The sequence below is a fragment of the Myodes glareolus genome, chromosome X (genome assembly GCF_982192425.1).
Source record: "Myodes glareolus chromosome X, mMyoGla1.1, whole genome shotgun sequence".
Taxonomy (NCBI): domain Eukaryota; kingdom Metazoa; phylum Chordata; class Mammalia; order Rodentia; family Cricetidae; genus Myodes; species Myodes glareolus.
This window is the reverse complement of record NC_142053.1, coordinates 47,696,761-47,945,482: the sequence shown is the minus strand read 5'-3', so window position 1 is coordinate 47,945,482 and position 248,722 is coordinate 47,696,761. Positions and strand designations below refer to the sequence as shown.

General features: G+C 41.6%; 5 protein-coding genes and 1 long non-coding RNA gene across 20 annotated transcripts in view; 2 read left to right on the top strand and 4 right to left on the bottom strand.

Moving 5' to 3' along the window:
- Positions 1-6,782: 6,782 nt before the first annotated feature.
- On the top strand, positions 6,783-166,016 carry Vsig1 (V-set and immunoglobulin domain containing 1). 10 transcript variants are annotated; one of them, XM_048428504.3, is made up of 13 exons: positions 6,783-6,930; positions 11,244-11,310; positions 24,023-24,084; positions 24,690-24,715; positions 46,335-46,424; positions 92,779-92,897; positions 141,470-141,633; positions 144,815-144,922; positions 151,755-151,953; positions 157,430-157,585; positions 157,950-158,069; positions 163,351-163,492; positions 164,637-166,016. In XM_048428504.3, exons 7-13 carry the CDS (start codon positions 141,481-141,483, stop codon positions 164,965-164,967), a joined length of 1,209 nt encoding a protein of 402 aa, XP_048284461.1. In that variant the 5' UTR covers positions 6,783-6,930; positions 11,244-11,310; positions 24,023-24,084; positions 24,690-24,715; positions 46,335-46,424; positions 92,779-92,897; positions 141,470-141,480; the 3' UTR covers positions 164,968-166,016. The 10 variants fall into 10 exon arrangements, with proteins under 10 accessions (XP_048284461.1, XP_087759302.1, XP_048284463.1 ...); XM_087903176.1 differs by lacking the exon at positions 24,023-24,084; XM_048428506.3 differs by lacking the exon at positions 92,779-92,897.
- Positions 38,817-40,391, bottom strand: LOC146889208 (uncharacterized). 2 transcript variants are annotated; one of them, XR_015000328.2, is made up of 3 exons: positions 40,105-40,362; positions 39,562-39,729; positions 38,817-39,366 (listed from the first exon to the last, which is right to left on the bottom strand). It is a non-coding gene; the product is annotated as an uncharacterized LOC146889208 (long non-coding RNA). The 2 variants fall into 2 exon arrangements; XR_015000327.2 differs by having other exon boundaries at positions 38,817-39,729; positions 40,105-40,391.
- Tex13b (testis expressed 13B) lies at positions 50,571-51,738 on the bottom strand. 2 transcript variants are annotated; one of them, XM_085684623.2, is made up of 3 exons: positions 51,601-51,738; positions 50,923-51,413; positions 50,571-50,833 (listed from the first exon to the last, which is right to left on the bottom strand). In XM_085684623.2, the coding sequence occupies exons 2-3, from the start codon at positions 51,373-51,375 to the stop codon at positions 50,717-50,719; spliced, it is 570 nt and encodes a 189-aa protein (XP_085540749.2). In that variant the 5' UTR covers positions 51,376-51,413; positions 51,601-51,738; the 3' UTR covers positions 50,571-50,716. The 2 variants fall into 2 exon arrangements, with proteins under 2 accessions (XP_085540749.2, XP_085540748.2); XM_085684622.2 differs by having other exon boundaries at positions 51,496-51,713.
- Positions 166,017-177,702: 11,686 nt separating the features above from the next.
- On the bottom strand, positions 177,703-186,626 carry Psmd10 (proteasome 26S subunit, non-ATPase 10). 2 transcript variants are annotated; one of them, XM_087902499.1, is made up of 6 exons: positions 186,457-186,626; positions 184,145-184,225; positions 182,835-182,933; positions 181,466-181,612; positions 181,208-181,374; positions 177,703-178,101 (listed from the first exon to the last, which is right to left on the bottom strand). In XM_087902499.1, the coding sequence occupies exons 1-6, from the start codon at positions 186,568-186,570 to the stop codon at positions 177,948-177,950; spliced, it is 762 nt and encodes a 253-aa protein (XP_087758625.1). In that variant the 5' UTR covers positions 186,571-186,626; the 3' UTR covers positions 177,703-177,947. The 2 variants fall into 2 exon arrangements, with proteins under 2 accessions (XP_087758625.1, XP_048284488.1); XM_048428531.3 differs by lacking the exon at positions 184,145-184,225 and having other exon boundaries at positions 186,457-186,625.
- Atg4a (autophagy related 4A cysteine peptidase) lies at positions 182,890-237,270 on the top strand. 2 transcript variants are annotated; one of them, XM_048428530.3, is made up of 14 exons: positions 182,890-183,052; positions 186,699-186,875; positions 214,449-214,559; positions 217,852-217,923; positions 219,816-219,914; positions 223,273-223,374; positions 223,572-223,644; positions 226,760-226,839; positions 227,441-227,628; positions 227,750-227,828; positions 231,674-231,819; positions 233,687-233,743; positions 235,980-236,088; positions 236,750-237,270. In XM_048428530.3, the coding sequence occupies exons 1-14, from the start codon at positions 183,031-183,033 to the stop codon at positions 236,818-236,820; spliced, it is 1,386 nt and encodes a 461-aa protein (XP_048284487.3). In that variant the 5' UTR covers positions 182,890-183,030; the 3' UTR covers positions 236,821-237,270. The 2 variants fall into 2 exon arrangements, with proteins under 2 accessions (XP_048284487.3, XP_085541257.1); XM_085685131.2 differs by lacking the exons at positions 182,890-183,052; positions 186,699-186,875 and adding an exon at positions 212,065-212,187.
- A 1,820-nt stretch (positions 237,271-239,090) lies between these two features.
- Col4a6 (collagen type IV alpha 6 chain) overlaps positions 239,091-248,722 on the bottom strand; it is a 314,700-nt gene continuing 305,068 nt past the window's right edge. For both annotated transcript variants that reach the window (XM_048428528.3, XM_085685130.2), the window contains 8 exons: positions 248,427-248,543; positions 247,956-248,117; positions 247,708-247,806; positions 245,649-245,795; positions 244,482-244,598; positions 242,877-243,068; positions 241,898-242,184; positions 239,091-240,680 (listed from right to left, as the gene is read on the bottom strand). In XM_048428528.3, coding sequence (XP_048284485.2) covers positions 240,420-240,680; positions 241,898-242,184; positions 242,877-243,068; positions 244,482-244,598; positions 245,649-245,795; positions 247,708-247,806; positions 247,956-248,117; positions 248,427-248,543 — 1,382 coding nt within the window. In that variant the 3' untranslated portion in view covers positions 239,091-240,419. The remainder of the gene's footprint in view (positions 240,681-241,897; positions 242,185-242,876; positions 243,069-244,481; positions 244,599-245,648; positions 245,796-247,707; positions 247,807-247,955; positions 248,118-248,426; positions 248,544-248,722) is intronic.

The window sequence follows — 248,722 nt, the reverse complement described above, 5'->3', positions numbered from 1 at the left end:
AGTTCCTTCTACAAAAGAAGAGGTTTTATCGTTCCTAGGAATAGCTGGCTTCCTGCGCTCCTGGAGCTCCTCTTTTTCTCTCCTCACCCACCACTTATACGAGGCTGCTCTCAGCTCTCTGCACCTTCTCCATCCTGTTAATAAACCCTTTCAGAGACTCCAGCAAGGCCTTATCCAGGTCCCATCTCCTAGATCTAACTTCATCTCTTAGATTTAACTTGTCCTTTCTCCTTCTATGTAACAGAGAAGGGGGGATGTGCCCTTGGGGTCCTAGGACATCATCTGGGACCTTTCTTTGCACCTGTAGCATACCTGTCAAAGAAGTTGGACCTCTCCACTCAAGGCTGGGCACCCTGCATACCTGCTTTAGCAGCCACTGAGCTTCTTATTCATGAGTCAATGATTAACCTTTGGGTCACCTACCACTGTTTTCTCCCACCACAATCTGTCCCATCTCTTAACTTACAAAGACTTACAAACCTTACCCTCTTGCGGATTTCTTTCCCTCCAGGTGGCACTAGTAGAAGATGCCACACTCACTTTCCAATCCTGCCCACCCCTTAATATCTGAAACTCCTACCTCAATCTAACATTAATTATTCCTCATCTCATTCATGCATAGAAACCTTAGAGGATCTACTGCCCCACCCCTCACATATACGGGAGGGCAAACTGTCCCAGGCCACTTATGCCTGGCACACAGATGGCAGCTCTTTTTTATATGAGGGGATCTGTAGAGAAGGCTACACCATAGTGTCAGATACTGGGGTGGTGGAGGCACAGGCACTCCCTGCCCTTACCACTAACCAGCAGGCTGAATTAATAGCCCTTACCCATGCCTTCCAGTTAGCAAATGGACAATCTTTAAATGTTTACACAGACTCCAAATGTGCCCAGCCTTTCCTGGCATTTTCCTATCACATACCATCCTCAGTCTTCAGGGAAGGTAGAACAAATGAACTGTTCCTTAAAAAATGTTCTTGTTAAGATTTCACAGGAGCGGGGTGCTGGAGAAATGGCTCAGAGGTTAAGAGCACTGACTGCTCTTTCAGAGGTCCTGAGTTCAATTCCCAGCAATCACATGGTGGCTCACAACCATCTGTAATGAGATCTGGTGCCCTCTTCTGTCATGCAGGCATACATGAAGGCAGAACACTGTGTACACAATAAATAAATAAATCTTCTAAAAAAGATTTCACAGGAGCTTCACCTTGACTAGGTAAAACTTTTGCCTCTGACCCTTCTTAGACTTAGGGCTCTCCCCAAAAGCCCTTTTCATATCGCCCTTTGAAGTCCATGTATGGGTGGCTGGTTTTAACTCCTGGCCTCTCACCTAAAACCTCTCCCCTTCCTGATCATCTGTTTACTCCGCTGTTATCCCATTTTCACTCCCTACTATGGGATTTACTCATTATCTCAACCACGTGCCAATTAAAATAGGAGATCAAGTACTATTCTCTCCCTGAGACCAAAACCCCTCACCCCTTTCCCATAAATGGCAGGACCCCTTTAAAGTAATTCTTGTAACTCTCACAGCTGCCAAGCTTGAGGGACTCTCTCATTGGATCCGCCTGTCTCACCTTAAACCTTTAATTTTTCCAGCTCAAGATATTCCCTCGTATATGGTAACTCAAACAAGGCCCTGCTCCCTCAAGTTCCAGGGGACACCGAGATTGGCCACTTTTTTCCAGTTCCAGAAAAATACAAGTTTCATCACCGTACTCAACTCTCCTGTGCCAAAACTCCATATACTCTCCCTCTTCCTCTTTCTCCTATCTCTTTACCAACTTCTCTACATCTCCAATGTCATAATTAAATTTCCAGTTAACCACTCAGCTGTTATTAGGGACCTCATTAAACAGAGCTGGAGGTACAAAGATTGCCAAAAGCCCAGGTGGTAAGAAACAATAACGAGTTTGGGGACATTCACAGCCCCAGACTCCAAGAACTCACAAACCAGACTTTAACATAACAAGTTCATCACTGACTGCAGCAGTGTTTCCTGGATGTTAAGGTAACACCATGATGCTAAAGAGAACAAGTGCCTTAAGATTTGCTTCAGGTAAAACATTAAGAGGTCTAATAATTCCCCTTTCTTTTCCTCCCTCCTCCCCATCATTTTCTATTCCAACACTATACCATTGTAATTGTAAGCTTTTAATATGCCTACAATTTATTTCTTTTCAAACATTTTTTTCATAAGCTCCAGGGAGCCAATTGGACCTATCTAAATGGACCAGACTCACCCAGAATAAGTATCATTTAATTCTTTTCTTATCATTCCTGGTCTCGGGAACACCTAGGAAATTCTTTCCTCTAGCCCCCCAAAAGAACTCCCCTCTCTCTTTCATCTTGAGACTCTCCTCCCTTAATCACCAAGATCTAAATTTTTTTCCACACATAATTTTCTGCCTTTCCAGCATGTTGCAAGGTCCAAGCTGCGATCCAGCCAGTTCCACAGAGCCTGGAAAAAACACAAAAGTAATCAGCCACCCCTGGACGTGGTCAAGCATCTCAACTCTCCAATGCCCACACAATCAGCAAAAAGCAGTCTTGAGAGACCTTACGACGTCCCATTCCCACCCATTAAAGATCCCAAATGCCCCAAATTTTTATAATAAACAAAAGGGTAGAATGTTATGATTCAGCCACACACTATGGCTGACACTTTCAACTTCCAGGGCTACGCATGTGCGGACAAGCCCTCAGATGTGACTCATGTGCGGCATGGTTACATCATCTACATATGATGCACCTATGTGAGACCTTGCAGGCATGCATGAGCTTTGTTATCTGCATATGACATAACCATGTCATCCCCCTGTGCACATATGCTAGGCAGCCCTTAAAAGCTGGATATGCCATCTTCAGCTCTCTCTCTCTCTCTCTCTCTCTCTCTCTCTCTCTCTCTCTCTCTCTCCCCCTCTCTCTGCACACCAACCTCACCAGGCCCGTATACCACCCCCAACAAACTCCTAAGTGGGTTTGTTGTGTGTTCCATGTTTTCTTCTCACTCACGCCAGATAATTTCACATCCTACTGGCACTGGGAGCTGTTTTGTGCACTACCTTTTGTCCAATCAGTCCCACCTGCAAAATGTTCATTGCAATGAATCATTAGTCTTGTTTAAGGCCTCTGACACATCATCATCACTGGACCCTCTTCAAAACTCCTCTCAGATATCCCGCTGTCCCCCTGAGACATGGGATTCCTGGGGTTATTGTTGCACAGGACTAGTCCCCTCACATACTCACTCCAGCGGGTCACAGATGGGGTAGATAGTAGGGTGGGCCACCCAAGGCCCAGGATGTGAGTCTGGGTGATAACTGAGCTGGTTGGTCCTGGCCATTGGAATGGCCACCTCAGTTGAGGGCTAGAACTAGCTCTCCTAGGCCTCTGCCATCAGAGCCAGCTCTCCAATGCCCATGGTGAGGGGTGAGGCCATCTCTCCTGAGTGCTGGGACCATCTCTCCCATGGGGGGTGTGGCCAGCTCTCCTGCTGCATTGTCCATGAAGGGGCAGGGGCAGCTGAGGAGTGGGGCTGGTGTAATGGTCTGTCCCATCTCTTTAAGAGACAAAAGAGATGCCCACTCCCCTCCACCCCCACCCCATCCACTGAGGCAGGCAGACTTTCTTTCTGTTTGTAGCCTGAGTCAGCTTCTGTCTCTCTTCTCTCTTCTCTTTTCTTCTCTTCTCTTTTCTTCTCTTCTCTTCTCTTCTCTTCTCTCTCTCTCTCTCTCTCTCTCTCTCTCTCTCTCTCTCTCCTCTTCTCCCCTTTTTCCTTCCCCCTCCATAATCCACTAAATAAATATCCAACTTCCCTTTGCATGGTGTGCCTATTCATGCCTCTGTCTCTCGCCTGCCTCTGACACGTGGCTCCCTTCCTGGGACCAGTCGCCTTTGGAGGCCTGAGACGTGGTCTTGTGCACTGTCCCTGTCTGGGACTGACTGCTCTCAGGACCCATTGTCCCCTGCCTGCCACCACATGGCCTCCTGCCTGCCATGCTTGGGAACCTGCAGCATTTGTGCCTCTGCAGCTACTCTGGGATCCAGCATCTTTAATTAATCCATTTCAGCTGGCTCAGCACTGCCCTCAGATTTCAACATGCATGGTCCCTATGACACCCTGTGGTAACACGGGACATGGACATCATCACAGACCCTAGCTGCAGTAGGAACATGGATCCAGACATGATCATTAACATCAGCTTGGGTCCTGGATGTCACCATGGCCCTGGTGGCATCACAGACCGCCCAGATCAGTATGGTCCTGGCAGCAATAAGGCCCTGGGACACCAACATGATCTCAGGTGGTTGTCCAGACCCCTGGCATCTGCACAGCTCTCAGTGGTAACGAGTCACGGACATCAGTTCAGACACTGGCTGCTCCTGGGCTATGGATTCAGACATGGCCCTAGGCAGCAACAGCCCAGGCCAGGATGACACCATGGTTCCAGGTGACAGTGCAGGCCACTCAGATGGGAATGGCCCTGTCCACATCTGGCTTTACATAGATAACTGCAAGGTCTCTTCTTAGCTTATGGATTTCCATTAATTAAAATTTAGTAAATATAATTAGATAAGTCTAACCAGCATTACCACCAAGAATGTTGGCTATTGGGGGTACAGTTATCAAGAATAGTATTAATTCAACATAGAGGTAGATGGTATTACTGTTACTTTATGAACACCCTAAGATTCTTTTTTAGGGTAATAATCTTCCATGTCAGGGACCATCCTCGACAAAAATACCTCTTGCCAGGGTAGAGGGTGTGGGGATTTAGAAAATATAGTAAAGAATATGAAGACATGAATGAAAATAATAAAATGGAGAAACATATAGGATAGTATATAGAGGATGGTATTGGGAGGGAATTTCTGTGAGTACTGAAATTTCCAACTGTTTAAAAGACCCCTGACCCAAAAGATCAGAGTAAGACAAAAGACTGCATTAACATGATACAAGAAAATGAATAGGCGTACCAACTGAAGGTCACAGGCTATGGCATAGTTAAACCTTCTGTTAATAGAACAAAACAAGTCATGCTTACCCGCTAGACCAAAACATTCCGTAGGCAAACCACTCCCTGGGTGGAATGCAATGTTATCTCCTTAAGGGAACTGGAACTTAGCTGGGTCCTTAGACTTTTGTTTGGGGTAGGTACAGTTCTACTTCTCTATCCATAGAGGGCAAGGGCTGGCTATTAGGCACACCTGTTGGCAATAATCTTGAGCGCTCAGAATTCTCTGTGGGACCTTTTTCCATGGTCGCTGCACAATGACCCTGAAGGAACTGGAGGTAAGTTCCAACTCTCTGACTCAACGTGGAAATAGGCTCATATTTTTGGGCCTCCACACTTCCACACGTTTTATTTCACATAGAACAGCCCTGCCCATCTTCCCCACATATTTGCACGTTTTTTCTTTTTATTTTATGTGCATTGGTATTTTGCCTACACATATGTCTGTGAGTGTGTCAGGTCCTCTGGAACTGTAGTTACAGTTGTGAGCTACCATGTGGGTGCTGGGAAGTGAACTTGGGTCCTCTGGAAGAGCAGCCAGTGCTCTTAAAGGCTGAGCCATCTCTCCAGCCCCTGCACATTGCTTGCTTGTTTGTTTTGAGACAGTCTTGCTGCGTTGCCCAGGCTAGCTTAGAAGTCTGTGCCTGCTCGCCTCAGACTTTCAGAGTGCTCAGATTACAGCTATGCACCATCACGACTATTCGGACCATCGTTACTTTTGAGATTTCCTGTTCAGACCTCTCCTCCCATCCTTCTTTACTCACTAACTGTACAAGGTATAAATACTGGACTAGCATAATTCTATTTTAAATTTCAGGTCAGCTGTTTGACAGATATCCATATCTGTATAAGAAGTTGCCAAAAATTCCACTTTCTAGGTCATTTGATAGGGCAGCCTACTTGTCCCATGTACCACTTTCCCCTAGATGAACTTTGACATTTTTTTTTTTTGGTTTTTCGAGTCAGCATAGGGTTCTCTGTAGCTTTTGGAGCCTGTCCTGGAACTAGCTCTTGTAGACCAGGCTGGCCTCGAGCTCACAGAGATCCGCCTGCCTCTGCCTCCTGAGTGCTGGGATTTAAGGCGTGCGCCACCACTGCCCAGCAAACTTTGACATTTCTTACATGGGAGAGGTGAGAGTCTTCTTGGTCTAGCCACTAGTTTAAGTTATTGTTCACGTCATTCATTCATTCATTCATTCATCTATTCAACAAATCATGTATTGGTAGTTTCTATGTGTCAGGCGCTGAAGCTCAGCAAGAATATAAGAAACACAGCCCCAGCCCTCATGAAACTCATAATCTAGACATGTAAATTATCATGAACAAGCACTTTGGTAATCACAAGACTTCTTGCTGATGGTTTTTCTCAGAATGTGCCTGACCCATGCTAAGCACTTTGAGATGTGGTGGCTCATTTAATCCATCCAGTAATCATGTGCCATGAAGATCATCAAGGCTTCTGTAAAACAGGAAGGTCCTGTGCCCAGATCAGCATATTCCTGCCTTGCCAACTGCTCACTAGGGTCTTAGCCGTAGCTACCCCTAATATGGGGTAATCAAGTTTATAGGCCCAACACTGAGAACATGGTTATGGCTTAGTTCGGTTGCTTCTGGAATCCTGGTTGATTAGGAGGAGTTCCAGATTTTTTTTTTTTTTTTGTATCAAAATTTCCCCAGGCGCAGCTGTGCCTTCTCAACTTTCTATCCAGGCACCTCCCTCTGGACCGCCTCCTCTCCGAGTCCTTTCCCCTGTCCCCGCCCCTGAGCCCGTGACTCCCTCGCTGAATCCCTTTGCTCCTGGCAGGAAGTTAAAGAGAAGCAGATAGGCTTTGCAAACCCCTTGAGAGCTCTCTCCCGAGAGGTTGAAAATCGCCGCGTCCGGTTTTTCTGGATTCAAGGGAGTAGTAGAGTAAGTTCTCTTAAAGCCTAAGGGCTAGCGACCCTAAGTCCCGAGGGTGGCTGCACGGGGGAGGTGCTCCTCACTAACGCTGGGACTCAGCAGCTTTCCCGTGGGGGCCAGTTCCGTGCGCTTGGCGTGCGCCGGCAGGACCTCACTGACCCTGGAGCAGGAGGGCGAGTCGGTCTGGTCAGCCTCAAAAGTTTGCTGTTGGTAGGGAGGAAAAAAAAGGTTCTCCATAGGCATGGGTGACAAAGCGTGTGAGGGGTACAAAAAGCCCACCACCACTCAGTTAAAAAAAAAAAATCTTCATTCCAGTCAGCTGGGACTAAACTCAGGTATTCTGGATTTAAGTGTAGCTCCCAGCATTCAGAGCAAGAGGCCTTTAAAGGCAAAACGCATATCCTGTTACCAGCTGTAGAGGGAGGCTTGTACAAGTAAGCAGTTTAACAGAAGCTAAGAAATGGTAGTTGGAGTCTCTTGGCCTTGGGTTCTAGAATAAAGTTGGCGATTTCCCATGGGATTCTCCATCAAGGAAATCAAAGTCCCATGAAGCCAGAAAAGGCCTTACCAACAGAACAAGATGGAGGGACTCTTTGTTTGCCCTGCCACGGAGCTTGTGCGTGTAAAGTGGTGCCTGGAGGAGAATGTGAAGTATGTTTTACCCAACTGCAGAGTTGAGATTGTGCGATCAGCCGCAGAAGGCTGTGCGGGAGTCTGGGGGGTGGGGTGGAGGTGATATTATAGTGGAGTTTCCGTGGGCGTGATTTATATTTTTTTGCACGTGGAATGTGCTTGCTAGCCTGCTTGCACGTGCAGTGTGTTTGCAAGTCGGCATGTCTGAGTGCGCGCGATCCAGGTGTAGGGGCTCTATGTGCACGTGCGTGCTGGCCGGGGGGCGGGGGGAAGGGGGGCGGAGGAAAACCACCCAGCAGGCGGACCCAAAGCAGCAGGTGTCGGGGCCCACACTACCCAAGTCTGTGTAACTTATCTGTGCGGCTTTTTGCTACGTGCTGGAAGGCATGGCTCTTACCCACATTTTTGTTTGTCTTCCTTTCTTTCCTCAGTTGGGCAGAAGCGTGACAGGGACCTGTAATAAATCTGGGGGAACTTCACAATTCCCCTCCAAATGCCTGCAGTTTGCATATAAGCTTAGAGTTCATGCAGTGGCTATTCATAGTTCCCTGGCTGTACTGTAGAGACAGAGCCAAATGTGTTACGGTATTTGCTGTTGTAGTCTCTCTTGTGTGAGAGACGAAATGGACCAGCGTGGGGGCCCACACCTGCTATCCAGTCTTTGTTTGGGACTGTCCTTCACTTGATAAGGCTTTGAGGGTAGGTATGCTGTGAGGACAGGGTGCTCTCAGAATGAGAAGACTGAAAAGGAATGAGCCCCACGCCCAGAGTGATCTCACCGGAGGAAGCCTCTGTTAGTATTCAGGCACCGGTATTAGTCTGCCCTTGGAGTTCTGACAGGACGCGTTCTCAGCTGCAGGCCCTAAGAGCACCTCTTGTGCACATTCACCACATTCCCTTTAAAAGGGCCCTGCCCACCTCTCATCTTCCCCGCCCCGTCTCTTTCTCTCTTTGCACCTGTCACCAGAGACCGGTCTCCCCCTTCCCCCTTTTTATGTTCCCTTTCCCCTAATTAATTGAACCCCTTCACCTGAGTTCTGTCACATGGCATTTTTCTCTCACGCACCGTTGTTTAAAATTACAACCACCCCTGGACTTCAAGTACAGAATTTGTACACCATCCCGGCAAATACCGTCCTTCCCCTAATTCGTCTGGGATATCAGTATTGGAGCATGTCGGTCAGTTGTTTGCCTAGTAAGGTGTAGTACGCAGTGTGTAGGTCGTGTGGGGAGTGTGAAGTCAACGTTAACTTTTGGATAAATGGTTAGGAGACCAACGAACTTGGACTCTGACCCTGCCCTTACCACAGAGTAACTGAGTGTGAACCTAAGCAGTCTCCTTAATGTTCCCGTGCTTTATTTTGTACACTTATAAAATTGGGTGAGCATTCACGGAGTGATTAGAAGTGTAAATAAGACTATATAATAAACTCCTAGCACATAGGAAGTCTTTAATAGCAGCATATCTATGGATATACATGTATGTGTAGAATGCACTTTCATATCCTAGGAGAATTGATTCCAAGAATCTTCATTTGTACAAAAGAAAATACTTGGAAACTCAAGTCCTTTATATCGGGTCATATTAAATTTTTGTAGGACGGGAGGGGACGCAGCAGTTAAGAGCACTTGCTGTTCTTGCAGAGGACCCAGGTTTGATTCCTAGCGCCCACATGGTGGTTCACAACTGTCTGTGAACTCTGGTCCAGGATCCCACACTCTTCTGACCTCTGCAGGTGCTGGGCGTGCTTGTGGTGCACAGACATACATCTAAGTAAAACATTCATACACATAAAACAAGTAAATCTAAAAAATTAAAACCCAGAAATGCTTTTTCCCACTTTTGACACATTTTTTTTGCCCAATGAAATTTGGTGATACCCCAGGTATATAATTATATAGATAGGTATACAATGCAAAAAATTTCTGGATAATCATAAAGAAATTTATTTTTATGAGGATTCTTTGGTATACATATAATTTTCTATTTATTAAGGACAAAAGGAAATCAGCATACTAAGTAGATATGCTTTATTTTTACATACAGAACTAAATCATGATATTGCAAGATATAGAACATCTGTAGTTTTCATAGATGATGACTTTAATTTTATGATTGTCAGTGCTGAGATCTCTGCATTATGTAACTGTACTACAAAGCAACACATATATTTAGGGCTTTTCCAGAAAATTTATGGAAATTCTGTCCTAGTCCTAAGACCAAAATTGTTTTTTTTTTGAAATTCATGTCAGCAACTCAGCAATTTAAAAATGGAACAAACACCAGACAGTGGTGGTGCATGCCTTTAATCCCAGCACTCAGGAGGCAGAGGCAGGCAGATCTCTGAGTTCCAGACCAGCCTGGTCTACAGAGCAAGTTCCAGGACAGGCACCAAAGCAGACAAACCCTGTCTCAAAAATCAAAAAAAAAAAAAAAAATCCTAACACAGTACAAAGAAAAAGTATTCAATACATACTGAAGAATGTATTGAATATTAGTTATTGGATATTAAAAGTCTTTTCTTAATTATACCATCGTCTCTATAGGAGCAGAAAACTTTGCACAGTAAAGCACTCCAATCCCCAATACCTAGCAGACTACAATTTGCTACTGCTCGTGGCAACATGTTCAGTCCAAGTGCATATGCGTGTTCAGAGCCAACGCTATGTGGAATTGCATGATGGAGAACGTTGCCAGAAGCACCTTGGATTCATTAAGCATTTAACTTTGAATTAAATTTTGGTCATTATAAATCTAGAAACCTTGTATTTCACCAAAATTTTGTGGCCTCCACAATCTGCTGACACTGATTCAGCTTAAGATTCTGTGTCTTGGGTAATGTGGTTCAGAAACCTCCATGGATACAAAGCTCCTTGCATATTTGAGTCTCATATAGAGTGTAACTTATGGTTATAATCTATGCATATACCCACAATATATTTCTTTTTTTGGTTTCTATAGCTTTTTTATTATATACTTTTTTTTTGAAGCAAGGTCATTAAGTATAGCCTGGGCTATCCTGGAGCTCACTGTGTAGACCAGACTGGCCTCAAACTCAGAGATCTGTTTGCCTCTGCCTCCAAAGTACTGAGGTTTAAAGAAATGTGCCACTATACCCAGCCTTGAAATATACTTAAATCATCTCTAGATTAGTTGTATGTAGTATAATATAAAACAGTGATTATCAGCCTTCTTAATGCTGTGATCCTTTAATACAATTAATGTTTTAGTGACACCCAGTCATAAAATTTTCATTGCTACTTCATAATTGTAATTTTGCTACTGTTATGAACCATAATGTAATATCTTATATGCAGGATATCTCATAGGCAACCCCTGTGTAAGGGTCATTTGACCCCAAAGGGGTTGAAACCCACAGTTTGAGAACCGCTGATATAAAGGCTGTATAAATGATTGTTATACTGCGTTGTTTAGGTAATAATAACAAGGAAATGTTTATACTTCTTCAGCTAAATGTTTTTATCATTATTTTCAATTCTCAATAGCTGAATGTACAGACGTGGAGCCCACCAAAAGGGCTATTGCAAATATTCACATATACCTATGTGTATGTATTTATATAGTATACAGAAATATAAAATGTATAATTATAATGTATCCATCTAAGGGTATTAAACATTTTCTTAGGATAGAGAGAGTAAGCTGATTTCTTTTTGGTTTCTTTTAGGCATATCATGTTGTGCTGCCCTCATCCCACGCCCACTGAATCAATCGTGTGACGTCATATGCTGGAAGTAAGTGGGACTTCATTTTGAGTTACAGTGTTCAGGTCCACCATCAACTCATCAGGATTGCTCCATTGGCCTCCAAGGCTTTGCATTTGCAATTGCCTTCTTTCCTTTCCTTCCTTTCCCCCCTCATCACACTCTCTGTTCTCCACTCTCTCACTGGTGTGATCCTGTACAAGTTACTTCACAATCCTTTCTCTTACCAGTACTTCTAACACTATGGAGGCCGAGGCAGGAGGGTCATGACTATACAGTGAAATCTTCTCTCAAAATAATCCCATTCCTTATTTGATAAAGGGGGCAAGGGTGGCATATATTTCATATGGGTTTTGTGAGGAATAGCAGAGATACATATAGGTCGAGTCCCCTAGAGTAATTAGACCATAAGTGGTAGACTGAAAAGGATAAATATAATGCCAGGTATGGTGGAGTACGCCTTTAATTCCAGGACTTAGGAGGCAGAGGCAGGAGGACCTCTAAATTCCAGGCCAGCCTGTTCTGCATAGAAAGTCCCAGGACAGCCAGAGCTACATAAAGGAGCCTGTCTCAGAAAAGTAGAAAGCAGTGGTAAGCGTGCCTGAGGATGTGGCTCAGTGGGAGAGCCTATTTCAGCATTTGTGGTGCTCTAGGTTCAGCCTCATCACTGAACATAGAAAGGGAGAACAAACCAGTGCTATGTGACAATGCTCTGACAAGTGCCTTTAATCCCAGCACACAGGAGGCGGAGGCAGGAGAGTGAGTTCTTGACCAGTCAAGGCTAAATAGCAAAAACCAAACCAACTCCTCCCCCTCCTTAAAGGTGGTAAGGACAGTGTGTTTATTAATTAGTCAGGGTTCTTTAGAGGAACAGAACCAATGGGATGAATATGAATATATACATATATGAATTTCTTAAGTCAGCTTATGTTAAAATAACAACAGCTGCATCACCTAAGAGGCGGAGAACCTGGTAGTTGCTCTGACCTTGAGACTGTGCATCTGAGAAGTTGGAGTTGTCCTGTGGTAGCTTTCTCTCATTGAGGGTATTGACAACCTGATAGTCCTCAGGCCACCTGACACACACACACACACACACAAAAAAAACAAAAAACCCTAGAATGTTTCTAGAGATCGACTGGTCCTTCGTCTATGAGAGAAGCCTGGAGTCTCAGTTACGATTGCTAGTGCTGTGTAAAATACCACGACCAAAAGCAACATGGTAGGAAAGGGTTTATTTTGCTTAAACTTTCTTATCAGAGTTTATCACTGAAGGAAGTCAGGGCAGGGGATCAGACAAGGCAGGATCCCGGACACAGAAGCTGATGCCGAGGTCATTGAGGAATACTGCTTACTGGCTTGCTCCCCATGGCTTGCTCAGCTTGCTTTCCTATAGTAACCAGGGCCATTACCTAAGCAGTGGCACTGCCTGCCATGAGCTGAGCCCTCCCACATCAACCATCAGTCAAAAAAATTTCCCACAAACCTGCCTACAACCTGATCTCATGGAGGCATTTTTCTCAGGTAAGCTTCCTTTTTTCCAGGTGATTCTAGCTTCTGTCAAGTTGATATAAAACTAATTGGCACACCTGGAAATTCTGGATCACTTATCGGGGAAGGAATCAACAGCAATGGGGTAAATTAACTTGGCAAGAGGGGAAGACGGGTCATCTTCCACCTGCCATACCCTTTTTATCTAGGCTGCTACCAGGAATTGCTTCTCATAGTCAGCATGGGTCTTCCCACGTCAATTAAGGCCATCAGGACACTTCTTCAGGTGGCACTTCGTGCGAGGTGATTCTAATTTGTGACAAGTTGACATTGAAACCAACCAATACCTAGCTGCTGCCAAGGCAAGCCTCAAGGACTGACAGGTGAAGTGGCCTGTGGTTAGAGATGGTTGAAGTTTTAGGATAGTAAGGTTAGCAGGTTAGATCAGTTGCCCACAGACAGTGACGACAGGGGTTAGAATGGCAGGAAAAATGGAGTCAGTGTCAAAGGCAAGATCCATCCTGGCTAATGAAGGAGCAGGTTTTTTTTATTCCAACAAATGTTTGCTGAGCTCTTACTAGATGTCAGTAACAAGACTGAGAAGCTTTCTGATTTTATGGAGTTTGCAAGTTTGTAGGACCAGTTGTAAGCGTGAAGACTGTACTATAAATAGAAAATTGCAACCTACAATAAGAGCAATGAGATAAAGCATGTTTCTTTAAAAAAGACTTTCTATTCTTTTTTTATGAATTTTTTAAAATTTATTTATTTATTTATTAAAAATTTTCACCTCTTCCCGGCTTCCCTCCCCCTTCCCACCTCCCCCTCCCTCTCTAGTCTTAAGAGCAGTAGGGTTCCCTGCCCCGTGGGAAGTCCAAGGTCCTCCCCCCTCCATACAGGTTTATAAAGGTGAGCATCCAAGCAAACCAGGCTCCCACAAAGTCTGTCCATGCAGTAGAATAAAAACCCAGTGCCATTGTCCTTGGCTTCTCAGTCAGCCTTCATTGCCAGCCACATTCAGAGTGTCCATTTTGATCACATGCTCCATCACTCCCAGTCCAGCTGGCCTTGGTGAGCTCCCATTAGATCAGTCTCACTGTCTCAGTGGGTGGACGCACCCCTCGTGGTCCTGACTTCCTTGCTCATGTTCTCCCTCCTTCTGCTCCTCATTTGGACCTAGGGAGCTAAGTCCAGTGCTGCAATGTGGGTCTCTGTCTCTATCTCCATCCATCGCCAGATGAAGGTTCTATGGTGATATGCAAGATATTCATCAGTATGGCTATGGGACAAGGCCATTTCAGGCACCCTCTCCTCTGCTGCCCAAGGAACAATCTGGGGACCTCTCCTTGAACCTGGGAACCCCTCCAGAATCAAGTCTCTTGCAAACCCTAAAATGGCTCCCTTAATTAAGATATTTACTTCCCTGCTCCCATATCCATCCTTTCTTCATCCCACCCATCCCATTCCCCCAAGCTTTCCCGAGTCCTCCCCTTCTCCCTTCTCTCTACCCATCTCCCCTTACACACACCCTCCGTGCACCCAAGTTTGCCTGGCAATCTTGTTGACTTTCAATATCCAGGAGGATAACTATATGATTTTCTTCAGGTTCACCTTCTTATTTAGCTTCTCTAGGATCATGAATTATAGGCTCAAAGACCTTTAATTATGGCTAGAATCCACTTATGAGTGAGTACATACCATATTCCTCTTTTTGGGTCTGGGTTACCTAACTCAGTAAAGCGTTTTCTATTTCCATCCATTTGCATGCAAAATTCAAGATGTCATTTTTTTTTTACTGCTAAATAAAACTCTAATGTGTATATGTTCCACACCTTCTTTAACCATTCTTCTATTGAGGGGCACCTAGGTTGTTTCCAGGTTCTGGCTATTACAAATAGTGCTGCTATGAACATAGTTGAACAAATGCTTTTGTAGTATGATAGGGCATCTCTTGGGTATATTTCCAAGAGTGGAATTGCTGGGTCCTGAGGGAGGTTGACTCCCAGTTTCCTGAGAAACTGCCACACTGATTTCCAAAGTGGTTGCACAAGCTTGCATTCCCACCAAAAATGGATGAGTGTTCCTCTTACTTCACATCCTCTCCAACATAGGTTATATCATTGGTGTTTTTGATTTTAGCCATTCTGACAGGTGTAAGATGGTATCTCAGAGTTTTTTTTTATTTGCATTTCACTGATTGCTAAGGAGGTTGAGCATGACCTTAAGTGTCTTCTGGCCATTCGAAGTTCATCTGTTGAGAATTCTCTGTTCAGTTCAGTACCCCATTTTTTAATTGGGTTATTTAGAGTTTTAGTGTCTAGTTTCTTGAGTTCTTTGTATATTTTGGAGATCAGACCTTTGTCTGCTGAAGGGTTGGTGAAGATCTTCTCCCAGTCAGAAGGCGACCTTTTTGTCTTACTGACAGTGTCCTTTGCTTTACAGAAGCTTCTCAGTTTCAGGAGGTCCCATTTATTCATTGTTTCTCTTATTGTCTGTGCTACTGGGGTCCTACTTAGGAAGTGGCCTCCTGTACCTATATCTTGTAGACTACTTCCCACTTTCTCTTCTATCAGGTTCAAAGTGGACAGATTAATGTTGATGTCTTTAATCCATTTGGACTTGATTTTTGTGCATGGTGATAGATATGGATCTACTTTCATCCTTCTACAGGTTGACATCCAGTTATGCCAGCACCATTTGTTAAAGATGCATTCCTTCTTCCATTGTATACCTTTAGCTCCCTTGTCGAAAATTAGGTGTTCATAGGTTTGTGGGTTAATATCCGGGTCATCTATTCGATTTCATAGGTCGACTTCTCTGTTCTTATGCCAATACCAAGCTGTTTTCAATACTGTAGCTCTGTAATAGAGTTTGAAGTCAGATATGGTAATGCCTCCTGAAGTTCCTTTATTGTATAAGATGTTTTGGCTATCCTGGGGTTTTTGTTTTTCCATATAAACTTGATTATTGTTCTCTCAAGGTCTGTGAAGAAGTTTGATGGGATTTTGATGGGGATTGCATTGAATCTATAGATTGCTCTTGGTAGAACTGCCATTTTTACTATGTTGATCCTCCTAATCCAAGAGCAGGGGAGGTCTTTCCATTTTCTGGTATCCTCCTCATTTTCTTTCTTCAAAGACTTAAAGTTCTTGTCAAATAGGTCTTTCACTTCCTTGGTTAGAGTAACCCCAAGATATGTTATGCTATTTGTGGCTATCGTGAAAGGTGATGTTTCTCTGATTTCCCTCTCTGCTTCTTTATCCTTTGTGTATAGGAGGGCAACTGATTTTTTGGAGTTGATCTTGTATCCTGCCACGTTACTAAAGGTGTTTATCAGCTGTAGGAGTTCTTTGGTAGAGTTTTTGGGGTCGCTTATGTACACTATCATATCGTCTGCAAATAACGAAAGTTTAACTTCATCCTCTCCAATTCGAATCCCCTTGATCTCCTTATGTTGTCTTATTGCTATTGCTAGAACTTCAAGCACTATATTGAAGAGGTATGGAGAGAGTGGACAGTCTTGTCGTGTTCCTGATTTTAGTGGAAAGGCTTTGAGTTTCTCTCCATTCAATTTGATGTTAGCTGTCGGCTTGCTGTATATTGCTTTTATTATATTTAGGTATGATCCTTGTATTCCCAATCTCTCCAACACCTTTATCATAAATAGGTGTTGAATTTTGTCAAATGCTTTTTCAGCATCCAATGAAGTGATCATATGGTTTTTTTCTTTCAGTTTATTTATATGATGGATTACATTGATAGATTTGCGTATGTTGAACCAGCCCTGCATCTCTGGGATGAAGCCTACTTGATCATAATGGATAATTTTTCTAATGTGTTCTTGGATTCGGTTTGCCAGTATTTTATTGAGAATTTTCGCGTTGATGTTCATGAGTGAGATTGGCCTGTAATTCTCTTTCTTGGTTGGGTCTTTGTGTGGTTTTGGTATCAGGGTAACTGTAGCTTCATAAAAGGAGTTTGGCAATGACTCTTCTGTTTCTATATTGTGGAATACATTAAGGAGTATAGGTATTAGCTCTTCCTGGAAGTTCTGGTAGAATTCTGCATTGAAACCATCTGGTCCTGGGCTTTTTTTGGTAGGGAGATTTTTGATAACAGCTTCTAATTCTTCGTGACTAACAGGTCTATTTAGATTGTTCACCTGTTTTTGGTTCAACTTTGGTATATGGTACTTATCTAAAAAATGTCCATTTCTTTTACATTTTCCAACTTTGTGGCATATAAACTTTCATAGTAAGATCTAATGATTCTCTGAATTTCCTCTGTGTCTGTGGTTATGTCCCCCTTTTCATTTCTGATCCTATTAATTTGCATGTTCTCTCTCTGCCGTTTGATTAGTTTGGATAGGGGTTTGTCAATCTTGTTGATTTTCTCCAAGAACCAGCTTTTTGTTTCATTGATTCTTTGGATTGTTTTCTGTGTTTCTATTTTGTTGATTTCAGCCCTCCGTTTGATTATTTCTAGTCTTCTACTCCTCCTGGGTGAATCAGCTTCTTTTTTTTCTAGAGCTTTCAAGTGTGCTGTTAAGTCTCCAATGTGTGCTTTCTCCGTTTTCTTTAATTGGGCACTTAGTGCTATGAACTTTCCTCTTAGCACTGCTTTCATAGTGTCCCATAGGTTTGAGTATGTTGTATCTTTGTTTTCATTAAATTCAAGGAAGACTTTAATTTCTTTCTTTATTTCTTCCTTGACCCAGGGGTGATTTAGTAGTTGACTGTTCAACTTCCATGAGTTTGTTGGCTTCCTGGGGGTAGCATTGTTGTTGAATTCTAATTTTAATCCATGGTGATCTGACAAGACACTGGTGGTTACTAATTTTTTTTATATCTGTGGAAGTTTGCTTTGTTACCGAGTATGTGGTCAATTTTCGAGAAGGTTCCATGAGCTGCAGAGAAGAAGGTATATTCTTTCCTATTTGGGTGGAGTGTTCTATAGATGTTTGTTAAGTCCATTTGATTCAATACCTCCAATAATTCTCTTATTTCTCTGTTTGGTTTCTGTCTGATTGACCTGTCCATTGGTGAGAGAGGAGTGTTGAAGTCTCCTACTATTAGCGTGTGTGGTTTGATGACTGCCTTGAGTTCTAGAAGAGTTTCTTTTACATATGTGGGTGCCTTTATATTAGGGGCATAGATATTCAGGATTGAGACTTTTTCCTGATGAATTGTTCCTGTTATGAGTATGAAATGTCCATCTCCATCTCTTCTGATTGATTTTAGTTTGAAGTCGATTTTGTTAGATATTAGAATGGCCACACCCACTTGTTTCTTAGGTCCATTTGCTTGGAAAACCTTTTCCCAACCCTTTACTCTGAGTAGGTGTCTGTCTTTGTGGTTGAGGTGTGTTTCTTGTAAACAGCAGAATGTTGGATCCTGTTTTCGTATCCAATCTCTAAGTCTGTGCCTCTTTATAGGTGAATTGAGTCCATTGATATTAAGTGATATTAATGACCAGTGGTTGTTGACTCCGGTCATTTTTTTGGGTAGTAGAGTGTTTGTGTTTTCCTTCTTTAAGTTGTGCTTGTGAAGGGTCCCTAGATATCTGAGTTATTGTAGGCAGTGTTGGGAATGTTGGGTTCCTTGGGTTGTGATTTTCCTTCTAATATTCTCTGTAAGGCTGGATTAGTAGCTACGTATTGTTTAAATTTGTTTTTATCCTGGAATATTTTGTTTTCTCCATTGATATTGGACGATTGCTTGGCTTGGTCTAGAAATCTGAGCTTGCTTCCATGGTCTCTTAGTGTCTGCAGTACCTCTATCCAAGACCTTCTGGCTTTCATGGTTTCCATAGAGAAGTCCGGTGTAAGTCTGATAGGTTTACCTTTATAAGTTACTTGACATTTTACCTTTGCAGCTCTTGATATTCTTTCTTTAATCTGAATGTTTTGTGTTTTGATTATTATATGGCGAGGGGATTTTTTTTTATCCAGTCTATTTGGTGTTCTGTATGCTTCTTGAATCTTCATAGGAATATCGTTCTTTAGGTTGGGAAAGTTTTCTTCTATAATTTTGTTGAATATATTTTCTGGGCCTTTGATCTGCAATTCTTCTCCTTCTTCTACCCCTATTATTCTTAGATTTGGTCTTTTTATTGTGTCCCAGATTTCTTGAGTGTTTTGTGATGAGAATTTGTTAGATTTGCTGTTTTCTTTGATCAGTGCGTTTATTTTCTCTATGGTGTCTTCAGAATCTGAGATTCATTCTTCTATCTCTTGTATTCTATTGGTTATACTTGTTTCTGTAGTCTCTGTTCGTTCATTTACCTAGATTTTCCATATCCAGCCGGCCCTCGGTTTGTGTTTTCTTCATTGCCTCCATTTCAGTTTTCAATTCTTGAACTGTTCCCATTATCTGTATGATTGTTTTTTCTTGGTTTCCCAGGGTATCATTTACAGATTTTCTCATTTCTTCAAGCTTTTTGTTATACTTCTCCTCCATTTCTTGAAGGGAGTTATTCATATCCTGTTTAAGGGACTCTATTGCTTTCATAATGGCACTTTTTTCCACTTCTTCTGGGTTAGTTGTTCAAGTCCTTCTGTTGTAAGATCGCTGGGGTCTGGTGTTCTCATGTTGTTTTTCAGATTGTTGGAGGAATTCTTGCCTTGGCGCTTGCCCATCTTTTCCTTCAAATTCTCTCCAATGGAACTTCTGGTACAAGGTCAGGTTCCCTTGTTGGCCAGGGACCTTGCCCTCTGATGGATCTTCTGCTACAGGATCAGTGCCCCTTGCTGGCCAGGAATCTTGCTGACTAAAGGCCTGCCTTGATGTAGGCAGGCTATTAAAATAAAGGAACCTCCCTCCTACCCAATTGCACTCACCACCCAGTTCTAGTGCCCAAACAGGTTGAGCTGAGGGATTTTATGGCTCCAAAGAAGGGAGGGAGGAAGGGAAGGGGTCCCTGGGTGAAAGCTGGGATGGGATAGGAGGAGAGAGGGCTTAGCAGGGTGAAGCAGCCCCTGCAGAATGACCAGGGTGATAAGGGTGACGAGGAATGTCTGTATTCCCTTTCTGGGCTTCTGCCGCAGGTCAGGAGCACACTCACCCCTCCAATGGATCTTCTGCTACAGGATCAGTGCCCCTTGCTGGCCAGGAATCTCACTGGCGCCGACTAAAGCTCTATTGATTCTTTGTGGATTTTGAATCATGCATTCTGATCCCACTCATCTCCCCGTCCCCTCTGCCCTTGCAACCTCCCCCCAAAACAAAATTTCCAAGTGAAACCCAAACAAAAACATCAAAATAGAACAAACCAAAACAAAAATCTCGGCGTGAAAGCTGTAACATGGCCCAGTGAGTCACACAGTTTACCCTTTAGTCCATACATCTTTAGTTGCCAGTGTTTGTTGCAGTGAGTTGTTGGTCTGGTTTGAGGCCTCTGGCTTCTGCTACACTGTGGATACTGGGCCCTCTCTGGAACTCTTGGATATCCTGTGTCCTGTGTCATGGAGATCCTGCAGCTTTGGATCTGCAGGTCTGCCCCTTCACCTGCTCCAGCAGTTCATAGATGAGGTGGATGCTGGGCTGGGCCAACTCTTAACCCTGGTTCTGGGCCTGGGTGGTAGCTGGGTTGGTCAGCCCACTAGGATAAACTCTATCCAGCACTGCCCAGGCTAGCTCACCTAGTGTAGCAGACAGCAAGGAGCAGGGCCAGTTTTCCTGCTCTCATGCCCTTGGGTCCAACGCACCTGCACTCAAGCCACCAGGGCCAGCTCTGTTTTGCCCAGGTGAAGAACAGGACCTGCTCTCCCAATTGCTGCAGTTGGTGAGGGGTAGGGCCAATGCCTGTTCTCACACCTCCAAGAGGTCAGTTCTCATGCCTGTTGCAGGTGGCAAGGGATGGGGGGCATATTTCCCTTACCTTTGCCACCCTATGGCATACGAGGGAGGGGGCAGAGTCAGCTCTCCTGCTCTCATGCCCACAGGGCCGGCTAAACTGCGCTCCTGTCAACAGTCAGTTCTAGTGTGCTGCCCAGGTAAGGTACCATGCCTGCCCTCCTGTGCGCTGCAGCTGATGAGGGGCAGGACCAGCTCTTCTACTCTTGTGACCCTGGGTCCAGCTCTCTCACCTGCCACAGGTACCATGGGGTGAAGGTAGAGAGGGCATTTTTCCTCACCCATGCCACCACTTGGTAGGCAAAGGGAGTTGGTCCTCCTGCTCTCGTGCCCCCAGACCAGCTCACCTGTGCCCCCGCCAGCTGGGTCAGCTCTATTGTGCTGCCAGATGGGCTTCAGGGCCTGCTTTCCCGAGTGCTATTGCCGGTGGGGGGCAGTGCCAATTCTCCCATTCCCATGACCTCAGGGCCAACTCTCCCACCCCACCACAGACAGCACGGTGTGGGGGAGGTGGAGATCTCTCTCTTTCTCCCTTTCCCCCTCCCCCTCTATGCAGTCCTATTCTTACTGCTTTCAGTGGTAACAGGAGCCCTGGACATCGACACAGACAATACAGACCATGGCTGTGGCAGGTCCTCGGACCTAGACATGGCCCCTGGTAGCAGCCTAGATCTGGATGACACTGTGGCTCTGGGTTGGCAGTGCAGGCTACTCAGATCTGCATGACCTCAGCAGAGGTTCAACCCTTGGTCAACCTAGCTATAGGTGGCAGCCCAGGCCCTTGATGTCTGCGTGGCCCTTAGTGGCACCATGGGCCATGGACATCAATACAAGACCCCAGTTGTTGAACCATAGACCCAAACATGGTCCTTGACAGCATCTTGGGCCCAGATGGTCACCATGCCCCTGGTTGGTGGTGCAGGTTACTCAGTTTGCAGTATGGCCCTTGAAAACCCCCACATGACCCCAGGTGTGGGCCCAGATCCTGGGCATCTGAGGACCCCCAGTGGCAACAAGAGCCTCAGACATCAATGCAGACTGACTGTATCAGGGCCACAGAGTGAAAATGTTTCTATAGATGCTTATAACAAGGGGAACTGAGGGCTGGAGAAATGACTCAGTGGTTAAGACCACTGACTGCTCTTCCAGAGGACCCAGGTTCAATTCCCACCACCCACATGGCAGCTCACAACTATCTGAAAATCCAATTCCAGGGGATTTGACACCCTCACACCAATGCACACAAAATAAAAATAAATCATGAAAAATTTAAAAAACGGGGGGGGGGGGACTAGCTGTTTAGAGTGTCAGGTGTCCTGAAGAAGCGATAATTGACAAAAGTTCAATGATGCATGTGTGTAAAAATACAATGAAACCCATTGTATGCTAATAAAACAAAGTTCATTAAAAAGATTGACAGAGGAGAGGATTGAAGGCTGACTTATGATAGATGGAGGTGGCTCATGGGTGGGTAGAAATGTTCCAGGTCATAAAAATAAACGTGTACACAGACCTGAAGCTAGCTATATAGTGGATTTGAGGGATCAAAAGCTGTCTCATAGGAGTAGAGCATTTTAAGCAGTGTTGTAGAGGGCTAAAGAGGGTTAGGTGGTGAGGGATTTTTGGCTGTGTTGTAAGGACAGTTCTTAGTTAAGGGTTATGATTAGGTGAGTTACATGATCCATTTTCTCTGTATATTTGTTTTGTACATGGATTTAAAAGAAATGTGTGTGGTGTGCGCTCTATAGTTTGCCTGCAGAGGTCAGAGGACAACTCTTAAGTGTCAATCATCTCCTACCCTGGTTACTGAGGATTAAACACAAGTCGTCAGGCTTGCACAGCAATTATTCATTATACAGACTGAGGAGGTTATATTTAGGAATGTCTGTTCATCTACATACGTGTGTGTGTACTTGTACACACGTAACAGTTAATGTAAAAAGAGGCCATGAATTTGAAGGAGAGCAAAGGGGAGTACATGGGAGCGCTTGAAGGGAGGAGAGGGGAAAATGTAATTGTAATCTAAAATGACGACAGAAAACATGCCGCCATCTCAATGGCCCTGTGTTTTTGAGACATGGTCTTGTTAATCCAGGCTAGTCTTGATTTCTTGATCCTTTTATCTCTGCCCCCCAAGTGCTGGGATTATGGGCATACTTCACCAGCTGTTGCTTTGTCTGTTTCTTAAGTATGTAAAAGTATCTAGTCATTATAATTACAACCCAGAAATAAATCGTGTCCAGTTTGTACATTAGTGTTTATTTATGAATATATGTACACACTCAATAGGCATATATAAAATACATGTAAACATAAGCACAACTAATATATAAAGTGATACCACTTTATAACTAGAAATTGAATATATAATCATCGTATTTCCACTTCCATATATAGATATCATGTCATTTTTAATTTTATGTGCACTGGTCTTTTGCCTGCATATATGTATGTGTGAAGGTGTCAGATCTTGGCATTACAGACAGTTGTGAGCTGACATGTAGGTGCTGGGAATTGAACCCAGGTGTAGTGCACAGGGACGGTTCACGAGCTAGGAAAAGGGCTGAAGATTTAAACACATACACACAAACAGAGGGACACGGGTCATCCTTGAAACAAGAATGCCAACTTTATTGTGCTCCAGGGAAGCTTATATAGGGATCCTTAACTGATAGCCACCCCCCCAGCTCTTGGGATTTCCAGCTGTAAAACCCACCAGAATTCACTCCCCTGCCATCAGGAACTCATGAGGGCCTCGTGCTCAGAGCAGCTGCAGGCACAAGTTGTTTATTCCGTTCATTCCAGCAGGCAAAGGGTCTGAGGTAGGCAAAGAAAGTCAAGGGGCCAGGGTTCTGCAGCCCCTAACACCTAGGTTCTCTGGAAGAACATTCAGTGCTCTCCAGTCTGAGATCATGTTATTTTTTTAAAATACCTTTTTATTTATTGTTTGAGAATATCATACAATGTAGAGATCATGTCTTTTTTTTTTTGAGACAGGGTCTTCCTATGTAGCCCTGGCTGGCTGGAACCCACTACCTAGAGCAGGTTAGCTTTGAATTAAAGGCATGCACCACTACAACTTGATATAGGAAGTTCTTCTGTATATGTGTTGCTTTTATTGGTTAATGAATTGGTTTATTGCTTTGGGCCTATAGCAGGGCAGAACAGAGCTAGGTGGGGAAAACTAAACTGAATGCAGGAGAAAGGGTGGAGTCAGAGAAGCCAAGTTGCCCTACCAGAAAAAGACAGACAGAACCTTGCTGGTAAGCCACAGCCACGTGGCGATACACAGATTACGAGAAATGGTTTAAATTAATATAAGAGCTAGCCAATAAGAAGCTAGAGCTAATGGGCCAAGTAGTGATTTAATTAATACAGTTTCTGTGTGGTTATTTCAGGTCTGGGCAACCTGGATTGAACAAGTGGCTCCATATAACAACTGACTGACCATTTGTTAAAGGTTGTATAGTATTTCATTACCCTCTTTTAAAAAATACTTCTTAATGCATTCAACAGGATATCCATTGTAAGATTGTAGAAATATCATAATCCTTATTTACTTCCTTAACTGAGAATATTTGTAACACTTCATCATAAAGTATTTATTGTGTTTGATATGGTTTCTGCGAGTTACCCTTTATCAAGTAAAGACTTTAATTTTTACTTTGGGGGTTTTTGAAAAACAATAGTGAATGTGGACTTTTATTCAACTGCCTTTTCACTTTTCCACTTTTATTACACTAGTACTCAGTCAATACTGTTACATTTTTTGTATGTAATGTATGTATGTGTTCCTATGTGTCCATGCAGAGATGGGGTTTCCACCTGTTTTTGAGACAGAGTCTCCCTGAACCTAGATCTTTCTATTTCTACTAGACTGGCTGGCTAGTGAAGCCTAAGCATCTGCTCATCTAGTCCCCCACTGCTGGCATTACAAATAAACACCACAGTGCCTGCCTTTTATGCAAATGATGGATCTAGATTCAGGTTTTGGTGTTTTGTGAGGCAAGTATGTTTCTCACTGAGCCATCTCCACAGCTTCTAAACAAGCCTTTATCTTTGCAGGTGATTGGAATCAGAATCCAGCCAAGGTCAGTTTTTCAAATTAGGTTATGTCTTTTCTATTTTATTTTTTTAATAGAAAATACTAACATTGTATTTTAGACATTTCTAAATATACACCAAGGCAGAATAATATAGCCTGTGTATTCCTGCCCTGCTCTAGTAATTTATGATGGGCATTTAATCATTTAATGTGGTGTTAGTGATTATGGACAATTACTTTGACTTGTTTCGTTTTCACTTTTTAATTCTCATATAAAACTTCAGGTTTCCATCCAGCATTTTTATACATACACAAGTTTTAATTGACATCCCTGCCTCTGCCTCTATTTTTCTTTCCCATCTTACTCATTTTAAATCTTTTTTAAATTATATTTTTAATTTTATTTATGAATGTTTTGCCTGCATGTACCATGTGCCTGTCGGAGCATCACATCCCCTGGAGCTGGAGTTATGGGTGGTTGGTGAGCCACCGTGTGTGCTGATAATCAAACTTGGTCCTCTGCAAGAACAGCCAGTGTTCTTTAACCACTGATCCATTTGTCCACCTCCCTTGTTGTAAATCTTTTAAAAGCTAATAGCAAAGAGTGCCTTGTCCCTTTTAAACCTTTGCTATTGGCTTGTTGAAGAAGTCTGAAATTTGTACCATAGACACTTTCCAGTGTTCTTGGTTTGGCTAATGGCTTCCCTGTCAGTCATGTTTTACTTGAATTTCACTTATACTGGGAATAGCCTTTCGATTCGAGTTCTATATTATTATTTTAAGAATAGTTGAGACTAAGACCTTTCATTTCTATAATGTCCAGTTGTTTGACTTTTAGTACAATGACGAGTGGATTGAGGTGCTGGGGTGTGAGCACTTCCTCGCGTTTTCCATTATCATTTTGCCTAATGGCCTTACTACTCACCTAATAACTGTTCTCTAATTCAGTCCTTTTATGAAGGGTTTCCAAGTAATAATTTTCCAATTCTATAATCCTCTGAGCATTTGTAGGTTAGAATTGCTTTGTAAAAGTATCTGTCCCCAATTTGTTCAGCCTAATACACTTCCTGTAGGAAAGAGGATTGTGTTGAACTCTGTTTAGTTGCCAGTTTTCCAGATTAGGAGTCAGTGTCCTATTGTAGGTTGACAGATCCTTAGATGTTAAGCCTCCCTTGAGTTTCTTGGATTAATTGTTTCTGTACAGAATGCATTCTTTTTATTTTACATCCCAGCTGCAGTTTACCCTCCATTCTCTCCTCCCAGTCCCTTCCCCACAGCAATCCTACCCCCCCCAACCACTACTCCTCCATTTCTATTCAGGTATCTCGTGGATATCAACAAAACATGGCATATCAAGTTGCAGTAAGACAAAGCTCCTCCCGTTGTATTAAGGATGGACAAGGTGACCAACCAAGTAGGAGGAATAGGTTCCCAAAAGCAAGTAAAAGACAGCCCCTGTTCCCACTGTCCTACAAGAAGACCAAGCTACACAATGGTAACATATGTGCAGATGGCCTAGGTTAGTCCATGCAAGCTCCCTGGTTGTTGGTTCAGTCTCTGTGAGCCCAGATTAGTTGATCCTGTGGGTTTTCTTGTGGAGTCCTTGACTCCTCTGGCTCCTACACCCTTTTCTTCCTCACTTCTGCAGGATTCCCTGAACTCTGCCTAATGTTAGGCTGAGTCTGCATCTGTTTCCATCAGTTGTTGGATGAAGCCTCTCTGATGACAATTGGCCAAGCACCAATCTATGAGTATGGCAGAATAATGTTAGGCTTCATTACATTGACATTTTCCCCTCCAGTTATGTTAGAGACTGAAGGAACAGCCATCCAGTGATTGGTCCAGCCTAAAACCCATACCAGGAGAGTCAGCCCACCCCTGACACTGCCTGAAGCATCAGGACACATAGGCTGGATGGCCCAGAGGCCTAGGATGCATTCTTGTAAATGTACTGCAGTATTTGAGTGACTACTGTTTAATTTAGCATATTCTGTTTCTGTGTTTGTACCTGTGATGGCCTATAACTTTCTTAACCTAAAGAAAAGCTATTTCTCTTGTAGACCAGGCTGGCCTTGCACTCACAGAGATCCCCCTGCCTCTGCTTCCCGAGTGCTGGGATTAAAGGCGTGTGCCATCAACACCTGAAAAACTACTTCTCTAGAAGGCATTTGGAAATGTCTGGAGGTGCTTTTCATTTTCACAGTTAATTGACTGTGTATATCTCTATGAACCGTCTTAGCAGAACAGAATTAGGCATGCTAACCGAGAACTGGCTTATTCAAATTGCCAGATGTTGGCAGATGTGGTGGCACATGCTTTTAATCCTAGCATTCAGGACACATGAGGCAGGTGGATTTCTGTGAGTTGGAGGCCAGCCTTATCTATATTTTGAGTTGCGGGCTATCCAGTACTACATAGTAAGACCCTGTCTACACACACACACACACACACACACACACACCAAACAAAAACCCCATCAAAAACCATATTGCCAGCTATTAAAATATTTTCTTGTATTTTTCTTGTGATTATCCAGTTTTCACATCAGTATTCTATACTTTTGTATATCTAGGTTCATAGGAGAGGAAGGCCTGTCATTTTTTATATTTGTCAGTTTGGGTGTGGAGACTATAGTAGTGTGTTCCAGTTCTCATATTTTGTTCCTGTGGAAATTTGTATATGACATTTTACCATTTTATAATTTAACTGCTCAGAGGAGGCAGTATAGTATAATTTCTATTCTTGGACATTTTAATATTTTGCACAAAGATTTCATATATACTCTCCTTGAGATCTGATGAAATACATATTTCCTATCCTAGAATTTTGATCATTCCACTGCCTTTATTCTGGTGTAGATTAGTAACTAGCTATAGCTATAAATGCTTCCTACATAATTCCCAGGTGTCTCTTGACTTTAATTCAGTCTGTGGTATACATTTTGCATTAGAATTATTTCATTGTAAGTCACAGAAATTGATTTTGATAATGCAAGCAAAAGTAAGAATGTGTGGAAGGATGGTGGAGTTGTTCAAATTCAAATTGATAATGCTTGAAAAACAAGGCCTTCAGAAACCAGGGACACACTCAGGAGGTAGGCAGATCACTGCGCTAGCCTGGTCTACAGGTGACTTCCAGGACAGGCAGGACTACACAGAGAAACCCTGTCTCGGGTTGAGGGGGGTTGGCGGGAGTCAGAAGATGGTGAGATTCAGGCATTTGGGGAGCAAAACCTCTGTCTCTAGTATTTTCAATTAAGACTCAAAGTTTAAGGATGGAGCTGGGTGATAGTGAAACATGCCTTTTTAATCCCAGCACTCGGGAGAAAGAGGCAGACACATCTCCGAGTTCCAGGCTAGCCAAGGCTACACAGAAAAACCTTGTCTTGGAACACCCCCCCCCCCAAGAAACGGGTGATATGCTGAAGAGGAGGTGGCCAAGAAGCAGCTAAGGGAACAGCTCCCTGAGTTTGTTTCCCAGTCCCTTCAGGGCAACTTTTATAGCTGTCTGTGAATCCAGTTCCAGGATATCTGATGTCCTGGTCGGAACCCCCACAGGTACCAGGCATGCATGCACAGACATTACATGTAGGTAAGACACTTATACACATAAAATATTTTTTTTAAAAAAAATTTAAGAATGGAGTACTCATTCCAAGGACTGTTTGGGATTCCTTGTTATTATAAAAAGGTCAGTGAAAAAATGATAAGAAAGAAATGAATAGCAACTAAAGGAAGTATAAAAATCTCTAAATGGAGATGTTGAGTAAGCCTCTCAGTTTGTGTGCCAGGATCTCAGAAAGGGCTAAAGAATTAAGAGTCACAGGATAACTGAAATAAGGGACATAATTTGAGTTTATTTGAAAGAGAGGGATGATATATCTCTCCAGTGGGCATGTACTGTTTTTGCAGTAATTTGAGGATTGATCCTGTCTCAAGGAGAAAGTAGACCTGGAGGCTGGAAAAGGACTTGAAGATGTACAGCTAAAACACTGCTGCAAGCATCCCATTCCTAAGAATGAAATTGTTATGTGTAAATTTTAATGAAATGTAGTCTCTCTTTGTCAAAGTTATAATAAACACCATACCCTTTTCTTTAAAGTTTATCATTTATGTGACACCTGTCCACATGCTATGTGCTTTATGAGTGCTGTTTTATTTAATTTTCATAACTAATTATGTAGATATTATTTCTTTTAGAGACAAGATTTCTCTATGTAGCCCTGGCTGTCGTGACACTCACTCTGTAGACCAGGCTGACCTTTAACTCACAGAGATCCGCCTGCCCACATCTTTCAAGTCCTGGGATTAAAGACATGTGCCACTTTGCCTGGCTATTATTTTATGCATGTATTCCTGGAGTCTTAAGAGAGTTTAATTTACTCAAGGTGTTATTACTTGAAAGAGTTCAAAGACACATTTCATGTAAGTGCAATATACTCCAAACAATAAGCTATAGGTTAAGATTTTTGAACCCTTCCTGTGTACCACATACCATGCTTAGCCCATTAGGCATTATCTCATTTAGTCTTTATAATAATCATACAGCAAAGTACTGTTATCTGTACTTAAATGATGAATTTGAGGCCTAGATATACGAATTCATAACATGGTTGTCACATATGCATTTTAGTAAATGGAACAATTGGACTTAAATATATCTGCTGGATTGTAAAACCTACATGCTTTATTGATACACTTTCCCATAGCAAACCCCACAAAATCCAGACTAGTAGTTCTCTTCCTTGACAGTGTATAAAACTCACCTGGCGAGCTTTAAACAAAATAATGTTGAACCTCATCAAAGATTTTAATTTGGTTTAGAAGTGTGACCTAGATACTGCATTCTTTTGTAAAGAATAGCTTTTGTAAAGCTAGTCATTAAATTTAGTCAATAAATATTAAATGAGTGTCTGCTCTATTCTAAATGGTCTCTAGGCATTTATATTCAAGCAGGACTATCAGGTGGCTCTTGCCATGGTGCCACCTACCAAAGCCCACAGCCTTTCTGAATGCATAGCGAGCGCTTGTTCTCACAGATTTGGAGACCAGCTGAGACACAGCTGGTTAGGAGCATTTTGCTGCACAACTCTGATTCAGACTGAGGTGGTCTGCCTTTTTTTTTTTTTTGTGGCCGTACCATGATCAAGCTACAGTGGCTATGTGTCACATATTACTAATCATCCTTGGACCAGTGGACTAGCTGGCCTTGCTTCGAAAAAAGACACCGCCTTTTGGTGTATAGAATTGGAAGGCTTATGACAGGAGCTGAAATTTGGACCCAGTAGTTCAATTTAGCTGGAAAAGATGATAGAAAACAATAAGTACATTACCAAGCATAGTAGAAGGTACCAAGTTGTAGCTTCGAAAACTTAATTTTCTTTGTAATACTATGAAAGTAATGTGTAGCTAGGACTGTGTGATGGCTTATTTTTTCTTGTCAACTATACTACATTTGGAATAAACTAAAATCCAAGGAGCTGGTCATTTGGAGAGAAGACCCACCCTAAATCTTTAGAGAACCCTGACTAAACAGACCAAGCCATTGTTCTTAAAATGGTAAGAATGAAACTTGGTCTGACATTGCCTCAGCCATTATGAAAATAAGAATATAATCCTAAAAGGTGCAGAATCTTACCTCTAGCTAGAAATGAAACTGAGGCCTATGTCCTCCTCCCTCCCTCCCTCCCTCTCTCTCTCCCTCCATCTCTCTCCCTCCCTTGTTGCTTAGGATAGGGTCTCACTTTGTATATCAGGCTGGCCTCAAATACACAGATATCTGCCTGCCTCTGGGCACAGGGATTAAAGGCATATACTACCATGCCTGACTTTGTATCTTGGTGTCTAAACTTAGACTACAGTGTTTGGAATCTATAGTCTTAGAATTTTCCTTTTACCAGAGGCACCAAAAATGAGCTGTACAGAGTATGTCAGCATCTCTGTTTCATATTACATTGGTGGACTTGATTTTTCAGAATGAATACTCTGAAGAAAAGATATGGGACCTGCTGGGTACCTCGAGCTTATTGTCTAAAGAGAAAGTAATTGAAGTGGGGAGAAGTATAAAGTAAGCCTTCGTATTTTCCTTATGGCTGCTTTCTATGGGGAGTAGAGGACAGTTGTCTGCAAAAGACTACACATTTGCCTGTGATGTTCTGACGTCTGCCTTTCCAAACCCTGCTTTCTTCTCTCCACCTTTAGCCTTATTTTGTCCTGTCTTCTTGATGACTGTGTGCCATGTTTTCAAAGGTACGCAATAGTTTAAAAAGAAAAAAATTAAGGATGTGAATCTGTGTGTTCTTATGCATTTTTTATTTACCTCTGTGCAAGTATTTGGATTGAGTGTTTGTGTATTTGAATGTAGGCTACAGTGTGAACTTGTTGAAAGAACGTTCAGTAATGCCTTATTCTTTACAATTACCAAGCTAAGCTCTGTTGCAGTGTGAGTGTGAAATGTCCTCTATGAGCTTTTACATCAAAGCACTTGGCCTCTAGCTGGTGGCAGTGGTTTGTGTAGACAGAGTTTTTCTGTGTCCTGGCAGTCGCTCCCTAATAACCACACAGAGACTTATTAATTATAAATGCTTGGACTATAGCTTGGGCTTATCTCTAGCCAGCTCTTACAACTTCAATTAGCCCATTTATATTCATGTCCCACGCCCGGTCTCGCCAGCAAGAACCACACTGAACACTAGGATCCTTCTGCAGAAATAGCTTTAATACTTCTTGGGAGAGAGAGTATCAGCCAACATGGCTGGGGACCCCAGACAAGGTGAACCCAGCCCTATATAAAGGAAGCAGTCCTTGCTTTGGATGTGTCACTCTTGGATAGGTCAACTGTCCATAATCCCAGGTGAACGCCTCGGGAGTAGGCGGGGACTCAGTGGAAAGTTACCGAGCACATGTGCGTTCACCTGGCGGTGAAGCTGGATGTCAGCGCCATCTTGTGATGGAGAATGTGGCTGCGGCCCTCTACATATTCATGTAAACATTTACATGAATATAAATGCCCAAGGCTCATTTACCTCATCTATGAACTTCCCATGTTGCTGATTCGGCATCTAGCAGTTTTAACCTTTTTCTATTGCACTAACACACACATTTTCATTTCTCTTTGCCTCCCTCTTCCACATGGGTAAAAGCATTCAGCAGTAAATATTGGGATAATGTTCTTGTACACTGCAAAGATTTGTCACTCATAATTAGCTTAATAAAACGCTGATTGACCAGTAACCAAACAGGAATTATAGGTGGGGCAACCAGACTAGGAGAATTTTGGGAAGAGGAAAGGCAGAGAGTCAGTTGCCACCCAGATGCAGAAAGAAGCAAGATGAGAATGCCTTACTGAGAAAAGGTACCAAGCCACGTGGCTAAACATAGATGAGAATTATGGGTTAATTTAAGTTGTAAGAGCTAGTTCATAATAAACCTGAACTAATAAGTCAGTTTATAATTAATATAAGCCTCTGTGTTTCTTTGGGACTGAATGGCTTGGAACTGGGTGGGATAGAAACTTCTGTTTACATTTTGCTCGTTTTTCTATTATGTGATTATTAACTCCTGTGAGTCCACTACCACCTCATCTCCATCCTCCCATTTTATTTCATATTCACTTGGGTAGTAATTGTTGATTAGTGGTACTATCTATGAAGCTCAAATTTTTAATAAATATGACTTCTATATTATACATGTTCAACTATAGATATTCAGATATTGGAAGGATCACTGGTGCTAGAGCCACAAATAGAGATTTTTTTTTCTTTTTCCTTTTTGGTTTTTCAACAGGGTTTCTCTGTGTAGTTTTGGCTGCTGTTCTGTAACTTGCTCTGTAGATCAGGCTGGCCTCGAACTCACAGAGATCTGCCTGCCTCTGCCTCCGTGAGTACCAGGATTAAATGTGTGTGCCACTACTGTCAAGCTCGAGATTTTTTTAATGGCTATAAAAATCAGTTCTCTCTATCTAAAGTTGTTGACTTTTTATAGCCAGTATACCAAACAAATTCAACTAGTTGCCTAGTTTTATAAATAAAACGTTATTGGAAAACAACTATTCGATTACATAGCTGCTTTTATGGCAAAGTTGACTAATTATAAAATACAGGAAACCCCAAATTATTTATAAAGACTTTTGCAAGTGGAATTATATGGATTACTTGTTTCCCAGTAGTTGACTAGCTTTACTGTGAGGGGAGAAAAAAAGTTCTACAATCATTTAAGAGCAGAAAGTGTCGTGTCGGGATCCCAAAGATGGACTAGGGAGGGGGAGGGTTACTGTACCTCTTTGTTCCCCTTCCCAGTGTAACCATACTGATCAAATCTCTCGTTTGCTACTTTCTACTGCGAATATCTCTTTAATTGGTCTGTTGAGGTTGAGTGCCCAATGCTGGTTTGTGAGGGACTATGACTCTAACTGTTGTAGAATATTATTTTAAGGTGTATTACTTTAGTTTATGCTTTGGACCATTTGTTTAATAATGCAAAGATGTGTTTGATTAAATAAAATTCACCTTGCAGCCAGAAGGCTGCGACTGCTGCTGACAGGAAGTTGTAGGGAGGAGCCCTGGTGGAGGAGGGTTTTTAAAGGAGGGGCGAGGAGTGAGTAGCACAAGAATTTCTTGGGAGGCTGAGGAGTTGAACTAGGTGAGCTGCTTGTTAGGAGTCTCTCTGGGGAGTCGGAGTCTACCTCATCCTTTGAATCTTGAGGTGTTTTTTTTTTTTTTTTAAGAGGGACAGAGATTTAGATGAGTTCCCTTTGTAGCTTTGAAAGAATTTCCTCAGGCTGCAGCTCTTGCTGCTGATAGTGGCAGAGTTGCAGTTGCTGACTGGGATAGCCATGGCTTATATAGCAGCAACGATTAAAGAGGACAACACTAACAGGTCTGCTGACAATTTGGCAAGTCATGGGTAGGAGAAAAGGCTTATTTTGTCAGCATGCTGACCCAGGTGGAGAGGAAAGATTGAGGCGTCCCTTACAGTTGCTGGAGTCGCTTTATCCTTAGGACTTTTCCCACCTTACCACACTTGGCTTTGTGAAGGATATGAGAATTTGGATTATGTTCCAGACTCTTGAGGAAACTCGACTCTTGGTAAGCTTTCCCCAGTCAGCTCACTTCCGTGTTTGCCTTCCCGTTAGTCTGTGGCTTCTTCTCCTGATTAATTCAGTGCTTTGAATTTGCTTATCTAAGAGCCTGGCTTGTAGGATAGCCTGAATCCAGTAACACTTTGAGCTTCACATAGTCTTTTTGAGCCATTGTTAGCAATTGCCATTTGGTTACTAGCTTTGTCTTTCGGAGTCCTGCTCAGCCATTTCTGATTCTGTTAAGCCATTTGGTCTATTACACCATGGTATGATAGGCCTTGTCAATTTGGAAGGTTCTTCAGGCCTTTGAGCCCTTGGGGAACTTCTGAGCAATGAGGGTGTGGAGGAGGTGTCTGCTGTGATTTATGGCACCGGGAGGAAAACTGTGTGTGCTCTCTTGATGCCTTTGGTACCCCAGGAAGAAATTCTAGCCTTTTGTAAACCTAGAATAGCATCTGAAGCAGCACAAAATAACATTGATCTCTTCCTGGACCTCTTGAGAACCAACCTGTAGCCATCTTGACTTTGCATTTATTTTTTTAACACATTGCTCAGTAATTTTGACAACCCCATTAACATGCATGTATGGAAAAAAGGAGCAGAAAGTGTTGTTTTAAATGAAGTTAAACAACTTTGTCCATATTGTGAGAGTAAAGAAGCATTTCACATGTTTCCTGGCATTGAGAAACTTCAAGGAATAGATGGTTTATACCTGTTTGTTCTCAGTTTATGAGTTAAGATGTACTGCAGCGATTTATAAAGGGCTGGGAACCTTGTAAAAGAGAGCAGAGTGAGAAGGTTCTGCGTGGTATGTCTTAAACTAACCTTGTCTGGTAGTGATAGTTTCTCAGTGGGCAGTAGTATGGAGTCGGAAATGGAACATGGGGTATACATGAGAAAATGGGGAAAGTGGGGGAGGAGGAAGTGGAGTAAGAATTTTGTTTGGAGCCGGGCAGTGGTGGCGCATGCCTTTAATCCCAGCACTTGGGAGGCAGAGGCAGGTGGATCTCTGTGAGTTCGAGACCAGCCTGGTCTACAAGAGCTATTTACAGGACAGGCTCCAAAGCCACAGAGAAACCAAAAAAAAAAATTTGTTTGTGAGCAATTCAAGGTCACTTTGAATTGCTGCTTTAATTGAATAGCATATTACAAAAATGAAACAATGATCTAATACATTCAAGTGGTACAAAACATTGAGGAAAAGGAGTTTCTTACTCATTCAGAGTTTGCAGAAAGCCAGCTTTTAGATGGAGTAGTATTGTATAACATTATTCCTGAGAAGACACAAATAAATCTCTGTTCACTGCAGATAGGAAAGCAAAGGCGGACCAAAGTTAAGTATACCTCTGAGCTGCAACTTGGTCTTATTGGGGTCTCATATAGGAATATGGGTCAGGAGTTACTTATAAGAACAATAATGACTCAAAGACAGCTGAATCGCCAAAGCCCACCCTAGCATGGATGACAGTTTATAAAAGCTGCAAATCTGGAACACACTGCACAACTTGCCGGCAGCTCAGTGGGTAGGAGAGTGTCTTTTCTGGGATGCTCAGTTGGTCTGAGCCTCTTCAGACAGCTTGACTGCTCTGAGAATTTCTCTTAGCAGCTCTTACTGTTTATAGACACACCCAGAAGGAGGGAGCGAAGTACATCTAGTCAATTCCAGGGACTTCCTGTAGCTTTTGAGTTGTTTGCTTTCTGAATCTTAATGAGCCTCTCTTTAGAATATCCCAAGTCTTAAGCAGCTTCACTGCAGGATGGAATGTTTTATCTCAGAGGAAACTGCTACTTTACCTCCTTCCTCTTAAATTCTTTTTGACCCTCTTCTGCAATTATCTCTGAGCCTTGGCGGGGTGACCTAGAAGTCTGACTAGCCTCCTCTAATTCTAGTAGGGTATTGCACTCCTGTGTCCTCTTATTTCCCCCTCCATTTCCAGAGCTTGGCTGGTGGTAGTCTCAGTGGCATTTCATTTTGTTTTCTGCTGCAAAATACTAGTGAAGAGACGTTAGAAAAGGAAAACAGAACGCAGAAAGCTATCCCAAGTAGACACAGCAGTAATAACCAGTGGTTTGAGATGCAGATGTTGTGAAGCCCCTCAGCCGTTATATCATAATTATTTACCAAAGCAATAGCAATTGTTTCTCCACTGGGACCTATGACTTCTGGGGCCCCAGGCTTCTGTCTTACGTTTCCAGTCTCAGATGTGAATCTCCCTTGGTGGAGCATGTGTAAGTCCAACCAGAAAGCCAGTTCTAGCTATAACTTTTTGTGCCACTATTGCACTAGCTACCACATCTTGCTTGGCACTTCCATCATGAAGCATAGCTAATCACGGGTAGGACTTTGGGCCTTAATTCTCCCAGGCAACCTTAGGCACTATAAGAGCTAGCTGCAGTGAGGGGACACTTTGAGCCTAGTTCTAGTTTTGTCTCCAAGTCCTACAACCAAACTGTGTGCTGGTGGAAGGCTTTTCCATCCCCCCCACCGCCTGCTCTCAACCACATAGGCTTGCATTTCTTATCTATGTTCTACCACATGGCAGTGCCTTTTTTTCCGCATGGCATTTTTATCTTGTTTCTCTCTGCATCTGACATGCAATTCTGCTTTTTTCCCCTGAGCTCTCTTTTTATCTGCAAGTCCTGCCTAACCTTTTCCTGCCTAGATAATGGCCAGTCAACACTTTATTAACCAATGTGAGTTATACATATTCACAGTATAGAAAAGGATTATTCCACAGCAATACGCTGTCTTTACTAATAGTCTTACCATCTAGTTCTGGAGTGCAACCAATACTCTTTATTGTTTTAGTGGCCTCAAGGGTCATCAAGGCCAAGAACTCCTAGGGGATGACCTAGGCTTAACTCTGGGATTCTCAACAATTTTGTGGCACATGTATTCCCACTGTCACAAAATGTCCTTGTTTGTAGCAGTTACATTCTAGGCAGTTGCTGATTATTGTCACCTGGTGGATATCAAATGTACCTTACACATCCATAACGCTCCCCAATGTTTCACAGCTGTACCTGGCCCTTGTACCCCTTGTGAACTGAGTGTTCTTTCTCTTTTGGGAACATTCTTAGGTGTCTCAAATGGGTGTCCAATTCTGCAGAAATACTGACGAGTTTGTACCATTATGCTGTCTGGATCTAACACTTTTTTTTAGAGGATGAGCAGGGCAGCAACATAAAGCCCTGAACTAACATGCCACAATGAATAGTGAGGTTATGAAGATAACTTCCGTGAAGCTCTCGGAAAGCCCATTGTGATGGTCAGGTGACTGCAGTTCATGGCTGTCTTAGGGTTACTGTTGCTGTGATGCGATGCCATGATCGAGAGCAGTTTGGGGAGGAAAGGGACTACTTTACTAGTATTTCACTTTTCATCATTGAAGGGAGTCAGGATAAGAACTCAAACAGGGCAGGAACCTAGAAGAGGCAGGAGCTGATGCAGAGACCATGAAGGGGTGCTGCTTACTGGCCTGCTTCCCATAAAACTGAACCCACAGTTTTATAGAACCCAGGACCACAATGGGCTGAACCTTCCCCCATCAGTTACTAATTAAGAAAATGCCCTCAGGCTTGTTTAGAGCCTGGTCTTATGGAGGCATTTTCTCAACTGCGATGTCCTCCTCCTCTCAGATGACTTTAGCTTGTGTCAAGTTCACATAAAACTTGCCGTAATAGCAATTGAGAAGGCACTATAGTGTGTGTGTCTGTGTGTGTAAATATATATATTATATATACTAGAGAGAGAGAGAGACAGAGAGTGCAAGGTCTAATACAACATGAATTTTATTCATTTGTGTCAATTATCTGGCTTCCTCATCATGGGACACTTCTTATAAGGCCTCTGTGCATTTTCTTCAGCTCTGATAAACTTGGTAGGACAGATTTTAGCTTCTCAGTCTGAACTAGGGCCATTGGGATAACAGTTGCCCACCTCCTTGGCTGTGTCTACACTTGGTGAACAATTTCTGGGACCAGGAGAGAAATGTACACAATTTACTCGGGAGAGGCAATTTACCCATCCTTGATCAAACTTAATTCCTTTATCCACCCCTTTGTTTTGGTTTTTCAAGACAGGGTTTCTCTGTGTAACCGCCCTGGCTGTCCTAGAACTTGCTCTGTAGACCAGGCTGGCCTTGAGATCCTACTGCCTATGTCAAGCCTAAATATTTTTAACATCAATAGAAGAACAATAAATTCACAATTCAGCATGGACCCTATGATAGTTTGAACGTAATTGGTGCCCATAAGTGCCACAGAGCATGCCACTATTAAAAGGTGTGACTTTTTGGAGTAGGTATGACCTTGTTGGAATCAGTGTGTCCCTGTGGAGGTGGGCTTTTGAGATCTCATGCTCAAGTCATGCCCAGTGTTTCAGTTCACTTCCTATTGCCTGCAAGATATAGAACTCTCAGCTCCTTCTTCCGCACCATGTCTGCCTACATGCCGCCATGTCCTGCCGTGACAATATTGGACTAAACCTCTGAAACTGTAAGCCACCCAATTAGATGTTTTCCTTTATAAAAGTTGCTGTGATCGTGGTGTTTCTTCACAGCAATAGAAACCCTAAGACAGGACTCTTTAGTAAACCTGAATGAGCCTCACCTGCAGGTGCCCTAGCCACTCCAGTAGGGAAGTGGCTGGGGAGGTTACTGTCCCTGAAGACCTACTTTCTCCATAGTGTAGGTTCAGTAGAGATCACCTGTTTTTTTATACCCACCTGTGTGGTGAATTACTTGATCAGGCCATAAGGCATTTCAAAGGCTCACCTGCACTGAATTTGGTCTTATCATTTTTTTCCCTAGGAACTCCTGCTGGATAGGAATCTATGTACATTTGCCTCCAAGTGACACAGACTGAATGGACCATATTGTTGGTCCTTTTATCTTTCCCAGAAGCTGTGTTTGTTTTAGCACCTTACAGATCTAGGCCACCCCCTGGTCCAAGTCATTTGGGTCTGTTAAAGCTTCTCTTACTTTACAGTGATTATGTCCTACTGAAAGACCCTAGAATTTCCAAGGCCATGAGGGAAGTCCCCAGACTCAAATATCCAGGCCAGCAGATGCAACAGCAAGAGGTTTATTTCTTGGATTTAGTCTTGTCGAGAACGGGCTAGAGGTGGGTAGTTTTGGGGTCAGGGCGAAGGGAGGCATATTGGGAATTCTGGGGGGAGGTGGTGGGTGAGAAGGGAATTGAAGTCGCCCCGGGCCGGTGGTGTGATGTGGGAAGTGGCGCCAGTAGGGGCCGGGCTTGCGGCAGCAGACTGTGGAACGAAGCCAGGGGCTGGCGACAGCAGGCTGGGGAATGGAACCAGCGGGGTCTGGCTGGGAAAGCCCGACAGCATGGTGCCCTGGGACTCATGCACAGAGGCGGGGGCCTCGGCCGTTCCCTCCTTTGGCTCGGCCCCAGGTTCCCGTCACGCCCCGCCCAGTGGCGAAGTTTGCTCTGGGCTGGAGCCAGCTGCCCTGTGGGAGCCCACCAGCCCTTCTACCGCCCCCGCCCCCCCCCCCCACCGAGACGTGTGCTCTGGGAAACATGGGACAGCAGGGCCTGGCCGGGGTGGAATCACCGTGCCAAGAAGTAGCAGCCTGTGGGCGGTGTCCTTCCAGGAGGCTGGGGATGTGGGAGAGGCAGTGGGTGAGAGGGGAATAGAAGAAGGCAGCGGAGGAGAAGAGAGCTCTGAGGTGAGGGGTTTTGGGGTGGCAAAGGGAGCGACCCAGATTGGGGAGGTCATGAGCGAGGCTTTCCCAGGTGATGATATAGGGTATCTGGTCTGGATGACCAGATGGGCCGGGACTGAAAACTCACTCCTTTATCTGCAAAATAATGTCAAGATTAAAGGTTCCGTCCCTCGGCCAGCCGGAATTGAAGGTTGACCATTCCGAGGTGAAGAGAATTTGCCATTTCTTCTTCTTGACATCAACTCCATTATTGGAGGCTCGACTTTGGACCTCTTTCCAGTGACCTAGAGTCAAACTTAGGGGGGTGGTTAGAGGTTGACCCATTTCCTGAAGAAATAAGACCAATAATTAACATAAAACAGACAGACAGAAAGCAGGCCAGAAGCTGAGCGGCATGGAATCAGCATACAACCGAAAGCAAATATTCAGATGGAGGTGGCGAACGTAAATCCCGCCTCCCTTAAGAAACTTCCCTTAAGGGAACGTAAATCCCTTTTCTGGGGCCTGCTCGTCCCCAGAAAAACTACAGATACATGGGGCGGCCCCCAGGATGACGACCGGAGAGTTCACGGACCCGTCAGTCCCTCTCCCAGTTCATCCAAACTTCCGAAACAGAAAACGGCAAAGTTAAATAACAAAGATAAAGACAACCCTTGCAGGCCGGACTTACCTCCTGCCAGGAGCTGGGTAAATTGAGCCGGGGTTCTTCAAATCTCGGTGGGACCTTCAAATGAAAGACCCTAGAATTTCTAAGGCCATGAGGGAAGTCCCAGACTCAATAATCTAGGTCAGCAGATGCAATAGCAAGAGGTTTATTTCGATAGCGCCATTGGGTGACTCAAGACTCCGGGGAGACTGAGCACCCCAAGCAAAATTTCAGCAAGCTTATATAGGCAAAGTTAATTACGTAATGGCAGATTTCAGAGCATAAAGATCACTGGTTATTTTAAACGGATCAGGCAGTGACAATGGACAAAGTTGTTTGTTTATTCCATTTCCCAGATGTTCCATTCTGGTCCTGACCTTCCCCATCTGGTCTTCGTTAGATTACTCAAGGGAACAGACTGTTTCTTTTGTGAACTGCTGACATTCTAAGTTTGGCACATGTGCTTACCATAGATATCCTATTCTAAGCAAACGGGATGTTCTCATGAGAACAGGCCTGCTGCAGGTCCTGAGAGTCTTGAGGGTCGTTCAAGCAAACAGGATGTTCTCATGGGAACATGCCAGCTGCGGGTTCTGAGAGGGGGGTCCTGAGGGTCTTTCACTACCATGAGACTCACCAAAGTCACTAAAGCTCCATTCCAGTCTCAAGGCCCATCTTAAATCTCTCTCTTTCTCAACCTTTTAGTGTTCTCATGTGTTGTCTGTAGCATTTTTTTTTGAGACAGGGTTTCTCTGTAGCTTTTGGAACCTGTCCTGGAAGTAGCTCTTATAGACCAGGCTGGCCTCGAACTCACAGAGATCTGCCTGCCTCTGCCTCCCAAGTGCTGGGATTAAAGGCCTGTGCCACCACCACCCAACTTGTCTGTAGCTTTTTAATTGTCACTCTTGTCTCATTTCTTTCCTCTTTATTATCCAATACTTCCCATGGATTCCAAATTTTTGGATCTAAAGAAGGACTCTAGCACACACATTCGAAGGGGACCCCTGGCATAGCAGGGACTCCCTCCTGGATCATGGATTAGGCACAAACCACACCCAAACACCTGTTTTTACAGAGAGATTCTTTATTAAGTGGGAAAAAAGTTAAAGTGGCCACTTTCTGACTCAGGCAGAAAAACATCAGCAAATCACCTTGTGGGTGTAATTTTTGGTTTTGGTTTTTGTTTTTTTGTTTTTTCAAGACAGGTTTCTCTCTAGCTTTGGAGCCTGTCCTGGAACTAGCTCTTGTAGATCAGGCTGACCTCAAACTCACAGAGATCCTCCTGCCTTTACCTCCCAAGTGCTGGGATTAAAGGCCTGTGGCACTGGTGTGGTGTAGGAGGTGTTTTTCGTCTATGTGTTGCTTTCATTGGTTGAATAAAGAAACTGCCTTGGCCTTTTGATAGGGCAGCACTTATGTAGGCAGAGTAGACAGAACTGAATACTGGGAAGAAGGGCAGACAGAGAGCCACCATGGAGACACCAGGTCAGACATGTAAAATTTCCCGGTAAGCCACGACCTCGTGGTAAACACAGATTATTAAAAATGGGTTAAATCAAGATGTTAGAGTTAGCCAATAAGAAGTTAGAAATAATGGACCAGACAGTGTTTAAATAATACAGTTTCTGTGTGATTATTTCAGGGATTAAGTTAGCTGGGCAGCCAGGATGACAAACTCCTCCTGTTAAAGAGAGTCTGCGAGACATTCTACAGAATACAAAAAAAAAGTGACTAAACTGTTTTTAAAATTTCCTGCTTCATGAAAAAGTCTGCTGGATACTATTGGACTGTAGGCTTAAGATGAATGCCCCAACGGTACAAAAACTTTGGGTGACTGTACAGGCAGTGAGATGTCTCTGTCATTTCCAGAGTTTTAAAAGTTGCTTACAATGCACTTCCTGTTTACTTAGGTAATATTATATCCTTCTAAAGTCTTTGATAGGGTTAAAAAATAATAAAAAGTTGTAGTTATAGTTTTCCTTTGTTATGGTAAAAGATAAAATAGATATAAATATTACAACTTTAATTCTTGCTTGATAACTGTTTTATGTAATTTTACTATGTTAAAGTGAAAGCCTTTTTTGTTTAAACAAAAAAGGGGGAGTGGTGTAGGAGGTTCTTCTGTCTATGTGTTGATTTCATTGCTTCAATAAAGAAACTGCCTTGGCCATTTGATAGGGCAGCACTTAGGTAGACAGAGTAGACAGAACTGAAGGCTTGGAATAAGGGCAGAGTGGCAGACGCCATGGAGCTTCTGCCTGGGGTGGACGCTGGTTAGAATCTTGCTGGCAAGCCACAGTTATGTGACAATACACAGATTAATGGAAATGGGTTAAATTAAGATGTAAGAATTAGCCAATAAGATGTTAGACCTAATGGGCCAGCCAGTGTTTAAATGAATACAGTTCCTGTGTTGTTATTTTGATGTAAGCTAGCTGGGCAGGATAAAACAGGTCCTGCTCCCTACACAGGTGTAATTTTTAAGAGAAGAAGGTGAGGTCTGTGTTAGAATGGGCTAGGATGTGGTGGTAAAGGAGATAGGGGACTAGGAAGAAGAGGAAAGGAACAAGGAAAAGGGTGCTAGGGTATTTGTCCTGTAGCATGTGGGAGGACAAAGGACTGCCTCTGGATAGAGAGGAGAGAAAACATAAAAGGGGAAACCCCGTGTTAGAAGGAGGTGTTTAATTTTAATTTGGCATGTTAATTAGGTGAGCCAAGCTAATTAGCTGGACCTTGGTAGTGAACCTGGGGAAGAGAAATCGGCCAAATAAAGGGAATAGACCTTTGTGGCTAGCTTTAGGAATGGAGAAGGGCAAGCAAGACCTACCAGAGCCATGTGCTCCAGTGGGCTGTTGTCCGTTTACTCCTAGCGTGCACTCTTCCTTGTATTCTGACAACGGCAGGACAGCATCTCTATTGCATCCTCTCTTACTGACGCAAATTTTCACTGAGGAGCCATCTCAGCGTTTTCTACATTTGTTTACTATACATAACAGCAGCTACACAACCTCTTGTTAGCCTTTTGAACTCATTTCTTACATGTTCCTCTCAGACCATAAAATTTGCTCTAAACCCTTACCTTTATTTTGTGGTGTCTATAATCATGTTGTGGATCCCACTCATCAGACAGACAAGTGATTTCTTACCACATAAGGGAAGACAGCCTCATTTGGATTTCTCCCTCAGACTCCTCACACAGAATTTCATTATGCATAAAGGACTTGGCATTGCTCACATGTCTCAAAGTTCATTGTAGGAGCCATGCCAGCACCAACGTAGCATGAAGGCATGCTACTCCTAAACTGCCCCGAGAAAAGGTAGTCATATAGAAATTGCCCAGTCTCACTCCACCCAGACTTTCCCTTTAGAGAACTCTGCCTTGGTTGAATGTCTCAGAAGATGGGGGATGGCTTGTGGCAACAGGAACCAACCGGCAGGCAACTCACTAGGCTAGAGAGTATCTTTTCCAGGCAGCTAGCCAGATTCTGCTCTTTCAGACAGTTTAGCTGGTCTCTTCCTCTTCTAGGAAGCTGCTGGGAAGAAAGGGATCCTATTACATCTAGTCTGTTTCAAGGAATTCCTGAAGCTTTTGAGTTATTTGCTTCCTGAGACTTTTCTTTTTTTTTCCTGTTTTTTCACGACAGGGTTTCTCCGAGTAACAGTCCTGGCTGTCCTGGAACTTGCTCTGTAGACCAGACTGACCTCGAACTCACAGAGATCCTCCTGCCTCTGCCTCCTGAGTGCTGGGATTAAGGGATGCACCACCACTGATTTCCTCAGACCGAGTGAGCCTCCTTTTAGTCCTAAGCTTTCCTACTGTAGGACAGAATGCTTTATCTCAGAAGACAAGAGTACAAGTGCCTAATCTCAACCCTTACTGCCTTTGCCAGGGAGTTTCAATGCTTGTCATAAATTTCCCCCAATATCTGTTCTCAAGCATACTGACCAAGTGTCAGTGTACTTATTCAATTTAACTGTTCTTAAGCACTGCCACGGACAGACTGCTAGTATTGTCAGTCAAGATTATGTTATATAGCCAGGCATGGTGGCACATGCCTTTAAACCCTGTGCTCTCAGAAGGCAGAGGCAGGTAGATCTCTGAATTTGGGGCCAGAGGGGTCTACAGAGGGAATCCCATGATAGGGCTATATGGAGAAACCGTGTCTCAAAAAAAATGTTATAAGATTGGAGATATCCCCAATCAATGAAATGCGTGCTACACAATCATGAGGACATGAATTTAGATTTGTTAGCACACATGTAAAGATTCAGATGTGATAGCATGTGCTACCTACATTGAGTATCCTAGCATTGGGGAAACAAACAGTAGGCTCTCTGGCCAGCTATTCTTGCTGAGCTCCAGGGCATTGAAAGAACCTGCCTTAAAAGGAAGGTACATGGGACTCAGCAAATAACACTGACTGCTCTTCTGAAGCACCCAGGTCTAATTCCCAGCACCCACATGGAGGCTCACAACCCCTCTGTAAGTTAGTTCCAAGAGATCTGATGCCACCTGTTCTGGCCATTTCAGGCACTGCACAATGTGTTGCACAGACATACATATGCAGGCAAAATTCCCATACACATAAAATAAAAAATAGATGAAAAATATTAAAAAAAAATAAGGTGGAGAGCAATAGAGAAAGATACTGACGTCTGATCTCCAAATGCGTGAATGCTTATGTGCATGTGTACCTCCTAAACAGAAGCATGTGCACATGTATATGCACACACACGTACTACATACAAAAGTTTTTAAAAATGTTATCTAGTAAATGTTGTTTGGAAAAGTCACCTTGTATCCATTACCGTACTGCTCATTGAGTTAATACGTATTCACCTTGGTCCCTGACACATAGTATGACCATGGAGTCAGACTTGGTTAACCTACATACATGACCTTGATCATTTTTTAAAAAAACTTTTGTTGATTCCTTGTAGGTTTCACATCATTCATTTTGATCCTGCGTATTTTCCCGTCCTCTTGCATCTGTCCTCTGCCCTTGCCCCCACCCCAAATCAAAACCAAATTCAAAAGAAAAAACTATACAAAACAAAGAAACGAAACAAAAAGGAGACTCTTGTCGTGGAAGCTGTATTGTGGGTTCAGTGAGTCACACAGTTTACCCTTTAGACCATTCATCTTTACGTCTGAGTGTTCATTGCCATGAGTTATTGGTCTGACTCGGCCTCTGGCTCCTGCTACACCACTGATAATGGGCTTTCACTGGGGCTCCTCTTGGATATCCTGTTGTTCTGTGTCATGGCGATCCTGCTGTTTTGTTTCTGTAGGTTTGTCCCCTTAACATGCTCCAACAGTTCAGAGATGAGGTGGATGTTGGGGTGTGCTAACTCATAGTCCTGGTTGTGGGCCTGGGCGGTAGTTGAACTGGTCAGCATTACCCAGGCAAGCTCTCCAGCACTGCCTCAGCTAGCTCACTCTGCAACCCCCAGCAAGGGGTGGGGCCAGTTTTTTTGCTCTCAGGTCCTCAGATCTAGGTCCCCCACACTCACATCACCAGGGCCAGCTCTACTGTTAATCCCAGGCAAGGTGCAGGGCCCTTCTGATTACTGTAGGGGAATGTGGGAGGTGAGGGTGGGTCAGCTTTCCTGCTCTCCTTCTCACTTGCACCCAGGACAACAGGATCAGCTCTAGTGTGCTGCCCAGGTGAGGTGCATACCTGTGGTGAGGGGGAGGGCCATCTTGCCTGCTGCATTGTCCAACAAGGAACAGGACCAGTGAAGGGCAGGGCCGGCCCAGCACAGCATGGCTCCAATGGACCCCCATGCTAACACAGGTACACACCATGGTCCTCATCACAGACCCCAGCTACTAAAGGACCAGGGACCCAGACACAGCCCTTGCAGCAGCTCGGGCCTAGATGCCACCACAGACCTGGTAGCACAGACCACCCAGATCAGCATGATCCCCAGAAATCCACAGCGCCCTTGGTGGCAACAGGAGCCACATACATCATCCCAGACCCGGGCTGCCATGGGGCCACAGACCCAGACATGGCACTAGGCAATGGCCCATGCCTGGATATCTCCATGGCTCCAGGTGGCAGCACCAGCCACCCAGATCAGCATGGCCCTGCGTGTGGCACATTGACCAATTTATTTTAACCTTTTTGTCTTTAATTTCATTATGTGCAAGATGAAGTAAATTCTAAGCTAAATTAATACTTGCATAGTGTTACAAAAAAGCTTCAAACAAGCTTTTAGAATTATTTTTGCTTTTTCATCTCTTTTAGGTCCTTGCAGTTGCACAATTTGCCAGTGTGTCAGCTACACCTATTCTGTCAAGCACTGTGCAGTCCATACTGTAAAGTCAAAGACTCAAAGTAAGTTGAAGTTTGCTTTAATTCTTTAAGGTGTTAAAGACTGGGTTGCCAGACATTACAATTCCAGCAGATTGGACCTGAAAACAAAATATAGCTGGGACTCCGCTTATGCATCCACAGATGTGGTGTTTCTGCTACAGTGAGAGTGTGGCTGGGTTGGAGGAGTTGTAAATTTTGTGTTAGGTGCCCTTCTTGAGTCTCAGAAGAGCAATTCGTTTTCCTATAGACTCTTACTGTCTAAGTTTCCTTTCAGTTTGGTCCTATGCTGGTCCATGCAGCTTGATGATCCTTTTCTCTCCATCCATGTCCTATTCTATGCTTCATTATTCCTAAGATGTTCAGAGCTTGGCTTCTCACTGCCCTGAACTTCTGTCCCCTCTCACTTGCAGGTACATTACTCACATACATACATGCGTGTAGGCATGCAGTCTGGCCACCTCCTGGAACCCTACCCTGTGCTACAGAAACCAGTGTCTGCTGTCCTCTTCCTCCCATCCCCGAGAAAGAAACAGCCATTCCAAACTTGAGTGGGTAAATGAGTTTTCTTTATTTTTTATGAATATCATATTACTTTCAAAATATAGGTACATAAAGAAAAACCTTTTACTCAAACTTCCCTGTCCTCTATCTTATAGCCCATATCACACTGCCTTCTCTTCCCTGCCTGATACCTTGTTTGCTAAATATCTTTCCATACCTTTTCAATTCATACTGAAATATAAATTTTGTAAATATAAAATATAAAGTTTTTAACATTTCAATGTAACATGCATATATACCTAAGAACTTTGTAAATATAAAATATAAAGTTTTTAACATTTCAATGTAACATGCATATATACCTAAGAACTTTGTAAATATAAAGTTTTTAACATTTCAATGTAACATACATATATACCTAAGAACTTTAAAAAACTTTTATTCTAACATAAAACAAAAATGATCCCTTTCATAGTACTGTTTTTCTTTTAATACCATTGGCTATGCCTCCCATACAGCCATCCAGTACATAAGACCATTTTTTTCTCTTACATTTAATAGCTCAAGTTTCTAATAATGAGTCTTCTTTTAAAACACCTGAGTCTTAAGGAGCTTTCCTGCAGGATGGAATGTTTATCTCAGGAAAACTCTATGATACCCAAATATCTTTTTCCCAAGCATGTTGGCTAAGTGACAAATAGCCCTCTCTTAATCATGAATCTCACTTGACTTTTTCCCTTCACAACCTAGAGTCCTTGTAGAAAACAGGCTCTCAAACTGTGGGTCACGGCCCCTTTGGGGGGGTCAAATGGCCTCTTTACAGTGGTCACCTAAAACCACTGGAAAGCACAGATATTTACATTACAATTCATGAGAGTAGTAAAATTATGTGGTTATAGAGTAGCAACGGCAATAATTTTCTGGTTGGAGGTCACTACAACATGAAGGGTCTCAGCATTAGGAAGGCTGAGAACCACTGTTGTAGAAGTTCCTTCACTCCTCAGTCCTGGAAGTTTGGTGTCACACCACCCTGAGTTTTCTTGAAGATCCAACGTAAGCACCAGACCTAGTGGACATTTTTCAGTCAGCTTCATCCTCTGTGTCCTTGTCTCTGTCCTTGTCTTTACCTGCTTGCATGGCTATGTACTTCATTGTGTCAGGTTCCCAATGCAGGTTGTTTTTTTTTTGCCCTCTAGTGGACATGTGGCACTATGCAGAGGCAGTTTTGGTGGTCAAAACTGAAGGGTTGGGAATGGGTCACACAGACAGGCTAGGAATCTGCTGAGTGCCTCACAGTGCACAAGAACTCTTACCTCACAGCAAAGAACTGTCCAAATCCAGATGCCAAGTGCAATAAGGTTAGGAAACCCTGAAGTAGAGGGAGATAAACAAGCCCAAAAGACATTCGAAAAATTTCAGGGTGGAAATCTGGCCTCCAGTCCTGAAGATAACTGTACTGTCACCAACAACAGACAACCCAAAGTCACATTTCTGCTATTACAGGTGTCCCATGACACAACAGCTTCTCCAGGTTCACAGTCTCTAGAGATAGGCAGGAGTCTTCCAGTTGTATCTCAGTCTGGTCCAGGTACAGTCTTCCTTCTGCCTGAGGACTAAAACATAGTTCCTCTCAACACATTCTGTAGCCACAGAGTGGGAGAAACAGACTGATCTCCCTCCTACTCCTCACTCCCCCAGCTTCCACCTTCCTCCACCATTCCTCCTACTGGGATAAAGTTCTGTTGTACTTTGTATTTTTGAATACACCAAGAACTTTTTAAACCCTCATTCTCCTCCATTTAGCATGCTGCTGAACTGGAAGGGAGAATCCCATCAGATAGCACTGTGCTTTCCCCTGTAAACTGGCAAACCCTCTGTGCCTTATCAGTTGCTGACTCACCTTGGAGTAGTGGAGTTTCCTGTTCAGACCTGTCCACGGTTCTGCCCACTGTGGAAGCATTCTCTTAAGAGGCTGTACAGTCACAGAAGTCCTTGTTTGCATCTGGTGCTGGCATAATCTGTAGGCTTTCAGAATTCTCACAGGGGTGGCAAATCTCCACCAAGTTATTTTGAGTCAAGCATAAACCTGAGGTTAAGCCATCTCAGGCTTCACTGGATGGTTATATTTCTTGTATTACTCTCTCAGAACTTGAGCCTCCTATCCAGTTCATTCCTAGGAACGACTGCCAGAGGCCTGACCTTTTTTCTTGTAATAGAATTCCCTCAGAACATAGGCATTCTACCCAGTTCATTCCTGGAGACTTGGAATAAAGGAATTCTCACTGCTTGTTCTCCACTTCAACTCCCCTGCCAATTCCATTAAGTTTCTTTAATGGTGCATTGTTTTCAAACTACTTTTCTGAGCCAGGCGTGGTAATCTCAACGCTTAGCAGTGGAGGCAGGAGGATCTGGAGTCAGTCATCCTCAGTTACTACTAGTAAGTTTGAGGCAAGTCTAGGCTACATGAGACCTTGTTTTTTTTTAATCAAAGAAAAATCGAAATATGAAAGAAAAAGTGCCTGATATGAGAATGATCTACTTGCTGAGAACAGGCACCTACTTATCTTAAAGAGAAGGGATTGAGGTAAAGTGGCACCTTATATAACACAACTTGATAGAAATAAAAGGTAGCTGGGTTCTTTGTAGTCAGCTGATCAACTTCTCTGTACAACTGGCAGCTCCTGGAGGCTCTAGTACCTGGCTAAAACTGAAAAGCAGCCGGTTCTGTTCCCTACCTTAGCCTGGACCAGCGATGGGCTGTGGCCTCCAGAATCACTGCCTATAACCCTGTCCCCGACCACTGGTTCTTTACCCAAAACTATCCTGACAATTGAATCTTTCCCTTCATATCCTCCAGTCTGAAATCTTTGGCTTAGAATGGGCCAAATAACCTCTGGCTCCATCTTCTAAAGCCTAGGTAAGTAGAAAGAGTAGGGTCTTTATATATTTAACTGTCTAGGCCCACCAGCCACTAGGGAGGGGCTATGCATACACACACCCAAACATCCCTCCCCCCCCCCCCCCCCCCCCGCAACCCACCCCCAACACAGGCGAAGCAGTTCTGGGATGTCAAATGCTAATTCTGGAATACAAAAAAAGTCATCAAAACTTGTCCCTCCCACACCATCTCTGTACCCATCCCATGTTTCCCCATTCCCATGACCCCCCCATTCTCCTTTTCCCACCTCTGAAAATTGATTTCGCTATGGTAAGTTCTGTTATGATAATTCTGTATCATGTTTCTGAACTCACTGAGGGCTCTGCAGCCATATCCGCCTCCCACAGTGGAAGCAGTTTTCACTCCGTGAAAAATTCACAGTTTTACACCAAGGGCAGTTCCAATCCCCAGATCTCTGCTGTTGGGCTCCACTATTTTGGCTCTCTTTCGGGGGTTCTTGGAGGTATACTGTCGGGCCCTCAGTGTCAGACATATTCATATCAGTAGCCATGAAGTAGGGAGGCATCTGAGGTTCTGTGAGGATGCTTGGTGGCGGGGATGGAGTGGGCGTGACTGGGAAGGGGCTTTCGTATGAGTATGTGAATGAGGCAGGGAGTTGGATAGTAACAGATTGTGGGGAGGGTGTGGACCCGAGATCTAAGGGCCCAGAGACAGAACATGTAAGTGTTTCACTAGATTTGCCGTCTTCCTCTCCTTCCTCCCCCTTCTTCCCTCGTCCAAGCCCAAGCCAAAATCTTTCCAATCCATAACGCCAAAATGACCCAAGATGCTTTCTCCCAGCTCTCCTGTGCCTTCCAGCTCCCTGGGGGCAGCCATGGCTATCTCCTTTTCTGGCTCACCCACAGCTCTATCGCTAGCTTTCACCTCTTCTGTCTCTCCCTGCATTTTGTGTCTCTGCTTTTGCCCCTCCAGCAGTAGCAGGAGCTCTCTTCACGGCTGGCATCTCTCCAACTGGAAAGGCCCTCAGCTCCTAGAGAGAAGTGGGAAGAGTTGAGCCATATTCCAGAAATGGGGTATGGGCATAGGGGTGGCTAAAACTGGGTTAGGAGGCAATCTTACTGCGTGTAGGAGCTTCAGTCTCATCAGGTCCCGCTCTCTCTGCACCTCCGCCAGTTTGGTATGGGCCAGCTGAAGCTGGAAGGCCGCCTCTTTGCGCTCCATCTCTTGCTGGTCTGTGAGCTTCTTCAGGTCAGAGGCCAAGGCATGTGCCGCTGACCGGTGCAGGGAGGCGAAGTCGTGCAGCCACTGCACTCTGCGCCTTTGCAAGTGGCCTTGCCTCCAAGCGAAGCGAACACCCAGGGCCAGGCCGCCCCAGGCACAGGCTTCCTGAGCCTGGCTTGGCTTCTCGCTATCCTCCAGGAGGACTCGGAGCTTTTCTTCCACCTCCTCCCAGGAGAGGGACAGGTTCTCTTGGTAGAACGCTGGGCCTTCTGGTTGCTTGGACATTTGCTCATTGATGAACGTTAACACCTTGCCATGCCGGAACCCACTAGAGGGATCCTCGGGGTCCATGATGGCTGACGGCTGAGTGTCTTAGGTGCTTTGCGGGCCTTGTAAGGACAGAACAGTCTGTTGCAGGTCTTTGAAAGCACAACCTCGCCCCTTAAGCCTCCCATCAAGACCTTAGCTCACCTTGCCCCTGCAACGCGCCAGCCGAGTTTATTTAAAAGTGACTCCTTGGAAGGCTAGGACACCCTCCCCGGACTCACCGCTTCCACTAGTGGCTAGAGAACGTACCAATCCAACACGCCTGCCACAAGACCAGCCTGCTAACCAAAGCGGACAGCAACACAACACGCCAAAGTCCAGTCCTCCTCCTCAGGCAAACGGCTCCAGAGTAAAGGACTCGCGAGGAGCATATCTCCTTCGGACATCTCGCGAGGTTTGCTCTTGGACTGTTCCAATTTCCAGGACCGGCAGGGGGTGGGGTGAGGCAGTGCCCCCAACCCCTGTTCGTGGCAGAGAAAATTGGGAACCAGCTGTTGTTAGTATTGAGATCCTTTAAAGATAGAAAAGGAAGTTAAACAGACAAAAAAACCCTATAAATAAATACATAAATAATAATCTAAACAATTTCAAAAGTTGTACCCCCAAGTGTAATAGTTTGTCCCGTGCTTGAAAAAGCCCGCTCTTCTGTATGGAATGTTCCAGAATTTGAACCACCATTGGAAGCGTCAACCATACGGGGTATTCCTGACGCAACTAAAGGGGTGTAGTCTGGGAGTAGCTCCATCTTCCGTAGCCCCCTATGATGATTTGCGGTCGTTTCTTTTCTCCTAAACCAAGCACCTCCAAGCGCCACCTTATGTGGTAGTTCATAGTCAGGACTTTTTTATTTCTTCCATTCACTGCTGAAGCTCTCCGAGATTACGCAGAAATGTGTGATATATCTGTTAAAATGCTCAGGGAAGGGGCTGGAGGAAGTCCGTTATGGGCACGGACTGCTCTTGCAGGTCCCGACCTCAATTCCCAGCACCCACATGGTGGCTTACAACCTCAACTACGGGATATGGTGCCTTTTTTTTGGTGTGCAGACGTATACATAAGACCCATAAATGTAAATGAATCTTAAACATTAGAAAAAAAATGCTCAGTGACTCTCTGAAGTTTATATGTCAGAAACCAAATCACAGACCGAGTCCTGCTTTTCCTTTTTTTTTTTTTCTGTTTTTGGTTTTTCGGCACAGGGTTTCTCTGTGTATCTTTGGAGCCTGTCCTGAAACTCACTTTGTAGAGTAGGCTGGTCTTAAACTCATGGAGATTCACCTGCCTCTCCCTCCCAAGTGCTGGGATTAATGTCCTGTTTTGTTGTTTATTATATGACCTTCTTAACTAAATATTAGTTTCTCTCTGTGGGCCTGTGTTGAGGACCAAATGACAAAAACTGCATGTCCAGTTGGAGGGTGTTTTCTAGGATTCTTTTTTTTTTTTTTGAGACAGAAACTCACTGTGTATATGTAGACCATACTGGCTTTGAACTTACAGAGATACGTCTGTGTCTGACTCCTAAGTGCTGGGATTCTTTAATACCTTTGTGTATGCCCACCCGTTCCCACTCTGGTTCTTTTTTACTCAAATGCATAAAGTAAGAATATACATATATCCTTTTGCATATATAAAAGAGAACTGAGACGGGAGAGTATAAATGCCTTACTTTTAACATTTGTTATTTCAGGGAGGTAGGCTCAAAGGGGCAGTCAAGGGAAAGTGGATTTCCTTTTAACTTTTAAAAATTCTTTCTCTGGTTTCATTTGTTTTAAAGATAATAGGTTTGCATGCATTTAGAACCTCTAACATTAGCCAGGCAGTGTGGCCCAGGCCTTTAATCTCAGCGCTTGGAAGGCAGAGGCAGATGGATCTCTGAGTTCATGGCCAGCCTAGTCTACAGAGTTTCAGGACATCTGGGTCTATGTAGAGAGACTCTTGTCTTAAAAACAATTATAAAAAAATCAAAAATCTGAAATATTATATGACATTTTAGTAGTAATTTTCTTTGGCATATTTTCAGTAGTAATTTTCAATAGGAATATTGAGTTGTTTATGAGTTTTTGTTTCTGTGTCAAGGACTCACTATGTAGCCCTGGCTGGCCTGAAATTTTTTTTGCTGACCAGGCTGACCTCAGATTCACAGAGATCAACCTGCCTCTGCCTCTGCCTCTGCCTCTGCCTCTGCAGTGCTAGGAGTAAGTGTATGCGCTACCAAGCATGGCTAGAACATTTTCTAAAACAATTTTTTTATTGTTGTAAAAATGTTTAAAGGCTGGAAGCACAGGTCAGCTGGCAACAGCAACTGCCACATAGATGGAGGACCAGAGTTTTGAATCCTCAAAATCTACACAAAGCCAGGTATCTCTAATCCCAGTCCTCTGGAGGGTGGAAGAAAGGCAGCAACAGGTAGCTCAGAAACCAGCTAACCCGGGTTTGTTAGTAGCAAAACAAGAGATGCAGCCAGCATGTGGTGGCGCACATCTTTAATCCCAGCAATCCTGGAAGTAGAGGCTGCTGGATTTCTGTGAATTCAAGGCCAGCCTGGTCTACAAAGTAAGTTCCAAGGACAGCCAGGGCTGTTACACAGAGAAACCCTGTCTCAGAAAAAAAAAATGTAGTCTCGAGGAGGAATCCCTGAGGTTACACTCTAACCTACAGACAGACATACAGAGCCCTGGCAAGCACATGCCACACACACACACACAAATTTTTTAAAGTTTATGATAAGATGTGCTATAGTTCCCCAAATAAAGATAAAATTCCTGATACCATCAAATAATTGTAAATATTCTTTTAAAATTATTATCAACATGTGTTCATTATGTAACGTGGTGGTTTTATACATACACACAAACAGTGGGGGGGGATTGATTTCGCATAAGAAAAATTTTAACATTTGTCTTTCTGACTGTGGCTCATTTTCTTAACATCATGACCTCCAGTTTTATCCATTTTCTTAGAAATGACAAGATTTTTTTCTTTTTTAATTTTTTGTGTATGGCATATGCGAGTTTATATATGTATATGAATATACTTGCCTGTGAAGTTGCATTTAGAGTCCAGAGGCTAATATTATACCTTTTGCAGTCACATTTCTACCTTATTGTTACTACATTTACTTATTTATTATACTCATGTGTTATAGTACTTATGTGGAAGTCAGAGGACAACTTGTGGGAATGGATCTCTTCAGCAATGTGGGTCCTGGGTATCAAACCCCGGTCATCATGTTTAGCAGCAAATGCCTTTACCCAGAGGTTTGTTTTCCCATCCCTGCCTTATTTTTACATAGTCTTATTTTGCATAGCATATTTTAAAGGAAAACAAGAATTTATGTGCAGAGTTCAGTAAATGCAGTATACTCTTTCAGAGAAAATATTTTCTTTAAAATTTCTCTCTGTATATTTTAATAAATTTAATTTGCATCCTGACCACAGTTTCCCCTCCCTCCTCTCCTCCCAGTCCCTTCCCCACCCCCTTTGTTCCCATCCCCCCAATCCACTCCTCCACCATTTCTGTTTAGTAAAGGGCAGGTCTCCCATGAGTATCAATAAAACATGGCATATCATGTTGTAGTAAGACTAAGCACTTCCTCGTGTATTAAAGCTGGGCAAGGTGACAGTATGAGTAGCATGGGTCTCAAAAGCCAGCAAAAGAATCAGACACAATCCCTGTTCCCACTGTTAGGAGTTCCACCTACACAACTGTAACATATATGCAGAGAGCCTAGGAGAGTCTCATGCAGGCTCCCTGGTTGTCAATTCAGGTTTTTTTTTTGCTGTTGTTTATTTGTTTGTTTGTTTTTTGGGTTTTTTTTTTTTTGTTAAGACAGGATTTCGCTGTAGTTTTGGAGCCTGTCCTGAAACTAGCTCTTGTAGACCAGGCTGGCCTCAAACTCACAGAGATCCGCCTGTCTCTGCCTCCCGAGTGCTGGGATTAAAGGCGTGCGCCACCACCGCCTGGCTCAGTCCTTTTGAGGTTGTTTCTGTGAGTTTTCTTGTGCTATCCTTGACCTCTCTGACTCCTCCACTCCTTCTTCCCTCTCTTGTGCAGGATTCCCCAGACTCCACCTAATTTTTAACTGGGTTTCCATCTGTTTTCATCAGTTGCTGAATGACTCCTCTCTGATGACAATTGGGCTAGGCACCAATCTAGTCACAGGAGATGGCCAGTTCAGGCTAGGTATCTGCTATTTCTAGGAGTCTAAATTGGGGTCAGTCTTGTACATTTCTGGGAGATTCCTTTGTGCCGGGTTTTTACCTGACTCTGAAATGCCCCCTCCACTCCGCAGTAATCACTCTGTCCTTCCACCCCTCCAACCTGATCACTCTTGTTCCCATCCCTGCCTACCCTCAGTCCACTCACAAAATCTCTATTTCCCCTTCCCAGGGAGATCTGGGTGTCCCTCCATGAACCCTCCTGGTTATTTAGTCTCTCTGGGTCTGTGGATTGTAGCATAGTTATCCTTTAATACCTAGCTAATATCTACTTATGGATGAGTATATACCATGTTTCTCTTTCTCGGTCTGGATTACCTCACTCAGGACAATTTTTTCTAGCTCCATCTTTTTGCCTTCAGATTTCCTGCTGTCCTTGTTTTTAACAGCTGAGTAGTACTCCATTGTGTAAATTTTACACATTTTTGGAGATCAGCCATATGTCTGATTTCGGGTTGGTGAAGATGTTTTCCCATTCTGTGGGCTGCCATTTTGTTTTATTGACAGTGTACTTTGTCTTACAGAAACTTTTCAGTTTCATGAGGTCCCATTTATTGTTGATTGCAGTGTCTGTGATAATGTGTTTTCTCCTGTGCTAATGCATTCGAGATTATTACCCACTTTCTCTTCTATCAGGTTCAGTATATTAGGACTTTTCTTGAGGTCTTTGATCCACTTGGACTTGTATTTTGTTCAGGGTTATATAGATTCATTTGCTTTTTTTGTAAGCAGAGACTGTTGGTTTCTTTCCCAGCTACCTAGACCCAAATAGTAACACAAAAGCTATATTAATTACAACACAGTTTGGCCAATAGCATAGGCATATTTTTATCTAGCTCGTACATCTTAAATTAATTCATAATTCTTGTCTGTGTTAGACACAAGGCTTGGTAGCTTTTATTAGTGAGGCATTCTCATCTTGCTTCCTCTATGTCTGAGTGATAACAACAGGCTGAGCCTTTCCTCTTCTCAGAATTCTATTCTGGTCACCCTGCCTATACTTCCTGCCTGGCTACTGACCAATCAGTGTTTTATTAAACCAATACAAGTGACAAATCTTTACAGGGTACAAAACCATTGTCCCACAGTACTCCTTTTGTTGTTTTTTTATTTTGATTTTTAGAGACAAGGTTTTTCTGTGTAACAGCCCTGGCTATCCTGGAACTCACTCTGCAGTCCAGCTTGGCCTTCAACTCACAGAGATCACCTGCCTCTTCCTCCTGCATGCTGGGATTAAAGGATTTGCTTTCTTCTACATGCCAATATCTGGTTAGACCAGCATCATTTATTGAATATGCTTTCTTTTTTTCCATTGTATAATTTTGGCTTTTGGGTATCCATAGTTGGATGGATTTACTTTTGAATCTTCAGTTCAATTCCATTGATCCACCTGTCTGTTTTTATGCCAACATCATGTGGTTTGTATTACTATAGCTCTGTAGTAGAGCTGAAATCAGGGATGGTGATACCTCCAGAAGTTCTTTTTTTTTGGTACAGGATTGTTTATCTATTCTGATTTTTTTTCAATATGAAATTGAGTATTGTTCTTTTAAGGTCTGTAAAGAATTATGTTGAGATTTTAATGGGGATTGCATTGAATCTGTAGATTGCTTTTTGTAAAATGGCCATTTTTTACCATTTTAATCCAACCAAGCTGGCAGTGCTGGCATATGCCTTTAATCCCAGCACTTGAAAGACAGAGGCAGGTGGATCTGGTCTACAGAGAGAGTTTTAGGACAGGCTCCAAAGCTACAGAGAACCCTGTTTCAGAAAAAAAAAAAATCCTACCTATCCATGAGCATGGGTGATCTTTTCATCTTTTGATATCTTCAATTTCTTGTCATGGTCTTTTATTGAACCTGGAACTGGTGGTTTTGTGTACATTGGCTGGCCAGTGAGCCCCTGGGTTTTCCCTGTCTTAGGCTCTCAAACTGGGATTACAGAGGCCTGCTACCACCTTTCATGTTTTCTGTGGGTGCTGCAGATCAGAATTTAAGTTATAATGTTTGTGTAAGTAGTACTTTATCCACTGAGCCATCTCCTTAGACCACAATTTTGTTTTCTTTTTAATGGATGAATAAAACTTCATTGCTTGCATTTTTTCCTTACGCATTTTTTTGTTGGCAGACATATAGTCTAACTCCAAGATTTAGCTATTGTAATAGTAGTCATAATAAACATGGACATGCAGGTAATTCTGTTGTATACTAACTTCAACATCAGCTCTGTCATTTGGTATTGCTATTTTCACTGTTTTGAGGAACCTGTACGCTAATTTCCATAATTGGTTTGCACTAAGTTGGTGTTTGTTACTGCCCATACATTCTCTAGTATCTTAGTGTAGTTTTGATTTGCATTTTGCTGATGGCCAAAGATGATGGATATTTTTCTCATCTATTTGTAATTTTTACTTTGAGAACTGTCCAATTCATTTGCCCATTTGTTGATTGGATACCAATTTTGGTGTTTGACATTCTGAGGGTTTTTTTTTATATACATTAACCACAGTCAGACATAATGATGTTAAAGATTTTCTTGCTTTACTGTGGTTTCATTTGCTCTGCATACACTTTTCGATTTCTTGTAATACAATTTGTCTGTCCATGTTCTTATTCTGGGCTATTGGAATGTTCTTTAGAAAGTTCTTGCCTATGCCTATAACTTGAAGTGTTTCTCCTCTTCTAGAAGATTCAAGGTTTCAAAGTCTTAAGATCTTGATCCAGTTTTGTATCACTTTTCGTTCAGGATGAAAGATACCAGATTTATTTTCATTTTTCTACTTGCGTATATTCAGATTTCCCAATACCATTTACTGAAGAGACTGCCTTTTCTCCATTGTTTGTTTTGGATATATTTGTTCAAAACCAGGTGATTCTGTAGTATCATTTGAAATCAGGTACTATGATTCCTCTGGCTTTGCTCTTTCTGCTCAGAATAGTTTTGTATATTTGGGGTCTTTTGTGCTTCCATAATAAATTTTCCTGTTTTCTTTTTCTGTGATAAATGTGACTGAAATTTTAATGGGGCTTGAACTCACTCTCTAGATCACTTTTGGTAATTAACCATTTTAATTATATTAGTTCTTCCAATCAGTGTTTATAGGAAATATTTTTTCTAGTATATCCTTCAGTTTCTTCAGCTTTTTAACCTTTTTAAAAGCTCCTTGGCTACCTTTGTTCCTAGATAGAAACACTTCCCTTTTTTGGATGTCATTGTGAATGGCACTCTTTCCTTGGCTTCTTTCTCAGTATGTTCATTATTATTTAGAAACATTACTAATTTTTGTTTATTTTGTTTGATTATCACATCCAATAATTTTAATGGTGTCTTCAGTAATATAAAAGTTATTTTTCTTATTGTAATAACAAAAGCAACTTAAGAAAGTAAGGGTTTATTTTGGGTTATGGCTCAAAGGTCCAGACCATCACAGTAAGGACATTATAATGACAGACAGTGAGGGAGCCAGTAACAGTGCATCCACAGTAAGAAAACAAAGAGATACGAATGCTGATGCTTGCTTAGCTCAGTATGTTTTTATTCAGTTTAGGATCCCAGTTCATGGGATAATGCCACCCACATTAGGGTTATATCTTTCTACCTCTATTAACTGGATCTAGGGGATCCTTTAGAGATATACCCAGAAATTTGTCTCCTTTGTGATTCTGGGTTATGCTGAGTTGACAACAGCATCTACAAGAATGGTGTTATAAGTATAGGATTACTTAGAAATAAGAATAATTTGACTTTTTCTTTCCCATTTTTATCCCCACTATTTCTCTTTTCTTGTTTACATTCTCTGGATAAAATATCAAGTAATGTATTGAGTAAGAATGGAGAAAATAGGGCACCCCTTTTCTCATTCCTGATTTTTAGAGGAGATGCTTTCTCAGTTTTCTTTTTCTTAGACTAATATTATAGTATATGTTGGAATATTTCTTATATTCCTAATTTCTCAGGATTTTTATCATGAAGGATCATTCACATTTGTCAAAAGCCTTTTTATGATCTGCTAAAATGATCATGTGATTTCTGTCCCTATTATATGCAATACATTTATTCATTTGTGCATATTCAACTATTCTTGCATTCTTCAAAATAAATTAACCTGATCACGGTTAATTTTTTAATGTATTGCTCACTTTGGGTTAAAAGTATTTTACTGAGGAATTTTGCATTTATTTCCATGAGAGAAAATGGTCTTTTGCTATTGTTATCAGCTTTTAATATCAAGATATATTGACATTGTAGAATAAACTTGATAATGTTACTTTACTTTGTATTTTTTAAGATAGTTTGAAGATGTGACCAGAGAGATGGCTCAATAGTTAATGACTCTTGCTGTTCTTATAGAGGGCATTGTTTGGTTCCTAGCACCCATATCTAGTACCTCACAACTGTGTGCTAACTCTAACCCCAAGGGATCTGAGTCCATCTTCTGCCTTCTGGGGATTTGTGGACATATGACACTCATGCATGCAAGCAGGTATACACATGTACACATAAATAAAAATAAACTTAAAAAGTAGTTTGAAGAGCAAGGTCTAATAGAATTCAGCAGTGAAACTGTCAGTCCTGGGAATTTTTTGTTTTGCCGAATTGAATTTTTATGCCCATTATGAGTATGTTTGAGTTGTTCATTACCTCTTTGTTTTGGTTTTATTAAGTCAGTGTGTCTAGGAATTTATCTGTTTGTTCTAGTTTTCTAAATTATTGGAATATCCATTTTCGAAAATTTTCTTTCTTTCTTTCTTTTTTTTTTTTGAGACAGGGTTTCTCTGTAGCTTTGGAGCCTGTCCTGGAACTCATGTAGACCAGGCTGGCCTCGAACTCAGAGATCTGCTTGCCTCTGCCTCCTGAGTGCTTGGGAGCAAAGGCTTTCGCCACCACTGCCCAGCATGCAAAATATTTCTTAATGATTCTCTGTATTTTCTTGGTATCTTTTTAAAATGCCCCCTTTCATACTCAATTTTGTTGAGTCTTTTACCTTTTTTAGTTTTAAGTATGCCAATTTTGTCTATTTTTAAAGGAACCAATTATAGTCTCCATTAATTCTACATATTTTTCTTGTCGTCTTTATTTCATTATTTTCCAAACTGATGTGTACTACTTATTTTTCTTTATTTTGATTTGGTTTATTTTTGCTTTTCTAAGAACTTGAGGTACATCGTTATATTGTTTGTGTCTGATTTTTTCTAGTTTTCTTTTATTGAAAACAAATATTTTTCATACAATTTATTGATTAGTTTTTCCTCCCAGAACTCCTCAACTCCTCCCCACCTCTCCTCCCATCTGAATCCTCACCCTTCTTTCCTTAGAAAACAGAATGATAATAAAACAAAATGAAATAAGATAAATAAAACCTGAATATGACAAAACAAATGAAACAAAGAGAAAGCATAAGAAACCCATATAGGGATGGAGAGATGGCTCAGAGGTTAAGAGCACCGACTTTCCTTCCAGAGGTCCTGAGTTCAATTCTCAGCAACCACAGGGTGGCTCACAAACATCTGTAATGAGATCTGGTGCCCTCTTCTGGTGTGTAGGCACACATGCAGCCAGAACACTGTATACATAATAAATAAATAAATCTTTAAAAAAAAAACACATAGTTGTAGAGACACACAGGTTAACATCCGCAGGAATCTCATAAAAGCACTAAACCAGAAGCCATAATACACACTCACACACATGTACACGACCATAAGATTAAAATATTAAATCTCTGACACAACATTATTAGACAGAGAACCTCCAAAGACACCTTTGAGTTCATTTCATGTTGGTGATCAGTTGCTGGGTATGGGGGCTGGCTTTAAGAGTGGTTTGTATCCCCAGTGAGAACTAATTTTTCATTTTCGAGTGGTTATCAATTGGATAGCTTCTGGGTTAGGGATATGGGGGTTTATGTCTAATTTTTTCCCTGAGCTCTGGGACCAAATCTGGTGCAGATCTGTGCAGGCCCTATGCATGCTTTCATAGTCTTTGTGAGTTCATGTGTGCACCTCCGTCATACTATGTTTAGTTCTTGTCTCTTGGATGTTCTCCGTACTCTCTGACTCTTTAACAATCTTTCCATCTCCTCCTCTGCAGGTTCCCTGAGCCCTGAGGGGAGGGACTTAATGGACCTGGTTTAGAACTGAGTGAGTCTTTCAAGGTCTCACTCTCTGCATATCTGGTTCTGGATCTATGTATTTGTCCCTATCTGCTGCAGGAAGAAGCTCCTCTGATGATGGCTGAGCAAGGCGCTGATCTATGAATATAGCAGAATATATCATTAGGAGTCATTTTATGTTCCCATGGGGCCAACTTGATTAGATATAACCAAATCCTCATACTGGAAGCTTCATTTGGTGACAGGATATGTATGTTTCCCCCATCAGTTGGCTAGTTCATTTGGGTCACCCTTCATAATATGTATTTATTTTGGTAAGTTTTCACTGTATTAGGATTCCATACTAGTGAAATGCCCCTTAATTATAACTGTCTCTCCCTGCATTTCCTCCCACAACCCCCCCCCCCCGTAACGTGAGGGGCCTTGCTTGTTGGGGTTTCTGTCCCACCCGATACCCCACAGCTGGCAAGCCCCAAAGAAAAATCACACAGAGATCTCCATAAGTTATAAATGGATTGGCCCATTAGCTCAGGCTTCTTGTTAACTCTTGTAGCTTATATTAACCCATTGTTCTTATCTACATTAGCCACATGGCTCAGTACCTTTCTCAGCCAGGCAGATTACATCTTGTTTCTTCCGTGATCTGGGCAGGACACGCGGAGAGAGCTTCCTGCTTCCCAGAATACTCCTGTTCTCATCACCCTGCCTCTACTTCCTGTCTGGTTGACCCACCTATACTTCCTGCCTGGCCAATCAGCTTTTATTTAAAACATGATTGACAGAATAGAGACAATTCTCCCGAACCACTCCTCCTCCTTCTTCCCACTTGATCCTCTCACTTCTATCCCCTCCCCATCTATGCATATTTTCCATTTTCCTTTCCTTATGAGATCTATCTATTTCCTCTAGTTACTTACTCTCTGCTCACCCTTTCTGGTTCTATGGATTGTAGCTTGGTTATTATTTCCTTCATAGCTAATATCTACATAGAAGCAAATACATACCATATTTATCTTTATGAGTCTAGAATACCTCAGTGCGATTTTTTCATCTATTTCCTACACATTTCATGATGTCACTTTTCAATGTCTGAGTATAAAATTATATATAGTATTTATGTACCACATAGTACCACATTTTCCTTATCCATATTTTTGTTGTGGGGCATCTAGGTTGTTTCAAATTTCTGGCTATTCTGAATAACACAGCAATGAACATGGTTGAGCAAGTGTCTTTGTGGTAGGATAAAACATCCTTTGGGTATATGCTGGAGTGGTGTAGCTGGGTCTTGAGGTAGACTGATTCCCAGCTTCCTGAGGAACTGCTACACTGGTTTCTGTAATGGTTGTATGAGTTTGCACTCTCAAGTTGTGTTTCTTGGATGCAGCCAAAGGATGGGTCCTGTTTTTACATACTTTCTGCTACTTTATATCTTTTTATTGGGGAATTGAGAGCAACGATTGTTGATTTCCTGCCATTTTGCTGTTTCTGGGGGAGACCACCAAGACCATCAGAGGGCTGATCCATGTAAGGTAAGGAAGTCCAGTTAAACACTACTCCGTAGCCATATTGATTCAAACAGCTAGAGTCTCTCACCAGGTAGTTTATTTCAGGCATATTAAGCACAACACAATCTGGAAAAGTTTCGTGGTGATAACTAACCCAATCCCATGTGTACAACAAAGCTTAAGACAGGATTACATTGAAACCCTTTGTAAAGTATGCTTGACTTCTTCCATAAAGATTACTTCTATAGATTGGCTGCATGTGACATTTAGGGGATGGATCTGGTGTGATTTCTCCATCATAAAGACAGTGCAACACCAGGCTATAAATTACCTGAGTTCCTGTTTTTAAAGTATATGTAATGTCTCCCGAAAAGGTGGGTTTTATAGATTGACTGAGAAATACTGATCAAGAGAAGGATCTGAGGAGAAGGATGGAGGGGATACAGGTGTGACCTGGTGATACAGATAGCACAGAGGTCACCAGGCCACATATCGTCCATTCTCAGCTTTCTGGGTGGAAAACAGGCTATACATATATTCCTTTGAAGGACTTCTGCGAGCCTTTCCTACAGTTGTTGTGTGTATTTCCTTTCTTTGGACTTTGCTGGTCTAGAATTATTCCCCGAGTTTTCATGGATATGTTAACCTCCTTAGGTTGTAGTTTGCCTTCTAGCACCTTCTGTAGGGCTGGATTTGTAGATAGATACTGCTTAAATTTGGTTTTGTCATGGAATGTGTTATTTTTCTCCGTCTTTGGTGATTGAAAGTTTTGCTGAGTGTAGTAGTGTGGTTTCTTGTAGTCTGCAGAAATCTGCCCAGGCCATTCTGGCTTTTAGGTGTCCATTAAGAAGTCAGATCTTATTCTAATAGGTCTGCCTTTATATATTATTTGATCTTTTTCCCTTGTAGCTTTCAATATTCTTTCTTTGTTCTGTACATTTAGTGTTTTGATTATTATGTGTCAAGGTGATTTTCTTTTATGTATCAATCTATTTGGTTTTCATTATGCTGCTTGTACTTTAATAAGTATCTCCTTTAGGTTAAAGAAATTTTCTTCTATGAATTTGTTGAAAATATTTCCTGTGCCTTTGACCTGTGTTTCTTCTCCTTCCTCTATTACTATTATACCTAGGCTTGTTCTTTTCATAGTGCCTCATATTTTCTATCTGTTTTGTGCCAGGAGTTTTTATATTTAACATTTTCTTTGACAAATGTATTCATTTCTTTTACTATGTATTTGATGCCTGAGATTATGTCTTCCATCTTTTGTAGTCTGGGGATGAAGCTTACTGTCTGAATTCCTAAATTTTTCATTTCATTTCATTTCTGTCAGTTTGAGTTTTCTTTATTGATTCTATCTCAACTTTCAGGTCGCAAATAGTTTTGTTTCTATCAACTGCTTGTGTTTTTATAGGTTTCTTTTTGGGATTTATGTATTTCTTTTAAGGATATTTATCATATTCAAAGAGGCTGTTGTAAGGTCCTTTTTCTTGTGTTTCAGCTATGTTGGAATATTCAGGGCCTGTTGAGGTAGGGTTGCTGGGATGTTCGGAGACATTGTCCTGGCTGGTATTGTGTTTTTATGCTCGCATCTAGGCATCTGGGATTTGGAAGATTCATTCTAGGTGCTGATATCTGGTCTTAATCTTTGTTGAGTGGATATTTTGTTCTTTGTTTTCTGTTTCCTCTCTTGTTCTTAGGAGAGTGTGGTGACTGTGTGTTGTCTGGGAGGAAAATTTTCTGATTGGTCCTGATTGGTGTGAGGACTGGGAATTGGAGGTAAAATGTGTTTCTGGGTATTGAGACCTGACCCTTATCAATGAGGATGGACTGGGGATGGTAGAGGACCTTCACAGGAGGGAAGAGAGAAGAATGTTCCATCAGAATCTGCTTAGTTATTCCCGTGGCAATGGGAGCCGAGAGTAAGGAGAGGTCACAGCAGGTCTTCTACAGAGCCGCTATGAGACTGGGGGATTGGGTTTGGAGGAGTGGAGGTAGAGAAGATCTGCAGTTAGCCTATCTGCTTCCCTGTCAGAGCGGCCTGGCAGTTTCTAAGAGTTGAGACAAAGCAATCGGTCAGGGGAAAGGAAGTTTGGCAGGGAATATCAGTGTGATCCCCTGGCGATGGGAATAGGAGGAGAAAGGAGGCTGTGTTGAGCTACAGAGCTGGGGGTGAGAGTAGGGCTGGATTCGGAGGAGCAGGGGGAGAGGTGAAGATCTGCCATCAGCCCACCCGTTTTCCTGACTGGAGTGGCCTGTGGGTTCCCAGGGAGTGCCTGCTGGAGTTGGGGGCTGGGATGATACCAGAGTTTGGGAGAGAAGGAGGTTAGGAGGGGAGGATATGTGGGATCCAGTGGAGGTTGGTGTGGGGGAGGCTGCCACAGGTTTTTTACTGTACAGCTGGGGATGAGACTGTGGGGGATTGCATCTCATGAAGCAGAGGGAAAGGAGACCTGCAGTCAGCCTACAACAGTGCTGCTTTCAGCACGGATTGCTCAGTGACTCTGAGTTCTTTATTCGAGCACTCATAATTACAAACTCTCCTCTTAGAACTTCTTGTATTCTATTCTAAAAATTTGAATAAATTGTATTTCTACTTTTTGAATATAGGATTTTTAAATGTACTTCTGTGGTAGCCCACAAATGACTCAGTTTCCACCTGGAGTCAATTCTGACTTACAACTCAGTTGAGTTTAAGGGTGCGTGCCTTCTCTGCCTGCCTCCTCGAGAGCTGTGAGAATGTTCTGATTAAGCCCGTGGGAAAGACCATTTTTGCCCATGAGAAAGAACACATTAGCTACTAAGACACAAACTTGATGATTGACAGCCGAGGGCACATCCAGACGGAAAAATAAAACTGCTTGCTCAAGGACAGAGTGGTCTTGTGGTTAGGTATGGACTGACTGACTGTGCTTTGTTCTGCTTCTGTGTCTAAGCAGGCTCTGAGATAAACTCAAGGCTGATTGGTATTTACCAACAGACCTCCCAGATCTAGGATCTATCCTGTGTTTTCTGTTTCTTTCATCTGACATTTCCTTAGCCTTAGTGCCCCACCCCCAACTCCAGGTACCCTAGCGGACTTTGTTGCAGCAGGCTCATACATACTTCTTGATTTTTCCAATGATCATTCCAGAGTGTTGCTTAATCTACATGTTTGCATATTTTAGGTAGTTCTTGCTATTGAGTTGTAGTTTGATTTCATTATGACCTGATAAAATTAAAGAAATTATTTATCTATTTGTTTTGTGGCTTAGAATGTGTTTTTTTTTTTAAGAGAAGGATCCATTTGATGCTGAGAAGCATGTGTATCGCAGAGCTGTTGCTTACGTTGCCCTATAGATGTTAGCTAAGTCCCTTCTGTGGTGCAGTATGACTCTGGAGTTTCACTGAATCTGTCTAAGTGGCTTGACTATTAATAATGAGATAGACCGATATCTATTAATGATAGTAGATGTTGAAATCACAGGCTATTACTGAGTCTGGAACTGTTTTTCCTTCTGTCAAGTAGTGTTTTATGAAATTGAACGTACCCCTCATTATAATATGTAGTGACCATATTTGTCTCCTAACTTTTGCCTAAGACTGCTTTATTAGAACTGTAGTTACTCCTGCTGGTTTTCAGCATTCACTTGCTGAATTTATACATGCTTTTCCATCCTTTTGTTCTAATGTCTTTACCAGTGAGCTGGTACATTTGGATCTTGATTTTTATAATTTATTCAAGTAGTCTGTGTTTTCTAAGCAGAGATTAAGATATTTACATTTAGGAATATTAGTGAGAGATATGTGCTGGTTCCTTTTTATATTATTTGCCTTTTTTTAATTAATACTTTATATTTTTCGTGTGTGTGGGTGCTTTGCCTGCATGTTTGTCTTGGGGCACTATGTGTATGCCATTTTAGCAGAGGCCACAAAATGACTGGGATTACAGTTGGTTGTTTGATACCATGTAGGTGCTGGGAATCAAACCTGGATCCTCTGAAAGCAGTCAGTACTTGTAAGCTCTCTACCATTTCTCCATCTCCAATCCCTGATACTCTTTCTTGAGCTGCTTGGTCTGGTCTACTGGTCATATTGTTCATTGTTTTTCATTGTTGTTTGTTTTTATTGGACATTTTGAGTTTCATTTCCATTAGTTATTTTTCTTTTCCTAATTTCAATTTTCTTGATGAATTTCCTCACCAGGTCCTGAATTGATTTTACTTACTTCATTTATCAGTTTGCTTGAATCTTTTTTTAAATTCTTTGATCACTTTTTGCAGTGAGACTTCTGAGTTCTTTGCTGACATTCCAGCCATTTCAGAATGTTTAGGTTCTGTAGTTAAGTTGCAGTCTTTTGGAGGAATCATTTTACCTTGTTTGGGTGGGGGGAATTGGGGTTTCTGAGTTGTGATTTGCACACGCGTTTCTCCTCATTTGATTTAGGATCTTTATGAACGTGGTTTTCTTGAAGGTGTCCCTGCTCAGGAATGGTCACAGAGGAGAAAACAAATTGATGTTACAGCACAATACTAAACCAATCCAGATACAGAAATATTATTAAAATTAATTAAAGCCAACTACTGTACCACCAATAACTATGTACAAACAAATGGTAACAACAATGTAGTATAAGTGTCTTAGTTATGTTACTATTGCTGTGAAGAGACATAATGAGCAAGGCAACTCTTAAAAACACGCATTTAATTGGGGCCTTGCTTCAAGCACACAGGCATGGCCCTGGAACAGAAGCCCAGAATTTTACATCCTGATCCACAGGCAGCAGATAGAGAGAGATGTGGGTTTCAAAAGCTGACACCCAGTGACATACCTCTTCCAGCGAGGATATACCACCTTCAACAAGGACACACCTCCTCATCCTTCTCAAACAGTTCACCAACTGGCAACTAAGCATGTAAATATATGAGCCTATTGAAGCCATTTTCATTAAACCACCACAGTAAATTATAAAGTTAGAAATTAAATAAAGTAATAGTAACAATAAGTGAATTATATAAAAGTAGGGAGCTGGAAAGGAAAAATGAAGAAAACACATAAAGGAAAGGAAAAGAAAAGCTGAAGAATGAGGGAAACAAAGGGAGCAAATACATAGATAAAATTAGATGAAGGGAATAACAGTAACAAGAATAAAAATAAAAACCTGAAGGTAACTGTCTTAGGGTTACTATTGCTCTGATGAATCACCGTGGCCAAAAGCAACTTGGGGAGGAAAGGGTTTGTTTTGCTTATGATTCCATGTATCTATCTGTTCATCACTGAAGGAAATTGGGATAGGAACTCAAGCAGGGCAGGAACCTGGAGGCAGGAGCTGATGCAGAGGCCATGGAGGGGTACTGCTTACTGGCTTGCTCCCCATGGCTTGCTCAGCCTGTTTTCTTACAGGGCTCCCGGGGTGACCCCACCAACACTACCCTGGGCACTTCCCCATAAATCACTAATTATGAAAATGCCTTACAGCCAGATCTTATGGAGACATTTTCTCAATTGAGGCTCCTTTCTCTCTTGTAACTCCCTTTGTGTCGAGTTAACATAAAACCAGCCAGTATGGCAACTTAAAAAGAACACAGAGAGAGAGAGAGAGAGAGAGGAGAGAGAGAGAGAGAGAGAGAGAGAGAGAGGGAGGGAGGGAGGGAGGGAGGGAGAGAGAGAGAGAGAGAGGGAGGGAGGGAGGGAAGGAGGGAGGGAGGGAGGGGGGAGGGGGGGGAGGGGGAGGAGAACAACAACAGCAAACAAAAAATGTGCGTGAGTATTTTCTTCGTCCTCTAGTACTGGACTCTTCCAGAGAGGTGTATGGTAAGTTGGTTCTGGAACCTTTGTCTTTCCTCCAGCTCAGTTGGTACTGAGCCCTGGCCAGTTCAGAGTCAGTTGCCCCTCTGGCCTTCATTCCTTTTAAAAGCTTTGTTGTCTTTGAGTCCCGGAGCTGCTGCTCATTACACCCAACTTTGCAGCCTATGGGCCCGGCAGGTTCTCACTTGTTCCAAAGACCAGCCCTCTTTACAGGGCCTAGTTGGCTAGTGGCAAAGCTGAGAGCTGCCCCTTAAATGCATCAGAGAGTGAAGGAGCGCAAAGTGCTGAGATCTATACTGGAGTGGGTGAACCGAGGGATCCCAGAATTCAGCCTACTCGGCTCTGTTTTCAGATCCCATCTGCGGTAATCCACTCTGTTGCAGGGAGGAGGATGCTGTAGAAACCATGCCATCCCCTGGACCTGGGCCCAAAATTCTCGGTCCTGTCTGCAGCCAAGCACATACGGCAGGGAGGCATCTCTAGAAGAACTGTCTACTGACTCCCACTAACCAGAGGCTCAGGTTATCAGTCTCTATGGTTGCCCTTAAGCAAGTTGTTGGATTTGCTCCTCACCTCAGGGTGCGGCCATGTACCAGAATCTTAGCCCCCTGCTGTGAAGTTCTCAGTGTGTCCACATCTGATTCTTTTTTTTAAAATTTTTTTTTAAAATTTTTTTTTATTAAATTATAAAAGTTTCCATTTCAGCCCCTCCTCCCAACACCCTCCCACTCCCCCCACTCCCTCTCCTCCTCCCTCTCCATGCCCTAGAGCAGTCAGGGTTTCCTGCCCTGTGGGAAGTTCAAGTTCCTCCCCCCTCCCTCCAGGTCCAGGAAAGGTGAGAGTCCAAACAGACTGGAGCGCCAAAATCCAGTATATGCAGAGGAAGCAAGTCCCAGTGTCATTGTCAATGGCTTTTCAAAAAGGCTCCGGGCCAGCCACATTCAGAGAATCTGGTTGGATCACGTCCTCGTTCAGTCCCAGTCCAACAGGCCTTGGTGAACTCTCATTATATCAGTTCCCTTGTATCAGTGGGTGCTCGCATCCCTCGCAGTCCTGATTACTTTTTTTATTTTCTTCATCCTTCTGCTCCTCATTTGGACCGTGGAGTGCTCAGTTCGGTGTTCCAATATGGGTCTCCATCTGTATCGCCATCCAACGTCGGATGAAGGTTTCCTCTGCCCTTGCCTTCTTTGCTCACGTTCTCTTTCCTTCTGCCTCTTATTTGGACCTAGGGAGCTAGGTCCAGTGTTCCAACGTGGTTCTCTGCCTCCATCTCCATCCATCTCCAGATGAGGGTTCTATGGTGACATGCAAAATATTCATCAGTATGGTTGTGGGCCAAGGCCGGTGCAGGCACCCTCTCCTCTGTCCAGAGAACCATCTGGGGATCTCTCCTTGGACCGGGGATCCCCTTTATAATCAAGTCTCTTGTAAACCCTAAAATGATTCCCTTAGTTGAGGTATATACTTGCCTGATCCCATATCCATCCTTCCTCCCTCCCCCCCATCCCAGTCCCCCGATCTTTCCCCAATCCTCCCCTACTCCCTTCTCTCTAACCCTCTCCCTTTCCAACAACCCTCCCACCCCCCCCATGCACCCGAGGTTACCTGGGACTCTTGTCTATTTCCTACCTCCTGGCGGATAGCTAAATAATCTTCATCAGGTTCATCTTCTTATTTAGCTTCTCTAGGGTCACGAATAATAGGCTCAAAGACCTTTAATTATGGTTAGAATCCACTTATGAGTGAATACATACCATGTTCCTCTTTTTGGGTCTGGCTTACCTCACTCAGTAAAGCGTTTTCTATTTCCATCCATTTGCATGCAAAATTCAAGATGTCATTGTTTTTTACCGCTGAGTAAAACTCTAATGTGTATATGTTCCACACCTTTTTTAACCATTCTTCTATTGAGGGGCACCTAGGCTGTTTCCAGGTTCTGGCTATTACAAATAGTGCTGCTATGAACATAGTAGAACAAATGCTTTTGTAGTATGTTAGGGAATCTCTAGGGTATATTCCCAAGAGTGGAATTGCTGGGTCCTGAGGGAGGTTGACTCCCAGTTTCCTGAGAAACCGCCACACTGATTTCCACAGTGGCTGCACAAGTTTGCATTCCCAGCAACAATGGATGAGTGTTCCCCTCATTCCACATCCTCTCCAGCATAGGCTATCATTGGTGTTTTTGAGTTTGGCTATTCTGACAGGTGTAAGATGATATCTCAAAGTTGTTTTGATTTGCATTTCCCTGATCGCTAAGGAGGTTGAGCATGACCTTAAGTGCTTTTTAGCCCTTCGAAGTTCATCTGTAGTGAATTCTCTGTTCAGTTCAGTACCCCATTTTTTAATTGGGTTAATTAGAGTTTTAGTGTCTAGTTTCTTGAGTTCTTTGTATATTTTGGAAATCAGACCTTTATCTGTTGCAGGGTTTGTGAAGATCTTTTCCCAGTCAGAAGGTAGCCTTTTTGTCTTACTGACAGTGTCCTTTGCTTTACAGAAGCTTCTCAGTTTCAGTAGGTCCCATTTATTTATTGTTTCTCTTATTGTCTGCGCTCCTGGGGTTCTGTTTAGGAAGTGGTCTCCTGTGCCTATATCTTGTAGACTACTTCCCACTTTCTCTTCTGTCAGGTTCAAAGTGGTCGGATTAATGTTAATGTCTTTTATCCATTTGGACCTGAGTTTTGTGCATGGTGATAGATATGGATCTGTTTTCATTCTTCTACAGGTTGACATCCAGTTATGCCAGCACCATTTGTTAAAGATGCTATCTTTTTTCCACTGTATAGCTTTAGCTCCCTTGTCAAAAATCAGGTGTTCATAAGTTTGTGGGTTAATACCCGGGTCTTCTATTCGATTCCATAGGTCGACTTCTCTGTTGTTATGCCAATACCAAGCTGTTTTCAATACTGTTGCTCTGTAATACAGTTTGAAGTCAGGGATGGTAATGCCTCCAGAGGTTCCTTTATTGTATAAGATTGTTTTGGCTATCCTGGGTTTTTTTTTTGCCATATAAACTTGATTATTGTTCTCTCAAGGTCTGTAAAGAAGTTTGATGGGATTTTGATGGGAATTGCATTGAATCTATAGATTGCTTTTGGTAGAATTGCCATTTTTACTATGTTGATTCTCCCTATCCAAGAGCAGGGAAGGTCTTTCCATTTTCTGGTATCCTCCTCAATGTCTTTCTTCAAAGACTTAAAGTTCTTGTCAAATAGGTCTTTCACTTCCTTGGTTAGAGTTACCCCAAGATATTTTATGCTATTTGTGGCTATCATGAAAGGTGATGTTTCTCTGATTTCCCTCTCTGCTTCTTTATCCTTTGTGTATAGGAGGGCTACCGATTTTTTGGAGTTGATCTTGTATCCTGCCACATTACTAAAGGTGTAATTTATCAACTACAGGATAGTAGGAGTTCTTTGGTAGAGTTTTTGGGGTCGCTGATGTACACTATCATATCGTCTGCAAATAACGAAAGTTTAACTTCATCTTTTCCAATTCGAATCCCCTTGATCCCCTTATGTTGTCTTATTGCTATTGCTAGAACTTCAAGCACTATATTGAAGAGGAATGGTGAGAGTGGACAGCCTTGTCGTGTTCCTGATTGTAGTGGAAAGGCTTTGAGTTTCTCTCCATTCAATTTGATGTTAGCTGACGGTTTGCTGTATATTGCTTTTATTATATTTAGGTATGATCCTTGTATCCCCAGTCTCTCCAACACCTTTATCATAAAGGGGTGTTGAATTTTGTCAAATGCTTTTTCATCATCCAATGAAATGATCATATGGTTTTTTTCTTTCAGTTTATTTATATGATGGATTTCATTGATCGATTTGCGTATGTTGAACCAGCCCTGCATCTCTGGGATGAAGCCCACTTGATCATAATGGATAATTTTTCTAATGTATTCTTGGATTCGGTTTGCCAGTATTTTATTGAGTATTTTTGCGTCAATGTTCATGAGTGATATTGGTCTGTGATTCTCTTTCCTGGTTGTGTCTTTGTGTGGTTTTGGTATCAGGGTAACTGTAGCTTCATAAAAAGAGTTTGGCAGTGATTCTTCTGTTTCTATATTGTGAAATACATTAAGGAGTATAGGTATTAGCTCTTCCTGGAAGTTCTGGTAGAATTCTGCATTGAAACCATCTGGTACTGGGCTTTTTTTGGTAGGGAGATTTTTAATAACAGCTTCTAATTCTTCGCGACTGACAGGTCTATTTAGATTGTTCACCTGTTCTTGGTTCAACTTTGGTATATGGTACTTATCTAAAAAAATGTCCATTTCTTTTACATTTTCCAGCTTTGTGGCATATAAATTTTCGTAGTAAGATCTAATGATTCTCTGAATTTCCTCTGTGTCTGTGGTTATGTCCCCCTTTTCATTTCTGATCTTATTAATTTGCATGTTCTCTCTCTGCCGTTTGATTAATTTAGATAGGGGTTTGTCGATCTTGTTGATTTTCTCCAAGAACCAGCTTTTTGATTCATTGATTCTTTGGATTGTGTTTTCTCTGTTTCTATTTTGTTGATTTCAGCCCTCAGTTTGATTATTTCCAGTCTTCTTCTACTCCTGGGTGAATCAGCTTCTTTTTTTTTTCGAGAGCTTTCAAGTGTGCTGTTAAGTCTCCAATGTGTGCTTTCTCCGTTTTCTTTAATTGGGCACTTAGTGCTATGAACTTTCCTCTTAGCACTGCTTTCATAGTGTCCCATAGGTTTGAGTATGTTGTGTCTTTATTTTCATTAAATTCAAGGAAGACTTTAATTTCTTTCTTTATTTCTTCCTTGACCCAGGGGTGATTCAGTAGTTGACTGTTCAACTTCCATGAATTTGTTGGCTTCCCGGGGGTAGCACTGTTCTTGAATTCTAACTTTAATCCATGGTGGTCTGACAAGACACAGGTGGTTACTAATATTTTTTTGTATCTGTGGAAGTTTGCTTTGTTACCCAGTATGTGGTCAATTTTCGAGAAGGTTCCATGAGCTGCAGAGAAGAAGGTATATTCTTTCCTATTTGGGTGGAATGTTCTATAGATGTCTGTTAAGTCCATTTGATTCAATACCTCCAATAATTCTCTTAATTCTCTGTTAGGTTTCTGTCTGATTGACCTGTCCATTGGTGAGAGAGGAGTGTTGAAGTCTCCTACTATTAGTGTGTGTGATTTGATGACTGCCTTGAGTTCTAGAAGTGTTTCTTTTACATAAGTAGGAGGCTTTATATTAGGGGCGTAGATATTCAGGATTGAGACTTCCTCCTGATGAATTGTTCCTGTTATGAGTATAAAATGTCCATCTCCATCTCTTCTGATTGATTTTAGTTTGAAGTCAATTTTGTTGGAGATTAGAATGGCCACGCCTGCTTGTTTCTTAGGTCCGTTTGCTTGAAAAACCTTTTCCCAACCCTTTACTCTGAGTAAATGTCTGTCTTTGTGGTTGAGGTGTGTTTCTTGTAAACAGCAGAATGTTGGATCCTGTTTTCGTATCCAGTCTCTTAGTCTGTGCCTTTTTACAGGTGAATTGAGTCCATTAATATTAAGTGATATTAATGACCAGTGGTTGTTGACTCCGGTTATTATTATTTTTTGTTTGTTTGATTAATAGAGTTTGTATGTGTCCCTTCTTTGAGTTAAGCTCGTGAAGGGTCGCTAGATGTCTGAGTTATTGTAAGCAGTGCTGGCAATGTTGGACTCCTTTGGTTGCAATTTTCCTTCTATTACTTTCTGTAAGGCTGGGTTTGTGGCTGCAAATTGTTTAAATTTGTTCTTATCCTGGAATATTTTGTTTTCTCCATTGATAGTGAATGATAGCTTGGCTGGGTATATTAGTCTGGGCTTGCATCCATGGTCTCTTAGTTTCTGCAGTACCTCTATCCAGGACCTTCTGGCTTTCATGGTTTCCATAGAGAAGTCCGGTGTGAGTCTGATAGGTTTACCTTTATAAGTTACTTGCCCTTTTTCCTTTGCAGCTCTTAATATTCTTTCTTTAATCTGTATGTTTTGTGTTTTGATTATTATATGGCGAGGGGATGTTTTTTTTTGATCAAGCCTATTCGGTGTTCTGTATGCTTCTTGAACCTTCAAGGAATATCATTCTTTAGATTGGGAAAGTTTTCTTCTATAATTTTGTTGAATATATTTTCTGGTCCTTTGATCTGCAGTTCTTCTCCTTCTTCAATCCCTATTATTCTTAGATTTGGTTTTTTTATTGTGTCCCAGATTTCTTGAATGTTTTGTGATGAGAATTTATTGGATTTGCTGTTTTCTTTGATCAGAGCATTTATTTTCTCTATGGTATCTTCAGACTCTGAGATTCGTTCTTCCATCTCTTGTATCCTATTGGTTATGCTTGATTCTGTAGTCTCTGTTCGTTTACCTAGATTTTCCATATCCAGCCGGCCCTCGTTTTGTGTTTTCTTCATTGCCTCCATTTCAGTTTTCAATTCTTGAACTGTTTCCATTACCTGTTTGATTGTTTTTTCTTGATTTCCCAATATATCATTCATGGATTTACTCATTTCTTCGGTTTTTTTTTATATTTTTCATCCATTTCTTTACTCATTTCTTCAATCTTTTTGTTATACTTCTCATCCAGTTCTTTAAGGGAGTTATTCATATCCTGTTTAAGGGACTCTATTGCTTTCATAATGGCATTTTTTCCCGCTTCTTCTGAATTAAGAGGTTCAAGTCCTTCTATTGTAGGGTCATTGGGTTTTGGTGTTTTCATGTTGTTTTTTAGATTGTTGGAGGAGTTCTTGCCTTGGCGTCTGCCCATCTCTTCCTTCTAATGCTCTCTACTGGATCTTCTAGTACCAGGTCAGGTTCCCTTGTTGGGCAGGGAATTCACTGACAGAAGGCCTACCTTTCCTCAGGCAGTCTATTAACACACAGGCACTCCCTACTACCGGGTTGTACTCACAACCCAGGCCCAGCGAGCAAGGGAGTTGCTCTGGGGAGATTTTGTGGCCCCAGAGGGAAGGGGGGAAGAGAGGAAGGTGTACCTGGATAAAGGCTGGGACGGGATTCGGGAGAGCTCCGCAGGGAGGAGTCGCCTCTACCTGGTGACCAGATTGTCGAGGGGGGCGAACAAAGGCTGAATTCCTCCTAGAGGAAGCCCTCTGGCCAGGGGAAAACTCACCCCTCCTCCAATGGAAGTCTGCTAGAAGTTCACTCTCTCTTGCTGGCCAGGAATGTGATTGAGCTGAGACAGGGCTTGCCTGTCCTCAGACAGGCTCTCAAAGCACCAGAGCTGCCCCTGCCGGACTGAGCCCACAGTCCAGGCCCAGCGTGCAAGGGAGCAGCTCTGGGGAGATCTTGTGTCTCCAGAGGGCTCCACATCTGATTCTTATTCCATATTCCATAATTGTCTCTTGGGGACCATCTAGAGTAAAAGTGCATGTGATATGGATGGATGGAAGGACAGACAGAGAATATACTTTAATTTTCTACATTTAGTTATTATATGTTTGCATGTGTCCTTATGTATCAAGGTACATGTAGAGAGGTCAGAGGACAAGTTTGGGGGAGTTAGTCCTTTTTTCCACCATGCAGATTCCCGAGATCAAACTGAAGATGGTGGGCACCTTTACCTGCTGCGCTGTCTCAGCAGCTCTCTATGCCTGTCAAACGTAGACCCTCCCTCTTTTCTCTTGCCTCCTGGCTCTTTGCACAGGTCGCTCCCTGTGAGTACCTCCAGTCTTTGCTCTTTCTGCCTCCATTGTTTCATGCCCATAACTCTGATCAACTTCTTTTCCCCTTCATATAGGTGCTCAGATATTTCTTTCTCTTATTTCTTTATCTTTCCAATGCTTTTCCACATTAGGCTAAATTGTGTATTTTTCTGTGTTCCTATAACACATTCTATATCTTCTTATGGTGTTCTTTCACTAGATTGTCATATGTGGTGTTATAACCTTTTTCCTGTTAACTTTGCTTTTCTTGAGTACATAGCTTATGCCTTAGACATCTCTGTTTTGAGCATCTATCACAGTGATAAGCACCCAGTAACTTGTTAAATAATGAATTAATTCCGTCAGTTAAGGTATAAGGAAGCACCTCTTACCAAAACCACTTATATCCTGAAATGCCATTTCCTTTACAGACTAATTTTCTGCATTTGAACCACCTCCAACTTCTTGTGTCAGGGATTTCCTCTCAGTATTTGAAACCAACCAGTATCTGAGAGTTGAAATTTGTGACAAGTACCCTGGAAGGTTCCAGAATGAAGCTTCTGTGTGAATGATTAAAACAGCAAAGCTGTATATTGCAGACATTGAGGAAAATGACACAGTAGTATAATTTGTTGTTTTTATTCATATCATTCTTGCCCATTTCTATTTCAGTGAGGGGGGACATGAATAAGGCATGGGGTCATTCCTTTGTTCTCTGAATTGGGTACAGGTGCCTCAGCTCTTCTGGTTGGGGGGGGAGGGGCGGTGCTAGCTTCCATTCTTAGCATCAATCAGTGACTCCCTGAGCTTGAGTTTTGTGAAACCAAATTGGCAGCCATGGCTTTGCAATCTCTGTGCATCAATCAGTGACTCCCTGAGCTTGAGTTTTGTGAAACCAAATTGGCAGCCATGGCTTTGCAATCTCTGTGAAAGTTGAAAATATACAGATTGCAAATTATATATAGAAGGATCAATTAATTTGTTATTGTTAGTTACCATTTTGCAATGATTTTTTTAAAATATAAAGTCTAATATAGATGTTATCCCTGTGATCGAAATGCATGCAAGGAGTCCCAGAAAGGAATAGTAATGGTGGCAGTCTCCCAAAATGTCCCTATGTAACATGGCTAGCATGGGAATTTATATTCAGCTGGAAATATATTTCACATTTATTGAATAGTTACTTTGTATTAACTGTTGTGTGAAATGCTTTATATTCATGATTTCCTTTAATCTCTGTAATAGCTCTGAGAGGTCCATAATATTATTTCAACTTCAGCAGAGGAGGACATGGAAGACTCACATCATTAGTTAAATACATGGAAAAACAAGACATAGTTAAATCCAGATGTATCTAACTTTAAGGTTCATGGTATTCCTGCTGGCTAGTTTTCTGATAGCTTGAGCCAACCTAGAGCTATCTGAAAGGAGAGGAACCAATTGAGAAAAGGCTTTCGTAAGTTATGGCTATGGAGCATTTCCTTAATTAGTGATTGATGGGAGAGGAGGGCCCAGTGCATTGTGGGTGGTGCTTTCCCTGGGTTGGTGGCCCTGGGTTCTATAAGAGAGCAGGCTGAACAATCCTAGGGAAGAAAACTAGTAATCCACACACCTCCATGGTTTCTGCATCAGCTCTACCTCCAGGTTCTGACCCTGTTTGAGTTCCTGTCCTGACTTTCTACAATGATAAGCTACAATATGGAAGTGTAAGCCAAATAAGCCTTTTCCTCCCCAACTTGGTTTTCTTCATGGTGTTTCACCACAGCAATTGAAAACCTAACTAACAGTAATCACACATTAATACAAATTTTGTTATGTATGTATTAGAATTCTTAGAGAAACAGAACAGAGAGTCAGAAATACACACAGAGAAAAACAGATACACAGACAGAGACAGATCAGCTCATGTTAAGGTTCAAAATCTGCAGGGTAGAGACCCAGGTATGTTGCAATTCGTGTCCACTCTCCTCTTATGAATATGTTAATATTTTCCACTACTGCTTTCAACTTCATAGACAAGACCTACCTACAGCACTTTGTTCAGTCTCCTGATAGGAAATTGAAAGCTTACCTTCAGAGAAACATGTAGAAGAGATTTCTGGGTATTGTGATCTAGCCAAGCTGACACAGTGAAGTAAGTCTCATGGTGTCTATAATTTCTGTTTAGTGCAAAAATCTTTAATGGTAAAGCTTTTAAAGAGCTTATTTGAGAAATCATTTTATGCAAAGTGCCTCTATTTGAAATTTTGATATTGATACATAAATAAATGAACTTCTTTGAAATTGAGTTTGAAGCATAGTATTCAGAAGAATATTGATGATTCAAAAATTGTAGTGTATATATAGAAATTCTTTATGTTGAGATAATAAAAGTTAATGGAAAATAATCCAAGGAATTTAAACTTTATTCCAGAGAAAGAAAGATAGAATAGAGAACAGTGAGCAAAAACCACTATGCCACGAGGATATATTATATGGATGATGGTGATAGTGTCTAAGGATGATAATAGTGAACATATAAAATTTATTATGTAGGACTATCAGCTATGCTGTCTGGGAATTGGAAGAAAATCCAAGACAGTCCTACATTAATAGGAGGATTTAAAGTAAGATTAGATGATCCGTATTTCTTCCCAACACCTGTTCTGTCAGGACGCTAACCTCTTCTGAGTTCCCAGTATGAGGCTCATTGGTCTGCATTTCACAAGTCTGTGGGGGCAGAAGGCTGTGACATTGTGCAAGAGGTGGGGACTTCTGTTTGTGGATGTTCATTCAACTCATGTGGTAAATGTGGCTATGATTTGGGTAGTCTGCTACAGTGGCCAGTTTGTCCCAGTACATACTTTCTTTCTTCCAAGAAACTCAGAGCCTTTTTGTTGAAACTCAGAGCCTTTTTGTTGAGTATTTTGCCTGTTGGGGTTCAGGCATTATGCCGTCCTGCCCACTGTCACCTGGCAGGATGCGTTCAAGCAGTACCAGTCCAGGGTCCTATGGCTGCTATGTCACTATGTAGTCTGTACACAGGTGCAAAAGCCCCCTTTCAGAGACAAGCTCCATCCTTTCCTGCTCTCTTTCGCACAGTTCCTCTGTAGAGACAGGCAAGTCTCTGCGCCACCTGTCTCTCAGCCTGTCTCTTTGTCTCAGCCTCTCTTTTCTCTTCTGCCACTCCTGTCCCCAGAGACTGGCCTTCCCCCTCCACTCCTCGCTTTCCATTCTCTTTCTCTCCATAAAACCCCTTCACATGAGCACTGTTTGCATGGAGTGTCTGTCTCACTCGCCATGGACCCGCTAAGGTCCAATCTCAGGCCTTATCATAACATTGCCTCTCTCTTTATTTCAATGCACACTTCACATAGTCAAAATCTGCTGGGTAACAACAGAGTGAAATGTCTTTGTGAAGGTTTCAGAGATTCCAACTGTAAAGTGAAGGAACTAGAGTAAGTTTCTAAGAAATATGTGGCATGTAATAACGGTTGAATGCCTGATATGTTTTTCAGAAGTTCATTGTGTGCAATGTTTATACTCTGTAAGGTAGGTTTTGTCTCTATTGTATAGCTAAAGAAACCAGGGATCCAGAAACATTTGACTTTTCTCATTTCATACAGCTAAGTGATATACTAAGGATGGGATTCTAAAATCTACTACCAAATCTGATATGCATTCCAGCAGCATGTCACATTTTGTAGGAATTATACTCATATTTGTTGTGGAATATTATTTTAAGATGTATTAACATTCATTTATGCTATGGAATATTTGTTTACTGATGCAAAAAATGTATTGCATTTATTTATATTGCATTTGTTTAACTCTTTGAAACTGCCATTTTGCCTGTCTAAAGCACCTGATTGGTCTAATAAAGAGCTGACTGGCCAATAGCTAAGGCACGAGAGAGAAGTAGATGGGCATGGCAGGCAGCGAGAATAAATAGACTAGAGAGAGGAAAGGGGGCAGAAGAAAAGGAGAGAGGACACATGGGGCCAGCAACAGAGTAAGAAGTAAAGGAAGAAATATAGAATAAAGATAAAAGCTCAGAGGCAAAAGGTAGATGGTATAATTTAAGCTAAGAAAAGCTTGCTAGAAACAAGCCAAGCTAAGGCTAGGCATTCATAGGAAAGAGTAAGTCTCAGTGAATTTATTGGGAGCTGGGTGGCAGGCCCCCAAAGACTAAAGAGTAGAACCAACAAATTACACACATTTAACTGTATAAAGAATAGCTACATGTGACAAGAGATGTCTAGTTGGGATTCTTTGCCCTTCCCCATTAGTTAGAAATTTCATTTAAATCGCCTTCATATATGTATATATATTTTTAAAGTTTCTATGGTGTTAATGTTCCATACTACCTCTCAAATGTCCCTTAGTTTCAGTTGTCCCTCACCATATTCATCATTCTTCTCTCCCATTTTCTTCCCTATTGATCTTCCCATTCTAGAACCCCATGTATCCATAGCCATCTATTCTAGTCTCCCTTTTAACTATAATAATTTACTACTACTACTAATTCTCTTTTTATATAATAGCTGAGTAATACTCTATTGTGTAAATGTACCACATTTCCTTTGTCCATTCTTCTGTTGAGAAACATCTAGGCTGTTTCCAGGTTCTGGCTATTATGAATAGAGCAGCAATGAACATGGTTGAGCAAGTGTTCTTGTGGTAGGATGAAACATCCTTTGGGTATATGCCTAAAGAGTGGTATAGCTGCATCCTGAGGTAGAATGATTCTTAGCTTCCTGAGGAAACACCTCACTGATTTCTACAGTGGCTGTCAGAATTTGCACTTCAATTAGCAATATATGGATGTTCTTTTCACTCCAAATCCTCAACAGCCTGAATTGTCGCTTGTGTTTTTTATCTTAGCCATTTTGACAGATGTAAGATGGAATCTCAGAGTCATTTTGATTTGCAATTCCCTGATGGTTAGGGATGTTGAACATCTCCTTAAGTGTTTCTCAGTCATTTGAGATTCTTCCACTGAAAATTCTGTTTAGATCTATACCCCATTTTAAATTATGTTATTTGTTTTCTTGATGTATAGTTTCTAGAGTTCTTTATATATATTTAGATACTGGTCCTATATATCGGATATGGAGTTGGTTTTAAAAAAAAACCTTTTCCTATTCTGTAGTCTGCTGCTTTGTACAAGTGACAATCCTTTGCCTTACAAAAACTTTTCAGTTTCATGAAGAAGTTTCATTTATGTTGATCTTAGTACCTTTGCTAATGATCTGTTCAGAAAGTCTTCCTGTGCCAGTGAATTCAATACTATTCCCCAATTTCTTCTATCAGGTTCAGTGTATCTGGTTTTATGTTGAGGTCTTTGATCCATTTGGAACTAATTTTTGTGCAGGGTAATAATTGTGGCTCTATTTTGGTTCTTCTACATGCAGCCATCCAGTTTGACCTGTACCAGTAAAGGTTAGCAACTGACCTGCTGTCATTTACACCTGCTGGGAGAGGGAAAATCAGTTTTCTCCAATAGTGACACTGAATATAGCAATTACTCCAGGGCAGGTTTCATGTTAAGGAGTAGTTGGCCAACATATAAATGGACTCAACAGCTTTTTTTTTATGTGCTTTTATTTGGTTATAGTTTTTTTTGTTTTGTTTTGTTTTGAATGTTTTATTTTGTTTGTTTTGGGGGGGAATTTTGTTGTATTGGGCTTTTGTTTTTTGAGAAAGAACTTAAATTTGTGTAGTTAGGGATCTGGGAGGATTTAGGACAGGGGAATAATATGGTCAAAGTATATTCAAATTTAAAATTATTTTATATAATAAAAGAATAGCTACAGATGTTGGATATGGGGCTAGATGTGAATGATGTTATCACAAGTTCTTCAAATTACAAGGCTGCCCTTAGGGACATTTATATACTAAACATCAGCTGAACTGTGGAAGAGACCCCCCCCGTGTGCTGGAGACCTCACGAGGGGATTCTTTGGGAAGGTGAGGTAAGAACTAGAATTCAAGAGAAGAAGCAGGGAGATTGGTAGAATGTTCTCAAAAATCAAAATAACAGTAATTATGGATTTTTCGTTTTCTCTGGGTAGCTCGAGCACATACCATCTCACAGATGCTCTCTTCTTGCAAGTCAGACTTCAGAAGAGCTCTTTGTTTTGGGCAGTGTCCTAGGAGATACAGGGGTCCAACATCTTTGTGCAGGTCTGCTGCACAGAAAAGACACCACTGAGAGTCTTGTGTAAGTTCTTGTCCTGGGATTTAACCTTTGGGAGTCAGTTGGACTCTTCTGCTGCCTTCCTTATTAGCTGTCCTGTGTTTCCATTCCTCCAGGCTTTCTGAGTGTCCCCTTTCTGTTTTCTTTTGTATTTATTTTTTATGTGTGTTGGTATTTTGCCTGCATGTATATCTGTGTGAGTGTGTAGGATCCCCTAGAACTCGAGTTACAAATGGCTGTGAGCTGCCATGTGGGTACTAGGAATTGAACCCAAGCCCTTTGAAAAGAGCAGCCAGTGATCCTCACTGCCGAGCCATCTCTCCAACCCCTGACTGTCCCCTTTCTGCAGCTTGTTGTAAGCCTCTAGCACAGGTCCTCATCTCTACCCAGAACCTGATAGGATTGCTGCTGCTGCTGCTAATTCATAATACCATTGGAGCTTTGAGACTAAAGTGGATCTGCGTAGGATTCAAACAGCCTGGCAGTTACCGGATCTGACATGAGTATCAGGAACTATAGGCACAGATAGAGTTCATGATGTTACAGCAGCCCCTAAAATTAAGTTGTTTTTATTCTGTTTTTTTGTTTGTTTGTTTGTTGTCCTGGTGAGTGAATCTCTAGAGGAAGCAGAGTGGGAGTGGGAGAGAGGAAGAGAGGGAGGGGCGGGAGGGAAGGGGGAGAGAGGGAGAAGAACCAGCTTATGTGGAGGGAGTAAAGCATCCTTGACCCCGAATCTCTGCTGTTCCCTGCCCAGATGGTCTTTTTCACATGGCACTCAGATTTTTCTAGTATCTTTTTCTAAATGACTCCTAAAGTGTCCCGGAGCAGCTGAGATGATGGCATCCCCTTCTGTATTGTTTATTGGCATGTTGTAGACCTGTTACCCGACCAGACTGTGTTGTCAGGATGTGTGCATTGCATTCTATATTAACCAACATTGGAGAGACCTTGATCTCAGTGGTGATGCTTTAGGCGATGAAGGTATTCAGGTCCTGTATGAAGGGTTGAAACACTCTAGTTGACTATAGTTGAAAAACTATAGTCCTTGTGAGGACCAGGAGAGTCTGTGTTCTAGGCTGCATATGAAAGGGTTGGCCAATAGGAAACTTGGGATAAAATTAAGTTCTTTTTTTTTCTTCCAGGATTGGGAAGGTCGGTTGAGACAGTCTTGCCACAAACACCAGGCTGACTTTGGATTTGGTATCAATCCATCTGCCTCTGCTTCCTGAGTACTGGGATTAAGATATATATCTTCATGCCTAGTGAAGTTGATTTCCTTCTTTTTTTAATGTTTAACATTTTGATTGCAAAGGCACAGAAGGAAGATACTTGAAGTTAAAGACACGCTGTTATCTATGTGGAATTGGAAATAATTGCAGGGAAATAATATTCTTAACTAGGCATATTTGCATATTTGTAATATTTGATGTTTGAATAGTTATGTCACCAAAATTGATGCACAAATAATTCAGTTTACAACAAATGTTTGATGACTATAAAGTTCAAATTGGGATACAATGTTTCTAAATTTATAAGAACTCTAGAACTTTCTAAATATTGACTAAACCTTGAAAAGTAATTGAAGGATTTGAATCTGTGCAATAACTTGGTCAATGTATGGAAGACTGGTACGGTGAATTGCTGTGTGATATACTAGGAAATTTTATGAAGTGTGCCCATTGCATAAATTTTCTAATGATTTCTAAGAGTTGAACATAGGTGACACCTGTAAGGTTTCTCACCAGTATAGATTCTGTGGTGATCTTTATTTGTGTGATGGGAAAAGGACTTGCCACATTATTGACATGTGTGTGTCTTCTCTTTGGATTGAATTCTTTTATGCCTAGTGAGGCAGGAACATCTGTTGAAGCACTTTCCACATTCCTTATAGTTGTATTGCCTCTCTTTATTTTGATTGTGTATATAATGCTTTTCTCGCCTCTGGTCATGAAATATACCTGATACCAAAATCTGGATAGAATCTTGTATATTCTCCTGTGAAAATAGGTCTTGTGTTTGATGGGAACACAGAATGACTTCACCATGACCCCAAGTGGCAAGCAGGCCTCCACCATTTGCACACTCCTCACCCTCTCCATTTCTTCCTTTCTGTACCCTTCAACAGCACATGGCTCATTCCGCTTTTCTCTCTCCCACATCTCCACCACATACTGCTTTATCATAATAAGGCCCACATGCCCAGTGCCACAAGGTGCCAGATGGGCCCATAGCTGTTTTCCCATCACCCTAAGAACCCTGACTGGCTAGTCCCCATGTGAGTAAAACTGCATCAGGCAAAGACGGCTGTCTTCCTACCTTGTTTTTTTTTTCTTTCTTGAATCTCTGATCCTTCACAGGTTGGTAGATTGTCATTTTACAGATACTTGAGGTGGTGCTCTTGCCTGTCCTCAGCAGAAGTGAGAACCTAATACTCCTAGACTTGAGTGGAAATGACTTCAAGGATTTTAGAGTACAAAGGCCGTGTGATGCACTGGTTTGTCCAGTGTGGAAACTTGAGACGTTCTAGTAACTCACTGTTATGGGCAAAGTGGGAAGGAAGGCAACAGGATAGCCATGTTGGATTTTGTAAGGAAAGCTGCAGGTTAAAAATGGAGCTGATTGGTGGTGGCGCTTGCCTTTAATTCCAGCACTCAGGAGGCAGAGACAGATCTTTGTTAGTTCAAGGCCATCCTGGTCTACAGAGCTAGTTTCAGGATAGCTAGGGCTCTTACAAAGAGAAACCCGGTCTTGAAAAAAAAAGAAAGGAAAAAAAGGAAAAACTTAGGGCAGACTCAACCTAGGCAAAATGAGAAAGTAAATGAAATTACCAATAGACACCCTGCTTTCCTTAGATATAAACACAGGCGCAGAGCCAGATAATAGGCAACTTGTCTCTCATTGCTAAGAGAAATCCTATAGTAGAAAAGGAACATGGGACCTGGGTCTTGCTAGGTTTGGCTCAAATTCTAGATGTATTATCGACTAACCATGTAATCAATGTAACTTAATCTCTCTGAGCTTAAATATCCTTACCCGATAAGACTGCTTCCTGACTCCTTGAAGTCAATATGAGGCTTGAATTGAGAACTCAATTGTGAATGTCCCTAGTAGCTGTACCTGTAGCACATAGGAGGTACTACATGTTAAACCAATTGCATTTCTATTACTCATACCTGCTAGTGCGCTCATGCTACCGTTTTGAGTATCTTTGAAACTCAAGGGGGATGAAAATGTCCTGGTATGATTTTAGGTAGTGGAGATCTCAGCCTTCTGTGATCCATCTGCCAGCTCAGCAGGCCGACATGGTACACACAGTCATTTTTAATCCCAGTACAGCTATGTTCTGTTCGCAGCTCACCAGTGGCCAGGTGGCCATTCGTTTCTTTTACAGAACCAGTACACGGAATGGAAAGTAAAGGCTTAGTGTAAGAAGTCTGTAGTCGAAAGCTGCTTTGATAGATTGAAGCAGGACTGAATTCAGCATAAAGACCTGATTGCAAGGCTGCAACAGAAACTGCTGCTCTGCTACCAAAGTGGCGTCTTTGGTTTCAAAAGCTCGAGAGTGCTTATTACCAGCCAGAGAGAGGGAATTGTGCATAATGTGATTAAGTCTTGAAGGTTAGGGACTTCTGTAGTAGTATTTTAATAAGGATGTGAATGGAATATTTATTGTCGATATTGATATAACCCTTACTGCTTCTTTAAATGTAGAGTAGCCTAACAGTGACGTCACCCTACAGCTTGTGTGCTACAATAAAGATTCTAAATAACAGCAAGGAGAAATTGTTTTGTTGGGATGGAATGCCATTATGTGTTTTTGTGTAAATTGTGGTGCTGTTTCTCATTTCACTTGTGCTTTGTCTTTTAACAAGCATGCTTCTACTGCATTTTCAGGCCGCCTTCTAAACCTCTATAATCTGACACACAGCAAGGTCAGAGCAGTGTGCAATAATGTTGAATGCAAAAGGGAGGATCACACAGAGGAGCTATAATTTTCTGACCTCAAATTTTGAGCATTAGAATATATATAGCAGAGCTGAAATCAGTAGAATACATAATTATCCAAATAGGTGAGAAAAAGATATGGATTATTTAAAATGATTGACTGGAGTCAATCCAGGAGTACCAATCCTAGAAGATAATTCTGTGGGGATTGTAAAGACTAGAGAAAAGGGATTGATTTTTCTATGAGCAGTTGATCTTAGTCTTCAAACTGTATTTTTCTCTGGAAATATACTAGTACAAATCATTAGGAAGTACTTAGAAGAGGCCCATTAGTAATGAGGGTATCTAGGGGAAGGACAAGAACACAGATGGTGTACAGTAAATATTAACTAAGTCAAAGTGGCTCACCGCTGTAATCACAGCACTCAGAAGCACAGGCAGGAAGATTGCAAGTTCAAGCCTAGCCTAGGCTCCATAGTGAGACCCTAACTAACAACAGAAAAGTTAGGTATCTAGTTGACGTTCCAGCGTGGCTAGGTGAAGGGCTCCAAGACCCTATGCATAGTTAAAGAGCTATGGGAGTCAGACTGCTAAGGGAGGGGGAGGGTCAGTTTCTTTCAGAGACAAGCCCTCGTATAGGTTGTCCGTGCCTAAGTAGTCAACCCTACACACACAGAGAGAGAATGAGAATGTGGATTTAAGAAGGACTGGGGGTACAGGAGGAACTAGAGTGGGGAAGGAGGGGAGATACGATAAAAATACATTATACTCACGTATGAAATTATAAAAAAACTAAAAATGGGAAAAATGTAAAAGACTAGATATTTACAACGTTAAGGAAAGATAAGACATTGTATCCTCATAATGACAAAGCTCATATTACATCACTTCCCAAGCAAACATTTCACTAGGACTGGAAGAGAGGATGTGTTGCATGGGTTGGGCCTAGAGGTTGGAAATGGCTTAGTGGAATAAAGTCAGTGGGCAGAGGGGTCTGGACTGATGTACAGGATGTGTGTCCTGGTCCAAGCCTGGAGTGTTAGGAGGAGATCTGGTGGGGCGGAAAGGCTGGATGTGGCATGAGACGGGCCTGACAAAGCCTAGAGGTTAGTCAGACTAGGCCAGGGTACTAAATGTGGGGCCAGACTAGAGCTGATGGGTTGGGAGGGAACATGGAGGGGGGAAGATTGGCTATTGTGCTAGGTCCTGAAGAAGCATGTGCAGGACATAGTTGGGTAGAGAAGCTGCACGTGGCATGGATCATTTTTATTTGAAACAGGGTCTCGCACTATACTCCTGTAGTCTTGGTTGTCCTGGAAGTCATTTCGGTCCTCTGCGTCAGCCTCTCAAGTGAGCCACCACACCAAGTTAGAAGGCCCATTGCCCAAAAGTTTATAGGGGAAAAAAAGACAAGTGAAGTCATAGCAGGTGGGACATATAGAATTGGAGAAAGCAGGTAATTTTTATCTATCATTTTGCCTTGTTTTAAACTAGATACATTTGTAGAGCAAGAAGTAGAAATGGGGCAGCTTCCTGAATCAAATGGGCTAGTGGCACAGGTTATTAGACAAGGCAAGGAGGGACACCCGTTTTGTCATGTTTAAAAATTAATTCTTATTTGCCAGTTTTATGCATGTGTGTCATGAATTTTAGTCCTTCTCGCCCCATTAAACTGTCTCATCTCCCATTCTCCCTCTAAAGCACTGATTTCCTACAAATGGACTTCCTACTTTGACGATTTGTGTGTGACCCCCTGAGGTTAAATAGGATCGCCTGCATGAGTAAAAGTGGAAGGTGGTTAAGCAATTTATGAATAGTTGCATCACTGAAGAAAGTGACACCCTTTCCCACTGCCACCATTCCCTGTCAGGAGTCCCTCAGAAAAGAGCTGTGGCCTGGTGAGCCCTTCCCCTTTGCATGATGCGGTAAGCTCATGGGTGTGCTGATCATCTGTCCTTTATTTTCCTACCCTCTCTGTGATATTCTCTGAGCCTTGCAGTATGGAGCGGGGGTGTGTGTCCCATTTAGAGCCTAATACACCACTGTCACAGGAACTTATTGTTTTGCACTTTGGTCAGATCCAATGTGAGTCTTTTTATTACTGCGAAGAGAAGCTTTTCAGTTAAGGACCAAGAGCTACACTTATGTATAGGTATGAAGGCGTATATTTAGATGACAATGTGATACTATGTCAGTTTAACAAACCAATATTAGTAGATTCTTCCCTAGGGCCCAGGCCCTCCCCAGTCATAAGTTCTTGGCCAGGTTTACAGTCCCAGCATCCTCACCTGTGGATTGTGCGTTCATTAATCAGAAAATGTATGGTTACTCCTATAATAGCCATGCCACTATTGAACCAATGGACGTACCTATCCAGATGGGTCATTATTGGAGTTTGCATTGTTTGTTGCTGGGCAGAACTGTTATGGCACCTTCCAGCACTGCAAAAGCTAGCCAGCAAAGAGGATGCCTCCGAATCAGTACCAGTGTGAGGTGTCTTCAGCAATAAGGTCTTACCATTGAATTCTGTGGGGCAACACAGGACAACAAACAGCAATAGCTTGCATTATTTGGGAAGGGGTCTAAGGAACCCTCCTCAAACCATTTTATTTTTTTTTTTTTGGTACCTGTCCTGGAACTAGCTCTTGTAGACCAGGCTAGCCTTGAACTCACTGCTTCTACCTCCCAAGTGCTGGCATTAAAGGTGTACACCACCACTGCCCAGCTCCATTTTATCTTTTGAGACTCAAGGAAATGGGGAAACGTTATATGATTGGATAGATGGATGGATTTGCTGAGTTATCATGGAGCAAATCAGAACGGGAACCTTATACATGTCTTTAATACCAGTGAGTTCGAAGCCAGCCTGATCTACAAAGCAAGTTCCAGGACAGCCAGGGAAGGGCTATCACAAAAGAGAAACCTTGTCTTTAAAATCAAAAACAAAACAAAAATTAGAAAAGCTACTACAGGCATCTGTTGCCTTAACAGAAGATTTTTTTCTTTTTCACGGCAATGACACAGATCATTTACAGGCAGATACATTTAGAAAGACAGAAGCTTTAAAAATGAGTAAGCCTGAACTCAACTGGTAGTTTTCAAGCAGAACCCCAGAGCTGACTGCATGAAGACTTTCTCCAGCTTGAATCATCCCTAAAACTTTTGCAGAGTATTATTTTCCAAATGTGTTAAACTTTGTGGAGGATACAAATATGAAATAAGCCCCAGCAATTGCTGTTTCTTATATAAATCCATCCATCCACTAGATAGGATGCAGCAGGCAGAGGCACCTTAATGTAAATAGCCCCAGAAATATTCCATACACATAGTACAATATGTCTTTTATTTTGCTGTCATAAGAGCCTTCTAATCTAGAAAGATGGTATTCAGAGGAATTATGATTAGCAACACTGTAAGACAGATGTTTAAACACCCAAATCATGCAGAGAAACAACAGAATCTCTCTCTCTCTCTCTCTCTCTCTCTCTCTAAGAAATTAAAGAGAATATACATGTTATATCTTATGGTGATGATTTTATGTAAATTTATAATTCATAAATAAGCAAAAGCTTTATGAAGGAGGGTGTAGTATTTGCTGGGCCCATATAGAAAGAATAGGCTTGAGATTGGTGAAGATATAATGGCCAGGGAATGGCTCTCTGTTAGAGTACTTGACTAGTGTGTTCAAGGCCCTAGTTTTTTCCCTTTGCAGCACACATACATGAATGCACAAACATTATATACACGTGCGCAGGCACGGTAACTTTAATAATACAGGATTACATGGATGTATTTGATTTGTTCTCCAAAACAGTAAACAGGGAAATAATTTGCATTATAATTTCATCAACTGTCATAGTCCACTCCAGACCCTTAAGAGAGCTCTTCAGTTCCCCACATCAGCAACCTTCTTGAACTTTTAATTACTCTCAAATATGATTGTATTTGTACATGGATTCCCAAGACTGTTTCATTGTTGACAGCATCTTACTCAGCCCAATATCAATCTTTATAACCCAGTTTCTATCCTTTAATTTCCACACAGCATTAGATAAGACAATGGAGAAATGCCTGGTAGGTAAAGAAAATAGCACAAAGTTAGATAAATCAGAATGAATACGGTGTGCACCAGCAGAAAGTAAGATGAACTAATGAAACTTAGACTTCTACCTGGAAGCTATTTAATTCATTCTGTGATCATGATAAAGTCACTTTGGAGGCATTTTTCCCACTTGCTGCCCTCTTTATAGTTCTTGAGGCTCTGAACTCCTAGATTTCCTGGCTATTCTAGAGGTGGTCCTACTGTGCCTCTAAACTCTATGTGCATGCCAAAGGCAATGAGCTTCTGGGAGAGATTATGCTTGCCCTTAGCCACCATTGTGCATCATCCCAGCTGTCTTGGAAGATGGTAATTCTCAGGAGACCACAATTGTCCTGAGAAAAATTATTTTTGTAGTTTTCCCCACCTTCCTCCATGTCTTCATTCTTTTTTGTTATTTAACATATATTTATTGAATGTTTATTATGTGTCAAATTTTGCGTTATCTTTCAAAGATGAATTTGCAGTTTTCTGAGTATTTCTACCATTGCATTCTCTACTACTGATGTGGGATTCCCCTCTGTATGCTGTGAACGTATTTTATTACCATTGGTTAATAAAGAAGCTGCTTTGGCCTATGGCAGGGCAGAATAGAGCTAGGCGGGAAAACGAATGAAGAGATAAAGAAGGCAGAGTTGGGTAGATGCCATGTAGCTGCTGAAGGAGAAAGACACCAGAATCTTACTGATAAGCCACAGCCTCGTGGCAATATTAGATTAACAGAAATATTAATATTAGATTAACAGAAATGGGTTAATTTAAGATGTAAGCACTAGGTAGGAATATGCCTGAGCCACTGGCCAAACAGTGTTGTAACTAATACAGTTTCTATGTGATTATTCAGGTGTGGATGGCTGGGAAACAAAAGCGCAGTCTCCATCTTACAACTACCTTTGTCATTTGGTAAAAGTCTGACAAAGTCAGTCACATTAACAACTCAAACAACATAGAACAGTGGCACATGACTGTAACTCCCACACTTGAAAGGTGAAGATAAGAAGGCCAGCCTGGGTTACATAGTGTGTTCAAGGACAGCCTAGACTACATGAAACCATGTCTTTGAATAAAAGTCCTCAGAGGTATAAACTTAAGTGAATAATTTCAAAACTGTATATGTAGATATGCATATATTCAATTTGTCTATAAAACTCTGTATATTTCACCCCCAAATTAATGGAATATATAACTGCTAAGAGTGGTTACTCCTAGCTAGGGGAATTTGACTACTATGGGAATAGAGAGAACGTTTCTTTGTAATACTCTGTTCTACTTAATGGTTTGTGCGTTGTGAAGGAATTACTTTTATAATTAATAGACTTGATGTTAAAGACAAATCTTAAGACTGGGGACTTAGCTCAGTGGCAGAGGTCTTTTGTAGCTTGTGCAGGCCTTGGGGTGAATCCCCAGCACTGAAATAAAACATATACAAATCTAGCCATGCAGCAGAGTTCTTTCTTCTTACCCTTTCTTACCTCTTCCTCTTTCCATCTTTTTCTGCTCCTTATTCTTCTTCCTCTTACCTTTGTCTTTTATTTTTTTTCTTTAATTTCTTTTTCCATGTATTCATTTGTATGTTGGGGGAGACATGCATGGTGTGGAGGTCAGTGGACAAGTTGTGGGGATAGCTTCTCTCCTAGCATGGGGTTTGAACTCAGTTTATCAGACTCCCTAGCAAGTACATTTACACAATGATCCACATTTTTAAATATGTTCTATTTTTACTTCTTATTACATATGTGCATGTTTCATGGCTGTTATGTGCATGCAATTGCTTGCAAAGGCCAGAAGAGGGCATTTGACCCCTGGAACTGGACAAGTTAATAGACAGTGGGTGGTAGGAACCAAGCTTGGGTCCTCTGAAAGAGCAAGAATTCTTAACCCATGAGCCATCTCTCCAGCTCCTCACCGAACCATTTTTCAGGTCTGAAAGGTCAGAGGAGAAAAATCACAGTGAAAAGAAGTCTGCCAAGTCGGACACAGCTTCATCCACATGGCTGACTCCTCATGGAGTGGGGAAGCAGAGCCTCATCTAAAAGAAAGGTAATCGTGATGAAACCACGCTGTCAGTTCTATCCACCAGACAAGCCCACAACCCTCACAAGCCACAAATCAAGTTGCAAATACTGCACAGAGAGTGGCTTTGGTGGCCTGAGTCAGCCATGGAGAAGCAGACCTTGATGCAAATGGTTGTGGCTTGAAAGGAAATCTAGCGTTTACAACTGAGCTACCCTCGGGCTGGGAGTGGGGGGACTCAGAACAGGGAACAATCAAAAGTCAAGTCTGATCTGCTCACCACAGTTCTGTGATAAACGAAATCCCTGGGAGGCAATTGTGGGGCACAGAAAGGCTGGACACTGGTATGCTAAGTATAGGCTGGCAGGAGGGTTGGCTGGGCAGTAAAGTGTACATAGACAGCTAGCTGTGCTCTTGGTTATGTGCAAGCCAACCTCATGAATTGAGAGTGAATATGGAACTTAATAGCCCCGACCCTCAGGTTAGTGAGCGGGACAGCTTCTGAAGCCACCTACCTGCCGAATGCACTTTGGTAGTGAACTCCAAAAACTAAGTATCAACTGGACCACTTAACACACACCGCCTCATCCCTCCAGCAGGTTACTAATATTTGGTGGATTTTGAAAATAAAATGATAGGCCTGCCTGTCTAGACATCAGTCCTGTGGAAGGTTCTCTCACTTCCAAGGCACTTACACACTTACAGTGTTAACCACAGAAGGTATGAGCTGTGGAGTCTCAAGAAGGTGGGAGAACCTTCCCGGCCCGCAGACTGCAAAGCTGAGGGTAGCTAGCAGAGGCTCCTGGTGTAAAAGAAGGGGGGCAGGATTATTAAAATGGCGATAGCGCTGGCAAACATCAGACATGTTTGTCATACGGGCCCAGCACCAACATAACCCAAAGGAAAGCCATGAGTCCATGTCCCATGAACATCCCCACCCCTTACTACATATACTTGGGGGGGGTCTGCAATTTTTAAGGTCCCAGAAAGAAGCTTCTCCACCATTTTTTCAATTTTTTAAAATTTTGTTCTAATGTGTGTGCATGTATATGTATGTATATCTGTGTTTATGTAAATGTAGGAATATGTGTGTTGCGGTACCCTTATAGACCAGAAGAGTGTGTCTCATCCCTTGGAGCTGGAGTTGCAAGTGTTTGTGAAACACCAGACATGATGCTGGGATTTAAATTCTTGCCCTGCCCTCATGATTAACAGCAAGGTGCACTCTTAACTGCTGAATCATTGCTGTAGACCCCTTTTATTCTGTTTTATGTCTTGTATTCCCCCTTTGTTTACTGCTCTTCACTTTGTCATTTTTAAGACAATTTTTTAACGTGCATTGATGTCTCTCCTGCCTGTGTGTCACTGAGAAGGTTTCGGATCCCCTGAAACTGGAGTTGCAGACAGTTGTGAGCTGCCTTGTAGGTGCTGGGTTTTGAACCCGGCTCCCCTGGAATAGCAGCCAGTGCTCTTAACCACTGAACCATCTCTCTAGCCCCACTTTGTCCTCTTTTTGAAAATAAATACTTGTTTTGATTTTTTATTCCGCATTATGCATTTATCTAATTTTATTTACACCCTTTTTGATTATTAGACAAATTGTTTTTCCCTTCTGTTCCCTGTGTTTCCCCCTCCACTTTTCCTTTCTACTGTATTATGTCATATCTTGACTTTATCTTGTTGTTTTAAAGCTTTTATCTTCTTACCTTTTATTCATTTACCCAATTTTGATCAAAAACTTTTTAATATTGGGGAATTTTTCTATTTGCCTTTTTAATTTCCCTTTTGTAATCTCCTCTTTCCCTTTATTATAATAATCTACTCTTTTTAGCTTTCATTTATTTAACCCTGTACCTCTGTTTCTTCTTCCTGTGCCTTCCCTTTATCTCATCCATTCACTGTTTCTACATTTAACCTAAATAATTTTAACTTCATAGTACACTACATTAGTTATGTTGTTTTCATTTTATGGTCATTGTTGATGTAATGAGTTTAATAAATTAAGAACATTTTTATATCTTTCATGGCTTGGTATCATTGCCATCACAGTTTTTTATCCTCTCTGAGTGGTACTGGGGATTAAGCACTCAAGTCAAGGGTACCCACTAGGAAGATTCCCCCAAATAAAGCTGAAAGATGGATCCAAACCAAAATATACCCAAATTGTAGCATACAATACCAGGAACTTGAAAAATTAAAGCAATATAACTCAATTGAAAATACCATAAATCCTCAACTGTTGAATTCAAAGGAATTGAAACGAGTAAAATATGAAATGAAGTTTTAAGAAGTTTACTGGTCAAAATGATCATTGATATCTAAAAGAAAGTTGTTAGATATGAAAATAAAAGGCTGCTAGACAGATGTAATGGTTAAGAGCATTTTTTGCTTTTGCAGAGGACTTAGATTTGTTTCCTAAGCACCCACATGATGGCTCAGAGCCATCTGTAACTCCAGTTCCAGAGGACCCAAAGCCCTCTTCGGACCTCTGTGTGTACTAGGCAAGCACTGATGCACAAACATACATATACAGGCAAAACACACATAGCATAGAATTCAAATCTAAGACAAAATTAGATTAAGTAAGAAAACCAATCCAGGGCCTGCAGATGTAAGGCATCAACATAAAAAAGTTAGCAAAATGGGTGAGAAAATACACAGTGCTAATGGAAAAAGTCAGTAGCATAAGGAGAGAAATTCATCAAAGAATCTGAGGTTTTTTTAAAAAAGAAATGTTAGAAATGAGAAACTCAATCCAATAAAAACCCAATAGAAAACATTACTTATAGACTTGTACAAGGAGATCAAATAATACAGTGGAGAACAAGCTCAAGGAAATATGATATTAAAATATAAATTTAAGAAACGAGTATAATCACAATTCCAAGAACTCTAGAATACAATCAAGAGGGCAAAACTAAGAATCCACAGGATAAAAGAAGGAGCTTGAGGCTAAAAGGTATAGTGAGACTAACTCATAAATGAAGTAGTAGCAGAAAAGTCCCCAAATCTAGAGAAAGACATATACATCCAAACACAAGACATAATTAGAATCTCAAGTAGATAGGCCCAGAGAAATACTTCTTCATAACATATTGTAGTCAAAATATCATATATTCAAAATGAAGAAACAATATTAAAATCTACAAGAAATTATGATTTACCTAAAAAGTCATATATATATATATATATATATCAGAATAACATCAGGTCTCTCCTCAATAACCCTAAAAAGTCAGGAAAACAAGGAGCAATCTGTTTCAAACTTGAAAGTAAATAACTGCCAACCAAGATGTGTAGGTCCAGATAAACTACCTTTTTAATTTCAAGAGAGGAATACACGAGACAGAACTGGGAATGAATCCATCATCCCCAACACAGTAAATCAATAATTTTCTAATGCTAAAGGGAAAAGAAAACAACAGTAATAGCAAGAAAAAATTGAGTGCAAATAGCCTCATTTCTTCATTAAAAAGATGCGATTTGCAGACCAGATTAAGAAGAAGATGATGTTTTGACTCCAAGCAGTCCACCTCATTGGCAAAGACACTCACAGAATAAGGGTCAAAAGATGGTGTTAATTTATCAAGTAGCAGCTGGAAGCAAGCTGGCAGACCTAGCTATTCAGATATCTGACACAGTAAGCTTCAAAATAGAAAATATAAAGGAGGCAGCTATAATCAATAAATGGGATAATTCATCAAAAACTTATAACAGATGGGGCTAGAAATGTAACTTAGTTGGTAAATGGCTTGCGTAGCATGCAGGAGGGCCTGAGTTCAATGTTCAGCACCACATAAACTAGGTGTGATGGTTCACGACTAATCGTAGCACTTGGGAGGTAGAGACAGAAGGATCAGGAATTCGTGGTCATCCTCATCTGTTTACTGAGTCTCAGGTCAACCTGGGCTACATGAGACTCTGACTCAGAAAAAAAAAGTATTGATGGGCAAGCCTTGTTAACCAATATCTTTAAGAAGTGGGACCAAGTTAGGGTGTGACTTTCTGGGACCCAGAGAAAAACAGGCCACGGCCCAGGTGCTGTCTCTCTGTGTAGTTCCCTCGCCGCACAACTGAGCTTGGACTTCTCATTCCAGTTTCGTGAGTTTTCCCCTTATAATAATAAAAATATAATTGTTTATCTTTAAGCTAGCCTGGTTATTTCCCAAATTAAGTTAGCTTCTACAGTTGGCACCCAATTCATGGGGCTTGGGTCTCCACTGGTTCTAGCCAGCTGCCATCAGGCTTCATGCCATTCATTTGGGTATAGAATTTCCATGCAGCAGCCCCAAGTAGCTGCTAGATACAGTCCTTCATATTTTCTTATTAAATGTCTCAGCTGGCTTCTGGATCTAGTTTTCTGATGCTCAGGTGGGTCACAGGCTTCCCTGTTTGTCTCTGTTTGGTATTTGTGCTTGTGTAGCTGCTGACCAATCAGGGACCTCTGTGGAGCACATAGTCAGTGATTTACACTAAATAACTGTTTTCAATCTGAGCATATCTTTTAGCATTTAACGCTAAAATTCAGATTCAAACCAGCCATGTGGCTACAAGTATGCTGTGACACCTACTGGCAGGGAACGGTTATTGCACCTACTCCAGCTCAACCTTAATCACAGTTTGTTAAAATAGAAATGATAAATTTATGATTTAAAAGGGCAAGATTACAGACAATTTAACCATCCAGGAGTTCAGTAGCCTTTTTACTTATACCATGTATGATGTTATGCAAGGTTTATATGATTTCCCTCCTACATCCCTCTATTTGATTCTGGGAATTAGCTTTGTCCTTCACATTTTCTCCTTAAAAACATAGTTTAATAATAGGGCCAAGAATGAGGCACTTTTAGAAATGAAATAGTCTTTACAGACTGATAAGGATCAACTAAAAGGGAAATTCAGCACTCTGGAGAAGGATAAAGCCAATTTGACAAGCAAAACCCAGTCAATGACAGAGGGTGCTGAGACATTGAGAGAATTCATACTGTTGAATGTATTAATCGGATTCTGTCTTCTACTTTGTAGAAACTAACTCAATTCAGGAAATAACCAGGATAGCTTAAAGATAAACAATTATATTTTTATTTATTATAAGGGGAAAACACACAAAACCAGAATGAGAAGTCAAAGCTCATCTGTGCAGCGGGAACCACAGAGAGAGAGAGAGAGAGAGAGAGAGAGAGCGCACTGGGCTATGCACCTGTTTTTCTCCGGGTCCCAGAAAGCCACACCCTAACTTGGTCCCACCTCTTAAAGATAATTGGTTAACAAGGCTTGCCCATCAATACTTTTTTTTCTGAGTCAGTATTTTAGAAAAGAATCATACAACAAAGAAAGTTCACAACTGGATGGATCTGCTGCCGAATTTTACCAAACCGTTAAAGAAGAGCTAATACTAAAACCCCTTAAACTAGTTAATAAAATAAAAAGGAAGTAATGCTACAAAATTCATTCTGTGAAGCTAACCTCACCATGGTTTGAAAAATCAACAAGGACAGAACTAAGAAGGCAAATGCAGAATAGTTTACACGGTGAACATTGATGTAAAAATTTTCAATTAAATACTTGCAAACTGAATTCAAGGGCATGTGGTTTTACCCCCACATACATACAGGAGGCACCATGTGAACTCTGGATTTAAAAATTTAGAGTGCATGAAGTTGGGAGAGAAAAGATAGTAGAGGGGTTTGAGGGGAGGGAAGGGGTGAGTTTGATAAAAAAAATACATTATATGCATATATGAACTTCACAGTTGAAAAAGCAAACAAAAGACTCATCTACTATATCAAGTCAAAAGTATCTCATTATGTAGAAACTAATAAATACAAAACAACACATAAATACACTTAAGGACAGAAATCACAGGATCATCTAATAGATGCTCAAAAGACCTTTAATAAGTTTCCACATCTGCGGCGCACCATGCCCGTCTGTGCTCTGTGCGCCACCATACAGTTCATGAAACAGGCAAGGGGCTGGAGATTGAAACACACAAAGACTCACAGACAGAGACATGGATCATCCTTGAAACAGGAATGTCCCCTTTATTTTGTCCAGGGGCAGCTTATATAGGGATCCTTAACTGATAGCCACGCCCCAGCCAAACCCACCAGAAACCACTCCCCTGCCATCAGGAACTCCTGAGGGTCTCATGCTCAGAGCAGCTGCAAACATTACAAGACTCTCCACAGGGCAGGGTGCATGACACTCCCTTAGGTTGGAGGGATGGGGGTGGGTCTGTGGAGGGAGGGGGCACTAGGAGGAGGGGAGGGAGTGGGAATTTGGATTGGTATTTTTTTAAAGTAATGAAAGAAAGAAAGGAAGAAAAAAAGAAGGAAGGAAGGAAGAAAGAAAGAAAAAAAACCAAGTTGTTTACCAGAAATTCAGGACCTGGGGGGGTTCACAGCTCCAAACACACATCCTTTAAAGATAAAAGTCCTGAAGAAAGGGGGAGAGATGGCTCAGAGTTAAGAGCACTGGCTATTCAGCCAGAGGTCCTGAGTTCAATTCCCAGTACCCACATGGTGGCTGACAACCATCTACTGTGCCCTCTTCTGGTGCATGCCATACGTGCAGGTGGAACACTTCATAATAAATAAAGTTCTGAAGAAAATTGGAATAGACGGAACACAAACAGCAGACAACAGACTACATATAATCATACTATAGCCAATATACCACGTGAGAAAATCTGAAGGTGGCTCCTCTAAAAAAGACAGTGGTATCCATGCTTGCTGCTTTATATGATTGAAATCTCAGCTAAAGCAAAAAGACAATAAAAAGGGGATATGGATAAGAAAGGAAGAAGTCAAATCTGTTTTGAAGATGTCATGATCCTATACTTTAAAGACTCTAAACATTCCACCAGAAAACCTTAATCTGATAATCAATTTCATTTCTAATAATTTTATTTCTGATAAACAATTCCATTAAATTATGTTTCCAGAACTAGCTATGTAGCCAAGGCTAGTGTTGAATTCACTCTGTAGTCCAAGCTTGCCTGGAACTAATAAGCCTGTTTCTTTGTCCTGAGTGCTGGGATTACAGGCAATACCACCATGCCTGATTAAAATTATAGTATCCGTTTTCCCACATTCATCTCTAGATTCATTGTAATGTCAAGAAATAGGGTCTTTTAGGAAAGAAATCAATGGACTTAATCGCAAATTCATGTATATGGAAATACAGCTAACCTAGAACTGTTCAAAGAACTTTGAAGACTAAGAACTTAGGGAATTTAGCTTACCTGACTGCAAGCCTTAAAAGCTATAGTAATCAGCGTGAGCAATACTAGTATAAAGAGGACCCAGAGCTCTGCAACAGAATAGTCTAGAAATCTGTTATACATGTGGACCATTGATTTTGTAAAATAAAAATGCCAAGGCAAATTTCACGGAGAAGGGATATTTGTCAGCCAGCACTACTGGAACAGTTGGATGACTGTGTGCCAAAGAGTGCCTCCTGACATTTATACACTCCGCACCATGTAGAAATGTTAATGTAGAGTGGATTTAAGGCCAAAATGGAGGAACTGTAGTCATCAAGCTTCTGGAAGGAAAACGGGAGAAAGGTCATTTTGGTTTGGAAAATATTTAGTAAGACATAAATCTTGAGCTGGAAAAGGAGAGAAACCAATACATTGGACTTCATCAGAATGTGAACTGTTTCCTGTTCAAATTGCCCATTTCGAATAAAAATGCAACCAAAAAACTGGAAGGAAATATTTGAAAAATATGTTTCTGACAAAGGATTGGTAGGTGGAATGAAAAGAGATTTTTGAAAACTTTTTTAATGAAGAGGTAAACAACTCGGTTTTTGAAATGACAAGGATTTGAGCAGACAGTTTACCAAAGAAGACAAACACTTAAATATATGAAAAGACATTATATCATCATTCATTAGGAAAATGTAAATTAAAGCCACATAAGATACTGCTTTACACCCTCTGGAATGGCTTAAATTAGCCACATTGACCATAGTTAGCATTAACTAGGACAGAACCCTCAAATATTTATTAGGAATATAAAATTGCATGCCTATTTTGGCAGGAAATGTAGCAGTTGCTCACAGTATACACACAGAGTGTGTGCATGGTGGGCTTTCACGTGCCCTCCTTACACCTTTACTTGGGTTTCAAGAATCAAACCCATGTTGTTAGACTTGTGTGACAAGCACTTTACCTACTGAACCACCTTGCAGTCATTGTTGAGACAGGGTCTTGCTATGCAGCCCAGAATTGAGACTCACAATGCTCCTGTCTCACTCTCCTAAGTTCTGGGATCATAGAAACGTGCCTGGTTCACAATCTTAAATATTTTCTTAACACGCAGCCAAACCATTTATTTCCTACCATTTCTTTCCTAGGTATTTTAAAAAGAGAAATGACATCATATTTACACATGAATATTTAGAACATCATTTGGAACAATTCAGTTGTCATCAGTAGGAATGGATAAACAACTTTGTGTTGTAACCATTTGATAGAATATGCCAGATTTTAAAAAAGAGAACACTATTGACTCACATAACAATATGGTTGAATATCATAAGAAATATGCTGAATGAAAGAAGGTATGAAAAGAGTATAGAAGATATAATTCTACTTTTTATAAAATCATAGAAAATGTAGGAAATTTTCTGTAGTGCTCAAAATAGTATCAGAAGTTTCATGGCAAGAGGGATGCATTTAGGAGGGATGAAAGAAAATGTCTGCAGTGATAGATATGTTCATTATTTTGCTTTTTGTGATTATTTCAATAAAAAATATTCAGTTGTACTTTTTAAATGTGCCCAGTCGTATGCCAATTATACTTCAATATATGGCTCTATACACATATATTCATATACACCCTCACAAACATGTCTAAAAGAGTAATTTAGGTTTTTTTTTAACTAAGTTTTATGTGTATGGGCCTATGGGAGTTTCGGGCAGGACATGCACATGTAATAGCTTCAGTAGCCCAGGAGAGGGTGTTGGACCTCCTGCAACTGGAGTTCAGACTCTAGTGTTTGCTGAGACCTGAACTCGGGTCCTCTGATAGAGCAGTAAGTGCTCTTAACTGCTAAGCCATCTCTCCTGCCCCCAAAAGTCATTTAAAGTAACAGTTGTTTACTTCCTTTTTCTGAACTTGGGCTACCAATAAGTCATCTCAGCTAATTTCTGATAAGGCTGGGATTAAGTGTTTTTCCTGGGTATGGTAATATACTCCTGTAATGCTAGTACTTGGAAGGCAGAGGTGGGAAGATCACCACAAATTTTAAGTTGACATGGTCTACACAGTAACTTTTAGATGAGCCAGGGTGAGACCCTAGGGGGGGAACCAAAGAGTTTAAGTTTTCTTATTATGCATATTGCTCTTTTTAGTGTACCAAGTGAAGAGCTCAGATCAAAGGAAATGAATGATTTTCATTTGGTGGATTTTACAGGCTTCTATATTTTGCTTGTGGGAAGACATAATGAAAAAGGCTGATTTTTCCCCGAATACGTTCAGTCATGTGCTGCAGCTGATCTGTAGTGGTTAGTGGAAGCTGACAGGTATTTTGGGGGAGAATTTGCAAATTAGTTATTCTGTAGTGATTAATAAAGTTTATAATTAAATAAATTATGTTAAATACAGATAATATTCAAACTCATCACTTCCTAATTTTTTAGTATCTTTTACCTTCAACTGCTCTTAAGGTTTCTGTTTTTTCATGGGTATATATGTGATGTGCATTCATGTGTGTGGGAGGGTGCATATGTAAATGTATGTGAACTTTTGTGGAAGTCCCAGGCAGGCATTGGGTGTCTTCTTCCGTTACTTTCAACCTTATATATTGAGGCGTGATCCCTCACTTGAATCAAGAGTTCACTGTCCAATCTCCATCTCCAGACTGCTGGGATTACAGGTGGGCTTCTACATGGGTGCTGGAATATGAGTTTTTGTACTCTTGATTGCATAGCCAGTGTTTTACCCACCACACCATCTTTCTAGTCCCTCTTTAAGGTTCCAATGAGGTTACATTGGTAGCTTGATATTGGTCATAATGAAAGTAGGCATAATAATGTATTAGCAATCACAATACGTCAGGGATACTCCTTCCCCTGAGTACTGATTGTTAAACCTCTACTAGCGCATTTTCACCTGGGGCACAGCTTCTTAAACAATGGTTTTTCACCCCACATAGATTCATGTAACCGAATGTGGGGGGGGGGGGGTAGGGAGCAGACACAGATAATTTGTCAGCAATAAAATGGTTGTGGACCAATAAAAACCAAAACTAATTTCAAATCAAACGTATAATGCATCCAAGGAGTTTCTCACCTTGCCCCCGCCCCACATTACCTCATGTGACTTCATTGCAGTCTTGGTTCTAAACAAGGTATGTTCACTTTGCACTGTGCACATATCCCAACACACAATGAGACGACGCACACCTGCAGCACCCTGGCTCTGTGCCTTTAGCCTTGCAGAGAGGTGAGATAGTTTAGGTAGACAGGCCCTCTTTAAGTGATTAACATCTCTTGGCAGGCAGGTTTGCCTGAAGTAAAGGAGATGAATTCACAGTAAAGGCAGAGATAACTCCCTAATCAGTTATCCAATACAAAGTGGTCAGCGCTGCAATCATATGTGCACAAGCGACAAAAAATGGACTCAGCAGGTTGTATTTATTTATATATTTATGCACATGTATGAAGCAATAAAAGTCATTGAAAAGAGACCGTCACTTTAGCAGGGAGAGAGGGGTGACAGTGTCAGGAGGTGGGGACTTAGGAGGTGTTGGAGGGAAAAAAAGGCCAGGGGGAAAATAATGCATTTATATTTTAATTAAAATGTAAATTTGAAGGAGGAGCTGGAGGGATGGCTCAGCTATTGAAAGTACTTGTCACTCTTGCAGAGGACCCAAGTTTAATTCCCAGCACCCATGTGACAGCTCACAAACATCTATAACTCTAGTTCTAGGTGATCTGATACCCTCTTCTGTTTTCTAAGGGCATCGTATGTACATGTTGTTCACAGATAATACATGTAAGCAAAACACTCACGCACATATATAAATACATTAATAATGATAATAAAATTTAAAGGCAGAGCTAACTGACTTTCATCATGATTTCACTTAGCTTGTGAGCCCATGTGAGGAGCCAATGCACAAAGTAACTTCTATGTACCTGGTACTGTAGGGGCTTAAGAAAATGTCCCCTGTTCTGCTGAGTGCTGCAGCTGGTCAGGGGTTGGGTCAGGTCCTCCACCTGCTGCAGGTGATGAGGGGCGCCTGAGCGGCACAGTAGAGGTTACCCTGTAGACAGGGGTGCTGGTGAACCAGCCCTGAGGTCGTAAGAGGGGCATAGCTGGCACCACCTCCTTAGTGTGGCGGTGGAAACAAGGCAAAGATTCCCTGCCCTCTTGCCTCTACCACCTCCAGCTGGCCGGGGAGCTGACCCGCCCCTTTACCAGCTGCAACACTCCGGAAAGCAGGTCCTACACCTTGTCTGGACAGCACAGTGGAGCTGCTCCTGTTTACAGGTGTGGGCGAGGTCCCCCCGCCCCCCAGAACTTGAGCATGAGAGATCTGGCCCTGCACCTCATCTGCCATATGGCAGCATGGGCAGGGAAGAGATGCCCTCCATCCCCCACTCCTCTGTGCCTGTGGCAGGTGGGAGAGCTGGCCCTGAGGTCACAAGAGCAGGAGAGCAGGCTCTGCCCCTCGCCTGGGCAGCACAGTAGAGCCGACCCTGTTGGCGGACTTGTGAATGAGCAAGTCCGGAAGTTGTGAGCATGAGAAAGCTGTCCCCACTACCCCTCTGTCTTGTAGCGGAATGGGTGGGGGAGAAATGTTCCCCCTTACCCCTTGCCACCTGTGGTGGGCGAGGGAGCTGATTCCCCCCACACACACACTTACCAGCTACAGCACTCCTTAAAGCACTCAGGAAAGCCATCCCTGCACCTCCCCTGGGCAGCACAGCCGAGCTGACCCTATTGACAAGGGTACCAGTGAACAGACCCCGAGAACATGAGCGATGCGGATCTGGCCCTGCCCCTCAACTGCTATATAGTGGTGTGGGCAGGGGTGTAGGGTGGATCTCTTCTCCCACCCCCCCCCCGCCCCTCACAGCCTGTGGTGGGTGGGAGAGATGACCGTGAGGTCGTAAGAGTGGGCAAGCTGTCCCTGCCCCTCCGCAGCTGCAGCACTAGGGAGAGTGGGCCCTGCCCTTCGCCTGGGCAGCGCAGCAGGACTGGTCCTTTTGATCCAGGGGTGGGAGAGCCGCCCCTGAGGGCATGAACGCAGAACTGCTCCCTGATTGCTGTACCGTTCATTTCTGCAAGGGGTGAACTAACCAGGGCAATGGTGGTTGTGGGAACCCTGATGGTGAGGACAGGGGAGAGCTGGCATGGTGACCAGGCCACCTTCCACCTAGGCCCAGAACCAGGGTTATGAGTTGGCCCACTCCAACATCCACCCCATCTATGATCTGCACGACACGGGGCGACAGCAGGATATTCCAGAAGAGTCCCAAATGAGGGCCCAGCATCGATAGTGTAGCAGAAAGCAGAGGCCTTGAACCAGAACTTGAATGACTCTGCAATGAACACTTGACAGGAACGATATGTAGATGAAAGGATTTGCTGGGTGACTCACTGTCACACTACAGCTTCCACAACGAGATTGTCCCTTTCTTTCCCCCCTTTTTTTCTTAAATTTTATTCTATTTTTTTTGTGTGTGGGGGGGTGTAAGGGCAGATATGAAGGGAGAGGGAAATGAATGGGTTCGAGACACATGATGTGAAAGACACAAAGAATAAATGAGAAAGTTTAAAAAAAAGAAAATGTCCACTGGTTGGGCCAGCAAAATGATTCAGCAGATGGAAGCACTTTCTACACAAGCGTGAGTGCCCGAGTGTGGACACTGGAGCCTGTGTGGGGACTGCACTGTGACACATGTCTGAACACACATACACACACACACACACACACACACATCAAAATTTAAAAATGTTGGGACTGCACTGTGGGACATGTCTGAAAACACACACACACACCAAAATCTAAAAATGAAAGTCATAAAAGAGCCGCCTACTGGTGGCAGGTGGCTTATGTGGGAATGGACACGTGAGAGGAGAGGGAGAACTATAGAGAGGCTCTTTAAGATCAGTGTATGAAAGAGGCCAGGCGGCCAAAGACTGGGAGTCCTTTTGTGTCTGGGTAGGTCTCATGCAGCAGGGTACATGAAAGGAAAACCCACAGCATGGAAATGCTAGAGGAGGGTATTCTTATATAAATAACCGGATAATGGGTTCCAGGGACACCTGCTCCCGTGGAGTAATGGTTAGCGCTCTGGACTCTGAATCCAGCGATCCGAGTCCATATTTCAGTGGAGCCTGTTCCTTGAGGAAGAGACTTGGCCAGTCATCCTCATCAACTCAGACCATGAAACCCAATATAAACGGACATGCCCATGCATGCTTCGGCATTGCCAGGAGCATGTTTCTTTTTCTTCATACAGGGTCCAAGGACCCCTGGCCCAGTGCTTTTGAGCACACGCCTTTCCCCCAGCTCACTAGTTCATTCCATTCTCAGGGGTGTCTTTCTCTTTCCTAAATCCCATTTCTATCACCTTCTCCTCTTATCCCTGGGACAGTATTTTGGTCTAGGATGTAAGAAACTGGAAATCCCACAATGCTACTCCCGTATTCCGGATTCAGATCCATACCTATAACAGACAGTCCTTTCCCCAGGTAATTGTAGCCTCAGCACCTCCTCCAATTTAGTCATTTGTTGTTGTTGTTGTTGTTGTTGTTGTTGTTTTGAGACAGGGTTTCTCTTTGTAGCCCTGGCTGTCCTGGAACTCACTCTGTAGACCAGGCTGGCCTCGAACTCACATAGATCCTCCTGCCCCTGCCTCCCAAGTGCTGAGATTAAAGGCATGTGCCACTACCACTCGGCTCTTCCCATCAACAAAACTCACTTGCCATGTGTGATTTAGAGCCCTAGGAACTAGCCAGGGCCTAGTTTTGTAACCTAACCAGAAGTTAGGTGCTAGTGGTCAGTTGCCAGCTTCTTATTTTCTCACCACATGGTAGGTTGGAGCACATTTTTGGTTTTATAGTGCTGAGGAATGGCCAGGACCTTACCCATTGTTTGGAAGACACTACCACTGAGCTACATCCCCAGCCTCTTTCTTTTTCTTTCTTTTCCCCTTTCTTCTCTTCACTCAATTCCTCTATTCTTCTGTCCCTTCCTCAAACAGGGTCTCACTATAGTGTCCAGGCAGGCCTCAAACTCTGACCCCACCCCCGCCTCAGGGTTCTGGGTAGCTGGGATTATAGGTGTGTGCCACCGCACCAGGTGCTGTTTGAGACCAGCACAGCGAAACTGGTGGGGGAAATTGAAAGCCTGGAAGTAGACTGAGGGCAAGACAGAGGAAACATCCATGCTGTGTAGGCAGCTTCTTACTGGGCCCTTGGTAGAGGAAGCTTTAAACAAAAGAAAAGGAGAAGGAAATGAAGTGGTCAGGCCTCTCTCAGGAAACTCTTGGTATTTTCAGTGTGGGTCCAGCTGCAGTGTGCAGCTTAAAATTAGAGCCCTTGCATTTGCTATTTACATAGCGTTCCCAATGGTGAGATCTTCTTTTTGATACATTTTAACATCTCCAACCCTTCCCTGCCTTGTATCCGGAGTCACTGTCTCCTGAAGTTGTCACTAGTTGGTAGTCTAGATCCTGAAGCTTCTGTGAGCTTCTGTCAGTCATGGATCTGAGTCCAGGTGGTAACTACTGAGATTTCCAGGTCCTTAGGTGCCAGGGCAAAGAACTGCAATAGAGACAAACGGCAAAGTAATAGAAATAGAGACAATTTATTAAGAAAGAGGAAAGTATTCCTCAGAGTGGCAAGTATTGGGGGCAGTCATTCTGAATAAGAGGCCGATATGGGCTGGGTTTTCTTTTTATTTTAGCCTTTACTTTCATTGTCTGTGTATGAGTATTTTGCCTGAATGTGTGTCTGTGCATCATATATATGTAGTAATTATAGAAGCCATAAGAGAGTGTCATATCCCCTGGGGAAAGGAGTTACAGACAGTCATGAGCCACTGTGTGGGTTCTGGGAGTCGAACCAGGGTTCTCAGGAAGAATAGCCAATGTTCTTAACTACTGAGCTGTCTCTCCAGCCCCAAGCCTTGGTTGTTTTGACTTTTCTTGCTCACTTTTCTCTTTCTTGCTTTCCTAACTCTAGTTTCTGTCCATTACCTGTGAGTTCCAAACATACGATTGTTTCAATTTCTTTGCTCACTTTGCTTTCTTGCTTCCCCAACTGCCATAAACCCTCCGTGAAAATGCTGGAAGTGCAGCGACATGTTTCATTCTTTGGTGTGACTATATCATGCTCCGTGTCACGAAGCCACTCTTTAATTAAGAATAGAATAGACTAGGCATATGCCTCCCTTCACAAAAGAAATAATTATTAATAAAAGCAACATGAACTTTTACTATTTAAAAACATCTTTGGAAGGCCTCATACTTTACTGTATTTTCTCAATTAATTCTGGGAAGTAGACTTTATTTTATAATACTGTGCACGAAGTCCAGCAATATCAAATAATTACCTAAGGTCATATGGGTTAGCAACTTGACAGATTGGAAATTCAGACATATGACACCAAAACCTGTGCTCTTTATTTAGATTCCAGCTAGAAACAGGGAGGGGGAGTGGACACTTAAAGAATCATTCTATTTAACAAATGTATATGTACTCCCTATTATGTACAAAGGAATGTGGAGTATAAAAAAGTGCATACTATCTATCTAGCTATGTGTGTGTGTGTGTGTGTGTGTGTGTGTGTGTGTGTGTGTGTGTGAGAGAGAGAGAGAGAGAGAGAGAGAGAGAGAGAGAGAGAGAGAGAAAATATATATATTCTCTATCCTTATAAAATTAGTTGGACAGAGGAGATAGGACCACTATTTAAATGACTCAAATAAAAGCAGAGTTAGATCAGTACCATGACATAATTATAATAACTAGCATTTATTGAGAACATACATACTCACATTGCATTCTCACGATGACTCTGAGAGTTGCTCTATTTTGTGCATGCGTGAGTAACTGCAGTGGAAGAACTTCTCTAGTTGGGAAGAGAGTGTTGCTAGACCCTAAGAGGAAGATTAGACTCAGTCAGTGTATGCCTCTTTCTGAGTGAGCTGGAAGTATATGCACCCACCACCGTGGCTGTAAACCTGAACCACCAGTGGGGGTAATGTCACATGTACCTCCGTCAGCACTAGCTGTCAAACAGTGGAATACCTAGGTCACATTCCATTTGCAATCTTGAGAACAGTGAAGGGACCCTAACTACCATCATCACCACAAATGCCTACCACCACCCGTTTTGGGCAGTGGAGGCACAAGCCTTTAATCCCAGCACTCGCAAGGCAGGGGCAGGTGGATCTCTGTGAGTTCGAGGCCAGCTTGGTCTACAGAGCGAGTTCCAGGACAGGCTCCAAAATTACACAGAGAAACCCTGTCTCAAAAAACCAAAAAAAAAAAAAAATTAAGGAGTGGACAGAATGCCACAGAATGCCAGAATACTATACATTAAAAGGATTTAAATAGTAAATTTTGTTGTGTGTACTTTACCAGATGAAATGAAACACTCATGTTATTATAAATCTTATATTAAAAAATACTTGCAAATTAAACATTAGACACAAAATTTTCTAGGTGCAAGGTCTATACAACTTAATGAGTGTATACACAGAATTTTTATAATGTCTTCTGCATGCATGCAGGTTTTATTTGCCTTTAATATTATACTAATTTTTATTAAAGGCAAATGTAACCTGCATGGTTGCAGAAAGTTTCTGCAATTGGGTTCAAAAGCCTGGAGGACAATGTTAGGGCACACACCAGTTGAAATAAATTAACTTTTCATTAATAAAATATTTAAATGAGTTCCTCAGTTCTAACTACATTTCTTTTTTCTAAAACTTTGTTGAATTTTTTCACACAATATATTTTAATATTTTCCCTTTTCCACTTCCTTCCAGATTCTCTCCATCTCCCTCCCCACCCAACTTCATGTTCTTTCTTTCTCTGTTTCTCTCTCTTTTAAAACAAATAAAAGCATAGGCAAATGAATCAAGAAACACAAAATTCCACAAAACAAAATCCAAACAAACAAGCAAAAGACAGATAAGACAAAAATGCCCCAAACAAAGCAAAATGAGATTTAAAAGTCTACAAAAATGCCATTGAGTTCATTTTGTGTTGGTCAACAACTCTTGGGCATGGAGCCTGCCCCGAGGTGTGGTTAAGATACCCAGTGAGACTCCATTGTAGAAAACTTATTTTTCCTTTGCCATCAACTATCAGTTGCAGATAGCTTCTTGGTTAGGGTGGCAGCCCATGTCCACATCCCCTGTCAGTGTTGAAACCCCATCTGGCTTTGACTTGTGCAGACTCTGTCCATTCTGCCAGTCTCTGTGACTGTGTATGTGCATCAGACCTGTTGTGTCTGGAAGACAAAGCTGCCTTGGCATCACCCATCCTCTCTGGCGTCACCCATCCTCTCTGGTGTCACCCACCCTCTTTGGCTCTTACAGTCTTTCCAGCTTCTCTTCCACATAGCTCCCTCAGCCCTCCTGGGAGAAGATTGATAAAGACATCTTACTTAGGAACGAGTGCTCCAAAGTCTCTCAGTCTCTGTATATTGTCTTCCTGAATAACTCAAGCTAGCCCAGGAAGGTTACTCTTGCCTCAGCTCCCTCCCCAAAATAGTTTATATTTCATAATAGCAGTAGCACAGAGATCTGGGCTTAGCAGGGTGAGGATTTTACAACAGAAGCCAGAGTCAAGGGAATTTAGGCTTGGAAACAATAATCCAGGAAATCCCAGCTAAGTAATAAGGATGATTTTTCACAAGAGAAGCCTGAATGAATGGAAGTAGACACTATCCATAGACTTGAGGGCCTAAGAAATGGAAAGGTCATAGTATTAGTGTAAGGATATCTGGGAAGAGATGATTGTCACTAGAAGATGGGATGCTTCCGTTTATATTACTAATTAGTTCCTAATTCTGCAGACATGGGGGAACATTTCAGGGGTGGCTACTGTGTGCGTGGCTAAGGTGAAAGATACTGTCCTTTTAGAGCATGTCAAGGAATTGAGTAGTGAGTCGTCAGATGGATTATCTTTAGGCATGTTGAATCCACTCTGGATAATGGTAGACTTTGAGATGTGAAAAAGACTGAGCAAGGACCAAAGTCGTTGATTAATGAAAGGGAGGAATCCCAAGGTAAATTCATAAATGGTTAGGAGAGAAAGGGGTTTTAATTGAATGGCCTCACAAGATCAGACTTAGGTTATATAGTCTTTTCTTTTGTTTGAAGAACACAGGAAAATAATGACCTGAAAGCAGAAATTGGGGCAAGCAGATCACCAACTTAAGCCACCAGGTTTCAATTAAGTTCAAGGGGGTGAAGGGGACTCTTGATGAGCCTGAGAGTATAGGAAAGTTTGCTGGACATGGCAAGACAATTCCAAAGATACGAAACCAATTTTGTGCTTCTAGGAGAGGTCTGTCAGGTAGGAGCAGGGTCAAGGAAGTGCATGCCATTATGGGGCTGATGGTGGAGTATACAGCAGGAGGAGAGATGGCCTATGTATGGATTTAGTCCCAGGAGATTCTTAGTGGGCTATAGTAACTAGGCCTAATGTCTGGAATTTCCTGTACTTCATAGTGCAAAACTTGTTAATGATATAGCCTGGAATGACGCCAGCCCCAGCAGAGAAAGTTTCCGTCTCTGTCCTTGTGGTCTGGAGTGGTAGCAACCTTAGTGATTAGAGCTGCACTTCTCTGACCACATCTTCTCTCTCTGCTTTCTGTTATGGCTATTTTTCCAAGTCATTTAACTCCTTTGTCTTGGGATCATTCATCGTTTCTCAAGCACTCTGTCAATTCTCTGTATTTCCATCTCTAGCCAGGCACGGTGTCACAAACTTATTACCTCAGCACTTGAGAAGATGATGCAAGAGGATCACCATCAGTTTAAGGTGAACCTAGTCTAAATAGTGAGTTTTGGTCCAGTCAGGGCTGCATACAGAAACTATCTCAAACAAAGCAAACAAATTATTTTCAGTCCTAACAATTGCCTCCCCAATATTTCCAATAGCCTTGCCTGTAACACGAGGGCCGGCTTGTTGGGGTTTCTATCCCGCCTGGTACCCCACAACTGGCAAGTTCCAAAGAAAATCAATCACAAAGAGATCTCTATAAGTTATAAAGCTGATTGGTCCATTAGGTCAGGCTTCTTGTTAACTTTTATAACTTATGTTACCCCATTATCTTTATCTACATTAGCCACATTGGCTCCGTACCTTTCTCAGCTGGGCAAGTTACATGCTGCCTCTTCGGTGGTCTGCGCAGGAGTGCTGAGGGACCTTCCTTATCTGTAACCTTATTCTATTTTCATTGCCCCGCCTCTACTTCCTGTCTGGTTGACCCACCTATACTGCCTGCCTGGCCAATCAGCGTTTTATTAAAATGATTGACAGAATACAGACAATTCTCCCGTATCACTTGCCTCTGGTATATCCGTTTTACTTCCAAGATAGCAAAAACACAAATCTAGCTCATACCAAAAATTCTGCCATCTATAGATAGCAATTGGCCTTTGTCTTAGCAGGGCTTTCAACACTACCTTGGAACCATGTGTCCATTGCGAGCATTGTCTCCTGTTCACCCCAAAAGCCATTTAAGTGATTCCCCTATCTTTCTAAATCCTCCACTCCACATCTCTCAAAAAGCATATCACCTGGACTCCCACTGAACTCTAGATATGGAGGCTATAAATAACCTCAGCTTCTTTCCAGCCAACCTAATCCATCTTCACAAAATTAGCAACATAAATTTAGTCACGGCATCTGTGCTCCGTATCTCCCTTCTTTCTTAAGAAGCTTGTGGTACTGTTTAACAACCCTCCCTGCTCTCCAGATGTATCTTCAACTTCCCCCTTGCTACCCCTTTACTCTTGAATCTAATGCGCATACACACACACACACACGCACATGCACACACACACACACACACACACACACACACACACACACATATAAATATGTTCCAGTGCCATTCAGCCTAAAACGACAAAATGTCCTTTCAAATAACTATATATCTCTGACATTTATTAAGCCCATTTTCACTGAATTAATTCTGCTCCCACTGCAAAACAGCTTGTATGGGGGTGGGGGTGGGGAGAAGAAGAGTAGAGCAGCAGAAGGGAGAGGAGGAGAGAAAGGGAGGAGAAAAACAGCGTAGGTGCTGACAATGTAAGAAATGATGCTTTACTACAGCCATGGAAATATTAAACTGCTATGAGGATGATGTGTAGAGCACATGTATTAACACTGCAAAACATTTATAATCCCTTGTCATTGAAAACAAGTTAGACAACAGTGCATATGATTTGATTTCATTATTGGAAAAATGTGTGTATTGTATGTGTAGTACAATGATAGGCCATAAAGATAAATACCACCATGTTACGGTGATTGTTCTGGTCTGGGTGAGAACTCTGGTTCCCAAGCATCTTATGACTCTCTTGCACCAAACACACAGATTTTGAAGAAAACAAAATAGCCTTATGCTCATAGACCAGTGCCTTCCTCAGTCATCATTATAGAAACTCCCTCTTGCAGCAGATAGGAACAAATGCAGAGACCCATAGCCAGACATTATGCAGAGAGGGAGAGACTTGAAAGACTCAGCCCTGAATGGGATGGCTCCATCAAATCCATCCCCTAAGGGCTCAGAGGACCCTGCAGAAGAGGAGGCAAAGAGTGTAAGAGCCAGAGGGGATGGAGGATATCAAGGAAGCATAGCCCTCTTGAGCCAACATGATTTGATGCACGTATCACCTCACAGAGTCTGAGGAAGCACGCACAGGGCCTGCACAGGTCTGCACTAGATGGGACCCTGGAGCTGAAGTAAAAGTGGACACATGGCCCATCCCTCCTAACCCAGAAGCAGCCAGCAGTTGATAACCACATGCAAATGAGAACTTTACTTCCAAGGGAGTCTCACTGGGGAAACCAACTACTCCAGGTGTAGGCTGTGTGCCCAGCAGTAGTGGACAACAGAAAATAAACTCAACGCCATGTTTAGAGGTTGTCTTGTCTCATAATGTTGTGTCAGAGTTCTTTTTAAGTTTATCTTATTTCTTTATTTTATCTATATATCTTTTCTCCTCTCATTTTACCCCACAGATCCTTTGCATATATATTATGGCTTCCAGTTGACTGTTTTTAGGGAATTCCTGAGTGTGTGAATGAGTGGGTCTCTTTCTTTTACCTTCTCTTGGGTTCTTTTTCTTAGGTTTGTTTTGACCCATTTCAGTGTGTTGGCTTTTCTTTTAGCTTATATTTTATTTTATTCCATATAAGTCCGTTTGTTTTCTAATGAGAGACAGAAAAGGGGTAACTCCAGATGGGAGGGGTAGTAGGGAGAAACTTGGAGGAGTAGAGGGAGGGAAGCCGTAATCAAGATATATTTATTATGTGAGAAAAACAACCTATTTTCAGTAAAAGGGGGAAAAGAAAGCCATAGCAGGTCATGAGATAGCTTGCTTTAAAGGAAGGAGGGAAGAGAGAGAGAGAGAGAGAGAGCAAGCACAGCCTCCCTAGATACTAGGTCATTCTTCCCTCTCCTCCAGCCATATCTCAATCCCTCCTCAAGTCCCCATTCACGGTTTACATTTTGTTCTTTCTCTCTGTTCTCAATTGTTATCAGCCTCCCCCTAAATTGTCCTTACTAAGGTCTTCCAACACAACCTTGTTGCTAATTTGTACTTCTCTGCCCCCGACCAAACTGTTGGGCTGAATTTTGTGTCATACTGTTTTTCTATTCTTCATTGTATTCCATCATTCCTTGGATCCCAGGACAATGAGGTTCTTTACAACAAATATTTGAACTGCAAAAGCAAACGAATTGAAATTTGAATCCTGTCACTGCTACTAATTACTAGCATAGACTTGATCAGGTTACCCTCATGTCTTTGAGCCTCAATTTCCCCCTCAGTAAAATGGGAATGATAATACCTACATTATAAAATTTTAGTTGTTATTAAATGAGGATTTTTTTAAAAGCATTTAGTACCACCATCGGCACATGGCAAATGGAACTGACATTTGAGTTGCTATTATTCCTAGTTCTCTGAGTTCTCGTTCAACTTCCTTTTAAAAAAAAACTAATTCTCTCAGCCGGGTGGTGGTAGCCCACGCCTTTAATCTGAACACTTGGGAGGCAGAGGCAGGCAGATCTCTGTGAGTTTAAGGCCAGCCTGGTCTACATAGTAAGTGGTAAGCCAGCCAGGGCTACATGGGGAGATCCCTGTCTCTCTCTCACACAAAAAAAGACAAGAAGGAAAGTCGAGGCAGTGACTTCAATCACACAATCCATTAACCCTTTCGAGAAGTAAACCCTGTGATTTTCATGCTACAGGAAAATCCTTTGAGCACACAAATGGAAACAGGGCTTACTGTTTGACTTAGCAGGGGCCTCCGTAAAGGAAGAAAGAACACTCCTTAGCTTGGTCTGTGCTTACCTGAAACCTCAGTTGGTTGGAGGGCTTATCTAGACTCAGCCTGAGTCACAGGACCCAAGCCTTCAAAATAGTTGTGACACTAACAGACATTGCAGAGTGTATTCAGTTCCTGTGGACCAAGGGAACAAACACCTTGACCTTCGCTAGCGCTCTGAGCCAAAGGACTACTGAGGTCGTCCCAGGCAGTTGTTCTGACCAAGAATCATTTGGGGCCAAGCGGTGGTATTTTAATTTTTCAGTTTTCCTCACATACATGTGTGTTGAGTTCCTTGTGGCATGGAAGTTGCAAATTTTGATTCATTGAAAGGGTTAATTCGTTGATTGAAATCACTGCCTCCGTTTACTTTTTGAGATTCACCAGTTTCACGTTCTCTCTCAATGAGCCATTTGTGCGCCCTCGCCTTGAATATACACATTCCAAAGTCCAAACCCGAGATACTCCGCTTCACCCACAGCCCAACTCCAGTCATTACGATGCTTCTCTCCTCCCAAGCCTTTGCATCCCAGTTGCCCTCATTTCCTTCACCTGTAGCCACAGAACAAGGCTGAGCTGCGAAGGGAGTTGGGGGTGCGGGGAATAAAGGGTACTTTCTGGAGGAGGTGGTGTAAGAGCTGGAAGACCTTCTAGAATGAGACAGTGCTACAAGAGTGTTCATTTTACAGTTGCATGCAGCATATTCTTTATGCCAGACATTTATCTTGTCCTGAATAATGCGAGCCTAAAGCACAGAGGTTCAGTTACCTAGTGTCAGCCCGTTCTGCCCATGGCAGAGTTGGGATAAAGCCATAACAGGATCAGTGCAGCAGGGTGAGGGAAGCCTCTGGCAAACTGGAAAGTACAAATGCTGTTTAGCAAAAGCAGCTCCTCAGATGCTGACAGTGCCAGCCGTGTGGGCCAGGCCATGTGACACCTCGGATGCTGACAGTGCCAGCCGTGGGGGCCTGGCCATGGGACACCTCGGATGCTGACAGTGACAGCCGCCGTGGGGGCCTGGCCATGGGACACTGTGCCATTGCAAGAAAAGTTCATGTCAGACATTTGGGAGGTTGAGGCAGGAGGATCCTAGACTACCCAGTGAGACCATGTTGTATGCGTGTGTGTACGTGTGTGTGTGTGTGTGTGTGTGTGTGTGAGAGAGAGAGAGAGAGAGAGAGAGAGAGAGAGAGAGAGAGAGAGAGAGAGAGATGGGGGGGCAGAATTTATGTGCTCGGATACGGGCGTAAGCATGTCATGGTGTCTTTGTCAGTCGTTAGTAATTGAGCCTTTTACTTTGAAGTACAAAGTTACTGATACTTAGGACATGGTGAGTGTCTGGCACGAACATGGCACCTTACCAAACGGAAAACTTCTAGAAGGTCTTTCCCTCCAGATCTATCTTGACGAATCCTGTCCAGCTCTTACACCGCCTCCTCAATGAAGTCTTCCCTTCTTTCCTGCTCCCCCATTTTCTATCTGTGACTTATTCTAGGGCTGCAGCTGGAGGAGACGAGGGCAAGAGAACCAGCATGCAGAGGAGCCTTGGGTGGGGAGAACCCAGGAAATGACCTGTGCACATCCCATGAGCATTCCACCCCCCACCTGACTGTGAGAATGCCAGGATTACAGATGCCTGCTTCAGCCCCTTCTTTATGTGGGCTCTGGAGAGCCAAACTCAGGTCTTCATACTTGACTGGCAAGTGCCACCTAGCTGTCTCCACAGCCAAGACCTCCATCTCACCAAAACAACAGCAAAAAAGAAGTCCCATGGGATAGCCTCAATTATTTCAGTTATTACAATGCCAGCCATTACATTCAAAGGAAAAAATTTATAGGTCTAGCTGTATACATGTTTAGACCAGATCCCTGCAAGTTTGATGTTTGCCTTTCAGTCTTAAAAGCTTAACTCTGTACAGTAGTCTTCCCTCATCCAGGGTTTAATTTTCTGCCTTTCTAATATTTGCAATCAACCACGTTCCAAAAATGACTGCTTACAAAATTCTAGAAGTTGACAAGCCATGTGTTTTATTGCATTATATTGGTATAATTATTTTATTAGTTATTATTGTTAATCTCTTAGTGTATGTATGAATTATAAAGTACTGTATGTTATTTCCAAATGAAACTTTTTAAGAAAAGATTAATTTTATTTGTGTATATGTACCTGTGGGAGTGTCTGTCACATGTACCTGTGGTTGTTCCCTGAGCCCAGATAGGACATCTGGTCCCCTGGAGCTGGAGTTAGAGGCAGTTGTGAGTCACCTTATATGGGTGCTGGAAACCAGACTTAGGTCCTCAGCCAATCTCTACCCCCACACATTAAACGTCAGCACAGATGTATGTATAGGGAAAGAACATAGTATATATACGTGTATTATTATACTTGGCGTCCCTGTGACAAAACACCTGAGAAAAGCAACGTAAAAGGGCATTGATTTATTTTGAGGAACACGTTCAAAGATGTCAGTCAGCTACTTTTATTGCTTTGGGCCTAAGTCAAAGCAGCAAGAGAATCTAGCGGAGGCTGTTCACCTTTTGATAGCCAGGAAGCAGGAATAAAATAACTTTAAAGGCTCTGTGAATAAGAGCACACACACACACACACTCACGCATGCACACACACATGCATGTACACATGCACCAAAATGGAGTTAGGGTCAAGGTCTATCTTTGCAGAGTACATCCTCAGTGGCACACTTCCTCAGATGAGATTGGTTTTCATCACTTCCTAATAACGCCCCCAGATTTTAAAATGACTGAGAGATGGACCCCTTGCTTAGGGCAGAGGCCTTATGAGGTGTCCATTTTCAGTGATTAGACCAATTAGCTTAAGACAAAGGCTTTAACATACGAGTCTTTGGGGGCATACTACATATCCAAGCAATAGCAATAGAACTTGACACTGTCAGTGGTTTCAGGGGTCCACTGGAGGCCTCTAGATAAAGCCTGTATGGGTAGGAGGGGGCTACTATACTTAGAATAGCAGGCAACTGTCTCAAAGTATGGCTTTTTTTGGTCATCAACCTTCATTCCACCTACATCTTCCTTCCTGTTACTTTGTGGCCTTATACAATTGGAGCTCTTGGCCATATCACCCTCTATATTCTTCTATATCTTGCACCTTCTGTTACAAGCATTCTACACATTTTCACTTCAATGTTCTTCTGCCTAGTGAGTTGTGTTTCTTCATGGGCAGTCTTCTCCTTTGAAGAACTTCCACCAGCTCTTCCTGTATTTCTGAAAACCCATGTAGTGTTTACTGTACTGTTTTGTCATTTCCTGTCTATGTATATTTTCCCACTACATTGAGTCATACGAGCATGTAAGAAGTATTTGTTTGGAAAATGAATAAATGAAAAAATATGTTATCTACTATATGCAAACACGCACCAAGAAAAATACAGAAATCCTCCCTTCCCTAGCAACTCATTGCATTTATTCAGTAACAGTTTTGAAGAACTCGTTGGGTGCTATGGACTATTCTTGGCGGGGAGGGGGGATGGGAACACAGGACTGATCATACTAGAAAACACTTGGGCTCTTGCACAGCAGTAAGATTCCAAGCACAGTGTGTATCGTAGTGTAAAATGGCAATGACCCCGAAAGTGAAAAGGTTTCGAATAGGAAGGTGGCGTTTTTCAGGTGAACCTTCAGAGACGGTAGTTGGGAAAAGGATCTTTGACACAGGTAACACTCAAATAAAGGCTTGAGGGAAGGAAGGAGCCCAAGAAACTGATAGCTGACGAAGGCCATATCAGGTGGCAGGAACAGGCAAGTCCAAAGGCCCTGAGGTGAGAGCATGTTTATCTCGTTTAAGCAATAGCAAGGAGGCCAGAATGGCTACAGAAAAGAGAAAAGGGTAGTGTGGTTGAGAGGAGAGCTGGGAGAGGAAGCGAAGAGTCAGATTATGTTACCATCAACCTACCCAACTTCCACTGAACACAAAGCCTAGCTGAGTACTGGGGTAAGGAATGTTTGCCTTGCTGGAATGCGTGGTGACGGCTCCAGAGAGATATGCACATGCCCAAACAGCCTTTCCTACAGATTCCCTTAGATGTCACCTTACCCAGAATCCCCCAACAGGCTCTCAGATGTAAGAACCACAGCCGAGGGAACTGTTTGCCTTGGGAGGACCATGAGCTGCTGGAGAGTGGCCAAAGTTCTTTCCTGCTGCCCGGGCCTGGGAACAGGCTATATTCCCTCCACCCAGTTGGAAAGGGCTCCAGACTGTTATTCATCTGATATGCTGCTGTACAGAAGTCTCAAGTTTCTCCCTTCTCCACCTACCTCTTTCTCAACAAGTCACACCAACAGGGAGGAGACCCGGGTTCTACTTCCCAGCTCTGCCTCAGCAGCAAGCCGTGAGCCTTGGAACAAAATTGACATTCTGTACCATGAAAGACCTGAGTTCTGTGTTCAGTGCTGTCATGTCATGCTCTGCTCATGGCAGGCCACTTGATTTCTGAGCATCTCCTCAGGCTGCCCCGCCTGTGGCTAAGCGAAGCTGAACTGTTTCTTCAGAAGTAGACCAGATCTGGGCTTCGACGAACTGAACTAGTCTTTTCTCCTAAACTCCCCCCTCCCTGGCTTCTTTCCTGCATGTCCTGACATTCCCATTAGTTATGTCTGAATAACAAGGATGGGAGGCTGTGGAGGGGTACTAGGAGCCAGCAGACCTGCAGATCTGTCATCACGCCTCAGGCATTCACCTAGGAAGCAGGAAGAAGTGCATCTCTCTGGAAGGTGTTGGACCCAGGTTCTGAGACTGCGGAGAGCCTCAAGTGGACGCCCCCTCCGGATCAGTCAGGAGAGGAAGCATACTGCCTGGGAATATGTTTTACCAGATGGCTGTTCTAAAGAGAAACGTGCTCGATCTAGCAGTTTGCTCTGGAAGAAGCTACTGTGCAACAGATTCCCGAGCTGTGGGTATTTCAGGCCTCGAGGCACAGGTTCATCCGCTAAATGAGCATATGGAGAAGGACACGATTTGTCAGGGCCTGACAACTCAGAAGAAAGCTGCAAGGTCTTCCTTGACTGCTCTCAGCTCTGGACTCCCTCTTGTGCTGTTGCTGCAAAGCGCTGTGGGGTTCATAAGCCCGTCTCATCTGAAGTACTAACAGAGCAGAAAGGCGCAAGACTGGCATGGAGTAGACTTTAGCAACTGGGGTGCTTGAGTAACCCCGTGGTTCAGACCCTGGAGTCAAAGACATACCTCAGTCAAGACAGGAGGACAGAAATTTCTTTCACACTCTTAAGAGTTAAAACAGCCTGTGAATTTGGCCAGGTCCAGGTTACAGGCTCCGATAGCCTCCTTTGTGAACACTCTTTGTAAATATTGAAGTGTAGTAGGAACCAGGATGTTCATTTTCCTTTGAGCCATGAGTCATATTAAGTGGCATAGGCAGAAACACCAAGAGCTAATGGGATTTGTGGGAGCCATACGTGTCGCATCTAAAGGTGGCGGCTACTATTCAGCTAGAGTCATCGCTGCTACGTTGCAAGCCACATGGATGACACATTTATGCTTTGTTGGTTTATTGATTTTAAGACAAAGATCTCTTTCCTCTGTGCATTTGTGTATGCGCATGTGTGTGTGTTGAGTAATATGGTTTCATGGGGGCATAGGCTCGCCCTGAACTTGCTGTGTAGCCCGGGTTGACCTTGAACTTAGGATCCTCCTGCCTATACCTCCAGAGTAAAGGGGTTTGCGCAAGCATTCCAAGTTTATGAAAGATTTTTAAATTATTATAGAGCTTTTGAAAAGGCCATATAGAAAAGAAGGATTTAAATGTAGTCACCTGATAGCAGGGAAATAGACACCACAGGCTAAGAAGTAAAAAACCAAGAGCCAGGAATGGTTTACCCTTTGGGGAATTGTTGCTCGGTGAGACCCCACAGACCTCCAACTACAGAAGATACCACTATGGCTTGGGCCATATAACGTTGAGCAGTCACGCTTGTACTCATCTGGAAGCTTCATCTCTACTGGCCAGCTTTCCATAGAGCTGGAAGGTGCTACAAATGTGCTGGAAGAGAAAACGGTCAGACTTACCCAACAGTGAACCCTGTGAGCTGCAGTACCAATTAGCTTGGCAAGGTCTCCTCACTGAAGCAGTATGGACACAAGCGTCATGAGAGCAACCAACTGCTTTCTCATTTGACTTAAGGCCTGCTCCACAAGATGAAACCCACAACACACACCATTATCAGAGCCAAAAACCTTTGATTAGGCAGAGCGTACACTCCAGGGAGAACCCATTACTACTATTTTTTTCTGCTAAGTAGGCATATGTTAAACAGACTCCTACTGACTTACTGTTATACCCATAAATTAGTTCCTTTCTCAGCCCTCATCAGAGACACTTATTTTTTGTCATAGATAGCAATTAACCCAGAGACCTGCCACTGAGCACAGTGCATAAAATAATAATGAATTCTCAGCTCTAAATGGCCATTTATCACACACCTCCTCCAAGGCTCAGGGATCACCATGGAACAGGAAGTGGCAAAACTGTAAAAGGCAGAGGCAGTGAGAATTGCAAGGAAACAGTTTTCTGCACACGACATGACAGTTCTATGAATTCACAGTGGTGGCGCCAGCACACAAAATACCTGAGCGAACTCAAAGCAGACAAAATCCCTAGTGAGGAGGTGAGTCCAATGCCTCACCACTAGTTGAGGCAGTTGATGGCTATTGGAAGAGGAAGAGCTTGCTTTGTTTAAAGGCGTGGCCCCTAGTTTGTTTCCCTCACTCCAGTGGATGACCACATACCCAGTAGTAGTCCATAGGCAGGACAAATTGGGCTCAGTGTACTTATAAAAATAAGGACACAAAGTTGGGAAAGTAAAAGTGGGTGAATCTGGGAGGAATTAGAGAAGGGGCGAATATGATCAGAATATAATACATGAAATTCTCAAGGAATTAGCACAACAAAAATTCACGCTTGAAAAAATTAATTTTTATTTTCTTCCTTTAAATAGTTCGTGAATTATTCAATTTCACACATGCATATGATACATTCTGGTTGCACTTGCCCCTCCAGCCTCTCTTGGCTTCCTCTCACCAGCCCTTCTTCCTCTGACCGAGTTGCCATTCCACCACTTGCATATTTGTAGTTTTGTTTTTACTTTGTGGACCATTTGGGTTTAACGGGGGCTTATTTTAAGTGAGAAAACCCGGATCCAGAAAATCAAACCAATTTTTTAGATTAATTTTAAAATTTAGCCTGCAAAGTAATGGATTTTATCATGGCACCTTCCTGACTATGTGTCATTATGCCTTCTCATTTATTTCCCTTTTCCTGCCCCCGCGATTCCTTCCCCACCTCAACTGGTTCCCTTCCTTCCTCACGGTCTCTCCTTCTGCTCTGTTATCCTTTTTATTCTGTTATCCACAGAGGAAATATATTTATAAGAAATATTAGAATTTCTCATACTTCTGTGTTGGTAATTAAATGTATTTATTATGATGCAGCAAACATTGATAGCACCTAATACCTGTAGGCACTATTCTAAGCATTTCACTAATAATAACTTTTTAAGTAATTCTTATGAAGTGGGCCTTGTTACATCTTATCTTAAGGATTAAGAAAATGAAGGTCAAAAGTGTTATATAAGTTTATGGCCCTTCAATTGGCTTAGTTTAGGGGCACCACTTCTGTGATGAAACGCCGTGACCAATAGCCATTTAGGGAAGAAAGGATTTATTTCACTTACACTCCCATGTAACAGTTCATCATCAAAGGCAGTGAAGGCAGGAACTTAAGCAAGGCAGGAACCTGGAGGCAGGAGCTGATGCAGAGGCCATGGAGGGGTGCTGCTTACTGACTTGCTCTTCATGGCTTGCTCAGCCTGCTTTCTACATCATCATCATCATCATCATCATCATCATCCCTTTTATTAAAAATAGAATCTTTTTTCATACAATATATACTGATTACAGTTTCCCCTCCCTCCACTCCTCCCAGTTCCTCCCCACCTCCCCTCCCATCCAGATCCACTCCCTTTCTGTCCCTCATTTGAAAAGAACAGGTTTCTAAGAGATAACAACCAAACACAACCAAATAAAATATAGTAGGATAAAAGAAACCTGCCACATCAGAGTTAGCACAAATCAGCAGAAGAAAAAGAGTCCTAAGAAAAGGCATGAGAATCAGAAACCCACTCATTCCCGCACTCATACATCCCATAAAATATTAGACTGAAAGCTATAATATATATTTAGAGGACCTGCTGCAGACACATGTAGACCCTGTGCTTGCTGCTTTGGTCTCTGTAAGCTTCGTTCGCTTGATTTAGAGGGCCTTCTTCTCCTGGTGTCTTCCATCCCCTCTGGTTCACGTACTTATTCTGTCTCCTCTTCTACAGGATTCCCTGAGCTCTGAGGGGAGGACACCCCAGCCTGCTTTTTTATAGACCCCAGGACCACCAGCCAGAGATGACAGCACCCACAATGGGCTGGGCCAACTCACATCAATCACTAATTAAGAAAAATTTAATTTATCTTTACAATAATGTTTTTAATATTAAAATAATCTCCAAAAGTTAAGAAAAGAAAGAAAGTGCCATACAGGCTTGACTACAGCCTCATCTTATGGAGATATTTTGTTAATTGAGATTCCTGTCTCTCCAATGACTTTAGCTTGTGTCGTTGATATAAACCTATCCAGCGCCACCATGTAAAAAATAAAGGGCACAGTAGTATGTGTTTGTAATCCTAGTGTCAGGAAGACAGAGACAGGCCCATCTCTGAGGCTCACTGACCACCCAGGTTAGCCTGCTAGGCATGTTCCAAACACTGTCTCAAATAAATAAAAAGGCGGTTAGTACCCATAGAATGACAACTGAAGTTGACTGATGACTTCAACATGTAAGAGTACATGTGCGCAGGCGCACACACACACACACACACACACACACACACACACACACACAAATCATAAACTCCCTCAATGCAGAACTAACAAACCAACAACAAAACCTAGGCCTTTTGATTATCCTTTAAAGTAACTTCAATGGAATCCACCAAATTTGTTATTTTCTGCTACTTTTGCTGTGTACTTTGTGAGTTTCTTCATGTCTGAATCCCATCCCCACATTTTTCATATTTTTGTTCTATTCAATCCTGGTTTCTTTCTAGGACTTTCACACAAGTGGTTTTATCTCTTTGCCTGTTATTCACTGCCCTCAGAAATGCTGCAGCTCTGTCTCTTCATCGTCCATTACAAATCTTGATCTTCAAAAACACTGCTCTGATCTGACTGTTGTATATTGCACATGTATCGAAATAACACATGGTACCTCATAAATATGTACAATTATTGTGTGTGTCAGTCAATTAAATAATATCCTATTTGTATCCTCTCAGAATTCCTATCTCCTGCCAGGTAGACTCAATGGAACTCAAGTAACAATGATATCACCAGCATCTCTACATACATGCCACATTGTCCTTTTTGTACTTATTGTTATCTGTGACACCTAACGAAGCCTGTAACAATCCTATATTACTTAGTATTAACCTCTGTGCTCTGTGTATTTGTCTTGTTTTCTTGGCAAGAACGTCAGCTTGGGAAGCAGGACTGTGTGCTGACTAAATAGTTTCCTGTTTCTTTCTGAGCACCAAGAGATCTTAGAATATAATGGGGAATAGCATGAGCTTTGGATCAGTCACACCAGGACCTAAGTCCTTGTTCCACCAATGGCAAGCTATGTGACCGCTGCAAATCAAAGACCTAACAAGGTCGTTAACTGTCATCTAGTAAGGTGTCATCACTGGGTAGCCTGTAATATACCTCAGATACCCTTAACCAACTTGTACATTTGTAAAATGTTTCAATATTTTCATTTCAGTCTCAGCACTTCCAGTTTTTAAAATTCTTTTGGATGAGGCATGGCATTTTCAGAGCGTATTAGATGTAACTGATTAAAACATCATAGCCCTATGCTCATACATTAGAATGTGATTCTTCATAGTTTGACTTCTCCTAAATGGAAACAATGGGGGGGGTCTAGGATGCCGTTGTGTTAAATATAGTTGTGTGTGCATGCGCATGTGTGTTATCCACATGGGTTCTGTGCAGGTACTCATACGTGTGATTTTTTTTTCCAAAGCAGACTTTATGGCAGGTGTTTGTACAATGCGTCAATACAAATTACTTAGGAGTAGGCTTCCCCAAACACTTTAATGTACACAGCCAGTTGAGTCACGCTATCGGTTAACATGGAGTTCCTGGTACTAACCCTTTCCAGCCTCTCTACTATCGCTAGGTAAGCAATCTCAGACTACTCAATGGAAGCTGACTCATTGTTACTGTTAAAATATGATTTGCCAAAGAACTTCCTGCATAGTTCTTCCCTTTAGGACAGGAAACAAGTAGTTCCCAAATTCAACTAGACAGGAACCTTCATGGCCCTCTTTAAATATACACCCAAAGTGGTCCTGCTTCATAGCACAAATAAGCAATTTTCTAGAGGATTCTGAAAGATTCTTAGTCAGATATCCAGAGCGTACACTTGAGAACTTCAAGTTCGAATTAGGTTCATTGCTGACAGGAATTCCAGGCCTTGTACGTGTGCACAGAAGGGCAAGGGTGACTCTCCGTGTGTGACAGCATCGCAGCATTCACTGGGGCATTTGATTTGTTGGAGTTTTTGTCCTGAAACTTCCCATTTTGTTGTTGATACAATCGTAAAAAAAAAATACAACTTGTTTTTATTGTTTGTAAGGTAAACGAGTGTTAACCTGTTGTTATTGTTGGGGCTGATTATGTTAAAAAAATAAATATAATACAACAAATGCATCTAGATGAGTGTTATCCTTCAAAATACTGAGCTTGAGATACCATGAGTATGAAAAATAGAATTCACCGTACTGCTTTTAGGCATTTGGTAGGTGCCAATATCCAACCAGGTCCTTAAAGCCATAGCGATTTAAGCACAACTTAAGATCAGCTGTTCCAGAGCCAGCTGACTTTGGAAGTCCTGGCTCTGGCATTTATATGATCCTTGAAACACCTTCTTTGGAGCCATTCAGCAGAAACATAATGTGTAGGCTCTAAGCACTGACAATATTATGCCTATTCATATGTAATTAAAACTAAAACTACAAGCCATAAACATACATTTGAAAAGTCCCATAAACTCCATTTTCTTCATGATAACTGTTTTGGTGAACAAACCCTACGATGTGAAAAGCTTTAGCCAAGGATGTCTCATTCTCATTCTCTTATTTCTGTGGCTCTTTGTCTCCAATTCACATGTAGCTTCCATAAGAATGGCATAGATCACTTTTGGAAACCTCAGATTGCCTCTGAGTCAGCTCTCAACCCAATCAAAGTAACAAATTCTACTGCAATCACACCTAATTTCTTAACTACAGACCAGCACCACTTAAACGATCACTTGCCTTATAAATGAGACTTGGTGTCAAGTGACTTAGTGTCTCCAAAGAGCAAACCTCACTCACGGGCTAATGTTTGGACACTATCTGGAGCATTAGAATATTTAAAATTCCTCTACTGTATCTATCTTACAATCCAGAAAAATAAATTTCAAGTGGATTGCATGTTTTTCCACTAAGTAGTTCTTATACATTAGCTACATGTCAGGCACTGTTCTAAGCCTTCAGAATAAATAGTGAACAAAACCCATGAATTCTTATCGTTTTGAATCATACACTCTTGCTGAGTAAACTAATGCAGTATCCCCTTCTTGTTAATAGAAGATATGTTCTGAGACCCCTGGTGAGGTGTGTGTGTATGTGTATGTGTATGTGTATATGTATAGTGTGTGTAGGAAAAGCAGAATATATACACATATATGTTTATGTGCATACATACATACAGAATATATGCACGTGTATGTATATGTAAGAACATATACATATATGTATATATATTCTGTTTTCTCCTATACATGCATGACTAAGGTATAGTTTAATTTATAAAATAAGCTCAGTAAGGGATTGATTTAAAGCAACAATTAAAATAGAATAATTGGAATATAATGAAAGGTATTTAAAGCGAGTTTTTTTTTCTAGAATTTAATATTTAGTGGTTTTGAGATATGGTTGATCCTGAGTAACTGAAATCATGAGGAGAAACCTAGATGAGGGGAGAGTATTGTATGTTAGAACAAGTGAAAAGGTTGAGGGTGATTGGAAGTCTGGGGAGAAGTCAAAATTGAAAATTGTGTAAACAGCTTGTAATCCAACACTTAGAAGACCCTTAGATGCAGAAAGATCATTGAAAGTTTGAGACCAGTCTGGTCTACACAGTGAGTTTCATGTCAGCTAGGGCTACATAGCAAAACCCTGTCTTTTAAAACAGTGAGGAAAAATGGACACCTTGAGAAAAAACGGTTTAGCAGAGACTATAGCAAAGGAATTTTCTCTGTTCATATCTGAGAGGAAATATTCAAATGTAGTGTGAGCCACCAGAAGAAATATTCAAAAAAGTGGGAACTTGTCTTATGGGGTGGTAACTCACTAACAAAGCAGTGTGACTGGCACAGAGGAGTGAGAGGTAGGTATGGCAGGCGAGGTCACAGAAGTGATGGCATCAGGGAAACATGGATTTCAGAGTCTTCAAAAATGCTCCAGTTCTTTTTTCAAACATTTTAAGAGATTTTAACATTGTTTTATTTAATCCAATGTCTTTCATTTGTTATTTCAACATGGAATCTGATGTGTGTGCCGCTTTGAAGAATGAATGAGAGCAATTCTCAGCATTAACCTTGAGCCTACACATGCACACAGACACATATGTCACATATATGCCTACACACATGAAAAATGGAAAAAGTTAAAAAAAATCCTAGCCACCTTCCAGGAGTTTACAATCCATAGCTCTGAGAGAAACAGAGAGAGAAATAGGATTGATTTTAGCTTGGGCCTATTTTGTTCTATCAGCAGCCTACAACATGTTGACCGAGGCGCAGAGGTACCCAGAAAAGCATAAGACAGTATCCCATTTTAACTGTGATAACAGTGCAAGTGAACGAAATGCAAGTTTGTAGTCTACCAGTGTCCTTCCATTCAGCAATCCTTCACCACAGAAACGATTATGAAACCTATAGGAACCCAACTGATAAAAATAGCCATATGAATGGGGAAAATCTAAGTAAAGAATATTCCTTGCACCATTGTATGTAATAGTAAAACATGGAAATGATTTATTCTAGTATTAATTTTCTATTTGTATAGAAGAAAGAATCATGCATATACTATGAAATATTATGTAGTCTCTAAAACAAATAGGGCAGATCTGTAGATATAATTGGGCATAAAGACAAACATCCTAAAGTGCTTTTATGCAGGAAAATTAAGTTATAAAATAATATGAATAACATGATCAATTTTCCGTTAAAAATCATTGTGTGTCTCTTGAGAGGATTTTGTTTCTAGGTTTTGCTTGTTCATTTGTTTGTTTGTGACAGGGTCTCAGACTCTTGCCCAGGTTGTCCTTGAACTCACAGAAATCTCCCTACCCTCAGATTCCCATGTAGTGAATTACAGGCATGAGCTGCCACAGCCAGGTTCATTGTGTGGTTCTGTGTGTAATTGTATAGAAAAAGCTCTGAGGTACATGCCAACAGCCTGTTGCTTGTGGACATGAGGGTGAAATTGAACTAGAGGATGAACTGAGGATGGAACACTAGAGGTGGGATTTTCTTTTGTACACTTCTGTTTTTGTTTAAATCCCTTTGCATTCTAAATGAATTACTTTTTTTAATTGCGGAGTAGTCCAACGCTGCGCATTTCTGAAAGTTCCCAGGAAAGAACTCTGAAGGCAGTAACCTACTTGTCGCAACATAATCAGCGTGCCACTGTGCAGTGTGATGGGAACAGCATCTAACGTGCACTGTGTGGCCTTGGGGAAAAATACAATGTTTTTGGGCTTCGGTTTTCTGAAAATGGAGATAATACCTGCCCTACTTATTTTACCTCTAGTCATGGGAAGAAAATGGAAAAGCAGTTTAAAAATTATAAAGCCCTCTAAAAATGTGAAGACTAATATGCCATGTGCCAGTTAACAGCCCACTTCTTTTGAGCAGTGGTCAAGCAATGTAAAACTTCAGTTTTAAATAGAGAATTTGCACGATTTCCTAGAGTTTAATGGAACCCCTAGGTTTTATATGACCACAGTATAGACATTTTCCTTAAATGTTCCAGAGTGTTTTATGGGAAATATCCCGAAAATGTCCCAAATAGGTGTTGGCAAAACCCTCAAATTGTTTACTTTACTCCACTAATCATAGAGCCAACTAGTTCAGCCATGCTGCGTTAGTCAACGTGCTTTTCCATGTTCTGGGTCTCGCACTCGTGGGTGGGTGGCTAGACATCCAGGCTTGTCTGAATCAGTTTACACTGTCCATCTCATGTAATTGCCAACAATGCTCTTTTCTTTTTTCTTTTTTTTTTCTTTTGGTTTTTTGAGACAGGGTCTCTCTGTAGCTTTGGAGCCTGCCCTGGAACTAGCTCTCGTAGACCAGGCTGGCCTCGAACTCATAGAGATCCAACTGCCTCTGCCTCCTGAGTGCTGGGATTAAAAGCGTGCGCCACCACCACCAGCCTCAATAATACTCTTTTTAATTCCCCCAAAGTTTTCTAGTTATAACGATCAGTGTCTTAGGGTTTTTATTGCGGTGATAACACAAGACAACCGAAAACAACTTGAGGAAAAGTGATCTTTGATTTACATATTCCAGGGCACAGTCTATTGAAGGAAGCCGAAGCAATAATTCAAGGTAGGACCTGAAGCAAAATCCCTGGAGAGATGTTGCTTAGTGTCCTACTTCCCTGTCTTGCTCAGTTTTCTTTCTTATACAACCCAGCACTACAGTGGTCTGGACACACCCCACACCAATTGTTTAATCAAGACAGCGTCATGTCGACTTGCCTACAGGTTGGTTATTAAGGCATTTTCTCAGCTGAGATTCCTTTTGCCAGATATGTCTAGGTTTTTGTCAAGTTTATAAAAATAAAATGGGCAGTTGGTTATATTGAAACTGTGCTACGGTCACATATGGAATGTGGGAAGAAACATAGAAATCCCCTGGTTGAAAAGCACCGTACCCAAAAAGGAGACTCGGTCATGAATTTGCGAGGGAGTGGAGAGAGAAAGGGAGGAATTCGCGTGGGGAGTAAAGGGAGTGGAACTGATGTAAATTCTCAACAAAGATAGAGAAAACAGAAAATGGCTCAGTCTAAACAAGCTCTCTTTCTTTACCCACCTCCACAGAAATGCGAATGTTTTCCAAATGCGAACGTTGGCTCTTTTGGAGATTTGGTGGCCTTAGAAGCCAAAGCTTAACCAGGGCTCAGAAGAACCGGTGAGGGCCTCCAAAGGGCGAGCGAGCCTACGAGCTGCCCTCTTGTGCAGAACTTTCCCTACACTTTTTCTCTATGTCGCACTGATTAATTCTCCTGATCAGAAATGTATCTAGAGGACAGAAGCAATTGATCATCAAACAATTAAAAAGGATTGCAAATTGTTCATTGGTTCCCTTCTGCCCTGAAGCTGGGATCTTTTTTTTTTAACAGAAGGGGCTGCTTCCTGGAGGAATACAGATAGAAAGGAGGAAGAACTATTAACTATTAGAAAGAGTACTAACTATCTGCGGAGTGAATTCTCCCGTAGTGACAACCTAGGAACTCAGGGGACTGTGAAGGTGGGCTCAGAAAGGAAAGCAGATAGCAAGGACACGTGATACTGATTTGCAGAAAAATGTCTTGTGCACAATTCCTGCCTTGAAGGGGAAAACCTGGTTTTTCTGCCATCTGCTATTTCTTCTCTTTCTCCCCATTCTCTATTGCTCAGTACCCAAATTTAAGCTGGTTCTCAAGGAAGGTCTGCACAGGTCTGGAAATATGACTCATCATATTGCTGCTGCAAGAATGTGAATTACTGGGGAAATTTTGGGACACACTCTTAAGCTATGACCTTCCCGCATAAGGCCTAATCTTTCTCCCCAAAGGAGCTCACTGTCCCTCAAAGGGCTCACTGTCCCTGGATTTAGGTGAGACTCAGTTAATAAAAAGGAAGCTCCAGGGAACATTTGAGTACCAACTTCCAATACTGATTGCCTCCAAACAAAATGTGAATTCATAAGCAAGGGCACCCAGACACGGTTGACATGTACATTTACAAAGTCTAAGCATATGCTTAGACAGCAAAATGAGGGAATGGAAAAGTCCAAGGAATGGAAGTCCTTAAGGTTTGGCTTCAGACATAGGTGTGGATAGGGAAAAGTTTAGAAGGAGGAGTCAGTTCTGATGAACATGAAATACTGTCCTGAAGAGGGAGAAATTCACTTGGCTGAAGAAAGATAGAGGTAAAATCATTTGTTGTTGTTTTTTTTCTAAATTAAAGTTCATAAAACGTCATTTGAAGCGGGCGTTTTTCATCTGACTAAACACTTTGAGCAATACATCTCTACGGCATTTACTGTGGCTAAAGTTGAAACGTCATGAGGATCTGATCATAAGAAGCTGGGAATCCAGATGAAGGACTCTCGGCATGCTGGCAGTCAATGGAGAGTGTTACTGAAAATACCTTACTAGAGTTGGGGCATTCACCCAAGACTGGGATACGGATGAAGGAGGAGTCCAGAAGAGCCTTCAGGAGGCAGCTGCTGCAGGCTAGATCCCAGTGGAAGCAGCAGGTCAGAAAATGGACAGACCTGAGGGTCGCTGTAGACAGGGAAGCAGCAGGACTAGGGGATGCCCTTAGATTTCTCAGCGTAACTTAAGCATGAGAGGAACTCTATCTTAAAACATGCTCACCTTCTCCCATGCCCACCTAGTGAGCCCCTAATTTCCAAACAAACCCCGTAGCATCTGAAAAGTAACTTAATTCTACAAAAACACAGACTCACCTAACGGCAGACTTGGGGCATCTATTTACTCCCCTGATCTTGCACATTAAGTTAGTGAGTATTGCATCGTTTCTAACTTGGGAGACAGAAGAATGGAATCTTACTTCCAATTTTGATAGATGGTGATTCTTAAAAAAAGCGATGTGCCTAGAATTTGTTCCCATAGGAATGAACACGTTTTTCCTTCGCAGTCTCTGGGCCCTTTCTCTGAACCTCAAATCCCCAGGGAAGCCTATATCACCGATTTACTAACCTAGTTTATGAAAGGTGCTTAGTGGGTTAATGCTCTAAGACTTTCGTGGAACTATGTGAAATTAATTAGCCTTGTCAAATTTTATTTGTGTAAGTTCTCTCCAACTATATCTTCATGGACCTATTTGAAATTAATTAACCTTGTCAAATTTTATTTGCATACGTTCTCTTACAGCTGTATCTTCTCTCCTCCAAGTACAAGTTTTTAATAAGCTTGATTTTAAACAATGCGAGCTAAGAGAATCTGTACAAAGAGCTGGAAGAATTAAAATCCATGAGTTTATTATTAACACAGTAGCAAATATATCAAGGGAACACACCCGGGGAAAAGTGTTTCAAATAAACACAGATCTGCTGGGAGAGAGGTCTGTACCCAATAAGCAAGCTGGAAGAGGCCTATTTGCTTGGTGATGCCCAGCAGATAAGCCGGGCAAACCTCGGTGTGATCGAAGAAGCCAGTTTCAAACTCAGCCTAGTTCAGGCAAACTCCTGACAGGCACCTGCTGCTCCAAGCGATTCTCAGGATGATGGTGTTCACATTTTGGAAGGTCTTTCTGATATTAAATTGCCTTGCAGGTAAGGAATAGATCTTCCAATTATCGATAGTAACCGGAAGTCAAATTTCTCTTTAGACTAAAATTGCAAATTTTTCCAGAAATCTTCCTCTCCCAGACTTCCAAGAGATTGTGATTAGTGTGCTGTTTTTTTTTTCTTTTTTCAGAACTTTTGTTTAGCAAATATGTTCCGTGTTGATGATTGGGAGGTCAGTCTGCAGTAAAATTGGCTTACACAGTTTCTGAAATACATTTTCCAGTTTCTTTATTTTCCCAATTTCTTTATTTAGTTTGAAAGGCGAACAAGGGAATTTACTCAGAAAGCAAAGTTTGTACTTAAAGATAAGATTTCTGTTTTAGCTCAGTGTTTCCCCAGAGTTCACCATGATTCACTCACTTTGCCACAGCAAGCAAAGCCGGGGCTCAAGACTGTGTGAGCATATTTGTCTCGGAGACGAGAAAGATTCATAGAGCGCTTGGTTAGCAAAGTTTTCCTCCAAAGTGTGGGTTTTCAAGTTGTAGGAATGCGTTGCAGAAATTACAATATGGTTGATTTTAGGAATTTGAGCCGAACAAAATCATTTTTAAAGACTCAAAGTGTTTTGTTTGTTAAGCCCAGGAGAGGTAATTAATTTGGAAAGTCCCTTGGCTGAGGTTTTAAAGCAAACGCTATGTGTATTTTCAATCTGTTCTGATGGTAAGTTAAGTTTATGGTAGCTACAATAATGTTTATCAAACATTATTTTTAAGTCATGAGTAATGTTAGTCTGTCATTAGCCTACAATTTTATAAGCGTATTTAATGATATGAAAGCCTGCTCAGGATAAAATATGTGAAAAGTCAAGACACGCAAACATTAATTATAATAAATTAAAAGAAGGAAATATAATAATCATGGTTATTTCTGGGTTATATGATTAAAGATTTTGATTTTATTTTCCTGATTTTTTATGATTAGGAAAAAATACTAATTCTAATATTGCCTTCTGGTTAGTAGTAAATCTTTAAATATCCATTCTTAAATGTTTAAACAAAGATGTTATATGGAGTCAAAAGTCACCAGAAAGCAATTTTGAATTTATTCCATGATCTTTCCTGGCCATAGAGCCTGAAACGTGTTACTTAGTTACTTTACCTTAGAATTTTGTTTCTATTTAATAGATACGATAAATCTCTGTCATTTGCTTCAATTGTTAGCTAGTTTGGTCAAACCATAAGTTTTCTGTATCAACCCTAAATGAGCACACCTTTTAATTCTTTATGTAAAGCCTTACCCTGTTCTATATTAGACATAGGATCACAATAGGTACATGAATGACTTGTATTATAAATATATGCATATAAATATATAATTTTACTAATGATAAATAAAATGGATATTCACTATACTTGAGAATGTGGAAATTTATAAGTGAAAATATAATCTTACCACTCAGATTTGAGTAAATTATTTATTTTTCTTTATAAGAATGGATATGGCATTCGAATGGAGCCTATGCCTCGCACCTCATTTTTTATTATTTAAACAATAATTTAGCAGGATGCTTGGATCTTGTTTGTAATTTCAGTAGATGGCCCAATCAGAGTGAGCCATGAACACTTGACTATTTTTTCTTAATTAGTGGTGTGATTTTGTTGTCATTGTTTGGCATGCGCAGTGTTGTAGCTGACCCAAAGCAAAACCGGCCAACACAGCAGGTGACATGGAAATGGAGCATAATATAATATCATCCACCGTAGTCGCCTTCATGTGAACGTCAGACAAAAGAAGATTTAGGTCATCTATATGTGTTATTCACAGAGATCCAAGTCACTTCACTATCCCGAGCCATCAGTTGATGGTATGGCTCTAGGAAAACTGATAATGTCTCTCTAAAAGTACAGTTTCATGCTCAACCTGCATTTGTTTCATAGAAAGGCTATTTTTTTTTATCAAGCATGTTGCATAGTAAACGTGTTATAAGAAGAATTCGCTACCCCCAAACCCAAACATCTGGAAATGATTTTCATAGTCACATTTAAAGTCAAATTTCTGCACAGGCAATCAGGAAGGCGTTATTCTAATCAAAATACTTTCAGCGATGTCTGAGGTCTTACTTTAATTTCCATTTCAGCAAATCTAATTTTAGTTAAAACTTTCTCCTGCAAAACTTGATGCACATCGTTTTAGCTCCATGTGATATTTAATTGTCACCTGGTGGAACAATATGTCACTCTTGTTTTCATCTAATGGAGGGATGCATTCAAAAGAAGTAATGTATTTGAATGCTGGTTTTGAAATCAAACACAAAACTTGTATGATCATTTGATTATATTAATCTGTAAGTAAAAAAATGAAGCAACTTTACATGGAAGAGGCCAGAAATGAAATCACTTGAAATGCACCTCGTAAGTACAGCCAATTGGGCACTGTTTTGCTGTGGCATGGTAGTAGTCTACTAATCTTCCAAATAAGCAAGGGACTTGCCCACATTTTAGGCATTAAATGGGTGCATAATCATCACCAAAATAGAGCACGTTTAAACTCTTTAGAATGTTGATTAATTTAAGCATACACATCTTGAATTATTTTCCTTAGATGATAAACACTTATTTTTAGAAGCAGTCATGTACATTTCAACCACACTCGCAGTTTTGCTTTGTTTATTAATTCAATCAAGTCATTGAGGAAGATTGTAAGTCGGGGTTTTGTTTTGTTTAAATCGGGTATTAGTCTTTAGCCCGTTATTTACTTGCATTCGGTTAATGTGGGTATTTTTATTTTCTCAATTTTAAATATTGTTTTTCAATATAAAGTAAATTTATCCCAAAGAAAGAATTCTTTTTCTTCTGGTATTCACAGAGCTACGTCCTGGTTAGTACTATGTTTTCCCTGTTCATTATCCACATGTGACTATCTAAATTTAAATTAATTCAGGTTAAGTAAAATTACAACATGACCTCATCGGTTTTCCTAGCCACATTCCACGTGAGTAGTGACTACTGAACTGAATGGGGTGGAGAGAGATTATTTCCACGTCCACCACCACCCTCAGCATCACAGAAAGTTCTGCTGGACAGTGGTGAACTAGAGCATGATCGTGGAGGATTAAATATTATGCAATAACAGAATGCTTGCATTTTTTTTACTATCCAGATCTTTATTTTCAATCACACTGTCCAATCCAAAGATATAAGGCTTTTTACAGAAGTGGGTTTGTTCTATGTACAAGACAGAAAATACAGAAGATTGATCCAAGCTATTAAAGCACATGTGTGGAGCTCTTCAAAGGGACATAAGAGCCAACTGAAAGAATGGCCAAATGCCAAAAATTAAGAAATTAAAGTGCGTGAGTTAATCAGTAATTCTTAGATTATAACTAAAATTAGAAACTAAATGCCTGTGAACCCACAATGATATTTTTCCTGAGTAGAGCAAAATTAATGATACTGGAAATCATTTTTATATTCTGGGATAAGAAACACTCTATCATTTTGATATATATTTATGTCTCTTATCCTAGAATATCAAAATGATTGGGCAGTTGTATTTCAGGGACTCCGCTACTATGATTGCAGCTGTTTGAATGCTCTGCTCTACTAGTTATTGCCACTCTACCCAACAAATCCTATCTGCAGGCTATTGAACATTCTTGTTGTACTTAACTATATGCTTTTCAATATACTATTGATGTTAAAGAATATGTGACATGTGCATATTTCCTCTAAACGATGTGCCATATTCTATAGATTAGTATGATGTGTTTCAAAATAGAAAAATATTGATGTTTAGAGTTTCACAAAGCACTGAAATATTGAATTTCCTTAAACAGATGAATTGAACAGTTGTTCCATGAAGGAATTATTTTTTAAAGTTTTTACGAGTATTTTATGTGAATGAATGTTTTACCTACATGTGTACCGTGTTTGTTCCTGGTGCCTACAGAGGTTCGAAGAGGGCATCAGATCTGGAATGATAGGGATGGCTGTGAATCAGCATGTAGATGCTTGCAAGGATACCAGTGTCTTCTTCAAGAGTAAGAAATGCTTTAAACCACTGTTCCATCATTTCTGATGGATCATATTGTCTTATATTAAAATATAAGAAAAAGCCATTTCTGAAGGCTCATCAGAAGTGTCGGTACATGTACTTGGTTTTTAGACTCTTGTTTCTCAGTGTTTTATTTTTCTGTCATCAGATTTCTTTGGAATATTCCTGAATCATCTTCTCCATTTATATTACTGTCGTTGAAAGGCAATGTTTGTGCTGAGATCATTGAGGGATCCTGGGACCTTACACCTCTTAACTTCTGTACATGTTTCTTCTCGCCCTTTAAGAGTCTGGTTGTGCAAACAAGACTATTCATTAGTTATTGATTTACACTTGCAATTTGAGACCCTTGCTTCTGTGGTGATATATACACTTTTTTAGTGCTCATTGGTCTGAGCAGAGATTCTTCCCATGACTTCTTTCCCAATCATACTGCCTTAAATTTCCCACCAGAGCATAATCTTCTAATGTGAAGGAATAAAAGGCATGTTTTCTGCCTCATGCTGCGGTTAGTACCTTGATAGCCAAAATGCTCCATGTTTTTATCCTTTTTTCATTTTTTTATTAAATTGCTTTTCCATTTTACATACCAATCCCAGTTCCCCTCCCTCTCTTCTCCCACCCCCACTTCCCCTTTCCCATCCCGCATTCACTCCTCAGAAAGGGTAAGGTCTTCTTCCTTGGGGAATCAACAAGGTCTGGTATACTAACTTGAGGCAGGACCAAGTTTTAAAAAAGAAATATAATTTATTTTTTCACTTTTTTGCTTGTTTGTTTGGTTTTGTTTTTGTTGTTTTTCAGGACAAGGTTTCTCTGTGTAGTCCTGCCTGTCCTGGAACTCCCTGTGTAGACCAGGCTGGCTTCAAATTCTGAGATCTGACTGCCACTACCTGCGGAGATTAAAGGTGTACACCACCACCACCTGGCTTCACTTCTAGGGAAAAAAAGAAGATAAAAGTGTTTCTGTCTCAGGCCTGTGGGTTAAGTGTCCGTTGTGTGAATGAGTTTCATAGTGTCTGGGAAAACCAAGTTATCTTCATTATTATGTTTTCTTTTCTCATTTACTTTTTTACAAATCCAGCGTTTTGGCGATTTGTCAAATCCTCTTCTACTAAATCATTTTCTGTATTGCATTCAGATATCCTGATTGATTCATTGATTTCTGTAGAGCAGAGAAACCATACACCTGCCTGTGGTGCACTTTATTACAGGGACTTCTGGAGTATGATGTCCTTAAGCAACCAAACATACGATACATTCAGACTGTTAAATCTCACAACCAGGGTGTAAATGATGTTCTATGATAAAGTTTGGATTGATGCATGTCAAAGAGATGCAAGCCAAACTGAATGAGCTCTAGGTAGCCAGTGCTGAGACATTTAGTCTATTATCATCACAACAGGAAGCAGTCAATCATGGCACTGGAGCAGTAGCTGACAGCTTTACGTCTTGATTCGCAAGCAGCAGGCAGAAAGAAAGACACGAGGCCTGGCATGGGCTGAGATTTTTCTAAAGAAGTTTATCTGAAAAATTAAAAATTAAAAACAGAGCTCTAAGCTCTATTGTTTGTTGTCACTTTATTAAGATTGGCCAATGCCTGAAAACTATCTGTTTCTCAGAATTTAAGAATTGTTTATGGTGCTGAATATGGGCAATATGAGCAATAAAATGGTCTGGTGATTTTGCTTAGCCAATTGTTACCGTGAGACAATGTATGGTGTTCTTAAAAATGTCTCATGTAAAGTTTGAAAATACTATCTGAATTCCAATATGTAATTTCTGAGCTTTTACAATCTCAAATTATTACAGACATATGTGTCTCTTATAAAAAAAATAGGAAATGTTTGAATCAGATTTGTGTTGCTTATATCATTGAATTTCATTCACTACCACACTGATCTGGGCTAGAAATGGCTTTCTGTTGCTTTGACATGGCAGGCAGAGACTGGGACTCTCATTCAACATTGTCCCCCCAGTATTTAGCACAAAATTGATGTTCAACAGGTTCCAGTTAGGTGGGAGGTGTCTGTAATATATCAGAACATCAATGATACTGTAACACATGCATCCCATGTGTACAAGTATTTTTCAGTTAATTTTAAATCGAGAAACAAGAAGTCAAATAAGAGTCAGGCATTGTAGTCATCTATTTCTCTGAAGACTTTTTTCTGCTTTGCTGGTGATCAAAATCAGGGCTTTGCACATGCTAGCAAAGTACCCCGAGCCATATTTTCAGTCCTGAAAACTTTTTTAATGTATAACTTCATCCTCGATTTCCTTTCCTCTACTTTGAATTATTTTTTAAGTAAAATTAGATTATTTGTCTTCTCAAGAAACTCAAATGGAAATTATAGAACTAAAAGATATAATAATAAAAATAAGAAACATGCTGATAGACTCAGAAGTACAGCAGAGATGACAGGAAATAGAATCTGTATCTGGTGAAACTATCTTTCAAGAATTAAGGGAAAAATAATAATGAGATTCTCAATCAAAGAGGGAAAATATCTTCACCTAGCAGGCATAACCTTGAAGAATGACTCAAGGAATTACTTCTGAAATACAGAAGATGATAAAAAGAAAGATCTTAAAGCATTATAGAGACAAAAGGAACAAAAGAAAGGGCAGAAATATGAATATGTCTTTGTGTCTGCTTTAACTCCTAAATGCTGTGTGTCATATGTGATAATTGAAACAAAAACTACAGCACTCTCTTATACCATTATCTTGGACTTGAGACAATGACATTTAAATGTTGAGAAGGTAAGTGGCCCTAATGTAAGTAAAATTTACATATATCACTCCAACTAGTAAAATATTGACACCAATAGATTGCTATGTGGTGTAGGAGGTTCTTCTGTCTATGTTTTGCTTTTATTGGTTAATGAATAAAGAAACTGGCTTGGCCTATAGCAAGAGAGAATTTATATAGGCGGGGAAAACTAAGCTGAATGCTGGGAGAAAAGAGATGGAGTCATAAAGAAGCCATGGAGCCGTCGCCAGAAACAGACATGCCACAACTTTGCTGGTAAACCACTGCCACGTGACGATACATGGATTAATGGAAATGGATTAAATTAAGATGTAAGAGTCAGCCAATAAGGAGCTAGAACTAATGGGCCAAGCAGTGATTTAATTAATACAGTTTCTGTGTGGTTATTTCAGGAGTTTGGGCAGACGGGAAACAAACAAGTGGCCTTACTACAACAAATTGGTGCCCATACACATATTCATAGTGGTTTATTTAGTCTCTTATTTTGCAGTGCTGGGAATTGAACTCAGAGCCTTGTGCATGTTATGTGTACTACAGAACTTTAAATTAAATTATATCTTCCTGTATAGAGCATGCAACCCAACAATAGCATAATGGAAATTTTCCCCCAAGCACCTACAAAGCAGGGACTAAGGGAGACCCTGAAAACCTGAATTTAAAATAATGGAAATTGTGCAAAGCATGGCATTTCAATATAATGCAACCAAACACAAACCAGTAATGAAGAGAATGAGGTTGTAGCCACTTAGTGTGCCTACTTAGCATGCCCAAGTCTCTGTTTTTCATTTTCAACTCCATAAAAAATTACTGAGGTTCCTCAAAATGATTTCTTTATATGCAATATTTCTATCTACATTTTCTCTGTTAAAAATTAAAACAAAAAATAGGAAAATATATAAATATTCCTTTAATCACCAGATCAGTGACATTCTTACCTGTTATGTAGATTCTGGTTCACCCCACTATATACTCATAAAAGGATGAAAGTGTAAAAGTAAACTGACCTCTTAGTACAACCTTGGATATAACAGATCTCCCAGTAAGCCCCTCACCCCCGCCACATACAGTGGTCTTGGGTATAGAACTCATCTGGAATTTTCGTAGTTTGGGACTTGAAAGCCCTAGCAAAGCCTTAGCTTCTGACTTACCTAATTTTTCAAATAATTGCTCTGTATTCAAGGACCACTATATCATGGGAAATCTGTATTCAAGGACCACTGTATGATGGGGAATCTGAGTTGGTTGTTCTCCATCCTCAAGCCCTTTAGTGTCCCTGGGCAAGACCGTAAGGAGATGTGTAAAACCTGACCCGTATATGAATTGCTAGTCCAGTGTCACTACCTCACTGTCACCTAGGTTTTGATCATCCTCATGTCATAACTTGTTAGAAACTTGGAAGTTAGAAAGTCTCTCCTGTGTTTATTGTCTGCCTCAGGTCTCCTGTATGTTTCGTTCTGCTCTCTTCCCTGTCTTAGGGTCACTAGACAAGATGTTTTGTATTGTGTGATGAACATGCCATCAGAACATATGTATTACTAATTATCTGATGATTATCTTTTCAGGTCAGGTTAGTATGGTGCAAGTGACCATCCCAGACAGTTTCGTGAATGTGACTGTTGGATCTAATGTCACTCTGCTCTGCCTCTATACCACCACTGTGACGTCCCTGGACAAGCTCACAATCCAATGGTCTTTCTTCCACAATAAGGACATGGAGCCAATTTCTGTAAGGATTCTCTAAATTATTCCCACTAAGTAGTTCTTTTTGAAAACTGTTGGGATGAGCATATGAAGGAACTAGTGAGAACAATGACAAAACTTGAGACACCACGTTTTTAGATAGCTGTTTAGGGAAGACAGTCTATCTGAATGACTTGGTCTTTGTGTTCCCTTGTTTATGTTTGTCTGTTATCTCAGTTTTGAATAGTCAGCACCATGTGTACCATGTATTCCAGAATAGCCACAGGCTTCCTCATATATGAAGTAAGCAGTAGCTTTTAAAAGATATCTTCCAAAAGTCTCCCTGTTATTTCCAGAAGAATCCATTTCACATGCCAACCCCAATGGCTCTGCTTAATTTAATGACTGGGTTCTGCCTGTCAAGGGAATTCACTCATTGTTCCAGATTGAGTCCTGACAATTAGAGATTCCACAGATCAATGGAGAAGGATCATGGTAGCATTGAACCCTATGTAATCGAGGGCAGCGTGAGGTTAGAATTAGAAGATAAAGAATGGGAGGTGTGAGTAAGGGGTTTGGGAGAAGTTGCCAGAATAGGGTGTATGAGCAGCTATGGGGAAGGATGATGATTCCACAGGCAAAATACCTGTCGCTAGATTTTCTTCATTTGACTTTGAATAGTAATTATTTTTGAAAATTATCCCAAGAGCTAAAATTGTATCACAGAGAGGTGTGTGCATCTGGGCACATGTGTATGCAAACACACATGCCATTCATACCTTTATACATCTCTTGAAGAAAAAGATCTCCAGTTACCAGGTTTTCAAAATGATTCATGACCCCAAATAGAGAAGAGATAAGCACCGGTGGGGTGGGATCGTCAGTGGCTCTCGGGTTGGGCTTTGGGGGGAAAAGGGAGCTTTGTTCATTAGAAAGATAAGGGAACGTGGCCTAGAAGCAGAAGTGGAGGGAGAGGAAAGCATTAGCTTGGAGGGGCCACATCTTGGCCAGCTTTCGCTTAGCTCACTGACTCTTTGTTGGTACTCAATTTCTTTACCTGAGACTGTGAACTTTTCCTTATCAAAGAGCACACCCACAGGGAGAGTCCTTCAGTGGTACCCTGTATTCAGCATTAAACAGTTTTGTTTAATATTGGTTACGGTTAGACAATATTGGTATCACTCCATGCCTCCCTCTCTTTCAAATACAGTAGAATGACAGTACTCATGGCGATAAGGCATATGAAAACACTTGAAAAATATAAAGCCCTCTCACTCTTATCCCATGCAAGTATCACCGTCAGCGGGACCATCAGCAGCAGATACTAATACTAATGCTGCTAGTTTTCGTCACCCAAAGTGACCCAGCATGCTGTGTCAACTAAAAAAGAATTGCTTTTGCCCACAGGTTGTTTTTAATAATCACATGATCTGTTCTTTTAAAAATTTGATTTCTTAGTGGTCCTTTCAACATATTGGCCTTCTCTTTCCTCTAGTGGTAGCTGAATTTAGAGAGACCCCAGCATCTTTTGAAATGTCTTGTACTTGATACTCAATGCAAGATGTACTCGACTTCCTGGAGGCCAGGCAAAGCGAATCTGAGCTCCAGAGTGCAGATTCTGCATTTTGCATCCCCTGATCCTGGAATTTGCAGAGCCACTTCTTGATTGAGCTCTAGCCGCTGAAAAGCTGGGGAAGAATTGTGACTAGCACTGAACTTTTCTTAGGGAGCGACCGCAGGGCATGAAGCCTTAGCCAATTATCGTGCGTTTGGCTTGAGCTCGGCACTTCTCGTAGAAGAACTTTTGAAAAATCTTTTGACAAGTATTGGATGAATGGCTTTCTTTACTTGCCAGATCAAGTGAGGTCCTTTCCCCTGAGCTGCTAGATGAAAGGAAAAATGCTTGAGAGCTGTGCAGTGTCTGTGTGAGGATGACAAGGAAGATCAGGGCTGCTTGAGGACAAGGAGGGTGGAAACCCCTGCCGAAGCACAAGCCTTCTTTTCTTCCTGCTGTCCCACCTTACTTCAGCTTCCTTCCCCTGCCCCATTCCCATCACACCCTCTTTGAGCCCCTACTCCAAGATAATGGGATTTCCTCGCTTCCCTCCTTCTTCCCTCTCGTCTCCTCTCCTACCCTGTACACATGGGCTTTTCTTTGGGATCAGTTTGGAGTTCCAGTAGAAACTTCTGGATGGATATGAGTTCTGCTCCTCACTCTGCCACCTGTTTGCTGGCTGGATGACCCTGGACCAATCACTTGAATTTTAGAGATTCAGATTTTCCCATCTGAAAAATGGGGCTACTTACCTATCTTAAACAGCTTTAATGAAAAAAATTGAATGACATTGTTCTTGTGAAACACTAGAAAGCCTTCTATACTGCAAACATTTAGTGAATATGAGCTATTATCATTAATATCACCATTCATTAAAATTTGATTTTGCAAAATTATCTCATCCATGCCCCCGCTATATCAGAGGGACCAGGAAAACCAACCCAATAAGATACACTTAGTATAACTATGTAACTCAGCCATGACAGCTCTTCAGGGATTTCCTGGCTTTGAACCCCCAATTGCTTTCCCTACCAGATCCCTAATGGCTAGAGGGAGAGCCCAAACCCTTTTCTTCTGCTACTTCTCATTCCTGAGCAGAACTTGTTCAGCTAAGAGTTCATAGACATCCTGGGTTGAGATACTATTTTTCAAAATAGAATTTGACTTTGACTCCTGGTGCCTTCCCTGCTTATTTTCATGAATTCAGACGTGTGTAGAACATGTTGTAAGTTTTTCTAGTGAATGCTGGTGGGGTATTTGCGGATGCCAAAAAGAGACCAGTAGGCTGTAGTGGTAACTCAGTTGGTAGTATGATTTCCTAGTGTGCATGAAGCCCTGTGTTCAATCCCTTAGCACCACATAAACCAGACATGGTCACACCTGCCTGTAATGCTAGGACTCAGGAGGTGGAAGAAGGAGGATCGGAAAGTTAAGGTCGCTAATGGCTTCCTAACAAGTTCAAGGCCAGTCAGTGATACATTAAGTACTCCCTCAAGTCACCGACCCCCAACACGTATCTATCATAGAGATTGCTGTTTATATAACGTTCTGTAACCTATGAGAGTAAGGTGTTGCTAGACTGACCACTGATTTAATGCAACTCCTGGGTTGATATAGCAATATAGCATGTAGCATTCGGCTCTCAGATCCACCCGTTTCTGCTCAAACACAGCATGGCTCGCACCCCAATACTGAGGGTATGGAGGAAAAGGCAGTCAGTCAGTGTCTAAAAATGGCGCATACAAGAGACGCTCGGGGAAGATGTAGCTGGACCTCTCAGGTAAGAAAACCTATTGATGTACTACTAGGCCCCTCCACTAATTGCAGTCTAGGACACTAGCTCCTGCCTTAGGAGTGGGATGGGAGGGTTTACGTTTGATAACAATACAGATTAGTGCAAGTCCTATATAAATCTGGGGAAGTTTATTTTGTTGTGGTTTGGTTTTTGTTACAGGACCTTGCTATAAAATACAGGCTGGCCTTGAACTTGGAATTCTCCTGCCTCAGCCTCCTAAGTACTGGGGTTATGGGTGTGTATCATTTATGCTAATAAAAGCGAGAAAAGTATGGGCTGCAGTTAAGAGAGCTTGTTGATATTACAGAAGACCTGAATGTGATTCCCAGCAGCCATGTTAGATGGCTCACAATTGCCAGGAACTCTAACTCCAGGAGATCCAACAACTTCCTTCAGCCTCCTTGGGCACCTTCCCACCCATGCAGATAACCCCACATAGATACACACACGTACACAAAAATAACTTTTAAAAAATAGAATGAAACCTAGAGAAATTTTGAGTTTACCTTCTCATGTCCATGCCTGGAACTCTATTATTTTTTAATTAATTAACTAATTTATTTATTTTAAAACAATCTTTTCTCATTTTACATACCAATCCCAGTTCTCATTCCTTCTCCTCCTCTCATTCCTTCCACCTCCCCCCATCCTCATCCACTCCTCAGAGGGGGTAAGGCTTCCCATGGGGAGTTAACAAAGTCTAGCACATGGCTTTGAGGCAGAACCAAGGCCCTCCCCACTATATCTGGACTGAGCTAGGTATCCCTCTAAAGAGAACTCTTTTAATTCTCTTCCACAAGATTCAGGGTGGTGGTGGTGCATGACTTTAATCCCAGTACTTGGGAGGCAGAGGCAGGCAGATCTCTGTGAGTTCGAGGCCAGCCTGGTCTGCAGAGCAAGTGCCAGGACAGGCTCCAAAGTTACACAGAGAAACCCTGTCTCAAAAATCAAAAACAACAACAAAAACAAAAAAGGTTCAGGCCCTAGAGCTGCTCTGATCAGGCTGGTGGCCAGCTTTTGCCACACGTCTATCTCCTTCTCCTCAAAGTCATTGCATTAAATAGCAATTGACTCCAGGGCCTAGAGTTTCTCAGTACCCAGGGCCAGATTCTGTGTCTCATTGAAAGTCCTCTCTAGGAAGGTCCCTTTGGTGCATGGAAACTGCTCTTACCACAAGTCCTCTGATCCTGAGGACAGAGACTATCCATTTTGTCCTCCTTTCAGAAATGCCCTGTGTTCAGAAATACGGACAGCTTCATAGCATCCCTCAGGGGGTACTCTCTTCTGGAAACTCACCTGGCACAAGCAGGCTAGCAAGGAAGTTTGGGGAGATCTGGTGCCCCTCTGGCCATAGATTCTTCTTTTTCCCGGCTAGCTTGTTATGCTAGAGACGACACTTAGACATGAATAAAATGCACACTGGCCCTGCTTAGCGTGAGTCCATTAGACAATGCTCTCCTAGAGTCCTCACAATAGAGGAAGTTCTTCACCACCCTCATATCCACAATATGTCTACAACTTGGACAAACTCCTTCCCCTAAATCTATTGTCTTCATATTTTCTAACTTCTTACATTTTAAAACCATTTTTTCTGTAGGTTACATCATTTCAAATGGTTCTGTAATCTTGGTGTGTGTGTGTGTGTGTGTGTGTGTGTTCCATCACTTCAGCGAAATTTAATAATGGAGAGGGCATTGATTTTTATTGTTTTAGAACCTCCAGCCCCTAGTGACATTTGGTGGGTGCTGGTTTAGAGCTACTAAATATATGCAGCAAAGCCATGCAGCAAATCGTCCCAAAGGCTACTGTGGCTGTCAAGGAAGACCACCACAAGGCTTCCATGTCTTCTCACTGGCGTATATCTGCTCTGGAGTTTCGTTCATTTCTGTTGAAGAAGTGCCCCTAGTCAGGGATCGCCCATTATTTCAACCAAAAATTATGCAACGCCGTCCCTCAAACGGTGGCTGGCCCAGGCAAACAACAAGCTGGTAAAATTGGACACGAGAGCCTATCTGCAGTATCCTGTTTCTATTCCGTACAATCCTAGCCTTAGTAGTACAGGCCAGACGAAATTCTGGGCCTGAACCCTCTGCCGCTTTCCCACCCACGTCTAGCTGCTTTAGGAACAATGCCGGAAAGCAGGGAGCTGGAAGGGAGGAAAAGGAAAGAATGTGTGGTTTAGCTATGGAAGCCCAGGCTTCCATAGCTCCCAAAGGAACTTGGAAAGCAGCTCTGGAAGCTAATGGCAGTTAGTAAACCCCACTCTGACTCAAATGGAAAGCAGATGGGGTCCTTTCAAGCCTTCCTGCTCATACCCCAAGCTTCCTGTTTGAGAGTGGGGGTGCGAACTGACTGCCAGCTGTGCAGCCTTGTGTGACTAGGAACTTGGCATGATGGGCCGAGGGAGGCGGCCGTGTAAAGATACCGAGCAGCCTGCGGCACAGCTGGAGAATGCGGAGTGTGTTGTGTGGCCAAACTGTTCAGTATTAGAAGCAGCAGACCAGGAAACGGCACCAACAGGCATGAGCAGGGAAAGGGAGATGGCCACAGGCAGTGGAACAGCCCCAAAGGGAAGGTAAATCATCAGCCTTATCTCGGGCAGAACTGAGTGTTCTACTTAATGCTCACAGTAGGAACCCTGAGACTGGGGTTCCAGGTTTGACTATGAATTAGCCCTGTGACCTTGGGAAGAATCATTTCCTCTATCAGGGCCTCAGTGTCCTCCACAATAGATGAGAATGAATTCAAATTTGCAAACTGGAGGCTGGGGGCCTGGTTTGGCCAGCAGATACATTGTGATTGGCTAGGCCAGCATTTTGTTTCTACAGGGTATGCCAGCTCCTCTATATACCATGGTCCCATCTGGCCTTTATAAGCCTACTCCTACTTCTAGACCCTTTGTCTCCTATGTCTAATATGCAGCAGGCTCCTGAAGGCTCCTGAACCTTAGTGACATGAACTAAGTGATCTCAAAGAGGATCTAGACACTAACAGGCTTCTGTGACTTTACCTACCAGCCACCAGCGTGGCAAAGAGGACAGGAAGAAGAGACATTGAGGTAAAGCGGGACTTTGTCATGAACATGGACACAGGCAGCGATGGGTAGAATTTTTAACAAGTACTACTTTAGGAAACATTGGAATGGATTTTCTTAAAGCCAGGCTCCTCTCTTCCTTGCATGGATGTGGCCTGTTGATCACAGGAGGCTTTTCCTTGTCCTGATCTCCAAACGGATAGAATACTTTTTCTTCACAAAGGATGTAAGCCACCTAGTGGTATGGGCCGTTCCTTGGCCATTGTTCAGCTTTAACTTTTTTTTTTTTTTTTAACTTAGCTTTGATCTTTTAAGTATTACTCTTTGTGGAAAATGAAACCAACTTGTAGCCCTTCCAGAGTGATTAGATAAGCAGTTTGGAGAAAACATTCCTTTCTTGTTTTCTTCCCAAGGACAGAGTTAACAGAGCGGACTTGCCCAAGCAGAATGCCCCTTCTGTATGTCTGGCTATCTAATGCTTGGAACTTCCCTTCCCAGACAGCAGCCTAAACTCAAGGCCTTTACTTTTTAGATCTCCTGTCGCATCCCTGTAGTATCTATCATCTGTGAGGGAAATACTGATTAGACTACAGTGTAAGGAGCAGGATAGATGGGGGGGACCTTTCATGGGTAAGGTGCACATCTGAGACCTAGGCCTATGCCACCCTGCCTGGTCTTTGTTGCACCCTTCCGTGTCCTAGTCCTTGCCTTAAAAGTATTCTGGAACCTTCATTTCTACATAATCAAGGTCCCTTCACTTAGCTCCTCTAGGACTTCCTGTGGCAGGATTGATGCTGTATCTCACTGTGACATCATCGAATGTCACAAAGCAGGGCTGGCCTGCCTCCTCTTGGGAGCAGAGGAACTGGTCAGAGGCTTAGGTTAGAAAGGACTGTCTTGATGGCAGCAGGCTGTATTCCAGGTAAGCGACCACAGGACCTCACGCTGTTCATTAAGAAGTAAATAGATTTAGTGTTGCCTGGCGGGGTAGCAAAGTCCTTTTATAAGTTAAATCTATCCCTGACTCATTTGAATACCTTGAGTTAACTGTAGCTTTCTGGGTTCTCAGTCAAACGCACGTCGTTAGGGTTTCAGTTCCGGAGGCATGAATAAACGAAGAATAGGATGCTGTATTTAGGGCAGGAAAGAATGTTAGAGGAGACACAGGAGAGAATAAGTTCCTTTCACTTTAATTATGCCCATTTTTTAAAATTTTCCTCCAAATTCTGCTTGTTGGTCTTGCTTTAATGTATTGCCTTTCTGCGTAAAGGGGAAGAGGTTTGAAGTACACGAGATAACATCTTCTTTTGGTTTTTCTCACTCTTTTCTCTTTTTTAATAGATTGGGTAAAGAGCCCTGGGCAAGGAATTAGGGGAACTGGTTCTACTTCTGCTTAAACTTGTTTTGCTTTTGTGTTTCACCCTTTTTTCCCACCGAGGATGGAACGTAAGACACCATCCGTGCTAGACAAGCGCTCTCCCATTCAGTGTCACACCCATCCCTCAACTTGATTTTGTAACATTTTTTAAATCCTCCCCTGGCTTCAGTTTCTTGTTTAAAGTGAGGCTAATGAAGTAAATGAACTGCAAGAGCCATCTAGAAGATTTTATGAAAATAACTTGTCTCATTAGATGACAGCAATCCCAATTTACGGGACGTAAGCACCAGTTGTGGAATGACACACATTTGTATTAATTTCGCAAACTGTGTACACAGAATATGTGTATTGTGATGAAAACTCAGTTCTTATTACCTCATCTAGTGATTCCCAAGTTGCAGCCACTCATGCCCCAGCCTCATAATTTCTGTCATACGTGTGTATCCCCAGAACTATTTTTCAGTTAATCCTTTCTATGTTGACTGAGAATTTTAAACTCCAAAGACTTTAGTGTCACCTAAGCAACAATGTCTATGAAGTTACATATTTGCTGTGCTCCATGTGCTTCTCTTGTGTATATTAAAATTAGTAGGTTTTCATGTGGACATCACTGAAAATCACTGTCCTACTTGGTTCTAGCTCCTTGTGCACATATGGAAACTAACAGGTTAGAGAGATTAGCTATCTTTGCCTCTTATCACTCAGCAAGTTGCTATGGAGACATAACTAGGGAATACCTCATGTGACTACATCACATCAGAGGCAGAGCCATGGGGAAAGCCTAGATCTTGTGACCCTTAGTTCAGACTTTTCTCAACCACGTCACTCTTATCCCATGGTTGCCATTAATACCTAAGAGCCATGCAATTTAATGTAAATGTAAGTAGAATTCAGATCTTTCTTTAATCAATTATTTTATTGTAAAACTTATTTTTAAAATAATGTTGCTAAATAATAGTATCTTTATTATTTTTAAATTTTGTATATGTGTACTGTATTAAATCATTTCTTTCCTCCATTTCCTGTCTTCTTCTCTCTTATCTTCCCTTCCCTCTTGGTCCCTCTCAAATCCATGTGTTTTTCTTTAATTATTATTATTACATATATAAGAGTAAATATATAAATACAACCCACTGAGTCCATATAGTATTGTCCATATGTATATATTTTTAGAGCTGGCTACTTAGTACTGAATAGCCAATTAGGGGGCTCATCCCTGGGAAATACTGATTCTCCCTCTTCCTGCTCATTAACTCCTTGCAGCTTTTCTTTATACAATGTGTTTTGATCATATTCACCCCCTGTACGCTTTTCCCAGATCTACCCCCTTCCCTACCCACCCGATTTTGTGTCCTCTCTTTTGCTACCCATCAAATCCAATCAGCACTGCCTATATATTCTTGCATGGGCGGCCTTCCATTGGAGGGCAGTTGACTTATGAGGGACAACACTCTTGAAACTGGCTCTTTCTCTCTTAGCAGCTATTAGTTGCCAATTGCTCCTCCGCTAGAAGTGGACTTCACGCCCACCTTTTCCCTCCATGGAGGATTTGGTCTTGCTTGAGCATTCATGAGAGTGTTTTTAAAGACAGTCTTGCTATATAGCTTAGGGGGTCCTCAAAATCATGGTGGCCATGCTTCAGCCTCCCAAGAGACTGAGAGTGCAGGTTTATGTCCCTCCTTTGCTCAAGTCCAGTGCATTGTAAAGATAACAACAGCAGCAACAAGTGAGTCCTGGGCCTTCAGATGTGTCACCTGCAGTTCTTAGCTCTGCTGTTTGACATGGAGAGAAAGACGGCAGCTAACGTGGACCAAGCACACTGTAGGCCTTTTGCTGGTTTACCTGGTTTTATCCTCCCATGACTACTATGAGAGAATAAGACCAATTGATTTCTCATGGAAGAGTCTGCCTTGAAGTATTTTACTTCTAACAAACAGAATGTATCCAAGTGCACAATCTGAGAGATATGTATGCATGAAAGAAACATGAGCATTTGAGCTTTTAGGGAGAACAGTCTCAGTGGGCAAGGTAAACTCAAATCAGAAGTTCATAAAGTGGAAATACCTCTTGAGATCTATCTCATATACCGTGAGTTTCTACGAAGTAGACTAAGCAGGTGAATGCTTGTTTTTCTAGCCGAAGGTTAGAAGTTAAATCCTCTGAACTCCAATGGTCTCTTTTTCTGTAAAATGGGCTTCCTATTTATCAGACTAGATGTCTGATCTAGTGACATCACAGAGCTGTTGGAGGCAAATGAGGTAATGACATCAACAGTCAGAAAGTTAAATGCCCCACCGAACTGAGAAATCTTGGCTACAGGGACCACAGATAGAAGGGACTTTCTGGAAACTTCTCCTCATCCTGGATACTCTCAGGTTCTCAGTTTTACTATTTTTCTACACTAGATTTACTACTATGAAGGTGGACAAGATTCAGCTATTGGGCAATTCAAGGATCGAATTATAGGGTCGACTAATCCAGGGAATGCATCGATCACCATATTGCATATGCAACCAGCAGACAGTGGAATTTACATCTGTGATGTCAACAATCCTCCAGATTTTGTCGGCAAAAACCAAGGCATTCTTGCCGTCACTGTGTTAGGTATGGGTATTCTTTTCATATCTTTTCTTGAAGCAACTAAAGACAATGAATGAATCAAAGCACTGGGTTATGGTGTCAGTTATGTCCCTGGAGCTAAATAAATATTCTCCCTGCTCCTTTCACTGCCAGAGACCATTTTATTATTTAAGATTTATCTTATTAGTAAGAGTTTTCTAACTCAATCTGTATAGTGATATCTAAAATTTACCATAAAATGTACAGAAACAGTAGCATCCCTAGCTTGAAAGGATACAGTGAGACAAACATTGTCCCACCAAATGATCGCCAATAAGCTCCTCCAGGAGGAACTTGTAATTAAAGCCACACTTAATTACAAGAAACAGTTGTCAACCTACTTATTCCCTTTTCCAAGCCAACCACTGTTCTTACCAAGAACTCATTCTTTCAAAGGCAGAAGAATCCACTTTGTTTATTTTTTATTATATTTTGTTTTGTTTTGAGGCAGAGTCTCATGAAACCATAGTTAACTCTAGCTAGCCTTGAGCTTGCTATGTAACTATTTAATTTGATTTTTGATCCGGGGGGGGGCTCACTCTTTAAAAATGCTATTGATATTTGGAAAATGTTACTTTGTTAAGGCATTATTAAGAATTAAATTATGATAAACACATATTTATTATATGATATTGGACAAGTCACATTTACTCTCAAACTAGATTTGGAAGAGTTTATTTATTCAGGATTTATGGAGTCCCTACTTTGTGAAAGGAAATAAAAGCTTGGTGGTGATGGAGACATGGCTTCTGCCCTTGAGGAATACTCAGTTTGTTTGATTTCTAGGGATCCTACAAACTCCAGAGGACAGAGCAGGGGCTAAGCACCTATTTACAGATGCTGAAGTAGGACGTATTAAAGGGAGGGGAAAGGGCTTGAAGCCTTTACCAGTAGCCCGAATGGAGCTGGCCTAGTCATTGCTCCTGTCTGCTTGAGTATATGAATCATTGGAAAGGAAGCAGTAGGTCAAGTCAGCGACTAGATAGTTGGTTTAAAGAAGCAACAAATGGCAGCAAGGTACACATCTATAAGAACTATCCACAGTTGTCTTGCTACCTATGCGATTCTAAAAGGAACCAATTGATGCTTACGGTGAAGTCTGCCATCGTATTTACCCTCCTAAGTAAGAGAGAAATGTTACATCGGAGCTAATGTTTAAGAAAGGGTTTTCTCAAATCAGTTGTATTTTATTGTGCTGAGCCTTGTGCTTGGCATTGGAGTGTAGGAATAGATGAACCCATTCCTAGGACAATTTGTGTGACAGTTCATAAGATCGGTCATATGGGGGAAAACTGTGGTAAGAATGTCAAAAAACCACGAGACTGAAAATCACTAAACTTAGGTTCTAGACCTTTTTATGTTCTTGGTGACCTCATACAATGCAGTTCACTAGTCTCTGGTCACTGTAAGATAGATTTTAAGTCTGTCTTCTTTACTGATTTATTATGAGAATCCAATTAGGTGCTGGGGATTAAAGAGCCTTTTAATGTTCAAGTAATTTGAGGGATTAATCGTCTAATGATTTTCTGTTGCCTCTGTGTCTCTGGGGTGATCTGAGCAGAAGCAATTTTCAAGAAAAGGCTTGGAAATAGCCCTGAAAGAAGCTAGACAAGAAGGTTAATATTCTTAAATTTGAAGTTCAGAGGATTCCCAGTGAATTTCCACAAGCCAAAGATATCTTAAGCTAGTTTTTTGTCCCCTTTGAGTCTTTGGGTCAGATAAGCCCTGCTGTGAGTTTGTCATGATTTTTCTTGAAGTGGTCGGAATACATAAAATGAAGATACTAAACAATCTATGGATTTCCTTCCATAGACATACTCAAAAATTCCATTTTTATTAATTCAGAAAAGAACAAAGTTTTCCTATGAATTTCAACTTTCCAGAAATTAGTGATAGTAAATTATCTCTAAATTTTCAAAATCTGTTCACAATTCTCAAGTCCCATTGCACATGAACACCATGACTGGGCCTGGGACAAGTAGAGATGGGTGGGTCGGGGGGCAGTTATAGGGAGGGTTAACTGATACACCACCGAGGATGGTTCTTCATAGCACTACATTCAAAGAATCTGTTTATTGTGATGAATTCACAAATAGAAATGCCCCACAGCTAGATTATGGTAACCACTCAAACACTTACCCAGGCCCAAGCTCAATGCAACCCAATGATCTTATGAAAACTTAAAATGGCCATGCTGAAGTCATGGAGCTTTGCTTAGGCCTTTCCCCTTTCAATGTCAGTTACATTTTTATGAACTTATGCATTATAAAAACAAAAAATCTATGAGTCAACTGAAACTAGAAAACCAATTAGCTTTATATTCTCTTTTATGATTCATGTGTCCTTTTGCCTGCATTCCATCTCTTCTCATCACCTAATAGTACCCTTTCTTGGTCTCCTTTCTAAATGCTATGCTACACCAATGTGTATGTTATGCAAAATGTTATACTCTACCCATGATGTATATATGTTTATAGGTAAGCAGCTATGAACATGGGTATAGTGTAGCAATGTATTCTTGAGACATTTCTCACCGAGCATGGCTATCAATCAATCCCGTGTATTTGCTTTGCATTCATGAGTTCCTTAATCAAAGCCCGAGAACATGCTTCAGTTACTGTTCTAGGCAATGGAAACAGTAAGATGTAAAAGATAGGGTCCCAGCCCTCCAAAAACCCAATCTGGTGAAAGAGACAGATTGCACGAACACTTTCAGTGGGAGGAGAGCTGTGAAGGCACAGAGAAAGCTACAGAAGGGGAACTAGAGAAGGCTTATCAGGGAAACAGACTTGTGCTGGCTGAGGAAGGATGCCCAAGAGCGTGTCAGGTAGAGCACAGGCTGAAGTGGCAGGGGACAGTTCAGGTGAAGAAAGCAGCTGGGAGCTGAGAAGCAGGTGGTTTGGATGGCCATTCATTTAAGAGATCCCCATTAGTTATGACAACCCTCTAAAATCAACCTCTGAAAAACACCCAGATCAACTCTGAATAATTATTGTGTGTACATTTGGAATGAGCACCATCTCCATTCTGCAGTTTGGCACATAAAAATTATTAATTTAGAGGAGCTTTGTGAACACACTGAAGCATTTTCATCTGTCTTCTGAGATGAGCCTTTTCCTTCTACCCAAATCCTGATGAAAGCAATAAAGCCAAAGGGTAGATCAATGGCTTTGCCAGTAAAACATAGTAGCTCTTTGGGGGTACTTTAGCTGGATGAAATGTCAGCTCAATTCGGATTCAGTAGTTTTAGAAGAAATATTGATTTGCAGCTTGTCTCAAAATGAGTCACCTAGCGTTTTGTTAATAATAAAAAGGAGAGATAGAAGGAGAAAAAGAACAACAAGAAGAAGCCTAACCTAGATTTGAATCTAGCCTCAGTGAATGAGGGCTACTTATTCTAGTTTGCTACATATAATTTAGTCCTGGTGCCTGACTTTTAATGTGGAAATGCCCACATTTTTCTGTTCACATTGTTCTGTGCTTATCCAGGGGCTGTAGCAGTCAGACTATTTTGTAAAGACACTAAGCCTAATCTTAGTTGAATGGTATAGTTAAATGGCCTAGTTGAAGGTAGGTGAATCAAGTTTTTCCCATCTCAGAAAGCCATTGATAGGGAGAGTGTTGAAATCTAAGTAGAAAAATCCTCTAACTCAAAAGACACCCGTTTCCAAAGGAGAGTGGAGCATTTGGAAGACTTGTCTTCTTCATGCATGCAAGGGTTTGAGTCTGAGATGACTTATCAGAGCAGAAGCTGCTAGAAGATTGATTTCAGTATCAAAAATTAGTCCAGTCCATAGCCAGTCGCAATTCCATGTGCAGCGCCCCGTTTATGGTATTTACTTTTGGCTGGCCAGAGGCTAGATCATTTCTTATTCATAATTTATAGATGAGACAACTTGAGGCTTAGTTCAGTTATATAACTTGTCCAAATACCTATAGGTTAAAGTTGCATCGCTCGGGTTCTGTGTGGCTCCAGATCTGTGACCACGTGTCCCAGGAGAACCAAAGGGTAGTCTGAAGCATTTAAGTTATAAATTTCATAAATTAGTCGCTAGAGGGATGGATTTTATAATCCAATTTAAGATAAAGAAGAAGAGCTGGGTACAGTATTATATGCCTGTAATTCTAGTACTTGGAAGGTAGAGGTCAGATTCAGGTTCAAACCCAGCAACCAACCAACCAACTAACTAACCAGCGGAACAGAAAACCAAAGGATGGCTGCTCATTGGAAAGTACATCCAGAACTTACGGTCATCACCCGTGTGTGTTATGAGGGACAGACTAAGCGGCATAAAGTGAGATTGTGATTCACAGTTACCCAGAGAGCTTCTCCTTCATCCAGGTCTCTGTCCAGCTGTTTTCATAAACAGCTGGACAGACAGCATGTCCCAAACTGCCCCCAGTATCCCTCCTCCCTCTTCATCCCATCCTCTAAAACGTGTTCTTTCTCTTGGGTGGTGGCAGGATCATGGATACAGAATCCGAAGCCTGGGAATCACCATAGATTCTTACTTTCTTTGTCATTCTCGGTCGCTATCTGGTCACTAGCTCCTGGGGCTCTATTTTCTAATACCTCTTGAATCACCTTTCCCTTGGTTCAGGGACTCTCAGTATCAGAGAGAGCTGCATGGGAAGGTACTAGAAAGAGAATCATTACTACCTTTCTTAAACTCCTTCCATGGTCTCCCTGTTCCCCATGCAAAACGTGTAATACAGAGCCCTCCCTACCGTGAGCCCCAGTGTTCTGTCATTTCATCTCTCGCCACCGTTAGCTCCACTTCAAAATGACAGGGTTGCTGTTGAACTGGCAGTGCCTAGTCCAGTCCTGGATAGACAGATGGCACCTAGCCAAATGCTTGCCAAGTGGCAGAAAAATCAAGACTGTGACATCATATAGCACCGATGCAAAGCGGGTTTCCTCTGCTGAGGAGGGACTAGGGCAAATTCAAGCCTTCCAGCGAGTTAAGTTCATCTATAGATGAATAAATAAAAAACTGCCTGAGCCTCACAAAGGAATAGAAAAAAAGGAAGTATTAATAAAATATTTTAAAAGGAATTTCTAGAAAGGTTTTATCTCCAAGTATTTAAGGGCTCTGTTTTCATTTAAGATGGCTTTTAAAGCAAAAGCTTTGTTTCTACTCAGAGTTTGGTTACATTTGGCTGTTTTAATAAAGGCATATTTTAGGATCCAATGAGGAAATGCATGGTTATAAATCAGGGGACAAGGCAGACAGAAGAGACACTATTTGAATCTTAATGGCCTCCTGACTAGATGATCCTGCAGCTGAAGTGCTCTGCTCCCATCTGGTGGTAGAACCAGAAAACTGCCCAGAGCAAGGTTTCTAAGAATAAAATAAACAAATACCCGTATAATCTGTACAATGAAAGCGAGAAAGTGGCTGCCAATGTCACAAAGTGCCATTTTCTTACAGGAAGCTCACTTTTTGTCCTTGCCTTACAGTCAAACCTTCCAAGCCCTTTTGTACCATCCAAGGAAGACCAGAAGCAGGCCACCCAATCTCCTTGTCCTGCCTTTCTACCGTTGGAACACCATCCCCTGTGTATTACTGGCATAAGATTGAGGGAAACACCATTGTGCCAGTAAAAGAAAGCTTCGGTGAGTATTTCCTTTCACAACTTCTGCTGGATGTGCTCCTCGATGCTTGCCTGAGGTCCTCAAATGTTTCTTCCCTTGATGTTGGTGTGTGCATGTGTGTATATGGAGCAGAGGTATGCTTAACATGATACCTGCCTGCTAACATGAGGATTGTGGTGTGTCTGTTTCTCAGAGTCTAGAATTCGGCTGAGAGGTGGTGAATGTGGTGGAGGGCCTTTGCTGGGTTGCTTGTAGAGCATCGCGAGAGACCTAGTTGGAGCCTATTTGTCTCAAGAGAGGCCGCTGTGAGAAAGTGGACGGGCATTAAACCGAGTACACTATCGTGACAAGAGATCTTAAAAATTCCGTGTTCTTGTTTTGACAGACTCGGCCACTGGAGTTTTGGTTATCGGAAATCTGACAAATTTTAAGCAAGGTTATTATCAGTGTACCGCCATCAACAGTCTCGGCAATAGTTCCTGTGAAATCGACTTAACCTCTTCCCGTGAGTTGGCTATATGGCTTTCATACTTTATCCTTCAGTTAAGAACTCTGGGCCTACCCATCGAACAGATTAATTAGGATCTCTCCTTAATCCTTCTTGCCTCTCTGGAGATTTCTGTGCTTTATTGGTAAGTTGATAATGAATGGCCATCCAGATCTCTCATTTCTACATAGTAATATGTTCCCTAAATTCTTCACTGGGTAGTTTATTTAAGCATCCTACAATCATTAGAAAGTAGGTATTACTCTTGTACAAATAAAAAACAGCAGTGTTATTAGCAGTCTGGGATGCTCTTTCTTTTGCAGTTGATAATTCCAGCTAGTCCCTTAGCTATCTTTTTCAAATATATGACTTACAGACTTCCTGCTTCTTGACTACCTTATTAAAATCGGCCTCTAGAAAATACAGGGAAACCCTTCACGATAAGACATAGGCAGGACTTTCTGAGCAGGTTTTTGGTAGACCAGAAAATAATAGCAAGAACTGATAAGTGAACGTGTTCTTGCGTGAAATTTAAAAGCTTTTGTACAGCAAAGAAAACAACAGACTGAATGAAGAGGCAGCCTAGAGAATGGAAGGAAATCCTTTATTGCTGTTTAGCCAACAGAGGGTTGACACTCAGAATAGATGAGGAGCAAAAGAACTAAACACAAATAATCTGGTCAACAAATAAGCAGATGTTTTGTCCAGACAGGTCTCAGAAGAATTACAGATAGACAATAAATAGATGGAAAAATTCTCAGTGTTTTTCACCGTCATGGAAATGTTATCAGAGTTATGGTGAGCTTCCATTTTCCCCCAGTCTTATGACTATCATCAAGAACTCACACAACAAATGTGGACAAGGATACACAGGAAAAGGAACCCTTACATGCTGATGGTGGGAGTGTGAACTAGAGCAACCACAATGGAAGTCAGTCTGAAGCTTCCTCAAAAATCTAAAAATAGAATTACCAGCTGTATCACTTCTGGGTCTATAACTAAAAGAATTCAAGTCAGCATGTCACGGAGAGAGCTGGATAAGCTTGTTCGTTTCCATGTTACAACACCCAAGTTACAGACTCATAGATCGCCATCACCTGATGCACTCCCCAGTTCACTAGCATTATATTGTTTGCAGGAAAATGGAAATGAGAATTACCGTATTGAGTGAAGCAAGCCAGATACAGAAAGAGAAATATCCATGTTTTCTTTCATAGACAGGATCTAGATTTTTAAGAAGACATGAAAGTAGAAGGGGGCTGTTAGGGAAGAGAAAGGGGGACCAGTAGGGGGAGAGTGGAAGTGGAATGAGAGATAGTAACAGGGATATGGACATGATCTAAGTTACATGTATACATCCAGGAAAACATATTTATACCCACAATGCAGTATCTACATTCTAATAAGAAATAAAACCCAAAAGTTTAAAGGCAAAATCTGCCTATAATAATAACCAGACAGCGCTATCTACAATGACAATACCTCATGAGTACTATCGTTACTATTAGTATTAAATGGTTTCCCATACACTTGACCAGGTACTGTACAAGCACCATCTCACTTGACCATCCCTACGACCTATTTATTTATGGAGTCAGAATGAATACATTGGTAGCTTTATTTTCCCCAAGGGGACACGGAAGCTCAGAGAAGTAAATGATTTGCCCAAGTTCATCCAGTTATTAACTTGCGTAACTGGGATGCCTCTAAATCTCAGTCTTCCTGTTGAAAGACACTTATTTGCTCTCTGAGATTCATACTTAAAGAGCCTTGAAACTGACAGCCTAGGTCAATCCTGGGACAAGCCCTCACGAGGGCTGTCTCGCCGAACCTCTTAGGGATCACTTGAACACGTACAGCCTTGCCATCTGCCCTCCACTCTCATTACTTTCAGCTCTTTCCTCTGGCCTTTCTCCTGAGACCGTCTGTACAGGGATGGTTCTCTGTGGTCTTTCTTTACTTCTCACTCAATTGTCATCTGCCCTTCTAGAGATAGACACACACTGCAGATGTTCAGTCGTGTAAGACTAGTACCCAAGTCTTCTTTCCAATGATCTCCAGCACTGTCGTGGCTTTCCTTCTTCCCTCTCCTCTCCCTTCTTGCTTCCTTTCCTTTCTTTGCCCTCCTGTCCTTATCTTCTTCCTAAGTCACCTATTGGTTATCTACTATGGAGCATCAGAAGTGATGCAGAGACCGACGTTAAGAGAAAGGGCTTTCACTCAGGGAGCTCACCGTTCAGCTAGAGGTCTAAGCAAAGACTGTATGTGCTAAACGCTAGAGTATAGGTCTATACAAGGCTAGACACCAAAAGAGGACCGCTTACGGTTACAGCTTGGGAGCAGCTGTGCTGACCAAGTACTATTTGAGCTGGTATTTGAAGGTACCAGTAAAGGCTATTGTTTCTGTAAAATTGGTAGGCTGGGTGGAGAACAAAAGCAGAGCGGCAGCTGTAGAAAGATAATTGGTTAATAGCGAAGGAACACGAGGAAGAGCCACAGCAAATATCACCGGGAGATGGAAGCATAATAAAGAGATAGCCATTGTGTTTGAGTCTATTGAAAGGAAGTGATTATTTCCTCCCAATTTCAAAACTAGGGAGAGTGTTTTAAAAAACTAGGCAAACCCCCCAAATGAGGCAGTTAATAACCTTAGGAAAAGCATTTTAAAATGCTGAACAACATAGAATCATAGTGTGGATGTTTCTGAGTTGTGAACAATATTTAATTTTTATAAACTTAATATTTTATTAAAATAGTATCAGAATTGTATTAGGAGAGTGTGGTGGGAGATGAGGAGTGCTTTGAAATTCAGAAGGGAATAATGAACATTGGGAAAGGGAGGCCATCTAAGAGCAATCGTAATAGAAATCTGGAGACAAGAGCAGGTTTGGATCGTCCCACCAGTGGCTGGGGTGGGTCAAAAGAATGCTGCTTTGTTAAAAGTTTAGAACTGTTTAACTGTTAAAAGTTATTTACTTTAACAATTAAGATATTATTTTTGTTTAGTTTAATTTTTTAAAATTTTAATTTGCTTTTTAAATTTCATTTTACATTCCATCCACAGTTCTTCCCCCTACCCCTCTTCCCGCCCCCACCTCCCCCTCCGCAGCTGACCCTCCATCCATTCCTCCCCACAGTTAAGGGCTCCCATGGTTAGTCAACAAAGTCTGGCACATTAAGTTGGGGCAGGACCAAACCTCTCCCTCCTGCATTAGGGTTGAGCATGGCATCCCACCATGGGGAATGGGCTCCAATAAGCTGGCTCATGCACCAGGGACAGTTCCTGGTGCTACTGCCAGGGGCCTCACAGATAGTCAGTCCACGCATCACCACTGTCTCCCACATATGGAGGGCCTACTTTGGTCCCATGGAGGCTCCACAGCTGTCGGCCTAGAGTTCATGAGTTTTCACGAGCTTGGTTCAGCGGCCTCTGTAGATTTTCCCCTCAGGATCTTGACCTCCCTTGCATATATTCCCTCTTCTCTCTCTTCTAGTGGATTCCCGGAGCTTGTCCTGGGGCTTCGTTGTGGCTCTCTGCATCCGGGTCTGTCAGTTGCTGGATGATAGCTCCGTGATGATAGTTGGGTCCCTCACCAATCTGATTGCTTCCTACATTTATATAACGACTTTTAGTCATTTTCAGTCCCCCATCCCCACTCACTTGCCTCTCTCACACTAGCTCCCATTTTCTCAACTGAGGCGCGCATCCTGGCCAGCAGGAATGAACGCCACCAAAAACGAGAATTCCTTCTCTGGTCACATCTTTATTTGGAGCATTCCCTTGAGGAAAATTGGGGGAAGGGAAGATAGAGCAGGGACGAGAGAAAGCTTAGAGAGAGAGGGTTGGGCCCAGAGGCAGCTGCTTTTAAGCGGTGGAGAGGCTTGAACGCTGTCCTGATTGGTTAATGCCATTCTGCTGTTCTGAGCATGTGCAGGCAAGGGTGCAGGCAAGGGTGCTCAGCCCCACGTGGCTACCTCCAAACTGCAGGACCACCTGTGCCTCCAGGTGGCTCCCAACACTCAACAAGTCCCCCCTCCTTTCATGTCTTCTTTGTCATAGCCTACTGAGTTTAATTAGAGGTTTTTGGTTTTTGGTGGTGGTGGTTTTTTTTTTTTTTTTTTTTTTTTTTGCCTAAAGCATTGGTGGGAGAATATGTACTGGAGCGAGGCCAGTTTATCAGTGGATATACCACTGAAGAAAATGGCATTCCCTCCTCCAACATCTGTTGATTGCCGTTAGTCCGCCACAGAGGGGTGGAGCCTCATGGGTCCTTCACTTACTCATGATGAAATGGTAAAGGGCTCCATCCTGTGCAGACAGCCGCAGCTGTTGTGATTTCGTGAGTGCAACAGCTGCATCACACCCAGATGTCTTTTTGCTGTCCACCCTCCAGCTCACACTCTTTCCATCCCCTCTTCAGCAGTGCTCCCCCAGTCTAGCTGATAGAGCTGAGCTGTCCCATTGAAGGTTTTGTGAGACAAGGTCTTGCCATGTATATGGCCCAGGCTGTCTGGAAACTCATGATCTTTTCTGCCTTGGCCTTTTGAGTGCTAGGTTCACAAGCAAGCACCGCTGTGCCCAGCTACATGGATTTCTTCCATCATAAGAAGATGAGGGACTTATTATGCAAACTTAGTTTCTCATTTCAAAATATAAACAGTTGATCCTTGTTTAAAGGGAAATAGATGGGTATGGGCTGGCTTATGACCCAGACATGTTCTGTCAGGGACGATATTTCTGGGCTTGGAGGTCTGGTGCTCAGCTGGAATGTCTCACACTCATTCAATTTTTCCATAGGCTGATGTAATAAACCAGATGCCTATTTATCCAAATGGCCATGTCCTTTCCCAGCGGCTCATACACTTCATGAGCAGGGAGGGTATGGAGAAGCTTTTTATTTTATTTCACTTAGGCCTTAGGAAAGCTGATGAAATGTCCTTGCCTGCAACAGAGCATGGTTCTGGTTAACAGATTGCCATGACATGCCTCTGACCACATAAAGGCACCCCGAAAACTCTATTCCCTAAATATGGCTTTAAAAACAAGCTTGCCTGCCAAGTGGCCATAGTTTTCCTCACTGGTGTGCACGCCAACGTTAAGCTGCCCAGTCAAGGACCTCACGCCTTTCATCCATCAAGAACTGAACTAGCAGAATTCTGGGGATTTCTCTCCCTTCCACCTGCACCTGTCACTTTCTTGCATTGTGAGCCTTCCAGCTCATTTTTCATCAGTCTCAAATGCACATATAGAAGACAGAAACGTGTTTGGTTTTACCAACTGCTTGTCTGTGTCCTTCAGATCCAGAAGTCGGGATCATCATTGGTGCCTTGATTGGCGTCCTGATAGGTGCTGCTGTCATCATCTGCGTGGTGTACTTTGCACGGAACAAAGTTAAAGCAAAGCAAAAGAAGAGGAACTTAAACCCCAGCACAGAACTTGAGTAAGCACTTGTATCAACTAATTTAATCTTCACAAAAGTCCTTTTAGGTCAGAGAAAAAAACATTTTAAGATATAATATTAGCATATTTATCTTTACACCAACACAATCATAAGCACAATTGTGGCTATTTTAATGTAACAGGAGACCTCCAAAGGCAAAAGTGCATAGGGTACAGGAAAATCAGAATTTGGTTGGCCCATGGCCTGTGCTTTTAGCTACACTGCAATTTTTTTTCTGCCGTGTAGGGCGATGCTTATCCACTTGCTCACCTTTCCCTCTTCTATTTAAATTTATTTTTATTTTTTGAGACTATAATTACAGCATTTTCTCCTTCCCTTCCTTCCCTCCAAATCCTCCCATATACTCCTCCCTGTTCTCTTTCAAATTCATCAAATTCATGGCCTTTATATATATGCCTAAATACAACCTGCTCAGATTGGATAAAGTTACCCGTGTGCATGTTTTCATGACTGGCCATTTGGTATTGGATAACCAATTGATGTGTCCTTCCCTGGATTTAATTTCATTGATTTAACTTAATTGATTTAATTAATTTAATCTAACTGATTCCACAAATATGTTTTGTATACCAATTAACAACCCCAAGTCTTAAACTAACAAGTTGGAGACACAGATGCAACTGAACCATGGATTTGACCCTCAAATGCCTAATTACCTTCTCAGACTCTCTCAGTTGTCCACCTTTTAAATGCTGGTGTGTCTTTCTTGGACTTTCATATTGTTGAAATCTAACCTTTCTGAACTCCAAAATGGACACATGTGGTCTGACAGCAAGTCAAAACATCAGAACAAACAGATGACCTAAACTAGTGGGTAACAATCCCTTTGAGAGTTGCATGTCAGATATTTACATTATGATTCATGACAGTAGCAAAATTATAGTTATGAAGTAGCAATGAAAATAATTTTATGGGGGTGGGGTGGGGTGTAACCACAACACGAGGAACTGTATTACAAGGTCACAGTATTAGGAAGGTTGAAAAACACTGGTCTAGGACCTATTTGTCACTAAGGACCTATTTGTCACTATAGGACCTATTTGTCACTATAGTGTTTGACTTCATGTGAAATTTTCAAGTTCAAAGTTCCCTAAGGTTTTTCTGGGGATTTTTTTTCTTACAGGCCAATGACAAAGGCAAGCCATTCCCAAGACAATGAAACCATTCCACCTGAAGAGATCCAGCTAGAAGCAACTGTGCCGTCTTCTGTCCATGGCGCCCAGGACACCGAACCTCCTACTGCCATCTCAGGGCCAGAATATGAGCCTGACCCCCAGCTTGAAGCCGCCACACAGCCTGACCCTGAACCAGAGCCTATTCCAGTGCCCGAGATGGAGATTCAGATGGAGCCGGAGCTGGAGCCAGAGCCAGAGCCCGAGCCTGAACCTGAGCCTGAGCCTGGAATTATAGTTGAGCCCCTGTGCGAGGAGGGAAAGGATTCAGTTAAGGCATAGGCATAGAGAGACACGGCATTAAGTATGGCAGTTCTCACTTACAAACCCATTCCTGGCCTTTAAGGTTCGGTGGACTTAACCAGCCCCCAGTCTGCCCTTCCATCGAGGACAACCCTCATCTAACAACATGCTCATACTCACCATTAATTCAAAATAAATAAACCAAGGCAACTACTAAAGAAATGCAAAGGTTTCTTTGTTTTTAGTATAGATTACTTAACACTGTACTAATACGTAAACATAACAAATGACAGGGCCAAGATGAGTGGCTCATGTCTAATTTAGTTGGCAGAGTATTCGCAAAAGTATTTTCTGTATTTTGTAGTCACTCTGTTTCATGGGTCACATGTACACATGATAATAAGGTAGAGTTAATATGATTCAATATTCATTTTAGGATAAGTTTTCTTCCCTAATCATTTTTTTATATTCACCACTAAGAAAACAATTTGATACCATTGGCTCATAAATTAGAAAAAAAAGGCATTTCCCAAAATAAGAGGGTTTGTGTCAATTTATACATACAATTTAAAACAAAGTCTTACAATTTGTCATATTAAATCTTTAATAAGTCATTTCAGTGTCCAACACTTGAGCATAGCAATTTTTATAACTTATTTTTTTCACTGCAAAAAGGTGTACAGTCAAACAACTTAAACTTTTTCTTGGTGAACATAAAGTGTTGGTATTGTAGGCAGTTTAGAACATACCTTTTAATAAGCTATTATGTTATCACTCACTGTCTGCTGCTACCTGTTTGGGCAGTAGGCTAGTATGGTGTTCGCAGTAAACAGCGTCTATTTTAGATCATCTAAACTGACAATTGAAATCATCTGTTTTACTGTGTCTATAATCCATGTTAACAGAAACATCACTCTTATGTAAATGATGAACCCCTTCACTTAAAAACGCTTTTTCAGGATCATATTTTACTGATGCCCCACTCTGAAGAAATTTTCAAGTAGATTTCCCTTTTTTTTTACTTGTGTAATCAATCCTATCTGAAATATTATTTTAAGGCTCAATAAATAATGCTCAATAAAATCTCATTTAGTGACTACTAAGATAAATTCTTTTTAATAACTATTGTCATATAATTTATGTACTATAAACTGTATACATTTTGACTGTACAATTTGATGAGTTTTGACAGTTGTGCACACCCATGAAATCACCATATCTATGTAGAAGTAGAACATTCCCACCAGCCCACGATGTTTTCTTATGTCCCCTTTTATAATCCCATTGGGCCCTGGACCTAGATGACAACTGATCTGTTTTCCATCTCTAAAAGATAGCTTTTCTTTTCCCTGATCTTTATATGAATGGTATATAGTTTGGACTTTTATATCTGACATACTTCTCAACTAAATACTTTTTAGCAGATCTCTGTCACATCTAGGATTTGTGTAAAGGATTCCCTTAACTGAAAACTCTTCTCTATGTAGATCATGCCCACTTATCAATTGAGGTAGACTCTACAGACGTTTTACAGTCAAGAGAACTAATATTTATTAGTTGTGCCAGGTCATAAAAAGAGATAGCAAGCTTTTACTTGTGTATTTTCTTTGATGTGTCAACTAGTAGTTACTCTTAGGGATTTTTGAAGCACCAGTGTTTCCATTAATAGATTAAATATAATACAATGCTATGATAGATAGTGCCTGATAGGTATAGGAAGAAAACTCTTGAAGGTCCTGAGAATGACCTAAATTTTAGATATTGTAAACCAAATACCAAAATTACCAAAATGACTAAGTAGTTGAAATTTATTTTTCTTGCCCATTTCTATTATGGGGTAAATTACAGGAGAAGAGATTGGCCTGTAATAGTCAATCACTACTGGTCCAAATTTCTGGTGGGTCACTGTTGACTAGGTTGATTGTCACTATTGGTGGTTTTAAATAGTCTCGTACTTACTACAACTGTTTCATCTGAATACTGATGAATAGTTGATTAATGATTTTTATTCCCCATTTTTGAGATCACAGATCACCTTGTGAGTCTAGGAAGACTATGGATCGCTAGCCTTTGAAAATGCTTATACACACGTCACATACAGTTAATTTATGTTTTTAATATAGTATTTTTATTACTTGGGGATTTCATAAAATATGAAATATATTTTGATAATGTTAACTCCCTATTCTTCCCCCAAATGCTTGCCAGATCCACCCTCAGCTCCCCTCTCCTCCTAACTTATTGTCTCTTTAAAGAATAAGCCATGTCAGGTGGTGGTGGCGCATGTCTTTAATACCAGAACTTGGGAGGCAGAGGTAGGCAGATCTCTGTGAGTTTGAGGTCAGCCTGATCTACAAGAGCTAGTTCCAGGACAGCCAGGACTGTTATAAAAATAAACCCTGTCTCAAATTAAAAAAAAACCAAACCAAAAAATGAAAGAAAGAAAGAAAGAAAGAAAGAAAGAAAGAAAGAAAGAAAGAAAGAAAGAAAGAGAAAGGAAGGAAGGAAGGAAGGAAGGAAGGAAGGAAGGAAGGAAGGAAGGAAGGAAGGAAGGAAGGAAGGGTGGGTGGATGGATGGGTGTGTGTGTGTGTGTGTGTGTGAGAGAGAGAGAGAGAGAGAGAGAGAGAGAGAGAGAGAGAGAGAGAGAGAGAGAAATTACTCACTAAGTCCAATTTGTGTTGCCTATATATTCCTGGGTGTGTGGTCATCTAATGGAGTACGATAAACCTATCAGAAGCCACACCCTTAATACTGACTCTCCATTGACTGTCAATAGCTATTCAGTTAAGGGTGGGATCATAAGTCCATTTCCCCTTTATGTTAGAATGTTGACTGATTCAGAATTGCTCTTGCACTGGTTTTGTATAAGTAACCATAGCTGTTGCATGTTCATGAATTCAGTGGCCTTATCATATCCAGAGGAATACTATTTCACTCGAGTCTTCCCCAACCTCTGGCTCTTACAGTCTTTCTGTTCCCAAGTTCTAATATGTTCCCTGAGCCTTGGTGTGGTTGATACAGATATCCCATTTGTAATGAGCACTCCTGCCCTCTTATTAGTTGTGGGCGTCTGCATTAACCTCATGCACTGCACAAAGAAACTTCTCTGATGAGGTCTAAGGGCTGCGTTAATTTGTGGGCAGACAGATACAAATTTAGAAGGAAATTTGATCTATATCCACTTGGCAAAATATTAGTAGTAAATTCACCCCCAGTACGGGTCCTTGACAGCATCAATTTTATTTCTCCACGTCCTCTGCCTAAAGTGTTATGGTATCTTCAACAATAGGGTATTACCAGTGTGTTCTAATTGGCAACCAAGATCAGGAGTCACACCGAGTTTTAATAGACTTACAGGGTCCATGAACCCAAATATTGACAGTTAACTTAAATATCAACACAGAAGGCACAGTGAATAAATTTGTGGATGACTTCTTCCAGGGGGATTTGATTGGCTGTTGTGCTATATGACAAAACAGTTTCAAATTGATTTTGGTGACTTGGAAACTCATTGAATTCAACAAAATGAATTATACACTTGTGGAAGGAAAAGCCAGAATTTAAAATACAAGAGCCAGCTATAAGGCTTTACAGAAACAATAGGCAAGCTTGAAAATTAAGTAACCATATGCATATTTACAAACATTTGATAGCTATCAGTCTTTAAGAGGCATCTACACTTAGAGCCTGCAACTATTAGCACCATGACACAGAAATATACAACTACTTGTTAATAAAAATTTAGACTCTCATCTAGTAGAATAAGTTTGTAGCACTGACAATCAAAAATTTTAATCTCTTAGCAAATTGAAGAAACAGCTGCTTATTAAGCACAGATTTGTTGCCTTCATAAGTCTGTAAGACACTAAGAGGTCAGAATTATACCATACATATAAATAAAGCATTTAGGGTGAGTCTTTGAAGGCCCATGATTATCCATTTTAAGCTGGAACCAGTTGCTTTCAGGAACCAGTAGCTAAGGGGGGTGTGTTCTCCCCCCATCTTGCAGTTGCTCATTCTTGGGTTTTCTTTGTTTGAAGCTACCCAGGCTGGCCTCAAACTCTTGGGCTTAAGTGATCCTCCTGAGGAGCTGCAACTGCAGTGTGTTTCATCACATTGAGTTAGAAATTTTACCTTGTTTGTTCATGAAAGGGGCCCACTATGTTGTTCCGGCTGTCCTTGAAGTTATGACAGTTCTCCTGACTCAGCCTCTTGAGTATTGGTATTATGGATGTGAACCACAAGTATTTCCAGCTTATCATTCTCTCTCTCTCTCTCTCTCTCTCTCTCTCTCTCTCTCTCTCTCTCTCTCTCTCTCTCTCTCTCTCTCGATGTGTGCTCAGCATGCTACACGGAGATCAGGACATAGTGAGAAGCTGCTTCTTTCTTACCTTCTTCTGAGGCCCAGAGTTCGAACTTTGAGATCTCGAATTTTGAGATTTCAGGTACTGAAGGCATAAGTCACAAACAATCCCACACCAGTTTGGAATTATGATTAATAGAATGGTTATTTATTCAAAGGGGAAAAAACTTACAGATTACCTTCCCAGACAACAGCCACTCTGCACGAACAGGAAAGGAGTCTAGGAGCCAGAAGTGGAGCCGGAAGCCAGAGAGAGAGTGGAGGACAGCCGCTGCTTTTTTAAAGAGAGAGAGACCACGCCCCAGTGGGCTGATATCTCAGCGGCTATTGGCTGAAGGAGCGGAAGGAGCTCCCGCAGCAAGGTATTGGGACAATCCAGAGAAGAGGACTATCTGAAAAAGGGAGAACTCCTCTAGTTGTTTCAAATGAAATCAAAATGGTTGTCTTCCACTCAGGTTACTTATATAAGGCCACTCTGGACAGAGTAATTTCATCTCAGTCTCAATTGTGCATCCATCATATGCCCTATATGTGCATTTGTTTTAAATCCTGAACCTCTGAAAGATAGTGACATAACAAATTTGTCCATTAAATCTCACTGGGGCAGGAAATGGGGCTTATATGTTACAACAGCCCTAAAATTATGACCCAGTATGGATTTTTCTACTTTATGATCATTTAATCAGAAAATATTCTAATTAATCTTAGACAACATTATTTTGGCGAAATACCCATTAAGTGAGAGTGCTAAATCATTTACTTTGCTGCCCAACAGTTAAAAGGAGTGAGTCATCACAGTCAAATGTCAAACCAGCTCTGGGCTGATTTGTCATGCCTTTTTGTTACACAAAGGATTTCTAGAAAATTCTTTCTATTGTTCACTTATCAACAAGAGTATGCTGAAGTTGGTGGAACAGCTTCTTTGGGTAGCAGATTCTTACTCTCTCCAGGCAGACCTGGAAGGACTAGCTTTGACCTTGTCATGGCCAATCTTCCTCTGCCTCCTTGTGTACTAGGATTACAGGTGCAGCCACCAGGCCCAGCTATTGGAGGGAGTGGGCTGCTTGTTCATCCCGTCTGCCCAGAACAAATAATCATACAGAAACTATATTAATTAAAACACTGCTTGGCCCATTAGCTCTAGCTTCTTAATGGCTAACTCTTACATCTTAGTTTAACCCATTTCTATTAATCTGTGTATCGCCACATTGCAGTGACTTACCAGCTAAGTTCCATGGTGTCTCTCTGACTCTGCCCTTTTTTCTCCCAGCATTCAGTTTTGTCTTCCCTTCCTACCTAAGTTCTGCCCTATCAACAGGCCAAGGCAGTTTCTTTATTCATTTATGGTAATCATGGCACACAGAGGGACTTCCCATATCACCCAGCTTGATGTTGGACATTCTAATAGGAATATAATGATAGTTGATGTGGGATGTCCTTCTGTATATGTGCTCTTATTGGTTAATGAATAAAGCTGCTTTGGCTTATGGCAGGGCAGAATATAACCAGGCTGGAAGAGATAGAGTAGGCAGAGTCAAGGAGATGCTATGTAGCTGCCCAAAAAGCAAGAGGTAACAAACCACAAGCCTTGTGGTAAAATATAAAATAATAGAAATGGGTTAAGACATAAGAGCTAGCTAGCAATATGCCTAAGTGATTGGCCAAGCAGTGTTATAATTAATACAGTTTCTCTGTGATTATTCTGGGAGGCCAGAATGAAGGAGCAGTCTCTGCTTACAGATAGCCTGTTGAATTAGTATTATAATTTTTTTCATTTCGTATTAGTTCTTTTTAGAATTTCATACAATTTATTTTCATCATATCCACCCCCTCCCTGATGCACCCACCCTTGTGTGCCCATCTACTATCAGGTATATGGCCTTCCGCTGGAGCATGGTTAACCTACCAGGATCACACACTTAAGGAAAACTGACTGTCCCAGCAGCTAGCAGTGAGGAGATCCTGAGCTGGAGGTAGGCTATGTTCCTCCCTCTCAATGCTAGAATTTTGTCTGGCTTGAGCTTGCACAGGTCTTGTGCATGCTCTCACAACCCTGTGAGTTTCCACGTGGAACTGTTCAGTCGTGTCTGAAAACACCATTTCTTTGTACTCTGGCTCTTTCTTGCTTCTTTTCTCTTCTACGATTCCTGAGCTTTAAGGATGAGTGTTCCACAGCCTCTCTTACTAACTGCGGCTTGGCCAGTTCTGAGTCTCCATGTTAACTGCCATCTACTGCAAAGAGAAGTTTCTCTGGTAAGGGGTGATGTTGTCCTAATCTATAGGTATGATGATAAATCATTAGAATTGTTTTAATACTGCACTAAAGCTAAAATTCCTTCCCATAGGGAGATGTAAGCACCTAGTCCTTCTAAGGTCCCAGTGACAAAGTGGGTGCAATTCCCCCAAACTTTCCCCTGAGGAACTGATGGATATATTAAGCTTAAGGAGAGCTTAGGCGAGGTTACTAACAGGTGCAGGTAATCCTCCTCAGTTGGACACAGGGCCTCCTTATGGCTGCATAGATAGAGCCCCCAATCTAGTCTTCCTTGGCCTCTCCCAGGGCACAGATATAGTTGTCAAATAACGGAGCAGTTGGCTACTCAGGCTAGGGGAGGAGTGGCATATAACTCATCAAGCCCAGCAAAAATAGTCTTTTGCAAAGGGGTACAGGTGAACTCCCAAGATGGCAGTTGCTTGGCACAAATAACAGTCATTTTTGACATAAGCCCATTAAGCAGAGTAATAAGTAGTAGGTTCTTCTTTAAAGCATATGACCTGTCAAGCAACAAGTCCTTAGCTGTGATAGTGCCAGTCATGTATTTTAACTTTTGGAGTAGGACCCAAACACAATCAGAAAGCAGCTGGCTACTCCCATGACATTCATACAGCAGGGGCTGTGACTGGCCATGTATGTTGATATTGTAGCTCTCAGGACTCAGAGCTAGGTAAAATTGATGTTAATTTTTCTTCTCTAGTAGTGTGCACAGTACGTGCCCAGCATTATATAAAGCTAGGTATAGGTATGAAGTTTCCAGGTGAGGATCAGCTTGATCGCTCCATGTTCCAACTCAAATATGTAGTGTCTTCAGCAATAGGATTTGAATGTCAAGTTTTGGAGTGTAACCCAGAGCAACGTCAATAGCTTGTAGTGTTTAGGCTTCTGTGGGAACTCACTGGTCAACAATTGATAAACAAGTAGCTCATGCCTGCACAAGGCTTCTTTCTGATTTGGCAGCCCTCTTCTCCATTGCCAAGGAGGGAAAACACTAAGTACCTTTCAAAAAAAGTCATATGGAAAAATACTGCAGGACAGTCTTCCTAAAATACATACACACAAATGTAAATAAAATACAAATAATATAAAATAAAATACAAGCCAAGTGGTGGTGGCACAGGCCTTTAATCCCAGCACTTGGGAGGCAGAAGCAGGTGGATCTCTGTGAGTTCGAGGCCAGTCTACAAGAGCTAGTTCCAGGAGGACAGGCTCCAAAGTTACAGAGAAACCCTGTCTTGAAAAAACAAGTATGATAAGCATAAATAGAATAGCACAACTCCTTTCTACACACATTATCAGAGCAACAATGTTCCTACTAACAAGTATTGAAATTTCAAACATTAATTGGACAAATCGATGCATTTCACTGTGGCACTTCCATCCTTTCTTCTGTACAGATTTGACCACATCCTCCCTTCTCAACTCCCTCCTCATACGCTTATGGACCCGAATTTGTCTCTTTAACTCACCACACCCTGGGCATGTACTGAAGAGCTCTAATGACCTAGGGACTGCTGTGGATTCTGGCAGCACAAGGGTGAACTCAATCAACGATAGCCCTTGCCCTCATAGAGAATGCAGTTTTGCTAACTATGGAAAGTTCTTGTGTTTTATCAACAGTAACATGTTGACTATAGAAGAGGAAAACTGGAATTTGCACTTCTCTGGGGAGAGTCTCCAAATTACAGTGATCTATGATGTAAAGTAGGGTTCTTGGCCAGTGGATGAGAGACCACTCATATCTGACATTGCTTATGACCTTAGGGGAGAAGGGGACACTTCTGTGCTGTATGCCAAGAAGTTTACAGTGGCCTGTGTGCAATTCAAGTCTGATGCGCTTTTGGCAAGAACCTGAGGTTAGTAGAGAATTTTAACAGGGCTCAGGTCTTTCCCTACTCCAGGACCGCACAGTGACTCCTGACGGAGAGGGCTGGAGCGGCTCGATAACATTCGACGATGTTTTTCTGTGAGTCAATAGTTGGGCCACTACTTTGCAAAAACAGGTGTCCTTGTATACGCTCACCTAGTTTCGAGAGGGGTAAAAGAGGTAAAATGGGGACTTGGGAGATGACTCAGCAGTTAAGAGCACTGACTGTTCTCCCAGAGGATATGAGTTCAGTTCCCAGCAACCACATGGTGGATGACTCACCACCACCTATAGTGGGATCTGATGCCCTCTTCTGGCCTAAAGTCAACAGAGCACTTATATACATAAAATTAATTAATTAATTAATAATTTTACAAATTCTAGGGAGAGGTAAAATAACATAATAATATGTTAGGTGAGATAACATAAAGACTGCACCTTAACGCTGGTTCCAAGTATAATAATGCTCTTGCAACTGCACCAACCTAATCACAATGAAACAAACACACGCTTTAGTAACAAAAGGTAGTTTTCAGGCCATGTATGGTGGGGTGCATGTATTTGATTCCAGCACACAGGAGGCAGAGGTAGTTCAAGATCAGATCAGGCTACAAAATCAGTTCCAGGCCAGCAAAGGCTACATAGTGAGACCCTGTCTGAGAAAACAAACAAACAAACAAACAAACAAAAACCAAAAACAAGTTTATTTTGTAATATTGGAAAGTAAGTTACAAGGTACCATAAAAGAATCAAAAGAAAAAAAACCTGCCAATAACCCCATTTTTATTCATGTCTTTAATACCGGCACTTGAGAGGCAAAGGCAGATGAATCTCTGAGTTGGAGGTCAGCCTGATCTACAAAGCAAGTTCCAGGACAGCCAGGGCCACAGAGAAACACTGTCAGAGAGAGAGAGGGGGGGGGGGAGGGGAGGGGAGGGGAGGGGAGGGGAGGGGAGGGGAGGGGAGGGGAGGGGAGGGGAGGGGAGGGGAGGGGAGGGGAGGGGAGGGGAGGGGAGGAGAGGAGAGGAGAGGAGAGGAGAGGAGAGGAGAGGAGAGGAGAGGAGAGGAGAAGCAGGGTTTAGAATCAAAGGATACAGAACACAATGAGAGCTCCAGAGCAGAACTTTTAAGTTATGTCAATGAAAGGAACACCATTATAGCTGCTTAAAAAACTTCTGATGCCAAAAATTTCACACCAAACAACACTGCAAATTGCTGTGGGCATCAACTGTGTCCTCTAGAATTGAATTCAATTCTGTCGTTTACCCGAGTTGGTACAGATCCCACACATCAAGGGCTGAGACCCACAAAATTGTTCTCTATTTGTCTACACCAGATACCATTCATAATCACTGTTTAGGTCATCCACACTTCCATGTGACACAAATTGGGAATTTTCATAATTTCCTACTTGAGGTTTCAACAAGCTATTTTGATGGCTCACAGAATTCACAGAAATATTTAATATTTACCAGTTTATTGGAAATGATGTTGCAAAAGATACTCATGCACAACTATCTGAAGAGTATCTAGCGTGAGTACGAAAAGGTCTTGTGCAAAGGAACTTCTGTTCCCATGGAGTCAGGGTGCATTACTCTCTTGGCATGTAGATGTATTCAGCAACTTGGAAGGCTACCAAGCCCTACAGCTTAGGAGATTTTCTGTAGAGACTTCACACATAAATTTAATGAACCTCCAGCCCGGTAACAGAGGATGTGGGAAGTATTAGAAGTGGCAAACCTGAAGTATTAAGATTTTGATCACAGTCCATTCTAGTGAACAGTCCCTACTTACCCTGAGGCCCCAGAAGCCCATCGAGATCTGATCACTGAAACAAGTTGCTCTGGACTCTCAGGAAATTCAAAGGGCTGTAGGAGTATTCTTTTACTTTTAACACACAGAAAACCAGAGGGGAGCTGTAGGTTAGAACACAGGAGTGAAACCGAATAGATGCAAGCCACTGCTAATTTAAAGCAAGGTACAAGATAGGTGTTACAACTAATCCCAGCGATTATGAAAAGGCCAGAGTTCCAGCTACTTGGTTCATTGTTGGAGTATACACACACAAAAAAATAGCTTGGGTTCCAAGGAAACTGGGTTTTGTGACTGGCTGTTTCTGCAGCTCTCAGTGTTTTATCTTTGAAATGATTTCTCTCTTAGAGATTGCAGTGAGAAAGGATGTAAGAAAAACTCACATACGGAGACTAACTACTATTGTTGAACTGTATCTTCTGACAGTTGATTTGTTCTTTATTAGGATCATTCAGAGGAACATTTGAGGGAAATCATGGCTTCCTTTGAGAGTTTGATAAAAAACTACACGAAGCTCTGCTTTCAATTTTAAGACAGTTGATAGAACTGTAAAGCTGAAGCCATGATCCCCTAAGGGAGTAACTTTTCATAGTTTAGCAAACATACCAATAGACTGATTTGGGAGCTTAATAAAAATGATAAGAGAATATGAAAACAGACAAGAACCAGACACAACCATGTAAGAAATTCATTGTAGTTGGTGTAATTGAGGAATCAAAATACTGGAGGTCATAAAGACACAAATTTACCTCAAATATAAAAGGTAGCTGAAATGTCAAATTTATGCTATGTTCAAGTTACTATGTTAAATGTTGTATTTTCTATATAGAAACTTAAGGATGTAGTATTTTTCAGTTTCAGTGCTGGAGTGATGGGTCCATGGCTAAGAGCAGGTACTGTTCTTGCACAGGACCCGAGTTCAGCACATAGTGCCCATGTCAGGCAGCTCACACTGCCTTGGGGATCCAGCCCTAGGGAATCCAATGACCTCTTCTGGCCTTGGCAGGCACTTCATTCACATACATAAACCCAGACTCAAAACAAATGCATCTCCATATAAAAATGAGATCTTATACTTGTTTCAAGTAACCTACTTCTATATTATATTCTTGGTTAGCATCACAATTGAATTGCCATATTCTCTGAGTTCATTTTGTTATTACAAGAGCTACTGACCTGAATGAGGTTTGTTGCTATTTAGTTTCCTATAGCAACAAGTAGCAATTTGATCAATGTCAGAGATAATTAATATCCTGGCTTATATAATTAAATGATTTAAGTAATATTAAGAGCTTACTAATTTCCTGAAGCTTTGTTTGATCTTTACTGTTAAATCAAGAAATCTCAAAATTTGTAAAATTTTTATACCCCACGCCCCCCATCAGACCCTATGAGACAAGGCTTACCTTCTGATCCTATTAGAAAAAGACAAACCAGAAATGAATAATTTCATCAATTCTACCACCAACATTTGACAAATGTTCATTTCATAAGAAAATACATTCCTAATTCACTCTAATAAAGATTAGCACTCAATATCCATGGCAAAAAGTTTTGGTAACAGTAATGCAGCTCATATATACAAGACTCATTTTAGTTACTGGTCATTTAAGTCTTTGACCCAAAATTAATGAAAGTTTGCAGATTTACTTAGATCCCATCTTTGAAGCAATAATTGCAGGATAAAATTAAAATTAAGAGTCACTTGGACTACATTTGCTGACTACTAATCAATTAAGATGCTTCGCTAAATAGAGTTCAAGTTTTTAATTATTAATTTCCTTTCACTCTACATTAACTTGGCAATTCAAAAGATTACGATTTTTTATGAATTTTAGCTGTAGTTCAAGCTCCATTAATTTTATTGACTTCAGAACTATCCCAAACTGCAAAATACATCTTAGTTCAAGATTCTAAGGTTTAAGTGAATGTGTAACTGACTTGAAAGAGAAACTGGGAGATTCTTTCAACAGTTTATTGGTTGTAGTACTTGAAATATAAGTTTGTAGTACATGAAATACAAATCAAAATATATCTTGCTATATATCACTTTAATAAGCTTGACAATTCTTTTCAATACAAGATGAGTCAATATAGACACTTATTTCTTTGAAAAAACCGTTGTCTCATTTTGGAGGAAAATGGCTAGTCAAAAAAGTACATGGCACATAGTGTATTTCCTTCAAGGAACATACACTTCAACTTAAAATTTGGTCCACTAAAATACACGACTTCCCCTGTAACAAAAATAAATTAAACTCATAGTTGAAAAAAAGAGAAATCTGGCAAAGGTCTCTGCATGAACTTGAGAAACAAGTCAGGATTTGTTTCACCTGTGTAGAACCCACCTAGACAAAACAACTGGCTGCCTGTTTCTGAACTTGTTTGGTTCCACAGCAGGACAGCAGATAGATGGGAGGGTGCTCGAGACTCATAAAAGCCACAGGACCACACACTCCATATTAATCAAGATTTAATGGAGAACAATAAATGACACCAATAGAACAATCCCAGCAGTTTTCCGATGCCTTAAAAGTGGGTGGGAAGCTTAGAACAGGTACTTCAGCAGGAGCGATACAACATGTTCTAAGATTATGGAGGTGAGAACACATGTTCATTAGTTCAAGATGCCTTGTGCACAACACAATAGTTTCCAGGACAGAGAGGACAACAAAACATATAAAGAATAAATCCAAACTGCTTAACTTTCTACAATTCTCTTGAGTAGTAAACCCAGGCCACCCTTGGCCACTTGAAGGGGTGTCTTTTCTTCTTTATTCTCAATGTAAATACTTGCTCCTTGGGTCACCAGTAATTTTGCTTCTTCCACTCTCTCCTCATCACAGGCTAAGTGTCTGAAATTGGGGATCACAAAGATTAGTCACTACCAGTTCTATATAATGGTTAGGATTTCCAGTCTAAACTGCTTATCGCTGGACAGTGGTGATATTGGAAAGTTATTTCATTAGCAAAGGGAAATCAATTAGCATGGCAAAGAGTATAAATTAAACTTAACTAGAATAGCTATATAACACAGGATTAACCTATCTTACTCCTGGTCCTACTAAAACAGCTAGTTGGCTCTAAATGCTAGCCTAAGGCACAACTTCCTCATTCGATGGAGATTTTTGGTAATTTCTTCCTAACACTTCAATGTAATCATAATGCAGGATTAGAACTGAGAGAAGCTTCAGTTCATGTTGTGCTTCTGTAACAATTAGTGACTTTCAGAAAAAGAGCTGATCTCACTTGACTGGTCTATCTACACTGACAAACCAAGGTACAATTAGCACTGTTGTACAATACAAGTTGTCACAGAGGTTAAAGGTCTTGTTATAATGACAGAGCTCACCAGTTAACTTGTTAAATAAAGAAACCAACCTCTGCCAGTCACTTCTATAGACTCTGACAGGCAAAGAATTCAGCACTTTACATGGCATTTTATTTAAACCTCACATTAACCCAGTGAGGAAGAAATTACTGCTACAATATTACAGAAGGGAAGGTAGGTTAAGTTCTTTAACATGCATGCGTAATGTAGTTACAAAGTGGCAGCATTTGTAATGAAGAAGAGTATCCATCCAATTCTAAACCCTACTTTCTCCCAAAGACCCCATACTATCTAATTCCTAGACTATTTCCAGGCCAACGTGATTAATAAGTCATGGAGAAATAAGCTAGAATATTCATTAAAAGAAACACACAGTTGCTTAGGCCTACAAGAAAGATTTTCAAGTAAGAATTAAGAAAACAATACTTTTCTTGGTCTCCATTGGGTCCCTACCCTCGGAGATCAGGGAACCCTGTGGAAGAGTGGGAGGAAAGACTATAGTAGTCAGAGGGGATGGAGGACTCTAGGAGAACATGGCCCACCAAATAAACTAAGTAGGGCTCATTTGGGATCACAGAGACTGAAGCAGCAAGCCGGGCCTGCCCCAGGTCCTCTGCATGTATGTTATGACTATTAGCTTGTTATTGGCGGATTGTTTTGCCTGGTCTTGGGAATCTCTTCTGCATGCTGGGTTGCCTGATCCAGCCTTGTTATGAGGGCTTTTTGCCTTGTCTTACTGTACCTTGTTGTGCTGTGTTTGGCTGATATCTTTTAGAAGCCTGATCTTTAATAACAAGGAATTGAGGTGTAGTGGATGTGGGGGAGAGGGGAGGTAGGAGAAGTACAGAGGATTGGAGGGAGAGAAAAATGTGGTTGGGATGTATTGAATAAAAGAAGAATCTATTTTCAATAAAAAAGAAAACAATACCTTTTAATGATGGAATCTCTCTATGAAACCCTGGATAAAATAGAAACTTGCTGGGTAGACAAGGCTGGCCTTGAACTAAAGAGGTCTGTCTGTTCCTGTTTCTCTCAAGTGCTGGAATTAAAAGTAGGCACCACCATGGCTAGCCAGTTTTGTTTGTTTGTTTGCTTTTGTTTTTGTAAACAGGGTCTCATTAAGGAGCCCTGGCTGGACTGAAACTAGCTATGTTGATCAGGCTGGTTCTAACTCACAGAGATCTGCCTTTCTCTGCCTCCCCAGGACTGGGATTAAAGGCCTGTGCCGCCAAGTTCAGTCCTTGAAAACAATACTTTCAAAAGTTGTCTTAAAGTCAAAGGGGAAAAGGTTCAGCCTTATTCTACACTACAAAATGACCCCAAATTTCTGATTCAAGAAGTCACTATTCAACAAAGGAAAAAAATGGGCATGAAAAGCCATACACACACACCAATCAAGGGAAAGGTTGGCTTCAAGTTATCCATATCAATTAATTCCAGGTGGATTTAAGAGTCAGAAGTGAATACTTCATTCATCTCAGGCTTTCTAGTTGTGGTGGAAATTAATAGGTTTGGCCACATAGTAACTCCTGACAATAGTTGAAAAATCATGAGCAAATAAATAGACAGACTGGGAAAATACTTTCAACTGATATGGCATAATGTTCCTATTTTTACTGTGTCAAGAGCACTGAAAAATTAGTCAAAATGACAAAAGGGCAAACTATATGACATGCTAAGGCCCCCAATGCCACCAGGACGAACGGAGAAGTGGTAGAGAGGTGGGGAAAAGGAAAAGCAAAGAGGATTTCTATGTTTTGTTTTGTTCTTGTTCGCTTGCTTGTTTACTTACTTTGTTTTCTTTTTTGTGGTCAGGGGCACTGCAGGGATGAGGGGAAGATAAAGGGGAATCAAAAGGTAAACAGAATTGGGGTACATGACGTGAAACTCCTAAAGAATCAATAAAGTTAAAAAAAACTGTCAAAAGGAAGAAATTCCCCTAAAAGGGAACAGAAAGCCAGCAAAATTACAATCTTAAGCATTAATAAATTTCAAAATCAGTAACAAATATACATACTAAGCATGAAATGTCATATATCATACAACATGAAGGTAATCTGAGTGCTGATGGGGAGGTATTAGGTTCTGTTAAAATGCTGTTGGGAGGGTACAATGAGACAACTCCTCTGGAAGCAATTCGTCTTCAAGTATGTGTATTTGTTGAAACAAACAATCAACTTCTAGGAATCTATCTAAGGCCATAATCAGCAATATGGGTGGAGTTTTGTTTTTGTTTTTTAAAGCAAATTGGTCAACGCAACATTACTTAAAATAGCCAATGGTTCAGAACTGTTAAATAGTATCAGGAATGATTAAATCATGGCACATCCATAAAATGGAATTGTAGACAGCCATCATAAATGTTTTAAACATATTTAATGACATTGAAAAATGTTCACAATGTGCTATGAGATTAAAACATAAGTTACATGATCTCAATTTTGTATATATCTGCATATAAACAACTGGAAAAAATACTCAAAATTTTCTATCCATATTTTTTGGGGATAGCAAAATGATAGGCAATTTTAGTTTTTGTCATTATACTTTGGTATCCTTTCAATTTCTTTTGTTCTTAGCATGTATTGCATTTATAAGCAGAATAAAAATGACTGCTATTTTTCACTTACAGAGGAGTGTTACCCTCAGTGTCTTGGATGTTTGTGGATGCTTTGTAGAACAGAAGAATATGAACCATCTTCAAGTTACCCTTGGCTGCTGCCCGGTGCATTGCTGTAGCCTCATAATGGTCCTTAGCATCTGGATCAGCCCCACCTTCTAGTAACATGGCAGCAATCTGGAAAGAAGGACAAGAAAACAATGAGGAAATCTATGTTTCTATTTATGTTTAGAACTCAAAGGAAAATCATGCAGGGACAGAAGCATACCTCATGCCTATTTTTTGAAGCTGCATAATGGAGGGGAGTGCAGCCATTTTGGTTGACAGCATTCACTTGTGCGCCTTTCACCAGAAGGGCTTTTACAATCTCATCCCGGCCAGCAGAAGCAGCAATATGAAGAGGAGACCAGCCTGCCTGTATAAAAGGTGAGTTTAACAAAAGTCAAGGAGAAAAGGGACAGAAGTATGAACATTAACATTTACTCAAGGTTTACAGTTGTGTATTCTCCTTCCACTCCATTAAGCATTGTGGAAAATTTGGAAATAAAAATTTATACAAAGGAAAAATGAGGAGCTAGAGAGATGGTTCAATGGTTAAGAGCACTTACTGCTCTTTCAAAGGACCTTCCTTTAATTTAGACTGCTCACAATGGACTGTAATTCCAGCCCCTGGGGATCTGATGCCCTATTCTGGCCTTCAAAGATAACTGCACATAGTCGGCATCCACTCACAGATACATACAAATAAAAACGAAATAAACCTTTTAAAAATAGCTACAATCCTATAACACAGACATGGAGTATTATACTAATTCTAATAGGTTTTCTCCCATACAATAACTTGAAAAAATAAAAACTAGAATCAGAGTATATGAAGTTCTGTGAGGTGTGTTTTTCACAAATTCTACTTCTAAGAATGTTTCTGCCATTCTTTGGAATGACTGATGGCATATTAAAGTACAAAGTATGTATCCCACGCTCTATTCAATCATTCTCCCATAAAATTGTTTTCATTTTCTCTTAGAAACATTACTTGAGTAAACATCTCTGAAAATTAACCTGTGCCTACAAAAAAAAAACAAGCTCCATTCTCAGTTTTTGCGAGTCTTATCTTTTTACTTATGTGGATATGTATGTAGGCCAAAATGGGGTGTCAGGTCCTCTGAAGCAGGAATTACAGGAAGCTGTGAGGCACCCAACATGGGCACTGGAATGAAACTTTGGTCCTCTCCAAGAGCAGCAAGCACTCTTAACTACTAAAACATCTCCCCAGCTCTCCAGAAGTCTTATCTTAATATAATCAATATCATTATAATAAATGCTTCTACGTAACGCACATATACCCAGGCCCTTATTATTCAGGCAATATTCACCAACAATTTTAACATGAAAATGTTTACAGTCTTTTTAAGTTCATAATAAGCCCCGATCTGTATTTCCACCCTGAATTACAGAGATTCATTACCATTATAAAATAATGCAATCATTAGCCTCCGGCCTATTCACTAAGGCCGTACTGTAACTTCCTACTTATAAAGGTCCAAATTTTGTTTATGAGTTTTATATTCAGGCTTCACTAAATACAAGGCTGGAGTCTAAAGATAACCCATAGCTTATCAAATTTGCCTAGTACTCACGTCGTCTTTATCATTCACTGGCACGCCAAGTCCCAGCAAGAATTCAACAATTTCTGTATGACCAGCGGAGCATGCCCAGTGCAATGCTGTTCTGCTGTCCTATGTGGGAAACAGGGGAGCACAACTGTCAACATTCCTGAAGACAAATAGGCAGAAAACTACTGATGCCAGTACACCTACAGTTTGAACATAAGAAATGGAGAGTACCAGGTCCTCAGGTAGGTAACCTTAGACCATATTACTTACTAGCATTTGAGAGGCCAAGGTATTAGTAACACAGGGTGAGTGACATCAATGAATGTAAGGAATTCTGGGCAGAAAGGAATGATGAAAGCATTAGTCCAAATACAGTGGTAGAGATGAAGATTTGCTGTGTATAATTCCAACACTTACGCATGCCTATGTGAAACACTGCGACTTTTATGTACATCATTCCTTTGGATCCTCATCATTCTCTGTGGTCCCTATTATTCCTCATTTTACACGTAAAGTCACTAAAACTACTTCACATAAGCAACTTATCCAGAGCCACACAATTTATCCAAGCTCTGTGACTGTGGAATCTCTATTACCACACAGACTTCAAGTGAGGTTCTACAAAGATGTGAATTTGGGGGGGGGGGGGTCAGGATCTTGCTACGTAAGTCAACATTAGCTTCAAATTCTCAATCCTTTTCCTCCAACTCCTAAGTGCTACGATTGCAGGCGCATGCCACCATATCTGGTGAACACACGAATGTTATGGAGAAAGAAATGAGAGCTGCATTGCATAGAATCAGCACAATAAAATTGATTTTTTAAAATAATAAGGTAGGAATCATGATTCTCAAGGAGAGCCCCTATTTGTGTTGATTGCTATGCTTCTCAGCCTCGAGTACTGTAAAGTGCTGATTGTATGTATATATGTATAGTGTGTGTGTGTGTATGGTCAAACCTAGGGCCTCCTAAAAGTGCTCTACCACTGAGCTTTTAAAGTAACTTAACTGTAACACTCAGGGAGTTGCCTGGTTTGGGGGAGAGGCTCTAGAAGAAGGAAAAGAATAGAACTGGCATCACTTGATGCTTCTGCTGGTGTCCAGGGAGGGAGCCAGCTGGAAGTCTCACTGCTGTAGACACCGTGGCTTTCCCTGTCAGTGTTCCCAGACAGCAATTAAACCTTATGGAAATTTCAAATACAAATAAAATAAAGAGAATATGACAGAGACAGAGACCCACATGCACATGCACCCATTATCTAGATTTAACAAAAAATATCTTACTATATTTACTTCTAGATTGTTACTATTTAAGTTTTTTAAGAGTTATTTTACTTTTAATTGTGTGCCTCTGTGTGGGTTTGCACACATGACTTCATGTGCACGGGGAGGCCAGATGAACTCAACTCTGGTACTCTGGAAAAGGAGCATATACTCTTTTTTTTAAAAAAAAAAATTTTCTTTACTTTAAAAATATTTTTACTATTTATTTTTTAAAAACGATTTTTTTCTCATTTTACTTACCAATCCAAGTTCCCACTCCCTCCCCTCCCTCCATCTTTACCCCCATTCCACTCCCCATCCACCCCTCAGAGAGAGTAAGGCTTCCCATGGGGAGTCAACAAAGTCTACCACATCACTTTGAGGCAGGACCAACACCCTCCCCACTATATTTAGGCTGAGAAAGGTAATCCTCTAACAAAAAAAAAAAATGGGCTTCAAAAAAGTCAGTTCAAACAGTAGGGATAAATCCTGATCTCACTGCCAGTGGCCCCACAGTCTGCCCCAGCCATACAACTGTCAACCACATTCAGAGAAACTAGTTAGGTCCTATGTTGGTTACCTCACTGCCAGGCCAGAGTTGGTGAGCTCCCATTAGCTCAGGTAAGCTGTTTCAGTGGGTGTCCCCATCATGGTCTTGACCTACTTGCTCGTATTCTCACTCTTCAAATGGAGAGCAAGGAAAGATATATCTTGATTGAGGGAGCTATTTGGGAGAAATCCAGAAACCTGGCACTAGAGAAATTCCCAGGAATCCACAAGGATGACCCCAGCTAAGACCCTAAGCAATAGTGGAGAGGGTGCCTGAACTGGCCTTGCCCTGTAGTCTGATTGATGACTATCTTAAATGTCACCACAGAACCTTCATCCAGCAACTGATGGAAACAGAAGCAGAGATCCACAGTGGAGCACTGAGTCGAACTCCCACAGCCCAGTTGAAGAGTACATAGTCTTAACCACTTATCCACCTCTTTGGCCCTGCTGAGGTTTCTTTAAAACAGAACCCGAAATGTCATGATTGTTACCTCTAATTATTTAGCACCCACAAAATAAAAGTGCTTTTGTCGCACACCTTTAATCCCAGCACTAGAGAGGCAGAGAGAGGCAGGCAGATCTCTGTGAGTTCGAGGCCAGTCTGGGCTACTAGAGCTAATTCCAGGACAGGCTCCAAAGCTACAGAGAAACCCTGTCTCCAAAAACCAAAACAAAAGTGCTTTTGTAAGAAGCCACAAGATCATTATTAGATTTTTAAAATTAACATTAACTCTTTGTCACGGGTGGAATGCAAACCTTCTAGGACTTAGTGTATAGGAGGGGCTTGAGCAGGACAGCTTGGGTTACATAGAAAGATCATATCTTAAATCATATCCACAAATTAATTGCATTTGGTTGTTTGTTAAGCTTCATAATCCTTACTCTCTCTTTTATGCCACTGACTTGATTGAAGCATGGTTACATTTTCATAAGTCTTAATAGAATTCATTTTATTAAATTTAAACCATATTATCAGACAATAACAAAAGCAAACTGCGTGAACATAGGGGAATTCTCCTGTTGAGTAACAAAGGAAAATTTCAAAGAAATTTTCTCTTCATTTTGAGTTATCTTCTAAAAAGGTCAGAACATGAAGATTTTGAAGTATTATACACTGTTTACTAGTGTTTAACGCCATGTCTATCAAATAGCAATCTATGATTTAGAAAGTTATGAAGAAAACATGAGATGGTGTTGATCAGAACAGACTCATTTCCAGTGTCCTCAGTTTACTCAGTTCCACTCGAGGTGGAAATCCATTTTTTGTTCACGGTGGAAATAACCTCCGCTTCTATACAAAGCCCTTTCTGACTATTCCTAGAGTCTTCCCTTTCCATGTTCAGAAATGAACACATAAAGTTCTTTGGGGGGGAGAGTTTACAAAATGTAATAAGATGAATTTTGTCGTTATTTCAGTTTTGCCTACTTTTTCTACTTAACAGAAATTCCCGGCTCCTCTCAAACTCCCTGGCACAAAATTCAGTTACACGTGGTCGATTTAACGGGATTACAACAAAAGAAAAAGAAATCCACATAAAAAGCTTTCTTCACAAAATTCTTGTGTCTTGAAGCTTGGGCATTTCTGAGAAAAGCCGTGGATGATCTAGGAATATAGGAAATTCAGCGAGCTAAGTGTTTGGCCCCTCCCCCTCCCCCAAAAAAGTCAGTTGTGGGCAAGAGTTGGGCAGCAAGTCTTGAGCTAACCCAAGGCTAAAGAGGGAGGAGGGGGCGGGAGGAGCTCAGAAGTGGCCTTGGACCAACTCAGGGCCGGGAAGCCTTGTAGGGCTTCGCTGACGCCCGCGGCTAAGCGCCAGGCCCTCGGACTGCTTTACCTGATCGGTCCTAGTAGCTAGAGATTTATCGGCCAAAATGCTCTCCTTCAACTCATCCAGCTTTCCGGTGTAGGCCAGGTTGCAGACCATTACGTTAGACACACTCCCCTCCATTTCGCCTTCCCAGAATCTCCGTGAAGCTCAAGCCCCGCCCACTCACGGCTCCTGCTCCGGTAGCCAATCAAAGAGCTCGAGGCTCTCCAATCACTGTTCTCTCTGTTTCCGTGTTTCCCGTCCCATAGCCCGGAGCTTCTGGGAGTTGAAGTTTGATGGCATTTCCGGGCCTGAAAGCGTCTCAACCCGCTACTCGGTTCCGTCTCAGAGCAGTGTGGAACTACAAGTCCCAGAATCCTCTGAGAAAGCCGTAGTCAAGTTGCCGGTGGAATTGGCCCAGGATGACAGCTGGAGAATGGAGTCAGGTAATGGGAGCGGCTTCTGGAGGCACTGTGTGAAAGAGCTAGGGTGGGTGGTCGTTGGTAGGCCAGTAAATCGGTCACATGAAAGGGATACTATACCAGGCCAAGAGACTTCTGGAACCCTAAAGATCTTGTCCCTCTGGGCCCTCACTTGCAGTGGCAGGCGGAAGGGACAGTAGTTGGAGCTGAGTACTACCACTTGAGCTTGAACCACTGACTGTTGCTACCCTCCCCCTCCCTGCCACTGTCCAAGGAGCGGAAAGAAGCACAGGGTAGTTACCCTGGCATCTCGGCAAGTGGCATCAGAGTAGGATTCTGCCACAGCAGCGGTTAACACATGACACCATACAGAGGTGATGTGCCAGAGTGATGCTAAAGACAGGGTGTGATGCCATAGAAGCCACTTGATATCTAAGAGATCTCAGTGAGTCTGTAGCCTGGTGACGCTACTTAACTGCGGTCACCTTAGGGATACTGGGGCATGATGTTGTCACTTTAATAAAATGGTAATGGCAATTACATGGAGGCTTACTAAAATGTTAAGATAACAATGTGGGTTTTTAAGAGGGAAATTCCAAATAGTGCTGTAGCAGAAGAGATGCAAGGTTTGTCTTTTATAGAGCATATCCGAAAGTGTATTAGAAAAGTGCTGAAAATATATTTTAAAAGTGACTGATTATGTTTATGCCTCTCCTGTTGTGGGGTAGAACAGGGATTAGCAAAGTTTATGTAAAATGCCAGATCATAGATATTTTAGGCTTTTTCAGGGCAAATGGTAAAACCAAGTACAGAAGACAAGTTATGACAAAAGTTAATTGGTGAAATTCTAGATATAATAATAGTAGAATATATTTTTCACACAGAAATACTGAGATCAGAATTCTTTGAGGGACATACTATTTTGCTTAATTGAGGTTAAAGTTATTATTTTCTATCATCAAAATCAATTCCAGATGTTCTTTGATGAGATTTTATCCATTTTAATCGATGGAAAGTCTTTGAAATATCTTTTTACACAGAAAGCTACTGCCAAATATTGATAATCCACAACCATATTCTTTTTTAAAGACTATTTTATTGATTGTGTGTGTCTCTGTCTCTCTGTCTCTGTTTGTCTGTTCTTCCCTCTCTGTGTATGTGTGTGTACATGCCTTGGCATTGCATGTGGAAGTCGGAGAACAACTTTTGGGAGCTGATTCTTTCCTTCCATCATATGGCCCTGAGGATTTAGCATAGCTCATCAGACTTCCTTGTGGAACCATTTCTAAGGTCACAAGTTCTAATTTTGATTTAAATAAATTTAAACATTTTTTTTCCAGAATGGTTTTAGATTTATAGGAACGTTGCAAAGTCGGGTGGTGTGACTCACACCTTTAATCCCAGCACTTGGGAAGCAGAGGCAGGCAGATCTCTCTGCCTGAGACCAGCCAGGTCCCTGGACCAAGTTCAAGGACAGCCAGGACTACTGACAGCAAGACCCTGTTTCAAAACAATTGTTGCAAAGATTGTGCAGAATTCCTACATATTCTCCACCCAGTTTTACCTTTCCCTCCCTATTTAACAATCTGATTGTGATAACTTAACACACCATAAAATTCAACTGGGGCTAGGCTTGCCTAACAGTAGAACATTTAGCAGACCTGTGTAAGGCTCTAGTAGGTTCAATACTCAGCACTACAAAGCTAAATAAAACACACCTATTTAATTATTAATTGATTATTAGTAAATTTCAGAGTTGTGTGGCTATCACAATGAATCGGTTGTATAACATTTTGATCGTCCCAGTAAGATTTCATGCCCCTTTTCAGTTCATCTTTATCCCCACTTCCTGCCCAGGCAGCCACTAGTGTACTCTTTGTCTTTATAAAATTGTCCATTCTTAATTAACATTTCACATAAATGAAATCATGTAATATGAGATCTTTTGAGTCTGGCTTCTTTCACTCAGTGTAATGGTTTTGAGAACTTAACCATATTGTTACATGCGTAAGTACTTCCTTACTTCTGTTGCCTAATAATATTACAGTGGACGGGTAATACATTTTTGGGTATCTACTCACCAATTGATAGAAATTTAGTGGTTTTTTTTTTTCTCGCTGTAAGCTCTTATGACTAATGCTGCTTAGGACACTTGTTTTCGCATCTTTGTGTGGATGTTTGTTTTCATCTCTTGTTACTAGATACCTGAAGGTGGAATTCCTGGGTAACAGGACAATTTATGTTTAACTTTTAAAGCAATTACAAAACTGTTTTCCAAAGCAGCAGCTGCAGTCTGTGCATGAGGCTTCTTGTTGCATCACATTGCCACGCATATTTGTTATTTACTGGGCTCTTCTTGTTGTTTTGTTTGAGAATGAGGCCCAGATGACTTCAAACTCACAATCCCCTTGCCTCAGTCTCCCAAATGCTGGGATTCAGGTATGTGCCTTACCCTTTAAAACACTGTAACGATTTAAGTTGGCAGGAAATGATATATTAGTTACAATGTTTATTTTCATATGGAGTGGCTAGTAGTGGTAGATATCTTTTTAAGCGCTTTTAAGCCATTGGTGTATCTCCTACACATAAGGATCTGCTTCTGTGTTTATTTCCATTTTAAAAGTAGGTTGTTGTTTACTTGTTGACTTGTAACAATTATTTCCACAGTCTAAATCCAAATCCCTGTCAGGTATATGATATGCAAATACTGACCCCTACTTTGTCTTGCCGTCTGTTTTTTTTTTTTCTCCTTTTGCTTTGTTTTGGTTTTGTTTGTGCTATTTTGAGACATGGTCTCACTGTGTATCCCAAGCTAGTCTCAAACTTGCAATCCTTCTGCCTTTGACTCCCAAGTTGCTTTTACAGGTGTGTGCCACTGTTGTTCAGCTTTCTTCACCACAATGGTATGTGTTTTGAAGGAAAAGGTTTTGAACTTTTTGTTTGTTTGTTTTCAAGACCTCTGTGTAGCAGTTCTGGTTGTCCTGGAACTCACTTTGTAAACCAATTTGGCCTTGAACTCACTGAGAGCCGCCTGTCTTTGCCTCCAAAGTGCTGGGATTAAAGGCGTGGGCCACCACCACCTGGTGATTTTTTTTTTTTTGAGACGAGGTCTCATTCTGTAGTCCAGGCTGTCCTGCAACTCACTGTGTAACCCAGGCTTGCCCCAGACTCAGTGATTCTCCTACCTCAAGATCTTCTCTGTCTTTCTCTAGTGTTGTATCTAGTTAAGACTTCAGAATGTTATGATTTTGATGAGTTGATTCCACATGTTTTCTTCTGGAATTTTGGTTTTCTCTTTTGCATTTAAGTCTATGATCCATTTTGAGTTAACCTTTCTATACGGTGTAACATCAGGTTAGCTAAGGTTGTTATCCACATTGTTCTAGCAGTATTTGTTGAATCTTTTATTATTAACACTTTAATTCACTTTTCTATCATTATCACAACAGATAAGCACACATTGTATATTGTAATCAACTTTTCTCCATACTTTTCTAGTTTCATTAGTTTTTCTCTGGGCAGTGTCCCATCCAGGGTCCTATGAATCAAATGGTGTTTCTGTATCTTTAGAAGCTTGTGACAGTTTCTCAGGTTTTGTTTGTTTTGCTGACCTTGGTAGTTTTGAAGTGTACTTGTTAGGTATTTTTTAAAGTCTATTTTCTTATGATTGGATAGGGGTACAGAAGCATAGGATTTTAACTGACCATATTTGCTGCTTGAGAAATAAGTCTATTGTCATGTTTGCTTTGGGGAATGTCGTTACGTTGCAGATTAATCACTTCCAACTGATGGTTAGATGAAAGCTTCTCACCTGCACAGGGAAGTGGATCTTGGGCTCCGGTAATAACTTTTCCACTTGGCCTTAAGGTCTCAAAACTGCTGCTAGAGCTGCAGTGTGAACTCAAGTGAAATATATGTTTGAAATTTGTGCGCGACTGGAGATGCGACTGGAGATGCTGCTCCTGTTTACCGTTTGCTAAGAGGCAGCTATATTGTGGTATCATTTGTATAGAATAAATCTCATTGTGTCCAAGTATTAAAAGTTCAGTGTACTTGGTTATAAATATATACTTTTGTGTAACCAACACTAAAGTTGAGATATAAAATATTTCCATGCTTCTCCCAAATTGTCACATGCGTCTTTGTGGTCACTCCTCTCTTCCACTCACTGTTCTTGACAACTCCCAAACTGATTTTTGGTTTGTAATTTTTTAAGCACACAATTTAATGATTATAAGTATTTACAGAGTTATGTTACCACTCCCAAAAGCTTGCTTTTATTCATCTGCTTTACCTAAGAAGGAAGCTTTGTACCTATTGTCATTCTTCCTTTTGCTGTCCTTATACAAACATTAGTCTATTGGCTTCCATTTTATGAGCATTAACTACAAATAAGATAATAATATGTGGCCTTTTATGGCTTGTTTTTGTCACTTAATATAATCATTTTAAAATTTATACAAATATATCATCACTCCATTTCTTTTTATGATTGAATATATACCATTTTATGTCAGTTATATATTTTGTTTAGCCATTTATCAGTTTATGACCACTTGGGTTATTATTACCTTTTGTTTCTTCTAAATATGGTTGCTATACTTTATATGTAAGTTTCTGTTCAGACATGTACTCTTATTTCTTTTGTGTTCATATTTAGGGGTGGAATTTTTGGATCATAGTCATATGAACAACTCCATTTAACTTTTTGAGGGAGTGTCAGACTCTCCAAAGTGGCTATTTTATCTTCCCACAGTAATGAATTTGGATGAAAAACTTTGTACAATGAACTATATGTATCAATATCTTTCTTTTTGTTATAGCTAGTAGTGGGTATGAAGTACCATTCCATTGTTTTAACTTGTCCCAGCACCAGAAGTATATAAAGGATCTTGCCATCCCTGATAGTTCAGAAATATCAGGCAGTAAAATGGTTTTACTCCATCTTCACTTGGATTTTTTGTTTTGTAACTTTAGGGTTGAATTAAGACAAATTATTAAGTTGGCAGCAAAAGCTGATTTCCAAAACCATCCAGTATTCAGCAATTGTGGTTGAAGGTGGTTCCCATGCTGTTTCAAAATGTAAACATCATTTTTACTTTGCTTTCCACAGAAAATATGTAAGATGGGATAAATTTAGTCTTGTAGCTATAGTTTGCTAATGACCAGTGTAGAATAAATGCGCCCCATGTGTAGTTGGTGATCTATAAATATTTATCCAGTTTGTTGTGGAGGCCTGCTGTATTTACAAAAGGAATTGGTATACTGACATTTAACCATAATAATGCATCAAGGAATGCGACGTGATTGCTAGAAACAGCTTAGAAAAAAACAGGACCCAACATACCTCATACCGAGTGATTTGCTTGCATATTTATAGACAGTATAATGTGCTTTTATTTAATTTGGTAGATGTGGTAGTTAACTTTGGATTTGAAGTTCCTTGATACTAAGGGTAAACCTCTTCTTTATATTTTGAAAGATAGATGGTAAATAGGTCTTACGGGAAAAGGTCTTGTCTTTTGTGGTGCTGGCCCCGAGTTATGGAGGAACAATGCAGTTGCTGCTTGTGTTCGTCTGGGTACAAAGGAGCCCTGTCAGTGTCTGACTTCTTTGCTACTCATATGATTGACTGTTCCCTATTGCCTTTTCTGTTGGCCACATAGGTTCTAGACCCTAGAACAAGCAAGTTAGCCTTCCAGACTTAAGTAAAGCATACGCTAATAATTAGCATCTATAGAGCACACGTGTCAGATAATGTGTCTTGTGTCACTAACCCTTTGAGATAGGCACTAGTACCCTCCAGGTCTTGCATTTTTAAATTTTAAGCAAATGAACAACAACAAAAACTAGAACTGTAGATGTAAAGTAGCATGCCTAGTAAAACTTGGAGTTTTCATGCAGTTTTATTCCCAAACTCTAGCACATAACTGCTATAACATGTTGCTAAATATTGATGAAGATACAGTTATGTGTAAATGCAAACCCCGGATACTGAAATGGCCATCTCTGTCAGAGAGCTCCAGACTGTACCTGCATGACTATGGGGGAAATGACAAGACTTTTGTGTTGTACAGCAGAACTCTCTGTATCTATACGGTTCTACTTTGGTGCCCCTAGCCATACAGAACTAGTGAGCACTTAAAATATGTTTAAGAATTTTTTAAAATGTTTGTTTAATTTAAAATTAAATAGCTCCTTATGGCTAGTGTTCACCATTTTGGATTGTGTAGAGAAAGGTGATTAGTCCTCATTTGTTTCTTTCTAATTATCACCAAATAGTTTACTCATTGTAAATATTTTTTCCATGGCAGAAATGAGAAAACAATGACAGACAATATGGGAATGCCAGACAGGGAACTAACTACACGGCAGCCACAGGAATAGGTTCTGAGTTACCGGGCATGGATTTCCTCTTTTCCTACTACTTACTAGCTAAGGTCTGACTAGCAAACCCCAAGCTTTTAGAAACTGATTTTTCACTATTTGAAAATGTAATTTATGTGTCATATTGTCAGCACTTTACAATTGCCACTTACCAGGTTTAAGATGAGACATTTTAATATTTGTTTTTGATGCCACTGTTAAAATGTCCCTCTTATTTTATGTCACTGGTCTACTCAAAATATTCCCATTTAAATCTATTTCATCATAAAACTGACATACTGTTATAGCAATTTGCTAAGGTGTTTTATTTACAACTATTTAGCATTCCTGCTCTTGTTTCCAGGTAATTTATAAATGGTTTTGTTATTTTTTTGTTATGAACAATAAAAGAATCACAATGAATTACAGGAACACAGAAGGGCTCTCTATATTCTTCATTATGTTTACCTCATCCACTACACTGTACAGAATTATCATACAGTATCAGATGAGATTGGGCACATTCAAGGTGGCATGGTCATAGATTTAAATGCAATATCAAAACCAGGAAATTGATACTGGAATGTTGTAGTTTGGAATGAAAATGTCCTGCTACCGAAAGGGTCATGGATTGATGGCTTGATTCTGTAGTTGAGAAGTAATTGAATCATAAGGATTAATTCATTAGATGAATTCATACTGAATGGGCTATTAGGAAGTGGGGCCTGGTTGGAGGAAATGGGTCATGGAGATGTATGCTTCTGTTGGTTATGCCTTATCTCTGCCTCTTCCTGTTTATCCTTTTGCTTTCTGGTTGCTATGAGGTGAGAAGCTTTCCTCCGTCATGCCCTTCCATGTGATATTTTTTTAGTCTCACCTTAGACTCAGAGGGATAGAACCAGTCAACCATAGACTGAAACCTCTGAACCCAAAATCAACTGTCTTCTGTTAAGTTGTTTCTCTCAGGTATTTTCATAATGATGATGCATTAACATGTGGAATGATGTGTGTTAACAGCTTCAAGGTGTGTGTGTGTGTGTGTGTGTGTGTGTTGTGTGCATTTGTAAGTATGGCATTTCAGTATTTACACATTCATATTCATATATATGTAGGTGCACATGCATGGTGTGTATGTGTGTGTTGGAGCCAGAAGCCAATGTCAGTAGCTTTCTCAGTTGCCTTCTGCCTGAATTTTTAAGAAAAGGTGTCTCACTGGTCTGGAGCACCCCAATTGGACTAGGCTGGCTGACCACTAGTTGCAGGAGGCTGTTTGACTCTCCAGTGCTGGATGACTGATGAGCATCAACAAGCCCAGCTTTTCGTGTGGGTCTTGGGGGATCTGAACTCAGGTCCTCATGCTTGCCTTTTCCTCAGTCATCTCTCTAGCTCTGCCATGTTATTTTGACATATATAGATTTATTTAACAAATACCGCAACCAGGAATTATTCTGGCAGAATAAAAATCTCTCCTTACTACCCCTTTATAGTCAGTACCTATCACCTATTCTCAACATGCATATCCTTCAATAGCTGCTAACTGTTTCTTGTCTGTCATTGTATCTGCATGTTATTTATTTCAAGATGTATTTTTAACTCCCCTTGAGACTTGCCTTTTGACTAATGGATTATTTAGAGGTAAGATTCATATAATTTCTAGTTGTTTGGAAGTATTTTCTTTGGTCCCATTGTCATCAGAGATACATTCTACATCATTTCAAATATTTTTAATTTGCTTGTGTATGTTTTAAGACTCAGGATATGGACTCTGTGTGAGTGTCTCTTGGGAGGTTGAAAATGTATATTCTGCTCTTATTACGTAGAATTTTCTGTGTATCCCAATTATATCTTGTTGGTTTATTGTTGCTCAGAATTTTTGCCAAATATTGGAGATTTTATGATAATTAGCTTTATTTAGCCATCACACAATGTTTATATATGTCAAAGCATATTTTGTACCACAAATGTAAAGCATATGTGCCTGTCAGTTTAAAATAAACTACCCTTTTCTGAAATGTGGGGATTTTTTTACCAATTATATTTTCTGTATTTCTTAAACACCATACTGTTTTTCTTCTCTTCCTAGAACTCTAATGACATGGATATTTAATGTACTGTTTAGTCCACTATATCCCTGAATCTGTTTACTTTTTTCCAACTTGATTTCCTTGTTGCTCATACCGGGTCTTCTCTATCATTCCATCTTTAATTTCCCTGATTTCCCCCATCATCTTCTTTTGTTCTATTGATATCAGCCAATGAATTTTTCATCTTAATTATTGTATTTTTCCATTCTAAAAATCTGCTGCTTCTTTTTATGCTTTTTATTTCTTTAATGAGATTTTCCATTTTTAAAAATTGGTTCTGCAGAGTTAAGAGTTGCTTGTTTGGAACATTTTAAGATGAGTGGCTTAAAATTGTTGAATTATTACAGTATTTGTGTCATTTCCGTGTTGGTGTCTGTTAAACGCCTTTTCCCTCTCAAGTTGATATGTTCCTAGTTCTTTGTATCATGAATGATCTTGTACCATGTCTTTGAATCTTTATGTTGCGACTCTCTGGATCTTATTTCATTCTCCCATTTTGACAAGCCTACTTTGACACCACTGTAGTTGGGGGAAGAGAGAATTACTTCTATATTGTTGGGTGGAGATGGGAGTCAAGTTCTGCTTTCATGATCCATTTACCCTCAGTGTAGAGATAGGGATGCCATTATTACTAGGCAGGGGTGAAATTTAAGGCCCTCGGTAGGCCTCCACTAACACTACCCTGGCTTTAAGAGAAAAGTCTCTACTACCATTGTGTACTGGGGGAGTCATTGATGACTGGCATGGTTGAAAGTGCTGGATCTCCATTCTGTCTTTCTAAAACTGCTTCAGAGAGTTGGGGAAGTTGGTGTGTGACTAAATCCAGATGAAGGTAGAAATCTAATCATCCCATTTTGTGATAAGAATTAGGATTAAATTTCTATTGTATTTGATTGAATAAATATTGCCTAATAAAAGTTTTCTTTATAGTTTGTTACTTTTATGTTCTTTTGGCTAGAAATAGCTTACTTTTGAGGGACATTAATTGTGTATCTGTGCCTACACTGCTGCATTATATGCCTACTCTGTCACAAGGTTCAGCATATGTTACTAAAAACCCAGAGGGCTCACTTCCATGTTATCTCTTAGGCCCTAAGGCCCCTAGCAACCAGAATTCCTTGTCTGTTTTACCTTTCAGAGATTTAGGAGAGATGAATTTATTTATGATACCTTGTGGTTTTAGCTGTATTTATTAAGAGGAACAGGAAAAGGTGAATCTACTCCATGTTTTATTGGAACCAGAATATGTAAGTGGTTGCTTAAAGAAAACATGGATGTTAGTTATAGCCTCTCTCCCAGTGAAAAGTTAAGAATAGATAAAATCACTCTGACCTTCATTTCTGGTCCCTGCCAAACACATTCTATTTTGATTCAACTAATCTGACTGCTTAGACCTTTAGATATCTAAGGGAAGAAAAATGGTCTTTGTATTTTTGTGACATAAATTATATGTGTGTGCGCGCGCACACACACACACACACACACTCATGCACGTACCTCCAATCTGAGAATTATGAGGCTCTAACCTTTTAACCACCCCAATAGAATGCTATTTATTAAAAAACAATCCACTCTCTCAACTTGATTTCTTTGCTTTGGATTTTTATGAGATAAGGTTCTCACTCTATAGCCCAGGCTGACCTAGAACTCATGGCAGCCCCATCTCAGCCTTTCAAGTGCTGGGGTTATAGGCATGGGTCGTGATCAGTAGTTCTCAACCTTCATACTGATGTGACCCTTTAATACAGTTTTTCATGTTGTAGTGACCCCCTATAATCTTAAAATTACAGTATATGGACTATAATTTTGTCATTTTTTGAGTAAGTTTATTATTATGACTCTAAATTTTTATATTATCCCATAGAACCATGATATTCTAAGACAAATTTTTCCCATGTTTGCTTTTTATACTAAATTGTTTCAGTGTTCTTGCTAGGTCTCTCTCTCTCTGTGCTTGCACGTGTGTATGTGTGTTTGTGTATGTGTTTGTGTGTGTGTGTGTGTGTGGTGTTGGGTGTATGTATGTGTGTGTGTAGGCCTGAAGTCAATATTGGATATCTCTCTTCAATGACTCTCTACCTTTATTTTTTCAGATGGGGCTCCTAACTGAACTTGAAGCTCACAGGTTTGAGTAGCCTGGCTGGCAAATGAGATTCAGAAATCCTATCTACTCCTCCCGAAAGCTGAGGTTATAGACATAGGTAGCTATGCTTGGTATTAGCATGGGTTCTGAGGATTGAAATTCAGGTCTTCATGGTGTAAGTTAGGCACTTTACCAACTGAGTCATTTCCCTACACCCATATTTAGTTTTGATAATTTTGACTCTTGTCCCTTTTGCCGCTTTCAACCTACATTTGCAAAATTGGCCCCACCTCCTACCTACTGAGGGTCAACAGTAAGTGTCTTCATTGGACTTAATGTCTGAAGGGGATTCTTTTCAAGGATTATGGGATGGTCTGGATTCACTGTCTCTAGGTATTTTGTTTGGATATCTGCAAGCTTGCTCTTATTTGGAGAACTTCATTATGGGACTGAGAACTGCATCACCCGGAACACGAGCCCTTGAAGCTCCTGAAACCAGATCATCCCCCCCTTTTTATTTCAACCTCCTAATTCTGCAGGACTATCCAATTGGGGGTTGTCATCTAGGGTTGCTGAAAAGAGCAAATGGTGACAGGAAGCATTCTGAGGTAATTCTAGCCTGCCTCACTTCCTCTCATCAAAGAAAGAAATGCTAAAATGTGATATAACACAAGGCACCTTCCATTTGGGGCACCGAAGAAAAGCACTTGAGGTGTTGGCAAGGCATCCAGAGTGAGGCATATTTTTAAATTTCATGGTAGATGGCAAATGGCAGAAATGAGAGTGGTCTTCAGGGGCAGTTAGTGTGAAATTCAGACTCCAAGGGACCTGCAGTACTGTGGATAGTGCATGGGTAATGCAGAAGCAGTTCAGAGTTCATGTGTGAAATTAATATAGTGGTTGTTGCGTGACTGAAGAGACATCTAAAATTCATAACTGGAAAAAGCAAGGAGGTTATTAATTGGATTTCCCTTTATACATCCATTTTTTAATACTTATGATATAATTGTTTCACCATCTCAGATATGTTAAATTTTAGTATTGCTGATCCGGACTCAACTGAAAAGCAAGGCATATGTAACAAGCTTTGAAATTGAAGTTCAGTTTTCATTGGCCACACCCAGGTACAAGTATTTAGTTTGAGGCATATTATCATTCCTTTAACAGTATATGATAAAAACACTCTTCTATTAGCTTTCTCATTAGATATTCGCTGCAGAACCAGGAGGGAGAGTATTATCAGCATTTTATGCACGGGGGAAGGTAATCTCAGAACTTGTAAGAGTGACCTGAGATGACATGACTCTAACAGGTGGACCAGAAATAGAATCTAACTCTTTGGATCCTGGGTAACAGTCCAGTCAGTCTACTATTATTTCCTTAGTAAGATTTAGGGAGCAAATTTGTTTAAAATATACAGTTGAGCGCTTTAAAATTCTAAAGCCTTCGTTTCAGTGTATATTGATTTATAAATTGAGTAGCTCCAAGCCACTGGAGGGTTAAGCTTCACAGAGGGGCATGAAAGGATGTAAGACAAAGGAAATGTGTGATTTATTGAAAAGGAACACCCCCAGAGATTAGTTGATAGTTTGTAATTAGTAAATTCCCTTACTGATTGGTTAAAAGTAAATTTCATTTTCCTATTTACACCATTGGAGTCTGGTTTGCTGAAGCAGGAATCAAAGACACTGGAGCCCCCTTAGTCTAATGGCCTGCCACACATACTTTTTATGCATGTGTGTATATGTGTGTATAAGTGTACATATTTGTGTGTAATACTGAAGGACAACCTTAACGGTCATCTTCAAAAACACTATCTTCCTCCTTTGAAGCAGGGTCTGTCATGATTAGGTACCCACCAACTAGGCAAGAGGGGATGATCAATTCCTAGGGATCTTACTTTCTCTACCTTCACAACATTGGGATTACAAATATAGCTACCATGATACTTTATTGCTTGGGTTTGAGGAATCAAGCTTGGGTCCTCTTTCTTCCAAGGCCAAGTGCTTGACTGATTGAACCATATCCTAGCCACTCCCACTAACTTTTTATTAAAGAATGAATTGAATATATTTCCCTGATAATAACCAACTGATGCTATAGTATTTAATAAAGCCATGATTCACAGTCAAAATAAATCTATGAATGTAGGTAGAATTTAGAATGATATAAATGGAAAAATCTCATAATTAGATTGATAAATATCTGAAGTCCCTAATTTGATGTATATGTATACAGGAGGATATAATAAATTCATTATATGTTAATTTTTAATATTGGCAAAGGATATTGTTAATATAATTTTGATGTCTATCACTAGTAAGTTCCGGAAGTAAATCTAATGTAGAAATTTAGCATTTTCTTTTTTCTTATAAAGTTATAGCTGAAAAGAGTAAAGTACAATTTTATGTGAATGTATAGTTTATTTTTCCCTTTTATTGAAAATAGAGCTGTATGGTGGTAATTCCAGTAATTGGGAGGCAGAGGCAGGAGGATCTCTGTGAGTTCAAGGCCAGCCTGGTCTACAGAACGAGTTCTAGGACAGGCTCCAAAGCTACAGAGAAACCCTGTCTTGAAAAAAAAAGAAATAAAGAAAGAAAGAAAGAAGAAAAGAAAAGGAAAAAGATACTTTTCTCATATAACATATCCTGATTACAGTTCCCCATCCTTCTACTCCTCCCAGTTCCTCCCCACCTTCTCTCCCCTCCCATCTGAATCCACTCCCTTTCTGTCTCTCATTAGAAAAGAACAGGCTTCCAAGAGATAACAACCACACATGACAAAATAAAAAATAATACGATGAAGCAAAAAATATCATATTGAAGTTAGACATGGCAGCCCAGCAGGAAGAATCCCAAGGGAAGGTACAATAAACAGAGATCCACTCATTAACACACCCAGGAGTCCCATGAAAACATTAAATTGAAAGCTAAACTATATATTCAGAAAACCAGGTGCAGACTCATGCAGGCCCTGTGCTTGGTGCTTCAGACTCTGTGAGTTCATAAGAGCTATGCTGAGTTGATTCAGAGGGAATTGTTTTCTTGGTGTCCTCCATCCCCACCTCCTCTTCCATGGGGTTTCCTGTAGTGATACTTCATTTGTATTTTAATAAATAAAGCTTGCCTGAAGATCAGAGAATAAAACAGCCCCACTGGTCTGCCTTACAGCCCAGCCAGTGGTGACACACACCTTTAATCCCAGTAGCCACACTAGTTTGCCATAGAAACTGAGCTGTGCATGTCTTTAATCCCGGTGGTGCACACCTTTAATCCCAGTCCTAAAGAGGAATATAAAATGGGAGGAGAGAGCTCACAGACACAGTCTCATTCTGAGATTCCTGGATCGCCATTTTGGACTGAGGTTGAGGTAAGAGCCAGTGGCTGTCTGCTTTGCTTTTATGGTCTTTAGGTTGAACCCAATATGTCTCTGAGCTTTTATTAATCATACTTCAATTTCCTGAGCTAGTCTAAGGGGAGAAATTTTATGGAGACATCCCACTTAGAGCTGAGTGTTCCAAGGTCTGTCTGTCTGTCTGTCTCTTTGCCCCCCCTCCATAATGTCTGATTGTGGGTCCCTGTATTTGTTCCTCTGTGATGCAAGAGATGTGATGCAAGAGAAAGTTTTTCTAATGATGGCTGAGCAAGGCACTGATCTACGAGTGTGGCAGAGTGCCATTGGGAGTCATTTTATTGTTACTTATTAAAACCCAAGTAGTATTTGTTTTTACCCTAGGTTTCTGGGTTATCTGATCTCTGATTCTTGGTGACTTAAGCAGTGTTGGGTATGGGTTTCATCTCATGGAGTGTGCCTAAAGTAAAATCAAACATTGCTTGATTACTCCCACGAGTTTTGTGTCGCCATTGTCCTAACATAGTTTGTATGCAGGAAAGATTGTAGATCAAAGTTTTGTGGCAGGGTTGGGGTTTACATTTCTCTTTTGATGGCCTGAATAAAACCTTCCCATTCCAAAGATACTAGAAGATGGGGTGAAATGTAGTCACTATGTAGTCACCGTCTTGACCTATCCATGTCAATGGGTTGTATTAATGCTGTCTTCAGAAATAGCAGCTTGCTGTCAGTTTGTGGAGAGCAAACTATTGTTTTGACAAGAGCCTAGGTGTTTGGGGGGTTCCCATGGGACCCCTTGGCCAACAACCCAATTGAATGTAACCCAGTCCCAGTACTAGAAGCTTCATTTTTTGACGAGATGATCAGTTGGGACTTCATCTCCCCAATTATTTGAAGACTTCTTTAGGATCACCTTCATATAGTTTAGGAAGTTTCCACTACACTAGGTTTCTAACCACACTTCAAATTCTGCAGTACAGTTTTGTTTTTTTTTAAGTGATCTCACTATCTAACCAAGGCTGGCCTGGAACTTGCTTGTAAACCAGGATATCCTTCAAATTATGATGTAACCCAGCTTATGCTTGAATTTGTGATAATCATATGTAGCACACTAAGCACACAAATTTTAAATGTATAGTTCAAAAAATTTTTATGTTTGTAAATGTCACCAAAATCAAGTATAGTCATTTGCTGCCCCTTAGAGAGTTTTGTTTTCTCTTCGTAGTGAATACTTTCTCCTGAGGTAATAACTATTTTGTTTTCTATAATCATATATTCATTTTGCTTGATTTCAGCTTTGTTTAAATAGAATACCACTGTGATTATTCTTTTGTATATGGTTTCTTTTGCTTAATACATTATCTGTCATATCCAGGTTTTTTTCTGTGCAATATTCTTGTGTATAGTAGGCCATATTTTAAACTTCATTTTTTGTTGTTTGATTTTGATTTATTTCTAAGTTTATGATATTATAAATTATAGTTGATTTAGGCATTTCAAACCATATTATTGGTTCACAACACACTGGTTTCTTAGAACTAACATCTAAATGTGTAAATGTTCTGGTATATTTAATTAATAATTCTTTGAGAAATGTCTTAATGAAGGAACTTTTGTCTGGACATCTTATAAGGAGACACTTTCTGAAGAAGCATAGTTAAAGATGTAAATTTGCCATGTTTTCTTTAGGAATTTGAGGTTCTCTGCCTGGCAGACATTAGACAACATTTTACTTTGGCCAGTAAGCTGACTCTTCATGCTTGTGGGGAGGGATTTATTTTTCTGTGTCTGGTACATACTGTGCACATTAGGGGTGAGGAGCCATTTACTTACAAGGTCTGTCTTTTTTGGATAGTGTCAAATTGTCTTTTCTTGAGTAATATGCTTCAAATGATAATAAAATAACAGGAAACCAGTTTACTTTATAGAATTTTTCCTTGGGGTCAACTTTGAATTCATCTTTAGTTTTGAAAGTGAAGGTACACTTGCGATTTTATGCAATCGCCAAACTTGACTTTGGCAACTCAATTTTACATTATTTCAAAGGTAAAGAATTTTTAAACATCATATGTCTGCTGGCAACATTTCCTAATGAAGTGTAATATTGAAAGGGTATGGGGAAAATTCTTGAGGTCTGGTGAGGTCTGGGAGGATGTGGAGGTGGTTGTAAATGAGGGTAAAACTGGGAAAGTGCTCAAAATGAGGAATACAGTTCCTGGAACAGACTCCAGTTCTCCCAAGGTGGTCTGACACTTAGCATGCTACCAGAGGGACCAGAAAGAGACCACCCTTAACCACTTTCACAAAGCCATCTTTTTTTTTTAAGTTTGTCCTCCCCCCTCCCCACTGTCTTTGTTTTCTTAAAAGCATTTAATCAGTGGTGAATGGTTAAAAATGACATGGGGGTATTTTAATGGACAGTGACTTGATATACTACTCCTATAAATTTAAATTTTTCTGTATGTAGTTACAGAGGTATTAGAAATCCTTCAGAGGCTCCATGAATCCTGAGTCAATTCCAGAATCCTTATTAAGACTGCCAAGGTCAGCATCTTCTGGTGCTGAATGTTTCCCTAGCCCCAACCCTTGGCAGTCCACACATGATATCAGTAATATGGTTTTTCCGTCTCTCTTTTCTCTCTCCCTCTCCTTCTTCTCCCCTCTTTTTCTCTGTCCTCAGTGTTTGGTTCGTGTGTGTGTGTGTGTGTGTGTGTGTGTGTGTGTGTGTGTGTGTGATATGTATCCATGTTTGTGTGATAGTGTTCAGGTGAGTGAATGCATGTGGTAGGTGTACACATGTATATGCATGCATATGGAGTCCAGAGGTTGGCTTTGGGTGTCTTCCTCAATAAATCTCTATCTTATTTTTTGAGGTTGGGTTTACCACTGAACTTGAACCTCACTGGTTGGCTAAGATGACTTGCCAGTGAATTCCAGAGATCTAGCTGTCTCCACTTCCCAGCACTGGCATTACACAAACACATCACTGCACCCAGCTTTTATGTGGATGCTGCTCATTTGAACTCAGGTTCTCATGCCTGTGCAGCAAAGCACTTTACCAACTGAGCAATCTTCCTCTGGCCCTGGTTCATACTTCTTTATCCTGCAGCATCTTTTCCTTACCCAATTTGTTGAACTTTCTTTTCTGTTAGTCACCTTTCCAAAGCCTCCTTTGGACCCCAAACTGGCTTAGGCAAACTACATCCGTGCTTCTTTTGTCCCTAGTATAGTTGCTTATGATACTGCACAAAAATTAACTTTTTATTTCTCATACCAGAAAGTATGCTCTATTTCCATGGCCTAGTCAGAGACTGGTCACTTGGTCGGTACTAATTAAAGATTGGCATTCATGTTTAGATGAATATATCAGCCAGCTTAATTATTTTAGAGATATGGTCCAAGATAATCTCAAATTTGATATGTAGCAAAGACTGACCTTGATTCCTGTTCCTTCTCCAGTCTCCTAAATGCTAGAATTACAGACATGTGCAGACATGTAGTTCTATATCTGGTCTTTTAGGCCTTTAGTGTGTTCATATATTTGGTAAACATTTTATTAACCTTAGGGATGGTTCTGGCAAAGCTTTATGACCAGAGCTACAGGGAACAGATAATCACTACATGCCCTGAGACTTTACAGGGTTCATTTTGATACAGAAACATGAGATGTCCACAAATAGCAGTAATCTAAAGTACAAAGGGCTTGGTGCTATAATAGAGATATAAATAAAGCACTGTGGATTTAGAAGAGAGAACTTCCCCTGATGTTTTGTTGAGAAAATTAATGGGAAAAGCTAGAAAGTGGCATTTGAGATAAAGAATTAAGGGCAGGTAAGACAGAAATAAGCAAAGATAAAAATCTTTCTTGTATCTTGAAGCTTATTTGTGGCTGAAGAGAGTAGGTACTGTGAGGTTGAAATGGGCAGTAGGACACGATGGGAGCTGTGTGAAGCAGCCCTCCTGGGGAAGCCCTTCAATACCAAGCTGATGGGTTTGCGTTTGCCCCCCCCCCCCCTCAGGTGCAATAGCCTTAGAAATCTGATACAATTTTTTTTAAGTCTAAAAAATTTAACAGAAATTCCCTTATGACTAATCTATGAATGGCATACCTTAGGATCTTTTAAGGAAACCAGTATGGTGGATAATTTCTATGGCTAATAGTATAGAAAACCCCTTGGCCTATAGCTCCTTTCACATCATACTTTTTTCAGTGAAAACTTACATGAAGTTACAGATCATATGACCAATATATTCTAAGAAGCAAACATTGAAGTTGACAAGGGAAAAAACACTACCAAGGCAGAAATGCCTTATAAAAATGCAGAAAGAAACACATCAAATGTTGTTTGCTTAGGAACCATTTCCAAAACATTGCTGTCTGGAAAATTCTAGATACAGTATATGAATTGTACTGCTGGTAGTTATTACTTTTAGGGTAACTTTAGGTTATTCCAGTTAAATATAACTCTATTATTCTAACCTCATTCTATCTACTTCCTCTATAAGCAGTGAGTACTACATTCCAGTTTGTTTTATGGCATCTGGTTTCTAGCCATGTAAAACCAGGCCTTGAATGCTGTAGGCCTCAATTATTACATTTTCATTGGTCTCTAGATACAGTTTGTACCATAGTAGTATAGATCTGTAAGAATGCCTGATGAACAATAAGATTAACTTGTTTTGAGTCCTGGTTATACTGTTCACTAGACATATGGCTTTTGACAATTACACCACCTCTCCTAAGACTTTTTTCTTTCATCTCTAAGATGGAAATAGTGGTTCTTGTTCTGTCTTTCTGAAGGGTCTGAGTCCAGGGTTACATGCAAGTACTCTAAAAACCATGAATGGCTTTACCAAAAGTTGGGCTGCACTGTCTAGCTTTACACTCTATAATGCAATCCCATCTTACCTCTCTTACCTCACATTTTAATATTTCCCAGGACCTACCCCTTCTCCAATGCGCGCGCGCACACACACACACACACACACACACACACACACACACACACACACAGTATTCTACTCATCTGGAGTATTTTCTTCTTTCATTGCTGCTAAATTCAAGCAAAAATTTAGACACCAGTTCAATTTGCATCCTCCAATACCTATTGATTTCCATTTCGTTGGATTTTGACAATACCTAGTGATTGTCAATACTTGCCTTGTGAATTGCCTTTTATCTTTATCTCTTTCTTTTACATAAGGCTCATATTAAATCATTTTAAGATCCTTAACTGGTTCACTTAACACTTAGTGAATATTTATGAGACTGTTTTCTGTTTTTTTTTCCTGTATTCCTCACAGTACCAAGTTCAGAACACAACTATTAGTTCATTTACTTCAAAATTCACATTCAGACTTTCTTAAGAGAGGCACATGAACTCATCTTTTCGCAGAGCTTGGAGTATTTCTACTGTCAGCTCACTCTACCCCCACTTCTGTGGTTCTGTAGGAACCCTTAAATATAAATGGTTATGATAACTTACTGAGATGATGGAAACATTTCATGCCCATGCTGCCCTGCACAGTAGTTATTCATTGTGCTTTTTGAGTGACTGAAATGTAGCTTAGTGCTATGAAGAACTGATTTTTTATTGAATTTTATTGAGCTCTACATTTTTCTCTGCTCCCCTCTCTGTCCCTCCCCTCCCCTTCAATCCTCTCGCAAGGTCCCCATGCTCCCAGTTTACTCAGGAGATCTTGTCTTTTTCTACTTCCCATGTAGAGTAGATCTATGTAAGTCTCTCTTAGTGTCCTCATTGTTGTCTAAGTTCTCTGGGATTGTGATATGTGGGCTGTTTTTCTTTGCTTTATGTTTAAAAACCACTTATGAGTGAGTATATGTGATACTTATTTTTCTGTTTTCTAGCTCCATCCATTTTCCTGCAAAATTCAAGATGTCGTTATTCCCTTGTATAAATGTACCACATTTTCCTTATCCGTTTTTTGGTTGAGGGGTATTTAGGTTGTTTCCAGGTTCTATGACAAACAACGTTGCTATGAACATAGTTGATTGAGCCCATGTCCTTGTGACACGATTGAGCATCCTTTGGATATATACCCAAAAGTGGTATTGCTGGGTCTTGAGGAAAACTGTTTCCTAATTTTCTCAGAAATCGCCACGCTGACATCCGAAGGGGTTGTACCAGCTTGCACCCCCACCAGCAATGCAGAAGTGAAGAACTGATTTTTAAGTTGGTGCTGAAGCTTAAACTTGAGGCCCCACACCTGCTAAGTGTGCACTTTACCTTTCATTGAGCTACACTCAAAACATCTTGATTGAATTTTAAAAGGCATGTGTAGCTACTGTATTGGACAAGTGGCTTTCCAGCCTTTTCTAACCTTTCTAACCTTGATCATCACACTATGAAAAATATATTTTATATTGTAATCTAGTTTATATAAATGTAAGCAGAATCAGCTAATTCCCTCTGTGATATTTAATTTCACCTCTTGTTTGTGTGTGGAGGCTTGTGTGTTATACGCTTGTCTGTACATGTGCATATAGAGATAAGGAGGATGTCTTGCTCTATTGCTGCCTGCCTTATTTTCTTGGGACAGGGTCCTTAATTTAACTTGAACTTTAATCTTTTGCCTAGGTTGGCCAGCCAGTGAGCTCCTGGGATCTGCCTATCTTTCCACAACTGCCTCCCCCAACTACCATAGCCCAAAACTGAAATTACAGCAAGCAAGACCATGCCTTGCTTTATTTTTGTTGTTAGAGAGTCAAACTTTTTTGCTTTTACCCACTGAGCCATCTCTCCAGCTCTCAATATTATTTATTCATTTATTTTAAGTGGAAAGCAGGAAAAGGAGATTGATTCAATGTGGCCACACTGGGAAGAGGGAAAAAGACATTCACTAAACACACAAGTCTGTCTTTGAGGGCCTGAAGTAAGATCAAAGTTCTAATTGAGGTCATGGATATGCACGTCTAAGCAATCCTTGTCAAGGTGTGGCCATGTCCACCGAAAGCACTGACTACAACACATTATATAGATTTCATAACCCTTGATGAAGTATGACCTGAGGGTGTGAAAAAGACATCGTACATTTTAAAGTAGAATCTGAGGTCCAAAGAAGTGCAGTCGATCCTCCAAGGTCACAGGTTAAGTGAAATGGCAGCACGAGGGTAGAACTTACATTTTGGAGTTTCTAGCCTAGAACCATTTCCAACAGAACTTCCTTCTCTTTACCGTGGTAGGTATGGAAAATCTCAGAGAATCATAGATGAGGACCACCAGAAAGCCAGTTTAGCATGCTATTTGACTGGACAGTGTCAGTTTCATTTTCCTGCATGAATCATGAGCTCAGTATTGGAGGATTACAACTGTGTTAGCTTGGTTTGACTTTTCCAGTGTTACTGGTATAATGGATCATGGAGGTGGGATACTTTTAACCCACTCCATGTGCCAGTGACTGAGTGGATGGAGAAAGTGTGAAGAATCAAGGCCCTTCTCACCTCCATTGTGGAAGAGGGGCCTCAGGTCTTACATTATATGGCCACTACATCTTGTTCTGCATCCATGTATCCAGTGTGCTGCCCTCTTCTAGGCAAATATTCATGGTGCTATGGCCAGAGCTACACTCATCACTGTTCAGTTTAAAATTTTCTGACTTCTTGATTGTCAGACCCGGAAGAGTCAGACACAGGGAAGGAAATAAATGAAGAGGGGACAGGACCTGTGCAGAGATCAGCAGAGACTGGGGAGACCAGAGCAATAAATAAACCCAGGCAGAAGGAAATGAAGGCACCTTTTGCCATGTGCCAGAATTTTGGTGTTCTGGATTTTTCTTCTGACTTCTAGGCCTTTTTAATTAACCTGCCATCTACTGTGCTTCTTTTCAAAATTCCTTTGTAGGTGGGCTTCTCCTTCTCTTTTGAAATTTGGCACCCATACCTACGAGTCTAAAGTGTTCTGGTTTCTCCAGTCTTATCACCCGCCCACCCACTCCTGTACTTTTCTGTCAACATCGCATCACTCACACTTGAAAGCTACAAGTTATTTTTTAGTCTCTCAATTTCACCTGCCCCACCCTACACTGAGTTGCTTGCCAAGTCCACTCTGTTTCCTCAACCAGGAAGTTCCTCCCTTCCCCATTACAACTTCTATCTTATTGCCATTGTTGTGAGTGAGCTATATGAGAAACAGATGGACATGTTTATGTCTTTCAACAAAATCAGAATTTATTAAACAACAACAAGTTCATAAGTTATACTGGTAGCTTGCTGGCTACAGTTTGCCAAGTAGCCCTGGTTTTATTATAATCTTAATTACTAATATTAAATCTCAGAGCATACATCGCACAACAAGCGGTAATTCTATTTTTATGTATGAAGGTTATAGGATAGCTTCAGAAGTATTGGAAAGGCTGGAGCAGAGTTCAAAGGGTTCAAAAAGGCCTCACTGGAGACAGGTAGAGATCCAGTGCAGATGCAAAGAATATCCAGTTGGCAAGCTGCTAAAGTTGACTTGTAGGGCTACAGGGTTGAGCTTCAGGGGTTGCAGGCTGGACTAAGTTGAACCATAGAGACGAGGTCTAATAGATGGATTAACAGAGTTATGGACAGCAATTTGAGTAGCTGTAGGGACCAAGCTGAGCTGAAGCCCGGGGGACAGTCACAAGCACCTGCTAGTACCTTGACAAACATACCAGGTGATCATCAGATGGTCTGCATCACTAGAGGCTGTTGTCATAGCAGTACTAGGTTTCCTTCAGGGTCTAGGTGCAGGTGTTGCACCCGTTGCCTGTCTGGTGAGGTTGATAAGTTCTTGGGCCTGTTTTTTTTTCTGGCATATTTTTAATATGCCTGTGTGTTCATATAGCCTCAGCTTTCCAGTTTGTAAGTACTAAATATGTGCTCTTAAACTTGAGATGGTCCATCCACACCCTAGTTGGCCTTGTGTCCTTTCTTTTTCTTACCTTCTACCATACTTCATATGCTCTACATCCTATTAGCTGATTCCAGAACCATCTTCCCTTGTAGATTCAAAACCTTCAAAGGACTATTGCTCTATCTCACTGATTAGCTTTTCTTCATGCCCAGCACATAGAAGGTACTCTGTAGAGTTTGTAGAATGAACTGTGTGTTTGTGTTTTCTCCTGTGAATGTTTTGATTTTGAAGATGTGACCTAGCAGTATGTTAAATATGCATGCATTGCTGAGAAGGCTGATTGGAACCAGTAGTCTTTGCTTGCAGTTAGAAAGGGGAACCTGCAAGGAGTTAACCTCTAGCACAAATCCTTCCTGGCCCTGAGACTCTGTGGCCTTTTTAGAGAGCTTGTGGCATTTCTTTCTTTACCACAAGGTTCACAGTATCTTGGAGCCTTGTTTTGTAAGTGTCTTTGTTAAACTGTACCAAAAAACAGCTTGGTTTTCAAGGCAATCTTCTTTTTTCGTTTACTTGTGATTTTTCCAAAACAACCCTGAGAAAATATAGCCATTCCCTGGGAAAAGTATGACATCAGCAAAAATGGCAGAACAAGGGCTTTTGAAAATTCTCTCCTTAATGGCAACGGAACAACAACAATAACAACAAAAACCCACGAAAACAAGGCAGCACATGTCAGAGTCAATGTGTTCAGAATTCTGGAAACGAAAGGCTTGCACCAATTCAGGGTCCATGGAACCAAGAAAACCAACAACATGCTTGGAAGAGGAACTTTGTGGTAGTTCTTCTTGTCTGGCCCCGTCTTTGGCCTTGTACTTTGTAGCTAGAATATCCTTGAAAATCAACAGCTTAGTCACAGAAACGCCAGCTGCCTAGCTAAAGAACTATCCCCATGGCCTCTGTCTGGTCTTTCCCTGGAAGGTCCCACTTAGAAGTCTTATTTACTTGACCTCATCTCTGGGTTGCAGAAAGCCTCTTACCCAGAGTGTTGTTTTTTAAACCATTAGACACATTTAATTTTTCAGTTGCTGGAAGCAGTAGATAACCTTTCCAGCTAACTAACCAGAAAGCTTCCAAGGAAAAACAGAGGCTGAGATACCTTGGGGATTTCTAAAAGCTTGAGATAGTCCTGAGAATCTAGAAAACACATGTATACTTAGGGCTGTTGCATTCCCAAGGCTGTGTGCATATTCTGGACACATTTTTCTCATTCTTGAGCTTTACACAGGCAGAAAATAGAAGACAGAGGGATCTCCTGACTGGGTTGGAAGTGAAGACATACCCTAACATATGTATAGCTCCCCTTGGTCGAGGACGGGAGGCACTTTGCGTACTGGAGTTAAAGGAAATCCTGGTTTGTTTAATCATTAAGCTAATCCAGTAGAGACGTCAGTACAATAATTATTCCAACAAGGTGGAGTTTATTTTCCCTCAGACCTACTAGCAGTTAATTTTGGTCATCCAAATGGCATGTTTGTATCCTCACCTCGAAACAGCCAGAAAGAGCAGGGCTTTATAAGCTTGGTATCGTGTTAAACACGAAGGGCTAGCCAGGTGGAGTTGGTGGAGTGAGGTGAGTTAAAGGGTTTACTGGTAGTCTGAGGCAATTGTGTCAGAAATGAGATTATTTTGTCACTACCTCAAGCACTTCTCAGGTGGCTTTGTCCTCTGTCTGAGTACTCCTGGTGTTGGTCCTATTCTTCCTTCCCCATGTGCACTTAGAGATAGAAACTCTGGCCCCTCCTGCCATTTCTGCTAAACTCATCTTCTGTTTGTTCTATATGTGCAGCCTTGGCTCAGGACTTACTGCGGCAGACACGCTGCATTCTGGGAGTCTGCATTTCTTCTAAGAGGAGAAAGGATACAAATAGAAGCTATAATGACCTTCTTGCAGGCCTAGCACAGCTTCAGAATGGGTGAAGAGCCAGAGTCAAATTCTTTGGCTACCATTTTATTCAGAGCCATCCTAAATGAAGCAGGGCAGTTGTCACAGACTCTAAAGGGCTGCACTAAAGTGACCAGATAGCTGCCCGGTGACTCACTGTGGCAGAGTTGGCAATAGAGAAATCCTTTCCTTTGAGCCATACTAAAAACAGATCCAAGGTTTCCATGCATCCACCCTGTACATTGATACAGTGTCCCCTGTCGTCACTCTTGCCAGGGTGTCCGAGAGGCTCTCATTTCCCCATGCTCCTCTCACGGTTCTTCTGTGGAAGAGCACTGGCTGTTCATTTCCACCTGGTTGTTCCTGCCTGTGATGGGGTAAGGGTGAGGCAGAGAGGTACACCATGTGATTTACCCTGCCTCCGTCACCCACCAGCCCCTGGGAAGGGCTTGACCTGAATGATCATTTTTAGCCTGGTATTTCCTGTGGGGGGGCCAGGGCCTGAGGCCAGAGGCAGAGAGGTTAAGAGGGCACAGGTTCTCTGGCAGAATGCTCTCTGGGGAATGAGATAGCCGTCTCGTGACTAAGTTCTTTAGGTTTGAAACACTACAGAGACTGTAATCTTAGTAACGAAAACAAACCAACGGAGAAAGGCTACTTACATTCCTGAAAGGTGAGAATTCTATAATGTTTCAAGAAAATGTTTCTACTTAACTGTGTTTCTAAAAGTGCTTGTATGGATTGTGACTCTGACAAAATGTTCTGAGCAGAGCCACCTGCTTTCAGGCTTGGCAAGGTCTCCTTTCTACTTGGGAGCATTTATTTCTACGAAGACAGCACGATTCTGATTTAGAAAACAAAAAGCAAACAACCTGACCTTTCAAGTGACTTCAACATATCCCACAGGGCCAGGGCCACTCGCACAGGAAAATCCACCCATGGAGCGCTTAGGGACTACTTTGGGAGGGTCCTTGTAGCTACTTGTAGCTGAACAAAAGGGTCCCTATTCTCTCCTAGTTTCCTTTTGGGGAGGGGTTAGGGAGATTTCAAAAGCCGAGAGATGGGATGTCTTTACTTTGAGCTCACAGTGCATTTTCTCATGCAAATAGAACCATAAATTGTGAACTATAGCTATTTTTTTCTGGTTACAGATTAAAACAGATTTTTGACATGCTGGCTTAGGAACCTGTTCACTACCTATACTATTACTATTGCCTCAGAAGAAAGTTACTTAGGAACAGTTTGGAGGCAGGACCTCTCCAAGTCTGATTCAAGTCAGTCTTGAATCTTTTAGCCGACATGTTCCTCCCTCCTACAGAAGTGATTGTGAACTTGAACCTCTCAGATCACAGAGTTGTAAATTCCCACAGTAGAGCCTGAGAACAGATGGGATTTAGCTTGTTTTCACTTAGTTGCTTTATCTTGAGAGATAATTATAGCTGAATGTAATAGGAAAACTGCCTTTTGCTATTCACATCCACCACTCAGCACCTCTGAAAGCATATTGGTCTGGAGGGGTGGATTCTCAACATACCAGTTCCTTAGCAACATCAACTGCGTCTCTGATGATTTAATTTAATTTTACAGTGTCTGTCTGCCTGGGGTCAGGGTCCAATCCTATAGGTTAAGATTTCCATCTCGCACAATTGCCCACACTTGAGATATCAGTTGTGACCTCTTCTTTTGACTAACTGGCAATAAAACGCAGTTCCTCTGACCACTGTCTTGCATTCCTCCCCACTTGTGGCTTAATCATTTGCAAGGGTTGCTCACAGAGCTCAGGGGAGTACTTACTGATATTTACCCATTTATTATTAAAAAAACATTGCAAAGGATGCAGATGAATAGCTGGACAGAAGATATGTATGGAAGTAGGAGAGGCAAGAAGCTTCTGTTTCCTCTGCAGGTTCCATTATGTGTTTAACATATCCAGACCTCCCCAAACACTGGCGCTCAGGAATTTTTTATGGAAGCGTCATCATGTAAGCAGGAGCTATTTTTGACTTGGGCTCTAGCCTCTCTCCCCTTCCTGCAGGACGGGAGTTGGAATGAAGCTTCCATGCTTTTAATCGCTGCTTAGTCTTCCAGGTGACTGGACCCATCTGAGTGCTTACCAAAAAGGATTAAATTATTAAAAATGAAGACACTCTTAGTACTCATGAAATTCTAAGGCATTAAGATCTCCAGGTCTGGAGCTGGGGTGGAAGACCAAATACTAGAACAAGAAAAGAGATGCATCTGACATCCTGGTGCTCAGGAAATTACAGGGATTTTCAAAGCTGTGTGCCAGAAAATGGGGGCAGAGAGCAAATATATCGTCCTTTTTATATCGCAACATCACAATGCTCATTTGTGAATCCAAGAGCAAGTTCTATTTATGATCAGCCTCAAGAGCTTTCTTTGTAGGAGCCATATGTATGATGGAAAATAAAAGCACGGTAAAAATATCGAGTCTTCTAGCTACCATGTTATCATCCCAACACTTGTATCTTCTCAGGGCATGTCACGGCCTCCTCCAAGGCCTTGGCTGCTAGAAACCTCGTCATATAAACTCCATAATATTCCCTGAGAACAGACAGGAGCCAAGCATGCCAGCATTACTGTCTTACCTTGGTCTGCTTTTGTGGGGAGAAGCTAGATAAGTGGATGCTTATGAAGGAGGCCTGTGAAAGGAGTTTTCAAATAATTCTGGGCATGTGGCTTTTCAAACATCATTTTAAAGGGAACCGTGAGAAATAGGTCAGATGAAATATGAATTGCTGAGGATGTGACTCAGTAAAATGCTTGCTATATACCCATTTACTCAAATATTGAAATATTCCTTTAGAGTCAAGCTGATGACCTTTTAACTTCAGGGCAAAGGTAGAAATCGGCGAATCCCAGGAGTAAGCCCTAGCTATGAGATTATGTTTATACCCCTTCATTTTCCTTTAGCTATGTCCAAGTATGAAAACCAGATTACTATTTTCACTGACTACCTAGAAGAATTCCCGGATACAGATGAGCTGGTATGGATCTTGGGAAAGCAGCATCTTCTTAAGACAGGTAAGTTTGGTGGCACTGATCAGGGAGGCCCCAGCTAAAGTGGGTGCCAGGGGTGCCTGGGGTTAAGGGCGTCTCATTTTCCTTCTAGAGTTGACTAAACATTGTCTTGCTAAGGGCTAATACTACCTCGCTTGTTAAGCACAGTTCCTTCCAAGGCCCTAAGAGCCCTTAGCCAAACATTTACAAAGGATTTTGTTTGCATGCTTTACAAAAACAATATATTTTTATTCTTTTCTGTAAAGAGGTCCTGTTCCCATTCCAGAAGACTTGGGACTCAAAAACACATGCAATCATTTATAGTGTTTATTACTAAGCAGTATCTAGTCATCGGGCTCTATATTTCTTATTCTTACCATGTCTTTGTGCTTCTAGACAAAACCCCTGGAAACTTCCACCTAAGCCATGGCTGTCAGACACAATATCAGACACAAGCAGTCTTCTGCTTTAGATCTTGCAATGACTGCAGTACCCAGTTGATTCTGGTTTTGTACATAACTTCTGGTTACTTGCAGTAGATGGAAAGAAGGGCTTGAGCTTTCCCACCTATCACAGACATTCTTAAAGGATAGAGAAGACCTAGGGCCTGGGATGGGAAAGAGGCAGCTCTGGGATGTGTTACTTCCCGAGGAGAGATCTACAGAAGCCCTTAGCATAACGTACCGGATAGGAGAAAACTGATCAAAGGGCAGGCGAAGAAGTTAGGCCTTGCCCTTCCTGCGCCAGTGTTTTATTGGAAAATTGTGAACAGTGGCGAGATCACAAAGCTAGCCATTAGAGAGACTTTAGCTTTATAACCCAGTGATTCTCAACCTGTGGGTCGGGACCCCTTTGGAGGATAAATGATTTTTTCACAGGGGACACATATCAGGTGTCCTGCATACCAGATATTTACATTATGGTTCAAGGTTCATAACAGTAGCAAAATTATAGTTATGAAATAACAATGAAATAATTTTATGGCTGGGGATCACCACAGCATGAGGAACCGTATTAAAAGGTCACAACCCTTGCTCCCATTAGGGAGACTTTGAAAAGGGACTTTCTCTTTCTGAACCTTCCCTTCCTTCTCCAGGACTTCCAGTGAAGGGTTGAGGAGGACCTTTTCTAGTTCTACTTTTCAAACAACAGGAAAAATCTAGGTTGTGGAGTATGCCCTTAGTCAGATATTAAATTTGCAAATGTCTTCCCTCCCTTCTTTTTCTTGAGAAAGGGTTTTATTCCATAGCTCAAGCTTACCTGGAACTCTAGAACTCACTATGTAGACCAGGCTGACCTCAAATCCATAGCCATCCTCCTGCTTCAGCCTCCCAAGTGCTAGGATCATAGGCATTTGACACTATGCCTGACTGGGAAAGGCCTTGCAAATTGAATTTTTTGTTTGTTGAATTCCTCCCTAGCATAGAGCCAAGCTGGGAGATATAGGGACTGAAGAGGCAAGATTGATCTGTGTGAACGTTCAGAGGGTCAGCCATATAAAAATAGCAACATTTGGCATAGACTTAGAACATACTAGATATCAACTAAGTGCTTTATAAATGTGTATATATTTGTGTGTGTATGCATATTTTGACTTTATGTGAATTATCTTCTTGGATATGCACATATCCTTAATGAAGTAGCTATTGCTACTCCTAATTTTATAGATGAGGAAACAGAAGCTAAGAAAAATTGAGTGATAAATTTATATATACAACAAGTAGCAGACCCAAGTTAAGTCTCACCCCTGCTACAAGGTTTCAGTATGTAGCCCAAGCTGGTCTTGATTTTGAAATTCTCCTGCCTTAGACTCTAGAGTACTAGGATTATAAGAATGTGCCACTATACTCTTGGGTTGAGGCTATAGCTCAGTTGGTAGAATACTTAGCATGTATCAAGTGTTAGATTCAATCCCCAGCACCCTGGGACTGGTGGCCATGCCTGTTAGCGTAGCACTAGAAAGATAGAGACAGAATGCCGGTTGTAGTGGCACATGCCAGTAGGATTTGCTGAAGGAGGCAGAGGCAGGAGGATCACGAGTTCGAGGCCAGTCTGGGCTACACATTTTTTAAAAAGAGAAAAAAGAAAGATAGCGACAAAAGAATCAGAAATTTAACATTATCCTCAGCAATTTTGAAGCCATTGTAGGGTACATGAGACCCTGTTGGGGGGTGGTGCTTAAAAAGACAAGAAAAGAGAACTCAACATTTTTTTTAAGTTTATTTATTTAGTTTATATGTATAGGTATTTTGCCTATATTCAGGTCTGTGTACCAGGAGGCCAGAGGATGGCATTAGATGCCCTGAAATGGACCTACAGATGGTTGTAAGCTACCATGTGGGTGCTGGAAATTGAGACCAGGTTCCCTAGAAGAGCAGACAGTACCCATAACCACTGAGCTGTTTTTCAAAGTCCAAGAACTCTTACTCTTGAACATTATCCATCTCCCAAAATGGGGGCTAGCCGCTGGGGACAACGAAATGAAAGGAAATACATACAACTCTAATTTTTGATTTGTTCCAAGAGATGGAATTAGAAACTATCAATAAAATTTAAATTTCCCTCCTGCTTTTGAAAGCACAATGACTATAGATTCTATATTGAATTCACATATGCATATATGACATTAAGAGGGAGAGAGACGACTAGAGAAGACAGAGCCATACCCAAGTACAGGAGGAAATGAAGAAACCATAATTGTAGTGATCGAAGGGAATTTGCATCATAGAATGCAAGAAATAAGCTTTGGAAAGGTATGCAAGGTATTTGTGATATTATCCATTCACTTACATGAAAACAGGACACTAGATAAAGTTCCTATGCAGTTAGCAGGAGCATTTCCGTTTTAGTTAAATGTATGCATTTGTACCCCTGTTCCTACACACGAAGCTCTTCCAAACATATGAACTCCTAGTTTTAGATAATAGACGATGGACACTGATACTATCGTCCTTCAGGCTAGAGGTGGTTGCCCTATTGGATTATAGAAGATACTTGCTTTTCCTATTTCTTGTCATTTGGGCATGACCTCGGTGCTAATACCTTTCAGGATCCTGAAAATCATTGAGAAGGAGACAGGAAGTATCTCATATCATTAGAAGAACCTGTAGAATAGCTCTGGTGAAAATGAAGGTAAAAAGTATTGAAATTAGTAGGCTCAAATGATATTAGGTTTCCTGTGAATCTGCCTAGTTCTATAACAATCAACTTGATTGGCTATCTGAAAGTAAGCTTGCTGCTGACGTAGAAGTCAAATGTAGGCATTATTTTTAGATTGAATATGATGATTTAATTTTAATTTCACATTTAATTACAGAAAAATCTAAGCTGTTGTCTGATATAAGTGCTCGTCTATGGTTTACATACAGAAGGAAATTTTCACCAATTGGTAGGTATATCATTTGTTGTGCTGTGCTTTCCTCCTTGTAGATAGCTTGCTTGAGGTTATCAATGACATCACAGAAACCTCAGAATTAACAGCTCACTGTGGCAAAGAATTTGATTTAGGGGAGCAGGTAAGTTTAACATTTCATCCCAAAATGTCATTGTGGAAGTAGCCCATCACGTGTGCTTCCATGGTGTTGTAGTGTTAAACCAGTAGTAATTTTGACCCACCTTTCAGTGTTCATGCAACAGATGGTATTTAAAGAATCAAATAAGCTTTAACTGGGTAATATCTAACCATTAAATTGCCTTTCACTGCCATATGGTACTATTTGACTATAAAATAGGCTTAGGCCCTGAAGGAAAGAAAATAATTTTTTCTATTATTTTCTTACGAAATCAAAGCATTTTGACATTCAGAGACAAATTGAGACAGATTTCCTTAGAATTCCTAGCTGCCATCTAGGGAAAAAGAAAAGGATAGTTTGATAAGTTAAAAGGATTTGTAAAGTGTTTGTGAACAGTGTAGCCACACCCTAGTAGCATGGAAAGATAGGGAAAGAGTCCTATAAGTGGTGGAAGTTACTTTCCTAAAGAGCAACTTGTCCAACCAAGGTTGGACCTAGTAATTGGAGTGAAATTAACCTTTCTGTGATGGGCCAAAACTGAAGTCCACCCAAACATTTTCTTTGCTTTTTAAGTAGTAGTAACACAGCAGACTAATCCTTAGTATTCCGGGGTTCTACACTGCTTATGTTCACTTGGGGAAGAGCCCTTTGCAAAGCTGGGCAATTTTTTAGTCAACTCTGACAGTGTTTAGAAAGAGCTGGTCTGTCCTTTTGTTGGCCTCACCCTACCTTTCCTGCACTAAAATAACCTCAATCCTAGCATTAGCAACAGCCCAAGGGCTCTCCTCCCAGCTCCGAAATCTATCCACGCCCCCTTAGTCTTGACGTGGCAGTGCCCCTTCAGTTCCTACAACGAAGGGGTTGGGAAGCGGGAGAATAGCTTAGCCCACCTGTTTCACAAGAGTGCTCACTTCTTCGGAACTAGACTTCTGGGATCATACCTCCAGAAGACTTTCCTGCTTCTGAGGTGGAAAAGAAAATCAAGTTATCTGATTATATTGGGCCTTTTGAATAGGACCCTAGTAGAACTCATCCTGTACACATGTATGATTTTTACTTTACATCAAATTGTCTTCAAATGGTACCCATTGTCTCATTTATTAACTGACTTTATATATTTTAAAGATGTAATACTTATTAATAGAATTTTATATAAGACCATACCCACAATACAAAGTATCCTATGTGGGTTCTATAAATGTGAAATATTTTCTCATTTAATTCATATAATGCCCACCAGTAATAGGTAGAATATGTGCTATTATCCTCAACGTATAGCCGAGACTTAGCTTGTATTGGTCTTCTACCTAATCTAGGGTTCTTTCATCTATTTGTTGTTGTTGTAAACTTCATTAAGTACATTTGGAATAGTCAAGAGCCTTTCATATGTCTTTGATCATTTTGATGTGCACCCTTGGTGGTAGTATTTGTGCTTTAGTCAAGGTAATCTCCTTGTTGATAGTTATCCATGATAGTTACTTGCCAAAAGAGCATGCATACTCTGAAGTCTTCAAGCAAGAAACCCAAGGGGGCTTGTTTAGTTCATTTGTTTGCTTTGTCTTTGACTGTCGACTGTTTCCTTTGATTCAGCATTGCCTTTACAAGTTCCACTCCTATATTCAAACCCAGTATAAGCTCTAAATACACTTATTGTCTCTCTTTTTAGATTTTGTGCATATGATACGTGTTTGTAGTTTCAAGTGTGCCGATGATCAAGAAAAGATTAATTTATGAAACACATTTTCATGCCCATCCATTTTGCCAACAGGGGGAACAGGCCCTTCATCTGATGCTGGCTGGGGATGTATGCTACGCTGTGGACAGATGATGCTGGCCCAAGCCCTTATCTGTAGACACTTGGGAAGGGGTGAGTTCCATTTGTTCTACAGATGGTTTCTGAGATATCTGCCCCATCACTTGCCGCTGGGCTTTAAGAACATTCAGTAATGAAACTGCAGATCCTAAATTGCCTTGTAACAGCTCAAGTGTTGGGCTGAAAAGTCAACCAAGCCCATCATGAAAAGGAACTAGCTGATACTTCCTTATGACTCACAAAGCAAGAGTTATTTCCGGGGACAGAACTAACCTGGGGCAGATGTGTCGTTTAAAATTTCCATTTTTACTACTGTTTGAATGGATCCTGAAAATGTCATATTTAAAAAAGCTGTGACCCTAAACTGGGCATGGTGGCAATCCTGTGCTCAAGAGGCAGTGGTAGGCAGATCTCTGTGGGTTTGAGGCCATGGTGATCTAACAGAGAATTGCATAACAGCCAAAACTTCCTAGAGAGACCCTGTCTCAAAACACAAACCAAACCAAACGAAAAGCTGTGGCCATGGTGGCTCACACCTATAGTCCTGCCACTCAGAAGGCTGAGGTAAGAGAGCTGCTGTGAGTTTGAGGCTAGCCTTGCCTGCATACTAAGTTTCCAACCAGCCTGGACTACAGAGTGAGACATTGTTTCAATAAACAAAACAAAACAAAACAAAAAACAACCAAAACAAAATGAGAAGATAACAAAGAAAACAGGAAGAAGGGTGTGGTGATCAGTCTGTTTCTTAACTCTTTTTAAAATACCCATGTAGCTCAGGATATAAGTGACCTAAAGGAAGTGCTTAATGAGGAAGCCAGTACTATTTTGGTTTTGGTTCACTGAGTATGTCCATTTGATAATGAATAAATCCCTAAATTAGCTTCCTCAGGAGGCAGCTTCATTATTTAAGAACCTTCTGGTTATTCTTATTCTTATTTTCTCTGTGACATATGCATGCTTCTTCATGGACTCTGGAGGATGATCTTGGATAGACACCAGTTTAGACACTGAAGTAAAAGTCCAGTTTCCGAGCTTGCTGACTGTTGCTAATCTCACTGTGCAGACTCACAGGTCCTGTGCCAGCTTTTACAGAGGATCTGCAAAGTGCTGGGGGAGGTTTTCCAGCTTCTTGCCTTCCTGTTGGGATTTTGCTATTCTGTGCTTGCTTTCTGTGTGTACTGTCATCATTTCTAACCCACAGACAAGAAAACTGGGGCTCATGGCAGCGAGGTGATTTGTCCAAGGGCAAGCAGCTTAGATGTGAGATTAAAATGCTTATACTTTGATTCTGTGTCCAAAAAGTACACTACACATACTTCTTAAGCTAGACTTATTATTGTTTTAACAGAAAAACCCTCATTTTGCTAGCATATATCAATTGTACAAAGTAGTAGATTTTATTGTGACATTTCCATACATTGTATGTATCTTGACCATAGTTTCTCTGTTACCATTTCTTTTTTTAAAAAAATTATTTTTAATTTTTAATATTATGTTTGTATGTATGTGTGTGAATGTGCAAATGTGTACATGAATGTAGTGTCTACAGAGACTAAAAGTGGGTGTTGATCCCCTGGAGCTCAAGTTACAGATGGTTGTGAGCTACCTGACCTGTGTTCTGGGGACTAAACTTCTGTCCTTCACAAAAGCAGCATGGTGCCCTTAACCACCGAGCCATCTCTCCAGACCCTTTATTGCCATTCCTTATCCCTCCTCCCCACCTCTTACCCTCCCCATAATCCCTCTTTTATTTTCATGCTCTACTTTCTTCTCCCTAGATTCCACATATGAATACTTGTCATTGTGAGATTGGCTTACTTTTATTTCCCAGTTGCATCTTTACAAGTTATTTTTATTACTTATTTACCGTGCGTGGGGGGTGTGCATGTGTGTGCGTGCGTGCGTGCACTCTGTACCACAGTGTGCTTGTGGAGATCAGTTATCTCTTTCAACCATGAAGCTCCTGGAGACCAAACTCAAGTCATTGGACTTGGAACCAAGCACATTCACCTGCTGAACTGTTTTGCTACTCCTTTTAATTCATTTTTTTAAAAACTTGAAGGTGAGTTAGATCTGAAAGTGAATTCTTGAAGTAGGGAGCCTGCTGGAAAAATCTCCACAGTCAGCAGTCACTGTTGCTTAGCAGAAAAGCAAATAGCAGGGAGGATTTGGATAGAGCTTGTAGTTAAAATGAATTAGAAGAGGTAATTTTTTGAGGATTTGGGGTTCTTTCTTATTCAGTCACTTTACAATTAAGATGAGGTATTCATGTGGCAGTCATCAAAAAGTATTTGGTGATCCTTAGCTACCAGTTAATCAAGATTTCCCCAGAACCAGATGGTTCAGTAGCTATTGAAATAAGTTGGCTGTGGTTTGTCCTAGTGGATATGATAGAGTTGAAGCTTCAGATTTTGGGTTCAGAGAAACTATGTGCAAAAGGGAACTGAGAGATCCAAAGATGATCCTGTAGACTCATGTACATGGCCAAGGTCATTAATTCATTCCTTAGTTTTGAGACAGGGTCTCTCGCTGAACCTGGAGCTTCCTGACTTGGCTAGACTGGCTGGTCAGTAAGCCCTGAAGAGCCTCCTGTCTCTCTCCGCAGCACTGTATTATACTGCATACCACTCCCGCACTGAGCTGTTTCCATGGGTGCTGGGTTTCCAACTCCAGTCCTCATGCTGGCCATTGCTTTACCAATGGAATCATCTCCCTCCTGCTTTGTGTTTGGTTGGCTGTTTTGTTGAAAAGAAGGTCTTGCTGTATATAGCCTAGGCTAATCTTGAACTCACAATATAGTCTAGACTGGCAATGACATCAAAATTTTTCTGCCTTAACCTTCTGAATACTGATATTATAAGGTTTTTTCTTTCCCTTCTCAATATACAATTTTTAAAAACACTTCCTTAGCAGTGAATTGTGTCTATTATTTCCACATAAACTTTGATATATCAGAATAGCACTTCCCGTCATGAGACCCTTTGGCAAAAGTGCCAGAATGTAAGGACAAAAGCCACTGCTGTTTGTGTAGAGATGAGACACTATGGCGTCTGGGTTATATCCTTGCAGCCAGAAAATAGCTTTGTGACAGTGTTGTTATGTCATTGCTGGCCAGCTCCAGCCCTTGGGGCAAGTTCAGTCTCTGTTCAGCTCCTTCCTCAGCTTTTAACTTCCGCACACATGCTAGACAAGTGAGCTCCATTCCACAGCCCTGGCTTTTACTTTATACCCACCAAATCTACAGAAGTCAGTTTTGCAGCATCTGCTATCTAAATGAAAGATACTCAGAAATATGTCAGCTTCACCATCCTACATCCTCGATGTAGCTCTCTTGTTTTCCTTTTAATTTATTGCCTGGTTATAACAGTTATGACTGATTTTAACCCTTTTTTATCCCCTCTCCCTGCAAAAGATTGGAACTGGGAGAAACAAAAAGAACAGCCCAAAGAATACCAAAGGATTCTGCAGTGTTTCCTAGATAGAAAAGACTGTTGCTATTCGATCCATCAGATGGGTAAGATCATCAGATTTGTACTTTCAAATTTTGTAGATTTTCAAGATTGTTGCCTGTGAACTTTTTCTTTCTCGACCTTCTATGTAGCTTCAGTAAGTTGTCTGTCTTTTTCATGCCAAAAAAAAAAAAAAAACCATAGGAGTCTGTGGCTCACAAAAGGTATTTTGCTAACTTGTTAATTTTTTCACATACAACAGCACAAATGGGTGTAGGAGAAGGGAAATCAATTGGCGAATGGTTTGGACCAAATACAGTCGCGCAGGTGTTAAAGTAAGTAAAAGTCTGTTGCCTGCTTGTTCTACTTGCTTTTATGCTTCCACCGCCCCAGCCAGCTAAATTCCCATTCTCTTAAGTATGCTTGCAATGCCATCCTTCCTGCTAAGCCATGAAACATCTCTAGCATCTTGTTCAGATACTCCTTTGATGTGCATAAGCATAGGTGTATCAGAGCTGTAGTCACTGGTATCAGCACAGGTGACTATACTCCAGGACTCATTCTGTTTCTCATCCTACAGATGGATGTTCATTTGCCAGGGAGCCGTCAGCCTGTGGGTCTTTTGAAGTTAATAGGTTCATACTAAGTGCCGGAGGCTTAACTACATTAGGCAAGAAATAGGCTCCTATCCTGTATAGTAATAAAGACCTCATTAATGAGCCAGGAAGATGACTCAGTGGGTAAAGGTGCTTGCTGCCAATCCTGATGACCCGAGATCAAACATGGGAAGGAGAGAACCACCACATGGTGGAAGAAGAGAACCAACCCATACAAGTTGCCCTCTGACCTCCACACACACACCATAGAATGTACCTCCCCCTAAATAAAGTATTTAAAAAAAACTCACTAGTTCATTTAGCATTTACTGGGTGCCTTTGCTGTGTTAAGTACTGGCTGTACAGAGATAACAGACACAGTCCTCGCCGCAAAGAATTTACTGCCTATTGGAGGATGCAAATCCCAAGGCAGTCTTGGAATTAGTTTGTTATCTGTTCACAAGTTTAAGATGATACTTTCATAATTGCCATCTTATATTGCACAATTTGTGTTCTACCAAGAGGTGAGGTAGAGGGGTCACAGTGTAAATGGGGTGAGTGTCATTAGTACCCACAACTTCTCTCACTTCTGGAAATTTGCCAGTGGATGAAAACTCCCTGCAGGCAGACTGCATCTGTCTTGTTCATTCTGTAGCAGTGGTCCATACAACTGCCTACTATATAGAAGCACCCAGTAAGCACTCAATGAATAAATGAAATTGGCAGCCAGAACCTGGGGCTAGATGTATGGATCAGAAGATGGAGATCATTAGGCCTCCTTTGGTGTAGTGTATTTGAATTCCTGGCTATTATGGCTCCGTATAAAGTAGAGAAGGGGCTTTGATTCAGCGGTTAACCAGTCTTCAGTGGACAGCCTGTGGAGCTGTGCATACGAGGTGAGTAGTCTGGATCTCCTGGGGACCCAGGAAAACTTGTATCTTGGCTTTATTCCCTGCTACCGATGCGACTTCACTGAGTCCACTTTCTTGCTTTAGTCAGAGTACCTTTTGGGCATCCTTGCCTCTGCTGAGCGAGGAACTGGCAGTATTCCAGAAGTGCAGTAGGAACAGATCCAGAGAAGAATGTATAAAATATTAGAGTAACTAAGCTGAGCCCTGAATCTGGTTTCAGATAAAATTTTTTCTTTCTTCTATGTCTCATATTTTGAGGTTTCTAGCAATAAACAAATGGAAGGTCGTTTTTAATTTAGTTTTAAAATCAGCATATTGTGTTAGATATCATTATAACATTTGCAATCAAAGTGTCTTTATGCTTTGCCTCCCCCTGTCTCCCCACACCTGGTTGTTCTTGTCTTTCCCTGATTGCCTGACCCCCAAGATCCCTTTCCTCTTTTATGTCCCATCTGTCCCTTTGCCCTCTCTCATCTAGCTCCATTCTCATCAGGATTTAAGTATGCTCAGAGTTTTTTGTGATTGCCTCTGTTAACAATAGCACATATGCTCCTTAACACAGTAAAAGACAGACATCATCATTTGGAAATCAAAATGTATTTACTATATCTAAACTATTGAACATTCTAGCTTAACAAGTGAGCTGTTTCCCCTGAGGATCCGCTGGCTGATTGGAGCTGCAGCTCCCTACCCCTGCTCGGCATCACCAGAGGGTCTTACACGATGTGTGACTAGCCCTGGGAATGAGTTCCAATTCAAAATTCAAAGTCTAGTTTCTACTGAATGCTTGTCACTTCCACTCCATCCGAAAGTAGAAAAAGTAGTAATAACGATTGTAAGTGAAACCAGAGACCATATAATCACATCATTGTTATTTTGAGAAAGGCACTGAGTTAAAATTAGTAAATTAAAAGTGTAATGAGGGCTGAGGAGATGGCTCAGTGGATAAGGTTCTTGCTGTGCAAGTATGAGAACTTAAGTTTGGATCACCAGGAGCCATGTAATAAGAAAAGAACAAGGAGCATGCGCCTGTAACCCGAGCCCTCGGGGACAGACACAGGAGGATTGCAGGGGTCATTGTCTAGCTGAAATGGTGAGTTCAGGGTAAGTGAAAGACCCTGACTAAAATAATATGGTAGAGAGGCAACTGAGGGAAGACATCCTGACATCATTCTCTGCTCTCCCTCTCTCTCTCTCGTGCACACACACACACACACACACACATTCTCTCACATGTACATTATCACATGTACCCATTATCTCTCTCTCTCTCTCTCTCTCTCTCTCTCTCTCTCTGTCTCTTTCTCTCGTGCATGCACGTGCGCACACACACATTCTCTCACATGTATACCCATTCCTTATCTCTTCTCTCTCTCTTTCTCTCTCTCTCTTGTGCACACACACATACACACACATTCTCTCACATGTACACCCATTTTCTCCCCCCCCCACACACTTTAGGTGCTAGGGATGGATGGATGGATCCGGGGCCTCATACATGCTGATCAAGTACTCTGCCACTGAACCACGCCAGCCTCCAATATATATTTTAATGGCATTACTGTTTTTCTTTTTTAAGGAAATCAGTAATTGAGAATGTCTTTTATTTAAGGAAACAAAATATGTTGAAATTTTCAGGATAGATACATAGATGTCATTTCTTTTTCCTCTACTAGGAATACTGTCATTTGATGAGGTAGAGTTTTCCATTTTATAAAGCATGACCTTCTTTTAGAAGTTCAGATACAGTGGTTCTGTGGTATTCTGCAAATCCCCAGACATGGAATTTCCCAGAACTCTTGTCAAGCCAGAGCTAACCCAAACACAGGTTTTTCTGGGGCTCCGTGTGTGGTGACATTAGGAATGCTGGGAGTATAGCGTACCACTTCCAACTAATATTTTCATCTTTTCTAGTTGTGATTTCATTATATGTTGCTTCACAGAAAACTCGCTTTATTTGACGAATGGAATTCCTTGGCTGTTTATGTGTCAATGGATAACACAGTGGTCATTGAAGATATCAGTGAGTCCATAGACTGTTAGCCTTCTCATTGGTGGGTGTGGTCCCTTCTCTAATTCAGAAATCTGGAGTTGGAAAGATACTGCGGCCTGCCCCACAAGGACAGGGTAGCCCAGGAGAGCAGAGTGGCTCTGTTCCCTTCCTTTTCAGTCTTCTGAAAAGGAAAACCTTTTTCTCAAAGGTGTGCCACGGCTTTTGCTGCAGGAGTGAAAGTATGTATGATCTGTCAAATCACAAGTAGATGGATCATAGAGGCCTGCCCTGGCCCAGGCCTGCTATTTCTGCCATGGAGGGTAGGAAAACCGAAAACACAGTCCCTGACTCCAAGGCCCTCAAAGACTAATTTAGAAATGAGATCCTTGGAACATGCCCATAATACCTGCTAGCCACTAAGCAAATGCTCAGTGGCCAATATGAAGAGCGAGAAGCTGAAGGAATAACATGGCATTCTTGTGGGGAATGGGGCTGCCTGGTCCAAGGTGGCAAAGGAGAGGGCCTTTCCAGGCATGAAGGGCTGCATGCAAGGTCGCTCTGTTATACCTTTATGAGGGCCCTAGTGCTAGATACTCCCGCCTCATCCAGATCTCTTGCCTTCTGTTTCTAGAGAAGATGTGCTGTGTTCTTCCCGTGGGAGCCGACACAGCTGATGAGAGCCCCCCTGCTTCTCTGACGGCTTCCAATCAGAGTAAAGGCCCCTCTACCATGTGCCCAGCTTGGAAACCCCTGCTGCTCATTGTGCCCCTTCGCCTGGGCATAAACCAAATCAATCCTGTGTATATTGAAGCATTCAAAGTAAGTCTCTTTTTTTCTCGAACCCATTGCTGCCTGCCCATCACACTGCCATGTCAGCACAGAGATCCGTGAGCAGCAGTCCACAAGTGAGTTGAGAATCTTGCATTCTCTTTCCCTTTAGGAGTGTTTTAAGATGCCACAGTCTTTAGGGGCTTTAGGAGGAAAGCCAAATAACGCCTATTATTTCATAGGATTCTTAGGTAAGAAAGGATGGATTGCAAGTAAGTTGTCATGGGCTAGGGAAGGGTGTGGGGCAAAGGTGCTCATGGGATATAGGAAGTTCCGGTGAGTGGGCATTACTTTAGCCTAGGGATACTGTGGCCTCTGGTCAGTTCCTTCTGTCTCCAACCTGGCCTATACAGAGTAATTCTTGCTTCCTTGTGCTTGATGGACACCATGTCCCCATTCATGCTTCTACTTCTTTTCCTCTTGATGGCATAGTTTTGCTCTTTTCTTCTGGTTAGACACAAGGTCACAGCATCGCTTCAGGGTGGTCTTCTCCTGCATGTGGGTCCCAGGACAGTGGGGTTTCAGTACTCTGCCTTTGCTGATCTCCTTCCTATTGAAGTTCAGGCAACAACCTTGAAGCATCCGCTGGTTTCCCAGGTCACTATGAATATACTTTCTGTCTTATTATTCAGAACCATGATTAGGTAGGAATTAGAAGATGCAAAGACAGAGTTGTACCTTTTCTATCACTAAGCCTCAAAAATACAAACCTCTGTAGTCCTCTATAGTTGGGTGTGGTAGAGCACACCTTTAATCCCAACACTAGGGAAGCAGAACACGTAGATCTCTATGAGTTTGAGATCAGCCTGGTCTGCACAGTGAGTTCTAGGGCTACATAGTGAGATCCTGTCTCAAAAATAAAACAAACCCACTAATCTCCTAATATGGGGCCCTAATGATTAGTTCATCATTTTATGCATGTGGTGGAAATCTTGCCACCTAACTCACTGGCTGTGACCAGAGACGTTTATGGCCCTTAGCACATGGCATACTAGAGGGTCCATCTAGTCTTCATTTGTTCACTCATCCCTTTTGGAACCTGTTAAGGTACAGACTAAGCTCACTAAGTTCAAGATGGGGCCTGAGATGTGTTTTTCTAAGGGTTTTCAGTGCTGCTGCTGGACCACAGACCATGAATTAAGAACCAGACCCAGATCCCCGATGAGTACTGTAGACTGTGAGAAGAGGAGGGATATTGCCATAGACATTAGGCACAGGACATTCTCCTCTGGAAATAGAGTGGAATTCAAGAAAGCCGTGAACTTAGACTGCTTGCCGGGCAAGAGCTAAATAGCTGTAAGCAAGTGCCACGAAAGAATTCGCAGAGAATAAAGCAGAGAGGATGCTGTTCACCTCCCCAAACCATTCTTTGGAGACCAGGAGGTGGGATGGTAACACACATAGCTGACTTTGCACATGAGTCTCTTACTAGGTATTGGCTTGAATTCTCGAGAAAGATAACTCAGGATCCTGTTTCTCTCCTTTAAAATAAGCCAGCACTTGACTCTCTGTTAGGTCATCCCATGGTAAACTATTTGGCAAAGAGACAGATAGTAAGTGTTCAGTGAGAGATGGCCCCACCCAAGGCCACCGCTGTCCTTCCTTAGTTCTTTGTTCCTGTCTTTCTTGTGGGGGTTGCCACACAGCTGCTCTGTTTCTGTAATGCTGCCATCTATTGATCCAGCCTTAAAATTACAACTTAATAGAAAATCTGAAGCTACGAACATTCACACGCCCTCTTTGTTTAAACTTTGGAGTTCTTGTCAAACAAAGTGACACAAAAATATACAGCCATCACTGTCTTAGTGTCTGTGTGTTTCCCAAGGATAGATCTGCCTAAACATGGATCAGCAGTATTCTTGAGGAAAAGTCTGTACTGAATGCATCATACTTTTCTCATCATCATTAGCACCCCTGTGAGAAAGACTGTTACTTTCATTTTATACACAGTGAAATGAAGGTTAAGAGAGATTATTTTCTCAGTGTCACTCAGCTAACACGCAGCAACATCAGGATTTGATCACAGTTTGGTTATCTCTGTCTGCCCTCCCCACCTCCCATTTTTTTTTTCCCTAGGGCCCTCCTGCCAGGTGGACAGCTGGAGAAAATGTAGAAGTGAAAGGCTCTGGTCACGTTAATACTCTGCCTGTCAGATTTTGCTTGCTTAGGGAGAAGGAACTGTTTGTTCTTTGCTCTTGGGTACAGGTTGCCACATGGAGATCTATAGCATCAGGCCCATCTGTGCAGATGGTTGAGCAACCTGCCTGTTCTCCACGGGCCTCAGTGGAGACCCTTAGTCACAACATCGACTTGTGGACGTCATATGTCTTGTGCTGCATCTCTTATAGAAACTCTCTGAAAAGAAGCAGCCTGTAAAGCTTTCCTCTCTCCACTCATGGGGAAAGGATATGGCTATATAATGACAAGCCATCATCATTCCCAACACCCAACTTATAGCACCCTGGTGGATGGTTGGGTTCTATCCCTCTTGGGATGTCTATCTTTATGTCCCCAACTTCCCTTTACAACTACCATTTTGTAAGATCTTAGACAAGCTTCATGCTGAACATCTTGGTTGTGGCTCTTCAGTGTGATCTGAGGCTATTGGGTTACTGATCTTACTCACCCTGGTCTAGTGAGGAATTTGTGCCATGACTTTCATGTGGCAAATCATACGGAGACACTGATTTCCATACTTCTTAGCTATATATTTGTGAGTAAATATGTCTGGCTCAAAGTGAGATCATTAAAACAGCTTTATAATGGATACTGTATTGCATACATTTCGCAGAGGTGAACGTTTCTGGTTCTTATATACAATCTAAGGTACTAGAACAGGCCCCATGACCCCAGTTGAAAATGAGAGTGTTTGAAAGGCAAATGAGTTAAGCAGTTTATCTTTGTCTATGAAACAGAATAGTGGAACTTACCAGGCATCCATAACATATTCTTTACCAGTAGAATCACATAGATGCACCCTCCATATGGAATTCCAAAGACTTTGGGGACATTTTTTTGATGACTATAAATCTTTTGTCACCTGAGTTGAGGACATAGAGACCCAGATGACCTTGGGCCTGAACAGTGAGATCAAATGTTTCCTAAGGTATTTATGCCTACTTATTGGCATAAGAACTTCTGCTCTTTTAACACTGAACTAAGGTAGACATTTTATCATCTCCATCTCCTCCAAGGTCATTTTGAGGTTGAACTTTTGCAGTTCAGTGAAACATGGCTTTTCCTTTTTGTGTGAAACTTAGTCATCTTGGACTTAGGTTTTGGCTCAGTAGTAGAATAGCTTGCACAGTATACACAAAGTCTTGAGTTTGATCTTTAGCAACACACACACACACACAATGTCAGTCATTCCAAGTAGGTTTTTCCAGTGATGTTCATCTATGCCAATGTTTATATGACAAAGGCTGTCTTTTCTGATGGGAACTGACAGACCTGCTCACAAAGACTAACCCACTAGCTAATCATGAACAGGCATCAATTAGTGGGTTCTGATCCACAGAGCTTAGCTTCCTGTTGTGTGTGGGTAGAATTTCCTTTGGAGGCCAAGGCTTTTTCCATCATGAGAGATGCTCTCTGAGTTTGGTTCTGAGAACCAGCTGTGTATCTCAAGATGCCATCCAATGCTGAAAGAGGCAGTGTGCCCCCTAGTAGCATTGGAGCTCACAGCTTGAGGAATTCTCCTATCAGCACCTCTTTGCAACTGCTGCTCACAGAGCCTGCCATGTCATCCTGTGTTCTCTCATTCCCACCTTCCCCAAACCTATCCCTTTGCATTCTGGAACTTGGACTCAGGGAAGATGTGTTAGGTCAAGTCTTCTCTTTGATTAGATTTTTGGCACATGTGGCTTCTCTCAAGCATGCTTACCCTGGCTTTGGGCTTTCTGTCATCCCATTCTCATTGTTGCAAGGGAAGGGGATTTTAGAGCTATGGGAGGGGTCAGGGAAAGTGGATCCTTGGGATAGCAGTGGGGCCAGGGCCAGAGGTTCTTCAAAGATTAAACATGTCTTTGTAAAACAGGTGATGAGCTGATTTTCTTGGACCCTCACACAACCCAGACCTTTGTGGACACTGAAGAAAGTGGAATTGTAGATGATCAGACCTTCCATTGCCTGCAGCCTCCACAGCGAATGAGCATTCTGAACCTGGATCCTTCTGTGGCCTTGGTAGGTATTTGGAGGAGCTCTGATGGCAAAGCTATTAAACATTGGTTTCTTGGCAATTGCCCAAGTTGTTAGGTAGCATAGCAACAGTGTGTTTGCTCTGCACCCCCAAAATGAGGCACTGTGATATGACGGTTAAAGAACTAACCCTGGGTCCAAACTGATCAAGTTAAGACCCAAGCTTGGCTACTTAACTATGTAGGAAAAGTCATAACCTTCCTGAGCCTCAGTCGTCACATATCTGGGAACAAGGGAAATAATAGCTCCCTCATTGTTTGCTTACGTGAGGTTTAATCTATATATGTATCTATATATCTACACACACACACATGCGTGCGTGCACGCGTTCACACACACACAGCACAGGACCAGGACACTGCAAACAGGGTGTAAATGATAGTCATAGCATTAGCATTTCTCCTCTTATTCCTTCCTGCCCTCAAATGTTTGCCATATCAATATAAGGTGGGAAATGACTAGGAAGTGATTAAGGGAGGAGGAATCCCTGAGAGATAAGTATTTATTTCTTGATGCCCAAATCCAGGAAGACTCAGATTTGCTCTAGAAAGTGTGATTGCTATCAACACATGTAGAAGGAGCGGCGGGCTGCATTCCCACCCGGATCCCGGCTAGCTTACCCCGAAATAATTACATGGAAACTGTATTCATTTAAACACTGTCTGGCCCATTATCTGTAGCCTCTTATTGGCTAACTCTTACATATTGATCTAACCCATTTTTAATAATCTGTGTAGCACCACGAGGTGGTGGCTTACCAGGAAGGATCTTAACCTGCATCCATCTTGGAGACGAGAGCTATCTGTAGTGGAACGGTGGGCCGCTTTCCGCAGCCCAGCTCCCAGCCACCTGGGTAGCTAGCTTATACCCCGAAATAATTACATGGAAACTGTATTCTTTTTAAACACAACTTGGCCCATTACTTTCACCCTCTTATTGGCTAACTCTCACATCTTGATTAACCCATTTCTAATAATCTGTGTAGCACCACGAGGTGGTGGCTTACTGGGAAGGATCTTAACCTGCGTCCGTCTTGGAGAGGAGAGCTATAGTGTCTGCCTCATTGCCTTCTTCCCAGCACTTTGTTCTGGGCCAAGGCGGTTTCTTTATTAACCAATGAAAGTAACACATAGAAAGATAACCCTCCTCCATCAAACACATATTGAAAGGGCTCCTGCCTGTGAAGCAGTCAGTATTTCTTAGGCCCTTCTGCATCTTCATTTCCTGTTTCACACATCAGAACACCAGTGACCAGGGACTGATACTCCCCTCTTGTTTTGGACCACTCTTGTCCTACTGAGGGGTGATTGTCAGGGCAGGCTACTGCTGCTTCTAGCAACTCTGACAGTTTTTCGAAGAGTCAGCCACCTTTTAAAGTAATGCTTTCAGCTAAAAGTACTATTTGGCTCTTGTATCCTGTTGCAATAGAATATTTTATACTCTGTGTGTGTGTGTGTGTGTGTGTGTGTGTGTGTATAAATGTGTGTGTATGCCTGCACACATGCATGTGTGAATGTGATGAAATTAACCCCATGCTTTGGAGACTAATCTTCAAGTTGCAGTGTCTAACAATGTTGATGGGAGAGGGAGAAGGCAAGAAAGAAACAAAGATCAGGAGGAAGGAGGAGAATGAGGATGGGAGGGAGGGAGAAGACAGGAGGGAGGAAAGGAGGGAAGAAAGAGAGAATGGTTATGTATGTGTATATGTAAGCCAGTGATTTTAGGAAGAGAGGGCCCAGCCAGTCAGTCCAGCAAGATGTGTGGCAAGAAAGTGGCCCACCTCCTATCTCTGGGACAATATCTCCATCTTGTAAAGGGAAATTCTAAATAGTGTTCTTCTTCCTCACCCAAGGGATTTTTCTGCAAAGAAGAGAAAGACTTTGACAATTGGTGTAGCCTTGTTCAGAAGGTAAGGATGTATGGATTTTTTTAAAAAGCATGTAAACCTGAAAGCTACTAAATCTGACTCCTTTTAAAGATGACTTATACATAATAACAAAACCATTCTGATATAATTTGGTTGTAATAGGAGGAAACTAAGATAACAAAGAACCTGTCGGTTGTGGAGAACTCTGCATAAGTTTGGGATGAGTGAAGAAAGTCAAGCCTGTGAGTGTCAGCTAAGTGTACACTCAGTGTTGAAGGTGAACGCTGCACCTTGCAGAGGCCATGTGGCACCAGAAACGTTCAGCTAACATTGGGCTACTTTAACCTCAAATTGCAATTTCTTCCCTACTGTGTTATGGATCAGCGGTTAAGAGCACTGACTGCTCTTTCAAAGGTCCTGAGTTCAATTCCTAGCAACCACATGGTGACTCACAACCATCTGTAATGAGATCTGGTGCCCTCCTGAGGAAGAGACCTGGTCCGTTGTCCTCATCAACTTAGACCATGAAACCCAATATGGACAAGTTCAACAGAACTGCCATATACGGGCTGCCCATGCATGCTTCAGCAGTGCCAGGGCATAAATTTCAAAATTTCATTTCATGTTTGTAACATTGAGATGGTTAAACAGACTAACATGTTTCTAGGTGTTTGGTGGTTCATTTACAATGCAGTATATTCCATTGTGGTTTGGAGGACATTTTCTTCTACTAACTGGGTTATTTATTTAAGATACAGGCATGTGACCACTGAAAGGGATCAGCATTTGCAGAAGTCCGTAACAAGTGATTCCTTTTTTCTTTTGGCATATTGTGTAGAAGAGAATTATTGTATTGACTCACCAATCTCTAGTTCCCTCACTGCCAGTCTCTAACACATACAGCTGAGATGTTTTATATTGATAACTGTTTCTGTCTTCCAAAACCAAAGGATTGCAGGATCCCAGCGTGTTGTATCCAAATGGAGGAAATCTTTTTCTTCACAGTGAACAAATGCCTAACACTGATGTTCCTAACTGAATCTATAACCTCAGATAATAGCTTAGTGAAACAAAAATGGAGATTTTACAATAATTTATTTATTTGAGAGAAGTTATTGCTGATGGCCTAGGGTAGTCTGGAACTCAGTATGAAGCCTAGGCTGGCCTTAAGCTTGTGATACTTCTGGTATACTTAGATTATAGATATGCGCCACTATGCCCAGTTCAAGAAAACTGTGGTTTGTTATCACTATTGCCGCAGTTCTGAGGACTGAACTCATGTCCTCACACGTTCATGGACAGTGCTCTGTCACTGAGCTATATCCCCAGCCCAAGAGAATTAGTATTCCTTTCTTATGGGAAAAACAAGTGGTCTTATTGCTGTAGCTATGTAGGGGGAGGCATTCAAAAAACCCTTTGCATCAAACTCTTTCTTCTCAACAAGTTCCCCTTCTGCCTTCATGTTTTTGTTTGTTGTTTGTAGCCATTATATTTAATTAGGGTTGCCTGAATTATTTGAATAAGAACAACTTACCAGTGGCTTCCACTGAGGAATATGCCCCCACACATGCAATCAAGAGAGTTATTCTTTAAAGATCCATGCTTATTACCATTACTTATGTGTCTGTGTAAGTATGCCCTGTGTATGCAGGTGCCAATGGAGCCCAGAAGAGGGCATTGGATCCTCTGGAGCCTTAGGTACGGGTTGTAACCTGCCCATTCTGGGTACTTGGTGCTAAATTTGGTTCTTCTGGAAGAGTAGAGAGTGCTCCTAACCACTGAACAATGTGTTCAGCTCCAAAGATTATTTTTCTAAAGGAGGTGTTTCCATTTCAGAATGTATCAATGCTATACTCATGCTTAAAGCCAGAATGACAATTTCATGATGACTGTATCATTTAAACCAAGACAAAATGGACTAGAACTGAAGGCATGAAGATGTGTACCAGAATTCTCTTGGGGCATATTTTGTCTTGATTAAATGACTTTTTTGAATACCTCCCCCTTCATTTGGCGAATTCCCTGAGCCCTGTGACTGGATCACTTCACACTGGACTCCATTAGCTATCTGCTCCAATGTCGTCCTGACCTTGTCAACTGGATCCAGAACTGATGCCTTCATTGAGGTCTTCAGATGATGCAAGTGGAGGATGAATGTGTTTGCTAGGTCCCACCTGCCAGCTACTGGACTACTCTCAGGGTTCAGGCTCTTGAACTGGCAAGTAAACAGAAGTGTGGTGATTCCGCGGCATTTACAGCTGTTGCTTTGTCTACCCAGGAAATTCTAAAGGAGAATTTGAGGATGTTTGAATTAGTTCAGAAGCATCCATCACATTGGCCTCCCTTTGTACCTCCAGCCAAGCCAGAAGTGACAACCACAGGTGCAGGTAAGCTGTTTCTGTAAGCTCTTGGCCAGCAAACCCATATGTTGCCACTGTCTGCCAAGATAAAAGCAATCGTGGCTCATATTGCTGATGAGAAAGTGAAATTTCTACTTGTCTAGTCTGATTCTTTTAATCTTTGAAGAAGCTAATGTTTGTTCATTTTAAAGACTGCTAACCAAAAGAACACAGCACGCTGTAAAGGAATTGTCATTGCAAACTCGAGATGACTAGAATTTGTTTTTAGAATAATGAATCCCAGGCCTGGGAACTCAGAAAGTACCTAGAGGTTTGGGTTGGTAGTTGTGGCCTGCAAACACTCAGAATGATGAGGCTGGAGGATCGTAAATTCCAGGCCAGCCTAAGCGATATCCCAAGACCTGGTCTCAACAAATAACTGAAAGAGCAGAAAGACAAAGAGGGTGCCATAGTGAGCCTTCACCAGACCGCCGTGTGCAGCTCTGTATAAGCAGGCCTGGTTGTTTCATGTCTTACAGAAAATGTCTAATACTTTATAGTAGTCCTAATTGTACAATTCCTCCAGATAAACCTTGCCTTATCCAATTGGTTCAGATAGGCAAAGCGGCAGTGGCTGGGTAGTATCTTGATTGAGAACATCAGCCCAAGTGTCAAGTGTTTCTACTTTCTCATCTTTGTATTCCAACAGAATTCATAGACTCTACTGAACATCTGGAGGACTTTGACCTGGAGGAAGATTTTGAGATTCTGAGTGTGTAAGATAGAGAGAACTCAATGTGAAGGTCTTCTGCCTTCTATCTGACTCTACAAGAACTTGTTACATAAAACTTTTTTGGTCAGCAAGTGCCTGATATGCCAACAGCATACAAACTCAATAGCAATTATGACTGAGCCAATTATGATTTTTCAGAAATAAAAAAATCAGTGGCAACAACACTTCCCTGAAAAGAAAAAGTCATGGCGTCTAGAAGAAAGATTTGGAATCCGTTGCTTCCAGCTTATCTTACATGGGGGCAGAAAGTCTTCAGCAGCTGGAATGGGAGCATTTGGAAGACAGACAGCGGCTTCCATCTTGTTGCAAGCACCAGCAGATGAGAGATGGTTATACTGTTTTCCTTCATCCTTTCGGGTGTGACCTCTTTGGGGATAAGTACTAAGAAGAAGCCTGTTTTCTTGCTCCAATAATAAAATAAGTAAACCAGGGAGAAATACTCTTGTTAAATTATTTGAATGTGTACTTCACATAATTATAATTTTTACCAAAATATTTGTCAAATATATCAAATGTACACCTCTTAATTGTCTTCCAGTTTGGAGGAACCTATTCAATAGGCCACAGTCTCTGCCCTTACTGATACTTTTGTTTGATGTCACCATATCCTTAAGTCAAACCATGATCACTTGAATCAGAGGTGAGCAAACCTTTTCTATAAAGGAGTAGGTAGATAATATTTTAGGCTTTGTAGGCCATGTGGCCTTTGTCGTAACTATTCTGTGCTGTAAAAACAGCACTAGACAATATGCATGTGACTGAGCATGGCTGTAATTTAATAATTTTGATTTACAAAAGTAAGTGGAGGGCTGGCTATGGCTTTACCAGTCGCTTACTTAGTGTTCATTTTTTGTTTGAAGGATGAAATAAATTGTTTGAATTATATTGTTTTGAATGATAACTATATTTAGAAAGAATTATTCATATGGTGGCATTTAATCTGTCCATTAAATACATGTCCAAGCCATGTGAGGACTAACAGCTTTCTAAGTTTTGAAGCACAGATTCATCCGATTATTGTGCTGAACATGTGCTGTGGAGAATACTGCTCTCCACAGCATCTCTCCGTCTTCCTTTCGTTGTCCCTTTCAGTTTCTCATGGGTCTGCATTTCATCTTCATCCTTTAAAGAATTCCACAGGAAGCCAGCATCTGGAGTCTTGAAACTAGCACTGACCAACCCATTTATTTCCTTAGGTTTCTTTTCCTTTTTTCCTTTTCCTTCCTTTTTCTTTTTGCCAGTATGTTATGTATTCCATAGGATCAAAATTCAAAAGATGCAAAATGGTATTCAATAAAATCTCTCCCTCCCACAGGTCAGTTTCCTTCCCTGAAAACTCCTGGGATATTGTTTATCCGTCCATAGCATTGCTTTATGCATATGTAAACATACACACATATTCAACTTATATGCACTTGTAAGATATGCATATGTGCAGACATCTAATTTAGATTTAGTTTTTCAGTATCTGTGTATATGTACCTGTGTGTGTGCACAGCTCGGAGTGCAGGTGGAGGCTTGAGGAGGGCCTCGGGTATCTTCTTCTATCACTCTCTCCGTAATTTTTTGAGAGAGGATCTCTCCCTGAACCTGAAACTCACATTTTCTTGACTAGGGTGGAAGACAGTAAGGTTCAGTCACCTTCCTGTCTCTACTTCCCTTGAAGCTGGGATTAAGACTTGCACAGAACTCATAGCTTTTTTCCGTGGGTGTTGTGATCCCGTCTCCAGTCCTCAGATTGTGCAGCAGACACTCTGCTGCGGAGCAATCTCTCCAGTCACAAGATTTCATTTCGTTGAATTATTTATTTTTTTTCTTGCTTTTTTAGAGACAGGCTTTTTCTGTGTAGAAGCCCTGAATGTCCTGGAACTCGCTCTTGTAGACCAGGCTGGCCTAGAACTCACAGAGATCTGCTTGCCCCTTCCTCCCCGAGTGCTGGGATTAAAGGCATGCGCCATCACCACCCAGCAAGATTTCATTTCTTTGACTTCAGTATTTCCCTACTTTTAATTTATCTGTAAATGATCCTGAGGCCACTGAAGAATAAAAAGCCCCTTCTTGAACTCTAGCATGTGATAAAGATAGAAGCACTTGTATGCTTATTTGTAAAGTATGTTGTGGGCCTGTTAACCAGGGAAAACTTTCTGCCCTTTGACTTAATCATTTTCCAATTTTCCCTGTTTCAATGTTTGGTTATAAAGTTGAGTGAGAGTAGATATTAGAAAAAGGTTTTCAAAGAGTCTAAAAAAGTCAAACGTTCACATTCATTAATTTTATTTGCTATGTACAAAGCTAACACCATCCTTTACTTATGTAGGAGGTGACAATGACAACAGCTCAGATTATACTGGTTATGCTTTGCTTGTGTGGGCACAGTTTATATAGTACCCAAAGAAGTGAAATCACCCGGAAGGGAGTGCTTCGTGTCCACGTAACTGAGTGTGTTCTAGGCAACTGCTAATTAAAAGAAATTGCTTCAAACAGCAGATAGTATACCTTATGGGCAACTCAGACTGTGCCTTGGGACTGCTAACAGTGGTGTGTGCTAGATTTTTATGAAGTTTTTGGGGAAAAAACTTGCAAATAGTTTAAAAGGCTACCCGTGAAAGAGTAGTTGGATGGCCAGCCATTTTCATCAGAAAGTCTTGAACAGCCTCAGAATGCAAGGAACCAACACACTTCAGCTTCAATTTGCCAGCCTGCATAGCTCTGGGTGGCATTTGGAGTAATCAGGGATTTCTGAGAAATGGGAACATGAGATTTACCTTTTTGTTCCTGGAGTTAAAAGCAAAACTGACAGTTCCATGTCTATTCACCCCTCTGCCCTAAGCTAAGAAGAAAGAGAAGTGGTTCTCATTTCCTACTGAGAACTTGGTCACGTTTACTGCCTCCTTTGTTCTACTTTGGACCAGACCAAGTTGTCCGTCTCTTTGGCTGTGGAGAGATCCAGTCAGGAGGCAGTGGTTTGTCTAGGACCAAATGCTGGTATTTCAGCTTTTCCTAGACAAGACGGGACATGGAATTAACAAACTCTAGAAGGAATCACAGCTCAGTTCTGGCTATAGGCTGGCTCCTCATCCCAATCCTACTGCCTGCCTTGAGTAGGCAGGGCTAGCCCTGGGCAGACTTGAGCTGTCTGCAGTGTTCCGCCAGAGCCATACTTTTAGGGTGGAAACCCTGAGTTCTAGCTTGTCAAATAATGTGTGGTGACATCTCATCATAAAGAAATAATTTAGCTGTGATAAAGAGCTTCCTGGTCAAGGCAGTGAGGAGAACTCTAGCAGTCTTTGAAAATGGCGGTCCAGCACATCTTTCTGAGGTACCCATGGATAATCACATACATGTCCAAATGGAACATTAGCACCAGATTGATGAACACAGAGCTGCGAATCCTAGCACAGTGGGCTCATCTGTTGGGCTTGAGGGTTAGGATGCCCAGTGTCCAGTAGTCCAGTCCAAGTGAGACTCTGATGAACAACTTGACAGGCAAATGGGTTCAGGCCTTCCCTTTCTCAGACAGCCTGGATTTGTGAGGTGACTGTTGTGAGGGAGTAGGGAGAGCAGGGGCCGTTTGATCGGCCACACCCTACAGGTGTTTCATGCACACCTGGCAGCGGCTCACCCTGGTGTGGAGTTGCCCGGGTTTCAGTGTCTCTGAAGCAGGCTCTTCCCGGAACTGCCGTCTCTCCTCCACTGCCGTCAGCCAGAAACTGTACTTGTTGGCAAAGTAGTGGCAGGTGCCACGGGCACCACTGCACTCAATGAAAGGAGTGGCCCGGAAATCCTCAAGGCAGGAGCCAGGGGAGACGAGGGACTGGCCTCCACCCTCAGCCCCGGCAGCCGTGTGCTGAAACAGAAGGGAGGGAACCATGGGAGCGGTGCCAGCACTCAAGAGTGGATGTGCCCCACGTCCTGTTCTTAAAGGACTGCATATGTGCTGTATCCCAGAAGTCTGGACCCCGAAATCACTCAGCTTCTAGGCAGCATGTTGAACCTGGGCTCCTTTGTCACCTTTCCCCAGTGTTTTCCCATCTGTTCCTATCACACAGGCTTCCCAGCTATGTGAGATTTGCCTTCCTTTACTCCTGTGTCCCACAGATACGTGTTCCTTGACAATTTTTAAATTATAGTTATTTATTTTATGTGCAAGTTGGTTCTGGAATCAAACTTGGGCTTAGTGGCAAGTGCCTTTACCTGCTGAGCTATCTTGTGGGCCCAGATAGACATCTGAACAAGGCTGGATTTAGGGTTCCGAATTAACAGTGCTTTAAGCCCTTCACCGTCCACTGTCCACTAAGAAGATTGTAATCTTCCCCAATGCTCCTTCTTTGCTGATGATTCAGGCTTATGCTAAATGTTGGGTTTTGGTGGGGGCAATTACACCAGGGCCTTTGGTGATTCATGTAGGAGCCCTGGCCAAGTGGGGGACTTCTGTGAGTTTCACGCCAGTTTTCCTGAGAGTTGTCTTAGCCTCTCTCCTGATTTTATTTAAAGAAACATCTCCAATACTTATAGAATAATCTTCCTGGGTTTACCAATGCTCTCTTTCTTAGCTAGACACACAGCATATCTGGCCACTGCCTTCACTCACAAAAGGATGGAGAGGCAACAAAAATGCTCACAAAAACCATGCCTGTGGAGCGTGCCTTCATGTGAAGTCTTTAAAAAGAGATCTGGGAGGGTAGGTAGCAAGGCAAAGAATATTATGCTCAGCCTCAACGGTACTGTTATGCGCTGGCCTCAGTTGAGGACAGCATTTCCCTGAGTGTCTGCTCAGATTATAATGTGTTATATTCTTCCTTTGATAGTGACAAAACGGAAGAACACACAGAGTAGGGCCTTGGCTTGCAACTCATCCATGTTCTCAGTCCAGAACACCAGGTTCAAATTGCTCTCTTTCCCCCACAACCACAAGGGGTTGTAATTCCCACCTTCATCTCTCTTCATGTTGAATTCTAAGTGTCCCTGGAGCCTGGGATCCATGGGAAAGCCTGCCCTGAGCGAGTCTCTCCCACCGTCTATCTCTGTGTCTTCACTCGGGGACAGAATGGTTCAAGGCCTTACCATGAGGAAGGAGTAGCCGATCCAGAGGCTGCGCCAGCCCAAAGGGCACTGTGGGATGGTGATGTCTTGGCTGTGCACAGCAATTGCTTGCGAGGGTGCCTCACAAACAGAGCAGCGGCTGATGTACTGGGGAATCTGGGTCTGACCCACAGGCATCATGGGAATGGGGGCAGTCGTGGAGAGCCAGTAGGATTTATCATTGCGTCTGGCGTAGTGGCACACTTCATTGATGTTGCAATAGATGAATGGCATGGTGCTGAATCGGGGCAGGCAGGAGCCAGCAAACCCTGGGAAGAGAAGATGGGCAAGGATCAGGTAAGTGGTGGCCAAAGGGCAGGGGCACAGGGCCTGAGTAGCTGACGATGTGACTTTCCACCTAAATGCTTTCCCAGAGCACGACAGCTCTCTCCAACAGTCGGGTGACTCTGGCACGTACCAGAGCCCGAGGATCAAATCATTTCATAAATATACCAGGAGAGTTGAATAATGATGAGAATCTCTTGATAAAGTGAATAATCACTCCCTAATTAATCTGCTTTGTCAAACCAATATTTAATAGATGGAATTCACATTTAAGAGTTAGCCCACCTGCTGCTAATGCAATTAATCCTGGAGTAATCACCGCTGCTCTGCAGGTCATGCTACTATTGTTATAACTAATCACTGATACTTAATGGAGGCTTAAATATATTTTACATTATGTGATTCATGAATTCCTTACACCACTCTATGTGACACGTACTAGAAATAGTTCAGCCCCATTAAGGGAGTATAAAAGCTTGGGGAGGTTGAATAATTTAGCTAGTGTATGTGGCTTTGAAGTGGTAGGACTTCGGGTCAAATTCCTTTTGACCCCAGAGCTGGTGCTTGTGGCCGACTTCACAACCACAGGTCTAAGGGGCTGGGAAAACATAAGAGGTCAGTTCTCAGTCCTTGTAGGGACAGGTAACAAGGACTGGATGTCAGAGCTAGTACTTACCCAGGTCCTGGTTATGGGCTTTCTCCTGCCCCTCCACGAACAGTAAGCTGTAACCCACCCACAGCCGGCTCATCCCGACGGGGCATAGTGGCACCTGTTCTGACTGACTGTGTTTGACCAGTGTGTAGCCCACTTGCACACTGTGCCCTGGCATCCCAGGCCTCCCAAAGGGACCCTGCTGCCCCGGAGCACCTGAGAAGAAAAGAACATACAAGTAAGTATGGCACAGATGACAGTGACCCTAGCCACTCTTGGTCCTAAACATTGTGTAAGGCACATCATATATATGTACCGAGCCACATGATCCTGGTGTTTCCAGGAGCTGGAACTATGATCAGTCTACTCTTCAGATGGAGAAACTGAGCCCTGAGCTGCCATAGCTACAAGATCAGCAAGCTAGAACACCAACTCACGTGTGCCCAGATACACAGTTCCTGTTTTGAAAGAGGACGCCATTACCCCTTTCTAGCCACTTGGCCTTGGAGTCTAAGAGTGAGTGTAGAGGAAACCTTCTCATGCACAGCCTTGAACTCTCACAGGACATAACTAGCTGCCAGATCAGAAGTATTATAAATAACATTAGCTTTAGAAGGATAAAGCTTCATTTTCCTCTCTTGGTCATGAACTGCAACGCTTTGCTACTGAGCCTTGGAAGTATTCTCTACCAAGGACAAACGATTTGTTGTCCTTGGTAGAAAAGATAAGTAGTAAAACAATTGGCAGACTTAACTCATCTCCAACAGTACTACTTGAGCTACCTCTCCATCAATGTCAGAGTAAGACAAAAAGACATGAAAAGCCGGGAAGATCAGGAGTATGAAGTAAGCCTGTGTCACACAGTGAGTTTGAGGGCAAACAGGGCTGTGCAGCAAGACACTGGTCCAAAACAAAGCTGGAGAGCCCAGGCAAGGATTTGACGAAGATTTGGAAGAGTGTGTTGCCTTCCTGAGTCCTGCAGGACTTCCTTTCATAGACTGGAGGCTGTGCACTGTGCAGGGTAGAAGGGCAATGCGGTGCTCTGGATAAGAATGGCCACCACACGCTTATACAGTTTAATGCTTAGTCACCAGGGAGTGGCGCTATTTGAGAAAGATGAGGAGGTGTGGCCTAGTTGGAGGAAGTCTGTCTCTGAGGGTGCCTTTCAAAAGCTTAAATCCAGTTGAGGGTTTCTCTCCCTCCCTCCCTCCCTCCCTCCCTCCCTCCCTCCCTCCCTCCCTCCCTCCCTCCCTCCCTCCTATGGAGGAAGTGTGTCTCTGAAGGTGGGTTTCAAAAGCTTAAACTCAGCGGAGGGTTTCTCTCTCTCTCTCTCTCTCTCTCTCTCTCTCTCTCTCTCTCTCTCTCTCTCTCATCAGGGTGTAGCTCTCAGCTGCTGCTCAGGTGCTTACCCTCCAGCTACTGTGCTCAGTCCATGACTATAATGAACTAATCTCTGAAACAGTAAGCAAGCCCCCAGTTAAATGCTTTCTTTTGTAACCGTTGCCTTGGTCATGGTGTCTCTGCACAGCAATAGAACATCAAGGGAGACAAGAACTCAGCCTGCAAGCCCCCTCATAGTGGCAAATTCAGCATAGGATTGACTAGGTCTCCAAGTTTTCTTCACCTGACCTTCAAATCCCGGAGGTCCTTGTAGTCCAGGGAGACCAGGATCACCTAGGATTCCAGGTGAGCCTGGAAGCCCACTGGGTCCATCCTTGCCAGGGATGCCAGGCAGACCTTTAGAACCTGTAGGAGAGAAAAATTCACAAGGCAGGGGAGGCTCAATGTGGAAGGTCCAGAGAATTTCTCCTAAGACTCATGTGAAGTCCAAGAGAGAGAAATAACTTATTTGCTCCAATAACATTGGAGCAAAGCTAGGACTTAGAAGCCAGATCTCCTGTCCCCAGTCCTGTGCTTTCTCCACTATTGTGTGCTCTCCTTTGTCACTCAACGCATCTCTATCTCCAAACAGAACATTAGAGATGGCAAGCTATCCAGGGGAGAGACTCCCATGGTCTCTGAAGACTGTTCTACTGGAAGCTTCGCCCCAGTCCCTGGTGTCCATATATCCAAAGAGTCTGGAATGTTCTGGTGCAAGTTCCACCTCAAGCACCCTCCCCCATCTCTCTCCAAACCCTGCCACATCTCAGGAAGCTCACCAAATGATGACCCCTCCCCCAGAGATGCTCAAGACCACTTCCATGGGGCATTTAAAGTGCCCCTCAAAAAACAGACATGTAGTTTTTCAGTCTCTCTTCCCTGTCTCCTCTCTGGGAGGCTGGAAAATCATACAGGAGCATTTTATCCATTAAACCTGGGCTTTTTCTAATTCCGTTTAATTTGGTCTGATTTGGATTGCTGTATCAGCAGAGAAGCTTATTGGGATGCAGGAACTTTTCAAAGACAAGTATAAACACTGCCCCATTGGCTTTCTGAATTTTCCCTTTCCTTGCAAGGAGTTTGAGAGCCTTGTGAAGTAGCAAGGGAAATGTTTGATGAAGGCACCTTCTCAGAACTGGGCCAGGACCTAGAGGGATGGCTCAGAAGAACACTGGCTGTTCTTCCAGAGGTCCTGAGTTCAATTCCCAGCAAACACATGGTGGCTGACAACCATCTATAATGAGATCTGGTGCCCTCTTCTGGCCTACATGTATGCATGCAGGGAGAACACTGTACCGATAATAAATAAATAAATCTTAAAAACAAAACAGAACTGGGTCAAGCCACAGTGTCTTTAGCTTCTCAACCGAGGCCTTTCAGCTCCCCAGAAGTCCTCCTTTTCTAGTGCATTCTTACCTTGTGGCCCCACAGAGCCTTGAGGCCCAGGGTCTCCCGCAAGGCCAGGGATACCATCAATGCCTGGAAGACCCAGAGGTCCTGGAGGAGCCTGAATAGCTTCGGAAATTGGTGTGTGTCCTGGAACACCCTGGGGGCCAGGAAAGCCTGAAGGCAGGTGGTGAAATAGCAGTGTCAGGCTGGGAGCAGAGGAGGAGCCTGGATGTCCCTCCCTCTGTCTGCCAGTCACCAACTATCTACTCTCTCTTTTTGTTCTCACAATTCCCACTTGATGCCTCCAGGACAGACCACATAACCCTTCATGACCCTTCTTTCCCCATGACCTTCTTAGTGGCTTGGTGGGTCCCTGTGGGCAAGGCAGGGAGCAAGTCATACCCAGGTTGACTCCCCATGGCTCAGTATGGAATCTACTAGGTGGAAGGCAGTTAGCAAATGTCTGCTACAAATATAGTAGACTGAGACTTGACTCAGGAATAGAGCAGTAACTAACTTATACACTGGTCATAACGCAGCACCAAAGATGCTGTAGAGATGTATCCAACCCAGAGGTGCAGTTGGCATCCCAGCCTAAGAGCCCCACCTGAGTCAGCTACTTTACAGGTAGAATAACTTGTTTACTAATTCATTGAGCAAGTATTTCTTAGGTGCTTACTGTATGCTAAGGTCCTGGGAGGTATGAGATTAGAGCAGTGATGGACATTTATGGAGATTGTGGCCCAGTGATGAAGACGAACAATGCACAATTTGGTAAATACCATTAACCCCATCATGCAAATTTTAAGAAGGACTGTGAAGGAAATGAATAGCACAGATACAATGGGAGGGAACATGGGGTGGTATGGGTAGAGGGGTCTTCTTTAGAGTCACCAATGGATGGTCAAAACTAGAGACTGTTAAGCTGAAACTATTGAAACATCAGAGGTATCAGAAGGATACTTCTAATGGGATAAAGGGTACATTTAAGGACCGAAGGGCAAGAGAGCATCAGGAAACATATACAGTATTGATGGGAATATAAACCAGTGCAGGCACCATGGAAATGAATATTGAAGCTCCTCAAAAAACTGGAAATGGAAGTGCCATATGATCCAGCTGCACCGTTCCCAGTAATATACCCACAGGACTCCCAAGGCAGCACACCACTGAAACACCGGCACATCCGGGTTTATCTCTGTAGTGTTCGCAATAACCAAGGTTTGGAACCAGTCTAAGTATCCACTACCAGATGAATGGACAAAGGCAATATGGCACATACACACGAAGGAATGTTCTTCGGTCATAATGAAAGGAGAAGTGTGCCATACCCAAACGAACGGATACAATTGGAGAGCACCATACTATGTGTGGTACGTAGAGATATACATACATATGACATGAACAGAGCAAGGGACTAACGAGGGAGAAGGAAACTGGTAGGAAGGAGAGAAAGGGGCAGAAAGAACGTAGTAGGGAGAATAGTGGAGAGGCCAATGAACAATAAAGGGGACAGGCCGGCATGAGGATAAAAAGGGAGTGGCCACACATGATTTTATGGGATATAGTTAGTTCATTTTAATGCCATGAATAGAATGGTCTGTTTTTATTGGCAACTGTATGTGAGAAAATGATTGTTGCTCGGGGGAGGGGTGCCGCATGAGAAATGCTGTGGAGCTGGTGCAAAGTGAGCAGGTATAAGGCATGTTAGGGGATACAGCCCTCAGGGACTGCTGATGGGCTAAATGCCTAGGTAGGGATTCGGCTTGAGAACAGAGAGAATGTTACTCTTCTGAACTGTGAAAATGAGGGTAGGGGTCTAGAAGCAACACAGAGGTACTCCGGGGGCGGGGGGGTGTCAGTGGCAGAACCCATGACAGCAAAGCAATAAGGCCCTTCAGTCCTAGGAGCAGTTGGGGACAGAGGCTTCTCCAAAGTAGAGAAACTCTCTCCCGGGTTGGGGAACATGATCCCCATTTGCTTTGTGGTGTGGCTGGACAGCATATCTTCTAAAAGAACCTCAGCCTCATGCCTCACCCCTTCCCTCCATAGCTTGGGCTTGGCCTAGAACTTGGCCTAGACTCACCTCTTGGCCCTGCCTTCCCCTTCATCCCAGGAAATCCTGGGTCTCCTGGTGGCCCAACCTTGCCAGGAGTCCCCATGAGGCCAGGCTCTCCTTTCATGCCTGGCAAGGGCCAAAGGAAAACAGGTCAGGCGTTGACATAGTGATGAGGGAGACCAGACAACAAGAAACCCATCCACAGGTTGTACTTCAGGACCACCGTACTATGCAGTGGTGATTGACGGGTCTCACAGTGGGTGGAACAGACTTACCTTTCAGCCCTAGGTCTCCAGAGAGGCCAGAGAAACCTGGAAGTCCTTGGTTTCCCTTGAGCCCTTGAAGGCCCGGAATTCCAGGGAAGCCAGGGTCTCCAGTGTCACCTTGATCTGAGGATGGGCCAGGGGGACCTGGAGGTCCTGGAAGGCCTGGGCGGCCTAGGGATAAGATTGGAAAAGAAACGAAGTGTAGGAATATGGGAAGCGGTTGAAGGCCTAGGTACTTAGGTAGCCAAAGCCCGTTCCTAGTTGAGGGGTTTTTGTTGCTGTTCATGGAGTCCCCACGCCCTGGCTTTCTGAAACACTTCAGCAAAATGCAGCCAGTTCTAGCCCCTCAGATCTTGGAGGAAGGGAATAAGTTGCGGCCCAGCAGATCCATGCATGTTCAGCATCAGGGAAAGGGCTGCATTATATAAAGCATATATGCAAACATCAAAGTCAGTTCTATTTAGGGCTACTTGTTTTTACCTCGCTCTCCATCTAGGCCTGGCCGCCCGGGATCACCAGGCTGTCCTGCTATGACTGAGGGTAAGGAGATGCCTGGGGCTCCAGGGGGACCAGCAGGACCTTGGAGACCTGGGAAACCTGCAAAGTATAAATAAAATGGGGCTTGGTGGGCTTCCCATGTTCAGGAGAGGGACAGGTGCACTCAGAAAATGGAAGCTATTAAGATAGCTGCAAGACCAGCGGACACCAGCAGAGGGCTCTTCTCTCTTCATCCGACATTCCCAGCGAGCAGACAATAGTAAATGAGAACGGCTCTT

Excerpts from the sequence above, each read along its gene's own strand:
- Tex13b (XM_085684623.2), bottom strand. The coding sequence starts at position 51,375 with ATGGACCCCGAGGATCCCTCTAGTGGGTTCCGGCATGGCAAGGTGTTA. Across the intron at positions 50,834-50,922 it reads GACTGAAGCTCCTACACGCA|GAGCTGAGGGCCTTTCCAGT; the intron begins GTAAGATTGCCT and ends ACTTCTCTCTAG.
- Vsig1 (XM_048428503.3), top strand. The coding sequence starts at position 133,075 with ATGATGGTGTTCACATTTTGGAAGGTCTTTCTGATATTAAATTGCCTT. Across the intron at positions 133,127-141,469 it reads GATATTAAATTGCCTTGCAG|GTCAGGTTAGTATGGTGCAA; the intron begins GTAAGGAATAGA and ends TTATCTTTTCAG. Across the intron at positions 157,586-157,949 it reads GCCAGTAAAAGAAAGCTTCG|ACTCGGCCACTGGAGTTTTG; the intron begins GTGAGTATTTCC and ends TTGTTTTGACAG.
- Atg4a (XM_048428530.3), top strand. The coding sequence starts at position 183,031 with ATGGAGAGTACCAGGTCCTCAG. Across the intron at positions 219,915-223,272 it reads CTGTAGACACTTGGGAAGGG|ATTGGAACTGGGAGAAACAA; the intron begins GTGAGTTCCATT and ends TCCCTGCAAAAG. Across the intron at positions 227,629-227,749 it reads TGTATATTGAAGCATTCAAA|GAGTGTTTTAAGATGCCACA; the intron begins GTAAGTCTCTTT and ends CTTTCCCTTTAG.
- Psmd10 (XM_087902499.1), bottom strand. The coding sequence starts at position 186,570 with ATGGAGGGGAGTGTGTCTAACGTAATGGTCTGCAACCTGGCCTACACC. Across the intron at positions 182,934-184,144 it reads ACAGAGGCACACAATTAAAA|GACAGCAGAACAGCATTGCA; the intron begins GTAAAATAACTC and ends TTTCCCACATAG. Across the intron at positions 178,102-181,207 it reads ACTGAGGGTAACACTCCTCT|ACACTTAGCCTGTGATGAGG; the intron begins GTAAGTGAAAAA and ends CCCCAATTTCAG.